The 256,843-nt window shown below is 36.5% G+C and overlaps 9 protein-coding genes and 2 long non-coding RNA genes across 22 annotated transcripts; 3 read left to right on the forward strand and 8 right to left on the reverse strand.

Moving 5' to 3' along the window:
• Positions 1 to 2,046: 2,046 nt before the first annotated feature.
• Positions 2,047 to 12,291, reverse strand: agxt2 (alanine--glyoxylate aminotransferase 2; the record flags this gene model as incomplete). The annotated part of the gene is made up of 13 exons (XM_065244000.2): positions 12,118 to 12,291; positions 10,916 to 11,004; positions 10,483 to 10,673; positions 10,141 to 10,264; positions 8,570 to 8,664; positions 7,712 to 7,805; positions 7,070 to 7,163; positions 5,757 to 5,857; positions 5,292 to 5,384; positions 4,760 to 4,892; positions 4,291 to 4,379; positions 3,882 to 4,031; positions 2,047 to 2,145 (listed from the first exon to the last, which is right to left on the reverse strand). Coding segments are annotated over exons 1-13 (1,452 nt in total), but the record flags the coding sequence as incomplete, so codon positions are not given.
• Positions 12,292 to 16,672: 4,381 nt separating this feature from the next.
• prlra (prolactin receptor a) lies at positions 16,673 to 57,180 on the reverse strand. Its single transcript, XM_065243998.2, has 9 exons — positions 56,961 to 57,180; positions 40,695 to 40,781; positions 39,556 to 39,688; positions 34,994 to 35,163; positions 31,680 to 31,849; positions 24,794 to 24,941; positions 21,298 to 21,394; positions 21,069 to 21,138; positions 16,673 to 18,816 (listed from the first exon to the last, which is right to left on the reverse strand). The coding sequence occupies exons 2-9, from the start codon at positions 40,759 to 40,761 to the stop codon at positions 17,917 to 17,919; spliced, it is 1,755 nt and encodes a 584-aa protein (XP_065100070.1). The 5' UTR covers positions 40,762 to 40,781; positions 56,961 to 57,180; the 3' UTR covers positions 16,673 to 17,916.
• Positions 26,466 to 29,920, reverse strand: LOC135721620 (uncharacterized). Its single transcript, XR_010521532.2, has 3 exons — positions 28,813 to 29,920; positions 28,539 to 28,686; positions 26,466 to 27,829 (listed from the first exon to the last, which is right to left on the reverse strand). It is a non-coding gene; the product is annotated as an uncharacterized lncRNA (long non-coding RNA).
• A 9,238-nt stretch (positions 57,181 to 66,418) lies between the features above and the next one.
• Positions 66,419 to 167,524, forward strand: nedd4l (NEDD4 like E3 ubiquitin protein ligase). Of its 7 annotated transcripts, XM_065243995.1 has the most exons (32): positions 66,419 to 66,773; positions 80,714 to 80,787; positions 95,264 to 95,345; positions 99,011 to 99,049; positions 100,029 to 100,082; positions 114,594 to 114,644; positions 115,210 to 115,260; positions 117,518 to 117,579; positions 117,936 to 118,038; positions 121,103 to 121,263; positions 121,429 to 121,564; positions 124,020 to 124,205; positions 126,692 to 126,772; positions 132,974 to 133,030; positions 136,546 to 136,680; positions 137,674 to 137,859; positions 144,012 to 144,209; positions 145,933 to 146,010; positions 149,008 to 149,062; positions 154,141 to 154,199; positions 154,510 to 154,575; positions 154,872 to 155,101; positions 156,244 to 156,365; positions 157,289 to 157,359; positions 158,423 to 158,518; positions 158,617 to 158,690; positions 158,883 to 158,943; positions 159,089 to 159,148; positions 159,515 to 159,622; positions 162,347 to 162,443; positions 163,471 to 163,543; positions 165,719 to 167,524. In XM_065243995.1, the coding sequence occupies exons 1-32, from the start codon at positions 66,729 to 66,731 to the stop codon at positions 165,819 to 165,821; spliced, it is 3,054 nt and encodes a 1,017-aa protein (XP_065100067.1). In that variant the 5' UTR covers positions 66,419 to 66,728; the 3' UTR covers positions 165,822 to 167,524. The 7 variants fall into 7 exon arrangements, with proteins under 7 accessions (XP_065100067.1, XP_065100068.1, XP_065100069.1 ...); XM_065243996.1 differs by lacking the exon at positions 114,594 to 114,644; XM_065243997.2 differs by lacking the exons at positions 114,594 to 114,644; positions 132,974 to 133,030.
• Positions 167,525 to 173,005: 5,481 nt separating this feature from the next.
• Positions 173,006 to 176,338, forward strand: LOC141281037 (uncharacterized). The gene is made up of 2 exons (XR_012335419.1): positions 173,006 to 173,208; positions 173,937 to 176,338. It is a non-coding gene; the product is annotated as an uncharacterized lncRNA (long non-coding RNA).
• Positions 176,339 to 177,288: 950 nt separating this feature from the next.
• On the reverse strand, positions 177,289 to 190,215 carry alpk2 (alpha-kinase 2). Its single transcript, XM_065243547.2, has 10 exons — positions 188,743 to 190,215; positions 184,082 to 186,335; positions 183,843 to 183,996; positions 182,598 to 182,728; positions 181,638 to 181,676; positions 179,279 to 179,577; positions 179,117 to 179,205; positions 178,745 to 178,962; positions 177,829 to 177,877; positions 177,289 to 177,739 (listed from the first exon to the last, which is right to left on the reverse strand). The coding sequence occupies exons 1-10, from the start codon at positions 190,213 to 190,215 to the stop codon at positions 177,541 to 177,543; spliced, it is 4,905 nt and encodes a 1,634-aa protein (XP_065099619.2). The 3' UTR covers positions 177,289 to 177,540.
• A 14,025-nt stretch (positions 190,216 to 204,240) lies between these two features.
• Positions 204,241 to 216,292, reverse strand: oacyl (O-acyltransferase like). Its single transcript, XM_065243990.2, has 15 exons — positions 216,120 to 216,292; positions 215,669 to 215,802; positions 215,495 to 215,573; positions 214,227 to 214,362; positions 213,696 to 213,940; positions 213,266 to 213,433; positions 213,090 to 213,192; positions 208,958 to 209,059; positions 208,705 to 208,870; positions 208,506 to 208,585; positions 208,318 to 208,428; positions 207,130 to 207,253; positions 206,853 to 207,039; positions 206,584 to 206,726; positions 204,241 to 204,544 (listed from the first exon to the last, which is right to left on the reverse strand). Exons 1-15 carry the CDS (start codon positions 216,271 to 216,273, stop codon positions 204,443 to 204,445), a joined length of 2,034 nt encoding a protein of 677 aa, XP_065100062.1. The 5' UTR covers positions 216,274 to 216,292; the 3' UTR covers positions 204,241 to 204,442.
• Positions 216,293 to 217,359: 1,067 nt separating this feature from the next.
• On the reverse strand, positions 217,360 to 234,388 carry znf532 (zinc finger protein 532). 5 transcript variants are annotated; one of them, XM_065243986.2, is made up of 9 exons: positions 234,107 to 234,388; positions 223,674 to 225,968; positions 223,194 to 223,375; positions 222,669 to 222,845; positions 221,297 to 221,459; positions 220,051 to 220,350; positions 219,718 to 219,830; positions 219,472 to 219,613; positions 217,360 to 219,378 (listed from the first exon to the last, which is right to left on the reverse strand). In XM_065243986.2, exons 2-9 carry the CDS (start codon positions 225,942 to 225,944, stop codon positions 218,869 to 218,871), a joined length of 3,858 nt encoding a protein of 1,285 aa, XP_065100058.1. In that variant the 5' UTR covers positions 225,945 to 225,968; positions 234,107 to 234,388; the 3' UTR covers positions 217,360 to 218,868. The 5 variants fall into 5 exon arrangements, with proteins under 5 accessions (XP_065100058.1, XP_073668643.1, XP_073668642.1 ...); XM_073812542.1 differs by lacking the exon at positions 234,107 to 234,388 and adding an exon at positions 230,445 to 231,389; XM_073812541.1 differs by lacking the exon at positions 234,107 to 234,388 and adding an exon at positions 230,129 to 230,420.
• Positions 234,389 to 234,470: 82 nt separating this feature from the next.
• grp (gastrin-releasing peptide) lies at positions 234,471 to 242,210 on the forward strand. 2 transcript variants are annotated; one of them, XM_065243988.1, is made up of 3 exons: positions 234,471 to 234,690; positions 240,206 to 240,486; positions 241,391 to 242,210. In XM_065243988.1, exons 1-3 carry the CDS (start codon positions 234,588 to 234,590, stop codon positions 241,439 to 241,441), a joined length of 435 nt encoding a protein of 144 aa, XP_065100060.1. In that variant the 5' UTR covers positions 234,471 to 234,587; the 3' UTR covers positions 241,442 to 242,210. The 2 variants fall into 2 exon arrangements, with proteins under 2 accessions (XP_065100060.1, XP_065100059.1); XM_065243987.2 differs by lacking the exon at positions 234,471 to 234,690 and adding an exon at positions 237,188 to 239,073.
• A 3,133-nt stretch (positions 242,211 to 245,343) lies between these two features.
• On the reverse strand, positions 245,344 to 247,971 carry rx3 (retinal homeobox gene 3). Its single transcript, XM_065244275.1, has 3 exons — positions 247,649 to 247,971; positions 247,122 to 247,348; positions 245,344 to 246,242 (listed from the first exon to the last, which is right to left on the reverse strand). The coding sequence occupies exons 1-3, from the start codon at positions 247,893 to 247,895 to the stop codon at positions 245,808 to 245,810; spliced, it is 909 nt and encodes a 302-aa protein (XP_065100347.1). The 5' UTR covers positions 247,896 to 247,971; the 3' UTR covers positions 245,344 to 245,807.
• Positions 247,972 to 251,678: 3,707 nt separating this feature from the next.
• On the reverse strand, positions 251,679 to 255,796 carry cplx4a (complexin 4a). Its single transcript, XM_065244274.1, has 3 exons — positions 255,541 to 255,796; positions 253,190 to 253,277; positions 251,679 to 252,045 (listed from the first exon to the last, which is right to left on the reverse strand). Exons 1-3 carry the CDS (start codon positions 255,702 to 255,704, stop codon positions 251,818 to 251,820), a joined length of 480 nt encoding a protein of 159 aa, XP_065100346.1. The 5' UTR covers positions 255,705 to 255,796; the 3' UTR covers positions 251,679 to 251,817.
• Between the last annotated feature and the right edge of the window lie 1,047 nt (positions 255,797 to 256,843).

The raw sequence follows: 256,843 nt of genomic DNA on the forward strand, positions 1-256,843 counted from the left end.
AAAACAGAAACAGTTTATATTAGTGCTGGGCAAAGATTCATTGCGATTAATCACATACAACATAAAAGTGATTTGTTTAGCATAATATATAAATGTGTCCTGCGTGTAATTATGTATATATATAAATATACACACATTCATGTATGTATTTAAGAAACATTTACATGTGTATATATTTTTATTCTATATGATATATAAATAAATAAACATTATATATAAATAAAACATTTATGAAATTAATAAATGTATGTTTGTGTGGTTAAATATACATAATAATAACACAATACACACACGTATATAATATGCAAAAAAAAAATCACTTTTATTTTGTATGTGATTAATCTTTGCCCAGCACTAGTTAATATAATGTTAGTCCAACATTGGCACAAACAGGTCCTAGGTTTTACAGCTGTAAATGATCTGCATAAGAATATTTTGTCATTATTTAATCATAACCTGTTTTTCACACAAAAATAATTTTGTAAAAATATTTTATTGATATTTTGTGAAAACTTGGGTGCTATTTTAAAGTTACAATGAAATAAAGTGGTTTTTTTACAAACAATTTATCAGCGCAAGTCATTTTTTTAATTCATGTACCCTCATAAACTTTTAACAAAATCTGAAAATGTGCTTCCGCCTCTTGTGGCGATCATTTTCAGATGACGTCAGTAAGACTGCTCATTTGTTAACTCCGCCCTCTCCAACTGTTAGTCTGCAGCCAGTTTATTTCTAAATGAAACGCCTACTTTTCTATATGATGTCAGAAGGGGATCTTATATAATAATACAAGCCCTTAATCTGCACTATCCATCCATCCACAGCACTGCCATTTAGGGCAGAGAGAGAGAGAGAGAGAGAGAATGATTGACAGCAAAATTTGCATTTTAAAGGACACACCCAAAACGGCACATTTTTACTCGCACCTAAGTGGCAATTTTAACATTCATAATAAATTATCTATATGGTATTTTAAGCTAAAACTTCACATATGTACTCTGAGGACACCAAAGATTTATTTAACATCTTAAAAAAGTCTTGTGAAATGTCCCCTTTAATGAAGTTGGATGGTCCACAGAAAAAATAACGCTGTGCAGATTTGTTATAACAAAAATACGGTTTTGTTTTTCCTATAATAGTATTTGTCAAGTGTTATGTTTACAAAATTTTGAAAAATCAATAAAAAACGATTTTTCTGTGTTTTCTCCTGTTTTTATTCATTTAAATCTGTTTTGAAACAATTAAACCATTGTGAAAAGAGCTATATTAATAAATTTGACTTGACTTTGAGCAAAAAAAGTTTAATAAGTCCCGTGGGTCAATCTTACCCCCAAGCCACTTTTCTTTAGTTAAAAAACATGGTTCCCTTCATCTCAGTGGAACAAGATTTTGTGACTTTTACAGATTATGTCAAGATTCATATAAAAACTGGGCTTCATTTTCTCGTTCTAAAGAGGTGTAAATAATTTACCAAAAGAGGCCCTTTGGGGGTAAAAATGACCCCAATTGAAAATTGTGAAAAATGTGATATTTTACAGGCAAGCTAATGGTGCAGTTGAGTAATTTAGTGGTAAACAGGTAAAAAAAGTACTTCATATCTCACAAAATGCAGCATTAATGTATAGATGGGAAGTAAAAAATTATTTGTATCATTAAAAATTTATATATTTTTTGTTATTACTCTTTTAATTTCTGAGGTCATTTTTACCCCCAAGGCACTCTAACGTATACAGGAAAATATGGGCGTATGACAGGAAAATATGGGCGTATGAGGTTTAAGACATGCTTTTACTTTCAGAATGCAAAAAAATAACCGTCAGAATTTCATGCAAACAAAGTCATAACGGTAAAGCCCAGACTCTTTGTAAATGCAATGCTTCCTGTAACTATTTCCATAAGTTTAGACAAGCAGGATTCCTGAGGCACAAATCGACCATGTTACTACAAGACCGACACGGATCTCTGGAATACCTTTAGCATTGCACAACTTCCACACACACCTCGAGCATTCACAGTTCACCCGGTTCACAGATGGTGCCCGCTTACCTGTCCGTACAGCCCGCCCTTTCCGATCAGCACACCCATGTCCTTAGTGTCCTCGAAAATCTCAGCCATGGCTTGTGAAGGGAGAGGGTCTTTGCTGACCTGGATAAGGGGGGAAATTTTCTTTTAGGATAACATTTCTAGGAATTCTCCTGTTTGAACAGGTTTTTATTTAAATACTTTTTCAACACGAACATGTCATTTGACTGTGTAGGTTTGGTTAAGCAAACACTGCGATTGACAGAATTTTCATTTTGGGGTTAACTATACCTAACTACAGTGAAATCTGAATTTGGCTTATCTTTGTAAACACACTGATAGATTCCAGTAAAAGGGTCATGGGTGAGGTACATCACTGTTTTTAAGCGCTGAAGAGAGCCCAGTGAAGTTCTGAGAATGCTCAGATGGTCGGTCTTTGCTCGAGTTAATGGCTAACATGTTTTCTATCTCATTCCCTCTGAGGGAAAATGCCACACAAAGACAGACTCAACCGAATCATTAACTGTTCCATTTAAAGCTAATGTAACTCCTACATGTCTCTTCCCATACCTCAATGTTAGGACACCATGACTGCTCTGCAAACAGAGTTTAATTAGGCGGATGCACAATAACAAGCTTCAGGATTTTTACATTGATTTCTAAAGCGTGAGGTATCTCTTGGTTTAAAGGGATAGTTCGGGCAAAAATGATATTAAACCCATGATTTACTCACCAGCACCAAGCTGTCCGAGTTGCATTTGTCCATCGTTTTTCAGACAAACATATTTTCGGATATTTTTATAAAATGTTTTAGATCTTTCAGTTGATTAACTGTTATGTTACGGGGTCCACCCATAGTCCACGACCTTCAAGTCCAAAAAAAGTGCCTCCATCCTTCACAAATTAAATCCAAGCGGCTACAGGATGATAAACAAAGGTCTTCTTAGTCGCGTCCGCATTCAGGAGAGAGTATTAGCGTAGTGTACGCACTTTTCTTAGTGACGTATGACAAATTCGGAGGGGCGGGTCACAGAGCAGCAGCAGAGTAGCCTCCGTAGGCTGCGTAAGCTCTCATCCTGAATGCGGACGCAACTAAGATGGCGGCGCTACCGGAAGGTATTTATTTTCGTTAATAAAGTTTTAAATATGGATATTTCTACAACAACACCGCGTGGATTACCCTCAGAAGACCTTTGTTTATCATCCTGGACCCCGTAACATTACATTTCATCAACTGAAAGATCTAAAACTTTTTATAAAATATCCGAAAATGTGTTTGTCTGAAAAACGATGGATATATGCAACTCGGACAGCTTGGGGGTGAGTAAATCATGGGTTTAATATCATTTTTGCCCGAACTATCCCTTTTAAGCAAAAGTTCATCCAAAAAGGAAATTTCTCTCAGAATTTGCTTACCCTTGTACCATTCCGGATGTACATGACCTCCATTTGAACACAATCAAATCATTTTATTTTATATTTCAGTACAGTCATGTTATCTTTTTATATATGGGTCAACATGGTAAACTCCTAAAAGCACATCCATCCAAAATCTTTTTTTCCAAAAGCATTAAAGCTCCATGCAGTGGAAGACGCACCGCCAGATGTCTTTGTGTATTCAAGACATTAGTTCAGGTGGATTGTTTGCACTGTTATGTTGCTTTTGTAAACTGTTTATAAACGATGTCAGTTTAACTAGAATGACATTAAGATATGTTATTACTTTGTATTCTTATAACTAATAGTTAATCCAAATTACACCAGATCCTATTTACAGATCCACCAGATGAATACATTGGGTTGATAAGAATTATTATAAATTATATGAGATCACATATATTGGTGTACTGCTTGTTCACCTTATCTTTGACCATCTCTATCCCGATCATAAGACCTTTTCCTCGTACGTCACCAATGATCTCGTACTTATCCCGGAGTTTGGCCAACTCCGTCATCAGGTAGGTCCCCACATTAGCACTGTTCTCCTGCGTCCTGTCTTCTTTAATCGTCTGAAAGAAACACGTAAAAAAACATTCATGCTGATGTCCACCTGACCATCCAAATGACTATGATTCATAATCTTATGATAATATTGATGTCAACACAGTTCAGCATGACTAACATGAATGGTAAAACCATTACCTTAATAATTTAAAAGCTTGTAATGGACATTCTTTGAAAATGTAACTTATTGACCTAATCTTAAAAATTTGATTGTGAGAATTCGCCTGGATTTCACAGACAGGGTAACAGTTGATGTGTACTTACATCTAATACTGAAGATGCAATTGCACAGGCCAGTGGATTACCCCCGAATGTGTTGAAATGAACTCCCTTTGCAAATGAACTGGCAATCTCTGCAAATAAGCAACGTGATAGTTTAGTGATAGTTTAGTGTCAACCAATATTCCTCACTTCCAAAACTCAGGCAATGTGTAAAAGTTGGTGTGTATTTTTTAATACAATAGAAATATCCAACTGACATGAACCAAAGAGCTTAGCAACATGAACAAAGTGCCCCGACTGCAGAGTATTTTAAGGCGAACTCAACAGTACACCGTTAAAAAAACAACACGAGAGCAATTTAATTCATATTTTTTGTTACATTTTGTTCTATGAATATTTTAATTGGGTTGTCTTGCCATTGGCTCCAAGCTCACCATAAGTGCAGTCTAACAATGAACACGTTAAATTCAGCAAACTGCATGTCATTATCGCCTATGCAAATCACACTTACCTGCTGTGGTGACCACAGCACCCATTGGGAACCCATTAGCAATGCCCTTTGCCATAGTAACCATGTCTGGAATTACATTATGTCCCTGAAACCCCCAAAAATGACTTCCTGTGCGCCCAAAGCCAGTCTGTACCTGAGAAGCATAAGAGATATGGCATTAATAAATAATAACTTTATTCTGAAATCAAGCAACATTCATAAAACAGTAGGTGAAATGTACCTGGGTGGGCATTTAATTATTCTGGCTGGATTCTGAAGTAAATCATTTTACGGTCTACTTATTTCAAATAAGCTCTAAACAAGTATGTTGTAAAATACCATAAAATAATGGGCACAATAAATTACAGAAATGTTCCTTAATACAAAAATTGTATCTGTTTACATTGTTTGCGTGATGTCTAATATTTATCTTATTGTTTTAGAGTAATTTTGCAAAATCCTAGTTCATCAATTTACGGCTAATCAATCATCTAACCAACAGTTGGATGGACCAGCTTAATGTTTGAATGGGATTTACACAACCATATCAGACCTCATCTGCGATACAGACTCCACCTCTCTCCCGAACAAGCTGGAAGGTCTCCTTCAGGTAGTTTTTAGGGTATTGAACAGCTCCACCAACGCCCTGCGTACAGATATTGATTATTATCACAATATGTCATAATTTAATGCAAATGATGCTTGTAATGATTAAAGGTATAGTTCAAGCAGAAATAATTTATTTGCAAACCTGTATACTTTTCTTTGTTCTGCTGAACACAAATGAAGATATTTGTAATCACGCAGGAAGCAGGAGCACTATGGAATTCACTATGGAATACTATGTATAATACTATGGAAGTCAATGGTGCCCCAAAAAGTTTGAGGGTGAATAAGGGATAGAATTTTCATTTTTTTGGTGAACTATCCCTTTAATGCTTGTCAGTATTTGTAATAATATGTTTTAAATGTCGTACATCCAGTGTAAAATTGAATCCATCATATAATGTAGTCAAACCTGAATTGGTTCTCCAATAAATGCAGCGATACGAGACGAAACACTTGTGTCAAACGTCTCTTTAAGCTGGTCAATATATTTATCATTGGCCTGACAGTGACCTAAGAAAAGATAAAAATATGTAAATCAGAGATTTACATTCATTGGCCAATAAAAATAAATATACCAAATGTTCTTAAGAAAATATTTGTCCATGCAAAATTTGCATCCACAATGCTACGGTGGATACTTGCCGACCCAAAACAAAAGAGCCTAGATCTAAGTCTATAAGACATTCAGGTTTATGGGATTTGCCATAAATAAATAAATGTAGAAATTAATACATGTGGAAATGAATAAATGTAGAAATAAATATGTGTGGAAATAAATATGTATAAATAAATATGTGTGGAAATAAATTAATGTATAAATAAATAAATAAATGTGGAAATAAATAAATGTAAAAAATAAATTAATGTTTACATATATAAAAACATAAATGTGGAAATTAATAAAATAATATATAAATTCTATTTATTATATAAATTATATAACTTATATATTTATAAATAAATACAGAAATAAATAAATGTGTTTAAAATATTTTACTTAAAAAAAAGAAATAGAAGTAGCAATAGCCTACTCATTTATGTTTGTTTTTTACTTAGCCCCTAAGGTGACTTGGAGCAAAAATTTTATAAAGTTTAGTTTTGCGTGGACACGTGAAACTTTCGCGCACGCACATGAAACTATCACGCGCGCACGTGAAAGCAAAAGTTTCATGTGCGCACAAGAAAGTTTCACGTGGGCACATGAAACTAAACTTTACATTTTTTTTTACTCCAGTGTCACCTTAAGGGCTCGGTAGTTTTTATATTTCTCTGCATATTAATTTTTTTATTTATTTATGTATGTTTGTTTTATATATATCTTATTATATTTCTTATTTATTTAACATTTTTGCATCCCCAGTCCTCCATATAACAGAATGTTCTTTACGTCATGTAAGATGATTTTATATAGAAAATAGTAAATAAAATAAAAATACTCTAGCTGGGTTTTCACAAATAATTGTCTGCTGGACGTCTGAGTTGCCCACTCGTAATATTTTTTTATATGCTCCCTTGCTCTTAAAAATGTTTGTCCAGAAGCTAAACGGTCCTTCAGAGCAATCTAAGCTTTTAATAGAAAATCGATTGTTTTAAAATATGCTATGGTCAGGACAAACTGCACAGACCTCAGATGAGCAGCAACAATAAGGTTAGGGATTGGGTCACTATGTAGTGTTTACAGACGTATATCCTGATAGAAATATGAAATGTTTTTATGTGTACCTGGTGAGCAGCTGCACTGTCGCGTGGTTTGAATTGGAGAGTCTCTACACTGACTGCCTCCCCATGGACCCCTGAACACATCTGGACACATAGTCTAAAAAAAAATAAAACAGCACTGTTCACATAACCAACACGACAATAAAGTCCAGAAAAACATAGACCTATCCTAAATTTATCTACAAAAGCTTTTCGATATAATGCAATGTTGTGTAGGGTCTCCCAATGTGATATGCAGAATTTTGAGGGCCAGTTTCACAGACAGGGTTTAGATTAATCCAGGACTAGGCTTTAGTTATATTAGGACATTTAAGTAGTTTTAACAAACAAACCTTACAAAAACAATACTGGTGTGCATCTTGAGACAAAACTGATATATGTTAAGATATGCAATATGTTTTATTTTAGGGCAGCTGAGCTCAAATATGCAATTTAGTCTGGGACTAGGATAAGCCCTGTCTGGGAAACTGCCCCGTAGTGTTCACGCTGCAGGAAAAATATCATCAGTACATGCTCAAATCCAGGTAACTTGATGTTAACTTGATGTTTGCTCTCATAATTTAGTTTGTGAAACTGTCTCAGATGAATATTACCTTAAAAAAGCAGGTCGTTGACAAAAGGATTAATGATTGTTGTCATACGTACGTTGTAGCAGCCCAGAGAGGAAGGGACGGGAAATTTATATGTTGCGTTAGATGTGAGACCTGTTCCTTGTGGACTGCCACCATGATACGAGCCCCTGCATACACAAACAAAGAAAAATGCTGTGATTTATTTGTGGTTTTACACAGAAGTTTGATTTGTGATGACAGCATTAAAACATTAAAGAGATTCACACATAAACATGTAAAATCAGTCATCACTAACTCACCCTAAATTGTTTCAAACCTGTATAAATACAGAAGATAAGAATGTTTGAAACAAAACAGATCAGGGCCACCATTGACTTCTATAGTAGGAAAAAATACTGTGGAAGTGAATAGTGCCTCAGATCTGATGACAGAATTTAAATTTTTCAGTAAACAATCCCATTAATAAAAAAAGAAGCTATGTAATTTCTCTATTCAATTAGACATTTAAAGGGACACTCCACTTTTTTTGAAAATATTCTCATTATCCAGCTCCCCTAGAGTTAAACATTTAATTTTTACTGTTTTGGAATCCATTCAGCCGATCTCTGGGTCTGGTGCTACCACTTTTAGCATAGCTTAGCATAATCCATTGAATCTGATAAGACCATTAGCATTGTGCTAAAAATAACCAAAGAGCAGCAGGTGTTGTGATATTACGCAGCGCCTGAAAAAAGTCCACAGCTATTGAAAGTAACCAAGGGGACTATTTGCGGTCAGTGTGTAATATCACTACGCCTGTTGCAGCCATGTTACAACAGCAAAGTCCTTGATTATTACGCCAGAATGAGAGTATCTAGTTTAGCAGATATCTAGTTTAATTGTTTGTTATGTTTGGATACTATTTTAACCTAAAGTTAACCACGTCGATCACCTGAGTGTTATGACGTCATAATTTCCAGTGTGAAGCCGAGCCATTAGCACTGCGAGGTCATTTGCCTCAGAACCACAGTTAGTGAAATACACAACCTAAAAAAAACAACAAATGCCACAATCAGAATAGCAACATACTACACTTCTATTACTGCAGTATACAGTTTGAAAATTTTCTGCATATACACTCACCTAAAGGATTATTAGGAACACCTGTTCAATTTCTCAGTAATGCAATTATCTAATCAACCAATCACATGGCAGTTGCTTCAATGCATTTAGGGGTGTGGTCCTGGTCAAGACAATCTCCTAAACTCCAAACCGAATGTCAGAATGGGAAAAATAGTGATTTAAGCAATTTTGAGCGTGGCATGGTTGTTGGTGCCAGACTGGCTGGTCTGAGTATTTCACAATCTGCTCAGTTACTGGGATTTTCATGCACAACCATTTCTAGGGTTTACAAAGAATAGTGTGAAAAGGGGATAACATCCAGTATGCAACAGTCCTGTGGGCGAAAATGCCTTGTTGATGCTAGAGGTCAGAGGAGAATGGGCCGACTGATTCAAGCTGAAAGAAGAGCAACTTTGACTGAAATAACCACTCGGTACAACCGAGGTATGCAGCAAAGCATTTGTGAAGCCGCAACACGCACAACCTTGAGGCGGATGGGCTACAACAGCAGAAGACCCCACCGGGTACCACTCATCTCCACTACAAATAGGAGAAAGAGGCTACATTTGCACAAGCTCACCAAAATTGGACAGTTGAAGACTGGAAACATGTTGCCTGGTCTGATGAGTCTCGATTTCTGTTGAGACATTCAGATGGTAGAGTCAGAATTTGGCATAAACAGAATGAGAACATGGATCCATCATGCCTTGTTACCACTGGGCAGGCTGGTGGTGGTGGTGAAATGGTGTGGGGGATGTTTTCTTGGCACACTTTAGGCCCCTTAGTGCCAATTGGGCTTTGTTTAAATGCCACGGCCTACCTGAGCATTGTTTCTGACCATCATGTACATCCCTTTATGACCACCATGTACCCATCCTCTGATAGCTACTTCCAGCGGATAATGCACCATGTCACAAAGCTCAAATAACTTCAAATTGGTTTCTTGAACATGGTTTCTTGAGTTCACTGTACTAAAATGGCCCCCACAGTCACCAGATCTCAACCCAATAGAGCATCTTTGGGATGTGGTGGAATGAGAGCTTCGTGCCCAGGATGTGCATCCCACAAATCTCCATCAACTGCAAAATGCGTTCCTATCAATATGGGCCAACATTTCCAAAGAATGCTTTCAGTACCTTGTTGAATCAATGCCACGTAGAATTAAGGAAGTTCTGAATGCGAAAGGGGGTCAAACACAGTATTAGTATGGTGTTCCTAATAATCCTTTAGGTGAGTTTATGTTCTGCATATATTTACAATTTCTAAACTTTTTAATTTATAGGATTTATAAAGAGCTTAGTGTGAACTGAGATGTAGCAATACTTGCAAAAATATTTAATTCTGAACATAGCCATAGTTCAGACTTCAGACAGTGATTCACTTTCACATATGGCAGTGCACCTTTAGAGGGTCCGGCAAAAGGGACACCAGTTTCTCTGCATACTCCTGCAGTTGTGGGTAAATGTAGATGGGCGTCGTGTGCCATACACGCCTTAGCTGTTTCTCTGCCGCTTCGGTCACTTTTCTGTGATCACATGCAAATGGGCGGTTAGATGAACAATCATTCATTATATTAAACATTACCTCTCTTAGTTGTATATCTCAATCTGAGCTTTAATCCTGGAGAACCCAAGAACCCTTCTATTAGCATAGATGTGCAAATGTTATGGGTTCAAATCCCAGGAAAGTCACTCTCTGCCCTAAATGTAAAAATGCATAGCAACAAATCCAAAAGGTCCTTACGGGTGACAGTGTCCGACACTCACAGTGGCCACCCCGGCGAACAAATCCAGATAGCGTCTTCCATCCACATCCCAAAGCCACTCCATATAGCCCTGGTTTATATAGACTGGCTTTTTGTAGTGTATTATCTTCATGGTCATAGGGTTACAGTTTTGTTTCCTGATTTCTAGCAGACGTTCTTTAGACATGCCCTGCAGGAACATACATAACGCCAGTACAGGTAATAGTTTTAGTTAGACTCCACAACATATAGTCTACGTGGCATGCAAGGTTAAAATTGCATTCTGGTTATGGGGATCCACACAACTGCACTATTTAGATGTCTTTTCTTTATAATACACATCAGTGAATTAAAATGGTACGTGTCATTTGTTAATTATTGCAGACTCTTTTGGTATATTAAATCTGTAATTCATTATTGCAAATACATTACCTGGTATGGTTCAGGTTTAAAGTCACATGCAGGCATCTCAGGCAGTTCAGCTGAGGGGTGATTCACAGCTGACCTTTGACTTAACACACCTGGGCACAGATACAGTCTTAAAGGGATAGTTCACCCAAAAATGAACATTTTGTCGTCATTTACTACTAAGTTGTTATAAACCTATGAGTTTCTTAATTCTGTTGAACACAAAATAAGATATTTTGATAAACGATGATAAGCACACAATTGACAGTACACACTGAAATGCATAGGAATTGTTTTTGCATAGCCAATGGGTACTTGTCCTTGTCATCATTTATAAAAATATCTTGTTTTTTGTTCAACAGAATAAAGAAACTCGTACAGGAATCACATTAAAGTCAATATTAATTCTGCTTTTTAATCTCTTTTAATATAAATTCATTTGAAAGTGTTGAACTTTTATTTAATTTTGTACTGAGACCTGCTAACCTTGTATGTGTTTATTTAAAATAAATACAGTAGCATTGTTTGATCATGTTAGTTGACTGTGGTTTAACTAATGTTAACAGATACAACTTTTGATTTTTAAAGTAAGTTTTACAATAACGCTGCATATGATATTGTCAGCATTTACTAATAAGTTTTAACCACTGATCTAGTCATTTATATAGATCAGTGGTTTTTACTCTAAACATTTCATCATGCATAATGAACTAACATGAACAACCTATTTGAACTAGCATTATCTGCATCTCAATTCAGCTACTTATACTATGCTTTAATCAAAGTATGTGTACACTGTTTTTGTTATGGGAAAGTATAGACATTTGAGTGCATTGAAAGAGATAAGATATATTAAATGTAAATTTTTCGACTACTAGTAGTTAAAGTATGCGGATTAGGAAGCAGGGATGTTGCGTGTTCGACTTTTTGCGGCGCTGCTCAAACAGAACAGAGTATGACATCAAATTACCGCGAGAGCGATTTGAAACCTCTGCTGCTGGGCTTTCGAAACGCTCTCGCGCTACTATGATGTCACACGACCTGCCGGTCTGCGCAGCAAGCATAAAGTCAAGAACAGTTATTATCTTGGCAACACTAGTAAATAATTCGCTAGTGATTTGAATGATTCAGAGTCAGATCGAGTGGTTCGCGGCCGAGTATTTCAAACCGCGGTAAAGCACCTGCATTCCTTTAAACAAACGCTTAGAAAAACAGCATTGACTCACCGCTCCATCTGTGGAGTTTCACAAACACATCTCCTGCATTAAATGAGCGTGTTTTCCCCAGCAAACGCCGGCTGTTTATCCGAAACAAAACTTGATGCATTTCTGCTGTTTTATTTTAACACTTGGCTCCCTGCAAAATGCAAAAAGTGTGAAGAAGCCGAGATTTTTCCCTGAAAAGATAGTGTTTGGGAGGGTATTAGCTGAACCAATGAAAAGTGGGGGTAAAGTCTATATACCCTCTTCATTGCCTTTAGTAACTTATCCAGTAACTTAGCCAGCAGCATTTTGTGCACTACTGTAAGGTATAAATGCTATTTTTTTACATATAGGTTACCATGCTCATTAGGTCACTGTCACTTATTTGCATTTATTTCAGGTAGTTAACCATACGATATCATTGCATAGTGTTTTCCATTTGACTATTAAGATATTTATTTAATGTTTAATAATCAATATCTACTTAAGACACTTCTACCTTAGGCTGACAAAACCTCATAGTCTGGGTGTTGCTTGTTCTCCACGTGGCTCTCCTTGGTCACAGCATTATCTTCTGGAGGTCCTGAGGGGTTTTGGCCACTTTTTCATCTGGTCAACCTGGTCTTTGCTGGTTAGGCTAGGAGACCAGCTAAAACTAGCTAACACACCAGCTTGACCAGACTGAAAAAGACCAGTTTGACCACCTGTGGAAGAACCAGCTTATTCCATTTTAAACCAGCTAAGAGCTTCCAAGTTTCTTATTATGAGATGTGAGACACTGCGTCTTTATTATGAGATTTTCTTATTAATCAAACTTGATCTCATTATGACTTACATAGCCTCCATAATTTGCTGTTTATTGTGGAATAATTTTACGGAGACAAGCTAAACAACAAAGTAACACATTTATAGTGATTTTAAAAAAGCAATCAACCTGACTGGAAAATGTAAAAAAAAAATTATTCTCAAACTTTTTTGTGGCCAGGAAAACACAGGGAAAAACTATTTACTAAGACAATTGTTTCATAGTGGTTCAACTTTTTAAGAGGGTTGTTTTGTTCAAATTACATGTTTTTAAATAATCTGAAAAGCTTTTATACAATCAACTGTAGCAAGACTGGCATGGTTCTTAGATGCATTTCCATTTCTTTCTCACTTTTTTCCCCACTGTTAAGGTTTTATATGGAACAATACAGCCAGGAAAAGAACCTATTAGTAAGTGTAAAAGTGTGTGCACGCTTTCATAGTAATTATCACAACTAGTGGATCATTTCACCCAATGAGTAACATTGCTGTCCTCAGGATATTAAAAGTATAAAAATGCATGAAAACTAACTCCAAAAAACATTTTATTATTAAGCAAAGTGTCCTGACTGTTAATAACACTACAAAATATTTTAAAACATTTATAAAAACTACACAGAACACTAAAAAATTAAATTTTTGATCTGTCCCTACTCTATATCTCTATACTTTACCTTTAAATATAAAGCAAACTATTCATTTTGTATGGGTCCATAACCCATCTAAAAAGTCATAATATTTTAGATAAAATGCACATTTAAATCATGTCCCCAGGATTTCACGCAGTTCTGTTACCCAACACGTTCCCCCCTCAGAAAATTTAGGAATATCCCGCAAGTCACATTTTTAAGAGGAAGTGACATCATCTGGATCTTCTGAAGGTCATATGAAAAATATCAACTTCAAATTTGACGAGTTACAACATGCGAATGGCACAGATTCGGTGGAATGACCCAGGTACCTTAATGTGTTTAATGACACAAAAGTAAAAACACATAAATAAAAATAAAAATAAAACCATAAATATATTTGTTAGTATAGCAAAGCGATTAAAAAAAGATAGAAAGTTTATTGTGTTGTTTTTGTTGCTAACTGCGTTCAAATTAATACAAATAAAACAGAAGAGTTCACATTTCGCTATTCTGACAATTGTTGTTGCAAAATTTTTTTAAAAAAATTTGTGGTGTAAAATGTTTGCAAGTTTGTCTTATATAAGTGTAACTATAGTCCAACAAAAAGTATAAGTATTGTACAAGTTTATGTCAAGTTTATAAGTATTATAAAGTGACAGATAAGCTGGAAAATGAATATGCAGAATGTATTGATTTGATCTTTACTGATGTGATTTCAATGATGATAAACTCTTTGATTAAGAGATCATTTCAAACTTACTGCATTATGTTTCATGGCTAAACACAAACCACCAATTCTTAGAAGAAGCACTCCAGCACACCTAATACAATCTGACAATGTGTTTAATAATCATAGAGGTGTCACTGCACAAATTAAACCATTTATTATGGAAAAACAGAACAGGATGTATCACACAAGACTTATGTCAGTCAATGCACAACATGGCTAAGAAAACTTTAATTTTAGCACCTCCAGTGACAAACATTACATTTAAAATAGTAAGAAAATAAAAGAGTGACCATTAAAACAACAAATACCATTCTTGCTGTATAATAAGTGCTATTGTTGTGGATTTGAACAATTTCACATGTTGATTAAAGTTTTTTGGCAGCATGAAATCAACGCCTGATTTCAATAACAAAGTTCAATCTCTAACTCAGAATTAAAGTCTTAGCAGGATTGCTTTACTAGATTTCACCTTGTGCCTTTTCTTCAACATTTGACTCTAATCATCCAATAATAGCAAAGTACAATATTTCAAACTGTCTGAATAGTGCACAATGAGCAAAAACAGAACTGTCCTGAGGCTACACCTTATTACACACATACATTATGAAGAGTTGCCACTGCCTATGACAGAAATTTGCATAAAGTAACAAATATGAAGCGTTGCTTTGTCTACACTTTTAAAAAATTGCAGCATTTTTGTCAAATCAACACATATTTTTATGTTACTTTAACTTAAAAAATTAAGTTAAACATTTTCAACTTGAATTTATAAGTTTTGTCAAAACTTTAAAAAGTAGGTTGAATTGACTTGCAAAATCAAGTTGTTTTAACTGCTGCATTTTTTTTTACAGTGATGTAGATTGATTGCATGAAACAAAGCATTTATAATTGCTGCACGACACAGTAATCATAAAATACACTCAAAAATGATTAAAGTTTGTAATATCCAGCATACTTACAGTACATCAACTTATAAAATAAAGGCAACATGTGGCGGTCATAGGTTTATTTGCACAGGCAAGCGTTAAAATGAGACTCACCAGCTACCATGATTTGTGTATGTACAAGATAATAAAATTTATTCTGTTCTGTTCACCATTTTCTTTTTATATCAAACATATAAAATGGAGTGCTGATTTAATGTCTTTCCTCATTAAAACGTGCAAGTCAACAGTGTTGGGGAAAGTTACTTTTAAAAGTAATGCATTACAATATTAGGTTACTTCCCAAAAAAAGTATCTAATTGCTTACGTTTCTTTTAAGTTCCTTTTGAATTACTTTTTCTTACTTGGCTGAAGTTTTGCATTCAGAAATTGCATATTTTCATCGCAAAAATGTCAAGCTGTGGCCTGCCATCTCCGTTTCTGGCTCAGGCGCGCATGAATTAAAAAAAAAATCGAATTAATTAAACTGAAAAGTTACTTGCATTACTTTTTATAAAAAGTAACTCGAACATGAATGTGTACATTTATAAAGTAATGCGTAACTTTACTCGTTGCTTCAGAAAAGTAATATGATGATTACGTAATGCACGTTACTTGTAATGCGTTACCCCCAACACTGCAGATATAATGTATACATTTGGTAACAACATGTACCTCTCAGGTACTAATAGGAGCTCTATAGGTGCAAAGCTGTACTTTTTGAAAGGGTACTGCCGCAGTCACAGCTGGTGTACCTTTTTTTTCTGACAGTGTACTGGTAATTGCTTCGTGTTAACAATCAGTTCCATTAATTCTTGTAATAAAATTGTCTAAACGTTAAACACCTTCCAATGAGTTTTAATCTCATTGTTTACTTTTGCATTATCGTACTATTAATACTTAAAAAATACATCTTGGCTGAGATTATGCAGAGGAATTTGTTTTCATAAATGAACGACAGGAGGATTTCAGGAGGATTAAACCAACTGCAGCACAAAGAACTGAAGTCGCAATGTGGTGCGAGTACATTTTGGCAATACTTAAGATAAGTTCATAATCCTAAAAAAACAATTGACCCCGAACAGCACAAGAACAGCCGCGTAACAGTGCCATGATCCAAAATACATTTACAATAACATAATGCATAGTGCATTGCTGAGGGCAGCTAAGTGCTAAATCCTAAAAATCTGTAAATATGATAGACTTAAAAAAAAATGGATTTTTTGCAGATTTCAATGTTTTTAAAGAGCAACTAAAAATAAAAAATCTTCAAGGGGCAAATCTTCTTTCTTTGTTCAGTCGAGAAATTATGTTTTTTGAGGAAAACATTCCAGGATTTTTCTCATTTTAATGGACTTTAATGGACCCCAACACTTAACACTTAACTTAACACTTAACAGTTTTTTTAAACAAAGTTTTAAAAGACCCTAAAAGATCCCAAACGAGGCATAAGGGTCTTATCTAGCGAAACGATTGTCTTTTTTTAAAAAAATATGCACTTTTAAACCACACCTTCTCACCTATCTCCGGTCCTGTGATGCCCCAGCGCGACCTCACGCAATACGTCATGACGTCAAGAGGTCACAGATGACGAATGCGAAACTCCGCCCCAGTGTTTACAAGTGTGTTGAAAGAGAACCGTTCCGACATTGTTGTATGTCAACTGATACTAATTAATGTCTTTGTGTCAGTTTATTGTTTAAAATGGACCGCAAATGTGCGTTTCATATATGTAACACGTGACCTTTCTACATCACTACGCAATTACGTGAGGTCGCCCTGGGGCCTCACAGGACCGGACCTAGACGAGTTATTGTGATTTAAAAGTGCATATTTTTTATTTTTCTTGTCAAAAATGACAATTGTTTCGCTAGATAAGACCCTTATGCCTCGTTTGGGATCGTTTAAAGTCCTTTGAATCTCCGTTGAAAATTTTTTTTAAGTGTTGAGTTAAGTATGAAGTGTTGGGTTCCATTAAAGTCCATTAAAATGCGAAAAATCCTGCAATGTTTTCCTCAAAAAACATAATTTCTTCTGGACTGAACAAAGAAAGACATCAACATTTTGGATGACATGGTGGTGAGTAAATTATCTGGATTTTTTTAAAGAAAATTGACTAATCCTTTAACTCTTTCCCCGCCATTGACAAGTTTTCTCGTCAATCCACAATACCGCTATTATCCATTAGTTGGTGCACATTTCCGCAACTTTTAAACCCGGAAGTATCACCCTTGGGCAAACAGTTTTGAGGATCACTCTGCATCTGATCTCTGTCAAAAGTCCTTTACAAAAATTTAATTATCTCATCTTTTTGCTCAAAATTTGGTTTTTTTGAAGAAACCTACCCATATTTGAGAGGTGATAAAAAGAGAACTGATGAAAGTAGGATGAAATGTTTTTTTTTGTTTGTTTGAAATCAGAGGGCCTGTTCTTTCATTTAATATTTTGTATGTTTATATATTTAAAGAAAAGCATTTTCTATAAGGCATTAAACTTTTGTGAAAATCATAAAAAATGCAGGCGAGGAAAGAGTTAAGTGTTATCTTCGCAATATAAATATCATTTTAAATACAAATCATCCAATTGAAACCACTGAAACAGAAGCCATGTCTACAGTAAGGTAAGTCCTTCTCGCAGGCCTTTATAAGTTGCTATTACATTGTATAACAAAAATGAAAAAATCTCATGTTATAAGAGTTTAAGATGTGGACAGCTTATTGTATTGCAATCGGTATCAGGGGAACAATGCGGTCGAGTCCACATAACCATTTCCCAGTGGACTACACAACACTTGGATGAGAGGTTTGCAGGGATGAAGCTGCTGTTGGGTCGAGCATCGGTCGCTTTGGCTGTCCGAGACCTGGCTGTAATCGTCCGAGGACTGCAGAGGCGTATCTGCCTGCAGAAGGAGCATATTGTTTGATGTCACCTCTTTGACTCGGCTGTAGTCCTCTCCAGCGGGCTCAAAATAGTCCTGTTCGCCATTGGGGTCTGAAAGAGGCCTGAGCATTAACACGTTTTCAGGGTCGATCCTCTGCACCTCTACATATTCCATGGATTGTGATTGAGGCAGGGTTTCTGATTCGGGATTGAACTGGTTGTAGCTTTGGGAATGATGACAGTGGGGCTTGCTGAAGTCTCGATGATGTAATTGGTGGTAACTGATGGGTGTCGAAGAGATGCTGCGAATCTCTGGGACGCTGTGATGGGTGGGTTTAGCTGCTCCCAATTGATATTGGTGAGGTTGTGTTTGTGGAGACGAAAAAACGACAGGCCAGGTCTTGGCGTGCCCGTCCGTGGACTGCGGTGAACCCGGTTCACCCCCCTGGTATTCGCTGCCTTCGTTGGTTTCTCCATGCAGGCTGTAGTGTTGCATTTTACCGCTTGCATCTCGTCGCTCCAGGCATTTCTCCAACAGCAGGGTGCGACTGTCGCAGCTGCCCCGTCCGGAGTCGCTGTCTGATGGGTTTTTGGATTTTAGGAAGTCTTCTGGCAGATCTTTCCCATCCAATGCTAATTCCTGCTCTTCATTGTCGTACACCTCAAGATACTCCACCAATAAACCATCGTAATCGGTTGTCGGTGGAAAACCTTGTATTACCAGAGCATTAAAAACTTCCTCGGACTTCCCATTCTGTAGAGAGAGCAAAATATTTCAGGTCAATCCACTTAAACTGTATGTCCTCTGAAAAAAAAAAAACAATATGATTTTCAATATGTTTTTATTCCTTTCAGAGGCTTACAACCCCTGGTTCTTATCTATTTTTACTGAATGGCAAAAAAGCTCAGATATTCTGCAATGTTTTTGTTGTCACACAGAAAAAAAGAAAGTGAGCTGGGTTTGGAACAACATTTCGAGGGTAAATTAGCCCTTAAATTCAAATGTTAAATTCACCATTGCTAAAATAAAAAAATTTGGTTCGAAATGATAATAATAAAGAAATGTGCCCTTGCAAATACCTAACCATGGCTCAGTATGTGAACCTGGACCACAAAACCAGTCCTAAGTCACAGATATATATTTGTAGCAATAGCCAACAATACATTGCATGGGTCAAATCGATATCAATAAAGATACGTTTGCGCACATCTGGAGGTCTTGCGGCGTGAATGAGGTGTTTAGCGCGGCACGGTAGACGCGAATCCGCCTAATGCTGCGCTTACAACAGGCACAGTAGAGGCATCAAGCGCGAGTGATTTCAATGTTAAGTCAATGTGAAGACGTGTGGACGTGCATCTGGAGGTCTCGCAGCATAAGTGAGGCTCTTAGTGCGGCACGGTAGACGCAATTCCCCCTCAATCGCACGTCTAGTTCGCGTGAATGGCGCAAATTGAGCGTTACCGTGGCAAACGCGCGCGTTGAGAAATTTGAACTTTGGTGGAAAAACGCGCCACTTTAACCAATCAGGAGCTTGCTCTAGTAGTGACTTGATTACAGAAAGCGAGTGGAGTCACAGAAGCCCCTCCCATGACGTGAAATTCCGCGTGAATGTCTCAATGACTAGAATTTCACGCGCGAATGAAGCGAGTAAACTCAAAATGTTCAAGCGGCAAACTAGACCCGGTAGACGCGATTTGACGCCGCAAACGAGTCTGGTGTGAACCCACGGTAATGACGCAAATCCGCCTAATGACGCGAATGAATGCGCGAATAACGCGAATTGAGCATTGCCTCGGGAAACACGCAAGTTGAAGAATCAGAACTTTGGTGGAATATCGTACCCATTAAACAATCAGGAGCTTGCTCTTGTAGTGATGTGATTAGAGGAAGCGAGCAGAGTTGCAGAAGCCCCTCCCATGACGCGAATTTCCATGTGAAAAGCCGTCTCGAATGACTAGAATTTCACGCACAAGTAAACTCTTACTGTGGGTTCACACCAGACACGATCAATGATTTGCGCGAGTAGATTACATACAAAGTCAATGCAAAGACGTGATCAGACGCGGCTTTGCGTGGGGCGATGCAAATTACGCGATATGAAAATGTTCAACTCAAGCGAAAAAGTTGGCATGACATGAAGTTAAATCCCGCGAGTAATCTAGAGCGAGTAACGCGATCCCCAGCGTTAGGTTTGTAAGTAGCATAAATGTTCAAGCGTCCAACTACGTGCGAATAGCACGTTTTTGCCGCCTCTACTGTGTTTGGTGTGAATTAGGGATGGGCATTCGATTAAATTTTTTTAGTCGATTGTCGGGAGAATTAACGATCGACTATCGATTAATCATTAATATTTTTATAATGAAAAAATAATTATTTAACTTTTATAATTAAAAAATGTTGAATACAAAAACACAGCGTGTTTCCCTCCATGAGACCTTTATTACAAGATCAACTTGTGGCAGACAGTTAAACTACATTTAGTTAGACATACGGAACATATATGCGCTTGAATATGCGGTGCTCTAAAGCAGCGGAATCTGCAGCTGCGAGCCCCATTCCTAAACAAAGACCTCATTTGTTCCAAAAAATCATGACCTCTTCATGATTATTTTTTTGAAATCAAAACGGAAGGTCACAGATAACGGAGTATGGTGTCAAATATTGCACCCTGGTGGTAAAATGTTGAATTGCTGCCACACAGTGAAATTCATTTAATTGCTTCAAGACCCACGCTACGCTAGGCAACGCAACCTGCATTAGATAAAAAAAGTATTCGATTAATCAATAACAAATTAACGTCATCGACTAAATTCTTAACGATCAATTATCGATCGTCGATTAATCATGCCCATCCCTAGTGTGAATCCAGCATCTCAATTTTAAAAAAGTGACACTTATGACTGGTTTTGTGGTCCAGGGTGACATATTAATTCTGTCTAAACTGAAATATTTGACAGGTGATTTGAACACGTGATTTCAAGGTGCATGGGCAATCATTTCATTACCTTTAGCAGCTGTTTGTCAAATCCTTTAATTTTCGGTCCAGGCACAGGAGGCAGCAAACACAGCTTCACACTTTACAAAGATATATAAAAATATATATGAAGAAATACAGAAGGATCACATTTATCCTGACAGGATCATGCAATGAATTTTGGTTCCTATCCATCATTACTATTGAAAAATCACAAAAACAGTCACAGAAACTTTGTGAATCATAAAAATATTTTGCACCTGTTTCGATTGACGTTCAGCGTCCAGGTGAGGATGAGGACACCAAAAACTGAGAAAATAGTAATCAAGATCCATAGGGAATGTTCTCTGGGGATGTCTATAGAAAACAAAGACAGGAAAAGGAAATGGTGATGAATACAGCGCGTGTCCCCATGTGACACATAATGATTTTTCATTAAAAAAAAAAACATGTAAGTCACAGTTTAAAATAGAAACAAATGAGACGATTGTTAAAATACATTAATAGTATGAAACTGTAAAATTAATGTAAATGTATGTAAAACTTTGTTGAGATTAAAACACTAATGGAGATTTCTGAGTCTTTGTGTCAGGAGTAATATTTGAGATGCAAGCGAGTTAAAGGGATAGTTCACCGAAAAATGTAAATATTGTCATAATTTATTCACCCTTAGGGTTTTTTTGTTCTGCTGAAAACAAATGAAGATATTTTGAAGAATGTTTGAAACCAAGCAGATCTGGAGCACCATAGACTTACTGTACAGTATATAGTAGGGGAAAAAATAATACTATGGAAATAAATGATGCCCCCAATGTTTGGTTATTAACATTTTTCAAAATATCTTCCTTCGTGTATAGCATAAAAAAAAGTATACAGGTTTTAACCCGTTAACTGGCACTGTCTATCACGACAAACTATATATTGTTGAAAATGTCTAATTTCAAAACCTTTTAGCAGTAATAATAATGCAGTGACTGTAATTTATTAATTTGTGACAAGAGTATGCAGCAAGCCAGCACATTTTTTTTGTGATAATTTTATGTATAAAAGAAATAAAATATTATATTGCATTATATTTATTTATTACAATAAATTTAAAATGCTATAAAAATTCTTATTTTATATTTTTACATCCAGAAACTGTTAAAGGATTAGTCCATTTTCGTAAAAAAACAAAAAATCCAGATAATTTACTCACCACCATGTAATCCAAAATGTTTATGTCTTTCTTTGTTCAGTCGAGAAGAAATTATGTTTTTTGAGGAAAACATTCCAGAATTTTTCTCATTTTAATGGACCCCAACACTTAACAGTTTTAATGCAGTTTAAAATTGCAGTTTCAATGGACTCTAAACGATCCCAAACGAGGCATAAGGGTCTTATCTAGCGAAACGATTTCATTTTTGGCAAGAAAAAAATGCACTTTTAAACGACAACATTCTCGTCTTCCTCCGGTCCTGTGACGGGCCAGCGCGACCTTACGTAATACGTCATCACGTCATGAGCTCATGGATGAATTATACGAAATTACGCTCCAGTGTTTACAAGTGTGGAGAAAGAGGACCATTCTGACATTGTTGTATGTGGATTGACACTAATTAATGTCTTTGTGTCAGTTTATTGGTTAAAATGGTCCGCAAATGTGCGTTTATATGTAACACGTGACCTTTCAACGTCATTACGCAATTACGTGAGGACGTGCTTGCGCGTCACACAGCGGAGGAAGAAGAGAAGTTGTGGATTAAAAGTGCATATTTTTTATTTTTTTGTGCCAAAAATGAAATCGTTTCGCTAGATAAGACCCTTAGGCCTCGTTTGGGATCGCTTAGAGTCCTTTGAAACTACAATTTTAAACTGCATTAAAACTGTTAAGTGTTGGGGTCCATTAAAATGAGAAAAATCCTGGAATGTTTTCCTCAAAAAACATAATTTCTTCTCGACTGAACAAAGAAAGACATCAATATTTTGGATGACATGGTGGTGAGTAAATTATCTGGATTTTTTTAAGAAGATTGACTAATCCTTTAAAGTGTCTTCTTTAAAACAACACCAAAATTAGGCTTCTAGACCAAAAAATGACAGAGTTATATTAATTTGAAGGGGTACATCACATTTTCAGTTTAAAATATTCTGAGGGTGAGTTAATGACCAAATCAAATTTTTTCGATGAACCATCCCTTGAAAAGTCTTTTTTTTTGCGGCATCTACTGTAGAAACATGGAGGGGACTTCCATGTAAATGGACCCGTGGTGTATGGTGTACTTGTATGGTGTAAACAACACAATTGATTATGTAATGTCTTTATACATCACTGATAATATACTTATATATATTATATTGCATTTCTGTCAAGAATTCTTCCTTAAAGTCCCACATTGCACCTTTAAGCAAAAGCTTCCTTGTGCTCTGCTTTAAATCTCATTGATAAATAATTGAGATATTAAAGAAATCCTATTTGTGATCTTTTCTTTCTCATGGGAAAGATAAATGCTAGGTAAAAATGTGTCATTTTGCAAAAAACCCCTTGGCGCAATAATTGAGTAATGTGTGATGTTTTGAATTCTGGGAGCTGGAAACGGTGCTCATTTCTGGCTCATTTGCCGCTGTCAGGTGCGACTCTTGCTGTGCCTGACTTTCCACGACTGATTAGGCCCAGACGAGGCTACAGCTCGAAAACAAGCTTGGGTGAGGTTGACCTCGAGGAAGATGAGGTCATATCTCCCTAGAGTAAAACTGATGGTATTCTATCTAGAACAGTCTGCACTGTTAGTTATGCGTGTGTAACGGAAAGGCTCTCGGGGAAAACGGTGTGTACTTTTAATTTAACTAAACATTTTCTTCTCATAAAGCACATGCACAGAATCATAAAGTTCATCAATGAAATAATGCAACAAAAAATTATGTGCATTTTGGTCTTCTGTATATACTAGCAAGCTAATTCACTGGATTATATTTCCTGACTAAATTCCTCTCACAAAATGTATATAAAATAATTATAGTGTTAGGCTGTGTCTCTTATATCGAAAATGATCCTATAAATATTTATCAAATGTACTGCTCATTTCTTTAAGATCATTGTAGGTTTTGTAGGATTCTGTTTTATTAGTAAGTTTGTAAGGAATAATTGACGACCGGCCACTGAATGAACTCTAGTTTGTATCGTGCCGCATTACCACATTAGGCGTGCATTATCCTTAAAGGTGCAGTGTGTAATTTTTAGAAGGATCTTTTGACAGAAATGCAAAATAATAAACAAAACTATATTATCTGGGGTGTGTAAAGACCTTTTTATAATGAACCGTTATGTTTTTATTACCTTAGAATAAGATGTTTTTATCTACATACACCAAGGGTCCCCCTACGTGGAAGTCGCCATTTTATGTCGCCATGTTTCTACAGAAGCCCTCAATGGACAAACTTTTTTACTAAGTTGTCTCCATCGATGACATGTTTTTCTGGTGGCTGCTCTGTGCATTTCAAAAGCTAGGGGTAAGCAGTGGACTGAGCCGTTGGTTGCAATTTTCAACCTTCCCACTAGAAGCCGCTAAAATTTACACACTGCACCTTTAAATAATTTCGCTTATACCACGGTTACTGCAGAGATTGCGTAGACATTCCTCTGGTGGTTATTTTAAGACATTTGACAGGTCAGGTGTGCGTTATCAAAAAAATAATGAATATCCATTAATAATTTCTCAACCAATCAGAATAAAGCATTTAACAGCCCTGTTGTATAAAAATAAATAAAGAACTTACAACCGGGCATTTTGACGTAGGTTGTTTGGCTCCACTTGCTCCAGAACCCTTCATGTGGTGTAGGCTTACATCTCACTTGCACCATGTATTCTTTACCAGGGTGAAGACTGAATATCTTATAGTATTTCTGCATGCCAGCATCATATTCCTATACACACACACAAGCACCAGAGTGCTCCATTAAAATGTAACATCTTAAAGGGACACTCCACTTTTTTTAAAATATGCTCATTTTCCAGCTCCCCTAGAGTTCAACATTTGATTTTTACTGTTTTTGGAATCCATTCAACCGATCTTCGGGTCTGGCGGTATCACTTTTAGCATAGCTTAGCATAATCCATTGAATCGGATTAGACCATTAGCATCACAAAAATAATCAAAGAGAATTGATATGATTTCTATTTAATACTTGACTGTTCTGTAGTGACATTGTATACTAAGACCGACGGAAAATTAAAAGTTGAGATTTTCTAGGCTGATATGGCTAGGAACTATACTCTCATTTTATATAAACCATGGCTGCTGGAGGCGCAATGATATTACGCAGTGTCCGAAAATAGTCCTCTGCTAAGTTACCAAGGGGGACTATTTTCAGGCACTGCGTAATATCATTGTGCCTTCTGCAGCCATGTTAGGGCAGCAAAGTCCTTGATTATTACGCCGAAATGAGAGTATACTGTAGTTCCTAGCCATATCGGCCTAGAAAATCACAAATTTTAATTTTCTGTCGGTCTTAGTACACAATGTACTGTAACTACAGAAGAGTCAAGTTTTAAATAAGAAAAATAATAAAACTCTTAATAACCGCCTCATAAAGTTTAGAGTCACTTAACTTTTAAATGATCATAAAAACCTTTACTGAGGGTATGTGTCTGAATGTTTAAAATAGTTATGTGGAAACAAATTGTTGTGCCAACATTTTTCTTCTAAATTTCTTCTTTAAAAATGAATTAACATTAAAATAACATGTATTACATTCTGTATGTACTCTATATATTCTATATATTTACTCTTTATGCCCTGTTTTTTGTGTTTTATTTTTTATGTTTTGAAAAAACGCTATATAAATAGAGTGCCGCAAGAATGACGCATTTTTGTAGGCTATGGGACACTGGTTCCTTCTACGCTAAACAAAAGTTTTTGACACTTACACATTTTGAACACAACTTTTATGAATTTTGAAGTCAAAATTCAGTTTTTAAATTTTTTTAGTAAACGCACTTACACTTTAAAATTCATACACTGCAAAAAAATTATTTTCAAGAAAAAAATTCTTAGTATTTTTGTCTTGTTTTCAGTAAAAATAACTAAAAATTCTTAAATTAAGATGCTTTTTCTTGATGAGAATAATGACCCAAGAAAATAGGTCTAGTTTCTAGACCAAAAATATTAAATTTAAGTGATTTTGTGCATAAAATAAGCAAAAAAATCTACCAGTGGGGTAAGCTGAATTTTTCTTGAATTTAAAGGAAAATCGCTGCAAAATACGCATTCCAACAGGTTTTATCGTAGTTTTTGCCAACTCCATTGCCTTGTATTAGTTGTGCTGTGAGGTACGGTATTACTCCGCGCCGGGTACTTTGTTTCTATTCTTGCAATTGGCAATGGCGGATTAGCGCCACCACCTGGGCTGGAGTGTCTATTATTCAAGCTCTAAGCGGAAGAATGTACACTGAAAAAAAAAATCCTTTCAATTTACGTAATTTTAATGTGTACATCGGTCCCACATAATCCGATTGTGTAAAACCAACATAATTTTCCTCATTTAATTTTTATGTGTCAGACCAAAACATTTTAATTGTTTTAAGTAGTCTAATATAAATATGTTGACTCAAAGTGCTATTTCTCTTTACTATAACACATTTATTTTGTAATGTTTAAGTAATTTTATTATGTAAGGGGACTAGATTTTCATCTGTAATTCCAACATGCTTTTTTAATGCTTATATTATGGGATTATGTAACTCTAAAGCAATTTCATTATGTCTCTGGCCCCAGAATAATCACCCATAATTATCCAAATGTTATTTATTTCTTTTTTAAATACAAAATACATTTGCATTGGCATAAAAAGCAAAGAGTTTTGAACAAATGTTTAGTGATATTGAGGCAAACCACTGCTTTCAGATCATCAATTAATTTAAATCACTACACATTAATTCATTAACAGTCAATAACTATTACAACAATCAGCACATGCAGTACATACAAAGGGGCAATTTCCGAAACAGGTTGTAGATTAATCCATGACTAGGCCCTAGTTATATTAGGATATTTTTTACAAAAAAAGTTTACAAACAAACCTACATTACAAAAACAACACTGGAGTACATCTTGAGACAAAACAATGGCACTGATATATGTCAAGATATGTCAGTGCAATATGTTTTCAAATTAAGGCATTGCAAAAGTCTGGGACTAGGAAAAGCCCCATCTGTGAAACTGACCCAAATGTTTAAAATAGTTACTATCACAGTAGATTTAGAAGTGCTAAAGCACAAACACTGCATTCCAAACAGACATGCAAAACAGTAAGTACTATTATTTTTTAAATGGATTTACAAACTGGAAAATATCAATCCTTCAGAAAGTCAGAGCTACAGCATTTGTATAAACTGATAATCAAAGATTCAACAAAAACAAAATACAACAACCATTTCCAAAATCAACTCTGAGCAGCAAACTGTTAATGTTTTAATAAGAGAAAACACTTAAAAAAGATAAATAAAAGGAACATAAATGAGCAGCACAGTCTTTCTGATCCTTTCACTGAAAGAAACGGTTCGTTAAAGTTACGCTCAATGCAGTTCCATTAAAATCTTTTGGATTTCCTCAAAAATAAAGCGGAGATCAGGATAGCTCAGGTTTAAGGCATACATCAGCTCAAACAACATGGCACGATGTTGCAACACCTTCATGGCTTCCAGGACTATACAAAGATCCTCTTCTTCATCACAAGAAGCATGTTGTTTGAGAGCACAAATCCCAACAGTGGTGTCTTCAAATGACCACACTGATGCTGACTTCATCCATGCCCTGTACAAAACAGACCAATTTAGTTAAAGAAACAGAAAAATGTTACTGTTACAATAAAAGTGTCATTGGAAATTAGTACAATGCAAACAAATATAAATGTAAGTATACAGACCCATGTGCATTGCCACAGCATGTTACAATTGGTTACAAATATATGGGTTACAAAGCAAGGCAGCTGCACTGTCCACTGCTCTGGGTGTGTGTGCGCGTTTACTAGACTGGAATGAGTTAAATAAAGAGGCCACATTTCGAGTGTGTGCTACCATACCTGACAATCACAGCAAAAGTGAATTCTCTCATTCTCACTCTCATGTTGTTATAAACCTGTATAAATGTCTTTGTTCTGATGAACACGAAGGAAGACATTTATTTTGAGGAATGTTTGCAACCAAACTGTTCATGAGCCCCATTCACTTCAATAGTATTATATTTCCCCACTATGGAAGTGAATGGGGCTTATGATTGGTTTGGGTACAAACATTCCTCAAAATATCTTCCTTAGTGTTCAACAGAACAAAGACATTTATAAAGGTTTGTAACAACATGATAGGGAGTAAGTGATGAGAATTTTTATTTTTGGGTGAACTACCCCTTTAAATCTTCCCAGGTGTTTTAATGACCCTTGTGCCATGTAACTAAAACATACTACATTTTCTGTACTTCCAACAATGTTTACACATTTTTATGTCTATGAATCTATATTACTTACTTCTGTCATTTGATCATTGATTGTTCCAAGCCTTTTTGCTAGCTGTCCTCCTTTCTGATAGAAGAGTTTCGTCAGGTTTTTGGATTGGAGGTCCAGGTGACACGCAGGAACATTAGACAGTAGTGATTCTTTTAAATTCAGCATTTATCTGAAAACAGATTAACCAACCATTGTATATTTGAGTACTGCGAGTCAAAGAATAATACATGTATATTAGTTACAAAAATAAGATTTAGCTACTAACAGCAGTAAAACAGTGATAGGAATTACTTACCAATGCTTTTGAGTGTGTGCAAGGATGATGGACCTATAAGAGGAAATATTCAGAGGTGAAATCAACACATAACCTCAAATGATGAAGGTCACACATACACAGAGCAATAATGAAATAAGTATTAACGTTATATCAGTCATACAAAATTTTGACAAAATGAGACCTTAAAACAACAAGGTTCTCTTCTGAAAACGTCAGCTTTAAGGTGTGGCACTTCAAAGCGATTTTTTTTCAGTTAATATAACAGACGTCACGCGAGGCATTTAAAAAAAAGCTTTTTCTAATAGAATCAAGTGTTGCTCGTGGCGTAGCGAAGTCACGAATAACTGACGCGGGTCTGTTCATCTGATTAAGCAGACAGTTTGTTTCATACGCAATGTCATTATTAATGTAGTCAATTGATATCATCTGGTAAATTACTTACATGGATAACGTTACTCTGGACAGAATAACGTTTGGTTAGCGTTTTATTTGTCCTGAACCGTTTCCATAGAACAGCTGAGTAAAAAGTGCCTCAAAAGTCAACTCAGAGCTGACAGTTTTCAACTCAGATAAAACTACCAAACGTGAAATAACGTTATACAGCTGACATTTTTAAAACGCTGTTTTTCTTTATGAGCCTTACACTTACTGACTGACTGACTGACTGACTGTAACGTTAACTTACTCCACCAACCTCCTCCAAACTAATTTTTACTACAAGTCATTGCAATGGCTACATATTGTAAAAAAACCTGTCTATCTAGTGAAGATGTATCACGTATAAAGTGAACATAAATAAATAATAGAACTTACTTTAATAACGTGGTGTCCGTCTGAGAGAGTTCTTCTGACTGACTGCTGCTGAGTCTTCATTTTGGCGCCCAAAACAAACGATATTGATTCTCCTTTTATGGCAATTGACGTACTTTTCATTGAGCTGTACTGCCACCTTCTGCTCAGGAGGTGCCATTTTGTGTGCAAACTCAATTTTATTGCTTTAAGTATTCAATTCAATCAATTTTAATCAATGTGAGAATAATGTGTTCATTTTACATTTAAACAAAACATTTTAATCCTAATCAATTAAATTATGTTTACACAAGGAATATAAATATTTTGTGTTGCATATACATGTTTATTTTATTTAAATTCAAAGACCCACCAAGTCCATTTTTTTCAGTGTACGGGTGTGAGTCGTTTGGAAAAATAGGTCCACAAGTTAACAACAAATGGTAAAACAGCTGTTGGAAAGCATCTTTTGCAGCAATTTTTGTGTGAGCATACCAGTGAACACCCCTGACCACTCGGTGAGTTTCACGTCTTTGTAAACGAAAGTTTAATGCATTTTAGGAAGGATTGTTCCAGTGCACCATTAAACCCATAGTAAAGGTGGGAGGTGAAACACAAACACCACAAAATTCTCGGGGCAGTCGCATATGTCGAAATTTCAGTCAAAACCGTTCTATTTCACCATAAACAATCTGAAAACAGGGCTTTAAGTCTAAAATACCGAACTTGTCCTTCAAGAAAAATTGTCATGATTTTTTGCTTACCCCATTGGCAGATTTTTTTTTGCATGTTTTATGCACAAAATCACTTAAATTTGATATTTTTGGTCTAGAAACTAGACTTATTTACTTGGGTCGTTTTGCTCATCAAGAAAAAGCATCTTAATTTAAGAATTTTTAGTTATTTTTACTGAAAACAAGACAAAAATACTAAGAATTATTATCTTTTTTTGCAGTGTAACATTTGTATTTATCTGTTAAGATTAATATGTTGGACAAAAAAATTTAAGTTTCTTTAACTTTTTTAAACACAGTGCTTATTTTTTCCATAATCCAAAGCCTATATGTAAAAAATTAATGGGCTTTTTTGCAAGAGAACCAGTGACCCGCTAACTCCCTACAAAAAACATCATCCCTGCGGCACTCTATATATTTAATTCAATTCAAATTTAGAGGTTTTTAAATCAATCTTATTTAAAAAGCATCTCAGGGTGAATGGGGGACAGGTGCTTTGCTTAAGGGCACATCGGTCGCAACCTGCCAGCTGCGAGACTTGAACCATCAACATAAACTAAAGAGAATTACAACATCAGTTACATTTATGCTATACCCCGAGCCAGTACTATTGCTCTTGGGTTACTCTGTCACTAGGCATTCATTATTGCACATGCCTTTGTGTTATTGAAAAGGAGCCTTTGGCCAATAATCTGGTTTGATCTGGTCTCTGTTGCCCTGCATATCTAACCTCCCTCCGGTTTCTGTGGACTAAGGAAGACTTAACCCAGACTGGGACAGTCAATGATTAAACTGCTTTGTGTTACAGCTGATTTAATGGACAAAATGGCCCACCACTTGTCCGCCCGCACGTTGCGTTCCATTCACATGAGATGTTTCGGATAAACTCGCAAACAAACACCTGCTCATGTTAACTATTTTCTAGTCTGTTCGGTAATATTTAAGAAGTTCACATGCAGCAGTTGCTTGGCAATGCTAGGCAATCAGACCAGGAGAAAACGGTAGTTTTCGATCAATGTAGAAGTGTAACAAACTGCTTTATAGTTGCCTGTAAGTGGCGCAAACCAATGTAGCTTGGTGTGAGTCAACAACACTGTCAAATTTTACATACAAAGTATTCAATTTTTGGAAATTTACTAAACAAACCTATAAGTGTGTTTCTAGAGCATTGCGTTAGGCGTGCAAAAAGTCATGGGTTCAAACCAAGGGAACACATATACTACTAATAAAAAATGTATACCTTGTAATCCACTGTAAGTTACTTTGGATAAAAGTGTTTGCCAAATGCATAAATGTAAACAAGTCAGATGGCTTTTCTTTGTTTTTTTATCATCTAAACAAAATTGTGTAAATTTAACCTACCTCCCAATCCTTATCTTTTTCTGTTTTAACTCGCAGCTGGTAAACTAGCGTGATCCACCCCGATCGGGTGTCCGCTGATCTTGGTTTTTCCCAGGACACCTTCACAAATGGAATGGCCTGGTCTATGTCATCCACTTCCGCTGTGACGTTCTCGGGAATGTTTGGTTGAACTATAGGAGAAAAACATGCGTTTTTAAAGGGGTCATGGCACAAGACTTTTTTAAGATGTCAAATAAATCTTTAGTGTCCCCAGAGCACGTACGTGAAGTTTTAGCTCAAAATATCATATAAATAATTTATTATAGCATGTTAAAATTGCCACTTTGTATGTGTGTGCAAAAATGTGCCGTTTTGGGTGTGTCCTTTAAAATGCAAATGAGCTGATGAAAATCAAACACTGATCACAATGATGGTGGTTTGATGAAATTAAAACTCTTTCATCTGCACTAAATGGCAGTGCTGTGGTTGGATAGTGCAGATTAAGGGGCGGTATTATTATAATAAGAGCTCCTTATGACATCATAAGGAGAGCCACATTTCAACAACCAATTTTTTCATGTGCTTGTAGACAATGGTTTACCAAAACTAAGTTACTGGGTTGATATTTTTCACATTTTCTAGGTTGATAGAAGCACTGGGGACCCAATCATAACACTTAAATATGGAAAAAGTCTGGCCCCTTTAATTGATAATGGTGCAAATACTAGTAAATTGACAAGCACAACCATTAAAAAAATCATATTGCGTAAGTCATTGAAATACTCTCCTCTCCACTATGTGAGTCCACACCACACACAAATATTTCACTGCATGTCTTTAGTAAATTCTGACATTTTTGCCACCAAAAAAGGCGTTAAGCTGTTAGTAAATCTGGCCCTTTGTATTCTATATATTTCATAATCTTCTTGTTTTATGTCTCTACTGTCTGTAGTAAAAAGTAGGGGTGCGCGAGGCAAAAATAACACAGGATTAGTTGTAACACGGACTGTTTACATTATTGCACAAGGTGAGCATTTTGTTTTTCCGGTATTTTTTTCACGCTGCCAAAAAACGATCTCCCACAAATTATTGGAAATGTATAATGTTTTTCCAGAGAGTTATTAATGAATGAGTATTTTGGTGGCATGTAAGTAAATTTTTTCATTGTATGTTTTTTTCGGTTTCTAAGTTGGGTGTGTAAGATACCAAATCCAATGCTATGTCATATTAATCAGTGTCTTGTTGACTAAAACATAGCATCGTTTTGAAATAAGTCTGCAACTCTTAGCAACTTTTTTGGTGGGCTTGAAAATATTTCGACCAAGCGGGGTTAATTGTAACGCTGTGTTACAACTAAACCCCTCAGCACTTATGATATGAAAACCGCTAACGTTAGCATAATTCTTGCCGTTGTTTTAAATAGGCTACACATGAATGATTGCTGGCTGCCAACAAAATAAATGTGCCTGTCAAATAAATTTTTGTTCATATCTTTAATATTGATTGAATAAGGTCACGTCAAAGATTAAAATCTTAATGAAATGAATGGCTAAAATCAGTCTTTGATGCTCATTATCTCAGAATTTGATTTTGAAACTGTAGTATGGTTATTACAGAATGGGTCACATATAAACTTTTTTTTATCATAATTGTGCTGCTTTTTCTCACATATTTAGACATTTGTATCCATTTATAATTGAACTATTATTAGAAAAGGGCTGGATGAATGAATACAGTGTGGATACCTGTCTATTATAGACAGATATATAAACAATATCCACTACAACTAACCCCTGCCTGTTATTAACCCCACCTATGGGGTAAGTTGTAACGTTTGCACTTCTGTCACATTTGGTGTAATTGTCCACGAATTGTAGGTACTAGAAACAAACTTCAAGTGTTCATTTAGAAATGTGTGTGTTGCTTGTGTAAAAATATAATTAATCAAACTCAAATATTTTTTAATGATTGAGCCAAAACCAAAAGCGTTAGGTTCCCTACAGTACTTACTTAAATGTCAGCCATATCTTGCAAAAATGTTTATGTATAAACATTACATTACAAGTTGGCTAATATGTATAACAACGTTTAGGGGCGAAAGCAAATCTTACTTCCTTTTAAAATAATATGATGACTATAGCATATAGTTCACCCAAAAATTTATATTTTGTCATTTATTTGTTTGTTTCTTTATTCATCCCAAACCGGCATCAACAACAAAAAGGTGAGTAAATAAGGACATCATTTCTGGGATAACTGTTCTTTAGGACTCTGTAAGTGAAGCAATAACACAGAAAACCAGTTTATTCCAGTTTTAGTAAGAAACAGCAAGTAATAAGGTCTAAATGACCTTTGTGCTAGCACAAAAACATTAGAAAAGTGTGCTAGGTATTTCACGTGACTGTTTTGCACCATTGGCATGAATAAAAAACACCAGTTAAAGTTTAGACTCACAGTTATAGCGGCACACACGAGTTAATGATGGCAGGGAACTTGTCTGAGCTAACACTTTAGATAACTATAATAGCTAGCAAAAATGTTAACTAAATGGAATGCTTTTGAGTCTTCCCTGCAAGCAATTTTGCATTTAAAAGACACAGCCTAGACATCTAGGCTAAAACAAGGCAAAATTTGGGCTGTCAGTAAAAATTAAATAGATGTCTAACCTGATTTTGTCAAGTGAGAGATTTTATTTTGTAGATAAAACCCAACTCTAACCATAACCGAACCCTAAAATCTCAGGGAACTGGTTACTTTGGTCTACTTTTGCTCTAGTTAAAGGTATAGTGGAGGATTTTCTAAAATTTTAGAAAAGAACCGCCTTCTCCACGTTTTTAAAAAATGCAATTGCGCAACAATCCTGATTGAACTAGAAGGACCAATAGTCTTGATGATCCACCCGGAAAAAGAAAATCTTCCGCAATACCTTTAAACTAGACGATGAAATGACGGCTATTGTTATTGTACTTGCTGGGTATTATAAGTAAGTTATTTAAAAAAAATTTTTTTACCAAAATGCAGGGATTACATGACAGAAGGAAACTGTGTGTATATTTTATGGCCCAAAGGATCAAACAGTGAACCCAGTGAACCCTGACATAATATTCCCACTCGCCCGTGACTGTGGTAATAAAATCAGCAGCAAACCCACGTACCATCTAATATGTATTAATCAACATCAAAACAAACAAATGATGAATCACAAAGGAAAGACCATGACACCGGCTGGATAAGGAGAAGTACACTAAACAAGTGTGATGATATACGGGTTGATGTTGGAAACACTAAAGAACTGACTCCATAAAGCTGAAAGAACATAAGAGGAAGTCACCTACCTATATACCCCACGTCCACATCCAAGGGTTCTGAAACGTTCTTGCCCAAGGCATTGGTGGCCACCACAGTGATGTTGTAGATGACCCACAGTGATGTGTAATTTCTGTTGAAGAAGCACGAGTTCTCGCCTGCGGTTCTGTAATCCGGGCACTCGAATACTCTCTCTGAGCTATGTAGACATATACAGACAACCAAATTTGCATACACTGAAATAACGCAATAAAATTAAACTCCATTTTCCTGTGGCACAAATGGTTGAGCATTGTGTAAGCAACGCTAAAGTAAGTCACTTTGAATAAAAGCATCTGCCAAATACACTGGCAGAAGTCTTCAAACTTTTTCAGGCCAAGGACGCCTTAAAGGGATAGTTTGGCCAAAAATGATATTAAACCCATGATTTACTCACCCCCAAGCTGTCCGAGTTGCATATGTCCATCATTTTTCAGACAAACACATTTTCGGATATTTAAGAAAATGTTTTAGATCTTTCAGTTGATTAAATGTAATGTTACGGGGTCCACAACCTTCAAGTCCAAAAAAAGTGCGTCCATCCTTCACAAAATAAATCCAAACGGCTCCAGGATGATAAACAAAGGTCTTCTGAGTGTAATCCGCGCGGTGTTGTTGTAGAAATATCCATATTGTAAACTTTATAAACTAAAATAACTACCTTCCGGTAGCGCCGCCATCTTAGTCGCGTCTGCATTCAGGATGAGAGCTTACGCAGCTTACGGAGGCTACTCTGCTGCTGCTCTGTGCCCCCGCCCTCCGAATTTGTCATACGTCACTAAGAAAAGTGCGTACACTACGCTAATACTCTCTCCTGAATACAGAGGAGTCTAAGATGGCGGCGCTACCGGAAGGTATTTATTTATGTTAATAAAGTTTTAAACATGGATATTTCTACAACAACACCGCGCGGATTACCCTCAGAAGACCTTTGTTTATCATCCTGGAGCCGTTTGGATTTATTTTGTGAAGGATGGATGCACTTTTTTGGACTTGAAGGTTGTGGACCCCGTAACATTACATTTAATCAACTGAAAGATCTAAAACATTTTCTAAAATAACCGAAAATGTGTTTGTCTGAAAAACGATGGACATATGAAACTTGGACAGCTTGGGGGTGAGTAAATCATGGGTTTAATATCATTTTTGGCAGAACTATCCCTTTAATGGAGTGAGAGGGAGAGCAAGGATTCGCAGTAAATGTATCAAATTAAGACGAGATTCATTTTCTTGGTGGTAATGGTTGTTATACATGGTTGTTAACATATTTCATAACATTTTCACATTTACTGAATAGATTTTAAGATTTTTAGATTTGAAGAACGTTCATTTTAATAAGGTTTATATTAGTATGGGATCCTTCATTTTGTGTTCTTTATTGTTTTTGTTATAAGCCTATTAAAGGGCACCTATTATCCGATTCATGATTTTACATTTCCTTTGGTGTGTTAGTACATGTAAACGATATGCAAATGTACAAATCCCAAAGTAAACGATGGTGTGTGAGTTATCATCTCCAACTTAAATCTCTTTTCGTGGACTACAACGAACACAAAGATTAGGCAACTGTTTACTTCCTCAGCCTGTTGACGTGGACACGACAGTCAATATCATAATTCCTCCAGCTTCTGACTTACAGCCTGTAAGTATCTAATGTTTTCCTATTTAAAGGCGCAAAAGAGGATGTTTTTCGCCGACTGAGAATCCAAAAACGGTTACTGAGTTATTTTAAATGAGCGCATGCGTAAGAACAGCCTCCCTCCTTCAAAGCTCATTTCTAGAGAACGCCTTCCAAAACTCGTGCACGAATATTTGAACACGAGTGTTTGTTTAACACCGGCATATGCTGTGTCGCGTGACTCGCGTCAGTGGATTCATTATGTGAAATGATGATAATAAACAAATAAGACGTTAAAATGTTAGATCAGTCTACGCTACTCCCATTTCAACTAGCATGTAGCAGACTGGTCACTGCCTTACAACTACAGTACACAAACAACGTCTATATACCTGAATAACAGTACAACAATAATTATTCCCCAAAAAAAGAATAATCACTGTTACCTGTCGGGAAGAATTTTGCGAACTGCGCGTCTGTCTTGACACCTCTCTGTTCCTTCATTGCTCTCCAGCGTTAAAATGTTTCTCCAATAACGACTCTGTTTACATTACGTTCTTCTGACAATTTTCTCCTATTCCCAGCGGCTTAAAAAAGTCTTTCTTTTGCGTCCTCCTTCGAGTTTCTTCTCTACCGTGGTGCAAATTCAAGGAGGAAAGCAGGATCGACAATGAAAACAAAACGAAACTTAAGACGGAGTTTCATGCGCTATGCGTCACATGTGTTTAGTCACTGGAGCGCGCACGTCTCTCACAAGGATCGTAATGGCAGTGATTGACAAGCCAGAGGGCCAATCGCTTATGCGATGACCGCATGAGCAATTGGGTGATGTTTTTAAGGCCCTATCTTGTGCACAGATGACGTATATTAATAATATTACTTTCAGTGCAGCTAATAAATAGTCTTTTATCATTTAGTAAAGACAGTTTCAAGTAATATTGCAAAAATTTATTAAACAAACATCCTCTTTTCCACCTTTAAAGAATTTACTACTGACTAAACCAAGATTCAAATTAGGGATGCATAACGATTAATCGTGATTAATCTATAGCAGAATAAAAGTTTTTGTTTACATCATATATGTACCGAGCCCCTAAGGTGACATTGGAGTAAAAAGAAATCAAAAGTTTAGTTTCATGTGCTCATGTGAAACTTTCATGTGCAGAATTTTTTTTAAAGTGCGCACGCAAAACTAAACGCGATTTACTTTTAATTAAACTTTATTTAATTTTTGCTCCATGTCCTCTTAGGGGCTCCGTATATGTGTGTGTGTGAACGGTGTGTATAATAATTATGTATATATAAATATGCACACATGCATGTATAATTTTGAGAAAAAATTTTATTTATATATTAAGTATTTATATTTATATATAATATAAATTATACATAAATATACAAATGTATATACACATGTAAACATTTCTTAAATATATACATGCATGTGTGCATTTATCTATACAAAGTTATTATACACAGTTCACACACACATATATGATGTAAACCAAAACTTTTATTCTGCTATAAATTAATCGCGATTAATCATTATGCATCCCTAATTCAAATGCAAGTTTTGTGCAGTGCAGAGTAGCGCTTGTTGTTTGTCGTTTCTACGATCATAAATGCAGACATGGTTTTATGTTTTAGTATCATTACCATACCAATCTGTTACGTTCTTCTCAAGCCGTGCTGGCAAAGTTGATCAATCAGCTTGGTCATCTGCATTTTCTGGACCAGATTTGGCTCTTATTGATAAGATAGTAAAGACGATATTAACTTCTGTCAGCATTGCATTGGGAGTAATCTTCCAAACATGGTAAGGAGCATCACATTTCCGGCTGACATCACAGGTAATTAGGCCAATCACAATGTACAAGTTAGCCAATCGGAGGACACTGCCTTTCGGAACGATGAGGTTTGTACCAAATCAACGTGTTTCAGGAAGGCAGCAGGACATAGAGGAGCAATAATAATGCACGGTATGTGGAAAATAATGTGTTTTTTCAACTATAAACCACGTGAACACATTAGATTACACCAATAAACAAAATAATGTTGTTTTTAGCAATGTTTTTTGATGCCTAATTTCATTTTTTCAAAATTTCCAGTAATACCACAACGGATCCCCAAAGGGCCCCAGACCCGCTGTTGAAGACCCAAGCATTAATATAACGTAATAGACACAACAGACACAACCAAAATAAAGTTCTTACATTTTCTATAGCTGCTAATATTGTTGTTTGAATATAAACATATACATCTACACACAAAGCTATAAACGTGCACATACCCATTTAAAAAAAATATATAATTTGGATTATTAACATTTCAACAATTGGAAAACATTTTGAGTGGAAAAATAAAGGTTAATGGCTATTTAAAAAAAGAACAAATCCTTAAAAACTAATCCAATACGTCTCGATTCAATATAAAAAAATTGTTCATAACAAGTCATGCAAATGTTCCTAAAATTTTTGTACAAATTTTCCTAAAATTTGCCTATAAAAACTGTTTACATACCGTAATGTAAAGAACATTGTGTGAAATATAACCGTGATATCTTTAACATTGACTAAAATCAAATCTCATAATGTTAGCTTAAGATTCACAGACAGAGTCACATTTCATCGACTAACTCCTCCAGTTGTCACTGTAATATCTGAGGTGGGTGTTTTGCATGCGAAACGTGTATAAACACGAACTCTATGCACCCTACTCAGAGCGGCTTTACACAGCATTACGTTTTAATGTGTTTGTGTACAGTACTTCTTAATCTCAAACCCGTAATGTTGTCATAACAATAACCGCAATAACAAAGATTTTCAACGTTTGCTCTTCGATAATCGTTTATATTCAATTGGGTGCGTGGGCAGTGCTCGTGTACCTGTGTGTGTTGACTGAAAGTAAGTCATGTTAAGTAGGAGATAGACTGACTTTTCTAGACGGTAGTAGAGGGCGTATGTGACCGGCAAGCCCCCATCATCTCCCGGTTCCCACCAGCAGGTAAAGGTCTCTTTCTCTGGAGAGCGACACAATATGTGTTTGGGCTTGCCTGGAGGACTGACACCTGTGGATATATTATGACCCATTTGGTACAGAGTTGAATTCCAAACCATAAAGACATTTACACTCATTCAGTCCACAAGGATAAGTACCATGGTATTCTTCAAAGTAAAAGTAAATATTTCATGGCCATGTCACATGTACTGTGCAAAAAGACAGCATGCCACCATTCGATTTGTTGTTTTTGTGATGTTATAGTAAGCATGCATACCGTATTTTCCGGACAACAAGTCGCTCCGGAGTATAAGTCGCTTCAGTCAAAAATGCGTTTTGAAGAGGAAAAACATATATAAGTTGCACTGGACTATAAGTCGTATTTATTTAGAAAATTATTTCACAAAATCTAAGCCGAAGAACCGACATTTAATCTAGAAAGGCAAGTTATTCAACTAAATAGCACAGAACAGCAGGCTGAATAGGTGTCCGTATACATGTTAACGTAACATTAACAGTTATTTACACGATCCACAACAGAATACAGAACATACATGGGAGGCTGAATAGGCTAAATAACACGACAAGCCAAATCAAGTTCAAAAAGGTCCCGAAGTTTTTTCGCATCACTGAATCCATTGAATTACATAAATACAGTAGTGCGGACTCTCGCCACTGTAGACGATAATGGTTTTCTCTTGGTCCATATGAAATCATTTTGACGTATAAGTCGCACCTGACTAGAAGTTCCAGGACCTGCCAAACTATGAAAAAAGTGTGACTTATAGTCTGGAAAATACGGTAATTATTACTACAACCAGACAATACAGGACATTTTTATGCAGTATTAAAAATGTATGAACATTATGGGTTTCTTTTGCCTTTTATGTACATATTTCCTGTTATTTTCTGTACTTTCTGTTTGTATCCAACTAATTATAATGTTCATTAAAACTTTGCTCGAACAACAAAGCAGTGGCCTAAGGCTTTTGTACAATACTGTATATGTGACAGTGTAAGGTTAGTCAAGATTTGCGGCAAGCTTACTGTAAATTCATAATCATGTCATAGCTCACCTGCTGCATGTGACATTAAAGTGGTGATAAAGGTCAAAATCAGCATGACGTCAGAGTTCCCCATCATGTCTGATGCCGTCCAAACTTCTTAGATGTGAAGAGTCAAAGGAGAGAGAGAGAGAGAGAGAGAGAGAGAGCTTAATTATTCTTTATTTAAAAAAAAAGAGGAACTGTGTTACATATACTTTTACCAACGTGTTCTCACAAAAATCCATGTTATAGTCACGGAAAATTTGATCAATTTATCTATGTCCATGTGACGGAATTCAGCTTTTTTTCCGTGACACTCCCACGGATTTCTCGTGTAATTTTATGTATTGTTTTCTCATAGTTTTTTCCTATTTTATTACCATTGTCGCTTGGGGTTGGGGTTAGAATAATCTTCTGTTACATTTTTAGACATCCTAACCCAAACCTAGCCTGGTTCTGCCAGACTCTCGTACATTTCATTTGTACAGAGAGTCTGGCCTCTCTCCATTGAGAAACGTTTACTTTCTTGAAGGCGGGGTTTTTTGTTAAAGTTCAACACTATTGGATCTGCCCAGAGTCACTCAGGATCAGCCAATCGCTAATTAACAAAACGCCACTCCGGTCGTTGACGCACAAACACACACAACATCAACGTCATCGTTCTCAGCCACTCCCTCTGTTCGCTGATTGGTCCTACAAAAATTAGATTTCTCGAAACTCTATAATAGACCGAAATCCCAGACGTAGTACTGAAGGAAGATGAAATTGAGCGGAAGTGCGTAGGAGGGTGCAGCCAGGCTTACCCAAACCCCAAATCTAATCCCAAACCTAAGTGACAATGATTTGAAAATAGGAAAAAACAATGAGAAAACTAAACATTAAATGACACGAGAAATCCGTGGGAGTGACATGGAAAAGATATCCGTGGTCCTATCACCAAAAAAGCTGAATTCCATGACATGGACATAGATAAAGAGATCACATTATAACATGGATTTCCATGAGATCATGTCGACTTTTACAGATAGAGATATACAGATATAGTATTGTATATAATGTACTGTAGTAGGTCTAATTTGACAGGATAAACATAATCATTCCAGTCGGGAACGTTTAATTGTAGAACATTATCTAAACATAACTATTTTCACAAACTGGAACAACACATGTTTTTAATATTATGGTTTTGATAGGCTGGTCAGGGGAAGATTATCTTCACCCTACGTGACCCAGTCTGTGTAAACTCAGCTTAAAGCCATAACATGTACAATTTTTGTAATAAAGTATCACTAACACAATGTGATATATTTCATGCAGTTGTGTACTTCTATCATCCCAAAAGTTCCCAAGGATTTGTAAATCCTACTTTAAATAATGTCTCGTCCCTTGTCATTGTCGCCTATTAATAAAGTAATATCAATGCTATTTTCTATTTTTTCTGCTTGTAGAAACTATGGCTGCGTTTAAAACTGGATATTTCCCCGTCCGAGGAGCACTTTACTTTGGAGTGAAAACAATTATAGTCACCATATTGAAGGATTTTTTCAAGCCTAAGTGCCCAAAACGAACCACTTCAAAGGGCCCTTCAGACTGACGACTTTCAAAGGATACAACTAATGGCCACTTCGGCCCCCATGAATCTTTCCGCAGATATACCCTTTTGAATGCCCCGAAATATCAACAATGTGAAATCATTGATGCCCCTAATCTCAGAATTAAAAGTTAAAACTTGGATTTCACAGAAAGGGTCACATTTGACTGAAACATAAAATGACTGGCGGGTATTTTAGATAAATTCTGTTTACATTAGATAATATATTAGACACAGTAGCAAATGTAAGAGCTCAGCCATTGGGTAATAAAGATAAAACATATGCCCAATGTGGCCATAAATACTTAATATGCACCATCAAAGTGAAGATTTACAGCATTGCTGTTTCACAATCAACAAATGATGTCCTTAGTCACTCATTGGGCAAGTGTTTTTCTTACGAACATCTTATCAAAGGTCTCTAGACAATGTGAATTATGATCTATTTAACTTTCGAGGGAACAGGAACAATCAGGATCGGTCAATGTCCCTGTAAAGTCATCTTTATCAAGGATGAGATTTTACTGGATTATAGCAAGAGTTAATGGTATCTCCTACAGTAAAGGCACCATTTATGGTTCATGAGGTTTTGCAATCGATGTAAACCGTAAAGTACCTTCAAATTAAAAAATATAGTCGCCAATGTAGTTTTACGTGACCGGGTAAAAACAGCTACACTGCGCTTGTGTGGGAGTTTTTCCGATAGTTTTGCAGGTCATTCGTATTTTTACCACATGAAGTAGACCTTGAGTCAAAGGTTGTAAACTCAATGCTCTTTAATGCAACCTTTCTGTTGATGGGAAAATTAAGATTGGCCTTTGTAAAATATCCACAACGAAAAGGTGAACTCACAAACAGACAGAAAGACTCATGCATTAGTCAAAAGCCTCTTAGAATTTCCAAGCTAAACAAAAACAACAAAGCAGAGATGGATAGAAAATCAAATTACTAACAGGTGACATAAAATGTATATTCACATATATAAAATGGTTAGTTCCAGTCCTCGATTCTGATTGGTCAATACCTGTGATTTATTTCCGATAAAACACAGCTATGACCACGGCACCCAACAACTCTGTGCATCGCTGCGCAGCACCCAAAGCAACCTTAACGTAAAACATCCTGTTGGTAAGCATAATATGTTGTTTAATGTTTCTCTCAAGTTATGTGTACACAATAAACTTAAACATGTCATTTGATCTGTTTCTCTAAAGTTTAAGCATTAAACGTGTTGTTTTATTACAGATCATTTAAATGTGCTCGTGTGGTTTGGTCAAAAAGTTAACTTCTGAGTGCTTGTGGAAGTGGATTTTATTGTAACATGCTGAAAATCATTGTGCCTGTTTAAAACACTGGCAGCATGAGACCTAAAAGTCTTTATTTTTATTCCACAATGTTCCCCATCTGCTGATAAACATGTATTTAGTATGCATAAAACAGATTTTTTAAACTTGTTCAAATATATAATGCTGAACATCTCTTACTAACTTCTTTCGTGAGAGAATGCAACGTCTTGTCTACAGCGCGAGCACTTGAGACTCCGCCCACCTGAGCAGCTCATTTGGATTTAAAGGGATACACACAAAAACGGTGCATTTTTGCTCAGACCCATAAAGTTCCTATTTTAACATGCCACAATAAATTACCTATATGGTATTTTGAGCTAAAACTTCACATATGTTCTCTGGGGACATCAAAGATTTATTTATTATCTTAAAAACTTCTTGTGGAATGTCCCCTTTAAATGTAAATTATGCGTGAGCAGAAATCTACAGCACAAACCGAGAAGGTCAAATTCCAAGCACAAAAGGTGAGCGTCTATAATGAACAGTCAGGTCTTGTCAGCTATAACTATGTAATTTATGTGCAAGTCTAACAATTATGTAATCATTGATCATTTTGGCGACAGTGTTATTTATCACTTGGTCTTCACAGGCAAAACAAACAGTAACGTTTTTTTAGAGGGATCTGAATTAAAGGATTTACAATAAGTGAGTTTAATATATTTTATGCATGACACACTGAAACTTTTTTGAAACTGATTTTTGAAAAACACTTTGGAAAAGGTGTTTTCTCCTAGGGTTTTTTCAACCCCTGGGGAGTCTGCTGACATTGGCTTAACTTAACACCCTCTTAGATACGTTACATTTTTACTAATCTCGCTAGTATGGTTAATCTTAAAGGGCCATGGCATGAAAATCTGACTTTTTCCATGTTTAAGTGCTGTGATTGGGTCCCCAGTGCTTCTGTCAACCTAAAAAAAATGTGAAAAATATCAACCCAGTAAATTAGTTTTGGTAAACCATTATCTGCAAGCACATGAAAAAATAGGTTGTTAAAATTTGGCTCTCCTTATGATGTCATAAGGAGCTCTTATTATAATAATACAGCCCCTTAATCTGCACTATCCAACCACAGCACTGCCATTTAGTGCAGAGAGAAAATAATTCAGAGCACAATTGAGTTTCAATTTCAACAAACCACCATCATTGTGTGATCAGTGTTTGCACTTTATCAGCTCCTTTGCATTTTACAGGGCACACCCAAAATGGCACATTTTTGCACACACCTACAAAGTGGCAATTTTAACATGCTATAATAAATTATTTATGTGGTATTTTGAGCTAAAACTTTTTCTATGTTTTTTCTGCATCTATTAATGTAAAGCTTTGAAACAATTAAACAATTGTGAAAAGCGCTATATAAATAAAATTGGATTAAATTGAATGGGAGTCAGGTTGAGTACCACAACACACTTGTAGCCAATCAGCATTAAGGGGCATGTCTACTAACCAACATCGATGCCTGGGTTGTGTGGGGCGGGTCTATCAAAAGAAGGTCCAGATTCTATTGGGGTAGAGGCGCGTTTGTTTAGGTGATTTCATATGTTTATAGCTCTACCCGTTCATATTTCTAAGTATCTGAGGTTTTCAGGCTGAAATCCATCTGATAAATTGGCATTATGAGGACAATCTGTTAAACAATCTGTAAATGACAAATATTGATATAATATAATGTTGAAGAACTTTAAGCAGAGCACCTAGATGTGTCATTTTGGTCATGAAAATTGTTTAAAATCTCCTAAGGCACATAAGCTAAGCTTTAAATCAACATCAAAAAAGTTATTTGAAGTAGCTATGTTTTGTTATCCAAATTATTTGACTGTCTAAAATTTGTTTTAATTACGCCCATAAAAAATGTTCTTTATCAGGCTGTGGTTCCTGAAAACAAATTGAACGACGAAAAATGGTTCTTCTATGGCAACCCTATTTAGCACATTTACCTTTAAGAGTATATATATATATATATATATATATATATATATATATATATATATATATATATATATATATATATATATATATATATATATATATATAATGATGCAGACATGATGTCGTAACCTGTGACAGCACCTTTAACACACCTCATTTGGAATGCACGAACACAAAAAGACATATTAATGACATGAATGCATTTTTAGCATTGACAAAATGTATTTTAGTAACACCCAGCTGTTAGTCTTAGTATAAATTAATCTTGGTAGTCAAACCTGCTCCAACTTTAGTTGGATAAAACTTGCTAATCATTAAGTTTGTGTTTGCATTTATTTTCTTTTATGCCAAAAGTCATTAGGATATTAAGTAAAGATCATGTTCCATGAAGATATTTTGTAAATTTCCTATCGTGAATATATCAAAACTAGATTTTTGTGAGTGGATGCAGTGCATTTGGAGAATTTTAAAGGCAACTTTCTCAAAATTTAGACTTTTTGCACCCTTAAGGGGTCATTGTAGTGTGTGTAGGTCCTACGGCGTATGTTACGTGTCGGTTTTCATTTATACTTTTGCATCATCGTTATACTTTTGCATCGTCTGCAACTATTGTTGAGTTAAATCACTCCTTAACTTGATCCATCTTTGTTCTCACCGTCGCAAATGGAAATGCCTACTACTCCGTTTTTTTTAACTGGTGGGAGGGGTTCTAGTGGACCAATCACAGCGCTGTTAAAAATTTTGTCGAGGTGCACATCAGGCTACTCAGAGGGTATGGATAAACTACGGCATAGACCTAACGCACGACAATAAATTGGACTTTAGATAACAGATTTCACAATAGTTGTATCTTGGCCAAATGCTCTCCTCTCCTATCCTAACCATACATCAATGGAAAGCTTAATTATTCAGCTTTCAGATGATGTATAAATCTCAGTTTCCTGCAGAATCGGCTTTATCTCCATCCTGCTATTAATCTGAGGACAGAAAAAGCACTGAGCACATGACATTAGTATGGCAGATTCACAGAGACATAAACATAAGAACTTTCTATTCTATCCTGTGCTATCAAAGATTAAAAAGAGAAAAAAGCTTGATTACGTAAGAGATTATATCACCACAAAGACTCAGTCGAACTGTGTTTGCATTCATACTGTAGCACAATGCAATGTGCAAAGAAGTCAATCTGGCTGTTGGGATCTTGGTAAATCATCTGCTCGGGTAACAATATAAAGTTGTATCCATATTTTAAAGCAGGGCCATATAAGGCTAGGACAGGTTTATTTCATTATAATCATGCATTGTGAGAAACAAAATGTCAAAAAATGGTCCCTAGCTGTTACTGGGGCAGATACGTACACATTTGGTACCAGTAAGGTACTAACATGAACTCTTTAAGGTGCCCCTTTAAAGGGTACTGCCCCAGGAACCATTTCTGACAATTTTATTCTGACAGTACATGATATAAAGGAAATAAAACCTCTACCTATTTTTTTCTGACCGTGTGGATGGTTCAACGGGTTTAATATCCATTGCTTAAAAATGAGAAATCTCAAGCATGCATGCTGCTTGGTCACAGCTTGGCAGGATTTACAAAGTAACCATTAAAAAAAGAGAGTCAGAGAGGCTTGAACAGCTTGTACATGGTGAAACGAAATAACACTTATCCATGACCAAGCTGCTACACAACACAAAAAACATACTTAACTGTATGTCTCAGACCATTTTCCTACATATCTAAGTGGTCTGAAGCCTAATTTATGAGCATCAAAACAAACAGACAGCCCCAATGACCTCCAAGCTTTTCCAATGGTTATTCCCATCTTACATTAAATTATGGTGAACCCAAATGCTCTCTAATTCAGACATTGTGGTGCCTATAGCGACGGCAAATAAGACATTCACTGCATTAACATTTGTAGTAGTGAATTAACTTAAATGGTCCTTTGATCTGATAACTGGCATTAGAGGATTGCCCTCTGACTTTATACAACTTTCTTACATAACTTACAAGGGGGGGTTAAGTCACTAAGCTGGTTGAACGGTAACAGGCAAGCAGGAACTTGCCAACAAGTCGGCATATATCAAGATTATCATCACTGTTCCTCATAAATCCATAGATAGCGTCGAGAGGTCTTTCTGGATTTAGGAATAAATGTTCTCAGGTTAAAGCTATGAAAAGATTCAGGAGGATTACTTAACTATTTCACTCACACAGGGGTGTTGTTTTAGTGACCACAGGATAAAGAACAGGTCATATTGTTTAAAACATTGCATAAATAAGACACTAGAATGCAAATGAATGCAACTCATGTGAGCGCATGTATGAAGCAGTTTGAATATTGTTACAGAACAGCAGAAATTATAGGTTGCTCTTTCACAATTTAACAACAGAGTACAGCGAGGACCTTTCTATTAAGCTTGGCTACCATCTACTATTAAAACTTACTAAAAATAGTAAAACGGCATGCCAGTCCAAAAAGATGATGGGTGCTTGTTGTCATGGCGATGAAATACACTATGTTGCAATCCAAGCAAATGCACTTTCACTTTCACAGTACATTTTAAAAAACATTCCCAGAATGACTGACTTATATTCCAGCATAAATGTATTAAAGTCCATTTTTTGTTATAGTATCTACAGTTTACACATGAAATTAGTCTGACGTGCATTCATTTGTATATTATAGCATTTTACAAAATTAATACAAAAAGCAATTATAAATCGAAAAAGGGTACAAAAAATACAGCTGTTAAGTAGGGATCGACCGATATGGATTTTTCAGTGCCGATGCCGATTTTTGTTTCATCAGCCTTAGCCGATGACCGATACAGGCTGCCGATTTTCTTGAGCCGATACTGCTTTTGCTCACTCAATTTACATCATAAAAATGACACGATGATGCCAAATGTTACAAGTCTCAATTTAAAAAAAGTAACATTTATTGAATTTAAAAAAAACTATACTTAACAAATAGTAAAAACAGGTGAGGGTGCTATGGAACCATCTTTTGATGTTGTCATGGAAATGTTGGTTGTTTTTAGTCACATGACCTGCAATCGCTTGCGGCTTCCACCACTCTGTAAAAAATGCCGGAAAAAATCGGCGAAAACGGCAGTTACATATCGGCCGATGCCGATACACATAAAACTCGCAAATATCGGCCCGATATATCGGCCGGCCGATATATCAGTCTATCACTACTGTTAAGCTTGTTATACATTAAAAAGGGGACTCATGCATTCTGACTAATTGTGTATTACATTATTAGTATCTCTGTGCCAAAGGTTAATTTTTAAATAAATAATGTTCATGTTTGACCCAACAATGGGTTAAAACAACCCAGCATTTTGTGTTTAAACAACCTAGCAAAAGTTAAATTACAACGCAACTGTTTGCAATGTCATTGCCCAAAAAAACATATTCAAAGCTTCCTTATAGATAGATACTCATGAAGAAATCTCATCCACACTGATCTTTCCAGAAGAGTGCTATGAAATCCTCACCAGAAAGTGCCAAAGTGGCTCAATTAAACAAATAAATTTAATGAAAGGCCAAAACAAACATCAACCTTTCAAAAACTGTAAAGCTGCCTGCTGCACATTTGGGTTTGTCCTTTTCTGACACTGTGTCATGCTCACCTTTGTGTTAAACAAAAAAAGATTTGTTTGATATGATACAGTAATATTTACATTCATCAAACAGAATCTGTGTTTTTTCGGAGAACCATGTTCTCATCTCAAGCCCCCGCAGCATAACTCTTAACTAGTTTCAGAATATGCAACTATCCAGTTTGAGCCAGATCCACCCTGAATGCTCTCTTTACCTTCAGCGGTATGAATAAAGGTATGCTGTCACACAGCTGACAGACCTGAAATGTGATCTGCAGTTAACCAGATTAAGACGTAAAACAGTTTGGGATTAAGAGCAATACATTATTAACAGGTGGAATTGCATTTTTAAGGGGGCGGGGTGTAATAAGTTGCCCAAGTGGGATAAAACTAATTCAATGCAAACCGCTGTAGTCTGATGTCATTCTGGTCGTATGCAAAAGTATAAACAGATGAATTACAAGTTATATGTGTGACTTGTTTCTACCTGTATGACTTGCAAACTTGCCATGTGCTATACTAAATAATTGCAATTTGTTTCTTTAATGAGGGATACACTCTCTAATAAGGGAAAGAAAGATATTTATAAATCCAGCTGGCACAAGCACAGCATAATATACCGAAAAAATAATTGACGAAGGGCCCTTGAATTATTCGAATTTAATGCACACCCAAGTTTGTAATGTGGCATGATGCGAAAAGGAGTGTGCAATATTTCCAATTAATTAAATGGACCGGAGTCAATTATTTCGCGTATGCCACGTTTACCACCAAACATTGCTTAGGTGGTTAATTTAAGACATTTGACAGGTTAGGTGTGCATTTTAAAGAACATTTCTTAGTATAAAGAATAAAGCATTCAACAGCCCTGTGGTATAAAAGAATATATTCCTGGAAAGCAGTTTGTGGTTAGCTTTTCAAGAGGGAGTAGTACAGTTTCTACGATGTCAAAATGTATGTCAACATGCTGAAAAAAAGCCCTTCGGTGTTTGTGTAGATTGATCAATGTTGATGGATTAACAAAGTTGGGTAAATGATGGGTAAAACCAGTCATACAAGCTCTCAAACTTTTCCTAGAAATCGAGATATATATCAGCATTCATGCATGGCCACGTGAATCCAAGTTCTTACAAGACCGTGACATATTCATTCCAAAAAATTTGCGCTGCTTTGTCTACAAACGGTTTTCCCATTGATTCTCCTAAATTCATGTTGTTGCACTCATCATTATTGCATTAACATGTCTATGTTGAAAGCCTTTTAAATTGTTAGGTTAATTTTGACAGCACGGTAAGTCCTGCTAACAGGACACTTTAACTGCCTTCATTGCAGTGAAGACATTGCATTACTGAACGTCTGCATGATGTTCCGTTAGACTTGCATCTATAATCATGCATGCAAATACTTTTTTAAGCATTGCTATTATGTTAAGCCTAGAAAAGATTTATACGTCTTATGCACAAATATTACTGTGCTAATGGAAATTATGCTCTTTCCTAGAAGAAATTGCATTAAAAGTTTCTAAAAAGTAGTGATTTACATTTCTGTTCCTGCACTTAAAAAATATTGGGTTGGTTTAACGCATTGTTGGGTAAATATTGGTCAGAATGTTTACATTTATGCATTAGGCGGCCACTTTTTTCCAAAGCAACTTACAGTGCATTATAGGGTCAATTGATTATCGGCACATTATTATCGCATTTTTATGATTATCGTTCATATCAACAGATTTGACAATAAAATTATTTCATTTTGAAATGCGCTAGTTGGTAACATTAACATTAAAGTAACATTAAGATTACACTCTAAAAACAAACGGTGCTATATAGCACCAAAAATGGTTCTTTGCTCGTAATCATAGAAGAACCGTTTTTAGTGCCATATAGCACCGATGAAGCACCTGTGAAGCACCTGTGTAGAACCATTTAGTGCTATGTAGAACCATATGTGGTGCTATATGGCCCCTATTTGGTTCTACACAGGTGCTTCACTGGTGCTTCACCGGTGCTATATGCATATGGCACTAAAAACGGTTCTTCTATGATTACGAGCAAAGAACCACTTTTGGTGCTATATAGCACCGTTTGTTTTACATAATCGCCAAAAGCCTAATTTACAACTGTCCATTTGTGCTCATTTCTATGCATTTCGGCAGTATGTTTGGGCACTAAATACAGTGATGAATCAGAGATTTCAAAATTGATAAGTTGACATGTCCTTTAGCCATAAATTTTGGATTTTTACTAACAGCATAACAATTATTTGTTATTTACATTATATTATTTTGTTATTATAAAAGTTAAATGTAAAGCCTATTAATCATCAATAATAATCACAATTACAATATCAAGGTGAATAATCGATCATTTCTGTCATAATTATGCAGCCCTATTTAACATGAATATGACTTATTAATATTAATAGTAATATTGTTATTAACCGTTCTTAGAATAACATCAGATATTTTTAATATAATTAAAAAAATATTTTGTCAGAGCCCTTGTTATTCTTAATTTTGACATTATTTTTTATTTTTACACCAGACATATATACACCACAAAGAAAAAAGTTTTGGGACGCCCACTTCTAATAAACAGGTTTGACTATTTAGTCATTTCAGTTATCAAAAATCTTAATGCTATGGAATTTCATAATATTTAGATAATTAAGAGATCAGCGCAAATTATTTTTTATACTGGCCCAGTGGGACCAAAATTTTCACTGCCCCACCAAAAAAAGATTTCAGTGTCACATATTTAAAATAATAATTCAAAAGACAAATATAATTATATACCTAAACATTTTATTCATTTGTTAAGACAATTGGCGATTTTTAAAATTTGAACTCTTTCCCCGCCCGCATTTTTCATGACTTTCACAAAAGTTTAATGCCTCCCAGAAAAAATGCTCTTCTTTAAATATATAAACCAGATGAAGGGTTATCGGCAACCCTTGCACGATGCTATGTGCTGTTGGCTTTTCTAATGAGGTTTTGTTTACGGTAGTTGCATGTTCAAATGAAAAAAGGCTCCCGAGTTGTCTGCTTTACCTGAAAAATTACGGCAAACTGTGCAAATCATTGCATCGTTTGTTTCTTTCAGCGTGTTTTACCCAAGTAAATGTGTCCTTATAAGATGTTAAATAATTATATTTACACAAACAGAAAATATATTTTAGTGTCTGAGGGCCCCAGACGTATCTCACGCTGGCCCCAGGCCATCGGGTAGTCCTTTATGTTGCCCCTCTGTACACTGTAAAAAGTCATTCTGTAGGTTTGTAGATTTTATGAAATTGAATACGTAAACTTAATTGAAAATTATTAATTTCATGTAGTTTGATAATTTCTTTGTGTTATAATGACTTAAAAATGACTGGAATAAAAACTACTTATTGTTTTTGTGAAGGATTAAGCTATTCTCATTTTGTACCTGCGAATACAGCAAATACTGAATAAATCCAACGTAATACAAATTAGCTGTTTTAGACCAGACGGATTTAGGAAATATTACTGTGTTATTGTGTTATAGTCAATCTAACACAATTTTTATTTGTTGAATGTAATTAATGATATTGCTTGTAATCTGTTGCCACAATTTTAGAGTAGATATGGCATATTATTTTTTACAGTGTACAAAGCAAGGTTAAAAAAGAAATGATTGATTCAGTCTGGTGTGGAAGAACTTGACTGGTCATAAACCCAGACCTGAACCCAACTGAACACCTTTGTTATGACTTGCAGACTCTAAGTCAAACACTCTTCATCCAAACCAGGGCCTAAAACTAACTTTTTGCCACACATGCCATTGGCTGATGACATGATAAAATTTACTGGCATCCATAACTATTTTTACTGGCCATGATGCATTAATTAAACATATACAATTTGCAATAAGGTACAATTTGTTAGCTACATTAGTTAACCTGAAATGACAATAAATAATACTTCTACATGATTTCTTTCAGGACCTTCTTGCTGTGAAACAACAGTGCTATGTTTGGGGTAGCCACTGTGCCAGTGGGCGAAGGGGCATCTCAGTACTTTTTTGTTAATATCGGTTCAAAATATTGGGTTATCTGTCTACTAGGGATGCAGCGATTAACCGGTTTCACTATTAACCGCGATTTAAAATGTCACGGTTAAGTAACCGTAAAGCCTTCGCTACACCGCGTGTTTTTGTTTCACGCACGCACAAACCAGATCCACGAACCACCAAGAGGCGCATGCGTCATGATGCATTGTATGACAAAGCTCCGCGTTCAAAAGAATGTGTGCGTGACGCGTCTCTTGGTTGTTCGTGCATCTGGATTGTGCATTGTATGACAAAGCTCCGCGTTCAAAAGAATATGTGCGCGTGACGCGTCTCTTGGTTGTTCGTGCATCTGGTTTGTGTGTGCGTGTGCGTGGATGTGTGCGCGCGCATCTGCATCTGTACGTGAAAGAGCCACACTCCAATCGGTCTACTCTGTACAGCATTAAAAACCTCCTGCTCGCGGATCAAACCCGGGCGAGGCTCCTGGTGGTCTGACTGCATTTCATTACGTTGAATTATTTTAACGCGTTAATGATTAATTAATGAATAGCATTAGTTAACACGTTAATCTTGCCACCCCTAATATTTATATTTGACTTTTGTGTTATATTAAGCTTCACCTGTCAAAATGACTTGCAGTACCTGGTTCAGGATGACCCTGTGTAATTATTCATTTTGAGAGGCTCTTATCATTTTTACTTCATATATTTTACTTCAATACTTCAAACAAACCAAAATAATATAACTTTATTCAGTCCAAATGTAAAGTTACATTTATTCAAAAGATCATTAAAATGAATAGCCTACAGGTTTCAAAGGCACCTATACGGTTTAAGTCAAAGCCAGCCAAGTTATTATTATTATCATTTGTCCAAGAATTGTAGAGAAAAATTTATTCATGTGATTTTATACATTAATGTTGTAAAATAAATGAATCCTTAATAACCGTAATAACCGTACAACCGTGATTATTTATCAGACTATAACCGTACCATCAAAATCTATAATCGCTGCATCCCTACTGTCTACATGATCTGTAATATCAGTATCGGACCTTGTGCATTACAAGATAGGCTACTGTACACCCACAACCTTTTGCCCAGCGATTGCAATGCTTTACCATTGAACAACCTAAGAATCCAGCATTTGGTTTGAAACAAGAAAAACAAGAAATAAGTTAATGCATAAAATCTGCTCATCGATTTTTTGAACGTTTAACATTATTTAAACTGTACACAAACCCTTTTCAAATGTAAAGATCGCATTATGTGAAAAGCTGCAAAACTGGTTTAAGTCAGATAAACATATTATTCAACAACTCATAGTACACTTTTCTACTTAACACAAACACACGCCGGTCTCTCTCAGCACATGTTTGACTGATGTTATCATGGTCTTTACCACCTGCTTCACCATGCAGGACTTAACCAAGAAATTACACATTTATTTCAACTTGAACAGCCGGCACATTATCGTTGATACAGTCAGATAAATGGATGCAAGTCTCACTTTAACTGGGATGAAATCAGGCAAATGTTTGCTGTCAGACACATTCTTTGCAGTGCCACATGCAAAAGTTTGATTGCTATATACACAATAATAGATGTACAAATAAAAGACAGATTTTAACTTTCACAGTTACTGATAACTCTTTGTCTAACCTCAGTTTATTGACCATATCAAGATGAATAATTAAGATTATTTTTATGGCCACTAATAAAACTACACTTTAACCCTATAACTGTCACTGACCCTTTTGAGTGGGGGGGTGAAAAGGTGATCTGCACGTTAAAATTACTATAACTCTGGCATTCTTTGGTTTAGAAGCAAAATCTTGGTCTCTTTTTTAAGAAGACAATTTATAGTTTTACACTGAGGTGTTTGAAGTTGTAAATATTAAATGACAAAAAAGTTATACCCGTTTAAATTTATTTTAAATAATAAAAATAATGCAATAAAGTATATACTCTCTAATCAAATGTATATAAAAATTAAAATGTTTTACTCTCAAAACACCACACCAATAAAGACACAAGTCTCAACTAGTTCTGAACCAAATTTTAGGTGAAAATAACAAAAAATGAAGTTTCTGTCACACTTTTAGTGGTTTTACCAACCAAGGCCACTAGGTGTCAACGGTTAGTTGCAATATCTTGTCAAAAGTTGATAAATTACTGTCTCTGCATTGTGTTTAATGCAAAAAGGTTTTGAAATATGAAAACTACATTCTTAGAGCTTTCCAACGATATATAGTTTGTCAAGATTTTTGAAGATTCATATATTCATTTTGAAGAATATTAGAATTATAAATATATACGAATTCATATGGACTCCTACTGGGTCAGTGACAAATAACAAAATGACTGTCCCTACTAAATTTCCATCATCAAATGGCCTTGAAATATGAAAACTACATTCCTAGAGCTTTCCAACAATATATAGTTTGTCAAGATTATTTCAAGTTTATAGGGTATTAGTGTTATAAATTTATAATCATTTATATGTATTCCTATGGGGTGAGTGACATTTAACAAAATAACTGTCCCTATACAAATTCTATCATCAAATGGCCTTGAAATATGAAAACTACATTCCCTGAGCTTTCCAACAATATATAGTTTGTCGAGGTTATTTCAGGTTAATGGGATATTTACAAATAAATATGTAATAACATTTTGGGCCCAACTGTTGGTCTGCGACATTTTAGAAAATGACTCTTACTACATACTTTTTTTTTCAAAATGGTGTTGATATATTAAAACTACATTCTTAGAGCTTTCCAACGGTATAAAGTATGTCAAGATTGGTGTAGGTTTAGACTATGTAATTATTGTTTTAAATATGTAATGCCAAACGTCCCACCTGTGGGACAGTGACAGTTATAGGGTTTTAAATATGATGGGTGATTTTCAACCCAGCATTGGGTCATTAAGGGACAAACCTAACTGTTACTCTCTAAACACTAACTGACACCAACGTATCAATAACTATTCAAAAGTAGGCTATTCAAAAACCCAGGATCATTAAAACTATCATCCTATGGAATAGATAGTGGGAGAACCACACAGTTACTAAAATTTGCATGTGTAACATTGTAAAAGGTTTGTGGCTGCCTGTAGCCAGGACTCCTCAGAAGAGACAATAAAATATTCATACGACACATCTCAAACCAGAACTTGACTCTATTAGAAATCATATCACCTATTAAAGTGAATCTGAAAGAGAACTGCAGATAACTTCATGGACACGTGTCGTGTGTCCACTTATAGCCAGGATTAGACCGGTTGAAAGCTCATTACATAATGAACAGCTATATCAGCACTTTCCACTCGGCTAATATTATTAAACTGTAAATCCCTGCTGTGACATCATCAGCTACTGAAAACAAAATATCTGAGTAACATTTTATATTAGGATACAATATGTGGTATACATGATAATGTCAATATTACTTAGAAGTTTCGGAATACGATGTGAAAACTGTAAAGTGTAATCAATTTTTCGCACCCTCAGACAAAAGTGGCAGTGTGTTGATAAAAACAATAAAAATACGCTTTATGCTATGGCCATTTAACAAATACTGACTGAAAATATAATTTAAAATAGATGAATTATTTATACATAAGCAAGACTCTAAATAACGTTAGTAACTTTAGGTACATCGCTTACAATCAGTTATTGTCTTTCCCTGAATGTCAATTCTATTCAAATATACAATAATAACGAATCTAAAATACTGAATTAAATGATGAAAATGACCGGTGTTAAAATAAATGCCTGTACTTACCTCTTATTCATACGGTAAAATTGAGATCTTATAATCCCTCTTTATCACTGATCTGAGTCTTCAGGGTGACTACATTCACCTCGCCGATTTCTGCTCCTCCAAGTTATGTAACCAACAACTCGTTAGGTTTATTTGTTTATAGTTTTATGCGCAGTTTTTATGCGTTTCTTGAGTTTTTCGCAGATGTAACGTTACACTCATTCACCTCACAGGTAGATGAAATGCCTCTGGGAGTTCGCTATCTCCTGTCTTACAGGATCTGTCTGTGAGTGGGCGGGTCGTATGGGCGGAGCCGCGCACTAGAAACCACGCCCACTCTGCGTGCAGTGGCCACTGATGCTGTGATTCATTTCTAAAAAATATATATATTTTAACTTTTATTTTAATGAATTGAATCAGTCAGGCAAACATTTTAATATTTTCCACAATGAAAAGATGAGCGGCAATTGTGTAATTATAGAGATAAAATATGGGTAAACGCTCAGAAAATATATGATAACTACATATTAAATAGACATTACTTACACTGTAATCTAGATAAATCCGCAAACAGCTTTTGTCTGTGGTTCTGAGACAGAATTGTACTGTTTAAAAAAAAATCAAAGTTCAACTAACATAAAAAAGAATAAAATAAAAAATATCAGATCAAAGAAAACCAGACACAAGCAGTCATAGAGATGATTAAGAGATGGACAAACAGACAGTTGGATTTAGATGGATAGATGTGTATAAATACAAGCATGAAAATCCAGACAGGATTGGCAGATCTTTTAATTTGTTACTAAGTGAAATGAATCACACAGACTGCCTGTTCTGATGCATGAGTGGCCTGGCGGTAAATTATGACCATTCAAACACATGGTTGTATATCCATGCTCTTGCTCAAACATTGTAAAACCTGTTTGCGATAAAGTCTGTGCCATTATGATCTCAAGTGCTTTGTTTGCCGCTCAGTATGTCTCATCGAGGCGATAATAAATTGATGAATTACTAGGACACAAAGGAACTTCCTCTATCTGTTGCCATTGCTCGATGTTCCTGTTACTCATGGAAAAACACAGCATCAGGATGTGGAACTGTCTCATTACTAAAACGTACATTTGTTATCAAAAGATGCACTTTTCTATACATATCCTTATCTGGGTTAATCCAGCCTAGATCAGGGGTCTCCAACCTTTTTGTGGGCAATGGATAAAACAATCTGGAGGGCCACTTTTTGATGTAGTCTACTCAAAACTTTTTTGTTTTACTGGTTGATTTTATTTTATTTTACTTGTTTATATGTTTTAGTATTGTTTCAAATGTTAACATACGTAAACCAAGCCAAGCGTATATAAAAAAATGTAATTAATAAATATTATAATTGAGACTAGAATGTGCTTTGGCGGGCACCTCACAGACTCTGCTTGGGCACCATGGAGACTCCTGGCATAGATTATATTTTTTACATTGCCAGTTTTAAGCCATTAAACCAGATTCAGGTTCAGATTATATTGACAGTTAATATTAAATTATAAGATATTCATTTTTTTTTCAGTTGTTGCATTTTATAATTGACTGTATATGTAGAATGTATCATTGTCTAAAGCAGGGGTCTCAAACCTTTTTGTGAGCAAGGGCTATCACAATGGATAAAACATTCTGGAGGGCTATTTTTTATATACTGTAAAAAAATTCTGTAGAAATTACAGTATTAATGGGTATTACTGGCAACTAGCTGCCAACAACTTACTGTAGATTTTACATTTATGTTATTTACTGGCAACAGTTTGTTCAAAGTTAAATGTTTCATGAACATTATATTATCTTCTACAGTAAGTTACTAGCAACCAGCTGCATAATTACAGCAACTTTTTTTACATATACTCAAAATGTTTTGGTTTATCTATTGATTTTATTTTATTTTACTTGTTGATATGTTTTATCATTGTTTAAAATACTAACATACCTAAAAGAAGTCAAGCTAATAATAAATATTAACATTGAGGCTATTAATAGAATGTGCTTTGGTGGGCAACTCGCAGGTTCCATGTGGGCAACCTGCCCACGGGCACCATGTTGGAGACTGCTGGTCTAAAGATTAAATGAGAAGAAAAGACATACTCAATGATACAATTTTAATAAAGGCTAATGCTTGAACAAAATAGAAGAAATAAAATGTACTTAAAATAGGTGGAATGTTTAAAGGGAAGCTGACCTTAAATTGCGGTATGACTAGCAACATTCTCAGACCTTTTAATTATCCCATTATTCCAGGTTTTGGAACAGGTTTAATATATTAATAGAGACTTAAAGGTCTACACTGTCTCTGCATTTGCTAAAAAGATGCTTTCTGAACTGTAAGGATATTTACACTTATTAAAACATTTTCTCTTATTTTTTCCAAATCACTGATAAGATTTTATGTATAATGCACTAAGGTCAGATTCATACTTGGTGGGGTTTCTTCTTATTAAAACAGGATCAAAGCTTTGACTTAGAGCACTTGCTCTAAAAATAGTTTTACTTTAAAACCTTCATATAAAATTTTCCATGGCCCATGGCATGATTCAACCCCGTGCTAAAACATTTAACCCAGCACACAGAAGAAAGTCTTAGATCAAAGATCAGTCATTCGCCTAGGAGGATATGCACTCTGTAAAGGTTCAAAAATATTATACTGTAGTTCCCTCTGTATGACCTCTGACAATTATTATTTATTTACTTGGTCAGCTGAAAGACTATATGGGTAGATAAAAGGGGCTCTTAAAACATATTCATATTCAAGTCATTAAATAAAGTCTTAAAGAGAAGTCATAAGGTAAAGTTGCATTTTACTGGTGTAAAGTTCAGTATTTGTTTCCGTTTTTATTGAACCAACCATTTGCTAAATGCATTGGGCTTTAAAGGGTACACTCACAATACTTTTTTAAGATGTAAAATAAATCGTTGGTGTCTCCAAAATACCATATAGATAATTTATTATAGCATGTTAAAATTGGCACTTTGTAGGTGTGAGCAAAATGTGCTTTTTGGGTGTGTCTTTAAAATGCAAATGATCTGATATCTGCAGTAATGACAGTGTCGTTGTTGGATAGTGCAGATTAAGGGGATGTATTATCCCCTTCTGACATCACAAGGGGAGCCAAATTTTATGACCTATTTTTTTCACATGCTTGTAGAGAATGGTTTACCAAAACTAAGTTACTGGGTTGATATTTTTTCACATTTTCTTGGTTGATAGAAGCACTGGGGACCCAATTATAGCACTTAAACATGGAAAAAGTCAGATTTTCATGATATGTCCCCTTTAAGTGTCATGCACAGTCAGACTGAATAGTGGTACACTTATAGTGAAAAATTTACTCACAACAAAAGGATAAATGTACAGCTAGGTACCTGGGGAATTCCCCATTTAAAAGTACACATTTTTAACCAAAAATTCATATTATTAGTGTATATTGGTAACAAAGAGTGCATACCTCTTACTGTAAGTACATAGTGGTACCAAGTGTATACATATCTGTAACTAAATGGTACACATCAGGACCATTTAATAGTGCACTACCCTAGTGCCAGCTTGGGACGATTTTATGACCATTATTTCTGACAGTGTAATAATAATGCTAGGATGTCTCATGAACCACAAGGTCATAGTCATTTTACAAAGGCTTCGTTCCCAGATGAATTGTGCATTGTACTGTAATCCATTATATAAAGTCTGTTAAATCATGAGGAGATTGAAAGACGCAGGAGCTGGGATAGATAGATGCTGTTTTTCTTTGGAGATTAAAATAAAGCACACCTTTTGTGATGTACAGTAAGAGTGAACTGTCAGTCACTGTTCCTGAACGTGTTGTGTTTTTACACACAGGGCTCAATTCCCTCCCTGTCTCTTTTCAGATCTGCTTCTCTAATCTCTGAGATTGAGCTGTCATTAGGGTCAACTGCATGTCAGGCTCATGCCAGCTGTTCAAACACTGAATGAGGGTAACACTGTGTCACTTTTTCAGATGGTGGCATCCATCATAACGTTAGACCTTTAACAGTACTTAGGTCGGTGGCCATGTGTACATGCAGCGATTTTCGGCAATCTGACTGAATTCAATCCGAAAGTACTGTGCAGTTTATATTTGCAGTCCGATTCAAATGTTTGTATACACATGTTCATCCGGAAACAAATATTGCGTTTATGTGCATAAGTTTTATCCTGATAATCGGATCACAGTTCAGTCAGCACCCCCCTTTCAATCTGATCAAAATTTCATTCAGATCGTCCTCAGTCGGATCAATTAAAGTGTTAACATAAAGTTTTTCAGTTTGAATGAGCCATCAGTCCGATTACAAATGGATTATTTAGTTGCATGTAAACAGCTAGTGAGCCCTTTTTATCACTTTCTGTTTCCCAAACAAACTTATAGTCCTAGGTTGCTTTATTGACCCCATTGTTCCTGTAGCTCAGTTGGTAGAGAGTTGCCTTAGTAAAAAGATTGTGGGTCCGATACCATAGGAACATTACTGATAAAATATATCGTTTGAATTTGCTTTGGATAGAGGTGTCTGCAAAATGCATACAGTAAGTGTAAACCCCAATAACCCTAACTAAATTACTGTGTTTCATTTAGTTTGGTGTGCTTGGTCTTTGTGTTTGCATCTTTTATTGCATCAACTTTTAAGCAACACATTTTTCTGCTGATACTTATTTATGTCTGGTTTTTCTGTGGTATACTATGGCAGTGGTTCTCAAACTGGGGTCCGGGGCCCCCAGGGGGCAGCGAGATGGTGCCAGGGGGGCCCCCGTTTTATGATTTTATAAAATACATTAATTTATCATGAATTCTGTGTAATTAAACCTAAAAAAGGCTACTAACCAACACTCTAAAAAACAAACGGTGCTATATAGCACCAAAACAGTTGCTTTGGATCGTAACGATAGAAGAACCATTTTTAGTGCCATATAGCACCGGTGAAGAACCAGTGAAGCACCAGTGAAGCACCTGTGTAGAACCATATAGTGCTATGTAGAACCATATGTGGTGCTATATGGCCCCTATATGGTTCTACACTGGTGCTTCACTGGTGCTTCACTGGTGCTTCACTGGTGCTTCACTGGTTCTTCACCGGTGCTATATGGCACTAAAATGGTTCTTCTATCGTTACGATCCAAAGCAATTGTTTTGGTGCTATATAGCACCGTTTGTTTTTTTAGAGTGAACAGCACTACTTTGTATAACTTTATATGTTTTGTTTAATTAAAATGTTATACCGTTTTTGTCATAAATTTTCTTTGGGGGGCCGCGAAGGAATGCACCGTACACAAGGGGGGCCGCATGCGGAAAAAGTTTGAGAACCACTGTACTATGGTACACTAATAACAAAACTTGATCAAAAAAACTTACATACGAGTACTTTCTTGCCCAATGAATGACAAAATAATCTTCCCCAGCATGCACAAACAAATCCACAGGATTTTGCATTCATCTTTAAATTTGGGCTAACCAAGTATTAAATCTTAAACCGATATAAGCGTCATGACCCTAGCAGTGAACTTTGACCCTTATGCTTTTGGAATAATTCATGTTTATGCACGCTTAAATAATAGAGATGTGTGCAAAATCTGCTCTGACAGACAGTACAGATGAAGTCTCCAAATATCCATACTGCCCCTCTAGAGCTATCCAACTCGGCACACCCGGTGAGAAACTGTACTGTTTGTACCAAACCACATTCTGAAAACATTCAGTAACTCCAAACAAATGACAGCATTCATGCTTGTGCTTTGGTGGGAAGAGAGTAAGCAGAAAGAGATTCCCTGCCTTACAACCCACCCGATGTGTTTTTAGTGTTATGCAATTCTGCCATCTGGATCTAGAGTTGATTTTAAAACATGACATTTATGAAAACAATGGATTTTAAGCTTGGTCTAATATTGATGTCTAAGGTTCACCTAAGCCAACAAGTCTCGGTAATTCATTTGTTGTATTTCAGTAGCTTGAGGCTGATGAGAGATTATACACGGCTGCTACATTTAACACAATCTCATAGATACCACATTTTAAGGCCCCTATATATATAATAAAACCAAGCTAATAGGTCTTAATGATTTAGTTTACCCAGTTCTGACATCACAAACCTATCCTCAGGTTTTATGACTTTTTTTACTTCAGAAACAGGAGGAGAATGCTCACATAGCTTTATTCAATACAGTAGCCTATAATAAAAATGAATGGTGACCAGCTGTCAAACTTCTTTAATTCTATGAAATTTAAGTTTAATTATTAATTTTATTTATTCAGCTCTAGTAAAACCATGAATATTGTGTCCACTACAGTGCTTGTGTGATAAACCGCTCCTCCATTAAACTGGGTTATGTTTTTGTGACATTATGAGGACATCTACTGGTACATTAAAAACTTGTCAAATACTATAAACATATAAACATCAAGATTTTCAGTTAAACATTTATGATTACTGGTAAAAAAAAAAAATTGTGTAGGTCTTGTAAGTGATCATTATTTCTTTCAGCTTTAAGTTCCCTTTAATTGTCCTGCAGTGTATTTGTTAATACAATGAGAACAATCCTTTAAAAAAATAGTTAACATCTTTCACTTACACTGTCAAAAAAATGTCAAAAATGATCCCAAGGTGTCACTGTATCCTTTAAAAAGATCCTACCATTTAGGTACAGATATAGGCCTATGAACCTTTGAGTTACTAATATGGACTCTTTGGTACCCACATGTACCTCTGATACTGGGGACCATTTTTAGACATTGTATTCATAAGTATTAATTTTGAATCACTATGTGTTCCCTGTGTATCAAACAAATAACCTTTGCGCTGGCATCACAGTGCTCTACAACATAAAAACAAATTTGTATTTTTTTTTAGGACCTTTAAAGTATATATTATAGAAGAATGTGAAAAATGTTTACTTTGCAAAAGCTGCCGCCTAAATACACTCTAAAAAAACAAACGGTGCTATATAGCACCAAAACAATTGCTTTGGATCGTAACGATAGAAGTGCCATTTTAGTGCCATATAGCACCGGTGAAGAACCAGTGAAGCACCAGTGAAGCACCAGTGAAGCACCAGTGAAGCACCAGTGTAGAACCATATAGGGGCCATATAGCACCACATATGGTTCTACATAGCACTATATGGTTCTACACAGGTGCTTCACTGGTGCTTCACTGGTGCTTCACTGGTTCTTCACCGGTGCTATATGGCACTAAAAATGGTTCTTCTATCGTTACGATCCAAAGCAACTGTTTTGGTGCTATATAGCACCGTTTGTTTTTTAGAGTGTAGTGTTTTCTGACAAACCATATCACTGTAACCCCTTACAAAAATTAACCATGTTTTTTGTGGTAAAAGTGAAGTACCATGTTTTTGTTGATCTATTGATTGCTATTAACAAAACCGGTTTTTTTTTTTTTGTCAAAACCATGGTTATTTTGTGGTTACCATGGTTTTACTGCAGTAACCATGTTTTTTTTACTGTAGTAAACCCTTGTTTAATATTTCTAAGGGACAGTCCCAACAAAAATACCATGCTCTAAAAAAATTTTACATAACCACGGTTAAACAACCCAGCAATTGGGTCATTTTTAACCAAGCGGTGTGTTCTTTCCTATTGACCCACCCCATATTGTTTTCAGAATATTTAACTTTGCAATAGTACATTACAAATATACTTAGAAAGAAATGTACACTGTCAGAAAAAAAGGTACAAAGTTGTTCCTTTTTCTGTCGCTGGGGTGGTACCCTAAAAGGTACCTTTTGTACCTTTATGGGTATAAAACACATTGAAATGTTGTACTTTATGGTGTACAATATTATACCCTAAGGACCAATTGTGTACCTTAATGAACAATTTTGTACCAAATACATTTTAGGGGTACAAAACAGTTAAATGTACCTTTAAAGGTACAAAATAGATCCTTAAGGAACAGTAATGTACCCCAAAAGGTACAACATTTTATTATGTTTTTATACCTGTAAAGGTACAAAACGGTACCCTAGAGCAGTGGTTTTCAAACTGGGGGCTGCGAGATGGTGCCAGGGGGGCCCCAGTTTTATGACATTTTATAAAATACATTCATTTATCATGAATTCTGTGTAATTAAACCTAAAAAATAATAAGCCAACTAACCAACAGCACTAATAGGTATAATTTTATGTGTTTTGTTTAATTAAAATATTACATTTTAAAACTGTTTTTGTCATAAATTTTCTTTCGGGGGGCCGCAAAAAATGCACTGTAAACAAGGGGGGCCGCACGCTGAAAATTTTAGGAACCATTTTTTTCTGCCAGTGTATTACAAGTTACATATATTTATTACTAAAATATTTTAAGTACAAAATGAGTTGTTCCAAAATAGCACTCTTTAAGTATACTTGTCATTAGTGTGACCGCAAGTATACTGAAGTATATCAAAATTAAATATATTTAGTACACTATTTTCACCAGGGCATGTCTGGGTTAAAAACAACCCAGCACTTTTTACAGGGCTTAGTTGACTTTAATGGGTTCAAACGTTGGCACACTTGAATATGGTTTAGAGATTGTGAGAATGTTTGTTTTTTGCACATCACAATTATTTTTAATTACTCAAATCCTGGTTTGAATCAATTAAGAGATTGCATTGCCCTACACTGTGAAATAAAGCAAGTAAGAACAGAAAGTTAATGGTGTTATCATTTCACATGGTGTTGTTTTGGCATTATATTGGTCTAGATTAGAAAACTGGTCATTTCTTACATCCTGGTCTTTATACTTTATTATTTCATATTTCATGGCTTGGGAACCGTTTTACAATGAGGATGTTTTTTTTTTTCAATCAACATGGGGAATGGTGGAAGTTAAATCCCCCCCAAAATCCTCCCAAATTTAACTCTGGCCACATATGCCAGGGTTTGTGAGTTTTAAACAGGTTAAAAAAAATCCTGATCCAAATTGAATCCTCATTTTCTGTCAAGAAAAGAAGTCAAGAAAAGTCTTGTTGGCCTGGGATATTTTAAATGTGCAGTAAATCACGATTTAACAAAACATTTAGATTTTGCCCATTGCGGAATGTTAATTTAAAATAAACACATTGGTAGTACCGATCCAATGACAGTAGAGGATGCTAAAGCACCAAAGACTCCAGTTTTTAAGTTCAAGATTTTTTCACAGGAATCCCGCTATCAGGTTCAAAGTGTATACATGTTTTTTTTAAGAGCTTACATCATCAACACTAAAATTAATAAACATTCTTGCATTTATATATATATATACAGCCATATATATTAACCAAAATAATCGATCCATATTGTGATCCAGGAAACTACCCATCCCTGATTACTCCAAAAAGTGCAATAGCCTTGCCCCGCCCTTAAACCGTACCGATTGGCTGTTTTGTCATTCCCGGTGTTTCAGAGAACTTTTTCATTGGACAACTCAGCTGTCATTCATTTCTGTGGGGTGTGTTTCGGATCCTGAAAGGAAGTGAATGATTCGCGTATGCACTTGACGAGGGGAATCATATTGTTGGGGATATCACGCTCGTATTCACCGACTTTCAGCCATTAAGTGAGATTTAACCCGATGACTTACATCTCCTGTTCATCGCGTCGCGATATGGTTTAAAAGGATAATCGTTTTTTGCCTAAATACTTCGGTGTTTTGGATCAACTTGTATTGGCTGGAGGCAGGGAGAGGACGCACTTTGCTATTGTTCCAGCTTTGACACGAGTGCGCGTGTGTGTGTTTTGTGTATGTGTGCATTAAATTGCCATTTGGCTTTATGGCTACGAATTTCGAACCGATTTATGGACTCTCAGAGGATGAAGTAAGTGTCTTCGCTTTAAATTCATCTGCCTATAGATTATACAATGTACATACCACCCACCATATTACAGTATGTAATAACATGGCTTCATATTTTTGTAAGGGTGTAATTTTATAATGTGCGATTGGGACCAAACTGAAGGTAGATGTAAAGGTATCAGTGTTTGTAATTTCATTAAATTAACAGTTTTAGGGTATGTTAAGGTATCATCACAACTACACGTTTTCCTGTCTAACGTTATACGTGCAGGTGATATTAGTGTAACTGTCTATCTTTATGATTGACAGCTCACATGTTTGTTAGTTAAACAGCATGTTCTGTTTTCATAGGTGAGAAATTATTAGTGGTATTATAATTGACATTGCCACAATTGACTACTGTATATATGGTGAATAATGAATATATACATGTATGTATATTATAATATAATATGCCATAGTAATAGTCTTATCACTGTGAGGGAGAGCAATAATTTTTATGATATTGTTGTTGACAAATCACATGGGTGAAATCAAACAAGGGAGGATAATCTAGGTACTTGTTCATATTAATAATGATGTTTAGATGGACGTTGGATCACCATTTTAATATATTGTGTTGCAACTACAACACCATGTTGTTAATCATAACATGACCCCGGTGTTTTCACAGCAAATTCAGGCCAACTGTCTTGATAGGATAAGGACAACCTTAGAAAACATGTGTTTGTTTTTGGTTCAGCTAGAGCCATGATAATACAATGATAAATTATTGCTTTAAATCTGTCTGTTCTGTTGGTGAGGTAGTTTAATGAAACTTTTTGTAGGTGTAAAGATATATTATTGGCTGTGATATTTGAGGCCAAAGGAGAGGCCTGAGTCATGTTCGAAGTACAAGTTGGCAATATTTTGGATATATTTATGGCTGTATCAAATCAGTTGGCCACTCAGCAGTTTCTGGAAATATTTGGCATGCAATGCTTTCCGAGGTTTTTTTTTTGTTTGTGGAAAAGTACTGGAGTATTTTAGTAGAAACCTCAAAAAGGGTCACTAAAATGTACAAAATGTTTATAATTTGTTTGTCTTCTTGATATGTTTAACGTAAACAAAGAAAGGTATTTTACTAGCTAGTAGTTCATCAACAGGTTAAACGGCAGCTTTGACAAGTTTGGAATTGGTTAGGTGTTTGTGTATAATGTTGTACTGCTGGAAAATTACTTGACATTAGTTGATTAACTTTAACTGTGGGTTAACACCAGACGCGATTTCAACGATTTGCGGGAGTAGATTACATGCAAAGTCAATGCAAAGACACGATCAGACGCGTTCTTGCTTGGGGCGATGTGAATGACGCGATATGGCGCCACGTTTACCGCAAAAACACGCACTATTCCCCTCAAGCGTCTTTGCCCAAGTTGAAAATATTCAACTCAAGCAAAAAAAATCCCATGACACAAGGTTGAATCCCGCAAGTAATCTACACCTCGTTTGGTGTGTAAGTAGCATAAGACTTTAAGATGTTTTCTGCGAGAAACCCTTAAGAAGATCTTTATAGAAGATCTGCACAGATTATTCATTATTGACCGATTAATCATCCAACCCATAACTGCTTTGTCGATTCACAAAAATGGTACTACCAAAGTGTAGGTAGGGCTGTTACAATGAGTGCGTTTACATGCACAGAATAAGCGGATAACTATCAAAAATCTGCTTAATACAGAAAACTGTTTTCATGCGTTTACATGCAAATCAATAAACCGGCTATGCAGACAACTGCGTTTACATGGGACTTGAAGACTTATCAGTTTTCTCGCAGACAGTGATGTCACCGCCTATAGTACATAGTAGTCGATCAAAAAGCCAACGGCATATCTGTCTTAAGCTGTACTGTTGTATCTCTTCTCGTGTGTGCAGAACCTGTAAATGTAACATGAGCTTTTATTCTCACAGTTTCTCTGCCAACTGCTTTAGTCCAGCGGAGACTTTTATGCGTTACTTTGCGCTTCTGCGTGTGACGTTTATCTTTCATACTCGGAGACATGCGCACATGGACAAAACCGTGAGAAAGCCGGTTATGGTGTTTACATGCCACGCGAAATCGGCGTAATGAGCAAAAAACTACCTGTGCTGATCGGTTTTTGCTTACGCTGTTTATGAGCTTTCCCCGATTAAAGAAAACAGTTTTACGCGTTTACATGACCCCACATGTTATCAGTTTATTAAGCATAATCGGCGTAAGACTGTGCATGTAAACGCACTCACTGATTAAATAATCATCTCATTGCAATTTCAGATCACCACAATGATTGCATATCTCTCTAAAAACTCAAGGGGGAGCTGCAGTGCCTGTATAAATGAGACCGTATTTAATGGCGCTCCTTGACTGAAAGTGTAATGCAATTCATTGCAAAGTCATTTAATGCAGTGGAAAAACAGCATTTAAAGAAATGCTGCAAGACTTTGATGAGCACGATTGCCAAATTTAGAAAAGTGAAGGATGCTATTCTTAAGGATCTGTAAGGAATAGATTTTTTTGCAGCCACTTCAGTGAGATATTCATTAAATAATTACTTTTATGTATGTGTATTCATATTTACTGCAAGGTAAAAAAAATACATATAGTAGCCAACATGCATATTATAAATGCTTTTTGATCGCTGATCAACTTCCACATCAGAGAATGCGAATGATTTTATAAACACACAGATATTAACATTGCATTCTAATTGCAACTTTGCAATAATAAAAGCATTCAGTTTTTTTAAATCCATTGCGATATGCATACCGCTCTGATATGCGCATTCGTGATATTTCGCTAGTTTCGATAAATTATCTGGACCTATAAAAGTCTATAACAATAAACAATTTCTGTTGCCGCAAACAATCCTATTAAAGTCAACTAAAAGTATTTTTCAGTTCAGAACATTTTTATTTGTGTCTTGCTTTTCACAATACACACGATATCTCTTCAAAATTCAAAATTTGTACTGCCACAGAGTCCCAATAAACCAAGCGTGCACAACAGACTAGGGATGGGCATGATTAATCGATGATCGATAATTGATCGTTAAGAATTTAGTCGATGACGTTAATTTGTTATTGATTAATCGAATACTTTTTTTAATCTAATGCAGGTTGCGTTGCCTAGCGTAGCGTGGGTCTTGAAGCAATTAAATGAATTTCACTGTGTGGCAGTAATTCAACATTTTACCACCAGGGTGCAATATTTGACACCATACTTTGTTATCTCTGACCTTCCGTTTTGATTTCAAAAAAATAATCATGAAGAGGTCTTGATTTTTTGGAACAAATTAAGTCTCTGTTTAAGAATGCGGCTCGCAGCTGCAGGTTCCGCTGCTTTAGAGCACCGCATATTCAAGCGCATATATGTTCCGTTTGTCTAACTAAATGTAGTTTAACTGTTTGCCACAAGTTGATCTTGTAATAAAGGTCTCATGGAGGAAAACGCGCTGTATTTTTGTATTCAACATTTTTTAATTATAAAAGTTAAATAATTATTTTTTATGATAAAAATATTAATGATTAATCGATAGTCGATCGTTAATTCTCCCGACGATCGACTAAGAAAATTTAATCGAATGCCCATCCCTACAACAGACGCAGACGGCGCACACATCACTTCAAATAGCATCACTTCATTAGTATTCAACAAACATCTATCAAGCTGGCAGGGGGCCGATGCTGTCAACGGCTCTGTGTACCACACAACATTTTCTCAGTCTTTTGGGATCCCATCATTCGGTCCCTTAGTTTCTGGCCTGAAAACGCCTTTACACTCCTGTTCTGTACAAAGGAGTGACAGTCACATCATCTCCCACCCTTAACATTAATTAATTCAAGAAGTCTTGCTGAATTTTAGTTGCACCTTAAATTTCAGCTTAACCTATTATGTTTTGCATCTATTAGCTACAGTATGTTACATTTGTGTTGCAGTATACTTCGTTTAGCAAATTTTTTATGTTATCATCATAATGTGATGATTTGGCTGGTTGTTGGTGGGTTAAAACTGGTCAGTTTTGCACACATGTTAAGGACATGCAAATGCATACTCGCTTACGCACTCAGGCACCCAATATCATGCGTATATGGAATGTGATACATGCACATGCTGTCGCGTCTTCATTAAAAATACATGAACTTTAGTTACAGCTTAATCATTCGTGATCCAGCTAACATTCCTCTGCGTTGATGTACTGAGCTGGATTTAGAAAACATCACGCCTTTGCAGACTTCATAAAATTTGCCGTTACTGTGTCAAATGTAAAAGTATTCGCTCTTGCACTTCTCTTATTGAAAATAAACATTAATAAGCAGAAGGCAGACAAATGCAATAATGTGCAATACCAGTTTGAGTCATAACTCTGTACTGTACATTCTTCAAAAGGTTTATTACTTTATTCATACCTGAGGGGAAATTCAAATACACAAACACTCTAGATTGCTTTACTGCAGTATGTTTTTTCTTATATAGTTTGATGGTTACCAGATTTCAGAATTGAGCTTTTGTCTTTAGTCGTGTTATTAAAATTGAATGATGGAGAGCATTTGCTCGCAATAATGCTCTTCTTTTGGAATATTGTTATTCCTCTTTACATCCAGTGTTGAGTTTCTTTTGATTTTCTTACAATTGATATAAAGTTGTCCCTGTATCAGTTTTCTTTGTGGGAACCCAGCACAAAAATATAGAAGGTTTGGGAATGTGGCCTTATTTTGCACTGGTTGTGATACAATAAAGGCTTTTTTTGGAATTCTGGGCATGGAATGTGTTAGTAGGAATTAGACACTCAGAGAGGCTCGGCTTCTGTTTGCAACTTGCCCTGGAAAACAGGAAAATAATGGGATGTAATTAAGCATTCTTTACACGGCAGCACGGTTACAAAGGTTCAGGGGAGCTACGTGCAGGATCTGGGCTTCCCCCATCCCGTGTTCCTCTGAATTAGTGGGCTTTATGTTTTACAGCAGGGACAGACAGCATGAAGCAACCTGGGATAAACTTGCTGTTTAATAGCATGCTTCAAGATAATCTTTTGTTACTCCCTTGTTCATAGTTAACTTATCCCTGAGATTGCAACTTTTTGTCACAAGATCAGATCCTGAAACATAAGACCACCCCCCATACTATTACATCTATTAATGTAAAAATATCTTACAGCTGAAACTAAGATTTAAAGAAGCAGTTTTGGTTTAACTATTCCTCTAAAGCCCGGGATACACTGCACGATTTTTGGCTGTCCCAGACAAAAGATTAACATCGTGAAACAATCGTGGTGATTTCTGTGATTGTGGCTCTTCATTGGTGGTCCTATGTCGTACAGTGAGAGAGGTTTTAGGATGCATGTTTTCTCGGTCTTGCGTCCAAAGATTGCTATGATAGTGTCAGAAATTCAGCATGATCAACGCACAGTTTGTTTGCTGCTACAACCTGCTTACAGGTATTTGTTTACCACTAGTGCATGTTGTGCTAACATGTGTCGCAGCCGTCAAAGCCTCCGATTCAATAAGTGTCATCATCGTGCAGTCTTCATGCTTGTTGTACCCAAGTTTAAACACTATGTCGAACAGTGTGATAAGGTAATGTTCTTATAGATGGTTTCAGCAGTAACAACATAAACAAGCGGCTTTCGTGGTCTAGGGCTGCACGATGTGAGGAAAAGTTGCGATGTGCGGTGACATTGTTTAATGTTGCGATGACGATGTGAGTTGCGATAAATATTTTATATTTTTTCATGTTTTAGGGGCCATTCACATGTCGCGCCTAAAAACGCATGGAAAACGCTAGACACGTAGGTTATTGTCACATGACCTGCACGCTGTGCTTGTGTCATTCTGAAAAGTTAAAATGTTTTTGAAAAGCCTGGAAAAAACGAGCGCGTCGCACCGCATGCGAGTCGCGACCGCAGCTCTTCCAGAGCGCACATACTGCGGCCCTACATTTGAAATAATGAACTTGAGCGTGCAATAGACGCAATATGTGAATAACCGCTTCCACAGTACCTGTGTTTGCGGCGTCATCTCTCCTAAATCCAAAATAATTCCATGATATAGCTGAAGTGCTGTTCCTTTTCACCACAAGGTCTTTGTCTGACAACACATTTTCTCTTCTCTCCTTCCTCGCCATCGTTTTTGCTATCAGGGACAGCATCGCAACTGACACCTCACAAATCAATCTGAGCGAGCTGACTTGGGGGTTCCCCTGATTGGCCTATTAGCATAAACGCACAAACCATCTGTGCGTCCCAAACTGTCTACTTCCATACTATATAGTATGCAAAGAGTACGAGTAGTAGTGCTTTTCGCCTACTATATAGTGTGGAAGTATGTGGTTTGGGACGCAGGGCATGTCTTCAGGACTAAACGTGATAGGTCAAACGTTTATTACATGCGCTTAACGTTTTTTCTTCATTCATCACGTCAAGGCTGTCTGTTGCGATGTGTTCATCGCGTGAGTTCATATCGCGGTGACGAAGAAAATTAGATGTATCGTTCAGCCCTAGTCAACACGTAACTTCTGGTAAACTCCGCTAAGAATAAAAAACAACAAAGTCCTTTTAAAATAGGGCTGTAACGATTAATCGCTTGTCCCATTAAAAATGCCTGTCTGAAATCGATTCTGAATGGCAAGGCTTCGATTCTGTGTTTCATGCACAGCTTGTGGCTGTACTACGACATTTGGTCAGTAGGAAGTCCTTATCAATCTCTAATCATTATGAGTCTGAGTCATTTATAACGTGCATTTAAAAAGCAACACTCGGTAAACCAAATCATTCAAAATATTCTTTATTATCATGAAAATACCTGAAACAATTTGAAGTACAGCGATAAAGATATTCCTGGAATAGCGTTTGTAATTCTGCTGCTTCTGTGCCACAAAGGGAGTTTCTGCACGAGAGCACCCCCTGGCTTTGGGGTGTGCTGGGATTTCACCGTAATATAGTTAAAATTCATTAATTGAGAAAACGCGCATTTGCACGATTAATCGTTACAGCTCTACTTTTAAAGTAGTTTATTTATATAACAAGCAAAATAAACAACATGTAGATTACCTAGGACACCAAAACATTTGTTATTTTGATGAGGTATTTGTACAAGAGTTCAGTTTAGCAACTAGTCAGACAGTTAAAAAAAACCTGAAACCGAAAGTAAAGTTCCGAACAGACGCGTAATCACGTCACTGCATGTGCGTCCGATGAAACCGTCGATATGATTCAGTCTATAGACATGCACGAGTAATTGTATAACCAACACTGGCGGCCTACAGGACTGTGTTTGTGCTGCTCAAGTTACTGAGTTTACTAACGCTTCTTCAAAAAGTATACAAAATGTTAGCGGTTTATAGTCCAGGCTCTCTTGTACAAATAAACCTACCTCATTGTCTGTCTAAACAAAGTTGCTTGTTGCTGTCTTGATTGTTTGTGTTTATCACTCTGTAGAAGAATGCTTATGTGCGCAGGCATGTAGCATTTCTTTATAAGGTAACATCGCCATCATCTGGCCTGGCACAATGATACAGATTATTTAGCGAGGGGCAACCCTCCAATCTCTCTGATGACGCCAACACGGAAGTGACGTAAACTGCAATCTATCGACTGGCCGCTAAGGGCTGGCTCCAAAAGGGAGTCAATTTTCAAAGACCCCCATGTTAAAATGCCCAACTTAACAGCAGAAAATAATGTTTACAGCCTGCATAAAAAGTGTTTTTGGTCTGTATAGCTAATATAGCCCTTCATGACAACTGTGAGGGGGGCGTGGCCACTTGAGTGACAGGTGAACTGCCACTGTTGTCACTACAGTTGAGCTAGGCAGTCATGGTTTCAGCAACTAGCCACCTCAGCTTTACCCACATCCTGCCTCTTTACCCATTTTCGGTTATCCACAAGTAATGTGCGGCCAAGATGGTGACGGCAGGCTCCGCCACTATTGGCTTTAAAAAAAGCTTGTCAAAAACCTATGGGTGACGTCATTGAGACTAAGTCAATTTTTTTACAGTCTATGGTATTTAGTCATCTTTTTTACAGCATTGAAAATTTAAAACATTCAGTGTAAACATAGCCTAAGACTTGAGCAAAGTACAATGCCTATGCTAAACTGGTGGTTCAGCAGGGCGTTGGTATGTGGTTGGATGATTGTTAGTCAATGCTTTGTGATTGCTAGGATGTTCCGGGTGGCTGCTTACTTCCAAAATTGAATTGAATGTAATATTTTGCACCAAGATATGTCTCATGCATGCCTCTCCAACAATGCAAGTCTGTGAGGTCTTACGTTTACATAAATACATTTGGCAGTCGCTTTTACCCGAAGAGACATAAATAAATCCAGTCTTCAGAAAGGGTTTACTAATGTTATTATATTAATGATATAAAGCACGATCATGTTGCATACGCTAGATGGTCGACTAGACCATACGATATGACACACGGAAATGTATTATTAGGAACCACCATCATGGCTTCCCTTTCATGAAACTAGCATGGCCTCAAATGCATGTTTCAATGTATTACCTAATTCTTTCTTTACTAAATGTATAATTTTCATACTTTTCTTGCCATAAGGCATACATGCGGTAAAAATGAGCAAATTAAATACATGTAAATTCAATGTTACTTGGATGTTAAAGGATTATTAGGAACACCATACTAATACTGTGCTTGACCCCCTTTCACCTTCAGAACTGCCTTAATTCTACGTGGCATTGATTCAACAAGGTGCTGAAAGCATTCTTTAGAACTGTTTGCTATGTTAATAGGATAGCATCCTGCAGTTGATGGAGATTTGTGGGATGCACATCCAGGGCACAAAGCTCCCATTCTACCACATCCCAAAGATGCTCTATTGAGTTGAGATCTGGTGACATTGTCATGTTCAAGAACCCAATTTGAAATGAATCAAGCGTTGTGACACGGTGCATTATCCTGCTGGAAGTAGCCATCAGAGGATGGGTACATGGTGGTCATAGGCAAGGCAAGCCAAGCCAAGGCAAGGCAAGGCAAGTTTATTTTAGGGATGCACCGAATATTCGGCCACCGAAAATTTTCGGCCGAAAATAGCCCAAAAGAGCATTTTCGGCTTTCGGCCGAAAGACTTTTATCACCGAAACAATACGGCCGAAATGTTGTGATGACGCAAACAGAAACCGCGCCCTGCACGTGCTTGTCTGAAGCAACATGTATGCGGCGTGGATGTATTTAACCGCAAAAAGGCGCTAAAGTACGCACAGAGGCACATGCGGTTGTGTCCGGTCCAGACGTGATCATCACAGTGAGTACGCCCTTCAAAGATCAGAACTCTTGATGTGTAAACTTTAGAGAGAGTCGCGCAAATGTGTCTCATACTGTATAGTCCATTAACATACATGTGCCGAATAAAGTAATGAAAAACAACGTAACGTTTTTATGCTGCGCTGTTTGGGATTCGCCTTCGTTCTCTGTGTGCGCACGCGTTTCAGTGCCCTCAATAGTGCACACACGAGTGAGACGCAAACAAGCAAACGTGAAATCTTTCTGTTATTGACAGGGCACATATAAACAAAATTATCTCCAAAGTATTCTTTTTCTAATAAAAACATTTGTTTATGTCTTAAGTGTGTGTATAGATTACAGTCATAAACCAGTCTTTGCTTATTTAAAGAGACAGTAACCTCAATTAACCTACTTAAGTCTAACAAAGAGACAAATAGCTCTAATAATAATAATATAATTATTTTATAAAGACAGTGTTATGACTCATTTAATTCGATTTCTGTACCTAATGCTTATGTTTGCCCTTATTAATGTCCAGCTTTGTTCTTTTTTATAAATCTTTGTAATTTCTTTATTTGTTATTAGATTTTCCCCACCCCCTTTTTGCTGATCTGAAAAATAATCCGATCCGTGCCTCAAAAACTGTAATGTGATCTGAACCGTGAGTTTTGTGATCTGTCACACACCCCTAGTAAAGTTAGTACACAGTGATAGCCATAAATGCATTTGTACTAATAATTGGCATAATAATTTATTTCGGTGTTTCGGTTTCGGTTTTTCGGTCTTGGTATCCTCATTTTCGGTTTTCGGTTTCGGCCAAGAATTTTCATTTCGGTGCATCCCTAATTTCTATACAGTATGATTCCTGAAGGTGTTGAATGATGATCAGATAATGTGATTGTGATGGTTATTGTTAATGGCCTGCTAGGCAAAATATTTCGAATTCTCTCTCCTGTGACATGCAAACGTTCCACTTTCTGTTGGTTGCAGTGTAATTTACCATACCTTAGGGCCACTAAAATATGTATTGCAAAATGAGCGAGATGACATGTTTAAATGCACCGAAACCCGTCACGAGTCAGTACTAAGTCAGACTGTAGTACTGATAAAACCAGGTGTCATCCATCATAAAGGAGAGACTGATATGGAAAAGTTTTATCTGAGCTCTTTAAAAGCTGTTTGTTTTAGGATCAGCATTCAAATGATGTAACTGCTAACGTTAGCTGGAGTAGCCTCTATACAAATGCTTTGGAAATCGGTACGTTTGGCCGGGTTAAAAGCGAAGAGAGTGTAACATGAGATGTGCATTCGCAATAACTCCAGCGTATTGACGTGAAGTAAAAGGCTGCAGCGTTGAAGTGGATTGCACTTGTGAATCCCATTCAAGGGTCTTCTAAGAATAGGGAGATATGACTGTGAATTAAAACGTAGTTTATTTAATTTTATACAAATTTGTAATTTCCAATTGGACTACATTATAAATGCATTATAATACTAAAATCATATCCCACTGGTATATGCACGCATATATGGAATGAAATGTTATTTCTTTCTCATGAGAAGTGATGGTGTTATGCGGTGTTGTCTTTAAATGATGTTTAAGTGGATATCCCATTGCAGGAAATTGAAATTGACCTTCCACTTCAAAGTCCTAAGCAAAGCATGCTTTCCCAATTTGGAGCTAACACGATGATGTATAACTTGGAAATACCAAACCTGTCATGGATTTAATCACTGGGCGTGAGAAGGAAGCTGGTCAGAGCTCAAACAATCTTAATCCTAATAATTATCTAGCCTGTTGGCCACAGCCTGAGTAATACTTTCCTTCCATCTTATGTTAAAGCCCTGTTGCTCAGAGACCTCTTATATCAGTCAAGCATGTTAATAGGGTTGTAAATAGAAAAGATGAATGCAGCTGGTAACGTCTTGCTGACGTAGTACACACAGCACATGATTTTGATTGGATGGGTCACTTGCTGATGTTTAAAGTAAGCATAATGTGTTAGGGGTGGTGTATCTACGTGGTTAAAGACCCTATTAAAATATTCAATACCTACTTGAGGGTTTTGGTTGAATAACACATCGGTTTACGAAATGCATTCTAATTTTGAAGAATCTGGACAGGCATCTTCTCAAATTCGAAATTGAATAAGCATACACTTTATGTTCATCAACCAAAACTATTCATTTAAAATAGCAAAAAAGCATCTTTCCTCTGACATTTAAAATGCTTATGCGATTAATCTGAATAAATTGTTGCCCACCATAAATAAATGTCGCTCTGCTGCAGACATTATATTAATGCTAGACACAGCAAAGTGTGATCATGATAGCTGTGTGCAATAACTTACTTAAAATGACACACAAGTTCTGTGTTATGCTCCACTGCCTGTGATCATGTTTATGTGATTACGCACATTGACGCACAGGTTTTTTAAGGGAACTTTATGTCCTCCTCTGAAACCCAACCGGCAAATATAGTTGTTAATCGGGTTTGTCAGTACTGATGATGAAGTACACAGTTTTGAGTAACTCATGCTGGACTCTCATGCGGCAGGTGCTGATGTCACTGAAGCTCATTTCAAGCCTGTTGACATAAGCAGAACAAAAGCTCACTGTCAGGCTGTGTCTTGTCTGTTGTTTTCATTAAAATGATTGTGTATCTTAATTAAACGTAGGATTTATTAAGGCTGCCGAGTTGCTGCATTAATTTACTGTTTTGCATATATCAGTTTTTTAGAACTTTACATTATTTCGATAAAAGCTATTAAATTGAGGAATATATTTCGTTTTTTTATCCAATTTTGGTGTTACTTTCAAAAAAGTTTAATTTTATTTGTTTGTAGTTATTGGTTTGTAGTCCAACTCAGATTCATTAAATTATATTAATATTAATACAATAATAAAAAAAAGTAAAAAATATATATTAAAGAGCACCTATTTCATTGCTAAAAACAACATTATTTTGTGTATTTGGTTTTTAGTAAGGCATGTTTGTTAAATATCATGATATTGTTATCATGATATAAAATGAATCCTATTGTGATATAAAATTTTGGTCATATCGCCCACCCCTAGGACCATAGGAGCTCTTTAATTTTCGGCCAAGCACGTCCATAATTTTCTGAGTTACTTTTGGTCCAGAATTTTAATTTTGTTGCATTACTAAAAATAGCAATTCATCATAGTTACAATTCACTACAAGAATATAGACAAGCAAGAACAGAGTGATGACAGGGGAACGGATCAGCTAAAGACCATAAGCCGTAATTCGAACGTGGTTTTAACGGAGGCACAGTTGTGCTTCATGACAGTTTGCACAATCTGCTCTGAACCGAAATGGGTGCAGAACACGGCTCATTTTATTTTTGGTAAATACCTGATTTTAACAATCTGATTTTATAAATAAACAACTGATTCTGTTTGCGCTAAAGGTAACTTGAGTATTGATATAAAACTGCAAAGTTTCAGCATAGTAACAGTGTGATGATAGGTCTTTGCGGTGAACACTTGTTCACACCATGAAGATGTTGTGGGGATGTTGCGGTTCCTGTTGTTATGTTACTTTTCATAGGAAGTAAACAGTCTGTACTCTTCTTTCAGTTTAATCAGGGTGTATTTTGTAAAGGTGTGTTGTAACATGTTTTAGAGGAGTGATTGGGGTGAGAATGAAGACATTTTTTGGCATAGATAAAGGAGTGTCTTTAGTGTTGGGCGAGTTCAAGTGCATCTCATAACCTTTCCTTTCCTTGGTTTACAAAGTGTGGATTTTAATTTCCTAGATTCAAAATAGTTGCTCACGGCAGGGAATCTAGTCTCTGTTTGCATTTCATATTCAAAAACTTCCACTGGCACATCCCATTACTCTGAAGTTCTTGACATTGATTCTCATCCGAGCGCTTGGCTTTGTGCAAGTCAAAAATGGAAGGAAGACTTGTGGCTGGTTGATGTTTACTTGGGCTAGACAACTGATGCATACCTTCTAGTTATGCAGAATCACAGGCAAATATAGAAAAGGAATGTCAGACATGCCGGAGGCAGAACTGGGTAAAAAGTGGTAAAAGAAAGCCTTTCCCACCCCCTTGTTGCCCTCCGCAGTGGCTCAGTTCTTGGCTAGTGTGGTATAAATGCAGAAAGATCGAATAAGATGTTCGTTGTGTAATCTGGACTGGAATGAATGAGCTATTGAGCGCGGGCGATGTCGTGGGTGTGACGCATTTATGCAGAGTGGGTGTTGGGAAATGGTTGTATCTATAGCTAGAGAGCTTATTTATGGGTTGCCAAACTTGTGCAATGAAGTTCAGTCGAGTGGTTCTCTGCAAACTTTATATTGGAGAATAAAACGACCGAAAAAGTTTACGAAATTCAACAAAATATATGTAGCAGATAACATAAAGCCAGCTGGATATTGCAGAATAAATCCTTAAGGGGTGATCAGGTACCTGACGTGAAGCCGCATACATGAAATATTGATTTGGTATATTGAATCAAAAAACTTTTGCAAGGAAATTCTGCTGCAGTTTCGTTTTTTATTGACCTTTGTCTTCCTCTAGTGAAAAGTGAAGTGAGGTAAAAATGAGGATGCTCTCACGAATAAGAACCCATTCTAAATTTAGGCCACAAGACAGGTTTTTGCTTCTAGACTCTTACAAAAGGTATTGATTTATTCATAATGGCGTGTTTGTGTGTGTGTCGTGTTTTGCAGAACGAATCTCGAGTTCTTCGTGTCAAGGTCATTGCCGGCATCGATCTGGCGAAGAAGGACATCATTGGTGCCAGGTAAGGAAGAACTACAGGAGGTTTCCAGAGAGATGATGCAGTAACGCACGTGTTCAGTATGTTTCTTTATACTGTACATTAGCTAATGTATATGTTGAATGTGTGTGTGTGATCTCACAGGAAAACTTGTTTTGTGTGTTGGCGCTTTTGTACAAATTTGTATGAATTTCATACGAAAAAGGACAAATGAGACTCCATCTCTAACCCCACTTTCCCAAAGCAAATTGCACATAAACACAAATTATATTGTATAAATTCATACAAACTAGTCAAGTCATTAAATAGATGCATATTGCCAAGAGATTGTGTTGCTCTGTGGGTGATTCTCACGAAATCCAGATTTAGAAGGTGTCCAGCATCAGAATTTTTAAAAAGCCATTGAATGCATTTTTTTTGCACAAATAAGATTTAGGTCTGAACTTACTATAACCATTATTTAACCATTATTTCCTATAATTATTTAAATTTTTTATTATTTGATTATCATTATCAAAAATTATCAGTACCGCAACATGATATTACATTAAATATGTGCATTTACAAACTCATGTTTCGGTAATAAGAACTAAAAAGTTGTCTAGGTACCACAACAAACAAAATTTCAACTTTTATCTGGAGAGAAAAAATATGATCTGCTTACCTGGTAGCCATCTTGAGTGTCACAGTCAATTATGTTACTTCCAACAATAAAAAAAAAAGTTAGTTCCTTGAGGGCTTAAACAATGATTGAAAATTGTTGCGGAGGATGAGAAAATTGGTCTTGGACACATTTATATTCCTTATTATTGTCTCTACATTTACAAATGATCACCAAACACCACATGTTTCTTTACTGTAAATGTTTATAGTATAACATGCACTGAAGCTTTTTATTTTTAGATTTTTTAATTATAAATATTTCCATGTCAAAGAACCCAAATTCAGTCATAGACACGTTGCAGTAATGAAAATTTTCCACTTAAATGTGGAAAAAACAATAAAATTGGTTTGTATGATGTCATTTTAAATCGTGCAAAATAGTTCATGAAGAGATGTTTGTAACTGTATGCTTCTTATTTTGATACTCTTACTTTGCATTTACTTTTTTTATCAAAATGTTTCATGACACCTCATAAGTCTAGTTTTTCGAGAATCACCCCTATGTGTGTGTGTTACTTCCTTTAGCTGTGTGCTAGACCGAACGGACCTGGACTCTGGGGATCTCTTTTTAGACAATAGACTTACCCAAACAAATGATCTGTCTGCCACAGGAAAGTTGCACAAATTCTCGGCTGATTGCTTTTGTGCAATGTTGCCGGTTGTATTTATTTAACTTTGAGGTTTTCAGTGTTAAAAGTCAAGGGTCAGAGAGGGCAATAAATTAATTTTGAGATCTTTCATGCATTAAACTTTGTGATGCCTGGCGGCATTTAGAGATGTTTGCGTAAGTTATTTTAATAATTTCAAACGTAGAATATATATTTATTATAAAATTGTGTATTTATTTCTGTGCTATGTTTTACTATTTAAACATCAGCATATTTACAGATCTGCAACTTGTTTGGATTTTTACTATCATGTTATTGGTATATGTTAAAGTTTTACTTTTAGGTCAGTGTTTGTGGTTCTGAGGCTCTTAAAGCATAACTAAACCCCTGGTCAGTGACTGACTCCACCCACTGCAATATTTGAAAAATGCAAGAAAAGTGGGCAGACCCCAACGGAGATAGAGGGGACGAACTAAGCTCGTACCAAGTGTGTGGTGAGATCGTAACAAGGGCGTGGTGAGCTTGAACCTGCTTATGTCACATGTTATTTTTTGGACCCAACATCAAATAGGAAAATTTAACTGCAGTAGCCACCGTTCAACCTGAAGAGGGCAGCACTCAGACGTTTTTACACCATATATTGTAGTATTGAAACACTTTATATCCATATGTCAAAAAACTTACTAAAATCAATGAACAGCACTAATAAAGCATCATTCTTACAGATCATTAACTAAAAAAAGTTGGTTTAGGGTTTAGTTACTCTTAAAATCTTCTTGCACCTACTGTAGCCAAAATCAGTGGTTAATGTTGCTGTATTTATATCATCATTATATGAAGAGTTTGGTTCCAAAACACAATAAATCCATTTTGACTAATTTGGGTAAAAATGTGTTTTAGATACAAGATGAAAACCACTATTTTCTGTTACAAACTTTCACATAGTATCTTAAGGTTATAATAACATAAAAAATTCTAATCCATAATTTGATTTTCAAAGACTTATTATAAAATCGGATTATTTTTTTCCGCAAAATGTAATAAATCCATGACAAGATTTTTTTACAAATGCTATAAATTTGTTGTAACAATATATATAAATGTGCATTCATCTTTACTAGGGCTGGGCAAAAAAATCGATTTTCCGATTAATCGTTTTTTAAAACGTGGTCTAATAAAAATCGATTCTCAAAGAGCAGAATCGATTTTTTTTTTCTTTCATATTTATTTCCACAAACATTGAACTTAAGATTAACTTTAATCTAATTACTAGTCTTCTTCAACGTTGTTGTGGCTTTTAATTTTTTTATTAATTACCAATTTGTAAACTGCTGTTCACTGTTCTTTTTTTATTAATATAGTATTTGTATTAAATCTATATCCATTGAGTTAAATCGAGAATCGAGTATAAAAATTTACCCGAGAACCAGAATCGAAAATTAAATCGAGAATCGGAATCGAATCGATTTGATAGCTTGTGAATCGAAATCGAATCGATCTGGAACATCTGAATCGATACCCAGCCCTAATCTTTACCATGTTATATTTATTTAATTGACTAGTGGTAAACACTGATTAAACATTAATGGCGTTAATCAAAACACTTTGTCATATTAAGAACACTGTCATTGCTGCTGTCATCCTTGAGACGTCGTCGCTGAACTTTTTTGACAGCGATCAGCTGTAAAATGTTTTGGTCCTGCTCAATTTTCGAGTGAAACGATGTAAAGTTTTTCATAAGATTCCCTGGGGTCAATGTGTTAGCATGACAGAAGTTTGTTGCTGTCGTGTGAGAACGAGCAACAGCCGACATTTTCCATGGCCCGAATGGCTTACGTTTCTTCCCCACCACAGAAAACCACCACAGGTTTATCAATGCCATCAAAATTATTATTTTGTTTTTGTTTGTTTGTTGATCACAAAGTGCAAAGTAGAGGAAAACTAGGAATCCGTGTGTATTCAACATGCCACCATTGTTGTTTACAATGCGTGAAATGGTGTGCTGTGATTTGTTGAGTGGATTTATTGCATTCTGCAGAGAAGAAGGACTGGCGTTTATTGCGTTTTGGGAAAAAAGGGAGAAAAGATGACGAATAATACGGCGGATATCGGATTTGACATAAAATTAAGAATTTACTTTTTAATACTGACCTGATACAATACTGATTTTGGCATTAACTAATAAAAAAGGCATTTATTGTGTTTTGGAACCAAACTCAACTTATCGTTTTAGAAAATAAATATCAGGGCTCATATCGCTCATCCCTCTGCAAGATAAAGAAATGGAAAGAAGTATATGAATTGGGTAAACAGTTTTTGATGCTTTTTCAGATGTCAAACAGCAATATCAAGTATATCAAGTAAACGCTCAACTACTAATTTTATTGTATTATATTACACAGTACAATAAACGGTTAAGTCAAAACAACATTCAAAGATTTTTTAGCCTTTAAATCGCCTACAACAGTCTGCAGTTATGAACGTTGCCCACCGACAAAACATGTGATACTGTGATTTATTGAACATTTATATTAATTTCACATTATATTTCATAAATCCAACCACCTTTAACTTTCTTTGCTTGAACAAAGCTGGCACAGTTTGTCAAAGCACTACAAAAACACGTCACTCTTTTTGAACTGATATTGTCAAATAAATATTTTCATACGCAACATTATTGTCAGGTATACTTGTGTAGGTGTAAATATACCTGGGCCATCTGCGCAAGAATAAAGTCAGTGTGTTTTGGCATCTAATATGAACATTCAAATGTTATGTTAGCGATGCACGATTGTTATACATCTGCACAGCCTAATAAATTGCTTGAACAAATAAGTAATCTTGTAATAAGTAATGCTTGTAAATTTATTACTGTTGTATCTGCTTGTAAGGGGCTCCAGGCAGGTAAATTAACCTTTGATACCAACCATTTAAAATTCCAAGGAAGCTTAACTATTGACACCTAGTTACAAATCTCTGAGAGATTGAACTTCAACTTCAAAGTTGAGGGGTATTTTTGTAATGTGCAATGATTCTACCCCTTAGAAAAATACGGTCTTATCAGCTGTTGCCTGTTTTTCCTCATAATGGCCCTGTATTTGTTTTTGTAGCTTAGCTGTGCAATGCGTACATTTCCTCCCTTTCTCCTCTCGGTCAGCTATGGGAAGAATAGCGCCATCACTTACTATGTCTCTGTTTGTTAGGAGAGATGTGATTAGAAAATGATTGACTGTCGTTTTGCAGCCAAGTTAGGAAACAACAATAGCACTATGGCACTTAAAGCGTTGAGCAGGGTTTCCTGTAGTTTAGGCAGTGTATATGTTTGAAGTTCAGTTATGGTAGGCATAGTCTCTGTCAAAATCGCATTGTTTCTGCAGTTGTTATTATTAGTACTGTGGTAACTTACCATTTGCAGCCAGTGTCAAAAAAAGAAGAGAAAATCTGGGTGGGTGCCAGGGCTTTGCAGTTCTGAGGTTTTTGTGTATTGCTATACAGTTAATATTCTGGGTGTTTGTTAAAGCCACAATATGTAAGATTTTTGTAAACTACTTTCACAGTATGATATATTTCATGAAATTGTGTACTTGCATTATAACAAATGTTCACAAGGATTTGTAAATCCAGAGAATTTTTTAAATAAGGGCTCTTCCCTTGTCATTGTCACTTATAAATGAAGTAAAAAACTTGGTTTTAAAAATGTCAAGCATGAAAATGTAAAAATTGCTTAAATTTACTTTTTTCCCACCAGACATAATTTACCGTAATCTGACGTAACATAATTTAAAAAATTAGCCCAAAAAAAAATCTCATTACCGCAACAGTCAGAAAACATCAACACTGACATATTTTCAAAATGACATGACAAACCAGAAGGAACATAATTTGGAGATTCTGCACATGCAATTAAAATCAAAGTATTATGCTTCTATTAATTAAATTAACATTTAATAAGCATCTGTTGCGGTAATGATAATCAAAATGTCGTGTAAGCATTCTGACAAGACAATATTTCAAATTAACTGTAAAAAAATGATCTTACCTGGTAGCCATCTTGAAGTAACTGGTCCATGTGCTTGATCACTCAAAATCAAACTTTATTAAAATTCTGTATGTGTGCTTAAACTAGTGATGCACCGATGTATCGGCCGCCGATATTTATCGGCCGATTTTTGATTAATTTTAAACCATCGGCATATCGGCAATAGCACGAGAAAGGCCGATACCGATTGTTTATTAATTAACTGCATAAAGAAATCCATTATATGAAAAAAAAAAGAGTTAATGTTGTTAATAAAATAAATGCTGAATAGCAAAAAACACCTTTGAAGGTTGTCATGCGGTCTTATTATATTTGTTTTAGCTTAATTTGTGCCTCTCTTATTATGTTGGTAAGTTGAATGTTAATTAGATCCAATCCATGTTCAGTAAAAATAATTTGATGCAGAAATAAACTAGCTAATAGACCAACTGTATAGGATTGTATACAAGTGTTTAATATCGGTATCGGTATCGGCCAGAAGTTGTCTGTTTAAATCGGTATCGGTATCGGCCCAAAAAAATCCTATCGGTGCATCCCTAGCTTAAACTGTTCTCAAAAAGTGTTGCGGTGGATGAGAACATCAGGCATGGACACATCATTTTCCTAATTTTTCTTCATTATTATTATACATGAATATTCAGTAAATATTTTTTCTGTCATCTAAAGTAGTCTAGCAAAACATCCATTTATTTATTTTCTAAATATTTTTGTGTTAATTTGATTAAATTACAACATAACGCATGTTCAAACACAGCCGGACACATTGCGGTAATGAGAATTTCAGCAGAAAATGAGATCAAATTGACAAATTATAAATTCTTATGTTGAAATCACACATTGTGCAAGGTAGAACACAGTATTGTGTTAATTCTGATGCTTTTTAATATTACTATATTATACATTTTATAGCTAAAATCATTAGTGCCGTGGTGTTTCAATGGTTTCGTGAGAATCACCCTAATATCCATGCTGTCCTCGGACATTCCCATCATATGCTAATTAGTGCGTTGAGAATCGATTCTGAATCAAATCGGGGCCCTGAGAGACGATTCTGAATCGATTCCTGGGGATACAAACAATTATCCTATTCATCATGAATTTATTGGTAGAACTGTTTTTATCTTCTATTCAATGTCTTGTACTGCCTCAAGGACAGATTGAGGACTTCACCATACCTCCAAAAGCAAGCGTGTGTTTCTTGCATGTTCGCTTTATGAGGACCATGATGCATCTGTAATAATCAAGCAGGACATAAAGCTGTGTAAATGGATGATATGTGGCATCATCAGAGAAGTCTGAACAGATAAAATGAAGGGGTTTGACAGGATCTCACCCTAAAAATGTATAGACCACACACTATGAACAGCCTGTTCCTTTAATTATTTTATCGGTTTTGACCTGAGATGACTCATTCACATCATGTAGTGAACCAACCAAGCATGTTGATCTTCATGGGTGGCGGTAAGCATCATGATTTCAAATTGTGATGGGTTTAGTGAATTAATCGTGATGGTCTGTAACATAACAAAACTAGTAATTTTCTTTTAAATGTGTTGGCCTTTGTTGACTTTGAGTCTTTGACTCAACTGATAGCAATTTTCACAGAGCCTTCCTATGTAGAAAATCGCAATATCAGCCTTTTGTTAAAGAAATAAACAGACCCGGAAGGAACATGACATCCTGTCGCTGGCAGATTTAAACCTGTTATGAAGCATGCACTGTAAAAAAATTCCGTAGAAATTGCAGCTGGGTTGCCAGTAACTTACCGTAGATTTAAATTTGTTATTTACTGGCAAGAGTTTTAAAAGTTAAATAAATTTGAAATATTAAAAAGTCTTTATCTTTACAGAATAAAACTATAGATTAACAGCCTCACGCAAAGCATTCTGGGAACCAGAAATCATCATCAACCTTTTTCTGTTTTTTGCTTCAGATTTTGTTTCCCAGAATGTTTAGCTTGATGCTGTTTTTTTAGTTTTACTCTGTAAAGACAAAGACTTGTAAATGTTTAATGTTCATTTAACTTTGAACAAAATGTTGCCAGTAAATAACATAAATGTAAATCTACGGTAAGTTACCGGCAACCCAGCTGCAATATCACTTTAATTTCTACGGAATTTTTTTTACAGTGTGTTTTATTAATTTGTTTTGGCTGAGAGAGCAACAGTTTGAACACAAGTGTGAGTTTCCCCAAAGTATTTTTACTTGGAGGAACAATTTTATTGTGTAAATGGTTCAGAAATCCATAAATCTTTAAATTTGATTTGAATTGGATGTGGATGTACACAAAACACGGTAACACTTTAGTATTGTGACCTATTCTCACTTTTAATAAGTTGCCTATTAACTTCTTAGCATATTGGCTGTTTATTGACGCTTTCATTAGACACATGCACGCTTTCACTGTTAATCATCTGACCCGTTTGTTACAATTAACCCCACCTATGGCACCCTTCGGTGTAATTGTACGATAACAGTAGGTCCCACAAGCAAACTTCAAGTGTTTATTTGTAGCAGAGAGATATGTGTGTGTTGATTGTAGTGCTACAACGGATCGCATTTGATCCGTGATCCGTACGGATCAAGACCCACGGTTCGGCTCGCATGTGATTCGTGGATTAATACGCAAATTTAAATAGGGAAAGTTTATCATTTGTAAGTGTTTCAAAGGTTTGTAAATGGTAACATTCAAGTGATTTTAAACAGTTTACCTGCAAAAAGGCGCTAAAGTGAGCAGTTTACTTTACGCACAAACGCACGTCCGGTCCAGCTCGAGTCGATCATATTTCAAAGATCAGAACTCTTGATGTGTAAACTTTAGAGTTGCGCTACTCTCTCTCATACTGTAGTGTATTAAAATATATTTGGCTAATAGAGCAATGAAAAACTACGTAACGTTTTTATGTGGGACGACTGTAATGCTGCGCCGTCTGTAATTCGCCCTCTGTCTGTGTGTGTGCGCTCGTTTAAGGGGACTCAGTAGTGCACACACAGAGAGATATGCAGTCTGTGCATATTTGGTCTTAAAGAGACAGTAACCTCAATTAACCTACTTAACTCTTTCCCCGCCATTGACGAGATATCTCGTCAATTAAGAGAAAACGCTTCCCCGCCAATGACGAGATTTTCCGTCTTTCCGCAATACCGCTATTATCCACCAGGCGCCCTTCCGCAACTTTTTAAAACCGGAAGTATTGCCCTATGGCAAGCTGCTGCATGTCCGTGTCTGTTTTAAAGATCGCTCTGAATGGGATCTCTATGAAAAGTCCGTCACAAAAATGGAATTATCTCTGCTTTTTGCTCAAAATATGGTGTTTTTGCAAAAACCTACCCATATTCAAAAGCTGATTGCAAAAGAACCACTAAAGGTAGGATGAAACGTTTTTTTTTTTGTTTGAAAGCAGAGGGTCTGTTCTTGCATTTGGTATATTGTATGTTTATATATTTAAAGAAGAAAATTTTCTGGAAGGCATTAAACTTTGGTGAAAATCATGAAAAACGCTGGCGCTGGCTGGCAACTTTTTTTAAAAACGCTGGCGGTGAAAGAGTTAAGTCTGTGTCATTAATGTTAATCAAACAACCCATGACAAAGAGAAAATCACTTCTGAAGCTTTAAAAAATAATAATTACATTTAATTAATACAATAAGTGCAGTGTTATTATTTATTTGATTTCTGTACCTAATGATTTTAGACTTAATGTGCAACTTTGTTCTTTTTTTATAAATGTTTGTAATTTCTTGATTTGTTATTAGACTTTTCCCATACTTTTTTATTCTGATCCGAAAAATGATCCGATTCGTACCTCAAAAACCGTAATGTGATCCGAACCGTGAGTTTTGTGATCCGTTGTACCCCTAGTTGATTGTGTAAATTTTTTTATCTAACTTAAATATTTTTTGATTGATAGAGCCAAATCTGAAAACTGTTACTTTGTACCCCGGCCTCCCCTACCTTGTTGAAAATAAAAACGTTTCGGTTTTCTAAAGACGAGGGAATACGGCAACCGTGGATCATTGCTGTGTGAAGAGAGGTTTGGCAGCCGATCTGTTGTTAACGTTGTATATTAATTTTACACAGTAATGTTAGCTTGGTGTAATGGTTGATATGCTTTAGCTATGATTTGAATTAAGGTCATTTACTTATTTATTTAGCTTTTTATCAGAAATTATCTCCTCTAGAAAGAAATAAAGACTATGTTGTTTTTGATTCTTTGCGGAAGCATAGCGAAAGTTAAGTTTGGGCTATGAAAACCATTTGTTTATTGTTGTTGCCGTTAAAATACTTTGTCCCTTAACTCTTTCCCCACCAATGACGAGTTATTTTGTCAATTAAGAGAAAACAGTTTCCTGCCAATAATGCTTTCCTGACGATTTTTTATGGTAATCTGTTATTCCGCTATTATCCACTAGATGGATATTTATAAAAAAACCTGAAGCAAAAACTAATGTAATTCATAAAAAAAATTGTATGTTTTGATAATTGTTCTGATTCTGATCTATAACAAAATTCCTTTACAAAAATGCAATTATTTCAGCCTTTTGCTCAAAATGTGGTATTTTTGTAGAAACCTTTCCATATTTAAGAGGTTATAGACTGTTTCATCGGACGCACGTGCGGAACTTAACTTCCAAATGTTTTGGTTTCCTAAAGGCGAGGGGAGACGGCGATCATGGAATACCGCTATTTGGTGGGAAGTTTGGCAGCCGATGTGTAGTTAACATTGTATACATTATATAGTACACATTTTACACAGTAATGTTTAGAACTAAGGTAATCTATGTGTTGTTTTTAAGCTTGTCATCAGAAATAAACTACTCTAAGGGCGTTTTCACATTAGCACTTTTGGTGCGCACCCGGGTTCGATTGACATCAGAGTTCGGTACATTTGGATGATGTGAACGCTGTCTTCCGAACTCGGGTGCGCACCCGCGAAACGTACTTGAGTCCGCTTAAAAAGGGTGGTCTGGGGTTCGTTTCATGTGAACTCCAGATCGGTTCGCTGCTAATGTGAGCGCAATCGTACCAAATCGCGGAAGTGAACCGCTGTTAATTATGTATTATATGGAATGTCCCACCAAAACAGACGTGTGTGTTTGTCTGCGTGCACTTACCTTGACAACAAAATGCATAGAATCCTTGCTTGAGTTTTGTTCTTATTTTTTTAAACCTTTGGTTTTGTTTTCAAAGAAATAATACAGAAACGCACTTTCGTCTGTCTGCCCCAAACATACTAAAGTCGTTTCGATGACAACGGGCTGTCCGCCGACGTCAATTTTTGCGGAGGCATTCAGAAATCATCGCTGCGTCCCAAATCGCCTACTTCTCGTACTCTTTGCCTACTATATAGTATGGAAGTAGCCAAGCAACATGAGAACGCGCCGGCTGCAGCTTGATGATGCAAGCGTACCGCGGTTCGGATGCAAAAATAATATGTGAACACAGTCCATGGGGGGCATGGGGAGGGGGAAGCAATCGAACTCGGGTTCGGACCAGGCAATCGCACCAAATGTGAAACCATCCTAAAAGGACTTTGTTGTTATTGATTCTTAGCAGAGTTTACAGGCAGTTACTTTTGTTCCACAAAAGCCATTTGTTTATGTTGTTACTGCTGAAACAGTTTATAACAGATCAAATAAAGAGAGGATGAAACGTTTTTTTCCCCGTTATATATTTGAAAATCACAAAAAATGTTGGTGGGCAACTTTTTAAAAAAAGGCTGGCGGGGAATAAGTTAATCCTACCCTATAGTAAGTTAATCCTACCCCGCAGTAAATTATGAGTTTATTATGGCAAAAGTTGTAGTTAATAGTGAACATGTGTTCCCTATACTGAAGTGTTTCCCAAAACATTAATTTTGCTTGTTTTTAATAAAGGCCTAAAACCAGTAAAGATGACAAAAAGTGAAATTCCGTTTGTTTTTTCATTTGCAACAACAGAAAGACTCGGTTAATTTATTGCATTGCACTAGTCAGAATAAATATTTTGTGGTTGTGAAACAAAACAACATGCACTGGTCTGGTTTTGTTTAGGCTCATTATATCCATATGTTTGCTTCAGCAGTTCTCTGGTAATTCAATCGCCTTTACTGCTTTAAACGCAAGCGAGACGTTTTTACTGGGATCTGCTACCGTATGTTGTCATTTCACAGCAGATTGCTATCAGCCTTAAAACGTCCTTGAAAACGTCTTCATGTGCAAAAAATCGCATCTTTATTGCCTGCAAAGCCTGTAATCTTGATAACCTATAGTTTACCCTACTTTGCAGCATTTAGCTGAAGGTCGGATCAGCTATGAGAAATCTCAGAATTCCCCTTTTGTTTTGAAATTCCCGTGCTTTCCTCTGAAGTTTCTGGTTATTGCACACAATGGAGCACTCAACCAACTCCCTCATGACATAGAGTCGGCCATCTCTATGGTAACAGTGTGCAGTATTAGTGTCCATGTGACACCTGAGCGGCTCCGTGGCCTTTAAGGCGGTGAAAATGGGTCTGTCATACAAACACAGTCTCATGGCAGTTCGTAACTATTCTGATCGTATACATTTGTACGATCTCATTTACAATAATATGATCTTTCTTTAGCCCCAGCGATGCTGAATTTATATTTAGAGATCTAATATCACATTTGTATAATTCACATTTATAAAAAATCACCTATTAAATAGAGATCCCTTTAGCTGGAGTTGAAAATACCCCAGCAAACAGCAGGTTTATGACTCTTGACCCATCACGACATTACTAGTCAGTATGAGTCATACTGTATCTGTTAACTCGTATCTGTTTTTCATCTTCTGTACTTTTACTATGATTCATTTACCTTGAGGGCATCCATTTCTGATATGACATTTGCATTGATGCATTTATCAACATCTTGATAAAACAAGAGTGCATTCAAGGTATGAATTACATCAGTTTGTGTGTTCCCGAATCATTGCTAGCCCCTAAAATATTCAATGTGCATACAGTTGAGCTTACTGTATAAGTTTACACATACCCTTTGCAAATCCTGCAAAGTGTTTGTATTTAGCAAAAAAGGAAGGTGTTGTTGTGCAAAGCATAGTATTGAACCATTTAGAAAACAGGCTGTTGTGTTTTTACCCAAGCGTGTGTAGATTTGTTGTCTTTAAACTTGAGTCGTTGAATGTTCAGGATCGATCAGTTGGAGCGGCTGGTGTCTGTTAGTATTGTAAACCAGCATAAAACAGCACAAGACCCTTACGGAGAAAGTAAAGCCACTAGGGATTCAGGCAAATCAGCATTTTTCACACGCAAACAAGGATTTTTTTCCGTTTGAGCTTTTGTTTTGAGTAATTTAGTCTCCATCGAACAGTTGACTATGGCCAATATTTCGTGTGACATTTTCACGAGCCTTGATGCTTGTCATGTAAAATCACATGTGAGAAGTATGTTTAAACTGAACAAGATTTTGGGTTCTTAGGTTTGTCTGTGTTAACTAGATTATCATTATCTCATTTTTGAAGGAGGTGGTGGTTAGCGCCTTTTGCATCTGAACTCCTCAAATGTGTATTCCTCATTAAAAAAAAAGTACACAGGAGAAACAAAGTTGTCCTTACCTTATGTTTTATTTAAAAAATTGTTTGTAACAGCCTGTCTTTTTTTTTACAAGCATAATACTAGACCATTCTAGAGTTCTTCACGGGTGAACTTGGATTCGAAAACCAGAAGTCAGACCTGAAAAGTTTCACGTGTGCCTTGGATACGGGTCGGGTATAATAATTGCGGCGTTGGGTCTCGGGGTAATTTAAAACTAACATGTTTTTGCCTAAAGGACGCAAGGCGACCCAAACTATTTTGCGTTTGTGCATCGAGTCCTTTTCGAGACATCATGTGGCTGGCGGTAGATTAAGGGGAACCTATGGTCTGATTCAAGATTTTACATTTCCTTTGATGTGTAAGTGTGTATTAGTACATGTCCGCTTCGGACTCAGTCTTTAAGTTAAAGGGAACAGAGAATAAAAAAACATTTTTACCTTGTCTTTGTTAAATAATGGTAGTCTACCCGCATTTACGAACATACAAAAAGTGCTAGACATGCTAAACATCTCCGTCTCATAGAAATTCATCTTTTAGAAATATCAGCCAGAAAACGGCCCAATCTGAAAAACTGATGCTTATGACATCACAGGCATCTAACTGCCCCTCCACTTTAAAATAATTGGCTACATTTTTTGAGTGGCAGCCAAGTCAGCCAATCAGTAATGAGATTACAAGTTAAGCCAGTAGGGGGAGCCAATTAGGTGCAAAACCACTTGTTTAAAATCCCCCACCCTAATAGAGCTATCTGAGAGAGGTTTTTAGGAAGCTTCTAAGGCATTACAGACCCAAACAAAAATTTTGTCTACATGTTACATCACAGAATAAGGATAAATACCCCGTTCAATCATTCTATGTCACCTTTAACTTCTGCATTGCGTTCTGACTGAATCTTTTAAACATGTTAAGGAGCGTCACATTTACGGCTGACGTCAAAGGAATTCAGGCCAATCACAACGTACAGATTAACTGGCCAATCAGAGACACAGAGCTTTTCAGATCGATGTGTTTTGTACAAAATCAAAGCGTTTGTGGAAAATAATGTGTTTTTTTTAACCATAGACCACATGAACAGGTATTATACTAAATACACAAAATAAATTTGTTTTTGAGAAATAGGTGCACTTTATTTTTCGTTGAGACAGACCTGTCAATCAATTTTGGTTTGGTGTAATTGGGTGTAATTTTCACTGGTTTGTCTCGGGTCGGGTGAACCAGTGAACCCCGTTGGGTTCGGGTACAGAGCGATTCAGGTCGGGTACATTTCCAGAAGACCTCTAGACCATTCTTACTTTAATTTCATATTGTATGGGCCTACATTTTATTCAAATACTAGCAGAATATATACAAATTTGCATTACGTTGTGGTTCAGGTTGAATATGACTGGACATTACACACTGCCTATTTGACCTATTATTCAATTCATTTCCTGGTTGTGTGTTAAATTCTTCCTGTTTAAGATAATGAGTGCTGCCACAATAATCCCTTCATGTGTAGTTATGGGAAACTTTTTAAAATTCATTAATGGCTTCCTTTCTTTGTCTTTCTCTAGCTCATTTCCTTACTCTTTTTACAACTTTACCTTGTTTAACCAATTACAGTACTTAAAGTTTCTGTCTGTTTGTTTATTTTTAGTGACCCTTATGTCAAACTTTCCCTCTATGTTGCTGATGAGAACCGCGAGCTTGCCTTAATTCAAACAAAAACCATCAAAAAGGTAAGTTTGACTTTTTCAATGCTTGTTTGTGAGATTGAGTATTGTTTTTTTGAGGTGTTAGAATTTCAAAATTGAACTGAAAACACAAGTGTAAAGTAAAAAAGGAGAAATGATTATTTTCTAGAGTTTTTAGAACCACTAGGAGGCGTAGTTCCTTAGATCTGTGCAACACTTGTGGGCTTTCAAAGTGAAATATCAGTCACTGAATAATACAAAACACTCAGTCATAAGAACTCAGGACTGTTTGAATGTGAGAAAAATACATTAGATCGGGTTTTGGCAGTGAGACACGTCAGACAAACTGCCTCATGAGTAATGGGTGAATCGGGTCACATTTCACCCAAAGTTCAATAGAATAAATTATATTCACACATTTTTTTAGGAAGTTTTTTGTTGTTGCTTTGATTGTAAATAAGCTATGAAAAAATAAATTATTTTGGGGGGGGGGGGGAATTGGAGTTAAATATAACCTGGAACCCTTTTTGGCTTTCATCCACTGGTATAGTCTACCTCAGGCCATAGAAACAGATTGACTCGGCAAAGCGGTCAGCATTGGATTCATTCAGTGAATAATCATTCAAGACCTAAGTCTGGAATCTCCTATGCTGTGACAGCAAACTCTTCAGGATATAAATAGCTGACAATGCACTGATGTGTGCAACATAAGCCTCATTGCTCAGCTTTCAGTGTTGAGGGATGCTTCAGAAGTCCTGCTTAGATAAAACACTCTGAGAACTTCACAGCCTGCGACAAATCACAATACTGAGCATCAAAGGACACAAATATCACGTTTGACTTAGATTGTCTGCTGATAATATTACAAGCTTATGCTATCACTGTTATGAATGTTAATGGATATGTTTGTATATAAAAAGCTCAGATGCATAACCCTCTAATGGTGGGTAGGACACACCAGAAGCGAATTAAATGATTTGCGCAAGCAGATTGCTTACACTGTCAATACAACGACGCAATGAGAATGATGCGATGTGATTTCCGCAAACACAAACTATTTGCCTCAAACGCGTCTTCCGGTCAATTTGAAAGGATGAAATAAGGTTTAAATAAGGTTAAATCCCGTGAGCGAATCTAGAGGGAGGATCACGATGCTTCGTTCTTTGGTTTGTATGGTGCATAAGTGTGTCTGACGTATTTATGTGCATGCACATGACATCTCAACTTAATATTAAGAGTCTATTTTATCATCTATCATTTCTTACTTTGTGTTCTTCCTTTGTACATGTTATTTACACCTAGGTGTGTTTTGATAACTCGAGGTATTTTTACAAGGTTTGGCACATGGTTCACAGACCAATAAATCAGAAGTATTAACAGCGGCTCGTGTGTGTGTGTGTGTGTGTGTGCACGAGGGTCATGTTAATACTGTGAGTTCAGCAGGATACAAGAGTCTGAGACCACATTGAAAACTTAGGATTTAAATTCGTATCTAAACCTAGAAATTAAGATTTCCAAAATTGAATGTAAAGTAACATTACAAAATGAGAAATGTGTAAGATTCTCATCCAAGTTAATCATATTGAATCCTTACAACAGTGTAGGTAGGGCCCTATAAAATTCGTTTAATTATTTCCCAAATTCCGTTTTATTTCTTCCCAAATTCCGTTTTCTCCGTTTAAATTTGTGCAAATTCCGTTTTATCCGTTTTCATTTTTGGCAATTTTTTTTTACCCTTTACTGATATTTTAGTCATAAAAAGAGTGTGCCTTTAATGTTAATGATTAAAATGTAAATGATTTGCGGAAAAACTGCATAACACGATTACTTAATGACTGTAAAACATGCATTTACACACGCACATACACACGCGCACGCACACACACCTCAATTCAATGCATTGTTTAGTGTTGTTGCAGAAGGCTACAACCAGATGTCAAAGCAGTGGTGCCTTCAGAAGTGCCTTAAACACATCAGTCCAGCGGAACGCGATCCATATTTTATACACGATCGCTTGAAATGCATATAACTTTACAAACATACACAGGATAGTGATCTGACTTAGGACAGCATGAGTGCGCAGCTCTTCGCACGTGCGAGCGAAATAGAGACAGAGAGCGGCGCCATGATGCAGATGATTATATTTTAAATGCGAGGGATAGTTACTTTGCCTCAGCTCAATTGAAATGCATAAAACTGAACAAATACATGAGGATTTGTGTTCGGATTTAAGACAGATGCAAGAGCTAGTGCACGTGAGAGAGTGCATGTATCTTTGCGCTCATCGTGAACAGAGTGTTGACAAAACTTACAAAACAACAGTTCTCCGGGCACATAAAAGTCATGTGAGAACTGCTAAGTGCTTAGCGTCGAATTTCTTAATTTTTGTCGTGAAGAGCCACTTCGCCATGGTTTTAGTGTTTTGGAGGGGGTCTGAAACGACGGGAGGGGGTGTGTCGCCCAGATTTACTTCCCCCGGTCTGCATTTCCCCCAGACATACGTTCGTCTCCCACACAAAAAACAGAATTTTATTCAAAATATGTACAATTCCGCGAAATTCCGCGTTAATACTAGATTCCGTGTTAATTTGCCAATTCCGCGATTCCGTACGCTATTCTGTGATCGCGGAAATTATAGGGCCCTATGCAGGGCTGCATAACAACTAATCGCAACTAATCATTTGCAGAATAAAAGTTTTTGCAAATTAATCACTCATTATTCTCTGTTCTAAATGTACCTTAATTTAACACTTTCAATTTTTTAATACTCTAATCAACATGGATGTAGACAAAAATATGGATGCTTTATGCAAATGTATGTTTACACCAGCCTTTTTACATTTTCGACAGAATCATCAGCCATTGATTTGTATATGAATTGTATATATGTTAACGCGTTATTAACGCGTTAATTTTGACAGCCTTATAAATAATATATAAATATAAAAATGTACATACACATGTAAATATTTCTTAAATATATACCTGCACATGTGTGTATTTATATATACATAATTATTATACACAAGAAACACACATATATGATGTAAAAAAAAATCTTATTCTGCAAACGATTAGTTGCGATTAGTTGTTATGCAGCCCTATAACAGTGAAGATATCCCTGCTTTCATGATGTGCACAGGATGCTCGTTTGAGTCTTAGAGTCTTTTCAGATCAAGTTCGATAAAATTCTGTCATTGATGTCAGATTTCGCAATTCTAGTTAGAAAAATGAAATGCAAATGAGAAACATTTTCACCTGCTGTCTCAGACTTTTAGACCCACTGCATGTCTCTTGTTGCATTACCTTAAATCAATTAAGGTTCCCTCCCGAGAACATTTAAATTAAATTGTCGGCCAAACATTCATGTTGACCAAATGATTAAGTTCCTCTACCACTTAACAAGATCAATAGAGTCAAGGACTTCCGCAGTACACTATCAGTCTCTGTCTCTCTCTCTCTCTCTCTCTCTCTCTCTCTCTCTCTGATACAACATACTTGTCATCTAATAGCTCAATTTCCTACAATTGAATTGTCACACTACACACAACTGCAGTATACCTCTCACCCACTACTTAAACTCACTGTCATACTTTTGTGAGGTGAAACATGGGGTTGATGCCAAGTTTTATTTTCGTCTGTGCTTGTGTTTACTATTGTGCAAGCTGAATTTTGAAATTCATAAATAAATGTATTTGTTTCCATTTCAGACTCTTAATCCCAAATGGAACGAGGAATTCTTTTTCAGAGTAAGTTCACTTTTTTCCAGTTTTCATGGACACAAACCAAACCTGGCTCGCATAATTCATAAATTCACCCACTATGAAGACTGAAAAAGCTTTTTATGCCGTATGAATATAGCTCCTCTATCATTTTTTATCTTCGTTTTTTTCTTTCCAGCGTATTATTAATGTGTAACTCTGTTCAGTGCTTTTAACCCCTTAAGCAGTAATAATAATGCAGTGACAGTAATTTATTAATTTGTGCCAAGAGTATGCAGCTAACCGGTGACACCTAGTGGCTGTTGTTGGTAAAACCACTCAAACTTTAATAAATAATTTTTTTGTGACAATTTTATGTTTAAAATATATAATTATTTGTATTAATTGCATTAAATGTAAACTCCTATAAAAAAATGTAATATTTTTTTTAAATACCAGACACTGTGAAAACTTTCTCTCTTTAAAAATCAAAATTAGGCTTCTAGACCAAACAATCCTAGTTATATTAATTTAAAGGTGTCTTACACATCTGTTATTATACAGCGGCTGAACATACCCCAACTTTTATAATAATCGTCACAATCTGTTATGGGTAACAGCGCGTAATATTGCATGTTCAATTGAATAAGTGTGTTCCTGCTTCACGTACAACTTTATTTACACTAATGAGATTTATGAGTGCTATTCCAAGCCCAAAAAATAACATCTGTGTTCATTAGACTGCATTCGCTCGGATTTATAACAGAACCAGGTTTGGCACCTGATTTGCAGAAAACATTGCCGGCAATAAAGCGGTTTTATATTGCAGATTGCATGTGCGTGCTTGAGCGCTTGAATAGCTTGCGTGTGTCTGCGAATAGGCACATTCTTGTTTATTAGCTTTAGTGCGTTTGCTTATTAGTGGTTTCTATTTTCGGTTTATTAACTGCATTGCATTGGTTTTTCTGGTACATTTGCTAATAATAAGTCGTATAACTTTGCTTTCTGTCTTTTGTCGTCTTTGCAGGTCTGCCCGCAAAACCACAGGCTTCTTTTTGAGGTGTTTGATGAAAACCGTCTGGTAAGATCTGTTTTTTCACCTAACATGTCAATCAGCATTCAAGCAGAGCTGTACCATCACTGGTCATTTTCATTTTATTACGCTCAATAGCTCTGTTTTAGTGTAGTGAGCTGCCTTGATGTCTAATGCACACTTTTTAGACAAAACCTTATGTGTGATTCTGAGCATGCTATAAGCAGCAAGTTTTCCTGTGATGTGTGACATATTAAGTTTGATTTGAACTTACTATTACCCTAAAGATGTAAAACTTGAATATGCATGGAAAGTAAATTTTGCCAGTACAGGTTTTTTTTTTTGAAAGTGCTTTTTGGGACTTCCTTTTTTGCAAAGGATATGTGATGTTTTGATAGATTTTGCATATTGAGGGAGTGTGGTTTTTTTGTAGGCAGCTCATTAGATTTTGGAACAGAGCTTGTGTGCTCTCTGGTGGTCCAATTTGTACTGGGTTGAATCCTTACAAAAATAGCTTGATGTCTTAAAGCTGTCAGGGTGGGGAGCTCACTAGCGCTATGTCCAAAATTGTGTACTGCGACAGTACGTACTGAATTATATAGTAAGTATTTACTGTTATATAGTTAAAAAACTAAGTGCTTGTGGGAGATGTATGACAAGTTCAATTAAATCACGAGGAATGCATCTCTTGGTACCCAAATCATTTAAGGAGTCACTCAGTTTCTAGGTATTTGTTCATTGAATTTGGTGCCTAGTAAAGTGTCTTAAAAACTAAGCCGAAGTTGTAGGTCATCTGGGTACTTTTTTCTTACTGTTTTTCAAATAGGGTACTATAAATTCAGACATAGTACTCGCCTCACATACTGTTTTGGCCTACTATATAGGAAGTGGGTGATTTCGGAGACAGTGTAGGTTTTGGAATGAAATGGGTTTTCTGGTGTTCTAGTTTTTATTGAAGCACATTCTCATTAGAAACATCATAGGCGATCTAATACTTCACACTAATGTTCTTGGTGAATTGGTAGATTAGTTAGAGAAATGACTGAAGAAAAGGTAATTGGATTATTTTACAGTCCAGAACATTTTGGAGCTATGTTTTTGAGTAAAAGGTAATGAAAGATATTTTTTGCGAATATAATTGTAAAAACAAAAATTCCACTGTAAGGTAACCTTTTATTATTATTATAATTATTATTATTATTATTATTAATTACTTTATTTTTACAAACAATCAATTACAACAATGAATATATAAGTAACAATCCGCTTAAGGTTGAGCATACCAGTAATTGGAAAGTACAAAAATACAAAATAAGAGCACAAACTCAACATTGATGTTATTGTAAAAACAAAAATTCCACTGTTACGTAACATTATTATTATTATTATTGTTGTTGTTATTGTTATTATTATTATTATTATTATTAATAATAATAATTACTTCATTTTTACAAATAATCAACTTATATGATTACAACAAAGAATATATTAGTAACAATCTGCCTAATGCGGCTTTCACATAGGACGCGGTGTGCGCTGCGCTCGCCGCTGGGTTTAGTGCAGCCAAAGGATTTCGGTGATGGCCAGACCAAAGAAGTGTGGTTTTCAATAAATTACTACAGTGTTTATATTTGCGTTAAATAGTCGATGAGTAATACAGAGACTGATGTTTCCCGTCTCCATTTCACGTAACCTTCAGGGGTGCAAACTTGTCACCTTTCGGCGAAATTCGCCGTTTTTGATACAAAATAGGTCATTCTTGTGATTTGTCTAGATCCGATGAGTTTTTGAAAATGAGGGGTGAGGGGGGTCTGCGACATGGTAGCAGTAAATGAAATTATGAAAATCATGTCCAGCTATTGTGGTAACGATGTCAAATTACTAGCCAGTTTGGCGGGTTATGTTTTACAATTTATAGCCACCTCATTTGCTGCCGAAGTTTAAGCAGTCTGCAGATTGAGTGCACATACTTAACTCGTAGTATTTTCTCATTTGAGGTTACGCGCCCACGTCACGTTGCTGTGCGCGTGGTCATAAAGCTTAACATTTGTTCACGCACAGCAGTTTTAAATTAAGTGATTTTAAGCCGTTGACAACAGTGCTATATACGCTATATACCTGTTTCTGTTTAAGAGGAGCGTGCAAGCCGCGTATCCGCTTATATAAGAGCGCTTGTGTCTTGTCACCTTTTTCACCCCTGATGAGTTTGCACCCCTGAACCTTAAGCTGCTTGTCTACAACAAGCTACCTGACTTAAAACACGCCTGATATGCCAACTTGAATTGCTACGTGTTTCCATGACACGGCTTTCCTTCCGATGTCTCTGTAGGATTGTAAAATTGTATTATAAAGCTCCGGGAATTCTGAAACACACAGTATAAACTTTTCGTCCATTTTGATTTGCATGTTTGGATGCCACGTTTCTATTGGCCGCGCGGTTAAGCGTCACAGAGCGCAGCGCAAAAGTTAAACTATTTTGAACTTTGACCGCGGCGTGAGCGGTCAAATAACATTTTATAAGTATGTGTGTTCTGTTAGTTCGAACTCACAACCATTTGCTCTGCTAATGCAATGCTCAACCACTAAGCTAAAGGAGCACAGACTTGAGTTGCAAATATTTTTTTTTCAGGTTTATACATCCACTCTAAGTATAGCCAATTAAATTTGTTATTCATAAAAATCAAAAAATTGATATATATTTTAGGTAGGGGGTCCCTCACAAAAGGTTCATCATATTTGGGGGTCATTGAGTTCCCCTGCTCTAAACTGTTTTTCAGCACCTGTAAAGTCTTGTAAAGTTACATAAAAAGTTACACAAAATGTTATAACTCAGTGAAACAGCTTTTCTTTTCCAGTGATGCAGGTTATAGGATAATGTCAACGATAATTATACTCTCAGAGACCAAGTACAAATCATTAGGGCGGTACACTTTTCAAAAATATGGCTTTGTACCAAAAGAGTGCATACACACAGCAGGTCAACATAAAAAGAGTTTAGTTGTATCCAACAAACATGATTAGATCCAGCTTTATAAATGTAATGATTTTACGTGTAAATTTACTACATAATTAAAATGCATTCAACTGATGAGTGTAGTATTAGCACACATTGGTACCAAATGTATAAGTATCTGTACCAAAATGATACATATTAGGACCTTTTTAAAAAGTACCTTCCCATTGACAACTTTTGTACCTTTTTCTGAGAGTGTAGATCACTATTCTGACATAAAAACCCATTATCCTATCCGTTGGTGATGTATAATATCAAGTCCCGCTCCGCATACTTTTTTTTCTTATTTAAATATAGTTTCTCCTAAACATGCATCACATTCTGGATGCAGACTGTCATAAATGGCATTTATGTTGAGCCCTTGTGTGAATTTTTCTCTGTGTATAGTAGACAGATGTCAGTTAATTCCAGTGATGATAGCAAGCCTTGAGCATTGCAGTTAATCTTGTTGTGCGTGTCTGTTTGTGCATGAATTGTTGCGGCCCATAGTGAATATCTTGCTGTTTTCCCTCCCTGATGGATTTTGGCAGCGTTTCAATGCAAAGCTCAACAGAACATGAGCGTCTTCCTTATATGACTGAGCGAGAGCATGGATCGTACCAATGACCGGACACTGATTTAATTAATGAATTTCACGCTCTCTCGCATACATGTGCTTTCTGTCTATTTTAATTCTGCTTTTCTCTTTGTGTTTCTTGGTTTGTTTTTCTATGACTCCCTTTTCCTTGCAATTTCTGTTTTTCATTTGAAATGCATTGACAAGCAGATTTATGCCAGTGATGTTTCCAGCTTTTTTTAACCTATAGGTAAAAAGCTTGCGGTTTATTAAAAACAACCTGATTATAATGATACTAATTCTGTAATAGTTACATTTTAATATCCATAAACATAATAGCAAAAAAGTTATAGGGCTGGGTATTGTGACCAATTTGGCGATCGATTTGATTCTTTTTTTTTAAACATGGTTTTGATTCAGTCCTATGTCGATTAGTTATCAATATTTCCTTAAAAATATTGGTTTTGCAGACATGGAATTTATGTTTACGAGTATTATCGTGGCATTTTAAAATAAATTAGTGTAAATATTTTCATTCAAGCACAAGGAAACCTGAATGCTGTCTGAGGCTTTCAGATGTGTCTCCCCGGGTGCTTGCTTCGAATGCGTACATTTTGACACTTTCATCGGACGCACGTACAATGACGCGATTACGCGTGGGGTCCGAACTTTACTTCCGGTTTCAGGTTTTTTAATGGTCTGACTAGTTGCTAAACTGAACTCTTGCTTGTTATATAAATCAACTACTTTAAAAGGACTTTGTTGATATTTATTCTTAGCGGAGTTTACCGGAAGTTACGTGTTGACCACGAAAGCCGCGTGTTTATGTTGTTACTGCTGAAACTGTCTATATAATGTTAACTTCTCAAACAGTGCTAAGTGGCCTTTTGCAATATGTTTTGCATCGTCTTTGCGTAAATATTTAAATTGGCAAGGCACGTGCAAAAAAAACTTCTGTAAACTTCTGTAACATTGTAGCACTGGCCCATGTTGGCAAGTGACTTTCCTGAGCATTGTTCATGCTTACCCCGCTCCATTGGAGTAATTTTAGAGGCTGTGCTTGAAGTAAAGCATCCACGTAAAGGGATAGATTCCGGGATTTCCAAGGTTTTTTTAAATCAAAATCAGACAATCAATATTTGCCAATATTTTTTTCAGACATAAAATACATTTCCACCTCAGATATTGTTTTGTCTGCCGAGACTTCCTGGTCTTCACCAGTCGGCACCTAACTGACTGAGGTCTGTGGTAAATGGATAATGGCTTTTTTATACTTAAGTCGATCAATGGGCCAACAATTTATGGCAACTTTTGCAATTCAGTTTTCTTCTTTAAACCACTGTCATGGAGACACAAAGTTGTTGAGTCTTATGCGTGCGTAAACAAATTCACGTTCACCATTGTTAAGCCAAGTGTTTGATTTTTGGGGTATTAGGCTCATGTCATGTTATGTGATCATTTTGAATAAGTTGACATTAATATATAAATGTATAAATGGTGAATATAAATGCTGTGTTTTAGTCAACCGTATGAGGTCCGTATTGGTTCAGTGTACTGTAGTGTAGATAGTGTTGTGGAAGCCCCCTTTTATTCTTAAAATTCCTGTTGACTTAAATTTACCCTTACGTTTATGCATTTGTCATATGCGTTTATTCAAACCGACTTACAGTGCATTCAATCTTTACATTTTTATGAGTATGTGAATACTGCAATGCTCTACCAATTGAGCTATAAACGAATGATAGCGCCATGATGTCTCCATTCATTGTGCCCAAGTCACCCACTACAGGGCATGGGTGCCATCCAAAACAATACAGAGCACTCACACATTCACAATCAAGAGCTTTTATTCAGTGTAAATTACTCTCGCTGACTTATTCCATAAGACGCAGGACTGACCACACTGGTTATGTTGGTTTGCCGTTGCTATGTCGGGTATGGCTAATCATTTGTTGAATCTCTGTTCATTCTGTTACTTCTTATAAGCACCTCATAATATTTTCTGAAGTTTTACAAGTGAAGTTACAGATTGATTTTGTTGTTGTAATTCATTTATTCATTATTCAGTATTATTATTAACTTTATAATGTTGTGTTACATGGTTACATGGTTGTTAGTCTATATTTGATTACTGTGTTAAACACAAGACACATTCATGATTGTTCATCCATGCAGTCTTTCCCACTCCGGGCAAGTGAGTTGCCTTTGTCCTTTATTTCTCCCTAGACAAAGTTCTTTCTGTGTCCACTCCTTTTATTTCATACCAGGCGTGCATACAGATAATGTGGTGTCTTCTCGCTTGGCCTTAGCAACTTGCTACGCCTGTCATCAGTCTGCCTCAAATCGATTAAAATATTTGCACGCCTGTCAGCAGAAGAAGTTTGGGGTTATTGATCGAAAGACTATTTTCCGAATTGTGTTCGATTGGCAAAAGCAAATGTCAGCACAAAAAACTTAAGGTGTTACCCTCAAAAGCTTTTGGAAGGAATCTGGCTTTCTTATACAGTAAATAAGTCCAAAGTTTGCCAGCGATTGATCATGTTACTAGACTTTTTAGGGAAAATAATTTGTATTTATTTTATTTTCAGTTTAGGCAGTGTTTAAAGCCGTGTAAAGTAAGATAAATGACCATACATGGTTTTATTTTGTTTTGGGAGTGGTCATGATTGTGGATTTATTTTCTCAGCTCTTTTGAAATGGCTCCTGGGCTTCATCCTGAGTCATTGTTGTAGTGTTGAAGGGCTTGTGGTTTAAAACATTTCATAAGTACTTTAAATGCAGATGGAACATTTTAACCACGCCAGCCCTGAAGAGGCTTGATGGGAAATTTTGAATGTCTTCACAGATTCCTCAACATACAATATGGTGGTGTTTCTATTTTTCTTAACAGCTGTGATTTCTTGTCTTTTAAGTTTGTAATGTTAACAGTAAACTTCTTGAGATCTTCTTTTACGTTTTAGCTCCGATAAGTTTATATGTACCACCTTTAAGGTGCTGTTTATCAAAGTTTTGAAAGATGGCTAACACCATGTCCCAACTTGGCTTGGCACAGTGTTCACATTGTGTGGGATGAGCACAAAGAATTACGAGCTTATGAAGTGTGCGTTTCCTGAGTCAGCTGTGATCCGTCTCTTTCTCATCCCACCCCCGGCGGTCTACTGCCTTCTGACAGATCAGTAGCAGCTGAGAAAGTTTGGTTTTGACCGGGTGGTGGGGGTGGTTACCATCTGGATCATGTGACTGTGGCCACCCTACCCTCACCTTTGCTTGCGAAGAGCGCCAGGCGTCCTTATCCAATCATGTCTGGAATGCAGCTTGCCACTTGGGCTATTTCTGCTTTCTGTCGCTATCAGACTGCAGCTCTAACAGTTTGACACATGGGTTACGTTTTTTTCTTTTTTATTACCCCACCTCACTCCTCTTTCTAGCATTTACTCGCTCACTCTCTCTCACTGAAGTTTGTGGGTTGAACTTTTAAGCTGTCTGGCAGCGCTTCACTGGTAGCTGTGAAACAAAACACAGCCTCTGTCTGGGAGTAAGGAAAAGAGAGGAAAAAAGGAAAGAGAGTGGATGAGCAAGAAAAAGAGAGAGAGGGAGAGCAAAAGGGGATCAGGCGAAAGAATAAGTGGGCGAGACAGATCCAGCAGGAGCTGGACAGAGACAGATCAAGGCAGACAGGAGAATGTCTCACCGGTTGCGGTTGTATTTTGGCTCTGGTCGCAGCAATACTGCGCCCGAGTTGGAGCAGCTGAATTGGTCGGCAGAGAACAGAGATGTGAATGCTACCAGTAACTGGAGAAGCTACAACGGCGCTGGAGCCATGATGTTCCATACACAGTCGCAAAATGGAGGACATGCTGAGAACCCAGAGTCGGGAACGGATGACGTTTCTGATGCCTCCCTGAAACGAAGTTCTTCCATGTTTATCCCACAGCTCCAGGGTCATACCGAACCACGGACAACCAGGAGCACTTCCATGCAGATATCTCTCCAACGTTCATCTGGACCGCAAGAAGACGCATCATCCCTCGATCCTCCTCCAGGATATCCCCAGGACCCAGCTCCAGCCTACACTGAACCTGAAGATGACTGGCTTTTACCTCCACCTCCAGCTTACCACAGAGCGGTTAACCCATCCTACCACAGTGTTGAACAAAGTCAACCAGGCACTGATGCCATCCAGCCTAAAAGACGAGTGTTTTGTGTACGGCCATGTGATGGGCAAAATGGTTTTGCCAGAATGGGTGCACACAATGAAAACCCCCAAGGGATTACAATCAATGGTTTCAGTATTCAAAGAAGATCTGCAGATGGCTCAGATGTCCAACAGTTAAGGATTATGCCATACGGCAAGGATGGTCAAAACGGCCCATGCCGCCGCTGGTCTGTCCAGCAAAGCGCGGACGGAGGTCCTGGCACCCAAAGACTTGTTTTCCAACTTCAACAGGATCAAGGAAACCACGCAAACACTAAGTCTCAAGCTGAAGGGGCTGAATTAAAAGGTTGCCGTATGATGCGATACCCTCAGATTCGACTGGAGAGGAGTACTTCACAACCGTTACAACCCAGAGGGGTTCCTGCACGCCTCGGTTCTATGCCGGACCTTCATGCCCCAATCTCGGAAATGGAAACCGAGAGTGAGATCGTTCAGAATAGAGCTCAAGGCTGCACATTCAAGATTAAGAAGGAACAAAACTCCCGACAGCCCAGATTTAAGATCTATGTCAGCCAGGGAGGAGAAAACGGCCCCGTTACTAACCGGGATATTAGCTTTGGAAAGGTGCCTACCTGCATCAGTCCACAGGTAATTACAGCAGGAAAAGCATTCCCATGAATATGAAGCTATCTGTCTTTTTGGACTACCTGTATTGTGTTTTTATTAGTGAAAGAATTTGAGGCTTACAATAATACGTGGTGGATCTGTAGTGTAACTAATATCAAATTATCCTACTGGTTGTAAACAAGATCTCACAAAGTATACGTTATTACTTTGCAAGTGGTTGGAAAATAGGAAAAACAGATGAGGAAAAGTTAGCGGGATTTGGTGGAAAAAAGAGGAGGTGGGTTCGGGAATGACTTATCCACATTCTGGGAAGTAAAAATTCCATGAAAAGGGGGCCAGAGACGACTTAACCACATTGAGTATGATTTCCCAATAACAACCATGCAAACATTCAGTATAATATTCCGGAATCTATAGAAACTAGCAGCATTCTCGGATGTAATCTCATTCATGGGATGTGTTCTACTTGTTTTTCACCCCCTCTCTTATAGGGGAGCCTGTTCTATCTTTAGTTGTTGTTGGTTTTGAAAACGGCCTTTCTCTTTTGGCCTGGGTCCTGTTCAGCAGCTGTTCTCTGGTGATTGAAGTCTAATATATAGTTACAACCACACTTCTCATAGAAAACTTAGTAACTTGTGTGTAAACAAAATCTCGGTATTACTCAAAATCAGCAGCTATCAGGCATTCTTTATCCGTCTTGATGTTTTTATTTGTGCCAGATGTAATTGGTCAAATTTATTACAGGTTGCCTTTTCCCTAAAGACTTTGCACGAGTATATGTCAGACCTACTACTGTAAATGTTTGGAATTTGTCAAAAGCAAATAAACCCTTTTATCATAACGTCATAACTGCATCTTGAAGGGGGGCTCGGCTTTCACAGCCATCGGCGGTAGTGGAATTTCTGAGCCATTCACATTCTAGAATTTTCTGATTCTGTAAACTGGAATGTCATGCGAATACCTTCCCAATTTCCACGTCTGGTAAAAGAAACCCATGTATTTCCAGTATGCTGTACCTGCTTAAAAGCCATTACTGGAAATGAGTCAGTGTCCCAGCTCACTTGAAGTCGCATTTGTACAGACATTATATTTACATTAGGGACTCCAACGCAACTTACAGTGCATTCAATCTATACATTTTATCAGTATGTGTTCCCTGGGATCAACCTCCTGACATTACGTTGCTAGCCCAATGCTTTTCCAAGCGTGCTACAGGAACTAAAATGCTAAATTACCTCTAAAGAATATTAGGATTGCATCTTTGCATTTTACCTTAACCCCCTAAGACCCGAGCTTTGGTTTGTCTTAATTTTTTCAGATTTCTTCCAGCTATTTGGGGTTAGGAAGAACCAATATATATAATAACCAAATATTTTTCTTTGAACATGAAGCAGTGTAATTGTCCACGTTTGTGTACAACAGGTTCAAATTACACAGAATTAAGTATTATGGTGCAAACAACTAAAAAATGTGATGTCCACGTATGTGGACATCCAGGTTTTAAGAGGTTAAAGCTAATTGATACTCTTAATAAGACGTTCAGTAAAACGTTCAGTTCTCCTCTTCTATATTATATTTCAACCGTCATTTACTGCATTCGATTCCTGTGATGTGTATGACATCTGTCGCACAGCATAGATTTTTGGTAGACTTGTGAATGCTCTCAGGTTAATTCATGTGACTGTTTGCCGTCTCGGTTTCAGCGAGCGTGATGGGAACCATGTCGGGGGAAATCTTATTTAATGCTGCAGTGGCTGCGTTTTTATCCAGATGTCAAGATTTATAGCTTTAGAAAGCCTGCGCATGCTCATACTATAGGCATGAAGATTTTGAACGACTATAAATACAATTACAAGAGACTCTTCTCTTAAAGCATTGCTTGTCAATTGACGTTCAGACAGTAATTCCGTTGCTAAATTTGTGTTGGCTCCCATCTTATTTTAGTGTCTCTGCATGTTGCGGAAGTGTTGTCGCAAGTATTTTTTCAGGCTTAGTTGTTTTAACCCTAAACCGTGACCTCGCAGTTGCTGAAGGTATCTACATGACCCAGATTCCAGTAATGAGCCCCATTTTTCAGACTCTTCTTTTTGATGTGTTGGTTTATTTAACTTACGATATTTCTTCTTTGTGTTTACATTGAAACATGGCCTCTGGCTTATCACTTCCCAGTTTTTATTTTCTGAACTTTTTACCCTGTTAAACGGGTTTAAGTTGTGTGCTAACTCATCTCTTTTTAATGGACAATGACTAAGCAAATATTTATTTTTATCACTCAGGGCATTGTGTGAGAATGAGGCGTTTCAGAGTCATAAAGACATAATATCTTAATGGTTGTAAAGTCCCTTTGAAGTTGAAGGACATATGATTAATAATTTATATGACTTTGTGGTTAACTTTTATTGCACAAATATAGGAAAGTAGTTTTCCAGATGACAGTTGTCTTTGCCAAGACATAAGGGACAGCATTCTAAGCTTCTATTTCTTTCTATTACTCTTTATTGTTTAAACTATAAAAGGCCGTTCACATTATACATTATAAACGATAAGGATAATAGTTTTAAAAATCATTAAACTTAAGATAATAGCAGAGTTTATACCACAGCTATAATGATAAAGGTACAAGGTACGATATTATTGGATAATTTTCAGAAAGATTTTTGCCCAATGTGTAAACAAACTATTGACAGCCAATCAAATCTATTCAAATTTAAAGTGCTTGCATATTTAAAATCTGCGCAGAGGTCCATAACATTTTACTAAAATGTAAAATTTATTGTGTAATGTTTTCATTCTACTACATTGACTAGTAAATCCAACAAGAACAGCATATTTACACGTTCAGTGATGTAAACAATTGCAAAGGGTTTCATTAAAGGTGCATTATGTAACTTGAATTGCAATATTAATATATAACTATGTTATCAGTGGTGTATAAAGACCTTACATAATGAACTGTATTGTTTTAATTAGCGTAGAATGAGACGTTTTTATCAACATATACCCCGGGTCCTCTTACATGGACATCACCATCATTTTTCTACAGTAGCCCTTAACGGACAAACTGCTCTACTGAGCGTGTTTCATGTCTATGTTGTCTCAGACGATGACGTGTTTGTCCTGTGGCGGCTAACATATGCGTTTTGAAATTAACTCTTTCCCGCCATTAAAAAAAAAGATTGCCAACGCAAAAATAAAAAGCTACGATTTTGCGTTTTTGTGAAGGACTTTTGATAGATATCAGATTCAGAGCTATCATTAAAACACAGTTTGAACTGTTTGCCCTAAGGCATTGCTTTCGGGTTTTTATGAGTTGGGTAAGAGCACTACCTGGTGGATAATTGCGGAAATACAGATTGCCGGAAAAACTCGTCATTGGCAGGGAAGCGTTTTCCCTTATTTGGCAAGTTAACTTATCAATGGCAGGGAAAGAGTTAAAGGGTGAGCTTTTGGTTGCAATTCGCAATCTCACCACTACTTGCTGCTTAAATTTACACACATCACCTTTAAAGGATGTCAACAGTATTATTTAATGCCATTGAAGGTGTGAGTACTGCGCCACACAAGCAAATTAACATGGTTATCATGCGGTGGTGTGGACAGTAATAAAGTTATGGTTATCTTTAAAGTGTGAACGGCCCTTAATTCTTATTATTACAAGGTCATTAGAAGGCTTGATTCTGATTGGCCAGTCTTAAAATTTGCTATTTAATATAATAGAGAATAGAATCTGATATAAATATGCATTTTAATTAGGGATCGACCGATATGGATTTTTCAGTGCCGATGCAGATACAGATTTTTGTTTTAGCAGTCTTAGCCGATGACCGATCAGGCTGCCGATTTTCTATCAGCCAATGCCGATACATATAAACCTCGCAAATATCGAAACGATATATCGGCTGGCCGATATATCGGTCTATCACTACTTTTAATAACATATATAACATAATTTTTTACCTGAAGTAAAACCTAAAGTAAACGGGTTTTCCTCGCGGAAGGTCTGCATTGGTTAAAAATGAGCAAATAAAATATTTCAAATCAATATTTAATGTTCCGTACCCTACTTGAGGTAAATAAGTGGGATAATGTACAGGCAGCAGGTTGTTATCGCGAGATAAGCCGAAATAATCACACTGCCGGGGTTTGTTTTTGCGATAACAACCGGCTCTACACTATCCCTTACTCCTTGTCCTGTATCATCTGTGCCGCATGATGCATCATGAACGGTACTTTAAATTGAGATTGCTAAGGAGAGATGTGCTATTCCTTTTGTAAGTGATTAGACCCTTTCCTTTCGACCTTAGGATAATACATTTGTTTTCAAGGGAACAACTTGAATAACCTAGGAACAGCAACCAAGAATGTCATGGTTAACATTACCATTACAATAACCCTCAACACTTACTAATACGTTGAAACCTTAGAAACTTTATAGCAATGCCCAAGCAACCTCCATTTAACTCCCTAAAATTTGATGAATCTTATTGGTTTCATAATTTCCAGTTCATAAAGCTGCCGTGATTTACAGTTTATTTGTTTAAAGTTTGGTGTTCGCAACATTTTTCGGCTCAGAAATGTTGAGCAGCTTTTCCGTCATGAGTAGACGCTTGAGAATGTATTTGTGGTCCTGCCATGCACTTGCCACCACTAACCGTGACTCACACTTAACCTTTAGGCGATAAATGAGTGTTGTTATCCGAAGCTTGTGCCCAGTACCGAGTTATGCTCCTGGTGTCACTAACTGAGTGTCGGAAGTCTCCTGATATGAAAAGAATTTTAGGCTCCCTAAAAATTTGTTGGCAAAAGAAAACGATTGATTTTTGTAGCATGTTGAGTTGATATGTATGACTTACCTTAATTTCTACAGATTTCACCTACATTTCTACTTAATTTCTGTAGATTTTGCTTTATGTTGTTGGTCTTGAACAACTAATCAAGGTCTGTATCTAAAGTTTGCAAGGGTATTTTTGGATTGATTGAACAGTTTTGAGATCTTGTTGAGTTCTCGGTTGTCTGTTAACATTTCCCCAATTGGGTTTCAGTAGACCTGTTTGTGTTACTAAAATACAAATTTAAATGAGAAAGTAAAATATAATAAGTTTTTGTAAAGATTCAGTACATTGAGTTCCCTAAAAGCCATGCCCTGATTTATTGCATTCACACTTCATTGTAATGTTGTATAATCTTTCACAAACATTAATAAACTCTAACTCATCTTTAAAGTTAAATGCATTAGTGAGTTTATTCTTAAAGGGATAGTTCGGCTAAAAATGATATTAAACCCATGATTTACTCACCCCCAAGCTGTCCGAGTTGCATATGTCCATCGTTTTTCAGACAAACACATTTTCGGATATTTTAGAAAATGTTTTAGATCTTTCAGTTGATTAAATGTAATGTTATGGGGTCCACAACCTTCAAGTCCAAAAAAAGTGCGTCCATCCTTCACAAATTAAATCCAAACGGCTCCAGGATGATAAACAAAGGTCTTCTGAGGGTAATCCGCGCGGTGTTGTTGTAGAAATATCCATATTTAAAACTTTATTAACGAAAATAACTACCTTCCGGTAGCACCGCCATCTTAGTCGCGTCCGCATTCAGGATGAGAGCTTACGCATCCTACGGAGGCTACTCTGCTGCTGCTCTGTGCCCCCGCCCTCCGAATTTGTCATACGTCACTAAGAAAAGTGCGTACACTACGCTAATACTCTCTCCTGAATACAGAGGAGTCTAAGATGGTGGCGCTACCGGACGGTAGTTATTTACGTTAATAAAGTTTTAAATATGGATATTTCTACAACAACACAGCGCGGATTACCCTCAGAAGACCTTTGTTTATCATCCTGGAGCCGTTTGGATTTAATTAGTAAAGAATGGACGCACTTTTTTTGGACGTGAAGGTCGTGGACCCCGTAACATTACATTTAATCAACTGAAAGATCTAAAACATTTTCTAAAATATCCGAAAATGTGTTTGTCTGAAAAACGATGGACATATGCAACTCGGACAGCTTGGGGGTGAGTAAATCATGGGTTTAATATCATTTTTGGCCGAACTATCCCTTTAAGGGTTTTTATACGTTTAATCGAATGTCAGAATGCTCATTTTTCACTTTCACACATTTTACGTGTGCCCTAAACATTGTGCGTCCATACTGGGATTGTGCACTGGACGTTATTGTTTTAATAAGTTTATTCCACACACAGGCTCAAATTGGTCACGATCGTTCCAAGAATGGGCTTTTCAACTTGGGTCAGGTAATTCAAAGGTCTAGTGTGACCCAACCGCATGACTATCACAGCTGACAATCTCACAGTTTTCCTTATGGGGTTTGATGAGTGGATTTTGAGTGGAATTGGAGGCTTGTGATTGGCGCGTCATGCATTAACACACATCTGTCTGACCTTGACCTTTGATCCTCACTTACTGTATAGCTCGTCTGTTGCTCTTCACTGGTTGGTCGTTTTGTTTCCCCTTCTAAATTGACACGTTTTGGTATTAATGTCAACCTTATTTCCCCTCTCGCTCTTTCTCTCTCTCACGCAAACAAATTGATTTATTTTTCTTGGGTGACGCAGGTGTGTATTTGTTCTCATTATGGTGGTTTTCAAGCTAAGGCTCCATTATTTGTATTTTTTTTATTAAACCTTAATCAAATTTTCTGTTTATTTGGATGATTTTGCAGGCCTACTTTTTTATGCAGTCAAATCGGTACTCTGATACATTATTATAACTGTCTCTCTCTCTTTTTCTCTCTCTCTCTCTCTCTCTCTCTCTCTCTCTCTCTCTCTCTCTCTCTCTCTCTCTCATTTTTCAATACAGACCAGAGATGACTTCCTTGGGCAGGTGGATGTACCTCTCACCCATTTACCGGTAAGATTATGTGTACTTGTGTTGTCTAATTTGCTATTTTTAGGATGCTGTACAGAAAGACGGGGAGAGTTATTGGTCAAATGATGATGTCTGCAAATATTGTACCACATGTCCCTGTACGGAGTGGAAACGGAATCACTTGGAATGTAAACGCACATCCTTTGGGATGGCTAAAACAAACAAAAAACACTCACTTCCAGGTCCAATTTTATTTCTAAATAAATATTTAAGTACAAATACATAATTTAAAATGTCTTTTATAATGTTCAGGTCTAGTCCTAGATGATATTTGGTCAAAAAGCATTTCAGCCATATATGACTTTAGCCAACATTCTGTGGGCGTGATTTCTGAGGTTGAGACTAGCAGGACACTGGGGCTGTTTCTCAAATCCAAGAACGCAAAGAACGAACTCAGAAGGTTGCGAGAACACACCTGTGAGAATTGAGATGTGTGCGATCTTGCTGTTGGTCACCTGACCTCCCCAGATTTCAGCGCGCAAGTCTGCACTCGATGCATCCTCGATATCAAGAACACATCCGGGAATTTTCATTCGTCCTCTGTACTTACGTTCTTGAGAATTGGAATTGAACTTCGCCGGTTAATGATGACGTAGAGCGAGGACACAAGGACGCAAAATCGCTGAAGAACGCATATTGAGAAACAGCCTGGTTCTCTCGCAAAAAATATTTATTTTTCCCATACTGTCCATTTTTTTTAATAAAACTTACTATTATTTAACTTGACTAGAGATGAGTTGTTATAACTATAAAATATAGTTGAAATATGTCAACCATATTGCAAGTCAAAATTCGGCTTTTTATATTTCTAGTAAATGCATTTACACTTCAAAATGTATAAAAGTTGTGTTTATCTGTGAAGATTAACTTGTGTGTCAAAACCTTTGGTAAACATAGAGCTTATTTTTTGCGATAATCCAAAAGTCTATGGAAAAATGAATGGGCTTTTTTGCGAGAGAACCAGTGTCTTGCTTACTTCCGGGTTACAAAAGTACGTCATTCCTGCTGCGGTCTGTACTGTATGTGCATTGTATATGTGCATAATTAATGCATGTATGACACTGAAAGTGTTTATATATTGTGATGTTGTGTATGGTGCATTAGTCCTGTTATAGAAAGGTGGCTTAATATATGAGGAGCTCAACTTTGTCAAAATTTAGATAATGATGTTTAATGAATGCTCTCGGCACGTATTATAAGTTCATCAAATAATCTTGCTTTAAATCCGCTTAATCCTCAGGCCTTATCGAAATACTGTCTTTTTTGGCAATAAATCCATTGAGAGTCGGATAAAAATATGCTCATTTACAAGAAAACATGGCAGACGCACTTAGAAGGGTTTGCATCTGAGCTCTTCACACATTTTAATGAAACCTGTGCCCTTAATATTTTAATTATGTATTTTAAAACACTCAAGGCCATGAATTGTGAATGTATTCATGGCAAGCTTGAAAGCTTTAAGATCATTGGTTTTCAATATGGTATTTTGTTCCAGTTTGCTTCTGAGGAAGCGAACGTTTTCCTGAAGTGGTCTTTTATAGGAAATTATTTGAAATGGAAGAATTTTTATGTTTGTCTAAACTATTTCCAGTGGCTATGTGAGAGCTGGATTGCACATTAAGGCGCGCACAGACTGTCTGTTTTTCTTGTGGCCGCCTACATATCCAGCGTTCGGTCCTGCGCGGTTGCAGTCCTGACCACGCATTCTTTCTCTGCCTGCTTTTATTTATACACTTAATATTTAAGTGTTTTCTATATGTGGATCGTACAAAAAGACATTTGTCTATCGATCAAGAGCTCCCCAAAACTTTCCGCTTTCAAAGTTGAACGTTTCTGCCTCTGGTTTGATTCAGACCCGCTTAACAAGAAAAAAACTTTTTCCTTCGGGGCTTCCAGTCTTTCCTTGCACAGTCTTTGTGTCAGGCCCCAGCTGAGGTGCCAATTTTCATCAATTTCCACCGAATGTTGCCACTAATGACAAGTCATGCTTTGCCATGAGTATCCAACCAGGCCTGTTAAGATGTAAGAGGAGAACAGTGTTATGTAAGACCGATTTGATCACTTTCTCTTGCACCCCCCACCTAAACCAAGACTGTTTTATATGTCACCCTGCCTGTAAAAACCTTGTGATTTACTGTTTTTTTACAATAAAATCATCCTACATAATGTAAAGATCATTATGTGAAAATATAACAAAAAATCTCATGTTTGTTTATTCTCCGCATTCTGTCTGTTTTAGACGGAGGACCCTGCGATGGAGCGCCCGTACACGTTTAAAGACTTTCTGCTGCGTCCAAGAAGGTCAGTGGTAAGCTAGCACAGAAACGCTAGCTGTTATACGCTCTACTGTGACCCCTTTTGCAGTACTTGTTGTTAATATGATACAGCACTTCTGAGGCTGAACCCATTCCAGGAGATTTATTTTTTAGAACAAAATGTACGCCTACCACATCAACACCAACAAATGATCTTTATACAGTGCACGTAGGCTATGCTGTCAAATTTAAAGTAAAATGTAATGGTGCTTTTACTATATTTAACTATGCTTTTAAATAATACTTTTATGTGGTATAGTAAATCAATTATATTTCACTATTATCTTTTACTGTACTCGTACTCTGTGATGACATACTTTGCATTTCGCATGTCTCTCACAGTCATAAGTCTCGGGTGAAAGGTTACCTGAGGCTAAAGATGGCCTACCTGCCAAAAAATGGAGGTCAAGAGGAAGAGACCACTGAGATGAGGGAAGAGGCTGAGGTGGGTTAGTTTTACTATTGCTGAACCCTGATTGGTGGTTCTTTTAACTAAGTAAACATACTGGATATGGTGCCCAGTGTCTCTCTCTCTCTCTCTCTCTCTCTCTCTATCTTAAGGCATGTGCATCCCTTTGTATGTAGATGTGCGGAAAGTTTCAACCAAAGTAGAAAATAAAACCTCTGCTTGATAGTGACCCTAGCAACTTGTCAACCCACCTGTGGACGTTGGCATGAACGATAAATTTACTTCTCTTTTCGGTGTTTTTTTGGCAGTTAGCTCCGAATTCTTGTTAATCTGTTAGTACAGTCTATCGCACCAAAGCTTTTTTCCATTTAGACGCGTTTTTCCCGTGTTTCCACTGATTTTACACTGTACACAAATTCTGCCGCTCTCTCTTTTGCCACTCAGTGGGCGTAACCGCAGTCAGTTTCGCCGAAGGTGACGTCACATGCATACCCTCTGTAAAAGGTCTCTCTTTAAAGGGTCATTTTTTTTTTTTTAAATCGGCTTATTTTCCAGCTCCCCTTCAGTGAAACATTTGGTTTTTACAGTTTTGGAATCCATTCGGCTGATCTTCGTGTCTGGCGCTATCAATTTTAGCATAGCTTAGCATAATCCATTGAATCTTATTAGACAATTAGCATCGCGCTCAAAATGATTTAAGAGTTTTGATATTTTTCCTATTTAAAACTTGACAATGATATTGCGCAGTGCCCGAAAATAGTCCCCTTGTTTCCTTTCAATAGCATAGGGACTATTTTGGGGCACTGTGTAATATCATTGCGCCTGCCGCAGCCATGTTACGGCGGCAGAGTCCTTGATTATTGCGCCAGAATGAGAGTATAGTTCTAGACATATCGGCCTAGAAAATCGCAACTTTACATTGTCTGTTGGTCTTAGTACACCATGTAACTAAAGAAGAGTCAAGTTTTGAATAGGAAAAATATCAAAACTCTTTGGTTATTTTTTAGGCGTGATGCTAATGGTCTAATCAGATTCAATGGATTGTGCTAAGCTATGCTAAAAGTGGTACCGCCAGACCCGGAGATCGGCTAAATGGATTCCAAAACTGTAAAAATCTAATGTTTAACTCTAAAGGAGCTGGAAATTATAGCTTTTTTTAAAGTCCAGTGTCACATTAGGTATTCAAAAAAATTAAAATTAATTTCTATAGTTGGATAAGTACAGGTTTCAGAATTGTCACACCTATAACAGAGAATGTCACATCCATAACTTTGTTTCTTTCTCATAAATGCACACACAAAAATGTTAATAAAATAAATATTATTTGTTTTTTGAAAAGCTGGCCCTTCTCCATTTGTTGGGTATTATTGCTTCTGGTTTGTGCATTTTAATTCACAGAATTAAAAGTATGTTGCTTCCTAAGAACTCCTATTTTGTCACATCCATAGACACCATGAGTATAGACTGATATTTTCTAATGTCTGGATATTTAGGAAAATATAAACTATGGTGGCCCTGAAGTGCAAACCACAACAACAAATTACTAAACAACAACAACAAATTAAAAACCACCACAACAAATTAAAAAACACCACAACAAATTAAAAAACAACAACAAATAAAAAAAAACACTACAGCAAATTAAAAACACAACTACAAATTAAAAAACACTACAACAAAATAAAAACCATAACAAAATAAAAAACACAACAACAAGTTAAAAAAACACTACAACAAATTAAAAAACACTACAACAAAATAAAAAACCATAACAAAATAAAAAACACAACAGCAAGTTAAAAAAACTCAACAGCAAGTTAAAAAAACACTACAACAAATTAAAAAACACTACAACAAAATAAAAAACACTACAACAAATAAAAAAACACAACTACAAATTAGGTACCACTGTTACCTGCCTCTTTCAGTAGGTTAATGTAGTTGTGTTTTTTATTTGTAGTTGTGTTTTTAATTTGTTGTTGTGTTTTTTAATTTGTAGTTGTGTTTTTTATTTTGTTGTAGTGTTTTTTTTACTTGCTGTTGTGTTTTTTATTTTGTTATGGTTTTTTATTTTGTTGTAGTGTTTTTTAATTTGTTGTAGTGTTTTTGATTTTGTAGTTGTTTTTTATTTTGTTGTAGTGTTTTTTAACTTGCTGTTGTGTTTTTTATTTTGTTATGGTTTTTTATTTTGTTGTAGTGTTTTTTAATTTGTAGTTGTGTTTTTTAATTTGCTGTAGTGTTTTTTTAACTTGCTGTTGTGTTTTTTATGTTGTATTTGTTTTTTAATTTGTTGTTGTTTTTTAATTTGTTGCAGTGTTTTTTAATTTGTTGTGGTGTTTTTTAATTTGTTGCAGTGTTTTTTAATTTGTTGTGGTGTTTTTTAATTTGTTGTTGTTGTTTAGTAATTTGTTGTTATGGTTTGCACTTCAGGGCCACCGTAATAAACGGATGATTTAGTATATTGGTAATAAACATTCTCTGAGAAATGATATGTAATTTTTTTTTACTGAAAATGTCTGGAATTACTCAAATGTTTCGTCTCTGTTTTTGTTTTCCGCTCTTATACTTCAGTGATTCATAGACGGTCTTTTCATTCTGAAAGGGCTTTTTTATTCTCTCGTCCCCAAAGACTTTTTAACATTTTTGCTTTAAAGTAGATGGCATTTGATTTGAACGGATGACCGTCTGGCATTTCCTTCTTCGGCTCTCCTCTTCCTGTTCTTTGTTCTCTTGAGTTTTAAATTCAGTATGATTATTAATAGTTTTTCTCTCTGTGCTGGTGGACAGTGAGATTTATAGCATATACTCATCTCCCTGTGTGACGCCTTTATGACTTTATTTTCAAAATGTCGTGATTATTTTAGAGTACAGCAATTAAATAATCAAATAAAAGGTTGTGGGTTTGATCCCAGGAAACACACATACTGTGGCAACTTTGGATGAAGGCGTCTGCCAAATTAATACATGTAATTTATTGTAATTAATATTCCTAAACTTCTCCATGACCTGGTGTCAAAGTTTTATGTTGGTGAGATAGTGTGGTATATGTTTTGGTGACTAGATCATTTTCTGTCCTCTAATATCTGTGTGTTTATCTCAGGCCTGGGAGGTGACAGATTCCACCGATCCGGGATCACAAAGACCACAGCACCTTCTGCCTCCGATGCCTCCCGGTTGGGAAGAAAAGGTGGATAACCTGGGTCGCACCTACTACGTCAACCACAACAACCGCACCACGCAGTGGAAGAGACCCAGTAGTGTGTATGTCATCTCAATTATAACAAAAAAGAGCAACGTGTCAGAGCTTGGAGGTCCAGTTGCATGTGAAGAGTTGTATTAAGTTTATCGAGATCTTTGGACGGCCGTGTCCGTACCAGACTCAGACTGCAGTGTGGAACAAATTCTTTCTCCCCGTCTGTGCTTTAGGGATGTGGTCTCGGAGACGGAAAATGATAATAACTTGCGGCAGATTAACCAGGAAGCCCACAGAGTTTTCCGCTCGCGACGGCACATCAGCGAAGACCTGGAAAATGAGCAGCTGGACATCAGAGACATAGACGACGTTAGTATTTAAAACCCGGACATGGGCTGAAAGCTTTATTGAAATTGCTTTATGAAGCTATTTGCATTAAGTGCCTAACATAAACCGTTCATTTAGTGAAACTGAAGTCATTTACAGGGATTATATAATCATATTCATGAGTTTTATATAGTGATTTTAAGTTTGAGTATGATTGGTGCTCATTAGTTTACTCATGTGAATTACTTAAAAAAGTCATTTTAAAAATGTTTTTATTTAGTATTGCAAAGAAACGGGATATTTATTATTAAAGGTGCTGTAGCGAAAAAAAAAAATTTGTTTCATACAGTAAACATCTCCTCACTATCGGCTAGCTGCCTGTCCCCTGAACACACTGTAAAAAAAACGCGGTCTCTGTAGACAGCCCAGGCTCCGCAAACTGCAACAAAAACAAAGTGGTCAAACCTACCACCACGAAACATAACAAACGCGTTCCAGCCAATAAAGCATGAAAGGGAGGTGTTAGCTATGCTCCGTTTTGTTTGACAACACTTCGAACGTCGACAAGAAGTGAAGTCACACAGATTCGCTTAGAGCGCCTTTAATATTTATTACGTTTATTTAGCATAACTAAAGTCAATACAGCTTAACTGAATTTTTACCCTAAATTATCCCATTTGTATGTTAATATACCGCATCTTCTCAATATTCATTTGTGTAATACCGAGTAGGGTTGTGCCAATGGACGATAGCTGATGGAGTACTGGTGGCACATATGCAACGATATTTATGTGCAACCTATTGGAAAGTGCAAAGGAGTCATTAGTTGGCTTAGTAAAAAAAACAGCTTTTAAATAGAAAAAAATTATGTAAAGAGAGACTTATAAAAGTGTTTAAAGGGACAGTAAGTAGGGTTTTAAGTGTTTTATTAATCAAAAATCTATTTCTTAATGTCCTTGTTGGTGTCAAATGACCTCTGCCAGTGATTTTCTTTGTAAGCTTAGAATTTCTTCTCTTTACTTACATTGAACGGGTAAGTCCAAGGAGGCTTCCATGTCGTTCCGTCGTATTAATAAACTATAATAGCAGAAAGGGACAAAAAGCACTAGCTTACCAACTAGGGATGCTAAACAATTAATCGCGATTAATCGTTAGCAGAATAAAAGTTTTTGTTTACATCACATATGTGTGTAAACTGTGTATAATAAATATGTATATATATAAATATGAACACGTTCATGTATAATTTTAAGAAAAAAAAATTATATATTAAGTATTTATATTTATATACAATATAAATTATACATAAATATACAAATTTATATACACATGTAAACATTTCTAAAACATATACATGCATGTGTGTACATTTATTTATACAAAGTTATTATACACAGTTCACACACATATATGATGTAAACAAAAACTTTTATTCTGCTAACGATTAATCACGATTAATCGTTAAGCATCCCTACTACCAACGCGTTTCCACAACGCGTTTTCATTCAGAACACATATACAAGCTGAAACGAACACGGAGATCAGTGATTACATAACGGCTACCGTAGTTGCAACACGCATTTGGAAAAGGGAGGCGCTAGAGAGCACTATTCGTTTGAATGCAAAATACAATTTCACCCCTAGATGAGGGTAAATCCTACTTATTGTCCCTTTAAAAGTGCACAACTCTTCTCAAGTGGAAGAAAGCTATACTTTTTCCCCTTACGTGCAACCTATTGGAAAGTGCAGATGAGTCATTAGTTGGGTTGAGAAAATAACAAAATTATAGCTTTAAGTACAAAATAGTATTTATATAAAGAGATATATTAAAATAAAAAGTGCAGAACTCTTCTTAAGTGGAAGTAATAAAGTAAAATAATGAATAATAGTAACATAATAACGAAAAATTAAAACAGCTCATCGTCCATCGTGATGGTTTAACGAAAACAATCGTGAACTGCCAATTTAGTGGATATCGCTCAACTTTAAAACCGAGCAATAATTTAAAAACCTTTTAGTGAAATAGCTTCATAAGGGATCTAAATGATAAACATTTGGCAGATGCTGCAATTGTTTGTTTTTTCTACTAATCTTAAATCAATATTTTGTTTACAAAAAAAACTATAAACACTTTTTACAGTATTTTTACAGTTACATGTAGTGTACAAGTTAAAGTTTTTTTTTTTTTTGCAGTGGTATAATGATCATATGTAATTATTTATCAGACATTTTGTGTACACATTTCCTTAGTTTTCTGTTTGTATCTTAATAAATATCGATGGTCATTAAAACTTTGATAAAACAACAAATCCCGGCTGTGGCCTAAAATATTTGCACAAATCATAAAAAAAAGTATAACACGTATTCTATATATTTTCATATTTTTTTTAACATATGCTTCTGCTGTCTTTACTTGTATGTATTTATGCAACAATGTTAAATTGTGAAATAAAAAATTGCTGATTTTTGTTGCACTTATTATTCTTGCCTCTTTCAGTCATGGGAACCCATATCAGAAGAGGATCCTGCTTTACTGAGCGAAGGACTGAATCACTCTCTGTCCGGTCCTCCTTCACTGGCCATGCCCCTCTCCAGCGCTCCAGAATTCTCCGATGAGATCAGCCTTAGATTATCTCTCACTCCAGACACGAACGGAGAGATCCCTGGACCCAGCTCTGCTGTGGTAAGACACAGATAAATTACAATATTGAATGACAAATATGGATTTTTCATGGGCCCCAAACAGCATTTGAAGATTAAAAATGTATGAATGTTATTGCATGATTAAACAAAATATCACACCAAGTGGCCTTTATTTTAAAATAAAAGCACGAGCACAATTTTTAACCTAAACATTTTCCTAAAACGAAGTTTAAAATGATAAAATGATAGATTGTTAACAGAAATGACAGAAAAGCATTCTTTTGGTGTCATACTTAAACATGTTTATACAGTAGTTGATTTGATGAACTACACATGTGGTTACTGTGCTGGGACAACTGGGTTATTCTTGCGAAATTAGACATGTGAGGTGTCATGAAACATTTTGATAAAAAGTTAATGCAAAGTAAGAGTATCAAAATAAGAAGCATACAGTTACAAACATCTCTTCATGTACTATTTTGCACATGATTTCAATTGACATCAAACAAACCAATGTTGTTGTTTTTTTCCCCAAATTTAAGGGGAAAATGTTCATTACCGCAACATGTCCATGACTGGATTTGGGTTCTTTGACATGGAAATATTTATAATTATAAAATCTAAAAAATAAAAAGCTTCAGTGCATGTTATACTATAAACATTTACAGTAAAAAAACATGTGGTATTTGGTGATCATTGGTAAATGTAGAGACAATAATAAGGAATATAAATGTGTCCAAGAAAAATTTTCTCATCCTCCGCAACAATTTTCAGTCATTGTTTAAGCCCTCAAGGAATTAACATTTCAAAAAAAAAATTTGTTGTAAGGGACATAATTGCCTGTGACACTCAAGATGGCTACCAGGTGAGCAGTTCTTATTTTTTTTTTCAAGATAAAAGTTGAAGTTATGTTTGTCATAGTACCTAGACAACTTTTTAGTTCTCATTACCGTTTGTAAATGCATATATTTAATGTAATATCATGTTGCGGTAATGAACATTTTTGATAATGATAATCTAAAAATTTTAAATAATTCTATAGGAAATATTTTTAAATCCTCTAAAAATAATGGTTATAGTAAGTTCAGACCCTAATCTTATATGTGCAAAAAAAATGGCTTTAAGGGCTTCTAAGTCTGGATTTCATGAGAATCACCCAACTGCGTGTCTTTATACACCCACTATAAAAAACCATGAGACCAACTGGTTAATAGCCTGTGCATCATGCAGATATAGCTTAATGCAATGACATTCACACATTGTTTTTTTTCTTCACATTTTTACACGTCTATAACAAATAAGCAGGTGCTTTCCAATGATTCTAGTCGTCCAGTAGCAGTATGGTTTTCCTGTAAGTGTTTTAATGAAAGCCACATTGACATTAATTGTGTGAATCTTGTCTTGGTCAGGAAAGTTTTGTTTTTGCAAGTGTCAAACTAATACTGAAAGACTCTGACCCATATCCACACGTACACCGCGGTCATTCTGAATCATTCGGTGAGTCATTGTGGAGGCAACACACAAACTCCCTTTCAACTTCACTTGGGAAAAACATCTTCCTTACTGCGGCTTTGGTCTCACCGCACATCATGCATTTGTACAATCTGATCTTTAGGATTGACTGTGTTATTTTGCAAGTTTTATTTTGCAAGTAGATCTGTTTGTTCAGACGGTGTAATCGATATCTTGCACATCTACATGTGTTGTAATAGTGATGCAGTATAATAATTTTTTATTCTTTATCTAATGGCCCTGACTCCCTCTATGACACTCGTTTGTGGGTAATAGAAATAAACAGAGAGCGGCGTAAATTTAATCCTGCATGTCGCCATATCGTCTTCCCGTATAAAATGGCTATTTTTTTTCTCTCCCAAAGGATTTATCATTAAGCATGTTAAAGTTTCCCTGTCAGTTCATTAAGTAGCAGACTGTTTCCTCACAAAAGCAGTTTATTTGGTGCTTTCCAGTGCATTAAGATTTATTTTGCTAACCCTGAAGAAAGGGGTTGTGATCAGGACACTGCCAAACTACATAGAGAAGCTGACATTATGGAAAGACGGAAAGCAAACGTGGAAATTTTTCCTCTCCGCCCATGTCCATCAAACATTTCTTTATAACAACCATGCTGAACTCGCAAGTCACATTAGACAGCATGTGTCAGAAGGTTTTACTGTAGTATTATTTGCACGGAAAAGCAGATGCCGTGTTGGAAACTGCTCTTGCATGACTAAATACACAGTGAGTAAAAATAAGTGAATAGACAGGCATAGACACCAATACATCATGAGTACAGTAAAAAGCAAAAGGTAATAATTGAAATGACTATACAGTAAATAATGTAATTATTTGTAATACCCGATTTATTTTGATTTGAAATCACATACTTGGTGGTTTGAGTTTGTGAAAGTTACATTTCATTCTCATGTGCGTTTGCTGAATTCAGAAAGAAAATGGCCACTGAGAAACATTTATGTCTTTATTTATTTAAAGCAACATCTCAGGCTTTTTTATCTCTTTCTCTCACAGCAGGGTCATCTCTCCTCACGTCTTCGCTCGTCGAGCATGACCGATGGAGTCAGTGATCCAGCTCAACCTCCAACACCAACGGTACTCCTGCTCCTCTCCTCTTCCTCCTCGCACCTCCTTTACTCTGCATGTGCTCATTTCTGTCTCTGTCTCTCAGTACTGTACGTTTATCGCTCCTGCGGTTCAAATCAAAACCCTAAACGTTCTTAAGATTTCCAAGTTTTTCTGTTGTTGGTTTCTTATAATTTTGATCTTTTTTAAAGGGATAGTTCGGCCAAAAATGATATTAAACCCATGATTTACTCACCCCCAAGCTGGTTGCATATGTCCATCGTTTTTCAGACAAGCACATTTTTGGATATTTTAGAAAATGTTTTAGATCTTTCAGTTGATTAAATGTAATGTTACGGGGTCCACGACCTTCAAGTCCAAAAAAAGTGCGTCCATCCTTCACAAATTAAATCCAAACGGCTCCAGGATGATAAACAAAGGTCTTCTGAGGGTAATCCGCGAGGTGTTGTTGTAGAAATATCCATATTTAAAACTTTATTAATGTAAATAACTACCTTCCGGTAGCGCCGCCATCTTAGACTCCTCTGTATTCAGGAGAGAGTATTAGCGTAGTGTACGCACTTTTCTTAGTGACGTATGACAAATTCGGAGGGCGGGGGCACAGAGCAGCAGCAGAGTAGCCCCCGTAGGCTGCGTAAGCTCTCATCCTGAATGCGGACGCGACTAAGATGGCGGCGCTACCGGAAGGTATTTATTTTCGTTAATAAAGTTTTAAATATGGATATTTCTACAACAACACCGCGCGGATGTTTGTCTGAAAAACGATGGACATATGCAACTCGGACAGTTTGGGGGTGAGTAAATCATGGGTTTAATATTATTTTTGGCCGAACTATCCCTTTAAGAATGTGGTGGAGGGTTCTTGGGAATCACTTTATAAAATCAACTTTACAAATGTACTAATCTTATTGTGAACTGTCTATGCATGTTATCCATTTAAAAGTGTCTTTGTAATCTTTAATCAACACGCTGATACCTTGAAACGACTATCACATCATTAAAAGGGACATTCCATTTTTTTTTTTTTTTGTTCATTTTCCAGCTCCTCTAGAGTTAAACATTTGATTTTTACCGTTTTGGAATCCATTCAACTGATCGCCAGGTCTTGCGGTACCACTTTTAGCATAGCTTAGCATAATCCATTGAATCCGATTAGACCGTTAGCATCGCGCTCAAAGAGTTTTAATATTTTCCTATTTAAAACTTGACTCTTCTATAGTTTCATCATGTACCGAAAATAGTCCCCTGGTATTAAAAGTAACCAAGGGGACTATTTTTTGGCGTTGCGTAATATCATTGCACCTGCTGCAGCCATGGTACGGCAGCCAAGTCCTTGATTATACGCCAGAATGATAGTATAGTCCTAGCCATGAAGGTCTAGAAAAACGCAACTTTTCATTTTGATCTTAGTACACAATGTAACTCCTGAAAAGTCTAATTTTAAATAGGAGAAATATTGAAACTCTTTGGTTATTTTTAGCATGATGCTAATGGTCTAATCAGATTCAATGGATTATGCTAAGCTATGCTAAAAGTGGTACCGCCAGACCCTGAGATCAGTTGAATGGATTCCAAAACGGTAAAAATCAAATGTTTAACTCTAGGGGAACTGGAAAATTAGCATATTTTCAAAAAAAGTGGAATGTCCCTCCTTTATATTTTTGTAACCCCTCCATCCATCCGAATCCATTCTGATACGGATGAAATCACGTCATGCTCCACATGTTTTATAGTCATATAGCAGAAGTAAGATAGGTTGCAGTGTTGTATGTTGTGTTTAACAACCACTGAAGTATACAGAGTAAGTGACTCATTACGTGATATGTTAAGCTTTGTTATACTTGTAGAAGATGCAGGTTTGAATCCTTTCATGATCCCATTTTCATTCTTGCACCAATAATGTCCTGTCTCTACATTCCTTGCTATATTTGTAGAATAGAAAAATTGCCTTTGTGTTTGAGTATATCAAATAAAAGGTTTTGTTATTGTGCTGGTGAGTCTGACATATGATGTGCTAATAAGATCCTGGAATTGATTTACTGAAGCTAGTGGTGTTGTTTCATTGTGATTTATTGGGAGCTGGTGTGGTTCATGGTTTATCTGGCAGTGTCGAAGAGCTACGTTCTGTAAAAGATTGGACTTGTACATGGTTACGTTGTTGCTCAGCGAGAATGCAATGTTTTTTTTAAAAGACAGCTTGTTAAAATTTGCTTGTCTGCAATAATGTCATTACACGCTTTAAGATCCATGGCTGCAGCTCAAAAACATCTGTCACAGGTCGTAAGAGAGTCTTTTTAAATGCTTCACCAAATGCTGTTTTACAGCAGATAAGAAACATATGGCAAAATGAAATTACCCATGTAGATGATGTCACCCTGTGAACTGCTCCTGTTTGCATGAATGTGCAGAACCAGGAATAGGGGACAGACATTGGATGTCTTCTGGAAGAAGTCTTTGTTATCACACAGGAAAACTTCGTATATGCTTCATTTAAATGGCGTGATGCCTTGATGCTTTGGAACTTTTATATGTTTTTAGCAAATTCAGTTCCTCCAGGAGAAATACCCTGATGGCCCCATCTGCTACTTTGCAGGATAAGACTGTTTTAAGTCCTGGTTAGGCCTTGCCAGTGTTTTGGTGTCAATTTCGTTGTTTTATCATGGCCTGTATCCCAGTGCATGCTGGGATAAGGTCTGGCAGTTTGCAGATGATAAATCCAGTAACCTTACACTCTGGATTGAGATCAGTTATTAAACCTTTTTTAAGGAATAAAGCAGATCTGATATAAATCAGAAGTGGGTTTACTTCTTTTAAGGCCTGAATGGCTTAGTTGTTCATTTTCCACCTCCCCTAGAGTTAAACATTTGATTTTTACCGTTTTGGAATCCATTCAGCCGATCTCTGGGTTTGGCGCTACCACTTTTAGCATAGCTTAGCATAATCCATTGAATCTGATTAGACCATTAGCGTCGCGCTAAATGATATCGAACACATCTGCCGTGTTTGCACTTTATTTTACTTCACTTAAAGGAAAACACCACCATTTTTCAATATTTTACTATGTTCTTTCCTCAACTTAGATGAATTAATACACACCTATCTTTTATCAATGCGTGCATCTTTTATTAATCCTTGTACAGCGTTTCGTGAATGTGTTAGCATTTAACCTAGCCCCATTCATTCCTATGGCTCCAAACAAAAGTTTTATTTTGTACCACCATACTTACTCGTGTAACTACTCATGTAACTTAAAATAGGGAAAACATGGAAGTGTTTGGTGGCTTCTAAATTCATCCCGGTTTGGAGCCATAGGAATGAATGTGGCTAGGCTAAATGCTAACACATTCATGAGGCGCTGTACAAAGATTAAAAGTGCATGCATTGATAAATTAAGTTTAAGTTAAGGTAAGAACATAGTAAAATATTGAAAATATAGCCATAGTCACACTTGCTGATTGAAGATGCCCATTGTGATGTCATGCATGATGTCATTTGATGTTAAAACACCATTGGCTCTTGCATATCTCATAACCGATGAAATTACTACACACTCAGAGATAGATTGTCACAAGCATTCTTAAGTTAAGGGATTTCGCTAAAATCACAGCAAATCTGTCTGATATTAGCATGGGTGGGAGGTGCCGTTCCCCCACATTCCTGCTTCTCTGTGTGAGGAGGCTGACATTTCACACAAGTGTACGGTTAATGCGTGAGTTGATAGCTAATATGATCAGCTTGTTAGATACAAGGGTATGTCTTTCATTACAGCCGTATAAATGCGTCTGTTTGATTGTGATAGAGAATTGACTTTTGCACCATTTGAAATGCAAACTCCACTAGGTTTTCCTCCGGATGTCATTTCCTCACTGTGATTGTAGTAGACGAGTCAGTGGGCGAATGTGAGTCATTCTGAATTGCTTCAAAATGTTTTTACCATGCAGATTGAAGCCACTTTGTAGACGCTTTAAACTGTTGTGAATGTGTCACTGTGGTTGTAATATCATCCAAGAAAATTAGGATCAGCTGTTATGAATCCCTCGCTGCATTTTTCATTGCTTAAGCACAGAAGCGCTCTTACAATTATGTAATATAAAATAAACCAACACTGGCATTCATCTGACTCTAAATATGTATGAATTACTTGTATAGTAGGCCAGCAAGATGTATCGCAAGAAGCGGGATTTCACACATATGCATATCGCAATACACATATCGCATAAATCCATAAAATCAAATACATAAAAGGATTACTCCAGACAAATATCAAAATTACCCCGTAATGAACCCGGTCTAAAGCAATTCGAGATACATATGTCCATCATCTTTCAGAAAACCACATTTGGAGTTATTTTAGTAAATGTCCTTGCTTTTCAAAGATTATAATGGGAGAAAACAACGGATCAGGGAACAGCTTCTGACTTTGGAGCCCAAAAAGTGCATCCCTCCTTCACAAAAGTAATCCACACGGCTCTAAGGGGTTAATAAAGGTCTTTTGCGGGTAATTAATGCGATATTGTAAGAAAACTATCCTTATTTTAAACTTTATAAACTATAATAACTAGCTTCCGGTAGCATCTTGGACTCAAGCGATTCACTAGAGTCACTGCGCAACATACCCAAGGCAATCCAGGGCTCACTACACTAAAACCCTAGTCCACTACACTAAAGTCCAAGATGGTGCCATTACCAGAAGCAAGTTATTACAGTTTATAAAGGCTGAAATATGGATTTTTATTTACAATATCGCATCAATTACCAGCAGAAGACCTTTATTAACTCTTTCACCGCCAGCGTTTTTAAAAAAAGTTGCCAGCCAGCGCCAGATTTTTCCTTATTTTCACCAAAGTTTAATGCCTTCCAGAAAATGTTTTTCTTTAAATAAATAAACATACAATATACCAAATGAAAAAAAAACCGTTTCATCCTACCTTTAGTGGTTCTTTTGCAATCAGCTTTTGAATATGGGTAGGTTTTTGCAAAAACACCATATTTTGAGCAAAAAGTAGAGATAATTCCATTTTTGTGACGGACTTTTCATAGAGATCCCATTCAGAGCGATCTTTAAAACAGACACGGACATGCAGCAGCTTGCCATAGGGCAATATTTCCGGTTTTAAAAAGTTGCGGAAGGGCGCCACCTGGTGGATAATAGCGGTATTGCGGAAAGACGGAAAATCTCGTCATTGGCGTGGAAGCGTTTTCTCTTAATTGACGAGATATCTCGTCAATGGCGGGGAAAGAGTTAACCCATTGGAGCCATGTGGATCACTTCTGTGAAGGATGAATGCAGTTTTTTTGGGTATTTTTCTTAAAAAAAAAAAAAGGAACACGTTTTTTATGCAAATGTTTTCTCTTAATTGACAAGATATCTCGTCAATGGCAGGGAAAGAGTTAATGTTGACACTGTATTAATCATTTTATTGCAAGTTATCATATGTTTTTGGGCAAAAATGTTATCCTGGACCACAAAACCAGTCATAAGGGTATTTTTTTTTAAATTGAGATTTATACACCACATGAAAGCTGAATACATAAGCTTTCCATTGATGTTTGGGCTAGGACCGTATTTGGCAGAGACATCTATTTGAAAATCTGGAATCTGCAAGTGGGAAAAATCCAAATATTGAGAAAATTGCCTTTAAAGTTGTCCAAATGAAGTCCTTAGCAACACGCATTACTAATGATAAATACATTTCTTATATATTTACAGTAGGAAATTTACTACTTTACTTAATACTTTACCTAAATTATTTTTGAATGAAACAAAATGTCAATTTTGACATATACAATATATTGGTAGTTACAAATATACCCATGCTACCATATTTTGTGGTCCAGGGTCACACATGATATTTCATGAGCACCTTTGATTGTTATACATTCAGTCTTTTCTAAAATCTTGAGTTCTCACTTCTAATCATCAAACAGTGATTTCATATAAACTCAATTCACTTCTCCATGTTATAGTACAATGTTTTGTTTTTGGTTGCTGTATCTCACACCATAAGACTCTTACTGGGCACCTCTCACAAAATTACCATCAAATGTCAAAATCAACTTGAACTATCCAAACTCACTCTAAAATCACTTCCCAAATCACACTCTCTGGCTGACCCTATCCTTCCATTTGCCCTCATTTTACCCCTCTCCCACTGGCCCTAAGTGGGCAATCGTCCACCCCATCTAAAAACAGCTGTTATTGTCCAGCAGAACTCGCAGCCTCGACGAACACGAGCTCAAACAGTCACAGGCGTTGAGGACGCTATGGTAATGTCCACATGTTGTACATTTGTGCTCTCTTGTGTTTTTGGTTTTCCTTTTATTGTTTCAAATTCTCTATTTTCAAATGTTATGTTTGAGCTTTTATGTTCATTTTTCATCGTTAATTTTTAAAAATATTTACAGTATATGGAGTATGACAATAACCAATTTGTTTCAATGATTTTTTTATATGTGAGCACATTTTCCCAGTTTTTTTGTTCTGATTTCCGTAAAACAAGAAATTTGTTTACTTAAAGATAAAACATCAGCATTATTTACCGAAATGAGGGACAAGTTAGTAAAATGTGCTTATGTATAAATAATCCGTGGTAGCAAATTCGTGTCCACGATATTTAGTACACTAGTCAACATTTGAAGTGGATCAAAACCTTTCATAAAAATTGTCGGTGTGCGTAAGACTGACATGACACCTTCATATTCATGACATGACACGTGTCCAGACCTGCCAACCTGTACGCATTTTGCGTAGCAGGTACTCATTTTGACTTCAAAGTACGGTGGTACGAATTGTCACTCTAAACTACGCAAAAACCTGATGACGCCCTTTGCCGCGCGAAGTACTCAAAAGAAGCAACAGAAAAAAGAAAAATATGTCCAATCATAGCACTGGGCTCATCCACCACATAGAAAGTGGGGATGATTGACAAGTCATATGGCCAATCAGTAACAAGAGTCTGCTATCGATGGAATCACAAAATCCAGCGTGATCTCCTTCCTCCACCCGCAGTTTCTGACCATCTTTTTCAACGGTGAGTCAAGACGTCTGACCCGCTAAGGTAAACTGGTCAGGGTGGATGTGCAAATAATGAAATAATGCATTAGCTTAATCCTTTGAAGTCGACGGTCGCGCGGGCTCCGTGCACTTGACCGCAACATGCGCTAACATTACTTCTGATTTGTAAATGAGCATCATTTATAATTGAGCGCTTACGAAAAAGTACAATGATTTTACCATGGTGAGAGCATCCAGTTTTAGTCAAAAACGGAAAGTTCACTCTCAGTGAAGGGAATCCACCTGACATCCGAGTGAAGCGGATTAAATGCGTTCTGAAATAACGCGCTCTTGATAATTGTCAATAAAATAAAACGTCATATACAAACCACATCAAATAAAGTTTTATAAATGGAGAATATCTCGTGTCTCGAGCGCCCACGTGATAAGTGCCTATGCCGTACTGTACTGCACTGTAAACAAAGCTACAATAAATTACAGACAGACATACAGTTAACAGCACTACTGTCACAGTTATGGTTGAATTTAAAGCAGTGTTAACTCTAAAATACTGTCTTAAAGGTATAGTTAACTAAAAACATGTAATTCAGTCACAGTTTACATAACAGAACAGACCATCCAAACATTTATGAGTTTCTTTATTGTGTGATACATAAGTTATTTTAAAGAGTGTTGATAAATTCAGTGTCTGGTCCCCACTCCATTTTATTTTTTGCTAGTCAGGGAAAAACAAAAAAATTTTCTAATTTTTTTTGTGTGTGTTTCACTCAAGAAAGAAATCATGAAGGTTAGACACAATATGAGGTTGAGTAAATGATAACAGAATGTCATTTGTGGGTTAACCATCTCCCACTATTTAACAATCACTTTTAACAGTGTTTGTGCAGACATGCTAAACTTTGGAGAATACAGTATTTAACATTAATAATGTTATTAATCACCATGTAAGGCAAATTTAGTTAAACATGATTTTATTCACATTTATAATTATTTTTAAAGAAGATTATGGCAGGATGGGGAAAAAAGTGCAATGTGCAGCATGTTACCTTGAAAGTTACCAAGAGGTGTGTGTGCGTGCATGTGCGCGTGCATGTGTTAAATTATATGTAAAAAACCCGTGTTCTGTCCTTTCGGCCGATGCTACTGTACTCAAAAAAAATTTCCAAGGTTGGCAGGTCTGCGTGTCATAAACATACAGTAAAGGAGATTTCATGCACGTTTATGACAACTGTCATTAAGTGTCATTTGTTCAATTATGTCATTTTTAATGCAAAGATGACATTGTTTGAGATGTCTTTGTTATGATAACTTGACATTAACCAATACATCATAACTTCTCATGACAACTTGACATTACCAAGACAACATAACTGACCACTTTTTACCAGTGATACAAATTTAATTTGTCATTTAAAATGTTATTAAGTGTTAATGACTGTCAAATAGTTTTATAACAGCATTATTATTATTTTTCTTGACCTCAACTACAGTGGTTTAAATGTAATTTGTCATTAAAATGTCATAAAGTGTTAATGACTGTCAAATAGTTTTATTACAGCGTAATGACATTCTTCAGATCATAATGGTTTATTTTTAAGTTTCCTCCATCATCCAATAATAATAATAATAATTAAAATTGATACAACTTGATTTTATTGCATTTGGTGACCGATTTACCTAAAATTAAATGAAAACAGTACAATAATGGGTTAAGCCATGCAAAAACAGTTAATAACATTAAATGCAATCATTTAATTAAATGTTTTGTTTCAAAAGTTGTTTCAAAGTTGTGTTAGCTGTCACTTTTTTATGTATTGTGCCCTTACATAAAGTTAAGTATAATCTTTTGACGTGTATGTTGGATTTTGTTAAGGTATTTACAATTATTTAACATAATATTAACACTTATTGACATTTTAAGTCAAATTTTTACCACTGTAGTTGAGGTCAAGAAAAATATTATTGATGCTGTTATAAAACTATTTGACCGAGTATCAACACTTTATGACATTTAAATAACAATTTAATGTAATTTTAACCCATAAAACTATGTAGTTTCTTAAGTTTGATAATTATTATGCTGTGTCATGTTTATGACAAGTTATGATGTATTGGTATTGTCATAAACGTGCATAAAATCTCCCACGCATCATGTCATGATTATGAAGGTGTCATGTCAGTATTATGCACACCCCTTCAAGTAAAATATTACAAAATTGTCTTTAAATTTTAAACCGCACCCGTCTCGTCTTATGATGAACTTTTTTGATCCACTTCAAATGTCGACTAGTGTATAACTTTTATGGGGCTCCATATGTTTATAATTAACCAATAATTATTTTAAGTTAAATTAATTGTATATCAAATATTTATTAATACATAATATAATTAACTTTTATTTAATTTTCAACTTTTATTTAGGCGCACTTTATAAAGGAAGCACTCCACTTTCCTAAATATTTTTCCTTTTAATGCTAGTTCTCTAATTTGTGTATAAATGTAAAACTAAAGGGTTTGGATTGCAATTGCCCTTCACGTAAAAGTTGCCCAAGCATATATCAGATAGATTTAAAAACTATATCAGTAATAAAAGACATTTATTTGTTGTATGTGCAGTATGTTGTTTGCAAATGTGTTACTAAGTGTGTATTTGTGTTGAGCGTGTTTGTAAAAAATTGGTTATATCAGTTAACCAGAGCTACAAGAGTGTGTCAGATTTCAAAACTGATCTCTCAAAAAACTAATCTTTGCTTTTATCTTTATTCAGTCTCCATCGGCTAACTACACCTTGACTACGCCGGGCCTTCCTCCAGGCTGGGAAGAACGCAAGGATCCCAAAGGACGAACTTACTACGTTAACCATAACAACCGCAGCACCACCTGGACACGACCCATACTGCAGGTAAAGCTCGCTGGCGTAACCTAACTGAAGCTAACTGAGATTTATTCAGGCATATATTGTTTTCTCTTTACTATCTGTCCAGCTTTCCAATTTTCCTTTTGTTTTGACTTATTGTTTTTCCCAATGAATCAATGTTATGTTTCTTTTGTTGGCTCATCTGTTCGTCATTTCTGTTTTTTGTGTTTGTGAGTATGTGTTCCCCTTATTTATTTATTGCTTTTCTGCTCCCTATCAATCTTAACTTATCCTTCTCATCCTTGTACTCCGTAAACCCTCTATTTTTTGTACTTTATATTTTCTCCGATTCTGAAAAGCACAACAGTTTGAAGATCCATTCAGCTGAGCTTAAAAGAAATGCTTTTTAACTTTCTTGAATATTCAGTATCTTTTAGTGTGATGAAATGACATCTATCAGATTAAAAAGTTATTGATTATTTTAATATGTTTTAAGTAATGAATAATTAACGACAGGCTATTGAATTATAAAAAAACAATGCACACCCAAGGTGGTAACACCTGCATTCTTTTCAAATAATTCAAAGGACCGGAGTAAATTATTCCTGTTATACCATGGTTACCACAAACATTGCTACTGGTGCCTATTTTTAAGACATTTAAAAGGTTAGGTGTGCGGTTATTAAAAAAATTATGCATACCCGTGACACATTTCTCAACCAATCAGAATACAGCATTCAACAGAACCGTGGTATAATCACATTGATGAATGCATGAATGCTTTTTGACACACATGTAAATGTATAAAGTTTATGCCTTTAAGATTCTTATTTTTAAAATGCATACCCATTTATACAGTAATAAGGGAGACAATGTTCCTACTAACCTTTTATTGTTGCAGTTCCTAATAAATTACTGACCAACCTGACAGTACTATAAATTTACTCTTACTTGGTGCCTTGCAAGTGTTGGCCTATGATATATTTCAGACCTTGCCCTCCATTTAGGACCCCTTTAAATCCTCTCTCTCTCTGACAGCTCACAGAAGATGGAGCCAGTACCTCAGCTGCAGCAGTGGGTGGCGCTGCAGCAGTGGATGGCGCTACAGCGGCCACGCCCCCCTCTTCCACCCCTTCCTCCTCCAGCGGCCATCTAAGTGAACCCCAAGTGCGCAGACCCCGTAGTCTCAGTTCCCCCACCGTCACGCTTTCTTCCCCGATAGAGGTGAGACAATTACCCCATCCCTCCAGTCTATCACTCTTTCCTTTACTTTGCCATTGTGTGTGCTTCAAAGAAAGCTCTGTTGCTTTACAGAGCATGTGTTAGCACAAAAACTTCAAGAAATCGTGAGAAATAACTACAGTATTCATAATGGGAGATTTATATAAACACATGAAAACATGGTACTGTAAGATTTATGGTTTAATTCAAGGTTAGTTTGGCAGGGCATTCATCTTCTGGCTGAACATTAATATTTATTCTGAACATTATAACCATCATTTATTTTTACATTGCAGACTAGGTGTCTATGGGAAGGATAAAAACAAAATTATTTCCTATCCACACTGCCTTGAGTTCCTTTAGTGTAAGCCTAACAGTTGATGGAAACGATCAGTCCCATTCGTTGTATTATGCATAGATCAGTTTAAATATAAAAACCAGTCAAGAGATCATTTCCTGTCCCGTCTGCCACAGTCCTTTCGATTCATGGTAATTTAATTCACTTCGATTCACAGTAAAAAGAGAAGAAAGTCTCCCCAGTTACTGTTTTATAGTGCGGCAGTCATTCATCTTTTTTCCTATGACTGCCAGCAATTCTTTTGTTTTTTGGTTTATGAAGCGATTCGTGACAAAACGAACTGACTCGGCAATGACCTAAAAAAGTCTGTTCCAACTTTTTGGGTCAAATGGTTCTCATCAGAGTGAAAGCCGACGGTGTAGTGGGCAGCGCTCCGACATAGGGTGCAGACGAACTTTCGCCGACCCGAGTTTAGTTCCTGGCTCAAGGTCTTTTGCGATCCCGTAACCCTCTCTCCACCAAATAAAGGCAAAATGGTTCTGTGCAAGTATTATTTTTTTATATATATATATACCATGTATGTACAGTGTATATATATCTAATGAAACCGTCTAATGAAAATCTTTCAAGTATCTTAGGCTTTTGGCCTTTCCTCTTGATATTTCACAAGTCTAGTTCGTTGTGTGATTCTTGCCACACAAAGTTAAATTGCGATTAGCAGCTGTTGTGTGGATCAAATTTTAATATACTCTGTGTCTTAATTTGTATCAGATAATGCTACTGAAAACTTGTATAAAAGCAGCTGTCGGTTTGCGTACCATGATCGCGTGCCAAAGTCTCACCATTGGCAGATGCCTTAACCTCTCAGACAGCCGTGACTTCATAGTTTCCCTCTGTTCTGTTACTCTTAATCCATTCCTGACCCTACACCTACTTATTTTGTTGTGTCTTTAAGGGGCGGTTTCCCGGACCAGGATTAGCTTAATCCAGGACTAGGCCTTAGTTTAATTAGGAAATATAACTAGTTTTAACAAACATGCCTTACTAAAAACATTACCTGTGTGCATTTTGAGGTAAAACAAAGGGCACTGATGTATTTTAAGATATGTCAGTGCAAGTTATTTTCAGTTTGGAGAGCTCTTAAAAGTGTTTAAGTCTAGGACTAGTCTAATCCCTGTCCGAGAAACCGCCCCTATAAGTGTTCATAAATATGTCAGTAAATCTAGGTTAATTAAATGATAAGCTCTATCAACATGACAATTTTTGGCCTGCCATCAATAACCACAGAAAACTATTTCCCCCATTTGCAATGAAATCGTATCGTAAAAATATATTTTTGTCTCTAAAATCGTATTTTTTCACGGAAAAGGTTTAGAAATGTTTTTATCACACTGAAAAATAAACTTGTGAACACTGGTTAGACATGATTGAATTAATGGCACTTTTCCATTGCATAGTACCCAACGGTTTGGGTCGGGTCAGCTTACTTTTGGGGGCTTTTCCATTGGGTACAGTACGTAGTACCATATACTTTTTTTAGTACCACCTTGGGTGGGATTCCAAGCGACCCGAGCTGATACCAAAACGTGATGCAAAAACACTGTCGATCACTGATTGGTCTGACAAATTTGTCACTACCAGCGTCATCGCTATAATGTAAAAGATCAGCTTTACCTTCATGCTAGCTTGCTCTGTCTCGAGTAAACCTGTTGTCATCTGTGCTCTGCAATAAGTTCCAAAACTCCCTTTTAACGATGAAAAACATCCATTGGTTGAGAATCTTGCAGTTTGTGGCGGCACATTTGCGACGCGCACGTCTGCATATATGCAACTTAAATGAGGCTCAGCAGAGCGCCGTCGACTGACGCCACGGGTGTTTGTACAAAAAATGTCATGTGAGACAGAGGAAGTGATAAAAGTGATGTGCAAACATCTATTTCTGGTGGTCAATTTTAATTTGGTGAACTGAGAAATAAATGCATGTATGGGAATGTACAACAACGCTCTCACTTGTAAGATGTCACAGCAGTAGGCAGCGCAAATATAACGACACGCCTGTAATCCCTCCCACTCCAAAGTGATATTAAACTCGATGGAAAAGCTAACCAAGCCAAAGTGAGGTGAGCTGACCCGACTGACCCAAATCAAACCGTGGGGTACTATGCAATGGAAAAGCGCCTTAAAAAATAACATAAATTAACGTTAATTTTATTTTAACTCTTTCCACGCCATTGACGAGTTATCTTGTCAACTAAAAGAAAATGCTTCTCTGCCAATGACGAGTTTTTACGACAATCAATATTTCCGTTATTATCAACTAGGTGGCGCTCTTACCCAACTTATAAAACACTGAAGTGTCCACTGATCACAAAAGCAGTTAAACTCTGTGTATGTTTTGATCATCATATGATCTCGAACAAAAGTCCTTTACAAACATGCAATTATCTCAGCTTTTTGTTCAAAAATGTAAATTTTTTTGAGAAACCTACCAATATTTGAGAGGTGATAAAAAGAGAACAAATGAATGTATGTTTATATATTTAAAGAAGAACATTTTCTGGAATTAAACTTTTTAAACTTTGGCTGGCAACGCTGGCGGTGTCCAAAATAATTATGTAGATCTAACAAGGTTTTTGTTTATTTCTTTTTAAGGAAACTTAATTCAATCATGTGGAACCAATATTTTTTCCAGTCATGCTTGGCATATATATATATATATATATATATAATGTTCAATTGTTATGGCTACACCTTTATAACAGTGTAATACATATGCATTGCTCTTATTGTTCAGTTTAGTTTTTTTTACAAACATTGCAAACAGTAGAAATTCATTCTGTGTGCCTTTACACCACAGTTTTAGTCCATAGAGTGTTGAAATTGCAATATTGGTTGGAAAAAGGAAAGAAAATAAACCTTATCAGTGTTATTGGAATTCAGTCAAAGCTAATGGCTTCCACTGAGAAGAATGACTTTGCTAATGGTATAAACAATAGCTGTTGCTAAACTGCAGATGCTGGGGAATAAGTGTCCTGTGTTTGCTCTCAAAGCAATTATGCCTCCTGTAATTATCCCAAACATTTCCATGTGAAAACATGCTAGCAACAAGGCAAAGAGCGGCCTATTATTGTGTTGCTAAAATCCCACATGTTACTTTCTATGCCAAAGATCGTGTTATTTTAGACACCAGTATTGAGTGAGCGATGTCAGATCTCCTTGCGTTCATGCACTTGACAGGCGCTTTTATCCTAAGTGATTTGCAATGCATTTGAGGCTATACATTTTATCAAAATGTGCGTTCCGTGGTATGATTGTGAAAATGTGGAAACGTTTCTTGTTTAGATCTTTCTTTGTTTTGCTTTCAAAGTAAGAAGTAACCAGAAAAATTTAACTACACACTGCAAAAATGATTTTCAAGAAAAAAAATTCTTAGTATTTTTGTCTTGTTTTCAGTAAAAATATAAAAAAATTCTTAAATTAAGATGCTTTTTCTTGATGAGCAAAACGACCCAAGAAATAAGTCTAGTTTTAGACCAAAAATATCAAATTTAAGTGATATTGTGCATAAAACAAGCAAAAAAAATCTGCCAATGGGGTAAGCAAAAAATGTAGAAAGTTTTTCTTAAACACTAAATTCAAGAAAAATTCAGATTTTTTGCTTGTTTCATGCACAAAATCACTGAAATTTGATATTTTTGGTTTAAAAATTAGGGGTTGTTTTGCTCATCAAGAAAAAGCATCTTAATTTAAGATTTTTTTTTGATATTTTTACTGAAAACAAGACAAAAATACTAAGATTTTTTTTCTTGAAAATCATTTTTTGCAGTGCATAAGCAGTTATTAATAATCATGCATGCAATAATCATGCAGCATGTGTTGAATTTTCCCTATTTGAAGTTAAAAGTTATTGAATATCAAAGAATATCAAATACACATTCCTACTGTGCTTTAAAGCATTTACAGAGAGCAAGAATGGCAAAATTCCTGTTACATATATAAATGATCAGGGTCGCATTGGGTCATGAGAACTTTAATTAAAATTTGGAAAGGGAAACGTTTGTTGGAAACTCAATAGAGAGCCAGGGAGTATAAATGGAGGTCCTCTCTGGGTTATGTGTGCTTATAAAAAATTTAATATGAGAAAGCTGCCTTCTCATTATTAAAACATTTCATATTTTCTAAATCATTTTCATGTGTCACATTGTTTTTTTTATACAAATCTTAATTATTCTAATTTAAATTAAGCATACAATGGTCCTGAAAAAGTTTTTTTCTTTGTGTTTTTTATAGTTATTTATAAAATGGTTCATTCCAGTCCTTAAAGGTGCAGTGTGTAAATTTTAGTGGCATCTAGAGGTGAGGTTGATAATTGCAACCAATGGCTCAGTCCACTGCTCTTCCCTTGCTTTTGAAACGCATAGAGAAGCTACGGTAGCCACCACCAAAAAAAAATTTCATTGACGGAGACAACTTAGTAAAAAGAGTTTGTCCGTTAAGGGCTTCTGTAGAAACATGGTGATACAGAATGGAGACTTCCACGTAAGGGGACCCTTGGTTTATGTAGATAAAAACGTTTTATTCCAAGGTAATAAAAATATAACGGTTCATTATAAAAAGGTCTTTATACACCCCTGATTATATAGTTTTGGATATTATTTTGCATTTCTGTCAAGAGATCCTTTTAAAAATTACACACTGCACCTTTAAAGGATTAGAGAATTTTCTTTAAAAAAACAAAAACAGAAAATGTACTCACCACCATGTCATTCAAAATGTTGATGCCTTTTTTGTTCAGCCGAGAAGAAATTATGTTTTTTGAGGAAAACATTCAAGGATTTTTCTCATTTTAATGGACTTTAATGGACCCCAACACTTAACTTAAAATATGCACTTTTAAACCACAACTTCTCCTCTTCCTCCGGTCCTGTGACACACCAGCGCGACCTCACGTAATTGCGTAATGACGTAGAAAGTCACATGTTACATATATGAAACACACATTTGGGGTCCATTTTAATCAATAAACTGAAACAAAGACATTAATTAATATAATTCGACATACAACAACGTCGAAACGGTCCTCTTTCTCCACACTTGTAAACACTGGGGCGTAGTTTCGCATACATCATCCGTGACCTCTTGACATGATGACATATTACGTGAGGTCATGCTGGCGCGTCACAGGACCTAAGGAAGATGAGAAGTTGTAAATGGTAAATGGTAAATGGACTGCATTTATATAGCGCTTTTAACAGACCTATGGCCATCCAAAGCGCTGTAGATGTTGCCTCACATTCACCCATTCACTCACACATTCATACACTGACGGCGGTGTCAGCCGTGGTTGTGGTTTAAGTGCATATTTTTCATGCCAAAAATGACAATGGTTTCGCTAGATAAGACCCTTATGCCTCGTTTGGGATCGTTTAGAGTTCCTTGAAACTGCATTTTTAAACTGCATTAAAACTGTTAAGTGTTGGGGTCCATTAAAGTCCATTATAATGAGAAAAATCCTGGAATGTTTTCCTCAAAAAACATAATTTCTTCTCGACTGAACAAAGAAAGACATCAACATTTTGGATAACGTTGTGATGAGTAAATTATCAGGAATTTTTTTAGAAAATGGACTAATCCTTTAATTCTGATTGGACATTAGCTGTGATTTATTAATGATAAAACACAGCTATGACTTCAGCACCACCACTTTTAACATCCATATTGCTGTTCACAATCAGCCAGGGGCTATTTTTTCCAGCGGAAGGATTTGACTTTATGAAAGTCATGACTGCTCAATGCTACCATGAATAAGTCACAGCTAGCAGTGCATTAAACACTATGATTTTGTTTCCCAATTCAGGGAGCCAATAACGTCCCGGTACGGCGAGCCGTAAAGGACACATTTTCGAACCCCCAGTCCCCGCAGCCTTCACCCTACAGCTCACCCAAATCCCAGCACAAACCAAACCACAGCTTCCTACCCCCCGGCTGGGAAATGAGAATAGCTCCCAATGGACGTCCATTCTTCATTGACCACAACAACAGAATCACCACTTGGGTAAGACAAACGCTCACAACCGTTGTGCCAGCACCAACCGAATCAATTGCGAGTTTCCCATGCGTCTCGGAGTTGCCGGATGCATTGCGTCTCATTAGTTTTTGGAACAAAACTGCAGCCTAAATTGCTGATGAAGCTATAGTTTCTACACAGTGGGATTTGAGTGTGTTATCTATTTATATCTTACGTTTATTACAGTGCAAGTGGCTTGTTGGCACTCTTTTCACCTGTCAGCATGTAGTGTCTGACCTGTAGCTTAACCGGTCTTTTTTTTGCACCATTCAGCCAGTATCCACCTGCATGTTTTTGCTGCGCTATGCTGTGTCAGTGTGAAAAAAATTTAATCCTATGGGTAATGAAATACAGATAAAAAAGCGATTAGAGGATGTTTTGTTGCCTATTTAAGCAAGCACTCTTGGATCACAGCTTGTCCAAAGAAATAATGTATATTTATTGTATTCATGCATACATTTATGATGTGTTATAAGTGATAGGGGTTTCAAGAAATACTGCTGCATCCAGATCCGCACACACATTAAAGGGGTCCTATAATGCCCTTTAAAGGAGCATTTCACCCGTAAAAACATTAATCTTTATTGAAAGTGTCATATTTGTAGTCGAAATGTAATGTTTGGTGCCTATTTGACAGAGAAAAGGGGTGTTTGTAGTCTCACCCCTTCAACAAAGATATTGGACTTCCTGCATTCAATGATGCAAAATTATGATTTATGAAGAAGGAAGTGCAACACTGAAATCTGAAAAAATTTCTCCTGTCTCAGCGGCAATTCAAAAAATGACTGAGATTCTTACTATACAAAGCTTAATGCAAATGGGTGAAGTGTCCCTTTAAAAAAGTTTCAGGGTGTTGTGTGAAAAACATTACATTATTTTTCACATATTTTGCATTATTGCAGCACCTGCAAAGTTGTTTTACAGTGGTATGTTTTTATTTTGTAAAGAAGAGCATTTTCTTGGAGGAATTTAACATTTGTAAAAAAAAAAAAAACTTGAAAAATGCTGGCGGGGAAAGAGTTAAAGCAACTCAACCAGACTTTGTTCCCTTATTTTTGAGTGGACTTTAACATTTGTAACTTTGCAGACATTTTTTATGGTCAAACAGCAGCATTACACACTAAATACGAGTGAAAATGTGATAAAGCATAATATGACCCCCTTTAAGCTGGAGAGAGGCCCTGTGTGATGTATTTTGGACACTCAGACCCCTTGCGCCACCTGGCTTCTAACTGAGGTACTGCAGTTTGTGTCCAGTGCCGTTTTTCCCCAACATAGACACACATTTGACACAGAAAGAACAATGATGTTACTTTGGGTTTATTTTTAATATGTTTAAAATTTGGCCTATTATTATCTGACTGGTGATGCGATGTTCAAAGTTGGGAGTCAGGCATGCTAATCTCTCTTATTACTAATTATCGTTTAAAAATGGTTTTGAATGTTTATATACAGTGTAATCTTCCTACAGAGATGCAAAAGAAACACAATTGTTCCCATTTTCTTTCACTATTGGTTGCAGCATTGCTTTTTGGCAGTAGTCAGTGAAAGCAATTTACTGATAAAGCCTTCTGGGAAAATCTGAGCTTTTGTAAGTCAACCTCTCTCTCTCTCTCTCTCTCTCTCTCTCTCTCTCTCTCTCTCTCTCTCTCTCTCTCTCTCTCGTTCTCTCTATCTCTCTCTCGCTCTTTTGCTCTCTCGCTCTTTTCAGGAAGATCCACGTTTAAAGTATCCCGTTCACATGAGGACAAAAGCATCTTTAGACCCTGGTGACCTCGGCCCACTTCCTGTGAGTATGAAAGGGAACACTGGAGCCATATTACCCATAAATCCATGCTCTTTCAGCAGCTAAGTACCCTCATCTAATATACGACCTTGTGTTGAGGCACATTGATGCACAATTTTGAATGTGATCAACATCTATATCACACTAATATAGGACGTCTGACTATTGAAAAGACAACTGGTGACACAAAACACTTTTTTGTGTTTATGCATTGTTTAGTTTATTGCTTTTGGTTTCTTTATTTAAATTTGGGTTGATGATGCAATATGGGTCTTGCATTATTAAATTGTGAAGAAACTCCATTAAAAAGGAGAGACTTTTAAATAGCACCGTTCGGTTCACACCTTCTCCTCTCAGGTTTTCAATAGGGAAATGTGCAAGTGCCACACTCGGCGAATGGGGCTCATCCACTTTTTTGCATATATTTATGCAAAATTATAAATGTGCACATGCATGTAAATTTGGACTGTATGCAAATTTCTAAAACTTATTAACCCTACTAACCTTCATTTCCTGATTCATTTATTTTTGCTCCAAATGTTTTTTTTTTAAGAATATTGATTTTTTTCTCTTTGGTTTCCAGACAGTATTTTCAAAGCACCATATTTTCACATTCGTGTCATTTATGATTTCAATGACCTCCTTTAACACAGCATTACAGTAGTGCTGTCTAAGCTGCTGGTGTGTGTGTGTGTGATTTCTTTCTGGTCTTTCGGTGGCGTGGGGAAACATGCTGTGATCTGGGCTTGTTGCAGGATCTTCCAGAGGAGGTCGGTCCTCTCGCAGCCTGCGTGTTTACCTGCCTGCCCACCAGCCTGTTTGACCTTTGACCTCTCCATTCCTCTTATCATTACTGGCATGAGTGGCTGTCCCTCGTTTTCCGTTGTACTTTCCTATATTTTTGGGGTTCTCTTTGTCAGTCTTTCCATCTCTTGCTCTTTTTTATTTCTTTGTTATTGTCTTTTTAAATCGAAATCGGTCGAAATTAAGTCACAACCTCGAACTTTGAATAAAGAAATGGAATCGTCAGTGCTGCCACACCCCCGTGTCACGTCCGGCCTGCTTAACAAGCTGAAAAAAACACACGTGTTGAGTGCTGCGAGTCAACCTCCTCTAACTTAGCTAGCTACAACCAGTTAAAAGATAGCATGACAGATGTAGGAGACACCACGCGAGCTGCTCTTTACATGGGAAACAAAAACAGCACGCGCCTCCCGCTTTCAGCTGGACTCAATCGAAGCACGCACGCGTGCATGCACAGCAGGGCGGCGTCTGTGCCAGGACTGGTCATTTTTCTGAACTGAGATCTGTTTAAGTTTCACAACAACTTATTTCAGTTTCTTAAGAGTTATGAAAACAGCATTTAAACATGACGTATTGGGGTATGGTCTTACAATCTCATCTAACGTTCATGACGGTACTGGCAGCACGACTAACATGGCAGGGCATCTCCAGGTTCAAGGTCTAAAAAAAGTGTAGTTTAAAATGGCATAGCATTTTTTTGTGCTTTCAAAAAAATTAAAAAAATCGAGTATCGAATCGTGAAATCCCTACTTAACAGTGACCACACACTTTTTTTGCGGTCTTAGGGGGTGTGCACACCAAAGCTTTTAAACGCGTCTGAAAACGCCTGGATGACACCAAATGCCAGCTGTTTTTTCAGAAGAGCAGCAGCTTTCTTCAGTTGAGCTCTTTGGTAGCTCTGATACTTCCGCGTTGTTAATCAGTAATTGTACGTTGTGCCGGTTGGTTGCTGTGGTAATGTCCCGCCCCTCCTTTACTGGGATTGGACGGCCGTGTGAGAACGGACATTGACGAGCGGAGCTTTTCACCCAAAGTTGAATCTTTTTCAACTCTCGGCGCTCAGCGCTGGGTTGGGGAAGAACCGCTAAGTGCTGATTTTAATTGTGGAAAAAAAACCTAACCTCTGGCTTTTTTAAAAAACGCCGAACTTCCATTGAAAACAAACGTCGGCCGCGGGCATAAAAGCTTTGGTGTGCACGGCCCCTAAGATTAGAAAATTCTTTTAAAAAAATTGCAAACCTTGACCTAAACCAGCCAGCTTTGAAATGAATTACAACTTTTGTTTTTGAATTTTAAAATAACTGAGAACAGAAATCAATATAAAACCATGCATTTTTGCAAATACAATTTTGTAATTAACTACAAACGTTTACTTTTAACATCGTTTTGATACTTGCTAGACAGTTTCAGGTGGTGTTTTGGCAGGGAAAATTTCAGTGTAATCCCTGATAAGGAAAAAAATCTCACTTTACATGTACAGGTTGTTTTATTGATCAGTTTTGGCTTAAATTTTTTTTTTTCTCTATTAATGTCATCCAATTTCATTTCCTTTCCTGTTGGGTGAATTCAGGAACATTTTGTCATTTAAAATTAAAGGCAAAAGTTGACCTGAATTGACCCTATACTGCATTTTCCTCTGCACGTATCTTTTTTCTGGTTGCGTTGATCATTTGGTCTCCATCTTTTTCTTTCAATTGCCACCCTTGCTGCACAGAGTTTGTCCTGTGCTTCATTCTACTGTATGCCAGTTTAGTTGTCTTGAGCAATGGCTTGGTCTCTCAGTTGTGAGCGACGGTGTCGTCTCTTTTCCAGATCCCCCTGTGTGGGTCGTGAATAAAGCTTTCCTTGATGTTGTGGTTTATGAACTGTTGGATGTCTATCCCTGGCTGGCCTGATAATTGCTTGTGATGTCGGTATCAACGTGGCTTTGAGGGTCATGGGGTCTCCTATTTTAAAGGGGCACGGGGTGCAGTACATGTTTGTGAAAGTGATTGTATGAAAAAATGACAGGCCTGCTATCTTCTGCATGCCTGGTGGAACCCTGTTGTGGAGCATCCACCACACCGAACTGAGGAATCTTCATATGTCTATGTTCTTTCCTCTCGTCCTCATGTATAGTTTTTAATGTTTTTTTATGTGTGCCCGTCTGGTGGTTTCTTCAGATCTTAATCTCCTCTTCTTTCTTTGAATCTACAGCCAGGGTGGGAAGAGCGAGTGCATGCTGATGGGAGGACCTTCTACATTGACCACAGTAAGGACACTCTCTAAATATTATACAAATATCACGGCAAGATTGTAATGTCTGTAGCTCAGCTGGTAGAGCTGTGCATTTGCAGTGCAAAGGTCATGGGTTTAAATCGGAACACACATACTGATAAAAAGTACAACTTTGCACAAAGTTGGGTAAAAAATCTATCCCAAATTAATTAATGTAATGATATTTGAGTGACAAGACAAATTTCCATTTCTGTAGAGCACAGCACTAGCACTGCCAAAGGCATCGGTTCAATTGCCAGGGAATGGACATAAAGTACTGTGCAAAAGTCATGCCAGAATAAGATTTGTTGTTTTTGCAAAGTTATAGTGATCATATATAATTATTTCGCAGTCTCTTTAATAGAATACATTCAGAAAAAACAGGAAATTTGTATATAGTATTAAAAACTGTATAAAGATGTAAACTGATGTGTCAAGTTTTTAGGGTAAACCCCCCTTCCACTTGAGCAATAGCAGGAAACTGCATGATCTCTTAAAGGGGACAGAGAATGAAAAACCATTTTTACCTTGTCTTTGTTGAATAATGGTAGTCTACCCACATTCACAAACATACAAAAAGTGCAAAACATGCTAAACATCTCAGTCTCATAGAAATTCCTCTTTTAGAAATGTCAGCCAGAAAACGGCCCAATCTGAAAAACTGATGCTTATGACATCACAGGCATCTAACTGCCCCTCCACTTTAAAATAATTGGCTACATTTTTTGAGTGGCTGCAAAGTCAGCCAATCAGTAATGAGATTGCAAGTTAAGCCAGTAGGGGGAGCCAAATAGGTGCAAAACCACTTGTTTAAAATCCCCCACCCTAATAGAGCTATCTGAGAGAGGTTTTTAGGAAGCTTCTAAGGCATTACAGACCCAAACAAAAAATTTTTTGTCTACATGTCACATCACAGAACAAGGATAAATACTCCGTTCAATCATTCTATGTCACCTTTAAACCTAAAAAAATTAAATCCTCATTTCTAATTTTAAAGAAATCTTTTTACTTCATTCTGCTTAAAAACGCTCAAGATGTGTTTAGTGCCAAGAGAGGTCACACTAAACACCGATGATACAAATTTTTATTTCCTTTATTTTCTGTTTGTATCTTAATGAAATTGAAAAATAAATATGGATGGACATTAAAACTTCTAAAATAAGTCTGGTGGTGGCGGCCTAAGACTTTTGCACAGTACTATATATATAATTTAAATGTACTTACAGTCACTTTTATACCTATAACAGTGTTCAAAATTGAGGGAGTGCTGGGGGGGTCCTGGACCTCTATAAAGCACAAACATATTAATTAGGGGGTCCCCTGTTTTTTATACTACATGAATTTAAAATCTTTGTGCTGTGCTGCCACAAAGCGATACTGTCCCTTATTTTTCACAATTTCACAATAAATTAGTCTAAAAGATTTATGTCTGAAAAAAATATAAACTCTCAAGTGCGCCTCACGCTGTTTTCTGGAGGAATTGACAGATTGTTAGATTTAGGATTGGGTTAGGGCATTTAAAATGTTCTTCTCAAACTATTTCACACTAATTTGAGGGGTAAAAATGGTTAGGGTTTGATCTAAGGGTAATTTGGGGTTTCTTTGATTAAAACGTTGATCCAGGACCAACAAAAAATGTCTGGGCGGGTTAGCTAGGGCAGTGGTTTTCAAACTGGGGGCCGCGAGATGGTGCCAGGGGGGCCTCAGTTTTATGACATTTTATGAAATACATTAATTTATCATGAATTCTGTGTAATTAAACCTAAAAAAATAAGGCTACTAACCAAAAGCACTGCTTTTTTTGTATAATTTAATGTTTTTTTATTAAAATGTTGAGGTTTTTTGTCACAAATTTTCTTTTGGGGGGCCGCGAATGAATGCACCATACACAAGGGGGGCCACACGCTGAAAAAGTTTGGGAACGGCTGAGCTAGGGGACCCCCATAATCTTTGACATAATTCGAACACTGCTTTATACTCATAGCAGATGCTTCTTTTACAATTTCACTCTTTGGGATTACCTCAAACTCTTTGATAGGGACCTATACTCTGTCAGAAAAATATGGTCAAAGTATGGTCCCTAGCTGTCACCAGGGTGGTACCCTTTCAAAAAAGTACCCCTTAACCACCTAAAGAGTTAACATCAGTACCTCAAATGCCTTAAATGCTACGTGTTAGGATTGTTTTAAAGGGTACTTCTGTGACAGCCTTAGCAACATAATGCTCTAACAAACAAAAATTGATTTTAAAATAGATTTATCTTAATAAAATATCATATGTATACTATCAAGGTCTTGTTTCGGTAACTGTATTCTCCACTGAATGATCAATAGCTATTTAGATGTTCTGAGATCAGTTTTCTCATGCATCATCAAAGCCAAATATGTCCTACACATCCATACCTGCTGCTTTATAAAACACAGGTGCGTTCAGTTACTGCTGTACACCTGATGAGCGAGACAGCAGCACCTCACTAACACACTGTTAGAAAAATGTGTTATACTGCAGGTGGCTTTGGAGGAAAGCTAAATGTTTCTTACAGGGATAGGTTATAGATGACATGACACCTGCCATTGAGTGAGCATTAAGACTACCGCCCCCAAACTCATTTACATTTATGCATTTGGCAGATGCTTTTATCCAAAGCGACTTACAGTGCATTCAAAGTATACATTTTATCAGTATGTGTGTTCATTGAAATTGAAGCCAATGAACTTTGTGCTGCAATTCAATTCTCTACCAGCTAAGCTATAGAAATTCCCAATGTAGTTGAGCCGGTGCAGTCTGACTAAGTAATATTTTGCAACCCTTTCACAGTACAAGTGTCTTTACTATAAGTGTTTCTCTCTGCATATGCTGTAATAAATCATAGTGTATCTAACAAGTTTTTATTTGTTAACATTAGTAAATGCATAAGCTAACTTGATGTAACAATAAGCAATACCAGTTTCAGGCATTTATTAATCTTGGTTAAAGGAATATTCCATTTTCTTAAAAGAAAAATCCAGATAATTTACTCACCACCATGTCATCCAAAATGTTGATGTCTTTCTTTGTTCATTCGAGAAGAAATTATGTTTTTTGAGGAAAACATTGCAGGATTTTCTCATTTTAATGGACTTTAATAGACACCAACAATTAACACTTAACTCAACACTTAACAGTTTTTTCAACGGAGTTTCAAAAGACTATAAACGATCCCAAATGAGGCATAAGGGTCTTATCTAGCAAAACGATTGTCATTTTTGACAATAAAAATAACAAATATACACTTTTAAAGCACAACTTCTCGTCTAGATCCGGTCTAGCGCGGCCTAACGTAAATGCGTAGTGACGTAGGGAGGTCACGTGTTACATATATAAAAGGCACATTTGCGGACCATTGTAAACAATAAACTGACACAAAGACATAAATTAGTATGACATACAACAACGTAGGAACGGTCCTCGTTCTCAACACTTGTAAACACTGGGGCGGAGTTTCGCGTTCGTCCTCTGTGACCTCTTGACGTCATGACGTATTGCGTGAGGTCAGCTGGCGCATCACGAGCGGATCTTCATGACGAGAAGTTGTGCTTTAAAAGTGTATATTTGTTATTTTTATTGTAAAACATGACAATCGTTTCGCTAGATAAGACCCTTATGCCTCGTTTGGGATCGTTTATAGTCCTTTGAAACTACGTTGAAAAAAACTGTTATGTGTTGAGTTAAGTGTTAATTGTTGGTGTCCATTAAAGTCCATTAAAATGAGAAAAATCCTGCAATGTTTTCCTCAAAAAACATAATTTCTTCTCGACTGAACAAAGAAAGACATCAACATTTTGGATGACATGGTGGTGAGTAAATTATCTGTTTTTTTCTTTTAAGAAAATGGAATGTTCCTTTAATGCCAATATACAATTATTCATGTAAATTTATTGTGCACTAATGTTGAAACTTACAACTTACATAAATTTTTGTAATTCACACTATTTTATTTTGATCAACAGCATTTTACAGATTTCTCCATTTTATACACACTGACAAATAGTCTCACATTTTTTCTTTGCACTGAGTGCCCGTAACCGCCCACAGTCGGCATCCGCCTGACATTTTCAGCCGCATTTAAATACTTTGGTGTGCACGCCCCATTAGTATAGCGTCTCACCACTAGGCCATTACTGTTGCAGAGCACGTTGTGAATGTGTTAGCATTTAGCCTAGCATCATTCATTCATTAGGATCCAAACAGGGATGAATTTAGAAGCCACCAAACACTTCCATGTTTTCCCTATTTAAAGACTTTTACATGAGTAGTTACACGAGTAAAGCCCGATTTATAGTCGTGCGTAGGTTCGGCGTAGGCTATCCCTAGCTCTGCGTAGCCTGACGTGCACCTCGCAAAAATTTTAACAGCACGTCAGATCTACGCGGACCGCAAGCGCTGTGATTGGTCCACCAGAACCCCTCCCGTCAGGTAAAAAAACTGCGTCATAGGTATTTCCGTTTGCGACTGTGAAAACAAAGATGGGCCAAGTTGAGGATTGATTTAACTCAAATTGCAACAAAAGTCAATGTTTATTTACTTCCATCATTGCTGGTCTTCTCAAATCATACACTACAAGTTGCTGTTTCTTCTTCGTTTGTGGGTTAACTTGCCAAGCTTCTTCTTCTTTGACGGTCGCGCTGCTACTTTGGTTACACGCGTGGATTCTGCCTACCAGCGGTCTGCGCGTGTGTTTGCACGTCGACGCGGACGACGATGCAAAAGTATAAATGAAAACCGATGCGAAACCTACGCCGTCACGGCTACACCGTAGGACTACGCACGACTATAACGAGCCCTTAAGTATGGTGGCACAAAACGAAATGTGGCGTTTTTTTAAGGGGATGTATTATTAGATTATTGTATTGTTACATTATTATTAAATTCCGTAGAAGTATTGTTCATCGTAAGTTCATGTAAGCGAATGCGTTTACTAATGTTAACAAATACAACCTTTTTTGTAAAGTATTACCAAGTCCTAGTCTCAAATAACAGCAATGAAAGAAATGCAGTAATGTTGACTTACAAAATGACTGTTCTTCTTTGTAGACACCAAAAAGACGCAGTGGGAAGATCCTCGACTGCAGAGTCCTGCCATCACAGGACCTGTAAGTGTCTTTTAATCTCTCTCATCATCTACATCTACTTTTTTATGATATTTGTGACTTTTGTTATAAACCAGCTGGTGAAAGACACATAGTGTTTGTCGCTGTTACGATGAAATAGCCAATAAATCGATAAGGTTCCTTTTATGCAGAATATAAATTCCTATTTTTTCCTTTGTGGTAAAATATGAAGCAAGATGTTGACATATTTTGTGAGATTTACACCAAAGCTAAATTATTTTTTCCAACAAGTTGATTGAGTAATGTAACACCTCTGATGCCTTGTGCGATTATTTTGTGTCCCCTCTCCCAGGCCGTGCCGTATTCCAGAGAATTCAAGCAGAAGTACGACTACTTCCGAAAGAAGTTAAAGAAGCCGGTAAGTGTTTTCCCAGACGTCTCTGTGAGCTCTTTCCTCTAGCATGCTGTATTCCTGGATGCACTAATTAATTCTGTGTGAAATCTTTGCCGAGAAGCGGAGACATTTTTTTTCAATCGGGTGTTAAATTGTTCTTCACACGACAGAAACGAAGCTGTGATTGTTTCAGGCAGGATACTGTAATGTCGGCGTCAAGCTGTTAGATGACGATCGGTCCTGTTTGTTTTAGTTTTGTGATGTAATCACCAAACTTTTGTTTGTAACTGGATGTTATGCTTTTTTTTTCTTTTCCACAGGCAGATATTCCTAACCGCTTTGAGATGAAGCTTCACAGAAATAACATCTTTGAAGAGTCGTACAGGCGCATCATGTCTCTGAAAAGACCGGACACGTTGAAGGCTCGTCTGTGGATTGAGTTTGAATCAGAGAAGGGTCTGGACTATGGAGGTGTGGCCAGAGAATGGTTCTTCCTACTCTCCAAAGAGATGTTTAATCCGTATTATGGGCTATTCGAATACTCTGCCACGTAAGTTGCCTCACGTATTTGGGCAGTTTTGTGTTGCGATTTATTTTAATTTATCTTAGTTTAGCTGTGTGCAAGCCTGAGGTGGTGGTGTTTAATGTGTAATAATATTTCATTTCAGTAACAAATAACTGAGTCATTGTCTTTGTGTACCGTCTCTGTCTTACTTCCCTCTTTCCTTACGGCCAAACTAGAAACTACAAAGTCGACCATTAAGGATATCTTTCTGTCTTTTTTCTTATCTATGTTCTCTATCATTGTGTTTGCTAGCTATCTTTGTGTCTGTTTATCATTTTCTTCTGTCTATTTGGCTGTCTGCCTGTTCGTTTTATTATTGTGCCAAAAGAAAGTTTGCCAATAACCATACAGGGACCGTCTGTTATCCTGTTAGATTTCCCCTTTATTGAAAATATGCTAATTTTTCAGCTCGTCATTTGATTTTTACCATTTTGGAATCCATTCAGCTGATCTCCGGGACTGGCAGTACCACTTTTAGCATAGATTAGCACAATCCATTGAATCTGATTAGACCATTAGCATTGCGCTAAAAATAAGCTAAAAGTTTCAATATTTTTCCTATTTAAAACTTGACTAATTTGTAGTTACATCGTGTACTAAGACCGATGGAAAATTAAAAGTTGTGATTTTCTAGGCAGATATGTTTAGTAACTATACTCTCATTCTGGCGTAATAATCAAGGACTTTGCTGCCGTAACATGGCTGCAGGAAGCGCAAAATAGGGGACTATTTTCAAATGCCATGTTATGGCAGCAAAGTCCTTGATTATTACACCAGAATAAGAGTATGGTTCCTAGCCCTTTACTCACCTTCAGGTTATTTCAAACTTGTATTGTCTTTGTCCTGATGAACACAAAGTAAGATATTTTGAAGAATGTTTGTTATCAAGCCAATCTGGGGCACCATTTACTTCTATAGTTTAGTTTTTTCTCAACGCCATTATTCAGGGCGAGAACTGGTTAATCTATATACAAGTTGATCCACACAGACTTCTATAGTAGGTCAAAAGTAATACTATGGTAGTGAATGGTGCCCCAGATCTATTTTGTGTAATTTATTTGAAAACAAAGAGGGACTGTTATTGTAATTTTGTCATTTATTTTTTCTCTTCTTCTGACTGTTTGTAGAGATAACTATACACTTCAGATCAATCCAAACTCTGGCCTTTGCAATGAGGATCACCTCTCATACTTTAAATTCATTGGACGGGTGGCTGGGATGGCCGTTTATCATGGCAAGCTATTGGATGGTGCGTAAGCCTGTTTTTAGTCGTTTTAGTTTTTTGTTTAATGACTTAAAGCGATAGTTCGGCCAAAAATGATATTAAACCCATGATTTACTCACCCCCAAGCTGTCCGAGTTGCATATGTCCATCGTTTTTCAGACAAACACATTTTTGGATATTTTAGAAAATGTTTTAGATCTTTCAGTTAATTAAATGTAATGTTACGGGGTCCACGACCTACAAGTCCAAAAAAAGTGCGTCCATCCTTCACAAATTAAATCCAAACGGCTCCAGGATGATAAACAAAGGTCTTCTGAGGGTAATCCATGCGGTGTTGTTGTAGAAATATCCATATTTAAAACTTTCTTAACGAAAATAAATACCTTCCGGTAGCGCCGCCATCTTAGACGCCTCTGTATTCAGGAGAGAGTATTAGCGTAGTGAACGCACTTTTCTTAGTGACGTATGACAAATTCGGAGGGCGGGGGCACAGAGCAGCAGCAGAGTAGCCTCCATAGGCTGCGTAAGCTCTCATCCTGAATGTGGACGCGACCGGAAGGTATTTATTTTCGTTAATAAAGTTTTAAATATGGATATTTCTACAACAACACCGCGCAGATTACCCTCAGAAGACCTTTGTTTATCATCCTGGAGCCGTTTGGATTTAATTTGTGAAGGATGGACGCACTTTTTTTAGACCTGAAGGTCGTGGACTATGGGTGGACCCCGCAACATTACATTTAATCAACTGAAAGATCTAAAACATTTTCTAAAATATCCGAAAATGTGTTTGTCTGAAAAACGATGGACATATGCAACTCGGACAGCTTGGGGGTGAGTAAATCATGGGTTTAATATCATTTTTGCCCGAACTATCCCTTTATTTTTTTTTTTATGCTTTGGGGTTTTTACAAAAAGAGGCTAAAATGTCATTGTCTGTGTTTTAGGTTTCTTCATTCGACCGTTTTACAAAATGATGCTGGGCAAGCAGATAACACTGAATGATATGGAGTCAGTGGTACGTTTACACACACACATTGTTTCACTCATATTTCATATCATTTCAATCTTTGAAGCTCACATAACACACGCTGTTTCTGCGTATCTTATGTTAATCTTGAGGACCTATACTAGAGTGGTATTACATTCTTTATAAATCCAAAGAGTCTTTACTTTATCAGATTTATAAAAGACAGATCAACTGTACCGATTCTTCCCGAATAATCCCGTACCAAGGGAGGAGCGAGTCACAAGCAAGCAACACACACAAAACATTATCCCAATATCTCTGGATAACTTATGATTTACTACATGTTTGTGTCGTTTACATTATATGCACTTATACAGCGTTTTACAACATAAAAACAACATTTGATGCAGTTTCACCTACTGCCTGCGACTCATGACCCAGTTTGGACCACCCCATTTCAGCGAAATCCAGCATTAAACAAACACACATGCACAACTTCAATGCTACCCTGGATGAACAAACTATAGCCATTGTTTTCATATTGGGAAGCTGAACAAACTTCACAAACAAAACACACTTTGCCGTTGATTTCACTTCAGTTCTTGGCTGGTGGTGTGTGCATGCGATATTCCAATTAAAAACCCCTTAAAATTCCAGCTTAGCGCGGAAACTTCATCAAATACAACAACTTAAAAACAAAAACATGTCACATATCTTTGGAAAGCTGAAATTCTTGTGATTCGAATGATGTAAACCGTTTTAAGATACAATCAACACAGCAGGTACAATTTGTGTCCCTTTTTAGGGTTTTTTTAGCCTTTTTCAGGAATCCTAAGGGGTTAAAGTGCCCATATAAGGACTTCCACTGTACTTCCTGCACTAAAATTGCTCATAACAAATAAAGCAAGATTATTACATATGGATCTTTTACATATTAGAAAAAAAACTTTTCGAAACTTGTACGAAGCCTGGGAAATATTTAATATCATTATCGCATCATAAGCGTTGAATAATTTGAGGGCATAAATTTTGTTATAATCTATAATATATTACTTGTGTACATTTTTGTAATTTTTTTCATTCCTCTTTTGTGTTTGTGTACACACTGTAGGACAGTGAATACTACAACTCTCTGAAGTGGATTCTGGAGAACGACCCAACAGAACTGGACCTACGGTTTTGCATTGATGAGGACAATTTTGGACAGGTAACATACCATATTTCAAATTAAAGCTGTAAATGGCATATTTATCTTTCTAATTAAAGTTTAAAAGTCTTCTAAATGCTATTTATTTTTATTTTTAGACATATCAGGTGGATTTGAAGCCAAGCGGTTCAGACATGGTTGTCACCAATGACAACAAAAAGGAGTACATCGAGTGAGTTACTGTGGTAGCCTATAGTTTTTTTATGAAGCTACTCATTGGTAGATTTATGAAATTTAAGACATTAGTACTTTATATAAATAATAAAGTGCGGAAAAGTGTTAAATAAATAAAGGACTTAATACAGAAAGTCTTAAGACTTTGTTCAGCATCTAACACTAACATTATATGGTTTTTTTTGCACAGCTTGGTGATTCAGTGGCGGTTTGTGAACAGGGTTCAAAAGCAGATGAACGCCTTTTTGGAAGTAAGAAATGAAGTCCCACACACACAAATATTAATGTAGTTCAACGTATGGCCACTATGTGGCAGCAAACTGTAGCTTATCCCTGATTTATATCAACATGACCTGCGTGTAAATGTGTTTAAAAAAATGTTTTTCTGTTTCACAGGGTTTTACCGAGCTCATTGCCATTGACTTGATAAAGATTTTCGATGAAAATGAACTGGAGGTAACAATTTACTTCCCACATATTGATAACTTAGTTCTTGCTGTTGTCATGGAGACTGCATCCTCCATGTCTAAGACTGGCATAGGCTTACATATATTTTTAATTTCTCCTTTTTGTTTTCACTGGGTTTTTGTTTAAATAATTGTCATGTTTATATTTAAGTTATTGCATAAAACTTTCCTGTAGATTTGTTTATTGATAGTTAATTGATATTGACATCTTGTGGCATTTCCATGTTTAATAAAGTCGGGATGTACAGTAAAGGTTTCAAATGCTGAAATATGCCATGTATCAAAAAGTAACATTATTTTGTGGTCAGTTGTATACAATTTTGTTTATGTAAGTGTTTATATTTTCTGTCTTCAGCTGTTGATGTGCGGTCTGGGAGACGTGGATGTTAATGACTGGAGACAGCACACCATCTATAAAAACGGTTACTGTCCCAATCACCCCGTGATCCAGTGGTTCTGGAAGGTACGTACGGCCCTTTTTAAAACCGAAATGATCCCTGCTCGTCTCTTTAGTCCATTTTAAGCTAAGCTTTTATAAAGCAAGGTCATGTCCTAGATGCCCTGCGAGGACTAAGGAAGCCTTCAGATCAGCTACTGCAGCCCATTTACTAAAACATTGCGTCAGCGGGGCAATGGTTGTGGGTTTGATTCCCATTGAACACACATACTGATTAAATGTATAGCTTAAATGCACGGATGAGTTGCTGTCTCTGCCAAATCTGTAATCACGAACACTTGAAGAAAACTAGGGAAAATATTGGGTTTAGGATTAAATTGTGTTTTTTAATATAGCTTTTAAACTGTGTATGTGTGTGTGTGTGACCTTATGTTATGTAAACATCAGATAGTTACTGATCAAAGTTTGATGTGAGGCTCTTTAAATGTTTGCTCTGATGAAAGAGTTAGAAAGAGCATCGGGAACGTCTTATCTGCAGTCTGGAACCAGACTTAAACACACACAAACTTAAATACATACAAATTTACCCTACAATACAGTACATAGTCCATAAGTAAATCTGTCACACAGATCAGAGCTGAGGCCCGGCAGATTTGACAAGTCGAGTCTTTGCTCGCAACATGTCCTGATTTTATTTAATTAAGTTTAATTTAGGTGTATTTGTATAGCACTTTTCACAATTTACATGAGCTCCATTTTCATGATTCAGATTTGCGCAAAACTTTAGGACTATTTTCTTAATGTCAATTAAAAACTACTGTATTTTCCGTATTATAAGTTGCTCCGAAGTTTAAGTCGCATCAAGTTAAAAATGCGTTTTGATGAGGAAAAAACATATATAAGTCATAAAAGACTGGACCATACGTCACGTTTATTTAGAAAATTATTTCACAAAATCCAAGCCGAAGAATTATTCCACATTACTGAATCCATTGAATTAAATACAGGAGCAGCATTGAGCGGACTCTCACGGCTGTAGACGGTAATGGTTTCTCTTGGTTCATATGAAATAATTTTGACGTATAAATCGCACCTGACTAGAAGTTCCAGGACCAGCCAAACTGTGAAAAAAGTGTGACTTATAGGGGCTGTTTACACTTGGTATTAAGATGTGTTTTCATCGATCGGATCACAAGTGGACGAGAGAGACACATTACGTTTACACCTGGTATTTAAATCCGTCTCTTTTGTCCACTTTCGACCGCTTCTGTCCTGAATACTGTGAGGGGGTGGTCTGTGAGACGGTGGGCGAGTCTCTCTGCTGTCATTCAAACGCGAGCGGGAGTAATTATGAGTTTATATGGACGCAAACTAATATTATGTCGGAGTCCGCTGCTTGTTTAGCAAGTAAACCTGCTGCACAGTGTTTTGTATGTTTATATGTTGGAGCTGTCTCTGAATTTTCAGCGCAATTGATGAAATAGGATCGCGCAACTTTCACGCTTTCAAAACTAAACTACGGAGAACACCCGCAGTAGTTTTATCAATGAAAGGCTAAAAATAGCGCTGTTCACCGTATGTTCACGCCAGAAGTCAAAAAAAGACGTAAAACTTGTGTTTAATACCTCAAATTAGATAAATGGGTGGAGAGAAGGCGGTCGCGTGTGGCTGTTCGAACACATTCAACTGCATTTACGTTCCGCAACTCCAAAGCGATCCGATCGAAAGTGGTTTCGACTACCTCTGGATGTGGTTGAAAGTGGTCGAAAGTGGACGCGTTCAAAACGTTTTGAACACCGTTTACACCTGGCATTAACGTCGTCCACTTGTGATCCGATCGACGAAAACGCATGTTAATGCCAAGTGTAAACAGCCTCTAAGTCTGAAAAAATATGGTATTGCGATAATATGTTTCCATTAAGTGATGTTATGTGACTAAAACGTCATATTGTTGTCTCGCGATAACTCCATGGCGATGGGTGCATTTTACTTTATGCGGCGCCCCACAGACCGACAGTGCGGATGACATCACAATACAGCGAGAGCGACTCGAGAGCAGTTGACTCCCGAATCACTCTTGCTGTATTTTGATATCTTGCACTTGCTGGTTCTTGGTGACGCCGAATGAAGTCGAACACACCTCATCTGTCTTGTTTTCCGATCAAACATACCGCGCCATATCTAAAGAATGATCATGTGATTTGTGCGCACGTCATGTGACCTGTAAATGTGAAAAAAACCTTTTTACTTTGCAGTTATGCGATTAAAGTCCTTTATTTGAATTGCCTGAAAAAACACCTAACCTGAACGTAACATTTTTTTTTGCGATGTATAGGAGTTTATGCAAAAACACTTTTCTCCTTCACAAACTGTAATATATCCTTTCTTGACTGTCACTACGGATAAAAATATGACAAAGAGCCAATGATAAAATATATGAAATGGAATCAATCATAAACATTTTCTATTCATTTAATTGAAATATATTGATATTCAAATCCGCTCAATCCCGGCCTCAAGCCATTCAGAAATAACATAGAAAATAACGCTAAAGTTTTGAAAAACCGGTTTGTTGGCAGAATCCATTAAGAGTCTGATTAAAAATGCTCATTTACAAGAATGTCAGACGCACTTTGATGGTTTTCCATCCGAGCCTAAGACAAGCATGAACTGCGTCTCTCATTCATGGAAATGTGATGAATATATAGCTGTCTAAAGTGACTATGGATTGAAGACATAAAAGTAGATCTGGCATTAAATTGATCTTTGTTTGATTTCATCTCTGTTCAGGCTGTGTTGTTAATGGATGCAGAGAAGAGGATCAGACTTCTGCAGTTTGTCACCGGAACTTCCAGAGTGCCAATGAACGGCTTTGCTGAACTCTATGGTAAAATATGCTTTAGAGTAAAACCATTAAGCATAATTATGGTAAACTGCAGGCAATAACTAATATATGTGACCCTTTCAGGCTAAAGTCTCATAATCTAATAATAAGATTTGGAGCCTTAAAGTTTGATTTCTGTCATCGATTTCACATTGATTTCAATTTTTGACATGATCTTATTTATTATAAATATATCAAGGTTATATTTTCGCAGAACGTTATTTACATTATGTAAAATGATTTTATGTAGAAAACAGTAAATTACAATAAAATAATTTAACTGGGTTTTCACATAAAGCCACAGAAAAAAATAGAGATACCTCTACAGTTTTGACTTTAATCATAATTTCTAGACGTACTGTGACCATTTCAGTCCAGAGACTGTTGAATTTCAACAAAAGCAACCCTTGGGAGTGACATAAAGTCACCCAACAGCAAATGTAAAAGACAGAGAGCATGACAAGACCCATGAAGATGTGACTAAAAATCAGGGTTTTTCCAAAAAAAGTAATTTTTTGAATTTATTTTTTGAGTATTTTGTTGTTAAGAAATGAATTTGAACTTGTTTTCTCTGCAGTATTGAAGATCGGAAAACACTGCATCTTTTTTCTTGTTATTTCGACCAGGTTTTCCCCAATTTAATTTTCAGTTAATAAATGTAAATAAAAAAAAAAATTATTAAGAATTTGGCAGAAATGTGGTCTTAGTTGACAGTTTGAAACAAAAATTATCATTTTACTTAAACATATACATATAAATAGTAAATCTAGAAAAGCCAAAAGGGACCGTAGAAGTTTCTTATTCTTTTTCTGTGGCTTTATATGTACAGTGTTTAGTTATTGAACTCGAGCTGGTTTAGTGTTAAGTATAAAGTTGCTTAGTGTTTTGATGATGCAATAAAGACTTAATGTAAAGGAAGATGTTTATAGCAGCTTCCTCTGTTTTCAGCTCTTACTTTCCCCTTTGAGAGCTATAGGATAAGTTTGGTGTCACCTGATTGGTCCTTGATGAATTATGTGGTCTCTTTCAGGTTCCAATGGGCCGCAGTTGTTTACTATAGAGCAATGGGGAACACCTGACAAACTCCCTCGAGCTCACACGTGGTAAGACCCACCAGGATTTGGTCACTTTATGTATACAAAACACCAATACTTTGCTTTTTTCTCTTTCTTTCTTCCTTTCTTTTTATTTTTAGGTATAATGCGTTTCTGTGACTATGCCATAAAAGTTTTATTTTCAATTGTAAAATAATAATACATAATTACATTACATACATAACATAATTATGGTCCTGGATGCTGATTGGTTGATATCTGTGCCTTTTCATGATATTATTTGTATCACTAGACAGCAGCAATACAATCTCTAAAATAAACAACTGTTTATTTTGTTATTATTATTTTTTTGACAATTTGGTTCTAAAAAGAAACGTTAACATCCACAGAACGTTTTTAACGTTTATTTTAAAACGGTTCTTTTATGTAATCGCTCCAAAGAACCCTTTATTTTAAAAAGTGGGTTTGATTATTACTCTTTAAAACGTACAATTTTTTAACGTTATATTAACGTTTAAAAAAAACGTTTTGTGGATGTTAACGTTTCTTTATGGAACCAAACAGTTTTTTACGTTTATTTTTAACGTTAATTTTTAAAAAGTTATTTTATGTTATTGCTCCAAAGAACTCTTTAAGCACCTTTATTTAAAAAATAGGTTTGATTTATTACTTTTTAACAGTTATATTTTTTTAACGTTAAAAAAAAACGTTTTGTGGATGTTAACGTTATGTTAACGTTTCTTTATGGAACCAAACTGTAAATTTTTTTTTTTTATTTAGTTTTTAGATTGTAATTCTGCTGTGTAGTAATACAAATAATAACATGAAAAAAGCACAGCTATTGACCTATCAGCATCCAGGACCATAATTATGTTAACATCCACAAATCGTTTTTTTTACGTTTATTTTTAACATTTATTTTTAAACAGTTATTTTATGTTATTGCTCCAAAGAACTCTTTAAGCACCTTTATTTAAAAAATGGGTTTGATTTATTACTTTTTAACAGTTATATTTTTTTAACATTAAAAAAAACGTTTCTTTATGGAACCAAACTGTTAAATTTTTTTTAAAGAATTATTTATTTTTTAGATTGTAAGGCTGCTGTGTATTAATACAAATAATAACATGAAAAAAGCACAGCTATTGACCAATCAGCATCCAGGACCATAATTATGTTAACATTCACAAATCGTTTTTTTAACGTTTATTTTTAAACAGTTGTTTTATGTTATTGCTCCAAAGAACTCTTTAAGCACCTTTATTTTTTTAAAAATGGGTTTGATTTATTACTTTTTTAACAGTTATATTTTTTTAACGTTAAAAAAACGTTTTGTGGATGTTAACGTTTCTTTATGGAACCAAACTAAAGAATTTTTATTTTTAAGATTGTATGGCTGCTGTGTAGTAATTCAAATAATAACAAGAAAAAAATCACTATAATCAGCTATTGACCAATCAGCATATAGGACCATAATTATGTTCCACAGAAAAAGTTAACATCCACAAAACGTTTTTTTAACGTTTATTTTTCAATGTTTCTATAATGGATCACTCCAAAGAACCCTTTATAGCACCTTTATTTCAAAGAGGGGGGTTGATTATTACTTTTTTTCCTGCATAACAACATACTGTTAATGTTACTATATTTACTAACGGAACATATATAGCACATCCTCTCGTATGTATAATGCCAGTCCCCGTTATTCCCCTTATTCGGCGCATCTTTTCATGTCGTTTTATTTATTGGTTTCTCTTTTTCTGTTTTTTTTTTTAAACCAGTCTCGCTTGGGTTTGGGGTTAGATTTGGGATTTGCTTTAGAATGTCATTTAATATATAGATTTCTTCATGTTTTGTCTATTTTTAAACCATGGTTGCTTGGAGTTGTGGTAAGAATTGGGGTTTGGGTTAGGATGTCATTTTATGTAACAAATCTTACTGTAACCCCAAACCCAAGCGACAATGAAAAAAAGAGAAACCAATAAATAAAATGACACAAAAAGATGCGCCGTATAAGTGAACGGGCGTGCGTATAATGACTGCAAAATTGGAATTTGTCGTATGTACTGCACGACTTTTCAACTGTGTGCTATTTATATATATTTCTTGAGAATGGGCTGCGAACGTTGATTAAATATTCGTAAATGTGCTAAAATACACAAATGTACTGCTTTACAACGCGTACAGTCGTTTATGACCATTTTGTCTTTCTTCTACTCTCAGCTTCAATCGTTTGGATCTCCCGACTTACGAGTCGTTTGAAGACCTGCGGGAGAAGCTTCTGATGGCGGTGGAGAACGCTCAAGGCTTCGAGGGCGTTGACTAAGGAAGCTCCATTTATAATCACACGATCTCCTAATGCAACCTTCGAGCAGAGACTTGTACAACACACACTTATACTCACATACACACACTCTCGAGTTGCCATTGTACAGCCAGATCTCAGCAGCCGCAGGCGTGTGATGTCACACAGTATATGCATGTATCCGTCTAGCTGGAACGCCATTGGCTGTGAACCCGTTTGCGAGACGCCAAACAACTCTACGAACCATTTCTCCTCCAACACTTTTTTTTTAAATTACACTTTGAGGCCAAAGTAGTGTTGCATTATTTACAGTAACGGTAAAAGCTCAGATACACTTCAGTGTTCGGACTGGCCTAGGTGGGTGTGGCCTCGTAGTGGGTGTGGCCTTGATAAAGCATTAGAACCATTGCGACCAATCCCGTTTCTTGCCAACGTAATGTAACGAAGAAGCAACAATGAACTGTCGTCTTATCAGGTCTTATTACCACCAGATTACCTTAGGAATTACAGCCAGGATGAAGGGCGCTACGTCATCCTCACTTCAATTCTGTCAACAACGCCAAGTTTCCCCTTTCTTCCTCGAGGATTATTTTTTTATCTTCTTTTGCAATGCGACAGGATGTTGATAATTGTTTTTAATAGTTTATTATCGCTGTTAATATGATCGTTCTTATCGAGTAAACGGATATTTGTACCAACAATGTGGTTTACTATTTTAAAAACAATGTTATCGCAAATGCATCAGTGGCCTGTCCATATCCATATCATTGTGGGTAAAAAACTAACATAAAATAACATGATCATCATCATGGTTATTGTATTGCTATCAAACTGGCATGAACATGTATCTTGTGTTTCAATATGATTACGTAGTAATTATAAAACTATTCTTCTTGGTTGAAAGTAAGATCGTCACAGATAAACATGGACATGCGTTTGACATGTAAATTAGTTTGTGAGAATGGGTTTTCTTAAACTGTAATAAATATTGTTCTTAATTATGATTATACCTGTTCATAATGCTGTAAATGAGTTTGTTTTGGGGTAAGGAATGGTTGCATTCTTTTACTGTGTATGTGTTAAATCTGTCGGAAGTATTAATATGAAATGCAAGAGTGAAGCTATCTTAAAAGCGCTGTGATTCAAACACTGCAAGTCTCGCAGTAAACTTTCTTTCTTAGTCCTTCTTTCTTCTAACACCACTGAACCTAAACGGGCACTTTATTGATCATGTCACCTTTTTTGTGAACTTGAATGTGATTCTGTAATATTTCGTTTCTTTAATGACACTCGGTTACTTGGTGCAATATCTCTGCCTGCCGCTAACACATCTGCCATCTAGCAGGGACGTTCAGATAATAGCTTATCCCTACAGCTGATCTGGAGTCAGCTTGCCTGCTCAACCTACAGTATAATGATCAAGCATGGAATAGGTTGAGTTTGCAGCTGTTCCTGGATCAGATTGGTAGAAGTGAGCTCCACATTGAGTAAGACTTCAGACTGGTTCTGTTTATACTTTCTGTTCTTCTGCCTCCCACCTCACTCACACATTTCGGGCCGCTTTAATCTGAATTCGGCTCCGTAGGTTTGTGATAATATGATTATTGTTATTGCTATAAATTACCCTTTCTTATTTGTTTTTTATTGATGAGGAACATTTACTTCGTCTTGGTTCCTGTTCACGGCAAGACTTCAAAATAAACTGATAAATGGAATCAGCCAGGCATACTGTTGTATTACTGTGATTAAAAAGCCTCAATTTGGGGCATTTGAGACCCTTTTAAGAAAGATCTTTTAAAAGTTAATGTTTTAAGGATCATTAATACATGTATGTATATGTGTGCATCTCTTATAATATAAGATATATAATATACTTATAAGTATAATAATGCATAACTCCAGAATGTCAGCCTTAGATAAACTAGGTTAAGGTTAAGGTTATAACGTACAGGGTGGAAAGTTTCTTTAATGTCAGTGTTTAGTTCCTTATTTGCATATCAGCAAAGTTTTGTTGATTTGACCTGTTACAAAGTTGTGTAGGTAACTGGGTTAAAATCTGGCAAACGCTTAGACTTTTAAATCTAGTTCAAGGCTATGTTCAGATTTTCTACATTTAAAATATTTTTAAATTAGCCATTAATATTTATATGATCAAGTTTTATTATATTAATTTATAATGATTTGTTTTACATAAAGAAAATGTATACTGCTCTAATATAATTCTTTGGCATCTGTAAATAACCAGTATATTTTTTAAATAAGTTAAATTTATTTTATATCGACATTTATAATAAAACTATCACGCACAAAAAATACTATTATTTGTAATAAATTGTAGTATACTATATAATGAGGTTCACTGCAGTTTAATATTTTAGTATACTATAAAATCCCACATGCAAAAATTAAATATGTAAGCTTTAAAAATTTCTTACTATAGTAAAAATTGTGTCAATTATAGTATACTATATAAAGTACTTTAATAAAAAAACTTTGATACTAAAGTAGTAAAGTATCCAAAAAAGTAAAGTATAAAAAGTGTATGTTGTTATTTCTCTTTACTTTTTATGCAAAAACTGACGTTTGATGTAAAATATAGTATTTTGATTAACTTTATTTGGACTTAATATGTCAAATCTTTTAGAGGTGTCATACTGAGCACATGGCGCGAGAGCTCTGCCATGCGGTGAAGGAAACTTAGTTCATTCACATGTGCAATCTGGCAGCTATCAGATTCAAGGACAAGCAAACAGAAGCCGATTGCTTTCCTGTACACTTTATCAAGCGTTTTCTTTCAGCAATCACAAACAGGTCCAACATCACATGAAAAGAACTGGATTCAAGCTTCGACATTCAGTGATGTTACGGTAACGTTTGTTATCTACAAACGGGTATTATGTTTGTCAATGCTTCTTAGAAGTCTAGTATGTGGGTTATATACATTTTGTGGAGTTATAGAAAAACAATGTGTTTATTTTATTCACAGGCACACATAGACGACGCACTGAGCTGTTTGGCCTACTGCTTCTTCATATCAAAGAGTCCGCCATGTTGGGGAGGTCAAAACATTCTCCAGTTACTAAATCATTGTCATTAAGAAACTTATGCTTGTTTACCATTGAAAGTAAATCTTACCAGAAGCAGACTGGGACTAAAAAGTGTTCCTGGACTTGGCCCACCACACCCAATGTTGTCATAACATAACATACCATACGTTGCCATAACGTAACATACTGAATATTGCCATAACGTAACACCATATATTGCTATAATCTAACATACTAAACACTGCCATAACGTAACATACCGAACTTTGCCATAACGTAACATACCGAACATTGCCATAACGTAACATACCGAACATTGCCATATCATAACATACCAAACGTTGCCATACCGTAACATATTAAACACTGCCATAACGTTTCATGCCATACTTTGCCATAATGTAATATAACATACGTTGCCATACATGACATACCAAACAATGCCATAACCTAACATACCATACGTTTCCATAAAGTAACATATCATACGTTGCCATAATGTGACATACATACCATACATTACCATCACGTAACATACTGAACGTTGCCATAACCTAACATACCATACGTTGCCATAACGTAACATACCGAACATTTCCATAACGCAACATATTATACGTTGCCATAATGTGACATACCAAATATTGCCAAAACGTAACATACCGAATATTGCCATAATGTAACATACCGAACATTGCCATAACGTAACACCATATATTGCTATAATGTAACATACTAAACACTGCCATAACGTAACATACCGAACATTGCCATATCATAACATACCATACGTTGCCATACCGTAACATATTAAACACTGCCATAACGTTTCATGCCATACTTTGCCATAATGTAATATAACATACGTTGCCATACATGACATATCAAACAATGCCATAACCTAACATACCATACGTTTCCATAAAGTAACATATCATACGTTGCCATAATGTGACATACATACCATACATTACCATCACGTAACATACTGAACGTTGCCATAACCTAACATACCATACGTTGCCATAACGTAACATACCGAACATTTCCATAACGCAACATATTATACGTTGCCATAATGTGACATACCAAATATTGCCAAAACGTAACATACCGAATATTGCCATAATGTAACATACCGAACATTGCCATAACGTAACACCATATATTGCTATAATGTAACATACTAAACACTGCCATAACGTAACATACCGAACATTGCCATATCATAACATACCATACGTTGCCATACCGTAACATATTAAACACTGCCATAACGTTTCATGCCATACTTTGCCATAATGTAATATAACATACGTTGCCATACATGACATACCAAACAATGCCATAACCTAACATACCATACGTTTCCATAAAGTAACATCATACGTTGCCATAATGTGACATACATACCATACATTACCATCACGTAACATACTGAACGTTGCCATAACCTAACATACCATACGTTGCCATAACGTAACATACCGAACATTTCCATAACGCAACATATTATACGTTGCCATAATGTGACATACCAAATATTGCCAAAACGTAACATACCGAATATTGCCATAATGTAACATACCGAACATTGCCATAACGTAACACCATATATTGCTATAATGTAACATACTAAACACTGCCATAACGTAACATACCGAACATTGCCATATCATAACATACCATACGTTGCCATACCGTAACATATTAAACACTGCCATAACGTTTCATGCCATACTTTGCCATAATGTAATATAACATACGTTGCCATACATGACATACCAAACAATGCCATAACCTAACATACCATACGTTTCCATAAAGTAACATATCATACGTTGCCATAATGTGACATACATACCATACATTACCATCACGTAACATACCATACGTTGCCATAACGTAACATACCGAACATTTCCATAACGCAACATATTATACGTTGCCATAATGTGACATACCAAATATTGCCAAAACGTAACATACCGAATATTGCCATAATGTAACATACCGAACATTGCCATAACGTAACACCATATATTGCTATAATGTAACATACTAAACACTGCCATAACGTAACATACCGAACATTGCCATATCATAACATACCATACGTTGCCATACCTTAACATATTAAACACTGCCATAACGTTTCATGCCATACTTTGCCATAATGTAATATAACATACGTTGCCATACATGACATACCAAACAATGCCATAACCTAACATACCATACGTTTCCATAAAGTAACATATCATACGTTGCCATAATGTGACATACATACCATACATTACCATCACGTAACATACTGAACGTTGCCATAACCTAACATACCATACGTTGCCATAACGTAACATACCGAACATTTCCATAACGCAACATATTATACGTTGCCATAATGTGACATACCAAATATTGCCAAAACGTAACATACCGAATATTGCCATAATGTAACATACCGAACATTGCCATAACGTAACACCATATATTGCTATATTTAACTAAACACTGCCATAACGTAACATACCAAACTTTGCCATAATGTAACATACCGAACATTGCCATAACGTAACACCATATATTGCTATAATGTAACATACTAAACACTGCCATAATGTAACATACCGAACTTTGCCATAACGTAACATACCAAACATTGCCATATCATAACATACCATACGTTGCCATACCGTAACATATTAAACACTGCCATAACGTTTCATGCCGTACTTTGCCATAATGTAATATAACATACGTTGCCATACATGACATATCAAACAATGCCATAACCTAACATACCATACGTTTCCATAAAGTAACATACCATACGTTGCCATAATGTGACATACATACCATACATTACCATCACGTAACATACTGAACGTTGCCATAACCTAACATACCGAACATTTCCATAACGCAACATATTATACGTTGCCATAATGTGACATACCAAATATTGCCAAAACGTAACATACCGAACGTTATGGAAAAGTTTTGGCAAAGTATGGTATGTTTCATTATGGCAACGTATCGTATTTTACGCTATTGCAACCTCGTCATAAAGTAACATACCATACATTGCCATAATGTAACATACCAAACTTGACATAATGCAACAAACCGAAAGTTGCATACCATACATTACCATAACATACCATTCCACAACATCAATCTTAAACTGGTGGTCTTCTTCACCCATGTAAACCTGTATGGCGCAAGGGTGGACAGGGACTAAAAATGGACATAGCATACTAGCTTGCAATTTTTTAACACCAGAATTCAGAAACATGTTGCTGCATAAAGTTTAAAGGAAGACAAATTTATTATAAAAATCTGCATTTGAACTATTTGCCAATGGCATTTTACCAATCATAACATAAAACAGAGTAATACCTGAGGCTTTGACTCAGTCTGAGTTTATGAGTCAAGTCTGAGGGTGATGATCTCTTATTTTATGTTTTCTACATCATTTTATAGGACAAATGAAATAACTGAAAAGCTACTAAAAAGCCAGGTAACCAAAAGTATTACGGCCGACAAATCATACCATATGTAACATATGTATACCATAACATATGCCTTTTACTTTATAGGACAGTCTTGACCTCCCTAATATGGCGGCGATGTTGATATATGATTCAGCTGTGAATGCAGTGTCAATGCATGTCTGATTTTACTGCTACAAATGATTATATATGGGCTTTAAAAATTCATAATAATAATGTACATTTTTATAAAAATAAAATATACACTTAATAAAATGTATATGATTATTATTATTAATATAAATAAAGTATACATATAATCAAGTACAAATAATATTATAAAAAGCCAAGTGATGATTACAGGTCAGTGAGCTCAGCAATGCATTTCAGGTGCTCTGTCCCCTAGCTAGTCATTAAAATAATTGTTGCCATAGTAACAGAAATTTGGCGTTCAAACTTTGGAGTTTTAAGTTTTTTTAAAACAGTTTTTGAAATCTCAAGAGTGAAAGTGTTGTAATAAAATGATAGTTTTCAATGTTTTTTTAAAAAAGCACTCTCAGGTTTTGGGTTAGTGACCTCGTCCCCACGTCACTGTGGATCAATACCTCTCCAGGCTTATCTCAAAAAAAGCACTAACTGTTTAACTAAACCCCCTCTAGGTACATATAGGAAGGTTAAGTGAGAATGAAATGATCAGTCTGTTCAGAGCGTCGACTTGTTTCTCGTTTTGGTGGACCACGGGAACAGACTGAGAAAGTGAGTTTTGGTTTATAGTTTTGTGAAATGCTTCCTTTGTCAGTAACCGGTTATAGTTAAAGACATGGAGAGACACAAGGATCGACCATCTTTACAAGACGGTAGTCTGTAGTAAGTTACAACCTATCTACCATATTGTTATTTATTTTGTTCTTGAAGATAAACAAATATATTTTTGACTATTATCTCAATCAAAAGTGATTTAACTTTTTAGGTAGGTACAGTAAGATTTTTTTTGTACATTAAGGTAAATCCAACTGCAAAATCCATCTGTTACAACACTAGATATAAAAGAAAATCTAGAAGTTGTGTCAGGGATTATATCAACTATTATAAGCATAGCATTTGAGAATACGCTTATTAAATTAACATATTATTGAATAATGCATGTCCTTTAAAAAATACATATTTTATAAAAGCAATAAGGCATTTGAACGCTGTCATGACTGAAGGTGTTGCAGGTGCATTAATACACATTGTGTTTAATAATACCTATTAGCAGTGATACTGACTAAGTAGGAGTCTAGGGCACAAGTAATGGGTCAGGTTTACAGGTCAGTCATGCGGAGAGCAGCTGTACTATTTCCCCAGTTCCCAAAAGTTGTAATCTAACTACAGGTGGATAACATTTACACATAGACCACTGTGTCTGAGTATTCATAATTGTTCACATTACTTCGATTTTTCTTATCTGTTCTGTGTTTAAATGGTATCCAAAAATGTTTTACGCTGATTTTACCGTAATAAAGTGTTTACTTGCTAGGTAACTACTGGCATTGTAGGATAGGATGTACTCTCATAATGATACTAAATTGTTTATGTGATTTTTCTTTTTTCAGACCGTGTCAGTTTTTGTCCTCCTGAGCTGTGGAGTGTGACAATGGTGTTTGTATCCTGTGTCATCAAACGCCATTATCACACTAAATAGCCACGGTGTGACCTCACAACCTCCTCAGCCAATCAGAGCAGAGACACAGAAAAACTCTATGGAGTCTATGGACTTCTGTTGTGGGATTATGAAGCATGGATACTTGTGTCTACACGTAGAGGGTATTTTTATTACTGTGACAGTTAATTGATCATTAGCTGTTGAAAACAGATGGCACGTCTGCTATTGGTATGCCTACTGACCCAGTTGTATTTATCAGACGGGTTAATGAGTACAGTATGCACACACCATGTGATGCATATGGCACAGTTTCCTTGTATGGTACAGGGCATGACACCCATAAGAAATAATGTACAGTATGGATCCGCTGTAGCAAGTTTTGTTCTTGGTGCATGAAATTTATTGTAAATGTATTGAGTGTCATGTTTACTAGATACAATTATATCAATGTCACTGATGGATTATGGAAATGTCTTTTTTTTAAGTGTAGACAACAAAAGTGAGACAAATGTTTAGGTGATTTTAATAAAGTGAATTCAATGACCAAAAATCAAATGTTTACGATTTTTCTCAATATCTCAGGAAGTACAGATCCAATAAACAAAATATATAGATCATAGGATATCGAAAAATCAACACATAAGGACTTCTGATAACCCATATATATGTCAGTATGCTACAACTACCTGTATAGTGATAAGACTCTAGAGCTATACAATACAGATTTGCATGAATTACATTGTAAATTACATATCGTGCAAACAATTCACATTTTTTAGGTGATGCATGTTAGCAGCCCACGCAGCGAATAAATAAGAGGACATATTCTACATTGCTTTGAAAATGTGTGTGTATTTATATATAGTAATGATTCAATACTGTAGTCATTTGACTTTGGATGATGATGAGGTGAAGGTGGAGGGCTTGACATTCTTGCAAAGGCAATTCAGCAGCTGTTTACTTGGCCACGTGTACAGATTGTTCCATCGCATCAGATTTAATACCATATCATACAGATGCCATCATTCTCATGCGAGACATACGGCATAGCTTGACTTTATACACAAACAAAACATCATATGGTTGACAGTGCTGTGCACAAGGTCACTGAATATTTTTTAAGCAGTGATTCTTAGTCAAAGTTTATAAAATGCATATTTTTAAAGGACTTTTAATCTAGTCCATAACCATGTAAAACATGTATTTAAATGAGCATTCATATTGCAATTTCAATTCTAACTCATAGTCAGTAGTCTTTCACCTTTAACAGTAAAATTGAATTTAGGTAAACTGGGACACTTTTTGACATTGACCTAAATTCTTAGTAGTATAAGGATTAAGTTTAAATATACTTGGGGTGGTTTCCCATGCAGGGCTAAAAGGGATAGTTCACCAAAAAATGAAAATTCTGTCATCATTTACGCTTTTTTTATCTTGATGAACACAAAATATGATATTTTGATAAATGATGGTAAGCACAAAGCAGAGTGTAAACACTGACTTCCATGGTAGGAAAACAAATAATTATGGAAGTATTGTGATAAATAGGCTAATGAAGAAAATATTTTGATAAATGATGGTAAGCACACGGTTAAATTCCATTGTATCTGTTTTTCCTACAATGGAACTCAATAGCCTCTTTCACACAGTAATTTCGTTAAATTACCATGAATTTACCCGAATGAATTTACCAGTAAATACAAAATATGTGCTGTTTACACACGAAACGACGTTCCGTCTTATTACCAGTAAAACATCACTCACAGATCAGTTTCAAAAATACCGGTGAACTCGGAGAGAAAGCGGAAGTTACCTGTGGCGCGTGGCCGGGGAGCTCAGTGTTGTATTTGTAAACATTGGCGAGTTATGACTTCATATCCACATCCGTATTTTGTTGTTTTCACATCTGTGGCAAACGCTGAGGGTCGCGAAGTTGCTCGTGACCAGACAACATTGCGTTACACGACGTCAAACGGAACCTGCGTTTGCACATTAGGCTTCACAGAGGGTATGCTAAGGACGTCGGCAATTCGGCAAATAGATGGTTAACTGTTTTAAACAACTTTGATGAAGAAATGTGCGACTTTTAAGCAGCGTGTGTGTGGAAACGTCCGTAAACAGTGCGCGGATAAACGCGTCATCGGTATAAAAACGTTATGATTGGCCCGAAGCTAGCGCGGTCTGATTTCGTCCGTTTTAAATGGCGGTGATCTATATTTTGTACACATAGCGCTTACCGGTAAATTACTGGTAATCATACAACCTCTCTTACTGGTAAATTGGCAGCACTGATTTACCGGAAAAGTTCTGATCACAAATGACTTGTTAACTGCAATTTACCAGTAAATTACCGTAAAGACTGTATGTGTGAAAGGGACTGATGGTTACAATCAGTTGTATGGTTTTCATTATCAAAATATCTTATTTTGTGTTAATCAGAAAATGGTTTTTGTTTGTAAAAACTGGTTAAATGTCCTAAAATAACTATACTGCAATAAAAGGTTTTTCAAGAAAAAAATTCTTAGTATTTTTGTCTTGTTTTCAGTAAAAATATCTAAAAAAATTCTTAAATTAAGATGCTTGATGAGTAAAAACGACCCAAGAAAATAAGTCTAGTTTTTAGACCAAAAATATCAAATTTAAGTGATTTTGTGCATATAATAAGCAAAAAAAAAAATAATAATCTGCCAGTGGGATAAGCAAATTTTTCTTGACTTTTTCTTGAATTAAGTGTTTAAGAAAAATGTTCAAGATTTTTTTGCTTACCCCATTGGCAGATTTTTTTTGCTTGTTTTATGCACAAAATCACTTAAATTTGATATTTTTGGTCTAAAAACTAGATTTATTTTCTTGGGTTGTTTTGCTCATCAAGAAAAAGCATTTTAATTTAATCATTTTTAGATACTTTTACTGAAAACAAGACAAAAGTACTAAGAAATTTTTCTTGAAAATCATTTTTTGCAGTGGCTAATCTACACCCTGTCCAGGATACCACCGCTTTAAGTACTTTAATTGCACATGACAATGGGCCATCATTAACAAGAATTTCCTGTTCTTTGCTATTACAGTATATAAACTATCATCTTTATCTTACAAACACCAGCAGGCAGCTATAAAGATATTTAAATAACGTCAAAAATCTGTCAAAAGATGACACAATAAAAATTATATTTTAACATACAAAATGATTGAAAAATTTAAATAACACACTCTATTTTTAAATCAATTACAAAATCTGTTTAAGGCTAGTTATAACAAAATAATTTTTGTTATTGAAAGAAAGAAAGAAAGAAAGAAAGAAAGAAAGAAAGAAAGAAAGAAAGAAAGAAAAAAAGAAAGAAAGAAAATAAATTATAAAAATAAGCAAAGATCTCTTTCAGAATATAATAACATTTTCAACAAAACATCATCTTCTCTGATTTCTTTACAGATGAATATCATCTCATTCATAGGTTTAAAGTGAAATCTCAGAAACATATTTGTCCCTGAGCAAAGTCCTAATGTGTCTTTTAACTCAATTTACCCAGAAAGCAAATGTTCAGGGTTGCCTCTGATCAGGATTTGCCTTTCAGCACGGAGCCAAATGGATTTTTCTTGGGTCCAGGTTGTGCTTTTGGTTTAGGTTGAACAGTCTGCTTCGGCTTGGGTTGTAGCGACTTCAAGCCTAATAATTCACAGTATTTGTTACACTGGTGCAATGCTTTAAACTGGTCAATGAAGGATGTGGCACAATTCCCTCGGAATCCTTTATAGCTGGAAAAATACAAAAGATAATTAATGTGTTTTATAATTTCATTATTGACTATATTAAAATATGATATAGCAGTCAAATCATAACCTACCCTTTCTTACAGGTGGCAATGCCAACATCTGTCAGCTTCATACCAACACCTGAGAAAAAGAAAAATATGGGCAAAATCAGTTTTAAGATGTTAAATAAATTGTTGATGTCCCCAGAGTACATATATGAAGTTTTAGCTTAAAATACCATATGGATAATATATTATAACATGTTAAAAATTGCCACTTTGTAGGTGTGAGCAGAGAGTGCAGATTAAGGGTTGGTGTCATCCCCTTCTGACATCACAAGGGGAGCCAAATTTAAATGAGCTATTTTTTCACATGCTTGCAGAGAATGGTTTATCAAAACTAAGTTACTGGGTTGTGCATTATCACATTTTCTAGGTTGATAGAAACACTGGGGACCCAATTATATAACTTAAACATGGAAAAAGTCAGATTTTCATGATATGTCCCCTTTAAAAGCAGATTCAGGGGGGCGTTCACACAAGACAAAATTTGGATTTACAATTTTCACCCAATTACCAATTGGAAATTGACGTTTAAAATTATGTTTTAAACATCAAGTCTTGACTAATATACTTTCAGAAAAAAAGATATAAAAGTTTGGTACAGATATGTACCTTTTAGGTACCAATATGCATCTTTTAGGTACTTTTGTACCTTCTTACCCTGTGTGTATTTGACGTCAAATTGATATTTGGGTTAGCAGATGCTTTCATTCAAGGCAACTTCTTAATTTACAAATTATATTTTATCTGTATGCATCTTTCCTGGGAGTCGAACCCCTGACCTTTGCAGTGCAAATGCAAAACCAACTGAGCTACAGGAATACTTTAGTATTGCCCCAAATTACAGGCACAGCTCATGGATCACTCATGGTGGGCTTCAAACCTACAGCTTTCACAGCTACACAACCCCATAAGTAATGTTTGGTGACGTGGAAGTGTTATTTACCCTGCATATCCGTGACGAGCAGGTTTCCTTCGGTCTGAGTGTAAACCCAATGCTGAAACGCACAGCATTTCTGTCCCGCCTCCGAGTCCTTGCGGATCAGGTTGATCTCCTTCCCATCCTTCACTGAATACTTCACAAAATCTCCCAGCAGCTCCTCTTCAAGGGTGGCGTAAGGGATCTCATTGGATGGCCGGTGAACCAGATAAATAGGGATGATCCTGGGAAATCAACATGTATTTTTACAATACATTTTTAACACTGAATTTTATGGATGTCAATGTTTTCTGTTGTCTGGAAAAAGCCATCAGTAATGTTTAGAGATTTATATTTTATTTCTATCATACAGAAACACTAAAGATCTGGCATACTTACTCTGGCACCTCTCCGAATGATTCTGCAGACTTTGCCACACTATGATACGCTTTTATATATTCCCTGGCAGTATTCTGCACATGACATTCCTGAAATTAAAGGCAAAGTCAGAATTTCCTTTGTGTTTTAAGCTTCAACGCTGACAACATTCAACATTCCCACCTCCACAGCTAGGCTGTAGTTCCTCTGTACAAGCTCGTCATTGCTTTTGGTCCCGTAGCCAATGGAATTGTGGACTTTCAGGACGCAGGGATGGCCGGGGTTGAAGCGTGGCAGCTTGCTTGCTCTCAGAGTTGTTCTGAAGGCTTTCCGGTGCATTCCTTCACCAAAATGGAGCTTCTCTGTTACAATACTCGCAGGCTGATTTTCCCCAAAGTACTGATCCGACAGGAAATCTTCTTTAAACAGAAGCGGGCTACACTGGATGTTTTCTTCATCTCCTTGCACAATCCTGGGCTCGGCTGGGAGATAAATAATTGGGGATTTTTAGTACTAAGTGTGTAGCTATTATTTTTTACAGCAGTTTGTGATCTATGACACTTTTGTATATTATCTATTCTGCTTTCAGTGAACAGTACACTGAGAAATCCTGGGTTGTGTCAACCATGATTGAGTAAAATATGAATCCAACCAATGGGTTTAAAACACTTTACTTAAAGGGGTGTATGTAAGACTGACATGACACCGTCATAATCATGAACATGAAGAAGATTTTATGCACAATTATGACAACTGTCATTACAATAAATGACATTCGCTCAATTATGTCATTTTTTATGAAAATATGACTTGGTTTATGTCAAGTTGTAATAACAAAGACATCTCAAACAAATACATCATAACTTGTCATAAATCTGTCATAAACATGAAATAGCAAATTAATGATCAAACTTAAGAAACTACCTAGCTTTATGGGTTAATATACATAACTGTATATAATGTTGTTTATACAGACTCAAACTGTCAAAACCAACCACATGACATTGGCTCTCATGAGGCCATTATAATTGTGTCATGAATATTTTTCTGACCACTTTTTACCAGTGATACAATTTGTCATAAAAATGTAATTGTCAAATGTCAGTGTTAATACTCATTCATGTCACTGTTATTAAACAACTTGAATATTTCTCTTGACCTCAACTACAATGAGGCAGTGCAAAAAATTATTTTCAAGAAAAATTTTTGTCTTGTTTTCAGTAAAAATATCTAAACATTCTTGAATTAAGATGCTTTTTCTTGATAAACAAAACGACCCAAGAAAATAAGTCTAGTTTATAGACCAAAAATATCACATTCATAAAACAAACAAAAAAACTGCCAATGGGTTAAGCAAATTTTTCTTGATTTTTTTCTTGAATTTAGTGTTTAAGAAAAATTTTCAAGATTTTTTTGCTTACCCCATTGGCAGATTTTTTTTGCTTGTTTTATGCACAAATTCACTTAAATTTGATATTTTTGGTCTAAAAATTAGATTTATTTTCTTGGTTCCTTTGCTCATCAAGAAAAAGCATTATTTAAGAATTTTTTTATATTTTTACTGAAAACAAGACAAAAATACTAAGAATTTTTTTTTAAAGTCATTTTTTGCAGTGTGCATATAGAAATTAAAGGAATAGTCTACTCATTTTCAATATTAAACTATGTTATTACCTTAACTAAGAATTGTTGATACATCTCTCTATCATCTGTCTGCATGCACGTAAGCGCTGGAGCGCGCTGCGACACTTTGATAGCATTTAGCTTAGCCCCATTCATTCAATGGTACCACTCAGAGATAAAGTAAGAAGTGACCAAACACATCAACGTTTTTCCTATTTAAGACGAGTAGTTATACAAGCAAGTTTGGTGGTACAAAATAAAACGTAGCGCTTTTCTAAGCGGATTTAAAAGAGGAACTATACTGTATGGCGTAATAGCACTTTTGGGAGTACTTCGACTCGGCGCAGTAACACCCTCCCTCTCCCATTATGAGAGGGAGAAGGGGAGCGGACTTTTCAGGCGAGTTGAAGTACTCCCAAAAGTGCTGTTCCGCCATACAATATAGTTCCTCTTTTAAATCCGCTTAGAAAAGCGCTACGTTTTATTTGGTACCACCAAACTTGGTCGTATAACTACTCGTCTTAAATAGGAAAAACGTTGATGTGTTTGGTCACTTCTAACTTTATCTCTGAGTGGTACCATTGAATGAATGGGGCTAAGCTAAATGCTATCGAAGTTTCGCAGCGCGCTCCAGCGCTTACGTGCACGCACACAAATGATAGAGGGATGTATCAACTCTTCTTAGTTAAGGTAATAACATAGTTTAATATTGAAAATGAGTAGACTATTCCTTTAAAGCTATAGATAGTTTCTTAAGTTTGATAATTAATTTGCTTTATCATGTTTAAGTTAAATTGTCTTGGTAATGTCAAGTTGTCATGTGAAATTATGATGTATTGGTTCATGTCAAGTTCTTATAACAAAGACTTATGTTTAAAAAATGCAAAGATTAAAAAGGACTTAATTGAAAGCTGTTTACCTGGTTGATCGTGACTTGGGATGACAAGTTCCATAAGAACTGTAATAAATGAAGACATTTGAGTCAATGTGTAGTGTATATTTAATCCTTCTGCATTATTTTCTCATTATATTTTTACTTTAATAATCTTACTTAGTATTTTTGTCATGTTTTCAGTACAAATATCTAAAAATTCTTAAATCAAGATGTATTTTCATGATGAGCAAAATGACCTAAGAAAATAAATCAAGTTTTTAGACAAAAACTATACAATTTAAATGAATTTGTGTTTAAAACAAGCAAAATTATCTGCCAATGGGTTGAGATTTTTTTTATATATTTCTTCTCAACCCATTAGCAGATAATTTTACTTGTTTTAAGCACAAATTCACTTAAATTGTAAATGTTTTGTCTATAAACCAGACTTATTTTCTAAGGTCATTTTGCTCATAAAGAAAAATATCTTAATTTAAGAATTTTTAGATATTTCTACTGAAAACAAGACAAAAATACTAAGTAAGAAAGTCATTTTTGCAGTGTATGATGGGGACTGTTTGCCCAGCCACATTGTGAAGGAAAAGGCAAATTCTGTTTACCCCTAAATTACATGAAATACACAGCTAGACCTGCCTAAAATGCTGGGTTGTTTGTAAAATATGGACAGACCCAACTGTTGGGTATAAATTAACGTATGAAACGTCCATATTTGACTCCACCATGGGTTCAAACAAACAACCCAGCATTTTTAGACTTTAAACATCTTTTCCATCTTTGTTTTTATGATCAAACATACCAAATTTTCTAAAGCCTTGAGAAGTGATTCACTCGGTCTCAAACTATAATTCTGTTAATGTTTCAAAATGTCACCTAAATCTTACACTTCTGCTTAGTCATAGAGTGCAATGCATTAGCTAATGAAAAATCTGAATTTATAGTGTTATTAATGGACAGCTTGGCTCGATGTGTGTGTGTCTGACGTACCCTCAGACGTGAGGTGATACTCTGATGTGGACACGGAGATGTTGGAGGTACTCAGGGTACATTTGTACAGTCCAAGGTCTTTACTGCAGGCCTTCAGAATGGTCAATGTAAATCGCTCATCGTCCCCTTCACTGCAGAAAAACAAAAAGTATTTCACTGAACTTTAATATACACAAGACATTACAATTACAAAAAATCTTATCCAAAGTGACTTAAAGTGGATTATAAGATGTACATTTGATCATTGGGGATCGAACCCTGAGCTTTACCAACAAAATTCGGTGTTCGCTTAATGCATCTTAATCATAAATATATATGCAGAAGCTTGCAAAACAGTAAGAGCAAGGGTGTATCTGTGACAGAGTCAGCGTTTAGTGGCAATGAATCACACTGTTATGTAAAAGGTTCAACATGCTCCCACTTCAAATCATGCCTGAATCACCAGTGTACTGATGTTAAGTCTGATCTTTGCCAAAATCCACAACAGCTCAGATAAGAGCCGAGCTCCACCAAGTGGACAAAGTCATTTAAATATATCCTCTTATCCAACACTCCTCTTATCCAAAATATAGGTGCTACATGATGCCACAGAAGAAATATTTTGCTGTATGTCTCTAAAGAACCCCTAACATTTGATGAGTCTTCATATTTTACCAAAGATGTCTTTGTTGTGAAGAAAGTTTCCACAGACTATAAATTGGTAAGAAAGATTCTTTTAAGAACCTTGGAATAAATGCTGGAACCAAATAGAGAACCAAAAATGATTCTTCTATGCACCGCTTTGAAGAACCTTTTAAGCACCTTCATTTTTAAGACTGAATGTTTGATGTAGTGCATTGGGTAATACATTTTGGCCCTGTCCCAAATGGCACATTCCGGACTTGTGGACTTCCTCAGAGTCCACACTTTGATGTAGTGCAGACCTTAGGGACCCTTGATGCGAGTCCACAAGGGCGCACCGGAGGCGTAAATAGGAAGAGAGTTGCCCATTAGTGTTAACTCCTCCCTTCCGTCGTCTGACTGGTCTGATTGCCCTTTCGCAAGGACTTCTGGGTTGGTAAAGGGCGTGAAGCCTGTTGCAGTGCGGGCTTTGCCAAAGACTGCATCAGGAGTCGCTGATGAGAACACTAAACGGACTCGTACACTAAACAAGCACACGCAATTTAAGGACACGAGACGGAAAGTCCACTTGAAGTGCGCCATTTGGGACAGGGCCAATATCCTAACAGTCCTAACATTCCTCACCCTTTCTTGTTCTCTGTCAATACTGTTCCTTCCTTAGTCCACTTAATAGTAGCATCAGGTGGAACTTGGTTAAACCGGCACCACAGTGAGATGTTTTGAGGTTCAGCAGGGACGGGATCAACCTGGATCTCCGATTGTACATGAGGAACCACAACTATTAAAAATAATACAGAACCTGTTATGATCTGTAGGCAACTATCAATATGGTCAATAATTAATGTTTGCATTATTTTGTTAACCTTCTTTTGGTGTTGGAGTCTTCTGCTTGGCAACTTCACTGTATGGTCTTCGGGTAACATCTTCATCCTTTCTTGCTTGGCGAAAGATTGCGGGCAGTTGAGGTCTAATCTTCATCAGGATTGTTCCTGACTGGTCGTTTGCGATTCGCCTACGCTTGATGTCATCATTTATCGTGCCAGATAAACATGTGCTCTGTGGTTCTGAACTACATGTCTTGTTTTCCAACTTAGCCACATTATTTCCACTCGTGTCTGCTTTAGATTTAACAGGGATGGTTTTCTGATTGGTGTCCATATTGGACGTGCCCTTCTTGGCCACAGTAGTTCCACTTTTATCTCTTAAAGATTTAACAGGGATGGCTTTCTGAATGGGGTCCAACTTGGCTACATTAGTTGCACTTATGTCCACTATAGATTTGATAGGGATGGTTTTCTCACTGGTGTCTTTGTTGAGTTGTACCACTTTGGCAACATTATTTTGACTTTTATCTTCAATAGGCTTAACAGGCATGGTTTTTTGACTGGTGTCCATTTTGGACGTGTCCATCTTGGTCACATTATTTAGACTTTTATCTTCTATATGTTTAACAAGGATGGATTTCTGAGTCATGTCTGTGTTGGACGTGTCCATCTTTGCCATTTTATTTCCACTTGGTTCTGCTTTCGGTTTATAAGGGATAGTTTTCTGACTTGTGCCTGTGTTGGACGTGTCCATCTTAGCCACATTACTTCGACTTTTATCTTCAATAGGCTTAACAGGCATGGTTTTCTGACTGGTGTCCATTTTGGACGTGTCCATCTTGGCCACATTATTTCGACTTTTATCTTCTATAGGTTTTACAAGTATGGTTTTCTGACTTGTGTCCGTGTTGGAGGTGTCCATCTTGGTCACATTATTTTGACTTTTATCTTTGATATGTTTTACAAGGATGGTTTTCTGACTCATGTCCGTGTTGGACATGTCAATCTTTGCCACAGTATTTCCACTTGTTTCTGCTTTCGCTTTAACAGGAATAGTTTTCTGACTTGTGTCCGTGTCCATCTTGGCAACAATGGTACAGTTTGGCCCTACTTTGGGTCTCACTGACATTGGTTTCTGTGTGCTGTTTTTGTTGGCAGTGTCCACCTTGGTGGAAAGATGAGATGCTAGACCATTTGAAGCCACCTTCGCTTCAATGTTTTCAACTTTGCTATTAGCATTCTTCTGAACGGTTCTGTTTCTTACTTCAGCGGGTGGATCAGTCTCATGTTTTGCTGTCCCATTGTGTGCGTGCTTCTTCTTCTTCTTCCCCTGGGTTTTAGGAGTTATTTTCTCCGCTCTGACAACAACTTCAGTAACTTCCCGACCCCCACAACCTGCTTCTTCTGAGTTGACTTGACTTTTCTCTTGGGATGGTGGTTTCTCTTGATGTTTTGATGTATGAATCCCATGCTGCTGGTCAGCCGATATCTCCTTATGCTTTGAGCGACCTTTGCCATCCGATGAGGTTTTGTGAGGCATTTTGTCTTTTTTCACTTGTGCGGCACTGCAATTTTGCCTTTGAGAATTCACATGGTTCGAAAAAAACACATGATTCAAATCTCCGGGTTCATGCAAGTCTAGACTGACATATGCAATGTGGTTTGTCTTAGACACCATAAAATGCTCTCCCGTTAGTAAAATGAAGTTTGAAAGCTCTTTAGTGATGATGTCACATTGGTTTCTCTTAGAGTCCTTTATCCCATCTGAATCTTCACAAGATGAAGAGTGGTCTGGGAAGCGGCCTTTAGAAGAATCATGACTATCATTTGAGTTACGACTGTTTTTGATAGATGGCTTATGGCAGATTTCATCATTAAAAATCCCTTGGATAGGAACGTCTACACCAACGTGTGCAATGTCTTCTTTAAATACACCATGATGGAGAAAATTATTTCCAGTACCAAGTGGGTCAAATGGCATAATAAACTCTGTAACTGTATCTCTTCTCTCTTTTGGCTTCACAGTAAAGTCCACAATGTTTGAACCCTCAATGAAGGAACATGATATAGACTTCTCATCTGTCTCCACACCTTGTGTGTGTTTCAAGAAAGACACATGATCATTGGAATGAGAGGAACATGTGTGAAAATCAGCGTCGGATCTGTGACGTGCCTCGCCACTCACACACCCAGCCGTAAGATTCTTGTCGCTGGTGTTAGCTGAGATCCTCTGCGCAACAGAACCGCTTTCAATGTCCAACCCAAGGTGGGAAACCAGTGCATCTCCCTCCGACTAAAAAATTAATAACAGAAAGAAATCTTCCATATCTTAAAGAAGACGACAGCAATGTACAGTAGACACGAAAGAGATATAAAAAAACGTATGATAAAGCATAAGCAAACCAAACTCAGTCCTATCTTTGTGCAATCTGGCTATGTTTACATACCTCACTGAGGTGATGGTCACCCTACTCCAAAAACCATTATGCGTTCAGACTAAAGGCTAAAGTCACCTGCAGTTGTCAGTGAGGGATCATCTCTATTATAGTGATCACAGCCGCTGTGTCACATATGCGAACCAATAAGAGCTCTTCATTTGACTCATAGGACTGTGGGATTGGATGAACTATGGTACAGTGTGAGTTTGTGAGTGAAGGGTCGTATTTCTGGCCCTCAGCTGTGCTCGTGCCCACCTCTCCAGTTCCTCTTTTGCTCTTTGGGCTATTATCATCCTCCACTCTCTATAATTAGTCTCCATTTCTGTTTATCTGTATTTTTCCCTTCACCTCACATTACTCCAGCAGTCACAGCTGTCTGTCATAAACACTACCATTTAAAGGGGTCACTTATTTATTCATTTATTTTTATTTTTTACTTTGAAAAGTCTTAAAATCTAATAATGAGATTTGGAGCAAACGTTTGATTTCAATCATTGATTTTACTTTAATGTTGACTGATTGACATGTCTGTATTTATGTTTATAAGTTAGCAAGGTATATAGGGTTATATTTTATACTTAACATTATGTAAGATGATTTTATGTAAAAATCACAAAAAAAATGACTGTAGCTAGGTTTTCACAGACTGGGTCATATTTTAAAATAATAGTAAACTCATCTTAACTATGAAGTAACTATGAAGATAAAACTTGGAGAATTATTTTGTGACAACAGAAAATTAAAAATAAATAAAAATGGTTATATTTTCGTATATATTCATTAGTACCCCTTTTTACTTTGTAAACAGTAAGAATACATCTAGGCTCTTATTATATTAATACTTCTTTTTACTCTATTATTAATGTATTTTTCTTAATTATTATGTTGAGCTGATTACATGTTTGTTGACAAATGTAACTTCAAACATTTAAACCTATGCCTTCAGATAAAAATATTTATTTGGCCAAAAATATGTTTTAAATATATACTAAATACATTTAGTAAAAAGAAAAGCTTAATTAAATATATATATATATATATAATAGTGAATGAAAATGCATACATTACCATCCAGTTTAGTCTCAGTTAAACATATGACAAAATAAAACAATATATTTTAAATATCATTTTATTATATTTCAAAATATACAAAAAATGGCCAAATATATATATTTTGAAATATGTTTACAATAATGTATTTTTAACCAAAATATCTTTTGAATATTTTAAAAATAAATATATTTTAAAGCATTTATGTTCACATCGCATTGGAAGAACTAAACATAACTGTGAAAAGATTAAATATATTTTTTACTGCAAAAATATACTTATAATTTTATACATACTTATACATTTTATACTTATATTTTAAAGCATTGATGTTCACATCACATGGCCAAAAATATATTTTGAAATAAAATTACAATAATGTATTTTTCACCACTATATTTGTTGTATATTTTAAAAAATATATTTTAAAAATAAATATATTTTAAAGCATTCATGTTCACATCACATGTATATAGTATATTTATTTTTAAAATATATTTTTTAAAATATACAAAAAATATATTGGTGAAAAATACATTATTGTAATTTTATTTCAAAATATATTTTTGGCCATGTGATGTGAACATCAATGCTTTAAAATATATTTATTTTTAAAATATATTTTTTTAAATATACAAAAAATATATTGGTGAAAAATACATTATTGTAATTTTATTTCAAAATATATATTTTTGGCCATTTTTTAACTGAATGGTAATGTATGCATTTATTATTAATTTTTGAATATTCAATTATGATCGAACCCATGACCTTTTGCATAGATTATGCAGTGCTACCACTAAGCTACAGGAAAAGTATTATATATATTTTTCAATTACTATCATGCTTGTTATAAAACAACTGTAGTCTATTTGATCACAAATATAGTAAAGCATGTGTGTGTGTGAGAGAGAGAGAGAGAGAGAGAGAGAGAGAGAGAGAGAGAGAGAGAGAGAGAGAGAGAGAGAGAGAGAGAGAGAGAGAGAGAGAGAGAGAGAGAGAGAGAGAATATGGAAATCACTCATTATGGTATCACCATATACACTATAACTCTACTATTATATTCCACCAAAGCAATAATCTCAATATGTTATTAATTCAGTACAGTTACTACCAAAACAATACTGAACCCCTTGTACCTCAATTCAAAGACCTTATAAACATTCGGCCAAAACAGCAGAGTTAGTCATACAGACATGCCCGTCATCTCACCTTTGCACTCCAAAGCTCTCCAGAGATGTGCTGACTTCCACATTGTTTAACATCAAACTCATTTTCAGGAGACCTGGGGGTCATTTCTACATTTAAAGCATCCAGTACGGTTTTCATCTCTGGTACGTGAGAAACACTCTCAATAAGAGGCTGTGGCAAATTAACTTCATCCTCCACAATCACATTTGTCTGTCTGTCTGAATTTGATCGAAAAGAATCATCGTTTCCCTTTTTTACCACTTCTTTTTCCAGGGCTTCATCATTTGCTGGTTTCAGGGACATACATGTCTGTCCACCGAGGTTTGTAATATCTGGGCTTGTCCTCTGCTCCACAGCGGTGTCTTGGATCGCCATCCCGAGCTTTGAGTCGGCACTCAAAGTGTTGGTGCCAGTGAAAGAATCTTCTGTATAGGTGCTAACTGTCTGAAACCAATCTGAAAGTGCACTAGCCCAGCTGTCCGTAGATGACCATCTCTCGACAGATGGAAACAGATCCCAGTTCTCAGCTTGCTGGTCAATTGAAATGTTGTCCCTGTTGAGGACACACGAGGCTTTTGTGTAGTCTGGTTCGGCCTCGGGGGGGCTGGAAGAGAGAGAACGACGGCACTTGTCAAAAATAGCACCACCGTTCTCTTCACCTGCCAGGAACTGGCAAGCGTCCAGCCACGTCTCATTGCACACCTCGCCGTCACGTTTTATCCCTGTGAACTTTAAGCTGACACCCTCGCTTTCATCTTTTGGAGCAATCTCCGTCATCAAAGAAACAGTGTTCGATTCATCTACTGGTTGATCGTTACTGCATTCGCCAGGTTTTACATTCATGGCAAAACTGGTGCGAGAATCAACAGTTGGGTAAACAAGTTTATCTTCTGAGGTTTTATTTAGAGTCAGAATGGCGCTGTTGTTATTGTCCGGTCCATCAGCTGTTTCCGACACATTGTTTAGCATCTCCAAAGGATCTAATACTGAAGAGGCATGTGTTAAGACTGTTGAGATGTTTACTGGTGTATTCATTATGTCCAAAGCAGTATTTACTAGTGGATGTTCTATATCATTCGACATCTGATAACTCGCAGATATGTTTAAAGTGACGTCATGTTCTGCAAACTTGTGCTGTTCTGATAATGCTGGCAAATGAGAGTGAAGAAATGTGTTTGCTTCTCTAAAACTTTGAGATGTTTGATGTAGTAGATCATGACTGATGTCATCATTATCTGGATTAATTCTAGTGACTTCTAACCGTGCATTGTGAACAGAGAGGTGTATTAAATCTGATGCACTCTTAGTGCCTCTGTCCTCTTGAATGTTAGGAGCACGGATCTCCACAATGCCTTCCTGGCATTGAACTGGGTTTGGTCCTGCACATTCTGATGTGAGATGATCAGGTGCTGGTTTATTGTCGTGTTGGTCATCCCGGGTTGATGCATCACCTGCATCTGTCTCCAAGAGCACCAGATAGTCCGGAGTGGCCATGTTGACCCTCTCAGCTGTGATCTCGCCTTCTCGGGATCACTGTGAGCATGTCACTGAAAAATTTGAGAAAAAAGAGCTTTAATTAAGTCTGACATCACAAACCACACATTTTGTGGTCCAAATGTCCATCAGATGCAAAAAACAAACTACACTAAGTAATATATAGTCACGGTAGGCAGTAAAACTTAATAAAATCACTCAAATTTTCATACAGAAATTCCAGATGGCCAGAAAGTAATTAATCTTTAATGAATTGTTAAATTATTGGTGTCCGGGACGCATAAGTTTATAAATGTAATAAGCATAAATAATGCTAATTAATGGGTTTAGAGATAGTAGTCTCATATGAAGCGAGTAGAGGCATCGACCCAGAAATTGTATATTTACATTAATTTAACTTAAGATTAACAAAGGCAAAAAACTTTATAAAGGATAAAATTGCACCAATTTTCTTAAAGGGGCAGTACACGCAAAAATAAAGTTCTGTTTGGAATCATTAACTCTCATTTTTTGTGAACTATTAATACATGGTTATGATAACATTACTAACATAGATTAATTCTTATATTCAAACCTCATAGGTAAAAATAAAATAGAACGGTGCATGAAAAAATGTTTCACAACGTGTGACAAAAAAACATTCAGCAAAAACCAAAATAGATTTTGTTCTTCCAGCTTGAGTTCATGAATCAGTGGACTACCACTACCATTACCCAATGAATAAACAGATTAACTAACACTTTCCTATATGTGATTCTTACACCAGAGATATCAAATGAATGTGACAGGTTTTTCCAACACACATGATTTTGTTGAGTATCATTACACACTGCAAGTGGCCTCAAGATGCCATATATCACTGGAGAGATGTAATAGTAAACAGTAATAGTAATAATAATCTTACTACTCATATGAACCACCTGCACATACGGTAAAAAGCTGAGTGAATGCTTGTAAAACATTTTATTGTTTTTTTATATTTTGTATTACCATATCAGATGTATTAAATTTAGTTTTTATGTTTCGATAAAAAAAAATTTTGGATTACCATTTACAACAACAAATCTGATCATGCTCAAATTATTTGAGAGTAAAAAAATGTGCCTTAAATTTTTTTTATGTTTAATCAGCTTGGCATTGCACATCATTTTAACTTACTACTAAAAATTTTGACTAGTTATGATATGCTATAACTGATCAAGCTAAAGCAATTTTAACAGTGGTGTCCAATGACTTCTTTTTCAAGGAGTACAAATTTAAAATATGTGTTCATTGCGTCACGTGAACCTGTGTGCATCATGCGTCATGTAAAAATATGTGTTCGGTGCGTCATGTGAATATATGTGTTCGGTGAGTCATGTCAAAATATGTGTTCATTGCGTCACGTGAACCTATGTGCATCATGCATAATGTCAAAATATGTGTTCGGTGCGTCATGTGAATATATATGTTCGGTGTGTCATGTCAAAATATGTGTTCATTGCGTCACGTGAACCTATGTGCATCATGTGTCATGTCAAAATATGTGTTTGGTGTATCATGTGAATATATATATACATCATGGGTCATGTTAAAATGTGTGTTTGGTGGGTCATGTGAACCTATGTGCATCATGCATCATGTCAAAATATGTGTTAGGTGCGTCATGTGAACCTATGTGCATCATGCGTCATGTCAAAATATGTGTTAGGTGCGTCATGTGAACCTATATGCATCATGTCAAAATATGTAAATAGTGCATCATGTGAACCTATGTGCATCATGCATCATGTCAAAATCTGTTTGGTGTGTCATGTGAACCTATGGGCATCATGCCAATATATGTGTTAGGTGCATCATGTTAACCTATGTGCATCATGTCAAAATATGTGATTGGTCATGTCAAAATGCGTCATGCGGCATGTCAAAATATGTGTTTGTTGTGTCACGTGAACCTATATGCATCATGTCAAAATTATATTCAGTGCGTCACGTTTACCATGTGCATCATGTGCATGTCAAATTTTTTTTCAGTGCGTCATGTTTACCATGTGCATCACACGTCATGTCAAAAAGTGTTCGGTGCGTCATGTGAACCTATGTGCATCAAACGTCATGTCAAAAAGTGTTTGTAGCATCATGTGAACCTATGTGCATCATCTCAAAATATGTGTTTGATGTCTTCATGTGAACCTTGTGCATCATGCATCATGTCAAAAAGTGTTTGGTGCGTCATGTGAATCTATTTGCACCATGCGTCATGTCAAAATATGTGTTAGGTGTGTCATGTGAACCTATTTGCATCATGCGTCCTGTCAAAATATGTTTGGTGCATCATGTAAACCTATGTGCATCATGTGTCATGTCAAAAAAAAATTCTTAGGTGCATCATTTGAACCTTTGTGCATTATGCGTCCTGTCAAAATATGTGTTAGGTGCATCATGTGAACCTATGTGCATCATGCGTCATGTCAAAAAAAAAATTGTTAGGTGCGTCATTTGAACCTATGTGCATCATGCATCCTGTCAAAATATGTGTTTGGTGCGTCATGTCAAAAAAAATGTGTTAGGTACATTGTGTGAACCTATGTGCATCATGCGTCGTATCAAAATATGTGTTAGGTGTGTCATGTGAACCTATGTGCATCACACGTCATGTCAAAATATGTGTTCGGAGCATCATGTGAACCTTTGTGCATCATGTCAAAAAGTGTGTTCAGTGCGTTATGTGAACTTATGTGCATCACGCGATCTGTCAAAATATATGTTAGATGTGTCATGTGAACCTATTTGCATCATGTGTTTGGTGCGTCATGTGAACCTATGTGCACCATGCGTCATGTCAAAATACATGCCAGCTGCACACATGTTGAAAGGATTTTTGATACAAGAGTCGCTCATATTCACAAAATACTCACAAGACACTAATTTCACATTAAACTCTGATTATACATGAGATTAAGCAAGCATCTTTTTATCATAAACCCCTTCAAAGCGTCTGCAACAGGCTGCAAGAGGCACGTATTTAGACATTATGCGGGATGCACATAGCTTCACACGACACATTTTGACATGACGGGCTAAATACATGTTTTGACGAGTTTCACATTCGTGCAACTCCGTAAAAAAGTCACCGGCCTACACTGAATTTCAACATGTTTTTGTAAGTTAAACTAACATAAAAACATATACTGACATGAATTATTGATCACATTTTTGTCAGTATTGGAATAAAATAACAAATAGTAAACTAAGTTATTAAATATATTTCTGTGGAGAGTTCAGTAAGTGCACAGGAAAATGCAGTAAACATAATAAATTATTTAAATAAAATATTTGTATTTAAAATTACACTCAATGTTCATTGTAATCGCTTTAAGATTTTTGCAATTCCTTTTGCAAGTCAAAGTTGTAAAACATGACAACCTTTGGCAGTCCCATTACCAGTACATAGACACATCTGTCATGGGAAAGCAGGTTGAATGATCCCACACTACATAAGAGTGAGCTCAGCATTAACTCTCTGTATTTAAAACAGAAACCCGATTTCCAAGCAACAGGAAAATCTCAGGAAATGATACAACATACCTTGTAGTCCATCCAACAGGGCAATTATTCTCAACGGTGATGTAGGTCTGGAGAATATGAGGTTGTCTTGGGCTTTAGGGGGAGGTTTTATTTTTAGTAAGCATCCCCTAAGTACAAACCAGGGTTACCTGATAGCCTGACATGTGCCATGCCAGACCATTTATCACTTTGCGTCTATATTTGCCTGCCTTGGATTGGTCAGAGTCGACAAACATCAGGAAGAAGATATCTGAGATTTCTTTATCCAAGATGTTCTAAGCCAGAATGAGATTATTGCTGCCAGAACAGTGGAAGGGTATTTGACATTGAAAGATATTTTAATGCCTCTCAGGGGTGCTGGCAGGAATGTTTATCCTGTATCACTGTGACGGACACGGGCGGAGGGATTTTCAAGACGAAACCTTTGAAGCTCATGCACACTGGTACAGATCGGAATGAGTCTGGTGCATAGAAGTAGATCTTGTTTTTAATTACGTAGATCCAGGTCTTCATCTCGAAAGACATTTCTCTGCATTATTTATAAAGCTTTTCGCTCTGCAGTGCACATATGTGTAATGTGAGGTGGCTTTTCTAACAGGTGCACATGATTCGAGGAACACAGAGTTGTTAAGATCTGGCTTATGGAAACTTTCCCTCTCTGTCTCTGCATCTATTTGAACTGATTCATGACGCTGTCAACAAGTAGCTTGCATGATTTTCTCTTTTTGTTTTCTTGTGTGGTGCATGCATTTTAAATAATGGGAAAAAAAATGTATGCACATTTTCACTTCAGTTTGCACAGATTAAATGCAAACAAATAAAAAACTAAACTCAATTCTTATAAATCCATTGGTTCCTCAAAGGGTCTATTATTATATTGAATCTCTCCTTCAGTCTACAAGTGCGCCTCTGGATGCAACACATTTTACAGACGCGCTTCAGCTTAGGGTTGGCACAAGTAATAAAAGCTCCAAGATTCACACGCTGTTAAAATCGCGCTGAGGTTTCAATCCCTACAATGTGTTGCCTTAGTGAGTTGATCCCTGCGGGAACGCACCGTCTGTGTCTTAAGTCCTATTTCAAACCTCAGAGACTCCAATCTGCGTCACCCAAAATACCCTTCACACAAGTTATACAGATATGTGTTTTAAAATAGAGAGTCTTGCACTTACCAAAAAATTGCAGTAGACATATAAGATTTAATTAATGTGAGATTTTAGTGCATATAATTGTGAATGTTGCATGATATATATATTGAGTAATGCTTGTGTAATGTTATGCATTTCATGTTTTAATCTAATGCAAGTATAACTGAAGTGTCCAAATAGTTTTTGGTGCCACTGTATGCTTATTATGTCCTTCACACACATACAGGTCAAGTGGTGTGACCTGATATCCCCTGTGAGCCCCAGTTATCAGATTCTGTGCCAACTCTCAGAACACAAACAGCCACATGAAACAGAAATGTTTATTTATGCACTGAATGTATCTGTGCTGGTAAACATTAATAATTAAACAAATACAATTATTATAACTAAGATAAACTACCAGCCAAAAATTTAGGATCACATATTCGTTATTATTGCTGTTTTAACATTTTGGACTTTAGTATACACATTGAATCTATTAAATATGACAGAAATGTAACCACGAAAATTATGTGACCCAAAGATCATCAAAACAACTGTACCTTGGCCTACAGTCCTCTGTCAATTCAATGCACGGACATAAATAAAACAATAAATCAAATTATACATATACATAAAAGTAATGATTAAATATTAAAGGTTAAAGGTTCAGTGTGTAAATATTTAGGGGGAGGGTCTATTGACAGCAATGCAATATAATATACATACAGTAATTTAATATTTTCAGTGGTGTATAAAGACCTTACATAATGAACCGTTATGTTTTTATTACCTTAGAATGAGACGTTTTTATCTACATACACCGCAAGTCCCCTTACAGAAGTCGCCATTTTGTGTGTGCCACCATGTTTCTACAGTAGCCCTAAGCAGACAAACTGTTCTACAAAGCGCGTTTTATCACTACGTTATATCAGACGATGACATGTTTGTCCTGTGGCAACTACCGTAGCTTCTGTGTTTCGAATGGGTGGGGTGAACGGTGGACTGAGTTGCAATTCATGATTTCACCACTAGATGCCACTAAAATCTACACACAGCACCTTTAAAGGACAATTCCGGTATTTTGAGTCTCATTTCTGGTTTGTTTTGGATGAACTACAGTGATGGACACTGAAATTTTGACAATGGGTCGTGTCTTGAGTTTTTGACTCGTTTAGAAGCGTCTCTTGACTGCTTCAGAATGGAAGTCAATGGCCATGCACAAACATGTCATTAAAACAACACTTAATGTTCATTTTCAAAACTGTACTACTCACTAAGTGGTTTGTGGTGTTCGTTGATGATTAAAAACAAATATATTTGCGCAATTTATGATTTCAATCGGTGTTATTTGCTGTTATTTGGTCCGAGTTGCGGGCGGCTTAGTTGAAAACGTTGGTCGGGTGCGGGTTGTTTATACAGTACATTGACCCTCGCATTACTGGCACCGTTCTATGCTGGTGAATGATCTCAGCTTAAGATTAGATATTTGACATGCTCCCTGATCTCTGCTTTAGTCCAGTTTGCTGACATTTCTCGTTGTGAATGTTGATCTGCATGTAAATCCCTAATTTTAAAGAGCTGAACCATAACTTCACTGTTGCGATGACATGCTCGTCCTCACTACGGCACGCCCCTTACGCATTATTTCTGCATCTTGTTCAAACAGAGGGTTTTCCAGTCCTCTTAGGAAGCCATCCCAGAACATTTACGGGATGTGTTTGTGTTCACACAGTAGTCTGTCTGGCAACTTTACTGTTTTTTTCTGGCACCATGAGAGGTTTAAGTCACAAAATAAGTGCATTTCTTGCACCTTATGTCAATTCTACCTTTTTGTTTGTTGCTATTATGATATTGTATTTATTCGTCATCACGTATATGTATTATGCTCTGGTAATACATTATTAGTAACTAATTTTATAGGAACCAAACAAAATCATACCAATACAGTACTTTAAATTGAACAGTGGCAGCCGGTGACTTTTTTTTTCGAGGGCGCACGATGCAAAGTTCCTCACAACATGTATGTAGCCCGTCATGTGTGTGGTTCCTTTTTTCAAAATCTGTGTTCTGCGCATTGAGAGATCTTGTGTGCATCACATGTCTTGTCAAAATAAATGCCTGCTGCAGATAAAAGAGACGCTCGCGTTTGCCAGATACTCGCATAATCTCATGCATAATCAGAGTTTACTGTTAAGGGAGTGTCTTGTGTGTATTTTGTGAACGTGAGCGTCTCTTTTATCATAAACAGTTTTGACGCGTGACACCAGGCACTTATTTTGACAAAACACGTAATGCACATGGTTCACATGACGCAACAAACACATATTTTGAAAACACGAGGAAAACACATGACACTCCCAAAACACATATTTTGAATTTGTGCCCCTCGGATGAGCAGTCACCAGCCACCACTGAAACTGAACTGAAATTGTGTGAATATATCTCTATTCAGACAGCATGACATTTATTATCTGAGGTTTTGCTACTCAAAACTACTTTACAAAGCCAAACAAACAATGTGTAATAATTCTGTGTGTGTGTGTGTGTGTGTGTGTGTGTGTGTGTGTGTGTGTGTGTGTGTGTGTGTGTGTGTGTGTGTGTGTGTGTGTGTGTGTGTGTGTGTGTGTGTGTGTGTGTGTGTGAGGTTTTCTTTTGTAATGCCGCCAAATTTATGAGCAGGTCAGTGACAATTTTGTGTTGGAAAGAAGAACAGGTGTGGAAATGCTGGAGGTCTTGTAACCTCAGCGTGACCATTCCCATGTGTTTAACAAGACTTGTTGATGTTCCTCATGTGTGTGCGAGTCTGCATGTCTGACCTGAAGTGTTGCTGGGCAGAAATGGGGCGGATCGTAGGGGGAAAAACACAAACAGACACACCTACAAATACACGTGGGAATTTTCCTCTGACTGTCATAGTTTTTATCTAATCTAATGACTGTAGCACTACTACTTTATTATAAGCATTGACTATTCTTTTAGGTTTTGGTCACCAATGGGGACAAAACCTCAATCCATCCCCCCAACCCTCACAGAAACACATGAGCCTTTTAGTTCTTTTACACGAATAAAATAGCAAACATTGCTTTCATCCTGAACAAGTTAAGCAACCACACACTCTCTGTCCGTCACAAACACACTGATGTAAGAATGTGGACGTCTTTTACAAATTTCTTTTCTTGAAAGCTTGTCCACAAATTCTGTCATTACCCACTCTCTTGTTGTTACAAACCCGCATACATTTCTTTGTTCTGATAAACCGTTTGTGGACCCCATTCACTTCCATAGTAGGAAAAAAGAAAATTGGTTACAAACATTTCTCAAAATATCTTCCTTTGTGTTTTTCAGAACAAAGAAATGTATCTAGATTTGTAACAACATGAGAGTGAGTAAATGATGAAGAAATCACAAAATGCTAAAGTTTGAAACTTAAATGCTGTTTATTTGAAACAGTTCACATTTATAGATCAAAGGGTGTTATTTTAAGAACTGGGGCTGTATTGTGGTACCAAATAGAAATACAATGGTACTCTGATAGGTAGGGATTAATATATTTAGACTTCCTGGTATTTACATGCGCTCATTCACAATGCCACAGAAGAACTATTTTTGGCTGAATGGTTCCATAAAGAACTAAACATGTGAGGGACCTTTCTGTTTCATCAAAGGTTTGACAGAAAAAATGGTCCCTAGCTGTCACTGGTTCAGTACCATGTAAAAAGGTCTAAGTACCATTTAGGTACAGATATGTATGCATTTGGTATCAATATGAAGCACTTCTGAGGTACTACTGTGCACTCTTTGGTACCAGTATGTACCTCTGAGGTACAATTATTACTATTAAATGTTCGGAAATCAGACACAGTCGATCAATTTAAGTCTAAACTTAAGAAATGTCTTAAGACATTTATTTTTAACAAAGCATTCACATAACTCGTCTGGGTAATATACTTATGCTGCAATAGCTAGTCTATCTGGAACCGAGCGTATTATAAACCACAATACTATGTGACATTTGCATTAAATGTGAATGGCCCCTTCGCTAATAGGATTTTGTTTCTCTTTCCATGTCTCTTCCTCATTCCCGAGGACAATGAAACTAACAGACCCAATTTTCAGTTGCCGTGGAAGTTATCACGCCACTGATCTACTGGCCTTTCTTTAACGTGATCCCTGGCCGATGTCAATCTACTTATCCATGTATATATACATATATTATGTTTTAATCCCCATAAAATTTTATAAAATTGTACCTATTATATAATATATCCTCTATAGAATCAGCTGTCTGGTTCTCTCCTAAGCGTTTTCCCTCCTAGGACTGTTCCCACAGGGTTTTTTTCCTAGGAGGGGTTTTCAACCCCTGAGGAGTCTGCTGACATTGGTTTAACTTAGCACCCTCTTATATACGTTACATTATTACTATGATCGCTAGTACGGTTAATCTTAACCACTGTATTCTCCTGCTTATGTTTTATGATTTTTCTGGGTTTTCACCTGCATCTATTAATGTAGAGCTACTTTGAAACAATTAAACAATTGTGAAAAGCGCTATATAGAATAAAATGAATTGAATATTATGAACTATTAAGTTAAAAAGATTTTACTTTTTGAAGGTTTTTTTCCGAGTAAGTTATTGACCATTTTAAACCCCTTAAAGTTCCAATATACCATCGGAGCAACACTTCATGACAACAAAAAGCTAAGCATGTCACAGATCTTTGGAAATTCTTGTGATTCGAATAATGTAAACACTTTAAAGATAAAATCAACACAGCAGGTACAATTAGTGTCCTTTTTGGGTGTGTTTGTAGCCTTTTCAGGAATGTTAAGGGGGTTAACTTTTTTAAATGTCAGTGTAGTGGAAAAAGTTTCTTTAGATTATAAAAAGGTATGAAAGAAATAGTTCTTATAGGAACCTTTGACTGAATGGTTCTTTGAGGCACCAAAAATGGTTCTATTGCATTGCTGTGAGAACCTTTTAAACACATTATTTTTTTAAGAGTTCATGGTCGAGGGATTTTTATAGGGAAAACTGACAATGCATGGATCTGACAGTAGTATGCAATGATTACAGTAGTGCTGATGACATTGTTTCGTCTCATCATATAACAGAGAGGCACTTACAAAGCACTTCAGTTTGACAGTGTGAAACAGCGTGACTCTTTGTTCAGGACACCGGCCGGGCCTTTTGTCACTGCTCGGTGCATTCCTACTAGGAAGTGCCCTGCCAAGTGTTCAACCAGCTTGAGTGAATTTACAAAATGTTGTGCTTATTGTTTTTTTTGCAGTGACTTAGAAGCATACACTCTTAAAAAAAGATTATTAACATAAAGAAACCTTAACATCCTTAACAACCGTAACAACTTGTGGTTTAATCATGGCAGTGTTGCATGCGAAGAACCTTTTATAGCATCTTTATTTTTAAGCATACTACTCTCTAATGCTAAACTGCCCTTTGATCAGCTTTGCACGGCGAGCTTTAACAACTGATCATTAATATAGATTAATGAATAAAAAGTTCAAAAAAGTTAAATATAATAAAAAGTTTTTGTTTATTATGTCATTTTTATTCACCCTTATGTTGTTCCTAATCAGTTTAACTTTCTGCTTTACACAAATGGAGCAGTCCCTTTTTACAATGATTTTATGAAAGAGCATTGTGTTAGCAACGTAAAGATTGTTGATTTTATTCCCATTGAACACAAATACTGATAAAAATGTATGCACTGTAAGTCACCTTGGATTAAAGTGTTTGCCAAATGCATAAATCTAAAATATCTATTAAGTTCCACAAAGCATCGTATGTTATATGGGTGCGAAACATTATAAAGATGAAAAAAAAAATTGGGGGTTAATTAATGGGTGAACACATATCTATAAATGTTGTTATTGCCAATCCAGACACATGCGCACAGATGTAGCCCAGTTCTGGCACAGACTCTGAAGTATGCATGAGTAGAGATATGGAGAACATCCAGCGTCTCAACTTACCAAAGTTAGTTAAATATAACCTCAGTATGTGTTATTGCATAGGCCATCGGAACGATTTACCTCACCCTCAGAATCAATGTACGCGATATACGTGCGTGGTGGGGGGTGAAAACTCACGCAGAGTCTCCCATTGACTTCATTTCCAGTCCTGCACCCCAGCTGCTTGTGTGGCTGACCCAAAAAGGATAGACGATTGATGACAAGATTTAGTCACATGTGAGATCAACCTGACTCAAATACACAGCAACCATTTAAGACTCGGGGTTTACAAATGCAATGTCACCATGAGGTCATGGAAGCCGATGTTATGAACGTGACGTATTCTAGCCATTGCATTGAAATGGAAAGAGAATCAAGCAAAATAACTTTAAACCAAAAGATATCTGAAACTGGAGACAACAATATTGTTAGAAACTGATCATTTATTTGGGCGCAGTGACATAACTACCGTGGTCCAGTCCCCCCAAAATAAATAAAATATAAATGTATTTATATAAATGTCACGTTAGACTATGACAATGCAGAGACACAGTATTTCTAAGGTATCAATTTATTAATATACATAACTATATTATCAGTGGTGTATAACAACCTTAAACACCAGCCGCGGTAGAGGCGGCAAAAACGAAATTGGACGCTTGAACATTTGAGTTTACTTGCTTTATTCGCGCGTGAAATTCTAGTCATTCGAGACATTCATGCGGAAATCCGCGTCATGGTAGGGGCTTCTGCGATTCCGTTCGCTTCCTGTAATCACGTCACTACTACAGCAAGGTCCTGATTGGTTTACGCAGCACAGAAATTCGCCAAAGTTCAAATTTTTCAACTCGCATGTTTCCCGCGGCAACACTCAATTCGCGTGGAACGCGCCTAATCACGCTTTGCGCGCCTAATCACGCTTTGCATTCACTTAACATGTAAATCATCCGCACTTGCTGCGTCTACCGCGGCTGGTGTAAACGCAGTATTACACAGCATCTGAAAATAGTCCCCTTGGTAACTTTCAATAGCAGGGGACTATTTTTGGGCACTGCGTAATATCACTGCGCCTCCTACAACCATGTAACGGTCCTTAAGTACTTGATTATTACGCCAGAATGAGAGTATAGTTCCTAGCCATATCTGCCTAGAAAATCACAACTTTTAATTTTCCGACAGTTTTAGTTCACGATGTAACTACAGAACAGTCAAGTTTTAAATAGAAAAAAAAACTATATATTTTTTTAGCGCAATGCTAAATGGTCTAATTAGATTCAATGGATTATACTAAACTATGCTAAAAGTGGTACCGCCAGACCTGGAGATTGGCTTAATGGATTCCAAAACTGTAAAAAAAAATCTAATTTTCCACTCTAGGGGAGATGGAAAATGAGCATATTTTTTAAAAAAAGTGGAGTGTCCCTTTAAAAGATGATGTAAGCAGGTTGTCAAAAAAAAAAACAGATACAGGCAACAAATCGAAATTGGGCAAGATTTGCAGTGTAAATCCAGCCTAAATGAAACTCCAGTCAAAAAGTTTTTTCCTCGATCAAGAATAAAGCTAATGTTTAAATGAAGCTAAACATTCACACTAAAAAACATAATATATATATATATACGATTTGTTGCCTGTATCTGTTTTTTTTGACAACCCGCTTACATCATCTTTTAAAGGGACACTCCACTTTTTTTTAAATATATATAGTATTGGGGGTAACGCATTACAAGTAATGCGCATTACGTAATAATATTACTTTTCTGAAGTAACAAGTAAAGTAACGCATTACTTTATAAATGTACACATTAATATTTAAGTTACTTTTCAGTTTAATTAATTCAATTTAAAAATAAAATAATATACTGAATTAAACTGAACATATTAATGTAGAATTACGCCCTCTGTGCGCCTGAGCGGGAACAGTTTGAGTCCGAAACGGAGATGGCATGCCAGAGCTTGACATTTTTGCGATCATAAAAGACACCTGCAAGGCCTGAAAGAGATCAAGCCTGAGCCAAGTAGGAAAAAGTAACGCAAAAGTAACTTTAAAGTAATGTAAGCATTACTTTCCATGAAAAGTAACTAAGTAATGCAATTAGTTACTTTTTTTGGGGAGTAACTTAATATGGTAATCCATTACTTTTAAAAGTAACTTTCCCCAACACTGTATATATATAAGTAGTTTTATATGGCACTAACAACGGGTAAAAAAATCCTTAAAATCAGATAAATATAGCACAATATTTAAATATATTTTTGAGCAAATACAGAAGCAGATATTTTTAGCCTATGAACAATAAAGTGAGAGATATTTTGTATGAGTAGGCTATTTGAATTTGTCTTGTGTAAATGTACTCATGTCTGAAAGTGAATTTCAAGAAGAATCCAAAAAGCTTCGTTCCACAACTGAGATATTTTGAGTAATTGAGTCACCACCAATGTTGTGTAGACAAGACCACCTGCTACAGCATTACAGCTCTCAAATAATGTTTATATAGGGCTAATGATGTAAGTACAGTGCCAGTAAAACATACCTCACTGTATAGCTCATGTCGACGTCAGGACCAAATCTAGTAAGCCACCCTGATTAATAACTTTAGTCGCCATTCACAGTATGTGCTTCGAAGTCATAGACTGTTTTTGTGAAAACCTGTCATTCATTATTGTGTTCACTAGAGGGCGCAGTATGACCTGTCACATGCTTATCTGTTATATTGGACTATACAACCTTTCAGAGCAATTAAGTCATTTTTAAGTTATCAATATCCTGTACTTTTATATAGCTATATTAGAATAGTTAATTGTGCTCTTGACATTGATTGCTCTGATGTGATTCATATATGTAGAGGCTTATATGTACCATAAATCACGTACCATTCAGAACTTAAAGGTGGACATGAGTTTATATGTTCCTATTTTTGTAAAACATTGTTACCTGAAAATCCCTCATCCCAGGATGATTTGCGTAATGTTTTCTTTGACTCATTAACAGCTCCTCAAGATTGTTCAGTGATTCAAGGTCCACCTCCTGTTATTAAGAAGAAGTGGTCATTGCTTTAGTAAATGTAGTCAACTTGTCAAATACGAAGTTGACATTAAACGTCTGCAGCTGAGTCAGATTAACCCTTGAGGATAAACTGAGCACAGCTAGGGTTATATATCATTACATTCACAGGTCCAGAATTATAAAGTATCAATGACAGAACCAAGATATTTCTGGATATGAATCATAATATCATCATGTCATTCTTTGAAACATCTTGGAATTACATATAAATATCATGTTACATAAATGTTTATAATCAATACAGCATGGTTTTACTATCCATTACCATATCAGTACATAAAAAGAAATATGAACTGACACTTGTAAAACATAAATTATCATTGATTTGAAACTCTCATGTTTATTCTGTACATCTTTATAGCTTTCATCATGTATTTAAATAACTAAAGCAAAGGTCTAAAACAATTCATAAACAGTGATCTACATGATTCATACTGCACAAGATAACAAATAAATACATGTAACTCTACCTTCAGTCCTTTATCAGTCATCTCAGTATGTTATAAACAGGTCTTATTATTTTGATTTCATCAAGAAGAGATACGGCTTTTCAATTAGCACAGTTAAAACAAACCCTAAAGGGATAGTCAAGAGCAGGTGACCCAGAAACAGGTAACACTAGGAGAGAGAGAGAGAGAGAGAGAGAGAGAAAGAGAGAGAGAGAGAGAGAGAGAGAGAGAGAGAGAGAGAGAGAGAGAGAGAGAGAGAGAGAAAACATGAGTTACATGTGGAAGAATCATTTCATCTGATATGATCTGTCTACGGTATGTTTTTTTCTTTAAAAAAATAAAAAATTTATTTTATTGGCAATACAATCTAAAATCTATTGGAAACCCTATTATGTTACAAAACCTATTTTGATAAACTGATAAACATTAGTGATCATGTGACCTTTTATTTTTCCACCTGTATTATTATGATGCTAAGCAGTAAATAGTAAAGTACAGCAGATTTGCATTAAAGGTGCATTGTGTAACTTTTAGAAAGATCGCTTGACAGTAATGCAATATAATATATATAACTATATTATCAGTGGTGTATACAGACCATACTTAATTAAATGTATTGATTTTATTACCTTAAGATGAGCCGTTTTTATCTACATACACCGCGGGTCCCTTTACATGGAAGTCGCCGTAGACATTATATATACGTAGATGCCTCACAAAGTGCTGGAACGTAATCCAGCGTCGCCGCCATATTGGTTGGGTCTCCTCGCTCTACCCTAGCACCAGAGTCAATCGGAGGCAAAGGAGAGCGAGTAACTATGCCCGTATTTTGTGCAGCTTACGGTTGCAATAACCAGTGCAGTATTGATGCAAGATCACATGGGATTACCTTTCACATTTAAGACTGAACAATAATTATTTACCATTTATAATATTATGTAATCGTAACTAACGTCACTTAGGTGTAACCAAACTGTGTGAAAATCCGTGAAAAATTTGGGGAGTTATGATTATTTTAGTTGGGAATACACCTTTCTCAGTAGAAATAAATGCAGTGGGGCGCATTGGGGACCCATCCAAGATGGCGGCCACGCTGATATGTCAGCTCCAATAGGCAGCATCGGTCTATGAGGCGTCTACGTATACAATGTCTATGAAAGTCGCCCTCATGTTTCTACAGTAGCCCTAAACGGACAAACTGTTCTACAGAGCAAGTTTCGTCCCTACGTTGTCATAGACGACGACATGTTTGTCCTGTGGCGGGCGGCTACTATATGCGTTTTATAATTGAGTGATGAGCTGCTGTTGGTTGCAATTTGCAATCTCACCACTAGAAGCCGCAAAAATTTACAAACACACCCTTAAATCTAGTAGGTTGGCATCAAGCGTGCCCCACAAGCCCTGAAAAGTGAAGCCAAAACGTCTCGATCACCCCCCCAGTGACTGGTCCTAGTATAGGTCATAAACCCCGCCTACCTCATGTTATCCAATGGGACTTGAGACCAACTAAACACTTTAATTACATTTCAATGATATTTTTTCAGAAGCTGGTTTCTGTCATTTACTTTTTTTAAGTTTTTATCACGATGATGTAAATTATAATTTTTTTTAAATAAGTCTGCTTTTAGTTAGTTTTTTAATGCTATAAAAACATTGATGTGACATCATGATTGACAGCTGTCATATGCGCATTCTGTGATTGATAATGACATTATATTAGTTATGGGTTTTATCTTTTTTTCATCTAAAATTATTTACCAAAATTTACATTAAATAGTAAACTTGGACCCGAAAAGGCAATATATGGCAATATATGACCCCCCGGACCACAAAACCATCATACAAGTATATTTAAAAAAATAAGCTGAATAAATAAACTTTCCATTGATGTATGATTTGTATGGATAGAATTAGAAAATATAGGAATGCAAAAAAAATATTGAGAAAATCGTCTTTAAAGTTGTCCAAATAAAGTCCTTAGCAACACATATTACTACTGGTAAATAATTGTTGGTATATTTACGATTGGAAATGTCCAAAATATTACTTGATATCTTAATGATTTTGGCATAAAAATCGATACATTTGCCCCATCCAATGTATTATTGGCTATTGTTACAATATATAATATATTGTTACTGGTTTTATAGTCCAGGGTTACATATCCCAGTCACATTTATTAATGTTTATTATAAAGGAAATACTTACAAAGTTGAGGTCTGTGTAGTGCACCCCTGTCTCCTGTTTGCCATTGTACAGTATAATAATGATGGGGTGTATCAGATAACAGGCAAAACTGATGTTAGACAGAGGAACCCACAGTCTAAGAGACAGGATTTTATCCACAAACCCTGTACAAACAAATATATTGTTACTGTTCATGGTAAACCTCGTTGATGCATTATTCTTGTACCATAAATGATTCGATTAAGAAACAATGTCATGTCTCTTTACTTATGTAGTTTATATTCTCTGACCTCCGTATCCTTCCTCACAAGCCAGGATGACCCAGATGAGAGCCAGAGCCCACAGCGTACGGTGTGACCCTTGATAAACAGCATGAGGAAGTGATGGGTGGGGCGGGACTTCTCGCAACACGTAGGCCAATCCCACTAACAGAGCCATGATTGACAGGGAGGAGAACCAACCGATGACTGCCTGCCACTGACAAACAGCAACAAATGATCTGATTATAAAATTGTTATCTATTTGATGTTTAAAAATGAGTAGTTAATAAAAATGATAAAATATCACCTGTTTCTTAATAAGGGTCTCTTTCTTGGATGTCATATAAATTCCAGCAAGAATGCCCAGTAAGTACGGCCCATATCTTGTGTAGGGTTTATTGTAATAATACTGAAAGTAGCTTTCATATGCCCTGGGGAAATGACAAAACAAATTTAAAGTTTGTGTAAAATCATTACAGAGAATTGTTTTTAAACAAATTATAAATGTTAGAAATGTATGCTGAAACATCTTACAAAGACTGTGAACTACTGTATGTAGGGTTGAATTTTGGAGTTACACCGTTCATTTTTCCGTACAGTTTCCGGTACAGTTTTTCCACATTTCTGTGTTCAGAATTATTTAAAACATGGAGCATGGCCACGCCCCTAACGCATTCGCGAGTATCCGTTCTGTTAGCGAGTGGGCGTGGTTTTAGCGCCGACAGCAGACACGCCCCCAGCGTTTGAAAGCAGTTAATGCAGCTTATTTTCCCTAGAATTTGAACTTATTTTATTTACTTGGCGGTTTTTCTATCATTTAAATTTGGTTGGGTGGTTAATAACACATTTATCTGTGGTGTGAAAAAGTCAGAACACATTTTTTATATCACTTTATACAAACTTAGGTGCAACTCTTAACGCATTTTTTGACCATTAAAGTGCACGTATTTCGTTGCTAAAAACAACGTTATTTTGTGTATTTATTATAATAAAATGTGTTTGCGTGGTTTATGGTTAAAAACACATTATTTTCCACATATTTTTGTAGATCCAGATATACTGGTTTCCTCAAACGCTCTGATTTTGCACAAAGCTCATAGATCTGAAAAGCGCTGTGTCCCTGATTGGCCAGCTAATCTGTATGTTCTGATTGGCCTGAATACTCCTGATGTCAGCTGGAAATGTGACGCTCCTTACCATGTTTGAAAGATTCGCTTACAATGCAATGCTAACAGGAGTTACTATCTATGAGCAGGAGGAATTATGATATTGTCGGTGTCGTCCACGTCAACACGCCAGGAATATAAACTGTTCCCTACAATCCGTGTGTTTGTTGTAGTCCAAGAAAAGAGATTTACGTTGAAAACGATAACTCGCATCATCGTTTACTTTGGGGTATGAACCTTTTGCATACCGTTAACATGTACTAATACACACTTACATACCAAACAAAATGTAAAATCGTGAATCAGTTGCTCTTTAAAGGATCTCTTACAGTGTGGTGGGCTGGTGGACAGGGAGCTGCAGGAAACTGGTTATAAGAGCCCCGGTCGTACAGGACAACATCAGGAGAACTACAGACACTACGATAAGTGCAGTTTTATTCCTGGAAATAAGCAAACATGGATCATTTATGTATTTACTAAGCTGTATTCATACGGCAGATAAGAGTGATGAACTTACAGTCTATAGAGAAATATAAGAAAAGGTGTTGTTGCGTAAAACTGGAAGTCTACGGAGAGATACCACGTCCAGGGTGCACACTTCAAAGAAAGAGATTTTTTCTTTTTAAAAATGACAAGCAAATATGCAATGCAATATGCAAAAAAAATGACTATGCTGGATTGATTTCTAATCGGCAAATTCTCTCATGTAGACGTACAATGTCTGATATAGTGAAGAGGTTGTTGATCAGGAGCAGGTTCGACCACCAATATTTCTTACAGCTGATGATCTCATCCTCAGCTATAAACCAGAAGACTCCTCTCTGGACAACAGAGAATAATCCAATTGTCAGGCACACGATGAAGAGATGGAGAGGCTGAATCCTGGACACATGGCAAGAATTAGATGCAGAAATGAAAATGTAGGTCCTTAAGCGTGTTTTGATCCGAAGCGATTGAGATCAAACAGACCTTTTGTATCTCTTGAAGAGGAAATGGACCACCAGACGTGAGCTAAAAGTGTTTTCTGATCTCTGAATGGAGTTCAGCAGCGATTTAGCACTCAGGAGACCACTGGCACAACCAGACACAAAAGATACTGTGAATATCTAAGCCCAGGGTCTGGGTAAAAAAAATCACCTCCAGAAGTAATAACCGCACAGTAATAAACTGACTTTATTCATGATTAACTCTTTCCCCGCCAATGGCGAGTTATCTCGTCAATTAAATGAAAATATTTGCATGAAAAAAAAACGTGTGACTAATCCAGTTTTTGTGGTTATCTGTAATACCGCGATTATCCACTAGATGGATTTATTACCCCATTTATTAAATAAAACAAGCAAAAAATTTTTTTGTAATTTTACACTGCGTGTATGTTTTAATAATCGTTCTGAATCTGATCTCTAACAAAAATGCAATTATTTCAGCTTTTTGCTTAAAAAATATTTTTTTGAAGAAAAATACCCATATTTAAGAGTTTATAAGGAGAGAAAAGATATGATGAAAACAAATCCCATTTTGTTTGTTTGTTTGTTTATTGTTTGTTTGAAAGCAGAGGGTCTGTTCTTTTTTAATTTACCGGTATATATTTGTATGTTTATATATTTTTAGAATTTTTTTCCTGGAAGGCATTTTGTGAAGCTTTTGTGAAAAAAAAATGCTGCCGGGCAACTTTTCAAAAAAAGGCTGGGAGGAAATGAGTTAATTTAATCCAGTTTCTGTCATGATAAAAAATTCACTCAGAAATGTGTTAATTTAGGGAAATTAAATAGGTTGCATTATTCACTTAATCTTGACATAAAAGATTTAAAGATTCTTCTAAGTGCCCCCCATGAAATCAAAGTGGACATTTTTTGTGATTTTAGTATGAATATGTTAGCTTTAAATATATCAAATACCACAACATTGACAAAATTTGCATTTAGAGGATACAAAACGTACATTTTCGCTAATAAGGATCAATGGTTGTTACGACAACATTCTGCTTCTCGTTAGGTGTGTTCGACATCGGCTGCGGCTGGATGTAACCGATCGGCGAGATTAGCCGCGTGCAGGCGGGGAGAAGCTGAAAATGAAGACGTGAAGTCGGACACGCTGTGGTTCCCGTAGTTTGCAGCATTTACGTCAAGCATGGCTGATCACGTGCCGTTTGCTTGCTTAATCGTATTAAACATGATTTGTAAGATGTAAACTACATAAAAAGTGAATTATACTGTTTTGAATGTCCGTGTATGAGCATGAGTGGAACTGAAGAGGCTTACAGCATCTGTTTTTTTCACAAGAATAAAGTTCAACATAAGCATATATTATTTAAATACCAATGTAGTTGGGTCTACGTTTTTTATCCATTTTATTTTGATGAAGTTGACACAATATAACATCGCGACTACATGAAAATAGCTTTAACTGTTATAAAAATACAGATTTGTGAGCATTTGTGGAACTGAGGGCGTGAAAATAAACACGAAACACACGTGATTGTTGTCATGTGGTGAATCTGACCAATCGTGAAACAGCTGTGTCGTCATTACAGCCAGTGCAGCTCCTCTTTGCGAACTACGCTGGCTAACTCAGGCGGCTGATCTCGAATCGCTCTCGCTGTACTTAAAAACCATATGACACAGTCACGTGCCTGCAGCGCCAGCTTAAGTCGGACAAAATGACTAGCCGGAATGCACTGCTTCAAGTCAGCTGCCGATCGATCTGCGCAGCGCCACATGAAGTCGAACACACCTATTAGAATCCAGGGTGTGGGGTAAACTAAACCCTATTGGCTATTGACCTAACTCATTCCCTGCCAGCCATTTTTTGAAAAGTTGCCGCCAGCATTTTTTTAGATTTTTAAAAATATATAAACATACAAATATATCAAATGAAAGAACAGCCCCTCTGCTTTTAAACAAACAATAAACAAACAAACAAAACACTGAAAACACGTTTAATCATATCTATATTTTTTCTGCTTTTTCTGCTTATAAACTTTTTCTTTAAAGGTGCAGTGTGTAATTTTAAGAAGGATCTTTTGACAGAAATGCAAAAGAATATACAAAACTATATTTTTAGGGGTGTATAAAGACCTTTCATAATGACCCATTATAAGCGAGGGGTGAGCAGTGGACTGAGCCGTTGGTTGCAATTCACATCCTCACCACTAGATGCTGCTAAAATTTACACACTGCACCTTTAAAAATAAAATTTTTTTTTGCAAAAAGCTGAAATAGTTGGATTTTTTTTGGAATTTTGTTAGAGATTGGATTTAGAACGATCATCAAAACATACATAGGGCCCTATCTTGCACCCAGCGCAATTGACTTTGTCAGTGACGCATGTATCATTTGTATTTTGCACAGCGGGTTTTTCCCTCCACAGACGCACATCGGCAAACTGGGGAATGAACTTGCGCTCCCTGGGCGGTTCAGCACAAAAAAAGAGGCGTGTTCCGGCGCAAACCATCCCTGATGCTATTTTGCAGTTTCAAAAAACAATTGCGCCACTGACCAGAAAAAAAGTTTAAAGTCAGTGGCGCGTTGCACGTTGTTCATTATGCTATTTTAAGGGCGCATGCTTGACCATAATGTATAGCGTGCACAACGCGCATACACTTTGCTTATCTAATCTACACAGATGCAACAGTTATTTTTGCAAATCATAAATTGTTACACTAAAAAATATTAATACATGAGATAAGGGAAATCATTGTGGTGAGCATTGTGGTGATAGTTTTCATTTATTGTGTGGCTGCGTAAAAAAATTCTCATGCAAATAACGATTAAAATATTTTCATAAGTTTGTTGTGTGGCTGTATTACGTTTATTTTATGTAAATAATAATTAAAATGTTTTCATAAGAAACCTTAATGTATATGAACTTGATTTGTAAGAGTACTTTGGGGTTGGACCTTGCTTGCGTTTCTTGGGTCTGATTTCAAAGCCCCCAAACCCTTTCAGCGGTGAGGGTGGACGCAGCGATGTCCTCTGCTTGTGTCTGTGTAGAGGCAGATCCACCTCCCGTTACACAGCGTGCCCGATTTATGCTGGCAAGCTTTGGATTCCCCCATCTCCTGACATCATTGTAGCGCTTGGCGCAACGTCCTGGGGATGCCAGCTGATGGGACAATTGTGGCTATTTCCTCTCATGCCTTTTTATCCTACGCTGATTTGGGCGGGTTTCTCCTATCCCCATACAAAACAACTTCTCTGTCTTTGACTGCTCTTACAAGAATGTCGGTCTCCTCGGCTGTGAACCGCTCCTGGCGTGCGCCTGGTAAATCCGTCATAATAACAGCAACCTGCCATGGAACTTGCGCCCTTGCGTTTAAAGGGAATGTTGGATAGCGTTCTGATTGGTTTATTTGACGTTACGCCCAAACCACACCTATGAATAATGAACCTACTTCAGACCAACCCCTTATTGATTTGCGCCCGGCGCAAGAGTTATTTCTCACGCCGGGAAAATAGCAACAGCGCCCAAGATCCGCCCACAAACTCACTTGCGCGTTGCGCTTCGCACTTGCGTTTCAGATCGTTAAAATAGGGCCCATAGAGTTTAAAATGAGTAAATAACGTTTTGGCTTCAGTTTTTATAAATTGGGCAAGTGCGTCATCTAATGGATAATCGCGGTATTGCAGATTAACAGAAACACGTTTTTTATGCAAATGTTTCTTCTTAATTGACAAGATAACTTGTCAATGGCAGGGAAATAGTTAATATGTCATGGCCAAACTTTCTGTTACAGTGAAAATTACTTCAACACATTGAACAATCCCTAATGTCAATGATGAACACACTGTCCCAAAAAATTATCGAAAAATGGTCCCTAGCTGCGGCACTAATATGAAATCTTTAGGAACAAAGATGTACTTTCTGAAAACTTTTTTCTGACAGTATCTAAAAACAAAAAGTGGTTCTTTAATTGTAATCATAGAAGAACCGTTTTTAGTGCCATATAGCACCGGTGAAGCACCTATTGTAGAACCATATGAGGGCCATACACAGGTGCTTCACCGGTGCTATATGGCACTAAAAACGGTTCTTCTATGATTACGAGCAAAGAACCACTTTTGGTGCTATATATGTTTTTAGAGAGTATAGGTGATCTTACCCCAACAGCAGAAAAGAGTCAACAGCCAGATACACCGGCCCACTGAAGCCAAACACATAAAAGGGGTTTTTCTCCACCATCTCCTTCCATCGCTTATCATTGTCTACACAGAAACAAAACAGGTGAATTTTTGAAGACGGATAAAACCTTTTCTGTTTGTAGCCTCATGTTCTCACCCAAGTTGCTCCAAGCACTGATCTGCACGGTGTGGCCTGAGATGATCCAGAGCAGACTGAGGATACGGATGCCGTTTAGAGAGGAATAACTGTTTCCAGAACCTTCTGTTGCCAGCACCCCCTCACTGCTCTTCTGCACAGAAAAAGCCTGCAGGCACGACAACATAACTGATGGAGAGAAGGAGAAATAGGGAAGAGAAAGAGAAGTGGGAATAAGTTATAAAATGGAAAGTTCGGTACCTGGATGTGATTGATCAATAGCTTGCATTACTGTGCAGCATCCATAGTGGACCATTATTTAAGTTGCATAGCAACAAAGGTATCAGCAATGACTACAATATTTTACAATTGATTATACAATATATTTTATCGAATCAATACAGTCACTATTGTTTTGAATGCCAAGATGTGTTTTCATGTGTGTACTTGCTCTTAGCAATGCCCGGTCGCTCGTTTTCTGCATTCTGATCCCTAGCTTGTGTGGTTTCCCAGACGGCACTGCGTTCTTTGCTCTGATTGGCTGAGCCGTTAGTCAAGACAGCTCCGTATTGGCTGGGTTTTGAGGTAGGAGGAAGTCCCACCTCTGGCTTCACCTCTCTGTGTCTCTTCCTTTTAAGTAAGGCCACACAAATGGAAGATACAAGAGGAAGAGCCAAGACCAAAGCACACACAAACCTGAGGAAAAATACACTAACTTAGTCTTGAAAGTATCACTGATATAAAACTAGAGATAAAGATATGATTAGGAAACACACATACTGATAAAACGTATACCTTGTAATGCACTGCAAATCACTTTGGATTAAAGCATTTACCAGATATGTACTAACAGCAACTAAAAATATTTTCCTGAAAAGCTTTCCAAACCCTAGTTATTATAACCTTAAAATCTTTAAAAAGGCCATGTCACAGATTAAAATCTGTGTGAAATCAATCTTTGATTTGTTTGTGTGTTACTCACAGACAGACCACAGCAGATGGATCTGAATTGGGTGAATCTGCAATACACTGAGTCATAAAGATTCCCAATGTAGAATCAGGCAGTAAGACCGAAGGCAAAGGAGGAAGCAAAGAGATTCGTCCCTGCTCAAACGCCTCTACAACACACACATACGCACACACACACGCATACATACACTTATACATTTGTTTTTAAAGAAAATGCCAATGAATACCTATATTGCAGTGTTTCCAATCCTGGTCCCCGAGGACCCCCTCCCAAAATGTTTTAGATGTCTCCTTATTTAACACACCATATTTTAGCTCATCAGCTTGTTAGTGAGACATGTTTACCATTTTGGAAGGAGGCTGATAAGTTAGTAATAAGGGGCATCTAAAAATTTCTGGAAGGGGGTCCTTGAGGACCTAGATTGGGAAGCACTGCATAATGCAATGACTTATACAGTATATGTGACCCTGGACCTCAGTATCAGTCATAAGTCACCATATATTTGTAACAATAACCAACAATAAATTGTATGAGTCAAAATTATCAATTTTTATGCCAAAAATTATTAGGATATGAAGTAAAGATCATGTTCCATCAATATATTTTGTCAATTTTCTATAGCCTACAGTAAATATATCCAAAACATATATTTACTGAACATATACTGAATATATCCAAAACATTTTTTTAAAGAGTAACTAAACCCTAAACCAACTTTTTTTAGTTAATGATCTGTAAGAATGATGCTTTATTAGTGCTGTTAATTGATTTTAGTAAGTTTTTTGACATTTGGATATAAAGTGTTTCAATACTACAATATATGGTGTAAAAACGTCTGAGTGCTGCCCTCTTCAGGTTAAACGGTGGCTACTGCAGTTGAATTTTCCTATTGGATGTTGGGTCCAAAAAATGACTCGTGACGTAAGCAGGTTCAAGCTCATCACGCCCTTGTTACGATCTCACCACACACTTAGTTCGTCCCCTCTATCTCCGTTGGGGTCTGCCCACTTTTCTTGCATTTTTCAAATATTGCCAGTGGGCGGAGTCAAGCTCTGACCAGGGGTTTAGTTACTCTTTAATTAGTAATATGTGTTGCTTTAAAGGTGATATTCTCAATATTTAGATTTTTTTGCACCTTCAGATTCCAGATTTTCAAATGTTGTATTATGGCCAAATCAAATTGACCCTTATGACTGGTTTTGTGGCTCAGGGTCACATATTTTAAGTGTTCAAATGCTTATGGTTATTCGAAAAATGCTAAACAAAGTGATGTCACTCACCATAAACCACAAGTGTCTGAACCTCAGAATCCTCACATGAATCCGGTACACAAATACCCACAAAATATTCCACCCTGTCCTGTGGATCACAAAACATCACCAAAACTCTCTAAGCTCACATCCAGAGTGGTTTCAGTCTCTTTCAATAAAAAAACTCGGTTTGTGCAAGGATACCTGTTTGAGGAACACCTGACAGTACTGACCCCCGAAGTCCGGACCCCTCACAGACATACACTCTCTCAAAGATCCCGGTCGATTCACATTGCCTCCCTCCACATCACTTCCAATCTTTCCAAATGCATCATACACTATGGTACGTTAAAAAAATAAATAATTTTAAACAGAAAAATAACATTTATATTGAACAGTGAAAATATTAGGATAAAAATAAATATTGAAATTTTTACCTTGAAAATTAATAAAAAATGTATACCTTATAAAAGCAATTATGATGTTTAAAATGTTATATTTTAACATTACAACACAACAGCACAAAAATGTGTCTTCATGATGGTATCTTGAACTATGAGAAACTAGATGATACCATAATCCCATTTATTATGTATTAGACACAGGCCTTACAATCTTTACAACATTTTAAAAAATCAATGCAAATGTGACTTACTCTGTACTGCATATTTGCTAGGCGTCTCCTTTTCTAACTCCGTAAGAAACGCTGTTGTGTCCTGCATGCATTTTAGGGACACATTCCAGGAGCATCCGGCATGGCATAAAAACAGCAACGACAAAGTGACAGAAGTCCATCTTAACTGTAGCATTTTGTAAAGCTTTTCTTTTGGGGTGTTCGGCAGTTTAAATAACCTGGTACGGGTCACATGTTCATGTGACACTGCAGGTTTTGGTCATGCTTTCTTACCGTCCAAAGTGAGCATGAAAATGGAGACATCATGCTTTAATGAAGGGCTGGTTATTACGTCAAAACCAAATACAATCAGGACTGAAACAACTGCTGAATGCAAGATGTGTGTTCTTTAGGCGAAAAATAGGATTTGAGTTCAAAGCAAATGTTTCCTATCAAATTCTGCACACCATGTCACTCTTACAATGGTCTTAGTTGTTGCTATATATATATGTCCCCTAATGCAAGAATAATTTGTTCATTTCTTACTACTAAAAACATTACTTAGAAAAGAAGTCTCGTGAACTAAGCGACCATGTGCAATAAAATGTCAAACAGAAAAACAGCTGTGATTTGGTATTTATGCTATAGTATACTTGAATACTTTCATAAACTTTAATCCCTAAACAAAAAATGTGATGTTTTTAATCCTTTAGGGAAAAGTTCCCCTCAAAAATGAAAGTCCTGTCATCATTTACTCACCCTCATGTTGTTACAAACCAATATATAAACTATTTTGTTCTGTTGGACACAAAAGAAAACATTTTGTAATGAAGCACAAACCAAAAGCACCATTGACTTCCATAATAAGAAAATAAATACTACTATGGATGTCCAAGTGTTCAAAAATTATCTTCTTTTGTGTTCAGCTAAACAAATACATTTATACAGGTTTGTAATAACATGGGGACAAGTAAATGATGACAAAATCATCTTTTTTTTAGGTTAACTATGCCTTAATAAAATGTAATTTTCTGGAGACATGCATCTGTAACTTTACATACTTTTTACAAGGCCACAAACCAGAAATTAAAGTGAAACAAAAAGGTTCCTCTATAAGACGATCAGCATTTCGCACCAAGGCACAAATCCTGACTTCCTCGGTAACCATGGTAACTAAGATCAGCATCCAGCATAGAAGTGCTTTTAAGTTTATTACAAAAAAAGGAAACCCCGAGACCAACGCATGCATGAAACACAACTCCATACTTGTTTAAACGTTGAATATTTTGTGTATCATTTATTAATGATAACTTGTTTTTATGCACAAACATATCTACCGAACAGCAGCAAAGACATTCTGTAAAATAGAACAACCACCATTAATGGCTTCTCTCATGCACGTATGCATACTCACAAATAAAAAAAGGTAAACAAACCAAAAAGATGTTGAGGATAAACAAGAACATTGAAAACAAAAAGAAATCTTGGAACGGCAGAACTTAAGTTTCAATTGTTGAGTTCATCAAAGAAAAAAAAAATGCTGCATTACAGCCAACAACTTTAATGGAAACATTATGAGAAAAACAAAGACAAAGAAACAACTTGTTTCAAATTCGAGCAAAACATTCATTTATAGTGAAGGCAGGACTTACTGTTCCTATTTCAACATAGTTTCTGAGTAAGTGAGTCAGAGGAACTCCACACTTTTGAGACGTTTCCATGACGCTTCGCTTGGTGATTGACTAACCCATGAACTAAACTAGAGACGTCGATGTCTAATCTACGCTTGGCTTTCAAGCACCACAGGCACTTGAACACACAGTAGGATATAAGCGCTTACAATTGACTCATTTCAAGAATGAGAAAACACAAAACTAAGTGAGGTGTCTTGCATTGGAACGCACAAATAATTGGGAGAACTTTGGTTTAAATTAAACGTCTATAAAGCTAAACTGAGTGGATACTAGATACATTTCATTGAAATTGTCACAAACCGGCCGTGCAAAGTCATTTCTAATCCCATAACTACATAAGGGACATTCGAAATCTACCTCTAAATAATAAGTGTTTGTAGTCATAATGTAGTCGAACATAACCCATAACTTAAGTTATGATTTGAGACAATTTGCCTGAGGAATAAAATAAAGTAATGATAGCAAAAATTTTTGGGGCATCAGTGTTCAGCACCTTAAAGAAAGCACAAATATTTAACATCACTTCTGATGGCAGTGCTTGACATATTGAAACTCTAGCATATATTGTTTTTCAACGGACGACTAATTCACAAAACAGAAACGCATTTAACACCTGCCATTTTCGACTGCTTCGGGAAATGCAATTCCTACTTGACGTGTAGGTTTTGTAGTGATTGTCTCACTAAGAGAAAAGTTGTAATGTGACATTCCGGGCATTTTTAGCAGCAATTACTCGTGTATCCCATTTGTACGACCCACGAAAAAACAATGAGAACCGTCTAAAAGTGAAATAAAAAGGATCTATAAAAAAGATCTAACAGCCATACAAACATCTATCATAAAGTATACAAAATGTGTTCTCATAGATAATTAAATACACATAAATCGGATTTGAATATATTACACATCTTTAAACAAACACACACGTTCTGTGTGTATAGATTTATACATTTCATATATATGTATATTTGTATTTATATATATGTATAGGTATGCACATCAGATGAGCATACAAAGAGGCAAGAGTAAAGAAATATGACTCCTACAAACATGTAACTAATAATTTCTTCCGGCCACCAGGGGGCACCACCTCTTTCTCATTTCTCTGCCGCGCTCAACCGTTTGGACTTTATGAACGCCATCCCATGTGTCCGCATGTGTGTGTTCACGGCTCCCTCCGTTTCGAAAGTTTTCGAGCACACTTTACACTGAGTATCCGGGATTCCGTCGTTGACCTCGGGATTCGGCGTGTTTTCCTGTTGACCGTTGTGACGTCCGATTCCTTGCGGCTCCTTCAATTTGTGCACGATGAACAGGTGTCGTGCGAGGGAACGGTGCGAGGTGTAGCACAGGCCGCACTCGCGACACTGGTGGGATGAGACGTCGGTCTTGTGCTGGGGAATGTGCTCGTGGAAGCGCACAATGTCTTCGGTGGTGAAGCTGCACACTGCGCATTTGTGCGTCTTGAACACGTTGATCTTTAGCTTCTTTAGAGGCTGCGAAGTTGAGGTCTTGGCGCGCTGTACGGGTGTTCCATCATCTCCGGGCCCATCTCCGACTTCATGTTCCTCAACTTCAGAGCTAAGCTTGCGTTTAGGACTGGGTACCTGGGGTATGATACAAAGCTTATTCAAAGACTTATAAAGCTGTGAAAATGTACACATCATAGGCATGCTCTTAATGGTTTGCTTGTTGGTTACCTGCTCTTTGTCCTCTGTGGCCTGCGTGATGCTGGAATCTGCCGGAAGCTTGACTTCCGAGTCTTTGATGCCGTGCATTAACTGGATATGTTTCTCCAGCAGCAGCCTTTTCGTGAACGTGCGACTGGGTTCTGGACAGTGTCTGTGAAATTCAAGAGATCTGCTTTATTTGTTTTAGTGGAAATGAATTCATGAGCAGATAATGAATTGTGTTGTGACGGGTCAAAAGGCAAAAAAAATACTCACGGACACGAGTAGACCTTCCGGAGGCCCTTGTGTTTGATTCTGTTGTGTCTGCATAAACTGTGAGAGGAACTAAAGGACTTTTCACACTGTCGACAAGGATGCTTTTTGAGTTGCTGAGAGAGAGAAACAGAGACAGAGAGAGACAGAGAGTACAATATGTCAGATTGTAGTAATATTATAACAATATTATTACAGATTATTATTTGTAATTATTATTATTATAAGGCATAACGTTTTCATGAGAAGTTAAAATGTGCATAAAAATAATATACCTAATGATACCTGGTAAGGCTACTATTAACCTTAAAGTCTAGGTCAGCAATTAGTTTTTACCTTCCCATGTTCCCTTTTCATGTGTGCGATGAAGACTTCTCTCTGCGTGAACAGGCGGTCACACTCCGTGCACGTCCATCCAGGAGAGGAAGAAGAGGTTGGTTTTTTTTTGGGAAGGTCTGACCCATTACTGTTCTTCTTTGTAGGTGATGACAGCTTCTTCTCTCCCTTCTCAGGGTGTTTGACAGAACCGCCTTCCTTGTTGTTGGGGCTCATTGAATTAGTCGGTTTGGAGCTGAGAGGGAGATTGATGCCCAGGTTTGGAGGGCCCTCTACTGTCTTTAAGGTCCCGTGCATGGACTTACAAAAAAACGGGTGACAGAACCATATTATGAATATTAAAAATCCAAGGGATAAACCATGATTCAATAAAGAAGCTTTAAAATTGGAAAAACCTTACTGAAAAGTATTTTTGAAGAATTTGGTTCCAATACGCAATAAATCCATCTGGACTAATTTGAGTAAAAACATGTTTTGCTATACCAAGAAAGTGACAAGATGAATTTTCTGTTACAAACTTTCACATAGCATCTTTAGGTTATAATAACAATACAATTTAAATCCATAATTTGATTTTCAAAGATTTATTATAAAAACTGATTATTTTTTCCACAAAATGCAATAAATCACAGCGATCAGAACTTACTTTTTAATGCTGACCTGATACAATACAGATTTCGGCTGTAACTTTTTTTTAACTCTTTCCCCACCAGCATTTTTCATGATTTTCACAAAAGATTAATGCCTTCCAGAAAATGCTCCTTTTTAAATATATAAACAAACAATATACGAAATAAAAGAACAGACCCTCTGCTTTAAAAAAAATCCATTTCATCATACCTTCATGTGTTCCATTTTTATCACCTCTCAAATATGTGTAGGTTTCATCAAAAACACCAACTTTTGAGCAAAAAGCTGAGATAATTCCATTTTGATAGAGATCAGATTCAGAGCAATCCTTAAAACTTACACAGACATACAGCTGTTTGCCCTAGGGCAATACTTCCGGGTTTTATAAGTTGCGGCCACCTGGTGGTTAATAGCGGTATTGCAGATTGACGAGATAACCCGTCAATGGCAAGGAAAGAGTAAAATGCTGTTTATCGCGTTTTGGAACCAAACTCTTCATTTATAGACAGGTAATAAAGAAAGGATCTTTTAAGAACTTTTGACTAAATGTTTATTTGGGGAACCAAGAATCAATTTCTATCTGGGACATTTTCCAAAACTGATGTTATTGACTTACTTTGATATGATCCAACATGAGCTGCTTTTGGGCGTAGTGCACCGAACAGTCAGGACACTTAAAGACAGACACTTTCTGATTAGATATGTGCTGGTCGAAGTGTGTATAGAGCAGGGTCTGCTGAGTGAACACAGTGTCACACATTGAGCACTTGTAGATCAACCTGTAAGATAACAAATGCAAGAAATACATTGTTATTAATTATGATAATTATGATAATTTCACTAGTTTAGACACTAATGCCTCGGTTGGGATAAATAAAGTCCACTTTATGGATTTTTTTATAAAAGTGGAGTAAGTGGAATGCATGTTTCCTACCAATAATGCATAGCTTAAATGCACCATCACTATGGAAAAAAACATCTTCCAAATCCATATATTAAAATATTTTGGTACAGTTTCCCGTAACTGGGGTTGAAGTTCAGGCTCAGTTTACAAACATTTTCTCTTTCCAATATAAACCCGGTGGATAAATGTTTGTGTTGAAGGACTTATATCAGGCTGTTGAAAGTACCATACTAAAGTACATCTGCTTATTAAAAATCTGCATTAAATGCTCCCAATGTCAATGAGCTAGATCATCATTTCCTCACAGGTGATACAGGAAGTGCAAGCAAACCATCTGGTCTTTTCATTAACAGGTGATGACGAACACGACAGGCCTCATTTGGAACGGGTGTTGGGTTCAAACGTAGGACACAGTAATTAAAGTCACCGTGAATAATTTCGTTCAGCACCTGATAAGGTCAAATATGTTCTGAAGGAACCAATCCGACACACTTATTGAGTATCCCTGCATTGTGCTACGAAAATTAAAGTGAGCTTGTTTAGTTATAAATAGGGCAGTGTTTAGCCCAAAGCCTATGGGTTATTATCGTTAACTAAAAACATTTTTTCTTGAAAATCATTTTTTGCAGTGTAGTATTATTTTTTCCTACTATGAAAGTCAGTCGTTTCCACCAGATGTCTGCTTATGATCATTTATCAAAATTTCACCTTTTGTGTTCAACAACAACAACCAAAAAAATTCATAAAAGTGATTTTTTCAGTTTTTAAACATATTTTTGTAAGTTCAAAATGATTTTACAAACCTAAAGCATTATCGTATCGTATATCGCCGCATCTAGTCGGCACATATCGCATTTTACTTCAATACGATGCAGCTCTGCTCTGAAGCACAGTATGAAAATGTGGAACCTGGTTAGTGTTTAACCAGCCCAAAACAACCAAAAAAAGCTTAAGCAATTACACACAACCCTCCAGAATACTTGATTTTGAACTCCTAAACATAATGTTTAATAAAACAGATAAAGCTCATAGCAACCCAAAACGTATGTCATACTTTTCAAATAGACCATTTGAAAGGACTTACTTGGGCTCTCCGATTTTAACTCCTGGATGCTGGGTATAGGCGTGAGAATGTGTACCGGGGGCCGATTTGAAAGCCATGGGGCAGATGGGGCATTTGTAGAAGATTTCACAGTGGGATCCCTGAATGTGCGACTTAAAAGCAGCAACATCAGCGAAGATGACGCTACAGTGTACACAGCTATGACCAAAACGGGAGAAAAAAGTTACTTACTAAAACGACTTCTAGTTGTTTCTAAAATCAGTGTCAGACACTTTTAATTGCGACATCAATCATATATAAATGGCGGAATAATAACGGTAAGTAGCTGTGATTGCTGTTTTAAAAGCATGACAAGCTCTTATTTTATGCTATACTTAAAACCAATTAAACACTTAGCAACACTTTATATGCTGAAACTTTGAGGTCAGTAGAAAGTACACAGAATTCACCATTTTATTCATATATAATGCATATAACTATGTATTTCTAGGAAGCACAACGCTTGTTTTGAGCTTAATGAGTCATAGGAAGTGATGCGGTACTAACCGGTAACCAACTCGGCGCGTGTAGTGCAGGCAGTTCTTGGTCACATGAGACTGGAAATGTACAGATCGACAAATAGCTCCACACTCTGGGCAGATATATGGAGACTTATGCTGATGAATCCGTTGATGGGAAGCAAAACTACATTGGTTTGGCAGCAGCATTTGGCAAATGGTGCAGGTTTTCTGCTTTGGTTGAAGGAAAAGAAAATGCAACAATAAAATTGAGTAGACTCATTTTGTACTTATATTACAACCCAGCTAAAGGTGGTTTGCTGATCACCCTGCCTGGCTAAGCTGGTGTTCACCTGTTTTAGATGGGTGACCAGCAGGTGACCTGCCAAAATGTACACAAACCAGCCAACTCTAGAACCAGCCAACAGACCAGCACACCAGCTTCAGAAGGTATAAGCCATTTTACCAGGTATAATAACAAAAAGAAACAGATTAAACATGAAAACTCTCATAAATGACTAGTACCCACCTGTCCACCAGACTCAACAGCCTGTTGATAGTGCATTGCAAGTGATGACTCTTCCTGAAATGTCTCATTACACTCCATACACTTTAGACTCGATCTGCAGACCTTGGAGGCGTCCTTATCCAAGGGCATGGCAGCCATAACAGGGGCAGAGGAAGGAGCAGAAATCACTGTGGTTGTGTTTCCTTTCCCCTGACTCCCCCCTGTGGAGGATCCAAGGTTAGTTGAAGACGTGGGAGCAGTGGAGGTTACGGATGGTGCCAAGATCATCTGGTCAGCTGGAATTGGCTTCAAAATGAGATGTGAACACTGCATGACAACACCTTTGTCTTTGTGGCCCCTAGCATGTGACAAAAGGCTACACTTGTTGTAAAAGACCAGGTTCTTGGCGCAGTGGTTACAAGTGACTTCTATGCGGACACTTCTACGATCATAATGCTGAGTGAGGCTTTTTTCCAGAGCAAAAGAATCACCACATTCCAAGCATTTGTAGCCACGAGATGGTAAAGATATACAGGCTGCAGACGGAGGGCTGAGGTTGGGTACATAAACTGGCACGGGGTTAATGCTACTTAAAACTTTGTTGAAGGCTTCCACCACTGAGCTCTGGGAGCTGGTTAAAACTTGAACCCGAGACACCTTCTTCTGCTGTTGTTGGGCCAACATGGATTGCTTGATGGGTTGCTGGGGCTTAGTCAGTACCTGGTGGAGGTCAGCTGCTGATGCGTTCTGGGGCAGGAGATTTAAGTTGGTTAGGTGCACAGTCTTTGGCACAAGTTTGGTGTTGGCTAGGCTGGAAGCAGGCACCATGACAGTTTGTTGCTGAATGGCATTAGCCGCTTTGAGGATGGCACTGCTGGCACTCTGAACGGATGCCGCCGGTATGACAGTGGCTTTTACCGTCGTATTATTGGCAAGTTTCAGGTTGATCACTTGGGAGCCTGCCGTCTTGACGGCTGAGACTGGTAAGAAGGCAGTGGCCACTGGCTTGATGGTCATTTGTTTTGTTACCTCATTGGCAGAGCCTGTAGAAGTTGCTACTACTGTGGTGGGTAGAGATATTTTGGTGGGAGATGAGAAAACAGAGGGTGAGGTTGAAGAGGACAACAGGGATGAGACAACATTGGATGGAGATTCAACACCTTTGTTTAAGCCTTCAGGATCGAACTCTGGCAGGACTCTCGTAACTGTCCTCTTGATCTGCCCTGAAGATGTCTTGATGGTTTTGATGCGGACTTTAGGAATGACTGGGATGGATCCTGCTGGAGATGAAGGAGAACCTTTGCTACTGCTTTCACTCGTAACACTGCAAGGGCTTTCCGGCTGTTTGGAGAGCACTTTCTTAGGGAGCTCCAAAGCTGACTCCTGTTCTGGGGGCTTCTCTGTAACTCTTGGGATCTCTTTCGCTTCTCTGGGTGAATCTTGAGGTGCGGCAAGGGATTCTGGAGATTTTGATTCTATGTTAGCTTTTTTTGCACTAAGGGCAGCAATTGCAGCAATGCAGGATGAGAGCTTTGATGATGATTTAGCCTTGGATGCAGTCAACCCAGCCACTGGCTCTCCATGCTGTTTTGCATCTTGGGATCTGGAGTTTTCTCTGGGTTGCTCCTCTGTTTTTCTAGTCTTTTGAGGATTACAAAGTTTTGCTTTTCCCAAGGAGCCATTGGCACTATTATTTTCAACTTTCAAATGATTGTAGGTGCCATTTGTTTTAGGCCGTGATGGGCCATCTGCTATGGCAGGTTTGGTGTGTTGACAACGGGGCTCTTCTGTCTTTGTGCTCAGACCTGTTAAAGGGTTCGGTCTGAGAGGTAAACTATTTTGTTTGTCCACAGGGTCATCTACTTCGATCTTGTCATCATCGTCAAACTCCTCAGCACTAGAGATGGGACTAAACTGATTAAATGTGGAGATGTTTCCCGCCATTCCATGAATTTCACTCCTTTGAAGCTTGTCGCTTTCCTTACTGTATCTGTTGTTGGGTAACATGGGCAAGAAACCATTGTGCAGTCCATTTCCAACAGGGGGGTGGCCATCTTTTTCTGAGAAAGCATGTTCACTAGCATCAAAATTTCGGACGTTCTTGACAATAACACTAACCCCAACGTCTGCACCAGAGGTCACATGGGAGTCTTCTTCATGGTGAACATTGTGTTTGAGTTGTCCATCATGGTCATCATGGCCAGACTCAATGGCGGCCTTAGGGTCGACCATATCAGGTATGTCAAAGGCCGCAAGCAGGTCATCAAAGTCTGGGGTTTTCATGTCACCCATGGTCTTGTGAAAATGAGCTAAAACCTTTAATAAACAAATGAAACAACAAGAATTAGATAAGCAACATGCACTGAACTGGGAACTTTCATTTTAAACCTTTAACTAAACCTAGTTTCAGTCAGGCATGTAGTGATGCTTATAAGAAGGTGGTTTAACTATTAAAATTCACTCACAGTTGCTTATCTCACTGTTTTTATGTTTAAAAATTACTATATCCCCACAAACCTTTTCATTTTCAATGAATACTTTTATCTGCTTATTAGTAAATAGGCTACTAAAAAAAATTATTTTAAAACCTATTCATGTAGATGACTAATCTTGTCACTTAACGTTATATTTAACATAAAATGTCATGAAAAGCAAGTAGCTTACAATATATTAAAGTAATATATTAAAGTAAAATAATGTAATTTTTATCACTTGAGGTTGCTTCACAACAATAATGGCCTCAGCTTGATGACGTTATAAAAGAACACAAAACTAATTGTAGTCTTTACCTTCAATGTCGAGAAGAATCTATCTGACGGGACTTAAAATCATGTTCATAAACAAAGTATTATAATAAAGTTTTATAACTATAACATTTAAACGCAAGCTCCACAGTGTTGCTCGATAAAAGCCAATACGCCATAGCGATGTGCGCTACTGCCGCAACACGTTACTATTTTGCAGTTGCAAACTACAACTACTGTACAGATCGTTCAGCCTATGACATCAAACTAAAGCAATACTCTCTCAATAGTAGGGCTGTGACGGTGGCAGTTTTTTACCACTGCGGTGGTAATGCACGAATTCACCGCGGTGGTGCGGTGGTTATAGATTGTGTGTGTGGGGGTGCATACGCGTATGCGCACGTGCACATTGATGCATATAGGTCTTATACATAATGCATACATATATTTTGAAATATAAAAATGTAAACGATGATCAGATATAGAGTTCTTAACAAACGTGCGTGTTTATAGGCGCCAAATTCTTTCTCCGCCGGTGGGTGCTCGCCACAGCGTCAAGCAATGCTTAGGTTACTTAGCAACGAAAGACGCTCTGAAGCGCCCACGCGCTTTGAAGAGGAGGAAAGCGGCACGGTCACGTGAAGCAACTGTGCGTATGCGCTTGGCAATTTTGTTGGCTGCTCGAGCCAAGCCCCGGAGCACACAGGGGATCGGCGCCTCTCTGTGTTTATGGTAGCACTTCCACTCATGAAACAACAAGTGAGAAACCTTTCTGGGGTTATAATGTTTCCAGTCGCGCTGAAAACGCGTTCTGATGGTGTTCGGATTAAGAAACGGCCAATATCTTTCCTCATTGTTCCGCCCCAAAGCCAGCGGGTCATCAATAGTATCAGTTGCCTACCCTTGCAAATAGCGCATTAACTCCGCGTCTGCTGGCTGTTTGCGTTAACACGAACCTGAAGACATCTCACTGGGCGAGATTGTACTTTATATTTTTCATAATTTGTGAGGTGCACACCACCACAGCGCACTTCCCGACCGCCAGTCGCACTCCACCACCGCGGTGGTGCGGTGGTAATTACAACCGTCCCAGGCAACCCTACTCAATAGTTTGATGTCATATGTCGATCAATCTGCGCAGAACCACACAAAGTCCAACATACCTATGGTTTATAAGGCAGCAAAAGCCGAAATTGAGGATAACTAGCGATCCTATGAAGAGGGGTGGAACTTTTTTTTAAACGGCAAATTCTCTAGATTCAAACATTGCTGAAAACATTTAGGATAACAGAAGTACAAATGAAAGGAATATATTACACTATGCACAGTTTTTGGGTATTTTAATGCAAAAATACTAATTTTATAAATTGCCTTTCAAAAATACAAATGTATTAATGACACTAAATGAGAAAAGAATGTACTTTCTGAATTTCTAGTAAATAAAGGCACTGGCAACGTAAGGAATAATCGACGACCGGCCATTGAATTAGTAAGGAATAATTGACAACGGGCCATTGAATTATAAGAAAATAATGCACACCCGTAGTGCAGTTACACCGCGGGTGTGCATTATTTTCAAATAATTCAAAGGACCGGAGTCAATTATTCCTCTTCTACCACGGTCACCACAAACATTGCTCTGATGCCTATTTTTAAGACATTTGTCAAGTTAGGTGTGTGGTTATCAGAAATTAATGCATACCCACGGAACATTTCTCAGCCAATCAGAATACAGCATTCAACAGACCCGTGGTATAATAAGAAAATAACGCACACCCAAGCCAGTAATGCGGCACGACCCAAAAGGGGAGTCAATTATTCCGCTTATACCACAGTTACCACAAACATTGCTCTGGTGCCATTTTTAAGAAATTTGACCGCTTAGATGTGCGGTTTACAGAAAAATAATCAACACCCATTTATCAACCAATCAGATTTTAGCATTCAACAGCCCCCGTGGTATAAAGTTTAATAACATATTTAGAATATAATTATGTACATGACCATATCTGTTATTAAATACAACAGTAAGCAACACAAACATATAACAGCCTTACTTAGGGAAAGTCACCATGCTGAAACGATTAAGCTTGGATCTGTTTACATTTATTGCAAAAGCAGATCCTAAAACATGACCACTGCCAAAATTACGGCAAGATATAAACATCACTATTTCCTCAAATGGAAAGTGGTTAAAGAAGAAAATAACAAATTGCAAGGCATGCTGTGTGTGCTAGCAGGGGTAGTCACCCCCATCTGCGTCTCATGCTTCTTTATTGAAATGGAAGAGTGCAGTACAGCCCTGCCTCCATTACAGACCATAACATCTGCACGCACAGGGTACGCTGGGCCAAGACGGCCTTCCCAGCACACAATGGAGACAATATGGCAAGGCGAGTAAGCCGAGGAGCAGCAAACAAAAGGACGGAGAAGAACGAGAGAGCAATGCAAAAACAAAAGGGGTTGTAATGACAGACACCGAGCGTCGAAGCAGGCATAAGGCCTAAACACATTTACAGCCATGCAACCTCACCAGGCTGCTGATTTCAGACGAGGGTGTCACAGCAAACTAAATCAGGCTCATGTATAAAAACAACACAGAACAGTGGGCCTCAGTCACAAAACACAAGCAGAACGAATGTGTGTGTTAAACCATAAATGGATTTGTGAACAAATCTGCTCATGTTTTATGAATAAGGCCCAATAAGAGTAAACGCAGCGATGCAAAACATACAGATGTGGAAACATGCATACGAGCCACTCCTCACCCTCGGCGTCCCGACAAACCAACGGCAAAGCAATCTTGTTTCCCTTCTCTCTTCCTTCCTTCCTTTCTTCCTTCCTTTATTCTTAATGTTTTTCTCTCTTCTCCACCTCCACAACAAAACACCATCACCACCTCCCTCCTCCCTTACAGCAGAGGAAAAAAATCCACTTTTTGCACAAGGAAGGGCCCATCAAGAAACACTCCACCAGGAGATACGGCACTCCACGGTCATTTTGGATGGTGACCAGGATGCACCACAGTATGCAGTGACCCAGCACCACATTTCTACAAAGTTTTCATGTTAGCCACGTTAATGGCTGCCTGCCTTCCCTTATGCATTAACATGTGCAAAGACGGTGAGGTGGGCCGGATCACATCACATCACATCACATCTGAAGACCCGTTTGCCATTTTGCATGCCATGAAGCAGTCGGCTATCTGCCTGTAGCACAGTGACTGTATTGTTTCCCAGCCTCCTCGTCTGCCTCAAACCGGTTTCAACCGGTTCCGGTCACCCTGCATAATGTGTGTGCTGCAGTGCAGCCACACTGGAGACCCAGGAGCTGCCCGATTCTTTGCCTGTTCACCGGTAAATCTTCAAGATTCCTGCAAAAATCTGACTTGGAGGGTGTGTTAGTATTGCGGGTTGCCGTTTTGAAGAGGTTTGTGCTTTGTGATTTGTAATGTCGAGCTGATGGTAGAGCTAGGCCTGAAAAAGATAGACTATGGAGGGTGTTTATACAAAAAAAACATGCACGTCAGAGGATCACAGCTTGTTTGGGTGGATGGATGGATGGACGGATAGACAGATGAATGGCAAAGACATAAAATGAAAGACAAACATTCCAAAGGAAAACCACAAACATTGTGGATGCCACAAGCACAGCAGATGACGGCGGCTTCCTGATACAAGAAAACAAGACAAATAGATAGCAAGTAAAATTGAAACGGGCTCGGTACCTGACCTCTCTTTGACTGTGCCTCTCGGTTTTACCCCATTCTGCAGCACTGAATTGGTTGTATTTCCTTCACTGCCTACCCTCTCCCTCCCTCTCTCTCTCTCTCACAGACAGACACACACTCTCCATGGTCCCTGTTCTTCTCTTTTATCCACAGTCCCGTTTTTTCCCAGGGAACAAACGAGAGAGGAAAGCTAACGTATATTTGTCGATTAAAATCAGCTGTTCCTCACTCAGTTCTTCAACATTGGGCTACCGCATCCAATCTGTGCCAATTGAAATGGGTGACACATACAAGAACACACAGACAGAAAAAAGTTACCCGGGTACTCCATTCGCCCACTACCAGGAAACTCCACGCAAGAAGTCAATCCAGCCAGGCCCCACTCTGTGTTACTTTTTTCTCTCTCCACTACGTGAGCCTGGTTGCTGGAGCCTCTGCAAAACGGGGAGGAAGGGGGCAGTGTGTCGACAAGCAGCCCTGGCCTTTGTCTTTGCATGCATTTGGGGGAGGGGACCCGGAGACGAGACCCTGGCAGCCACCGAAACAGATTTTAGGATGAGGTTGAGCAGAGGTGGAAAAGAAATGAGGAAATATGAGAAGGGACAGGAAGGAGGGCTGTAAGGGGAGGAAGGATGATCTTTAGGAATGACGTTTGCAGGCTGGAAGAACAAAGCCTGTGATGGCGATGTTGGCTAGCCCTGTGACCCATGTAGTCAAATAATGCTTGTGTGGTGCTTTGCCACGCAGTTACATAGACGTCCAGGTCGTTTTAAAACATAATCTGTAGAAATTTACACCGGTCTATTTTGAACATAAATCCAATGTTCAGATTTTATCGTTGTGTAACATTTTTAAACATGTACCCTGCATTGTGTGCATTCTGAAATGCTATTTTAGGGTATAACACGATCTTAGGCCATATGCAGCTATACATAATATATAAATATCTTTTAAATGCAATGGAGGTGTTAATTATCATAAATCAGTGCCCTATAATTGTTATGCGCAAAATGTTTGCAATTATGCAAATCTGAATCAACACTAGCAAAAATATCGTAGCAATATCTTAATATGTGACACTGTCTCTGAAACCCTCTCTTAAGTAATTTTTGGAGATTACTGTTTTTTTTCATAAATGTAAAGAACATTCTGTGAAAATATAATCTATATTTAACTCATTCCCGCCAGCCATTTTTTTTAAAGTTGCCCGCCAGCATTTTTTGTGATTTTCACAAACGTTTCACAAAATGCCTTCCAGGAACATTTTCTTCTAAAAAATATATAAAAATACAAATATATCAAATGAAAAAAACAGACACTGTGCTTTCAAACAAACAATAAACAAACAAACAAAATGGGAAAAAAATCGTTTCATCCTATCTATATTTTTTCTCTGCTTATAAACTCTTAAATATTTCTTCAAAAATAAAATTTTTTTAGCAAAAAGCTGAAATAATTTCATTTTTGTGAAGGAATTTTTTTCGAGATCAGATTCAAAAGAGAGTTTAAAATTAGTAAATAACATTTTAGCTTCAGTTTTTTGATAAATTGGGTAAGTGGATAATCGCGGTATTGCAGATTAACATAAAAATTCTTCAAGAACAAGTTTTTTTATGCAAATGTTTTCTCTTAATTGACGAGATAACTCGTCAATGGCGGGGAAAGAGTTAAAGGAGGGGTTAACAGTATTTCATGATTTAAGAGATGGATTCCTTAGGGGTGATTCACATATTGCTTCTTTTGCGCGCTCAAGGTCGGTATTATAGGCGCGTGGTATGCGCACTCATAATGGAAGCGACGCGGTCGCGACGTGCACGCGGTCGCGACTTGCACGCAGTGCGACGCGCTAATTTTTTCCAGGCGCGTTCGCACTGCATCAAGTTAAAAACATTGCAACTTTTCATTATGCCACAAGTGCACCGCAGGTCATGTGACAAAAACTTACGTGCCTAGCGTTTTCCAAGCATTTTAGGCGCGACATGTGAACGGCCGCTATGCTAAACATACAAAGTGTCAAAAAAGCAATTGGACAGGTGAGTATTTCTGTTGCCGAATGCACTTTCCAGGAATCGTACAAGTTTCTGAATTTTTTTTTTCTAACATGGGTACATCTTATGTACCATGGGTAGAAGTTACCATAATATTTATTTTATTGGCACTTCCCCCAGAAAAGCATGCCCACATGTCAATCACCATGAAAGCAGAACTACAAGGACGCTAGAAGTCACAGGCATCACTTCACAACATCTTTGTTTTACATCAAGACTCAACAATGGCACGAAAAAAGAAGTGTGTTTTTGGATGTAAGGAGAAGAAAAGCTCGTTCATCTTTCCAAGTAAGCCAACCTTATGGAAACAATGGAAAAAGTTTGTTTATTCGGGGACACGGCGGTGTTTTGCGTGTGCTTGTTTAACGCTGTATTTCGTTGAAAAATCCCATAAGTTTCAAGCGCTAAGACTTCTGTTTTATGTTGGAAATCGACACGTAAGTGCATATAATGTGAACAACACAAACATGTAGTGAATCATAAGTTATCCAGAGATAGTGGGTTTGTTTGTGTTGCTTGCTCGTGACTCGCTCCTTCCTTGGCACGCCCCAAGGGGGTCGTGTTTTTTCCAGAAAAATTTGCTAGAGCTAATCTGTCTTTTATGAATCTGATAAAACTAAAGACTCTTCGGAGATATAAAGGATGTAATACTACTCTATAGGTACTCAAGATTAACATGAGATGAGCAGAAACAGCGTGTGCTATGTGAGCTTTAATACTGACTGCGTAAGGTCATGTCAAAGATTGAAACCAATGTGAAATCAAACGTTGATGCTCCTAATCTCAGACTTTGGCCTGGATTTTTTAGAGAGAGGGCCAAATATGTTAAACGTAAGGCTGGAGAACAATAAATTACGACATTAAACACTAGAAAGAGCAGCCAATAGAAAGCCAGTCAAGAGTGAACTTATGAACTCTGACCTAGCTCAGTGGTAGAAGCATAGATATGTATATAAAGGCTAGATGGCTCAAGGCGGAGTCAGCTGTGTCGTCACTTGGCGGCCATCTTAGGTCAGTGCTGCCATAGTGCTGCTCCCTGCTGCTGTGGACGGAAGGTGAGTGACATACGCCAACTAAAATGCTCGTAACTTGCTGAATTCTTGACGGATTTACAAACGGTTTGGTTTTTTACAAACGTTATTAATGTGGCTATAATTCTGGATGCTTTAACATGTTTCATGAATTTTTTATTTATTTTTAGTATACGTATTCAGTGTCATAGGTACATCTTTGACGTTTATAACAAACCAATCCGTTTGAAAATCGGTAAAAAATTAAGCAAGTTATGGTCATTTAAAAGTACCTGCATCATTAAAACTCAATGCTACGAGTGAGCAAGCGCCCTGTCCTAAGATGGCCGCCAAAATGCGGACGTTCCACTCAATTGGCCATCAGCACGGACGAGCCATCTAGCCTTTATATACATATCTATGGGTAGAAGGTCTTGGGTTCGAACCCAGAGAACACATACTGATAAATAATAAAAAAAAGATTGTAATGCAGCGTAAGTCGCTTTGATTGAAGTACAAAATACATTAACGTAAAAAAAAAACTATTATAACACACAAAGAAAAATATTCTTTATGAAAAGTAAATATTTATTTTCTCAACCTCTCCCTGTATGATATAATAAAAGGCCGACGATGGTTGTTGTTCATTGTGGCCTACATGAGATTTCTTTAGCCAGGGCACCTAAATCATTTACAGGACCCTTCTGAGATGACTTTGGAAAACTGTAATGAGAAGAATATGGATGCATGCGACAATTGCACAATAAACTAACATTCTCCGAGCACAAAAATCCTTACTGGTAGCAACACTATTACCATGCATGCATCCCCTTACACGCCATTTTTGCAACCAGGCCTTGTGTGCAACCAGCTGACAGCTATCTAAAATATCCATTCAAACAAAGAACAGATGCTGACCTACCTGGCGTGGGTTACTGTCTGAAAGGGCCGTGTCTCAATTAAAATGGCTCTTCTTCTCAGCAGGGCAGCGTAGGGAAATATCAAACGCAAGCAGGCCGGCCATGATTCTTGCTGTACCACCAAATTCAGCTATGCTTTCATCAAAACAGAAGAATCTAGAAATAACAGACAACATCAGTGTTTATGCAAGAGGGACTAACAAGAGGTACTTTGCAAAACATTGCTGGTGACAGCACAGCTCTGTATGATCGAGAATACATGGCTTTCCCTCTGTCTGTCTGCCGAATACAGCAGTAAGACATGGAGAGGCTGCTGCTGCCCACCCCCCGAGATGGGAGCGCAGTCACGTGACCGGCTATGTCCTACCGATTCTTCATATATCGTGTTCGTGTCATAATACGGCCGCGTGTAACATTTTTAACGTTTGAATTTAGGAACACGCCGTGACGTTAATCGCGAAATTCTCGAAAAGCGCGGATTATATGACCAGGGATGTTGTTTTGGGCATTTTTGGAGGCTTTCTCTCAGGGTTTCCCACAATGCAGTGCTGTCGGGTTCGGTCTGGAAATAATGTGGGTGTTAAATGTACGTTATATTTCCCCTATAATGTCTTTTTAGCAGCACCGTTGCGTTTTTTCGCAAATGCTATGAAATCGTCGAGGGGACAGAAAGTGAAATCTTTCGCGGGTAACCGTACAAGATCGCATAATAAAGTAGCGTACATGCAGTGTATTTCGCTGTTACCTTATTAAAATGCCATTTTGGTAGTTTTATGCTCACAGTTCTCCGCAAAGTTTTGTGGATTGTTGGTGTTTGTGCCACACTTACCCATGAATCAGTGCGTTGATACCGAGATTCCTTCCTTTACCTTCAAGGCGGATTTAGATCTAATCGCGCTCCTTTTAATTCGGTTTTATTATAAAATGCAGCTGTTTTCAAGATATTCACAATATATTTGGATTGTAGTTCATCGATATCAATGTTTATCATGCGTTTATGAACTTGGTATGTGTGTGTGTTTGTGGTAGCCACCCAGCTTCTCTTAGGATCAAACCTGATTCCCAGAAGTCTTTGCTGCACACATCAAAAAGATTCTGGGAATGGGATGAACAGGAGTCTAGAATAAGCCACACAATCACAAGACAATTATTTTTAATATCATATTTGACATGGTCATGCTCAATATTTAGAAACTGTACACTAGCATGGCGGATATAATACATAAAAGTAATTTTTGGCCTAAATATAATTCAAATCAACTTTATACAAAAGATCAATCTTAAAGCACAGCCATAGCCTAAAACGTCTAAATAATTGTAAAGACATCAATCTTGATGTGTTTAAGGGCAGAATTATGTTGGCATCATTTCATTTCTGACCTTTTCATCTTTAATCTGTTCCTCATAAACATAACTCTTTGTTTACTGAGCCCGAGGCTTTGGGAGATTCCTTTAATAACATATCTAAAATATAATTTTAACGTCGTTGTTGGATAGCCTATATTATCTTTTATTTTTTTGCAATGACAGAATAAAGCAAACACATTAGGGCTTTTACAAACGTAATAGAAAACATGATGATTAATAATGTGGAAACTCATCTTATGTTTGATGATAAAATGATGTTGTTTTAAAAGCATGTGAAGGTAATTCTGCCTTCAGATGGTCATTAACCATCATTTAAAGGTCAAACCAGATGAATTTCCAGCTATTTAATGCAGATAACTGACAGCTTGAAAGCCATTATCTGAATGTGTCTTAAATACATATTTAAGGCAAGAATTTTCAGACAGTCATTTTCATTTAACCATTTTAATGATTGTAGAATGACTCGGTCATAATGCCTGTCTGTATTTTTGTAGTCAAATATTTATGTTTTTATTATACGTTCTTGAATAAATCATTGTCAATGTAATATCATAAAGTTTAGTTATAGCTATGAATATATTAGGTAATTTATAGGGAAAAAAAATTGAGGAATTGACTAAAAATAATAAAAAAAACATGAGAAACTGATTACATGGGAAAAAAAACGAACATTATTTTTCATAGATGTTACTCAGATGTTACTGAGCTTTTTAGTTATGATAGTTTACCTCATGAGTTTTGAGCCTCTAAATTTAGTTTGGACCCCGCTAAATTGATCTTGTCCACACTGACAAAAAAGAAAATGAATTATGGTCGGTAAAGTTCAAATGAAAAGAAATTGCTCCATCTAGTGGTGATTTGGACGCATTTGCAAGATTCACGTACACATTATATTCTGTCAGTAAAAAAAGTAAAAACAAAAATTGACAATCGTGTTTATTTAGGTACAGTGTCAAGAATCAGAAATACATTACAGTAGAATCTATTTTGCAACGAATATTTAATTAGATTGAGACTTTTTAAAGGGATAGTTCATACATTTCATTTACTCACATATTTATTACATCATTTATTACATCACTCTAAATTCTGCTGGGTTATTTTTTAACCCAATGCTTGGTAAACATTAAACAGAACACATTTTGGGTTATAAATAAACCTATGCTGGGTGTGTTGTTAACCCAACCATAAGTTGAAACAACCCAGCACTGCATAGAAACAACCCAGCATAGGTTTATTTATGAACCCAACAGGTGTTCTGTCCAATATTTACCCAGCATTGGGTTAAAAATAACTAATTTAGAGTATTTACTCACTCTCATATTGTTCAAAACCTGTAGGAAAGTCAACTTTATGCTTATCATCATTTATCAAAATATCTTCTTTTGTAAATACAGAAATTTAAGATTAGGGTAAGTTAATGATGACAGGATTTTCATTTTTGGGTGAACTATTCCTTTAATATGTCTAAATGTAATTTTAAGTCCTCTCCCAGCTATCATTTAGTACAAAGTTACCACATGAAGTTTTATAAAACTATTATTCCAATATTATTATTTTTTTCATAAAAAAACACAATATATATATTGTTTCATAATTTGTTATCTAATATAACATGTTTTTACTTTAACACTTAGGGGTGGTTCCCGGACAGGAACCAGGAATAGGCCTTAAATTAGAATATTTAAGTAATTTTTAAAAGCATAATTTATAAATAAACACTACTTGTCTGCATCTTAAGACACAACACTTGCACTGATATATTTTAAGATATGAGCAAGTTTTGTCAATTAAGTTCAAGACTATGAATAGCTGTCACTGCTACCCTTTCAAAAAAGTACACCTTTGTATCTAAAAAGGTCATAGCAGCACCTCAGAGGTACATACTGGTACCAAGAAATGCGTGTTAGTACCTTAACGGTACATATTGGTACCAAATGTATAAAACATGGGTTTCTGGTACATATAGGACATTTTTTTGCGGTTTGCTCCAATGACAGCTATAGGGTCCATTTTTTGACAGTGTACACCTGTAATCCAAAAAAGCAGCTATGCACTTCTTTTCAGGCTTTGTTAGGCATGTCACGATATCCCAAAATATTTCCATAAAAATATCTCCCATTATTAAATCACTCATATTATGGAAATTCGTCGAAATGCACACATATCACCTCCTTTCCGTGCATGTATTGTTCAAATGTTGATTTTTCCATCCAAGTAAAACCACAAGAAGCCCATCGGTTCTTTTAGATGTACACAACAATAAAGGCTTAAGGGAGGTTGCCATGGATAATGTTTTAGTTCAGTGCCAATGAATGCAGGGATTAAAGAGCAGTGTTTAACATTATTAAGATTTCTTTTCTTCTTCATTGCTCATGTCAGGTGTTTGTTTGTGAGGCTTTGCAGAAACAATCATACTGCTTTTGTTTGCTGGCTTAGGGGTGTGAAAATATATCTGATACCTGATATCAGTGATGCGTGTCAAGCAATTGTAAATCAGACTGGAAACAATATGGAGTAGGTGTGCCCCAAAAAGCCCTTAAGATAAATCAATTGTATTTTCTTCTTGATTTGCATATTATAATACTAAAGCAAACAAAAACGGGTATGGATCACTTCTTTAGATCACATTGTTTTTGCAGATGTTCATCAAAGTGTGACTTCCAATAAATTTCAAATAAAAAATAATCATCTTGGTCTTTTTGGAGAGCGAGATGTTAAGAACTCTAAAAATACTGGGTTGTTTCAATCCATGGATAATATGAACAAACCCCATCATTTGTTTATATTAACCTATAAAATGTCCACATTTGACCCAATCATGGGTTGAAACAAGCCAGCAGCTGGCTTTAGGCCACCCTGTCCATTATCAAGAACTGTATATCTCATATCATTTCATATTAGAATATTATAATATCAATTAATTCGTACATGTAACTGGAGACCAACTTGGGTCAGTGGCTTCAGGCATCATTGTCACTATCTGTATTTTCCCTTTTTTAAATAAAATAGGTGCACTGGTAGTCTCTATTGCACCAGTGGCGCAATAAAACAATGAGTAACCATTAACAAGCTATTTTTAGCCTTTATCTAAATGAAATACCGATGACACTCACATTCAATAAATCTTTGGGAGCATAATAGCCCTTGGCTGAGATAATGACAGGTTAGCTCAACATGACAATCTGTTTTATCCTAACCCACTAACTGACGCACAGTGGTGCCTGGCAGGACGCATTAAATTTCAGCGCATTTCCCTGCACCCAAATAATTCAAACCTTTGCACGACATTATTTTTCTATAGCACGCGAAATTATGGCGTCATTATCTTCTCACGTTTAAGTGTTTGGCGTCACGCGACCATATAAATTAAGCCATTATGCGCATGCACCGTTAAACAGGACCTGTGCTCTTAAGTGGACAGACTATTACCGGAATATTGATCAAGAGAGAGGAGAGCTTATGGGCGTTATGTGCGTCGTATGGAGATACAGATTAGCAGTATCAATAATTCTGGTTTTGGTGCTTTGTGATGTGCATGCGTCAGATGATGCAGAAACAGGTGGAAAAGTTTATCCACGTAGAAACCACTGGGCTGTAGGTGAGCAAAAAATCATTTTTATTTTGAGAAACGTTTTTAGTAAAATTGTTACTTTGCATTGAACATTTATTACTAATTTAGAGCTACTTCATTTTTGTTGGGAAACGTGAAGTGTTGCAACTGTGTTTGTGAGGAGAATTACGCATGTTGCATTTCGGTTGCGTGCTTTTAGTTTATCTTTTAAGGCAGTTTTTGAGCAAAACAATTATTTTCTCACTTTGCATTTGTCAGTTAAAAATGCGCACACTCTTAAAAATGGTGTTACACGATGCAATAGATTAGAAGAACCATTTTTGGCTAAATGGTTCCATAAAGAACATTTAATACCCCGATAAACTTTTTGCTTCACCAAAATTTCATTGTAGTTAAAAAAGTTTCTTTACTACTATAAAAAGTTAAGAAAGAACCTTTGACTGAATGATTCTTCAATGGCATCACTGTGATTAACCCTTTGAGCACTTTTATTTTTTAAAGAATAGTATATTTGAGAAAAACTAAATGTTGGTTCACAAAGTGACCATGCAGCCAAAGCCTCTGATAGGTGCAATCTGTAACACCAGTTATGTGGCAATAATAACCCAACGGGGTGCCATTGAAATCACTTTATTAATTACATAAGTGGTCATTTATAAGATATGTGAAGTGATTGCAATTGTCTGAAGTGTCACTTATACTAACTCAAATCGTATGCACAGCAGTAACTGGCATGTCTTAACCAGCTGCATGGTATTTATTGCCATCCTGTTAAGTTTGTGTGTGTTATTTTATAATGTTAAGGGCGAAAGAAATGAGAAAATGTATGTAGATTATGGTTATATAGATCATAATGTTGATTCTTTCATTGGAAAAGCTGAATTCATTCTGAGGAGATCAGAATATTAGATATTTAATGTTATTTTATTTAAAATGAGATACATAACATAAAACTTCTATGACTACTTCTTTTACAACTTTACAGTTTGTTCTGCGTATTTTCTGTGAAGCTTTTTTGCAACAACGCAGACTCTATAGAAATAAATTTGTTTACTCGTTTACTCGTTTGCTCTTATATTAATTCATTAATTTACATAAAATTGTCACAATTTTACATATTTTCCAATCTTTCCATAATAACACCCCATATCTGCTTAAGGTCACTTAATGGGCAAGAAAAGCACAGATGAGCAAGCCAGACTCGAGGATCCAGGCGGCGATGATGAGAGCGTTTTAGCGAGCACTGGTCAGTACGATATGCAACCTGCCTTTGTGCGCGCCCTGGAGGCGCTCTTTAGGGAGAAAGCAGAACAGAGGAGCGCGCAAAGAAGCGCGCGGGTGAGCGCGCAGAAGGATAATGCTGTGCACCTGCTGAATCGGCTGCTGTCAACGCCGCGTCAGTTGGTGGAAGGTCGCGAGAGAGACAGTCGACGTGAACAGGTAAGAGAGATGGAAAGAATGGGTTAACACGATGTGTTAATGCCTAAGGATTTTATGTTAATGCACGATAAAGTCGTTCTAGTGTAAGTGCAAAGACACCGTGATGAAAGTATATATTTGCGTAAATCCTCTACATTTATGGTTATTCTCTTATTACAAAAGGTAAATTTGCACTCTTTAAAAGAAAGGGTTTTTCAGATCCATGCCATATAAGAACCATTTTTGGCTCCCCAAAGGACCTTTCATTTTCCTAAACTTTTGTCTAACTTTTGTGCAATAAAAAAGTTCTGTTTTTTATTAAAATGTCATATAGGTAATGCTTTTTGGCACTATACAGAAAAAAAGGCTTAAAACTGCACTATTTCTGTCACTGGGTTGGTACCATAAGTTTTGAAGGTGCAATAAAATGTTATACCTTTTGGGGTACATTACTGTATATTAAGGATCTATTGTGTACATTTAAAGGTACAGTTAACTGCTTTGTACCCCTAAAGCTTAACTTTTTAGAAAATGTGTTCCTTTGTACAAAATTGTTCCAGTGGTTTTCAAACTGAGGGCCGCGAGATGGTGCCGGGGGGCCTCAGTTTTATGACATTTTATGAAATACATAAATTTATCATTAATTCTGTGTAATTAAACCTAAAAAATAGGCTACTAACCAAAAGCACTACTTTTTTGTATAATTTAATGTTTTTTTTATTAAAATGTTGAGTTTTTTTGTCACAAATTTTCTTTGGGGGGCCACGCTGAAAAAGTTTGGGAACGACTGCCTTAAGGTACACAATACTGTAGGTCCTTATTGAACCCCAAAAGGTACAACATTTCAATGTGTTCAATACACCCCAGCGACAATTTTGTACCTTTTTTGACAGTGTATCCACTCACAGTTTTTCTTTATATGCAGGTGGAGCAGTTGTTGTCTCAAGCTTTAGATATGAAAGATGAATCAAGCTAAGGACAAACATCTACAAAAATGCCTCTAAGACTCTGAAGTTCTTCAAAATGACATCTGATACAAATCTAATTATTCAAGACACTATATAATTATGCATGTTATATTTTTCTATGTAAATCTATATGAAATTATAAACTCAGTGCCATTATTCTGTAATATTTAATGCTATTGTTTTATATAAATAAAGTTATCTTCTTGATCCCAGTTTAGTAAAAAACTGTTTAATAAACTTTGATTGTTGGGCTATTTGCATTGAAAGTACTGAGGCGATATTAAAAACAAAACACAGTGACAATTCCTAATGTGTGTACAGTCTATGCATAAACTGAAACTAAAGATCAGTCAATGTACAAGTACACAGTTATGTGTCAAATGAATAAAAAAATATTTTTATTTTTATTACTGGTTATGATTGATTTTTCAGGTTGACTGACCATATTAGTCAAGCAATCATTTAAAAGACGCGGGCAGGTGACAGATGAGCACTTCAGCACACACTAATGGCCATCTGAATGACTAAATCACAACCCTTTGTATTGTCTGTGACAACTGACAGGAAACTGTTGATGGTCTCTGCTCTCTGCTGTCCATTCACAATAATGGGTCCAATCATAGGCCCTGATGTTTCGAACAATGAAAAATGTCAATTGAAGCCACTTTCATTTGGTTAAGCTCATCTGTTTAAACACAGCCTGAGTGATTGTTTCCTTTCTGATGTTTGCTTTTGTCATTTGTCACATATGAATAAATAAAACAATTGAACTCAGTGCATGTGACCTCCATCAATCTAAATCGTATTATTGATATGTTTAATTAACTCCACAAATGCCAGAATAATTTCCAGATGTCTGGTTAAATGATGTGGTTTTTATACATGAACATAATTTTTATTTATATAGAAACTAAATGTGACCCAATCTGTAAAATCCTATACATAAAATTATCCTACATAATATAGGGCTGGTTTCCCGGACAAGAATTATCTTAAGCCAGGAGTTTTAACAAACATAACTTACTAAAAATATTACTTGTATGCATTTTGAGGCAAAACAAAAGGCACTGATGTATTTAAAGATATGTCAGTGCAAGTTGTTTTCAGTTTGGACAGCTCTTGCATTTATTTTAGTCTAGGACTTTTCCTGTCCGCCCCCTGAAACCGCCCCCTTAACAACATTATATACAAAGCAACACTAACAAAGATGAACAAAGAAACTGAAAAAAAATTATAAGCTATATATATAAAAAAAAAACAGATACACTCACAAAAAATCCTCTATACGTCCCAATGGACGTAACACAATAGAAAAGAAAACAAAGCAGACCCTTCTCACTGTTTATCGAGAGACTGAAATCTTGCCTAGTTATGGTGGATGACCACTAAGAAGTGATCTACACTTATACTAAAGGAGACACAGAAGAGAGTGTTCCAAATGTTTCCACAAGGGGACGCAATAACTATACTCATTACTATACAGTTTTTCTGAATTGCTAAAACACTAAACCCCAATCTCTGAACCAAATTCATAGTGGCCTAAACCCATTTGTCAAATCATGCACTCTTTTTGCAAAATTCTAAACACAAACTTCTCACTAAAACACACATTTCACACTGCAATGCACTTGTTTTATAAATGCTAAACACAGGCAGGCAAAAGTTGAACACAACTAAAACACCGTTATCATCGAGTAAACACAACAACTCAAAATTCTACACACTTTTATCTAATGGTATTTTTTACCAATTGTGTGAATTGGAAACAGTCTGTGAGGCAGATGAAGAGTATGAGGAAGAAAAGGACACCAGAGACGATGCAATTGGCAAAATTTGCAGTTGGATTGATGACTTTTTACAAACTACAAGTGCTGCTTACAGTAATATTGAAAACGTACTATTACTTGCAGTACTTACAGTAAAGTATTCGCTATATTCACTGAACTAAACTTGTGATTACAGTAATAGAGATTTTTAACAGTATTTGTCAAGTGTGTTGTTATGTACAATAAAGATGTATTTTTCTGTAAGCAGATCTCCTGGATGTTGTGTTTTCCATTTTTTAAGGTAGTGTCTAATGGATGCTTGTAGTGTTTTATATTATAGACTTATGTGTGTCTGATTTGAAAGCTTAGTTTGATTTTGAGTACAAGTGAAATGGTTTTGAAACAATTGTTTGATTTTGCTAGAAGAGTCAGGGGTTCTGTAAATTTTGTTTAAAATTGGGATTTGTGTTTAACGTTTTGAGAAAATGAGTGATGGTTTCAAAAAAATGTCTTTTAGCAATTCAGAAAAACTGTAATAAAGATACTGCTGTAATACAGTTTTTCTAAATTTCTAAAAGACATTTTTTGAAACCACCACTCATTTTCTCAAAACCTTAAACACAAATCCATTTTTTTTTTTTTATTCACCCCTGACTCTTCCAACAAAATTGAACAATTCCTTCAAAACCATTTCACCTGTACTCAAAATCGAACTAAGCTTTCAAATCATACACACAAATCAACACTACGAAGCATCCATTAGACACTACCTTAAAAAATGCTTACAGAAAAATAAATGTTTATTGTATATAACAACACATTTGATAAATACAGTTAAAAATCTCTATTACCCTATCACAAGTTTAGTTCAGTGAATATAGTGAATACTTTACTGTAAGTACTGCAAGTAATAGTCAGTTTTCAATATTACTGTATGCACTTGTATTTTGTAAAAAGTCAGCAATCTAAATGGTAATTTTGCCAATGGCATTGTCTCAGGTGACCTGTTCTTCATTGTTTCCAAACCACACAATTAGTAAAAGATGCCATTAGAAAAAAGTGTGTAGAATTTTAAGATGTTGTTGTTTTTGCTTAATGACAACTGTGTTGTAGTTGTGTTCAACTTTTAACTGCCTGTGTTTAGCATTTATAAAACAAAGGCATTGCAGTGTAAAATGTGTGTTTTAGTGAGATTGTGTTGAGAGTTTTGCAAAAAAGAGTGCATGATTTGACAAATGGGATTAGGCCACTATGAATTTGGTTCAGGGGATTTAGTGTTTTAGCAATTCAGAAAAACTATAATAACAAAAACCTTCCAGCTGAACAAAAATAAAAAAGAAAGTAAGGTGCTTTCGTTTCTGTTATTTTTTAAGATTTGTCAAAAGAATAAAATCATTTAAAAGTTTTTTTGTTATTCTTTCGGAGAGAGAAACGATTTTCTAAATATTGCCCAGTACACGAAGGTGCTAGCCTACATGATGCCACAGAAGAACCATTACCACCTTAGGATGTAATGTATAATGTGTTTTAGACTCGAAGAAACATTGAATGATTTTTTTCTTTGCAGAATCAAAAAGGGTTTCTCTATTATTTCATCGCTATAAAAACTTTTTGTAGTACCTTTATGCGTCTGGCAAAAGGCTAAACTGAAAACATGCCTTAAATTTGGTCACTGTTACTATAAGCCTTAGGTCAAAACTAATAAAAATAGTCCTGGAAGTAGATGGATTATATAAAATAGCCTTAATATTCGATGAACAAAACATCTTTAAGACTTATAACAGATATGTAACACTGAGTGTTAAAATCCAGCAAATAGTGATTTACTGGTTTTGCCAAAAAATTATCCAACATAATGTAAAGAACATTCTGTAAAAATATAACCTTGATATCCTTTCTGAGTAAGGTCATGACAAAAATTGAAATCAGTGATTGAAATCAAACTTTGATTCTCCAAATTGCTATATTAGATTATAAGTTAAATCAAAATATAAATCAATATGTAAAAAATTCATAATTTCAAATTTAGTTTGACAGTCCTGTCCTGTGTCATGCCAGCAATAACTATTGGAGACAGGTTGCATTTAATGTTTTTTAATGAATTTTCTTTTAAAAAATACAAAATGTATTTGTACAATGTGAAAACAAAAAATCCAATTAAAAGTGGCAAGCTGCACTGTGCATTGCTGAATAAAAAATAAATACCTTCCCTTGCACAGAATGGGTTTTGTAGACACATGAATGGATTTTAAATGGAAGACAGATTAATCAGATGCATTAAATAAAATAAAATGCAGGTAATTGATTTATCTAAAATCTCTATGCTTTTTGTGGTCACAAAAAAGGGTTGAATTAGCCCTGTTTGGCTATTCGAAATGTATATGAACATGTTTAAATACATTCATGAACTTTTAAATATAAACAGTTGTAAACTGAGCTGACATCCACAATGAACAATTTTGATCTGTGGGGTTTCTAAAGATACTAAAGTGTCTCTCAGGGTGACTCGAGTGTGGATTGATGGTCTTCAGTGTCTTTGACATCAAAGTTAAGGATGCAGCATATTTTCCAAAGTCTCTGGTTTTCCCAGTCCTACAATATTCAACCTCTACCACGTTTTCCCTATAGACTGTATGTGCTCTTTAGCTTTCATTCTTAAAGATGCAATGCTTGTGTTTCGTGGATCTGCCTCTTCCAGTGAAAATTTATCCATAAACCCTGAGCACTGATATACCTGTGGAGGTGGGCACACCGCCCCTATGTGTGGTAGATGGTGGTTGAGTGTGGATGAGCCGAGAAACTGCTGAGGCGTGTAGCTGGCTGGCACACCATGCTGAGGGGTGATGAAACTGGGTAGGGATTGTAGTGGAGAAGAGGAGGAAGAAATGGATGCAGTAAGCCAAGGCTCTAAGGGTAAACCACTAGCCAGGGACAGTGGCCCTGATCTGCTGATGGAAAGCATGGATGACTCCTGCAGTTTGATGGAGCTCACTTCCAGTTTCTCCTGACGGCGCCACTTGGCACGCCGGTTTTGGAACCACACCTGGAATACAGAGTATTTAAGAAACTTAACTCACAATGCAAAAGAAGCTCATATATATTAATATCCTAAAATGAGGCAAGATATTAAAAAGTTAAAAGTTATAATATACTAGTCAACATTTGAAGTGGATCAAAACCTTTCATAAAAGTGGGCCTAATACCAATTCCCAATATTCGTTCTTGTCTTAGGACAATTTTGGTTAACATTTTTGATCCACTTCAAATGTTGACTAGTGTTGTTCAGATGGTAGACTACTCTCTAAAAACACTGCTTCAAATGTTAAATGCACTCTCATTTGTAAATTGCTTTGGATACAAGTGTTTGGTAAATTAATGTGTGTAAATGTAATGGTTAAAATATCCATATTTGACCCAACCATGGGTTGAAACAACGCAGCATGTGTGACTTTTAACCCCAAAGTTGGGTTTACTTTTTCCAAATCTGGAACAACTCAGCATTTTAGTTTATCCAAAAACACTTCAAATACACACTCATCTTAAGCATTTTAATAATGTGTTAATTTAAATATCTGATTAAATCATATTATATCCAATATCTGAATTTAACATCATTGATTATTTAAGATTTAGATGTGAAAATAAACGAAATTAGAATTCAAAAGAATTAATGAACGAACTGAGGCTCCTATTTCTTTTGTGTCTCTGTTAATAGCCTACACATTTAAAGTTATCGAAAATTAAAAAACAAATATAATATTTTAGTTAGTTTTAGCTACAAGAATTTTTATTTTTGAAAAATCACTTTGAAGATGATTAAATTAGACACTAAAATTTAAACTATAGGGCAAGAAATGTACTGGCACGGGCTAATAATTTATTACAACTGAGCAAATGTGTGTATAGTGAATACTGTGCTCACCTGCACTCGAACTTCCGGCAAGTTGACTTTTAGCGCGAGCTCTTCTCTACTGTACACGTCAGGATAATGCGACTTCTCAAACGCTCTTTCGAGCTCGTGCAGCTGAAAGGTGGTGAACGTGGTCCGGTTACGTCTGTGTTTTTTCTTGGGATTTTCATCGTCCGATAATTTACCACAGTCTCCGTCCGGTAAATCAGGACTGACCATGGTGACAGATCTACATACACCTGCAAACGAATAAAATTAGAAATTGACATCTCCATATTTTAACTTAAATATATATAACTTTCGTCTTTTTCTACTTTAAAGTTAATGATTACGTTACATTGCAATAGGTCATCTAAAAGGCTACGAATCGTTCGTTTATTTATTTTTTATTTAAGTTTATATAGCTACTTTTCATAATTTAATGCACATTTAAATTTTTCATTTTGTTTCACACTAATGATTCACAATAAAGTAAGTTTACAGTGTTTTTAAAATGATCAGTTTTAAACTCTAAATAAACTTGATGTTTAGTTACTCACTTTCAAAGTTCTTGGAGTTAGAAGTGTCCTTTTTGGGGGACAAACCCCCGTTAATAGGTTCTTCAATTTCTTTGACTGGTCTTCCTGAGCCAAAAGAAAACGCCGGGTGAAACATATTTTCTCCTTTAAATCCCAAAATGGATTCGATGCTGTGGATTCGCGTTTGGGAAGCAGGACTGCGAGCCAAGCGCGCAGTTGGAGAGAGACGCTCATCCATGTCTTGGCACTGTGATCCAACAAGTCGCATTCAAGGTTTCGTTTAAAAAAAGAAAAGTACAGAAAGTCGCACCTTGTGCTGAAGCAAAATTTTTCTTATTTTCAATATTTTTTGTTTAAATTTTTTTTTCAATATTCCAGGCTGTCCCAGCAAAAACAAATCACGCAACTTTCTCCAGTGTTTGAGCCGCACTCAGTGAGGATACAGTGACCCTCAGGGGTCTTATATGGATCCCCTCGATTGGGCCTCTATTGTGCGAGTGACTTCCCCTTCGACACGTCAAGAAACGTCAGAATGACCAAAATGAGGGATCTTGTATTGTCTATGGTATTTAACTCCTCCCAGAGATCCTTAATAAAGAAGCTTTATAAACCGTCTTATGTAAATCTTAAATCATCTTTTCCCACTCCAGATGTCTTGAGCACGATGGTCTACAGAAAATAAAATAAACTGAGGTGGGATTACATGTTCAATCAGAATTGCAAGGCCCATTTGATTTTAAAATGTCAATAAAATTGTGATTTTATCCATCGCTAAAATAAATTTCCATTTAGGGTACGTTAAAATTAATTTTGCATTATTGGTTTAACCATAACAAGTTTTTGTAAAAAATGTGGTCTATATAAATATATGACAGAAAAATTATAGGCTATTTGTATACCTAAAGAAATTATTAATAATTTGAACAAAATTAAACGTTTAATTTTTAAGGTTCTTGTCAACAGCAAAACGCAGCAATTAAATTCAGTTGAGTAAAGTGAATCATCGTCAATTCTGTGAGAGATTAATCAAATTATAAAGTTATTCTATAAGTTTTATTGATTAAGCCACGCTACGCAAACACAAATCTTAAGTTGGCAAGTCCAATTAAAAGAAAACGTAACAGCTGTAAAGCATACAATTCTGCGCGTAAAACTACTTTAAGTCTTCATCTGTAGTGGTTTGGGCCATTAGAGGATTTTGTTACATGAACAAAACATGATCCCAAACAGCAAGCGCGCGACCCCTGAGAGTTACCCTACAATTGAGGTGCAGTTAATTGGAAGAATTTGCAAACTTCCTCAATATTGAATGGATACGTGTAATTAACTGTGAACAAAGACTGACAGCAGTCTGGTAATCCACAGGACACACGCTGGCTTGAAGGGATTACACACTTTCCCCCCTCTATCCAAAACAGTGGAAATCCTTTCAACTGCTTGGCTTTTCCCTAATTACAACAGATAATGTTTGTATTCCCAGATTTATTCCAACACACCCACACACACACATACACATTCTGGTTTCCATGTTTTGTGGGGACATTCCATAGGCGTAATGCATTTTATACTGTATAAACTGTATATTTTATTACCCTTACCTACCCCATTCCCTAACCCCAACCATCACAGAAACCTTTCTGCTACTTCACATTTTCAAGAAACATCATTCTGTTTGATTTATAAGCTTCTTTCCTCATGGGGACATCAAAATGTATGGTATATAACACTGGTATTCCTATCTTTGTGGGGACAATTGGTCCCCACAACGTGATAATTACCAGGTACACACACACACACACACACACACACACACACACACACACACACACACACACACACACACACACACACACACACACACACACACACACACACACACACACACACACACACACACACACACACACACACACACACACACACACACACACACACACACACACACACACACACACACACACACACACACACACACACAGTGGGTCTTGATTTTTTTTTAGCTTTTTAAGGTATCATTGAGATATTTTAAAATTGTGATTTAAGTTAAATGATTCTGACTTATTTATTGTTGTTACACTAATGATATAATGTTTTAAGTGTATCAACAGTCTTTGTATGTACTTCTATTACAGAATACATGTGCGTATAGTATACCCATTACGAATAATTAAGAAATCTGAATTTAAACATTACCTATTGGTTTCTGCCTAGTTATCAGGTGACTAATTTTTGTTAAATAGTTTACCTTTTGAATTTGTCAGAGTTTGTTGTTGATTTTTTAAAAATGCATATGTTTTGGAATGAAAACATCTCAGAAACATGCATCACAAAAAAAAAACACACAACAACAACAACAAAAAACAACTACAAAAAACAAATCAACAGTTTCTAAATTGTGATTTATTCATGTGTTCATCCTGTTTACAATACATCTTACACATGAGATATTCATGCCTATTTATCTCACATACAAAGTTACTGTAAATACATATAAAGACATAATCCGTGAGCATTACAACATTAAATGTGTCAATTGTAGATTGTTTCCTGTCAAACCCAGAAAAAAATTAACATCATCAAATTAATCTCATTCCGTGTGCAAAAAAAAAAACATGAGGAAGGATTTAAATAGAGTTTTTTTTTTGCCTATTTATTATAAATAAAAATAAACTATGAAAATACTGGGTTATTTTCAACCGAGCTTTGAGTAAAAAAGGATAAACCCAAGCTGTTTGGTTGTAATTTAACCTATATGCTGGGTTGGTTCAACACAAAATGTTGGGTTGCTTTAACTAATTTTGGGTCAAATATAAACATTTTTTGGGTTTTAATTTAACCCAAAGGCTGGTTTCTCCCTTTTGACCCAATTGGTTGAAAATTCCCCAGCATTTTTAGAGTGTACTTCTTATTAGCCTCATATTTACATTTAAATTCTGACCATGTACAGTACATTGACTGTAAGACACTGAAAGAAGATTTTAATAAACTTAGTACTTTAAAAGAGAAAAAGGAAAATGAGAAACTAAACTAAAATCATTTGTTCAAACAACACATACAACAGAAAATAAATCTGTGAAATGAAGCCATGCAAATATCATTTAGATGGGGGAGAAACTGATAAACAATGAAACCCAAACTGCAAAGTCAACATCTTACATTAGGGGGGAGCGGGGTAAATTGTCACACCTTCACACTGTCTTAAAGGGATAGTTCCATCAAAAATGAAAATTCTGTCAGCATTTACTCACTTTCATGTTGTTACAAACCCGCATACATTTCTTTGTTCTGATGAACACAAAGGAAGATATTTTGAGAAATGTTTGTAACAAAACCCTTCGTGGACCCCATTTACTTCCATAGTAGGATAAAATAATACTATGGAAGTAAATGGGGTCCACGAATGGAGCACCATACATGACAATAGTATAAATCTCATATCAAATAAAAGAAGGAAGACTTGGCATGTTGTATTCATTACATTTTCATATCTTATCTCATTATTGAGTTGTAGACTGTTTAATAGAAAATGTTCACTTGTGACAATTTGCCCCATCGAAGGGTAAGTTGTCACACTAAAACACTAAAACTTAATTGTAAGTACAAAAGTGTGAAACAGATAACCCAGGATTCCGTTAACCCGGGGTAAGAATAACCCGGGGTAAACTATTTCAAGTGTGAAAAGTATGTGACGAAAGTCATTGAGACAACTTGCCCCAAACTGACATGTGTGCTTACGTTAGGGTTACTCAGGGTTAACTTAACATAGCACGTCAGCTAAAGTATCAAAAGACACGTTATTTTCTCCTCTATTTTGTGCAAAATAATACTTTTTAACATTCATACCTAACAAAGTTATATTGCATAAAATTTAAAGTGCAAATTTAAGCCAAAAAAAAAAAGAAAATTGGGCTAACGTCAGATTAGAGCCATCTTCACCACATGTGAACACAAAGTTGACTTAACAAGAAGTCATCACACAAAGTGGCTATTTGATATTTTAGATAAAGCCTCTAGTGTTAGAGTTATGAACAGTGTGACAACTTACCCCGCTCTCCCCTATACACTGGAGTGATCTTTATTCACACTTATTAAACAAAATCAGCAGCAATCGAAATAAGGGAGGGATTGAAATGAAGATATTTATTTGAATTAAAAAACAAATTTGCACAATCTAGGATTTTGTAAAACCATTACATGACAGAGCACTTCTCCTCCGCTTTGGACTTTATCTCAGTAAATGTGGCACTCGCCTTCTCTTTGATCTGATCCATGTCCATGTTCTGTAAGTTTTGCATTTGCCCCAGGATGGAGTCTTTCTCCTCTTCCTCTGTGGCATCTTCATCTACCATCTTCAGAAGTTCCTCAGGAACATCCACATCATCTCCAGCTATTTGGATCATGTTCTCATCCTGCTCACTCTGAGAGGAAACCACACACGGAAGGTCAATTACAATTCAATCAAGTATCTCAGTATATAAGGCAGAGTATAGATAATTGCGAATATGCTACAGCTATTTAAACCTTTTCAGTAAAATAAGCATCTACTGAGTCAAACTCTATGTAATAGCAAGAACTGTATTTTGTTATATATTATATAAATAAACAAAAGTTTAGATTGGGTCACATTTTATGTTTTAAAGCACACATCAACCAATACAAATAATGTGAGATATACACAGATCAGGAAAAGTCAGATGACCTAAATGCATTACTTTGTCATATACCACTAAGGATTTATGAAAGACTAAAGGTGTTCAAAGATGAACAGATGATGTGGAAATCCAAGACGGATGGAGTCAGTTCAGCTCAGGCAGCTGATTTCTTAATCTGATTTTCAAAGAGCTCAGCTTTACAGAGGACCTACTAATTTATCCAATAAAGCATTTGCATGTGCACTCAGAAAAAAGTAACAAAAGCTTAAAAAAGTTTTGAACTTTTAAAAGGTCCGAATATGTACCATTTTGGTACAGATATGCACCTTTAAAGGCGACATTTCACAAGACTTTTTGAAGATAAAATAAATATTTGGTGTCCCCAGAGTACGTATGTGAGGTTCTAGATAAAAATATTATATAATTCATTATAGCATGTTAAAATTGCCACTTTGTAGGTGTAAGCAAAAATGTGTCGTTTTTGGGTGTGTCCTTTAAAATGCAAATGAGCTGATCTCTGCACTAAATGTCAGTGCCGTGGCTGGATAGTGCAGATTAAGGGGCGGTGTTATCCCCTTCTGACATCACAAGGGGAGCCAAATTTCAATTACCCATTTTTCACATGCTTGCAGAAAATGGTTTATCAAAACCAAGTTACTGGGTTGATCTCGTTCACATTTTCTAAAATGTTTTGCTTTAAAAAAAAAATAATTCCTCACAAATCGTAAATGTAAAAGTACATGTGACTAATAACTGTAGTGATGAAATGTGTGCCTAAAATTCTGTGCAAAAAATACATTTCCCTCATAAAATGTTATGCACCTACAGCAAAAACGTTACAATAAATGCACTAATGAATGTTTTTAAATTTTGTTCTTGAGAATAGAGGGCATAGCATGAAGCTTCTTACTTTGGGAAGTCGATATTTTTCTCGTAGACACACTCTTAAAGTCGCTCTCTCTGCTTTCTTGTGCAAGAAATCTGCATCCCTCTCCATCCTGCGGGTCAGAAATAAAGAGCTGCTTATCACATTTATAGGGGGAAATAATCTCTAAAACCCATTTTCTTAACTAGTTTGTCATAACATTGAAGTTACACCAGTGTTTCTCAAACTTTTTCTGCCATTCCCCACTTTGGAGGTACGGAAGGGTTCCAAGCCCCACCTGTCCCCAATCGCCCAAACAAAATGGTAATCAAGTAGGCTTTAAAGGAAAACACCAAGGTTTTTCAATATTTTACTATGTTCTTACCTCAACTTTTTTCAATGCGTGCACTTAATTTTTGTACAGCGCGTTGTGAATGTGTTAGCATTTAGCCTAGCACCATTCATTCTTTAGGATCCAAACAGGGATGAATTTATAAGCCATCAAAGACTTCTATGTTTTCCCTATTTAAAGTTACATAAGTAGTTGCATGAGTAAGTATGGTAGCACAAAATAAAACATGGCAATTTTTAAGCAGATGAAAAATTAGAACTATATTGCATATATCACTCCTAACTACTTCCCCTCTTGCTCAAACTTCCGTCAATATTACTGCGCCCAAGGTCGAAGTTAAAGATAATAATGCAACTATGTTTGCATTTTGTCTTTGACAAAAGTCATCATACTTTCTCTTCAGCTGGCTTTTTAGTTGATAAGGTCCACTGTCTGTCTTGGTTTTCTCTGCAGGTGCCGAATTTCCAATTCTTTCTATTCCATGTCACAAACTTATCCATAGTTAACTTTTATACCCACTACCGCCTATACCGCCTACACATTAAAGTTTTTGTTCCGCTTCAATTAACTTTCCGACGTTAATTTATTGTTGTAGGCTATAGCTCAGTGTGACATTATCTTCACAGTCTGATGTTGTTTTAAGTTAGGCTTATTTTTAAATGTGTCGTTTTGAGTGATTAGTCAATAAATAAATGAATTAATAGAGATCACAAAAATTACCAAATTTCCTCCAGTTTATCACGCCCCACTTGTAATGTTCCTATTCCCCACCAGTGGGGCCCGCCCCACACTTTGAGAAACGCTGAGTTACACAAAGATCTTTAGATGTAATCTCACAGCTGACATGTATGTTTGTTGAACCATCTGTTTGCAATTCGGTCATATTTCTACTCTAAACAGATGGTGCTTACAGATTTTTATTTTATTTAAACATAAAGAGTATCAAATCTTGAGATTAAGCTCACAATTGTTACAATCTTTCTTCAAATAGGTTATTCTGAATAATATAATCCACACAGTAATTGTTATGTAGTAACACTCAGGAAATGTTGGGATGTTTTATTCCATGGTTTGGTAAAATATGCAGTAACCTACTGTAACCTTCCCAAACCTACTGTAACTTTCCCAAATTATGGTTTGGCTATTTGACCAAATCATGGGTAAAATTGAATTCAATTTAATTATTTTAAAAACTTAATTAGAACAAGAGCATGCTGACTGAATTTTTTGGTTGTTCCAAAAACTCACAATATATTTTTGTTAACTTTAAAATCATTATACAGTCTATTATCTGAAAATCTCTGAATCCAGAGTAACTCAAATGTCATAATTTCATGTATTAATCTGTTTATGTAACCACTTTCCCACAAAATCAACACTGTGAATTTCTGTGCATCGCAAAAAGATTTTTAACTAACACGATGAGCTCCGACTTCAGAGGTTGCATTGTTAATTTCAATAGTAAATAAAATATTATAACATAAATAAAAAAAAAAAACAGCTAAGGTCTTAATAACAACAGAACAAAATGGCCGCCAACCGTGGCCTACAACAAACAATTTTTTTAGATTTTATACAAAACTAAATTCTCTGATACCCTCATTACTTGTTTACTGCTATGACTGTTTTCTAAAAATAGTGTTATCCAGCTCAACAACAAGGTCAGGATAACCTGCGTTAAGCGCTAAGCTAAGCCCTGCTCTTAAAACTGATTAGCAGCTAGCACGCATGACGTTTACTCTCTGATATCAACATGTAGTGTGTTCATCTTTAATCATTCACACTATCATCTTTTTCACATCACATAAACCCAACAGTGTGTTAGCTTGAATACAAGATTATTATAAAATATGGAAAATGAAAAATGCTTTAAAAATTATGTCATGGTGTGCAATGCACCGGCATTATTGATATCAGTCATCATGTGAATATTGCATTTATTCTCTCTAAAAACGTAACAAAAAAGTTAAAAGAGAAAACTTAATGTACTTAATATACAGCATGACCAAATAAGCTATGGGGTGCAACTTTAAGCTTTACTTACTTTTCCTCCACCAATTGTTTCTGGTACTCCTCATATTCTTCTCTGGTCATACCAGCGGCCTTTGCGGGGTCCTTGGGGGTCTCCTCCTCTGCCTTCTCCTCTCCTCCTCCAAAACCCATTCCTTTCAACGGGTTCCCCACCATACTTTTAATTAAGAAAGCCATTTTTACTCCGTCAGACTTCAAATCTTTCAGTCAAATTCCTTGGTTTCCAATAAAGGTGGATTGTTGGTTGAAGCTAAGCTAACCGACCTATCTGTCTGCGTTATCAAGGACACACTGGTGACTACAAATGGCGGCCAAAAAAAAGAAAAAAGCGTTTATGCTGCGGCCATAATCTGGATTAAGATACGGCCGTCTACACTGAGGCAGATGGCATGTGAGCTTTCTCTTTCTACACAGTAAAAGTAAAGAACTCAAATGTACTCGATTGTCTCTTATCACAGTCACAGGAATAAATGAATTATGGGTTTTGGATCTATTAAGTTGATGTTTGGTGCATTGTTGCATCACATTACTTAAAGGGGAAACGACTTTTCCATGTTTAAGTGCTATAACTGAGTCCCCATCAACCTAGAAAATGTGTAAAAGATCACCCCAGTAACTTAGTTTTGGTAAACCATTCTCTGCGAGCATGTGAAAAAATAGGTCATCGAAATCTCAAGGCTCAAGGCTCCCCTTGTGACGTCAGAAGGGGATAATACCACCCGTAATCTACACTATCCAACCACGGCACTGCCATTTAGTTCAGTGATCAGCTCATTTGCATTTTAAAGGACACACCCAAAAAACAGCAAATTTTTGCTCACACCTACAAAGTGGCAATTTTAACGTGCTATAATAAATTATCTATATGGTATTTTGAGCTAAAACATCACATACGCACTCTGGGGACACCAAAGATTCATTTTACATCATTAAAGTCTTGTAAAATGTCCTCTTCAATGAAATACTGACCAATGCAATGCAACCAGCCAGTTTCAAGATTTCTACATAATCTAAGACCAGAAAATAAAGAGTTACATAGAAAAGCTGACAAACGTTCAGATAGCTGGTCTTCTAGTAGTTTGGCCAAGCTGGTGTTTAAAGGCTTCATAAACATCCCCTGACCCTGTAAATAAACTAAAAGTAATTACAACCAAGTCTCTTTTAATTTCATTATTTTGTAGTTTGACAAGTACTTACCTCTATTCACGTTCGTCTCACAAAACCCATTGAATGATCAGCTCTTGTTCTGTGAGGTCATTATCTCCCAGTAAAACTGTCAAAATGGAGTCTGACCAAGGTTAAGACACTTTGAGCAA

Source organism: Paramisgurnus dabryanus, chromosome 18 (assembly GCF_030506205.2).
Source record: "Paramisgurnus dabryanus chromosome 18, PD_genome_1.1, whole genome shotgun sequence".
In the NCBI taxonomy this organism is placed as follows: Eukaryota; Metazoa; Chordata; class Actinopteri; order Cypriniformes; family Cobitidae; genus Paramisgurnus; species Paramisgurnus dabryanus.

What these genes read in the sequence shown, in the direction of transcription:
- oacyl (XM_065243990.2), bottom strand. Translation starts at nt 216,273, where the DNA reads ATGCTACAGTTAAGATGGACTTCTGTCACTTTGTCGTTGCTGTTTTTA. An exon ending in GCGACCGGGCATTGCTAAGA is followed by an intron (nt 213,434 to 213,695) that starts GCAAGTACACAC and finishes TCTCTCCATCAG; the next exon opens with TTATGTTGTCGTGCCTGCAG. An exon ending in TTGTGAGGAAGGATACGGAG is followed by an intron (nt 206,727 to 206,852) that starts GTCAGAGAATAT and finishes TTGTTTGTACAG; the next exon opens with GGTTTGTGGATAAAATCCTG.
- prlra (XM_065243998.2), bottom strand. Translation starts at nt 40,761, where the DNA reads ATGATGGGGAACTCTGACGTCATGCTGATTTTGACCTTTATCACCACT. An exon ending in TGTGGACGTGGGGTATATAG is followed by an intron (nt 31,850 to 34,993) that starts GTAGGTGACTTC and finishes TTTCTCCTATAG; the next exon opens with TTCAACCAAACATTCCCGAG. An exon ending in AAAAAGATAAGGATTGGGAG is followed by an intron (nt 24,942 to 31,679) that starts GTAGGTTAAATT and finishes GTGTGTGTATAG; the next exon opens with GAATATGATGCTGGCATGCA.
- znf532 (XM_065243986.2), bottom strand. Translation starts at nt 225,944, where the DNA reads ATGGGTGACATGAAAACCCCAGACTTTGATGACCTGCTTGCGGCCTTT. An exon ending in CTGTTGAGTCTGGTGGACAG is followed by an intron (nt 223,376 to 223,673) that starts GTGGGTACTAGT and finishes CAACCAAAGCAG; the next exon opens with AAAACCTGCACCATTTGCCA. An exon ending in CCACAGAGGACAAAGAGCAG is followed by an intron (nt 219,379 to 219,471) that starts GTAACCAACAAG and finishes ATCATACCCCAG; the next exon opens with GTACCCAGTCCTAAACGCAA.
- alpk2 (XM_065243547.2), bottom strand. Translation starts at nt 190,215, where the DNA reads ATGGCCACTCCGGACTATCTGGTGCTCTTGGAGACAGATGCAGGTGAT. An exon ending in TTGACAGAGAACAAGAAAGG is followed by an intron (nt 182,729 to 183,842) that starts GTGAGGAATGTT and finishes GTTTTTCTGCAG; the next exon opens with TGAAGGGGACGATGAGCGAT. An exon ending in GCTCGTCACGGATATGCAGG is followed by an intron (nt 177,878 to 178,744) that starts GTAAATAACACT and finishes TCTTTTTCTCAG; the next exon opens with GTGTTGGTATGAAGCTGACA.
- rx3 (XM_065244275.1), bottom strand. Translation starts at nt 247,895, where the DNA reads ATGCGACTTGTTGGATCACAGTGCCAAGACATGGATGAGCGTCTCTCT. An exon ending in TAACTCCAAGAACTTTGAAA is followed by an intron (nt 247,349 to 247,648) that starts GTGAGTAACTAA and finishes ATTCGTTTGCAG; the next exon opens with GTGTATGTAGATCTGTCACC. An exon ending in TGCCGGAAGTTCGAGTGCAG is followed by an intron (nt 246,243 to 247,121) that starts GTGAGCACAGTA and finishes TCTGTATTCCAG; the next exon opens with GTGTGGTTCCAAAACCGGCG.
- grp (XM_065243987.2), top strand. Translation starts at nt 238,935, where the DNA reads ATGGGCGTTATGTGCGTCGTATGGAGATACAGATTAGCAGTATCAATA. An exon ending in TAGAAACCACTGGGCTGTAG is followed by an intron (nt 239,074 to 240,205) that starts GTGAGCAAAAAA and finishes TATCTGCTTAAG; the next exon opens with GTCACTTAATGGGCAAGAAA. An exon ending in GAGACAGTCGACGTGAACAG is followed by an intron (nt 240,487 to 241,390) that starts GTAAGAGAGATG and finishes CTTTATATGCAG; the next exon opens with GTGGAGCAGTTGTTGTCTCA.
- cplx4a (XM_065244274.1), bottom strand. Translation starts at nt 255,704, where the DNA reads ATGGCTTTCTTAATTAAAAGTATGGTGGGGAACCCGTTGAAAGGAATG. An exon ending in AAACAATTGGTGGAGGAAAA is followed by an intron (nt 253,278 to 255,540) that starts GTAAGTAAAGCT and finishes TCTGACCCGCAG; the next exon opens with GATGGAGAGGGATGCAGATT. An exon ending in AAAAATATCGACTTCCCAAA is followed by an intron (nt 252,046 to 253,189) that starts GTAAGAAGCTTC and finishes GTTTCCTCTCAG; the next exon opens with AGTGAGCAGGATGAGAACAT.
- nedd4l (XM_065243991.2), top strand. Translation starts at nt 107,286, where the DNA reads ATGTCTCACCGGTTGCGGTTGTATTTTGGCTCTGGTCGCAGCAATACT. An exon ending in CTCAACCTCCAACACCAACG is followed by an intron (nt 126,773 to 132,973) that starts GTACTCCTGCTC and finishes ATTGTCCAGCAG; the next exon opens with AACTCGCAGCCTCGACGAAC. An exon ending in CAGGCGTTGAGGACGCTATG is followed by an intron (nt 133,031 to 136,545) that starts GTAATGTCCACA and finishes ATCTTTATTCAG; the next exon opens with TCTCCATCGGCTAACTACAC.